The sequence below is a fragment of the Microchirus variegatus genome (genome assembly GCF_963457635.1).
Source record: "Microchirus variegatus genome assembly, chromosome: 3".
Lineage (NCBI taxonomy): Eukaryota > Metazoa > Chordata > Actinopteri > Pleuronectiformes > Soleidae > Microchirus > Microchirus variegatus.
The window spans coordinates 33,499,488-33,787,845 of NC_139804.1; the positions used below are offsets into that span (position 1 = coordinate 33,499,488).

The 288,358-nt window shown below is 40.9% G+C and overlaps 30 protein-coding genes across 35 annotated transcripts; 14 read left to right on the forward strand and 16 right to left on the reverse strand.

The window, feature by feature from the left end:
- Positions 1-4,038: 4,038 nt before the first annotated feature.
- LOC310925123 (olfactory receptor 1-like) lies at positions 4,039-4,980 on the forward strand (the record flags this gene model as incomplete). Its single annotated transcript, XM_083886993.1, has 1 exon — positions 4,039-4,980. The coding sequence occupies one exon, from the start codon at positions 4,039-4,041 to the stop codon at positions 4,978-4,980; it is 942 nt and encodes a 313-aa protein (XP_083743119.1).
- Positions 4,981-6,106: 1,126 nt separating this feature from the next.
- Positions 6,107-14,667, reverse strand: pgm2l1 (phosphoglucomutase 2-like 1). Its single transcript, XM_083886244.1, has 14 exons — positions 14,181-14,667; positions 11,691-11,858; positions 11,500-11,606; positions 11,333-11,417; positions 11,162-11,245; positions 10,844-11,040; positions 10,527-10,716; positions 10,333-10,430; positions 10,073-10,253; positions 9,336-9,429; positions 9,099-9,228; positions 7,701-7,890; positions 7,482-7,615; positions 6,107-7,394 (listed from the first exon to the last, which is right to left on the reverse strand). Exons 1-14 carry the CDS (start codon positions 14,289-14,291, stop codon positions 7,292-7,294), a joined length of 1,872 nt encoding a protein of 623 aa, XP_083742370.1. The 5' UTR covers positions 14,292-14,667; the 3' UTR covers positions 6,107-7,291.
- Positions 14,668-14,844: 177 nt separating this feature from the next.
- On the reverse strand, positions 14,845-17,769 carry lipt2 (lipoyl(octanoyl) transferase 2). 2 transcript variants are annotated; one of them, XM_083886249.1, is made up of 4 exons: positions 17,586-17,769; positions 16,601-16,928; positions 16,399-16,525; positions 14,845-16,046 (listed from the first exon to the last, which is right to left on the reverse strand). In XM_083886249.1, the coding sequence occupies exons 1-4, from the start codon at positions 17,663-17,665 to the stop codon at positions 15,817-15,819; spliced, it is 765 nt and encodes a 254-aa protein (XP_083742375.1). In that variant the 5' UTR covers positions 17,666-17,769; the 3' UTR covers positions 14,845-15,816. The 2 variants fall into 2 exon arrangements, with proteins under 2 accessions (XP_083742375.1, XP_083742376.1); XM_083886250.1 differs by lacking the exon at positions 17,586-17,769 and adding an exon at positions 17,459-17,514.
- rnf169 (ring finger protein 169) lies at positions 17,638-23,411 on the forward strand. Its single transcript, XM_083886245.1, has 6 exons — positions 17,638-18,058; positions 20,220-20,290; positions 20,601-20,675; positions 20,942-21,042; positions 21,441-21,531; positions 21,758-23,411. The coding sequence occupies exons 1-6, from the start codon at positions 17,761-17,763 to the stop codon at positions 22,892-22,894; spliced, it is 1,773 nt and encodes a 590-aa protein (XP_083742371.1). The 5' UTR covers positions 17,638-17,760; the 3' UTR covers positions 22,895-23,411.
- Positions 23,412-26,353: 2,942 nt separating this feature from the next.
- Positions 26,354-30,201, forward strand: spcs2 (signal peptidase complex subunit 2). The gene is made up of 5 exons (XM_083886251.1): positions 26,354-26,426; positions 27,285-27,368; positions 27,555-27,714; positions 27,827-27,962; positions 29,103-30,201. The coding sequence occupies exons 1-5, from the start codon at positions 26,385-26,387 to the stop codon at positions 29,287-29,289; spliced, it is 609 nt and encodes a 202-aa protein (XP_083742377.1). The 5' UTR covers positions 26,354-26,384; the 3' UTR covers positions 29,290-30,201.
- A 1,470-nt stretch (positions 30,202-31,671) lies between these two features.
- abcg1 (ATP-binding cassette, sub-family G (WHITE), member 1) lies at positions 31,672-40,508 on the forward strand (the record flags this gene model as incomplete). Of its 2 annotated transcripts, none has more annotated exons than XM_083886246.1 (15): positions 31,672-31,734; positions 31,999-32,245; positions 35,770-35,887; positions 36,036-36,168; positions 36,580-36,630; positions 36,722-36,867; positions 37,616-37,739; positions 37,832-37,946; positions 38,037-38,182; positions 38,298-38,399; positions 38,488-38,656; positions 38,786-38,886; positions 39,302-39,460; positions 39,557-39,675; positions 40,280-40,508. In XM_083886246.1, 15 exons carry the CDS (start codon positions 31,672-31,674, stop codon positions 40,506-40,508), a joined length of 2,022 nt encoding a protein of 673 aa, XP_083742372.1. The 2 variants fall into 2 exon arrangements, with proteins under 2 accessions (XP_083742372.1, XP_083742373.1); XM_083886247.1 differs by having other exon boundaries at positions 38,301-38,399.
- A 4,695-nt stretch (positions 40,509-45,203) lies between these two features.
- Positions 45,204-48,159, forward strand: LOC310925125 (olfactory receptor 11A1-like; the record flags this gene model as incomplete). The annotated part of the gene is made up of 2 exons (XM_083886995.1): positions 45,204-46,122; positions 48,053-48,159. The coding sequence occupies 2 exons, from the start codon at positions 45,204-45,206 to the stop codon at positions 48,157-48,159; spliced, it is 1,026 nt and encodes a 341-aa protein (XP_083743121.1).
- Positions 48,160-48,642: 483 nt separating this feature from the next.
- LOC310925126 (olfactory receptor 11A1-like) lies at positions 48,643-49,608 on the forward strand (the record flags this gene model as incomplete). Its single annotated transcript, XM_083886996.1, has 1 exon — positions 48,643-49,608. One exon carries the CDS (start codon positions 48,643-48,645, stop codon positions 49,606-49,608), a length of 966 nt encoding a protein of 321 aa, XP_083743122.1.
- Positions 49,609-52,079: 2,471 nt separating this feature from the next.
- Positions 52,080-55,560, forward strand: LOC310925127 (olfactory receptor 2A14-like; the record flags this gene model as incomplete). Its single annotated transcript, XM_083886997.1, has 4 exons — positions 52,080-52,213; positions 52,261-52,277; positions 52,462-53,289; positions 55,547-55,560. 4 exons carry the CDS (start codon positions 52,080-52,082, stop codon positions 55,558-55,560), a joined length of 993 nt encoding a protein of 330 aa, XP_083743123.1.
- Positions 55,561-55,657: 97 nt separating this feature from the next.
- On the forward strand, positions 55,658-56,614 carry LOC310925128 (olfactory receptor 11A1-like; the record flags this gene model as incomplete). Its single annotated transcript, XM_083886998.1, has 1 exon — positions 55,658-56,614. One exon carries the CDS (start codon positions 55,658-55,660, stop codon positions 56,612-56,614), a length of 957 nt encoding a protein of 318 aa, XP_083743124.1.
- A 1,584-nt stretch (positions 56,615-58,198) lies between these two features.
- Positions 58,199-59,155, forward strand: LOC310925129 (olfactory receptor 11A1-like; the record flags this gene model as incomplete). The annotated part of the gene is made up of 1 exon (XM_083886999.1): positions 58,199-59,155. The coding sequence occupies one exon, from the start codon at positions 58,199-58,201 to the stop codon at positions 59,153-59,155; it is 957 nt and encodes a 318-aa protein (XP_083743125.1).
- A 3,224-nt stretch (positions 59,156-62,379) lies between these two features.
- On the reverse strand, positions 62,380-63,216 carry LOC310925130 (olfactory receptor 52D1-like; the record flags this gene model as incomplete). The annotated part of the gene is made up of 1 exon (XM_083887000.1): positions 62,380-63,216. One exon carries the CDS (start codon positions 63,214-63,216, stop codon positions 62,380-62,382), a length of 837 nt encoding a protein of 278 aa, XP_083743126.1.
- Positions 63,217-66,347: 3,131 nt separating this feature from the next.
- LOC310925131 (olfactory receptor 11A1-like) lies at positions 66,348-67,271 on the reverse strand (the record flags this gene model as incomplete). The annotated part of the gene is made up of 1 exon (XM_083887001.1): positions 66,348-67,271. One exon carries the CDS (start codon positions 67,269-67,271, stop codon positions 66,348-66,350), a length of 924 nt encoding a protein of 307 aa, XP_083743127.1.
- Positions 67,272-70,642: 3,371 nt separating this feature from the next.
- Positions 70,643-71,479, forward strand: LOC310925133 (olfactory receptor 52D1-like; the record flags this gene model as incomplete). The annotated part of the gene is made up of 1 exon (XM_083887005.1): positions 70,643-71,479. One exon carries the CDS (start codon positions 70,643-70,645, stop codon positions 71,477-71,479), a length of 837 nt encoding a protein of 278 aa, XP_083743131.1.
- Positions 71,480-77,065: 5,586 nt separating this feature from the next.
- Positions 77,066-77,905, reverse strand: LOC310925134 (olfactory receptor 52D1-like; the record flags this gene model as incomplete). The annotated part of the gene is made up of 1 exon (XM_083887006.1): positions 77,066-77,905. The coding sequence occupies one exon, from the start codon at positions 77,903-77,905 to the stop codon at positions 77,066-77,068; it is 840 nt and encodes a 279-aa protein (XP_083743132.1).
- A 4,456-nt stretch (positions 77,906-82,361) lies between these two features.
- Positions 82,362-83,276, reverse strand: LOC310925135 (olfactory receptor 10J5-like; the record flags this gene model as incomplete). Its single annotated transcript, XM_083887007.1, has 1 exon — positions 82,362-83,276. The coding sequence occupies one exon, from the start codon at positions 83,274-83,276 to the stop codon at positions 82,362-82,364; it is 915 nt and encodes a 304-aa protein (XP_083743133.1).
- A 2,966-nt stretch (positions 83,277-86,242) lies between these two features.
- LOC310925136 (olfactory receptor 11A1-like) lies at positions 86,243-87,160 on the reverse strand (the record flags this gene model as incomplete). The annotated part of the gene is made up of 1 exon (XM_083887008.1): positions 86,243-87,160. The coding sequence occupies one exon, from the start codon at positions 87,158-87,160 to the stop codon at positions 86,243-86,245; it is 918 nt and encodes a 305-aa protein (XP_083743134.1).
- Positions 87,161-89,451: 2,291 nt separating this feature from the next.
- On the forward strand, positions 89,452-90,378 carry LOC310925137 (olfactory receptor 4B13-like; the record flags this gene model as incomplete). Its single annotated transcript, XM_083887009.1, has 1 exon — positions 89,452-90,378. The coding sequence occupies one exon, from the start codon at positions 89,452-89,454 to the stop codon at positions 90,376-90,378; it is 927 nt and encodes a 308-aa protein (XP_083743135.1).
- A 2,324-nt stretch (positions 90,379-92,702) lies between these two features.
- On the forward strand, positions 92,703-93,629 carry LOC310925138 (olfactory receptor 4B13-like; the record flags this gene model as incomplete). The annotated part of the gene is made up of 1 exon (XM_083887010.1): positions 92,703-93,629. The coding sequence occupies one exon, from the start codon at positions 92,703-92,705 to the stop codon at positions 93,627-93,629; it is 927 nt and encodes a 308-aa protein (XP_083743136.1).
- Positions 93,630-95,931: 2,302 nt separating this feature from the next.
- Positions 95,932-96,858, forward strand: LOC310925139 (olfactory receptor 4B13-like; the record flags this gene model as incomplete). The annotated part of the gene is made up of 1 exon (XM_083887011.1): positions 95,932-96,858. The coding sequence occupies one exon, from the start codon at positions 95,932-95,934 to the stop codon at positions 96,856-96,858; it is 927 nt and encodes a 308-aa protein (XP_083743137.1).
- Positions 96,859-112,275: 15,417 nt separating this feature from the next.
- LOC310925140 (olfactory receptor 51E2-like) lies at positions 112,276-113,307 on the forward strand (the record flags this gene model as incomplete). The annotated part of the gene is made up of 1 exon (XM_083887012.1): positions 112,276-113,307. One exon carries the CDS (start codon positions 112,276-112,278, stop codon positions 113,305-113,307), a length of 1,032 nt encoding a protein of 343 aa, XP_083743138.1.
- A 4,051-nt stretch (positions 113,308-117,358) lies between these two features.
- arrb1 (arrestin, beta 1) lies at positions 117,359-136,121 on the reverse strand (the record flags this gene model as incomplete). The annotated part of the gene is made up of 16 exons (XM_083887109.1): positions 117,359-117,467; positions 119,646-119,694; positions 120,513-120,583; positions 120,728-120,751; positions 123,140-123,223; positions 123,307-123,444; positions 125,302-125,374; positions 125,502-125,586; positions 126,851-126,986; positions 127,276-127,343; positions 127,446-127,505; positions 129,261-129,457; positions 129,936-129,980; positions 130,088-130,148; positions 130,229-130,259; positions 136,102-136,121. 16 exons carry the CDS (start codon positions 136,119-136,121, stop codon positions 117,359-117,361), a joined length of 1,251 nt encoding a protein of 416 aa, XP_083743235.1.
- A 1,991-nt stretch (positions 136,122-138,112) lies between these two features.
- atg16l2 (ATG16 autophagy related 16-like 2) lies at positions 138,113-154,179 on the reverse strand. The gene is made up of 18 exons (XM_083886446.1): positions 153,931-154,179; positions 150,135-150,192; positions 149,670-149,745; positions 149,352-149,425; positions 149,006-149,257; positions 147,381-147,446; positions 147,137-147,223; positions 146,971-147,024; positions 146,775-146,886; positions 145,201-145,306; positions 145,043-145,113; positions 144,893-144,964; positions 143,460-143,580; positions 143,252-143,357; positions 142,052-142,201; positions 141,908-141,955; positions 140,585-140,686; positions 138,113-138,299 (listed from the first exon to the last, which is right to left on the reverse strand). Exons 1-18 carry the CDS (start codon positions 154,079-154,081, stop codon positions 138,206-138,208), a joined length of 1,800 nt encoding a protein of 599 aa, XP_083742572.1. The 5' UTR covers positions 154,082-154,179; the 3' UTR covers positions 138,113-138,205.
- A 1,075-nt stretch (positions 154,180-155,254) lies between these two features.
- Positions 155,255-171,366, reverse strand: wdr62 (WD repeat domain 62). Its single transcript, XM_083887176.1, has 32 exons — positions 171,250-171,366; positions 169,561-169,652; positions 169,378-169,440; positions 169,226-169,283; positions 167,855-168,022; positions 167,567-167,704; positions 167,287-167,469; positions 167,008-167,168; positions 166,741-166,912; positions 166,438-166,596; positions 166,204-166,367; positions 164,874-164,965; positions 164,594-164,719; positions 164,296-164,366; positions 164,067-164,188; positions 163,903-163,978; positions 163,643-163,754; positions 163,476-163,539; positions 162,858-162,971; positions 162,659-162,768; positions 162,021-162,073; positions 161,582-161,925; positions 160,828-160,985; positions 159,999-160,112; positions 158,638-158,749; positions 158,456-158,531; positions 158,282-158,348; positions 156,730-156,928; positions 156,312-156,586; positions 156,074-156,154; positions 155,888-155,988; positions 155,255-155,514 (listed from the first exon to the last, which is right to left on the reverse strand). Exons 1-32 carry the CDS (start codon positions 171,352-171,354, stop codon positions 155,287-155,289), a joined length of 4,158 nt encoding a protein of 1,385 aa, XP_083743302.1. The 5' UTR covers positions 171,355-171,366; the 3' UTR covers positions 155,255-155,286.
- Positions 171,367-174,848: 3,482 nt separating this feature from the next.
- rffl (ring finger and FYVE-like domain containing E3 ubiquitin protein ligase) lies at positions 174,849-180,471 on the reverse strand. 3 transcript variants are annotated; one of them, XM_083886051.1, is made up of 8 exons: positions 180,012-180,212; positions 178,560-178,626; positions 177,188-177,385; positions 176,567-176,824; positions 175,594-175,798; positions 175,482-175,505; positions 175,049-175,248; positions 174,849-174,945 (listed from the first exon to the last, which is right to left on the reverse strand). In XM_083886051.1, exons 2-7 carry the CDS (start codon positions 178,563-178,565, stop codon positions 175,055-175,057), a joined length of 885 nt encoding a protein of 294 aa, XP_083742177.1. In that variant the 5' UTR covers positions 178,566-178,626; positions 180,012-180,212; the 3' UTR covers positions 174,849-174,945; positions 175,049-175,054. The 3 variants fall into 3 exon arrangements, with proteins under 3 accessions (XP_083742177.1, XP_083742175.1, XP_083742176.1); XM_083886049.1 differs by having other exon boundaries at positions 178,560-178,741; XM_083886050.1 differs by lacking the exons at positions 178,560-178,626; positions 180,012-180,212 and adding an exon at positions 180,372-180,471.
- Positions 180,472-182,136: 1,665 nt separating this feature from the next.
- eif4h (eukaryotic translation initiation factor 4h) lies at positions 182,137-194,244 on the reverse strand. 2 transcript variants are annotated; one of them, XM_083887386.1, is made up of 8 exons: positions 194,154-194,244; positions 186,903-187,093; positions 186,670-186,734; positions 186,354-186,459; positions 185,693-185,773; positions 184,979-185,161; positions 184,313-184,428; positions 182,137-182,610 (listed from the first exon to the last, which is right to left on the reverse strand). In XM_083887386.1, the coding sequence occupies exons 1-8, from the start codon at positions 194,216-194,218 to the stop codon at positions 182,605-182,607; spliced, it is 813 nt and encodes a 270-aa protein (XP_083743512.1). In that variant the 5' UTR covers positions 194,219-194,244; the 3' UTR covers positions 182,137-182,604. The 2 variants fall into 2 exon arrangements, with proteins under 2 accessions (XP_083743512.1, XP_083743513.1); XM_083887387.1 differs by lacking the exon at positions 185,693-185,773.
- Positions 194,245-197,455: 3,211 nt separating this feature from the next.
- On the reverse strand, positions 197,456-221,047 carry ano7 (anoctamin 7; the record flags this gene model as incomplete). The annotated part of the gene is made up of 23 exons (XM_083887013.1): positions 197,456-197,590; positions 197,667-197,786; positions 197,937-198,027; positions 199,989-200,134; positions 200,228-200,433; positions 201,672-201,841; positions 202,992-203,089; positions 203,180-203,234; positions 204,626-204,737; positions 204,898-205,000; positions 205,094-205,192; positions 206,854-206,991; positions 207,125-207,268; positions 208,428-208,524; positions 208,748-208,838; positions 210,491-210,659; positions 210,744-210,854; positions 213,303-213,360; positions 214,466-214,602; positions 214,698-214,805; positions 216,679-216,806; positions 218,379-218,436; positions 220,961-221,047. The coding sequence occupies 23 exons, from the start codon at positions 221,045-221,047 to the stop codon at positions 197,456-197,458; spliced, it is 2,661 nt and encodes an 886-aa protein (XP_083743139.1).
- A 9,962-nt stretch (positions 221,048-231,009) lies between these two features.
- Positions 231,010-254,014, reverse strand: ece2b (endothelin converting enzyme 2b; the record flags this gene model as incomplete). Its single annotated transcript, XM_083886592.1, has 19 exons — positions 231,010-231,186; positions 231,773-231,868; positions 231,944-232,134; positions 233,619-233,686; positions 233,824-233,934; positions 234,083-234,186; positions 234,273-234,350; positions 234,509-234,607; positions 234,701-234,811; positions 236,215-236,329; positions 236,569-236,711; positions 239,958-240,146; positions 240,240-240,305; positions 240,426-240,572; positions 241,432-241,556; positions 241,656-241,871; positions 243,176-243,311; positions 245,204-245,290; positions 253,982-254,014. The coding sequence occupies 19 exons, from the start codon at positions 254,012-254,014 to the stop codon at positions 231,010-231,012; spliced, it is 2,292 nt and encodes a 763-aa protein (XP_083742718.1).
- A 10,430-nt stretch (positions 254,015-264,444) lies between these two features.
- On the reverse strand, positions 264,445-266,497 carry sst1.1 (somatostatin 1, tandem duplicate 1; the record flags this gene model as incomplete). Its single annotated transcript, XM_083887097.1, has 2 exons — positions 264,445-264,669; positions 266,351-266,497. 2 exons carry the CDS (start codon positions 266,495-266,497, stop codon positions 264,445-264,447), a joined length of 372 nt encoding a protein of 123 aa, XP_083743223.1.
- Positions 266,498-276,937: 10,440 nt separating this feature from the next.
- sst1.2 (somatostatin 1, tandem duplicate 2) lies at positions 276,938-279,048 on the reverse strand (the record flags this gene model as incomplete). The annotated part of the gene is made up of 2 exons (XM_083886609.1): positions 276,938-277,144; positions 278,866-279,048. 2 exons carry the CDS (start codon positions 279,046-279,048, stop codon positions 276,938-276,940), a joined length of 390 nt encoding a protein of 129 aa, XP_083742735.1.
- Between the last annotated feature and the right edge of the window lie 9,310 nt (positions 279,049-288,358).

The window sequence follows — 288,358 nt, forward strand, 5'->3', positions numbered from 1 at the left end:
CATCAGCGAGTACTTGAACGGATATCACATCTTTAGAGTTTATTAGTTCCACTCAGATAAAACTGCAGTTGTGCTTCACTGCCACTGGGAGGTGCTGTAGCTTTAGCCAGAGCAAGCTGAAGTGTCAGAAGTTTGGTGATACTTCATGTTGAAGAGACTGTCATGTTGTTGATTCTACAGTTGTTTCAGCACTTCTCTGTCAAAGAATTATCGACTATTTGCAGGTCATTTTTTTCACATTCCTGACTACATCTCGTCTTTGGAGACAGTTTCTATTTGCCTGATATTGCACTGAACGCCTGGTTTATGCCCATTTTAACAGGTGTTGCTTCTGGGCATGACGGCTATGACTCACAGTGCATGTAGGATAGAGCTAAAGCAGCTATAATTGTAGTAGAAAGTGACAGGACTGTGTTGCTGGGGCCACAATATGACCAAGTTGCATTTTTCATATCACTGAAAGATAATGTAAATGTTCTGCTTCCATGCAACATGGTATTTGAAGTGGACAGATTCGATTAAACAGATATTTGCTCGATAGTGCTCAGAAAATGAACGTTACACAAAACAGGGTCCTGGTCTGTCGTAACTATAGTCAAATGGAGGCCATATCATTACAGTTTGACACTTACAGTGTAGCTTACCTCCACAAGTGACATCCCATAGTTGGGTATGGTTCTGTCCGCTATGCATTATTTGACACGATATTTGAAGTGAACAATGCCAAAAACCTGACATATTGTCCATAATATGTGTGACTGACTTTGGGGCCTCTAAAGCCTCAGTAAGACCCACAAATGCATCTCTAAAGTTGGTTGTGGTGCTGCATATTTCACATATCATGAATGAGCAACGATATCTTTTAAGTGGACAGAATCCACCCTACTAGGTTTTCATTTGAAATAGTTTTCAGTTTTTTATTTAACAATAAGCATCTAGAAGAGCATGTTTTTGCTCAGTTTCAGGAGTAATTTGCATGCAACAGACCGTGTTAACAGGAAGTTGATTCTTTCCTCTGCTGTTTTTCGCTAAGTTTTAGAGAGTACTATTTTCAAGAAACAACAATGGTGTGAAGTAGAGCTCCCTGAAACTGAAAAAAAGATTTTTGAAACTTTGTATGGCTGTGCCTTTGTGTTTTAAAGTCATCTCACTTTACTAGTACAGTGTTGTTGCTTCTGTTTCTTGACAAATCACTGACCTCTTGTTGAAGTTGAAAGTGATGGTTTCAGAGGGAGATCAATATTGGGCAATCGATCAGTCGGGCCAATCAATTTACCAACCATATGAAAAGGTCTCAAGTTAACCCAAGTCCCAAATTAACAACGTATGTATAACGTGGTAATGGCCAAATCTACTTAGTCCTACATTTGTACTTGGCCTCAGACTGGTTCACAACTTCAGGCATCGTCAGCACAAAATGATAGAAGAGTATCAATCAGATATAGACATTGATCAAGTAATAACAACAAATATCTCTAACTTCCAACATGCGCATAATTTCCAAACATTTATCAAGACAAAGTTTCATTTACCATCAGAAGTTCGGAAAAGTTTCAGAAAGAATTTGCTATTGATGTCATCATTCCCCCGACAGAGGAGACACCACAGATACTGTAGACAAACACTGGACAAACTGATCAGTGTGTGTGTGTGTGTGTGTGTCCGAGGGGACGTCATTAGCAGTCGTCTCCCTGGACCACAGAGACCAGTGCAACAGCGATGTCGTGTTTTTCCCTCAAGGACTCGGTGGAAACTGTGGCTAAAGTGAAGTCACTCCAGGGACAAACATGTTGACTTGACTGACCTGAACAACACCAGCAGCAGAGTGTGTGTGTGTAGGAAAGTTTAGTTGGAGAAGTTCTGTAACGTTTTCCTTAACTTTTGTTAGTCAACCTTTGCAGAGATAATGTTCACATGTTTTACTATACTACTGATACTACTTCTTCACCAGTAACACATGTACTGATATTTCTCTTTACTATGAAACACAAAGTATTCAAATAGACATTGTGTTGTGCAGATATATACTCATTTCATCATGACTGTGCAATTTTTCAACCTACAAAATAGACTTAGGGCTTCAAGGTCTGGCCATGAACCAAAGTTAACCTGCTGCTCTATACTAAACACTCAATACATTTACATGCACAGTTTAATCGAGCTAAGGCCGTAATCAGTGTAACAACTGGACAACTTGGCCAGCAAGTCCATTTGTTGGACTACTGGCTCTGACTCGCACAATTTTCTGTAATTAATCGCCATTAATCGTGAAAATAAACCTGACCCTTATAACGGATTTTTATTTATATAAAAGCATGGAATGGCCGCAGTCCCTTTTATGACTTTAAACCGGAGTCAGACCCAGAGTCAGAAGACACTGTCGCTCGTGAAACACCTCCACAACGGATGTTATTCTTCTTCTGCGGTTCAATGTACCTAACCGGATGTGCCCGGACTACCACCCGGAGCAGGACGATCGGTTGTTCAGGAGAACCGCTGCTTACGTAACTATTACGGGATTTTCAGTGATCTTGTTGAGCCCCGAGATTACAATAAAACACAACGTTCTCAGCAATGGCTGAACTGTTTGTTTCGAACCGTCAGGGCTTCATAAACAAGGTAATGACGCAGATACACACCAAAAAAACAGCGTTAATAGGAACTTCCAGGTCTAGTTCCGCTTTTAAGGCAAATTATGGCATCAAAACCATACAGTTTGTATAAGATACTGTGATTTTTTAAATAAACTGATTCAATGATGTAATCACACAAAGGCAAACTTAAGACAAAAGTTAACATTTATTCATTCAAAAGAAATAAAAACATACTTACTGTACAAAAAATAACTTGCATAAATCAAAGCTTAGACTAGCTGCCTTTTTTTCTCCCAGAAGTTACAAAAATAAACTGTACACAAATAACACAAACTGGTGATTTGTGTGTTTTTTTTTAAAATAGAAACTTTTGGCACAAAAAGACTGCACCGTAGACTGCACTGTAACCAGGATATCTGCACACGTGACCAAAGGTTACGGGTCAGTCGCCACCGCAATCAAACAAACAACGTTAACTGCGTGACGCACCCGTGGTTCGTTCCTGCTGTACGAGCGTGTGGGGTCAGTGTTGTGATCTGTTACTTCAGTCGATCAGGTCTAGGTGCAGCAAGACTGAGGTCAGCTGCCTACCCACATGTACAGAACGACCAGGGTTTTCATGGATATTGTTTCTTGAACATATTATACTCGACTGTATTCACAACGAATCTGAACGTTCCAAATCCAGTTGCAGTTTACAGTTACCTACACGTGTGTGTGTAACGGCTGTAGCACGTCATGTGACGCCGACTCTGTTCACATCGCATTAAAAGTTTTATTTTTGATATTGTTTATCAGAAGGGGCCTCCACCCACACTCTGACGTCATCAGCCCTGTGTGTGTATGCAGTTGAGGTGTATAAGAGAAGCTGACTGCTTACTAGAGTGTGAGTGGGTGTGTGTCATTGTGTGTGTGTGTGAGTGTAGCAGTGTGTCATCATGTCAGATTGACATATTATTGTTCATGTTTGTCACTGCTTCATAACGTTAAGACACGTGTTGACGTCTGATCATATCTGATCAGTTTTAGTGATAATGAGTTTGTTCAATGATCATTTTTAGTCTCGGGAGCTGAGGCTGATTTTATTTTCTCGTTGATCTTTGAAGGAAAGGTTTGACCTCTTGATGTGTTCTGGTGATGTGCATCTGTAACTAATTATTCTTTGCATTAGTGATTGATCTACCGAGTGGTTTCTGGAATTATTGATTAGTTCTTCAGTTCATAAAATGATCAACCATTGATTTTCAATTTTAGCAAATCAAAGATTTCCAGATTACTGCTATAGAGAAGCTATCATTTTTTTTAACATTCACAGAAACACTTAAACCGATTCATCCATTATGTATAGCTGTTCCGGCCTCGCTGTGGATAGTTGATGTGAATGACCTGCCTTTCCTGTCTGAGGTCTTTGTGAACGTCATGTGACCTCTGACCTCTCATCATGATGACGAATAACTCAGAGCTTGTTCTTCAGCTGCATGGTCTCAATGACTCCCTTGTCAACCGCCACATATACTTTGCGCTTAGTCTGTCCGTGTACATGTTGACCATCTTTGTGAATGCGATTCTCATCGCCACCGTGTGCATGGAGAAGATGCTGCATGAGCCCATCTACATCTTTCTGTGTAACCTGTGTTTCAACGGGATTTGCGGTGCGTCCACCTTCTATCCCAAGCTGCTGCAGGACCTTCTCGCCGACTCGCACGTCATCACGTACGCGGGCTGCCTCGCGCAGATCTTTGCCGTGTACTGTTACGTCTTCTGTGAGTTCACCAGCCTCACCGTCATGGCGTTCGACCGCTACTTGGCCATCTGCAGGCCACTGCAGTACCACGCACTTATGACGCCACAGAAGGTAGCACAGATGCTGCTGCTCACGTGGTGCTTCTCCCTGCTGGAGATTACGATTGGGGTGCTACTGACCGCCAGGCTGCCGCTCTGTGGCCGCGACGTGCACAAACTCTACTGCACCAACTGGGAGGTGGTGAAGCTGTCGTGCAGTGCGGACACCCGGGTCAACAGCGTGTACGGCTCGGTGCTCATGTTCTCGCACCTGCTGCAGACCGCACTCATCCTGCTCTCTTACGTGCACCTGGTGCGCGCGGCGCTGCGCTCGCACTCGGACCGCAGGAAGTTTGTGCAGACGTGTCTGCCCCACCTCGTCACGCTGCTCATCTTCACACTGTCACTGATGTTCGACACCCTGTACTCGCGCTACGGCAGCGTCCGTGAGCTGCAGGTGCTGCGGAACCTGATGTCGGCAGAGTTCCTGGTGGTCCCACCGCTCGTCAACCCCATCATTTATGGTATCAACTTGCAGCACATCCGCACCGGGATCCTGCACAACCTGGGCCTCAGGCCCGAGGCCCTGCTCACACACACCTGAGCAGAGTCACATCACAGTCACATGCAACACTCTTAGCAGCCTCCGCTCTGAATACTTTCAAAATAAATCAGATCAAGTACTTGATTAGAAACTCAAATGGGTTTGTTATTCCTGATTATTTGTTTTCTGATGCCTCATGTGTTCCTACTCTTTCATCTATTAACATAATTTCAACATAATGGAACAACAGAGACATTTTATATAAACAGTTATTCCAGAATGAACTCATTTGTTCAGGGGATATATCTGGTCGTCCAAATTAGTTAAAAAACTGCTTTAATCTTCTGATTCATTACTGCTGGATGTTGCTTTTACTGTGGTTCCTCTAAAAAGAAGTACAGTTAAATACTGTGAACAATTGACTCTGACTTTCAAAATCATCCATTCATTTTAGCCCTCACAGGTTCTTTTATGCTTATTTGATGTGGACACTCACTGATTTCTCTCAGACTTAGAATGTAATGTTTTTTCTCTTATCCTGTCCGATAAAAAAAAACCAAAGCAATAATTCATAATTAATGTGTTCAAAAATCACATGTTCAAAAATCCAAATATGGTAACTATAAATCATCATTTGCTATTTTTGAAACTTAATTGTAATTAAGTAATAGAAAAGGGACCCGAACCCTCGTGTTGTACATTTAAATGATTATTATTACTATTATTGCTGTATATACTTGGTTTATTGTTCTGTGCTTACTTGCTTTTTTGCTACTTAAATTATTAATTACATTAATTTAATTAAATAATAAACTGTTTGACTCTACTTCATGAATGAGAATGAATTTTTTTTTTCACTCAGTTTAACACAAAACATTTTTTTATATTGGCACATACATATCAATACCAGGTCACATTGAGATTAAAATGTGTTTTTACAAATTTAGTCTGTGCACATATTTTTCATTGACAATTGAGTTTAGTGGACATTTTTAAATAATCAAATAAAAATATGTATAACACATTTCATGAGCCTGTTATGTTTCTTATTAAATTCATGCATGAACTGTCCAGACCTGAACTCAGACAGACTTTGTCCGTTTTTGTTGATAAAGATGAATTTGAACGAGAAATGTTGTGAAACTAAAGAGAACAATTTAGAAACAAAAACACAAACACGTTTCAAAGTTTCACTTTGGTTTATTTTGACTTTTGAGCAGCCTTTTTTTTTTTAAACACTGGTCTGTTTATATCGATTACATCATCAAAGGGTAACCATGGTGACAGCAGTGTAAACGCCACAGAGCTTTTTCAGCCACTTTCACAAAAGTAACGGAGTGTGTGTGCGTGTGTGCGTGTGCATAGCGCCGACATCACAAAACTATTATCTGAAATCATGACCAGCAGCTCGTCATCTGTGCAACAGAAATATCAAAAATAAATCACATCTATTTGGAAACACTCCTTTAAACGCCATGTACGGAGGAACATACACATTTTAATGAGAACTTAAGAGGAGACGCTTCAAGTAGTGAAGAACAATCATCTCAGGAGAGGCCAGTAAAAGGTCGACGTATATAATATGATTCGGACGGGAAAATAAAATCTGTCTTTAGGATGAAATTGTTTAAAGATAAGTTTCAGCAATTTTTCTTTTTCAACAAACACAAAATAAAAAATAAACATCTCCACAGGATCGACAACTGGAAAAAAAATAGTTTGTAGATTGAAAGGGTAGTACAGATTGTTTTTTTTATTTTATTTTATTGTAGTTGTACGAGATACTGACGCACTGTGAGCGTTAACTGTGAACTAAAACTGATTTAACCACTTAGCTGTTGGTCCACTATTGCCTCCACCACTCAGGTCAAATGTATTATTTTGAAACTTTGGTATTTGAAATCCTTTATTTGGATTCACTTCGCACCTGACATAAATTTACCAAATAAGGCAACAGTAGACCGGCTAAAACCATTGATTTTCTCTGTGGAAGTTGGTGTAGGAAAGTGAAAAGTTTAGACAAGGAAAAACATTAAACATAAAATGGACTTCAGATATCATATCACTTTAGCTGACATAGATGTTAAACGTGAACCTTTTGTTAAGTCTAAATTCTGTTTTTCCTTGTTTCCCCTTCTTCTCCTTGTTCTTCCATACAAAGCCGCCGCAGGAGGCGACATCAAGTTTGAGCAGTTTAACTTTCCTTCAGGCACTTCTGTCACAACATCTGTTCTTTGCCCATGCTCAGCTCTTCAGTCCATCGTGAATGTTACCGACACCACAGAGAGAACAAGCTGCTACTCTGATTTGTCTACAAACACAACAGGATATGACATCACAGGACAGACCAAGTACGCGCGTAAGGCAGGGCTTAGACAATGCAGCGAGTTAGGTTGTTTTTCTCTGGTTCTAGGAAGTCGTCGAGCAGAGCGTCCGTCACTTTCTTGAGCTCCTCCTCCAGACTGGACACGTCACTGCAACACAGACACGCTCCGTTACGCCACGACGCAAACACAACTAGCAGAAGGAACTGTTTTAGTATTAAGTTTGAGTCAGCTGACCGTTTTCCAGGTGCGGCGCAGAACTCAGAGTAGTATTTGATCTTGGGTTCGGTGCCACTGGTCCTCAGCGTGGCCACGATGCCGTTCTGAAGCGTGAAGGTGATCATGTGACTGCTCCTAGACACCGGGAACACCTCCACGGGAAACACACACAAATGTCAAGGAAATAAAAACTAATGAGGAAACAAATCACAAAACTGCTCCCTGTTTGTGCCTTACAGATCTGAGGTCGGCCTTGCTGCTGTCATATCCAGTGGTTATGTCTCGCACGTGGACAATCTGGACGCCGCCGCACGTCTTTGGGTACGACCCCTCACCATCAAAGCTCCTGATGCGGCTGAAGATCTTCTGGATGGTGGGCGGGTCCTTACAGATGACGTAAGACGTTTTAGACAAATGGTAACCATACCTGCAGACAGGAAGTTACATACTGTCAAAATAAGAAAAGATGAAATCACAGGACACTTACAAAGAAACCGTGGCCAAATCCCACCCTGAAAATCCTTAAGCCCCCGACACATACAAGCGCTATCGAGCCATCCCAATCACTTTATCACTTTTTTATTTATCGATCTGCAATCTCAGAGTAAGGGTGAATACAGACGGATCTGTGGAGCCGTGTCCATATTTTAGATAGAGTTCCTGTGTTTACGGGCACATGTATCCTGTATCTCTGTCTGACACCAACACAGATGCTCGACAACCATTGTTCACTTTGATCATACTAAAAAAAGTAATGGGGATTAGGTCAACTGGACGCTTTTAATTGACCGTAGGTGCAAGTGTGAATGGTTGTTTGTCTCTATGTGTCCCTGTGATGGACTGGTGACCTGTCCAGGGTGTACCTTGCCTTTCGCCCTATGTCAGCTGGGATTAGCACAAGCGACCCTCACATGGAGGATAAAGCCGCAGAAGATGAATGAGTGCTACGTTCATAATTCTCATAAGGGTTTAAAATATCAAAAGAGATTAGTAAAGGTCACTATTTTACACTGCAAGCTGCAAAAATAAATTATTATTACTGTTATAAACATGTGTGAACCTTTGCGATAATCCCAGGTCACTCAGTTAGCCAACTTTCCAGAGCACAGAGCAGATATGACTGCTCAACTGCAACTTCAAGAATGGAACTCTGCTTCCTCCCAGTGGGTGCGAGCTGTAATTAAATCCATCCATTCATTTTCTACCATTTATTCCTCCACATGATGGCTGCAGGGGGTGCTGTGCCAATCTCATCTGATTTAGGGTGATAGGCGGGTACACACCCTGGACAGATCGCCAATCCATCACCAACTCTCACAACTACGGTGTCCAATTTACCGGATCCCCCTTTGAATTAAATAAGAATTTCAAATCGCTGGATTGAAGTGGTTGAGATACACACTTTTACAGTAAAAAAAATAGCAACTCTTTGGTTGATTATATTCAAATAATAATAAATATTATAATAATATGATACTGTCATGAAGATATAAATGAAATTAAATCAATAACTAAGAATGCTGCGTGATCGGGATGCAATGGTATTTGCATAAATGGAGAAACCTTTCCCATTTGTTTTGTCTGATTTCAATCTCACGTGGGTGTTTGTTGTCGCGTTTGTGTTCATTAACGTACGTCTGGTAGATGTTGTCGAGCTGCTTCGTCAGACTAAGGCTCTGGTTGTGGAGGTAGGCCGCCATTTCAGCCACGACCACCGCCGTACTGATGCCGTCTTTATCGGGGGCCATACCACCGCACAGGAAACCTGACGTCACAGAGTGAGAGGCCCACTTCATGTAATGGGTTAAATAACGAGGACGGACGCAGCCAATCAGCTCACAAAAAGTACGTAGAAGAAACGGGTTTAATTACCAATCGACTCCTCGAAGGAAAAGATGACTGTGTTTCCTGTTTTGGTGAGTTCGTGAATCCTGTTGCCGATATATTTAAACCCTGGAAGTGTTTCCTGTTAAACACAAATACACAAAGATTGTCATCAACATCACAATCTGTAGTTAGCACCAGCAATGGGCATTCTAAGGATTTTGACAATAGTATAGTTTGCTGGTGAGAATGTTTCAATGCAGAGGGAGCTGGTGAAGAACAGTGGGAAGAAGGACAGTGTCAACACCCCACCACCAGAGGGCAGTAGTGTACTTTAAACCGCAAATGTGGCACTTGTGTTGCCCCCATGAGGAATTATGAGAAACTACAAAAACACGTGACACGTCACAGACTTGTGTGGCTGCTGCTTTACTGTGTAAAGGAATATTTCTGACTGATTGTGTTTCTTGTGCAGCTGTGTTGCTGGATCATTGTCGACTCTTCTACTGGAGCTAATGCTAAGCTAATTAGGTTCACAGTTAAGTGTGACGTGCAAAGACCTTTAGTGGTAAAAGGTCTTCATTAAATCATGGGAATACACAAATGAACATGGTTAACGACCACATTTGAGGGATCTTCGAATGTAAGTAAAAGCTACATGTTCAGTTCAGTACTGGATTTGTAAAAAATATATATATTGTGGAAGAATCAGTATTGAACATTTTTGAATGATCCCAAGTCTCATCACGCTCTTGGCCGTATTCGTTGATTACATGTCGTCTCACCTCGAAGTGGAACCCCTCGGCGAGAGCAAAGGCCTGCAGAATCTTTGAGGAAACTGTGGTGGCCAACATGTAGACCCTCTGAGAGTCTGCTGGATCTGGATGGTTCTCCTTCCAGTTGAAGAACATCCACCAGCCGAGCAGAGCTGCCAGCTCATTGCCCGTGAACACCTTCCAACTGCACCTGTAACACAGAGATGCAGAGGTGAACACATCTGGTGGTGATTCCGCCTGTGATGGGTCTTTGAGGAAACTTCAGTTACCCATCAGACTTCTCTGCTACAGCCAGACGGTCGGCATCGGGATCTGTGGCCAGAACAATGCGAGCATTTTCTCTCTCTGCCAAGAGAAGAGAAAGTTCCTGAAACACAAAATGATACAGAGTAAAAAGTTAAAACAAAACACAGAGAATAAAATAAATAAGAAACTCTCAATAAAATGTGGATCTGTTCCTCACCAGCACAGACTCTCCCTCTTCTGGGTTTGGACAGCGGACAGTTGGGAAATTGGGATCAGGGTCTTTCTGCTCAGGGACGGGGATTGGTGGCGCAAAGCCGAATGTCTGAAAGGCCTGCTGGATGAAATTGTGTCCGACACCATGGAACGATGAGTGGACAAACTTCAGTGGACAGCAGCTGTTCAGATCTCTGAGACACATGGGGAGAAAAATATCCATCATCTCACCACTGAGCAACAAGGAAAGAAGGGTCAGGGGGTCTGGCTGCACACATCAGGGGTCTGGGGGTGTATCTGTAGAAGCTAACTCTTCCTCACCTGTGGAAGCAGAGGGAGGCAAGCTCATCCATGTAAGAGCTGTTGATCGGGGTCAGGGGGTCAGTCCTCATGGAGCAGCTCTCTACCTGCTCCAAATCCCAACAGGAGGCGCTCCAGGGCTCCAACTGCTCCTCGATGCTCCGCAGGATCTCCTTGTCATGAGGCGAGGAAATCTGAGCGCCATTGCACCAGTACACCTGCAGGGGGGGGGTGGTACAGAGCCAGGACTCAGCACAGACACGAGAAGGAAACCACTTCCTGTTTCATCTGATGGTCCTGTTGTTTCTTTTGGGGACGTCGTCGTTGTCTTGTTGTTACCTTGTAGCCGTTGTCTTCTTTAGGATTATGAGATGCTGTGATCATAACTCCAGCTGCTGCACCAAGCTTCTTCACTGCGTACGACTTAGACAAAAAAACAACAACACAGGTTTAACTGACCATAGTGCGAGACAAGCAAGAAAGACAGGTGTGAGATGACAGTTTCCTCACCACAAATGGTGTGGGCACAAACGTGGAGAAGAGATGGACGGGGATGTCTCGGTTGAGGATCACCGCAGCTGTCAGCTTAGCCAGCCTGGAACAAATAAAAACTCCCTCTGCTATCTTGCTTCACGAAGACAAAACATGACCACGTGGACGTCCGTGTTCTTCCTCACCTCTGACTGCTGCAGCCACTGCTCTCCTGTCCCCTGGTGTCAAAACCAACGACCACTCCTCGACTGTTGAGGTCGGCAAAGCACCTGGACAGGTACGAACACAGACCCTGAGCAGGAAACAGGGAGTTTAAGTCACGTTGACCAACAGCTGCTTTATGACCTCATCGATCACCTGATCAATACAATTTGACCTGTGTGGACTGGATGATGGTGAGGTCATTGATCCGGTTGAACCCGGCTCCCATAGGTGCTCTGAGTCCAGCCGTGCCAAATGTCATCCTGCTGCTAAGTCTTGACCTCAGGTCGTTGACCTGACCCGCTGCCACCAGAGACTCCACCTGAGCCCGAGTGCAGCAGTTCTGAGGCAGAGAAACAACATCATGAGATCCACATACCAGTCAGATCCAGAACCATCTAAACCACCAAAACCTGATCTTCAGATCAGTATTACACACACACACACACACACACACACACACACACACACACACACACACACACACACACACACACACACACACACACACACACACACACACACACACACACACACACACACACACACACACACACACACACTTATCAGAACACAACAACTTGAAAACTCTACAGCTGAAAAAAACGAAGGTCGTAGATGGGCTTATGTGTGTACTTTTATTTTATTTTGTTGCCCCTTTAGGACCTTTTCTGGCATAAACACTGACCTCGTCAGGACCAGTAGTCTAAAACCTGGTCCTTATGAGGCAGAAAGTCATTTCTAAATTCCTGTTAAATGTGGGGCTAATATTTGAATTGTGGTTAGATTAAGGTTAGGATTAGGCATTATATGGTTATGATTTAAGTAAGGAATAACATTTTTGGCTAGGCAGAGTCCTTCAAAGTATGGCTGTGTGAACCTGTGTGTGTGTGTGTGTGTGTGCATGCATGTGTCTTTTCCAAGCTACTGACATTTGAATGGAGGTCAGGAGCGGTCAAGTCAACTCTGACCTTTACAGTCTCTGGGGTCAGGTGGCTGCCCTAGTGTGTGAGTGTCTGTGTGTAAAAATGTTACATTTAAAACAATAAACACTGTTGAAAACGCCAATTTGTCAGCGCCACCATGTGGTCACTGGCATGTGTTGTTGTTGTCTTGTGTTGTCATGACAACTGCAGCAGTTTAAAACATCTTCACCTGATCTTGATCGATTAATGGGTTATTATATCTTTGATCAGAGTAAAGGATGTGGTTCTACATAAAAGGGTAATTCAGGTTTATCAAAAGTGTGGTTGTATGATACACCAATTGGAGCTGACTTCACCGCGAATGACCAGACCTGGACCTGATGGTTCAGACTGACCTGAACTCATGTGGTCCCTCATGGTTTAAAACTCAGAATCAAAGTTGCAGTCGGAGGACAGACACACACAGAGCCGCAGCTTGTGAACAGGCAAGGCAGGCAACTGCTTGGGGCCCCGACACTTGGAGCCCAAGGGGTGTTTTTGCTGAAATGTGCAGTGACCAGCCGCCTCCCCGTCCCCCTTAAACAACAATGGGCGATTTGCAATGACATCTCAGTAGGAAACCTCCCTAAAGGGGCCCCACCTCACGTTAACCTCTGTGAAGTTATCGTTCTGCAAGTTGGAAAATGAAGAGGATTATTTGCATATCTATCATATTATTTGCATTAGATATGTGTAATGCATATCTTTTTTACTCTGTTTATATATGTTTTTTTTCTTCAGTTATTTACAGTATTTTATTGCTCTATATATTTATATTGTTTTATAATGTGGGTTCTTTCCAGTATAATGTATTTTTTTATATAGTTTTTTTTAAAAGCTATTTACAGTATATTATTTTTCTTTATTTATATTTTCACATACTTTTTAATAACAAGGTTTTTCCATGTTATTTCCTTCATTTTGGAAAAAAAAAACAAAAAAAAAACTTTTTGAACTCATACATTTTTCATTGGTGTCAGATTATTAATAACATAATGGTGATGAACACTGGTTGGAAGGGCCCCCCCTGGGCATTTTTGCTTAGGGCCCCTACAGACTCTAGAGTCGCCTCTGTACACACACACACACACATTAAAACAGACAGGTTTCATTCTCCAGGACTTTACCCAGGTTCCTCACATAGTTTGCGGCTTTCTCTGAATGTAATGTTCTGCACACACCTGGCTGAACCACATTCACCTGGTGACGTCACAGTCCCGGAGGCTACTAGTGACGTAGATAATCTGCCCAGTCGTGCTGCCGTCGAACCACACGGCAGATTATAGGAAACCCTGAAAGGTGGCCTGCATCTCTCCGCACTGCGGCCACCACACACACACACACACACACACACACATAATATCGCTTACGTCACAGGTTAACGGTATAGCTGCGCTATACGTTGTCACGCATCCTGAACACAGTCAGCACCGTTAGACTGCACAGAAAATATCGGTTACCTGACGAACCGAGCTGCTGATGAGCGTCATTAATCGGCCGATTTCACTTCCAGACTGCAATCGTCCGTTAAATGCGTGTCTTTCGGCGGTTTACACACGCGTTTGTTAACGAATGTACAAAAAATGACAGATTTCTCAGGGAGGGTCTGGTGTGTGTGTGTGATGTACCCGGCTCGCAGTAGCGTACTTCCAGCAGCTCAATCGGACCTCCCCCCCCCCTGTTTCCCCACAGACACTCACCTTGTCCCACTTTAACCATTGGCGGACCGCCTTGTCCAGCTGCGGATCACCGGTGGTCTGGCTCATCGAGTTGGCGTTCAGGTCCCCGTTAACTTCGTTATCGTCTCCCATGTTGTCGGAGGAAGTGCGGCTAGCTAACAGTAAGAGGAGCACGCCGGGGCCATTGGATTGTCTGGCGCTGCAGCTAACAGCCGGTGGACTGGACCGGTGTTGGACAGAGAGCGGATAAGACGGCCTTACGGTGCGGGTCGTCGGATCCCGGTGCTGGACCGGACACACGCTTCCTCTTTTGTTATAGCTGCCGGTAGTTGGTACCAGCCAGTTTCCTATACCGAGGCTAACGTTAACGACTTACGTTTATGATATCTGCCACGGGGCGATACGCTCAGTCCGATGAAAGTCCAGAATGTTCCACGGTAACAAAAGTCAGACACCGACATGAAGTACCGAACTTCAGAAACATCACTGGTGAATGACGGACACAGCCTCCCTGCTTCTGGTGTGTCACCAAAATAAAAGCCCCTCACGTTAAAATGTATTCTGACGGTAAATGAAAGACATTTCCCGCAACATACGTGGTGACTCAAACGATGCCTTTCAGTTGAGCTCACAGTTTAATTTAAAACACGCTGGTTCTCCAAAATACATTTTATTATTGAGCACAACCATTACTTGCGGGCTGGTTCTGTTTTTACTAAAGTCAGCATGGTTTTTTTTGGTGGTGTTTTTCCTGTTGGAGTCAACACGTCATCATTAAGGATAAAAAAAAACATAAAATATTTAATGAACTCAACAGATATTTTAATTATTGTAAACAATGAATGAAACAAGTCATTAAACCAGTCCATTTGTACGATTCAACAATAAGCTGAAAGGCTCAAACCTGTCAAATCTACCAGGTATAAAGTTAACACTTTTAGTTTTTGAATCATTTTGTTTGTGCTTTGGCTTTCTGCAGGTCATTTATCTTTTGCAGCACATTTCTCAAGTTGCATTTGCTTTTGAATCTGCATCGTCTGTGAATTTCCCTCCTGCATATGTTGTTGGGTTGCTGCAGTGCATTTGCCCCTGTGTTGACCACCATCCAGAAGTCAAAATAACAGTAGATCAACATCAAACTCTACGGGCTGCAATGATTTGTAGACGGCGGTAGGTGGCGCCACATGCCAAAACATGATTTCAAAACATAAACATGATTTACAGTCTGCAAAATATTTTTTTTAATGCAAATATTATGGCTGTACTGTTGTTGTTGGTGAGTTCAGTATGTTGTATAAACATTATTCCTTAGCCTCTGTGACATATTAGGAGGATTTTATGGCCAGTTGCTTGAGATTTATTACATAATGCACCTTTAAGATATTGTTGATTTAAGCTGATATAGATTTTATTAGGTGAGCCTTCTGTTAAGTGGCTAAAATCTCTTTTCCTAGTGTCCCCAGTGGCAGACATTTTCTTCACTTGGACCAACTCTGTGTTTTATGCTGGTTCCAGAGAATGGCAGACCACTAGATGCTGATTTTGTGCCAGGACTTCATACGACCACATTTCAAAAAACTATGACTTTAAGATTAAGGCGAGATCAAGGAACGGTGTCCCATCAGGTCAGATGGTCCTCCTCTGTCCTCTGTCCTCTTCACTCGGCTGTTTGTCCCTCTGTCAGCTCACAGTTGAAATGTTGTCTGAAGGCATCCAGCAGGTGAGGGATAGTTTCCTCCACGCTGACATCTCTCTGCAGCTTGACACTCAGCGACGTCACGCCTTTCCCTTCAATGCCGCATGGAACGATGTGACCGAACCATGACATGTCAGTGTTGCAGTTCAAAGCCAACCCATGAGATGTAATGTAGCGACCACAGTGGATTCCTGACAACCACCACAAAACAAAACTTGTTAAGTTTGAAAAAGAACGTCTGACACTTCAGTCACATACAAATTAGGTTAAAAATTATCATTACATTTCCAGAGATTTTCTATCCCCACAATATTTATATTCCCTAACAAGCAAATACCATAGCTGATGATATTAAAGTTCAATGAACCTCCAACTTAGAGTTATTTAGAAGACAATAGCACTAGTTTGTCTCCATTGTCCACATTTTTATTTCACTTTTATTTCTGTGACCATTTTCACTTTTCATTTCTGGATTTTCACACACTGATCTCAATAATTTCTCTCACTTGGTAATCATATGTAAGTAAAGCTGTATTATCATACCCATGGCACAGATTTTCTGGTCTCCAACCCAAACTCCAGTGTGAGGTGATGTCGATGCCTCAATGCCAAACCGTCTGCAGACTGAGATGATGGTTTTCTCCAGCTCACAGACGTACCAACGCACACTCTTAAACACAGAATAGGAATTTAAAACCACTTTCTTTTTTGAAGTCATTAAACTTCAGTGCAGTTCTTCTCAAACCTTTGTGAAGTTACCCAGGTTCAGGACTGGGTAGCAGACCAGCTGTCCTGGCCCGTGGAAGGTAATGAGACCCCCTCGATTGGTCCTGTGGACATCGGCGCCCAGCAGCCGGAGTTGATCCAGCAGGGCAGCAGGATAGGGTTTATGGCGGATCCCTGTGGTGTAGACTGGCGGGTGCTGACACAGCAGCAGAGCATGAGCTGGACTGGACCGGTGCCTGTTCACATAGACCTGCTGCAGCCGTAGAGCCTCCTGGTAGGAGACCACACCCAGGCGGACCACCTCCACCACCGGTCTGGCACCCTTCATTAAGGCCTGGAACGATAGTCTGACAAGAAACCCAGTTTAAGCCAAACTGAACCAATAATAATGTCCAACAACTAAATAATAATATGGATTATTTTCATGTGTAATAAAAGGGAATGAGGAATATAATAATATCAAACTATTGTGATATAATAATCTGGTTGACAAGACCACTGCCAAATATTTATTGAAATATGATAGTATCCACAGTATATTTATTGTGATAGTAATATAGCTCAGAGTAGCTTGTGAAATGTACCAAACCATGGTGACTGGAAAGGAAAGCAGTGGAATAATGATCTCTGTCATTCTCACTTGCCTCCATTCTGCTTCACTGTGGCTGAAACAAAACTATAGCTTTTTAGATATATTGACTCAGGCACTAAGTGTAAATGTAAACATACATACATTTAAAATACAATCTACAAAATGTGTGTTAAAAAAACACTATCTTTTTTAAAGAGTTAGACCACAGTGACACTAACTGAAGGTAAAACCACTTCGGTTCCCACTTCAAATCGGTTTAAATCCGCTTACATTGAGCACTTTTACCTCTGTATGCACACTTGACTCTTTTCTACGCCGCCATTGTTTTGCCCTTCTCTTCTTCCGCGATCAAACCGGTCTATTTCCGGTTAGCGCCGCTCAAAAACGTCTTTCAAAATAAAACATTGTTTACCTTATTCCCGAACCACAGCGCTCAGCTGCACGCTTTATTTTGAAGCGTAAGCCTTCAGGACCTCGCGCGATGGTCCACATCCGCTGTTGTGCTCGCTCTGTTCCGGCGGCGGCAGCAGCAGCAGGGCGGGGTTTGTTTTGAGAGCGGACCGGAGGGAGACGACTCAACAGGGAAGATGGCGACCGCAGGGTCTGCCGAACGGCCTGGCAGACCGGCCAGCGCCGCCGCCGGCAGGTCCCCCTCCGGAGTAAGAGCTGGGCGCGGCTCCGGGTTTGGTTCCAGCCTGCTGGAGGACGAGGTGACGGATTGCGCGGCGTGCGCGTCTGCGGCCGAAAGCCCGCCCTCTGGACACCCGGCCTGTCCGCTCTGCTTAGCCCGGAGACACTCCGGCAACAAGGAGCGGCTCCGTCGGAGGAGTGACCCCGAGAGGAGCAGCAGTAGACCCGGCAGGAGGGACTGCGACAACCGCAGAGGTGGGTGTTTTACCCGGGCAAACTGAAGCTTACATACCGCTGTGTCAGCACCAGCGCTGGGGTGTTAGATTTACACACCAGGCACAGTAAAATCAGACAGAGTGCAATTCGTTGAATGAACGTTAAAAAAGAGTGCGAAGAGCGACTTTAATGTCAAGTCAGCAAACACGGCGCCTCTTTTTGTGGAGTTTTGAATGGGAGCAGCGCTGACCTCAGATCAGTCACATGACCACCGTGTTCTCTTTTGAGTCCGGTACCTGAACGCACCAATCCACAGACCGATGACACCGGTGAGACGTTTAATGTCTGTAGTTGTGACTGAGTGAGTGAGTGAATGAATGAGTGAGAGGACTTGTCCAGACTTGTGCAGTTGTAGGAGGAGCTGCTTCACTTCATGTGTTTGTGACCGACTCAGATTTATTAACATGTGACGTCACTGGCCCTCAGCTGAGCTGTGTTCAGGTGAGCTCTTCCTCTGTGGTTTAAATGTATTTTAACGCAGTCTCTTTGTAAAAATCCTTTTTAGTGTAAATGTAACATTTATGTATTTCAGAGGGTTATTTACGTGAAGTGTTTCTCATTTTCAGACACTGGTCAGAAAAATAAAAACAGGAAAGTAACACATTTACAGGGAAGAAAACACGAGAAACAATCTGTGGATAAAATAAGATATTTCAATATTTAACAGTAAAGGAGTCTTTTTTTAAGCGAGGTTGTTTACTAGGATACTAGGGATGGTATGACGATACCACTTTTTTGTGTCCGATAACAATACCGATATTACTAACATGTTTTTACTAATACTCATATTAGTCCGTTACAGTCATTTTTGACCAGTCATGAACTATGAAGCTGTTATCAAAACATATTTTTGCAGAGTCATTTCAAAGACTTTTATTGGATTGTATCAGATTTTAAATTTCTTACTGATCGATATCCGATTCCAGCGATTTTGACCAGTATCGATGCTGACTGTCACCGATACCCACTCTCATCCATGATACTTTAAATCCAGAACACCATGTGTTACATACAAGTGACTCTGGAACAAGGGGGGGATATACTTCCACACCCAAGTCTAGAAAAATTCAAAATTTTACGTCACGGCACACAGGAGTTATTGTTCCACTGATTCCTCCATGAAGTTCAAATGTGTTGTTTTGTGACTTGTGTTTGAAATCCTTGTCTTCACACTGATGCTGACTGTGTAGACTGCACAGTCATTTTACCTGGAAGCAAAATGCAGATTGGACACATTCCCACTGTTGATAAACCTGTTTAAACCAGGGATTTAACGAGTGAGACATATCAAAAATATTGTAGACTTACGGTGGCATATATTTTTGTATTAGAGAGCCGTGTGTGTGTGTTAGGGGTGGGTGGGGGGGGGGGGAATCGCTTCGCATAGGAATCGCGATTCTTATCACCCACAATTCTGAATCGATTCATAAACTTCAAAAAAACGATTTTAGAAAAAATAAATATATATATACAGTACAGACCAAAAGTTTGGACACACCTTTCCATTTACTTAAATGAGGAAGTGTGTCCAAACTTTTGGTCTGTACTGTATATATATATATATATATATAGTTTCGATTTTAGAAAAAGCACACAAAACACCAGTTTGTGTCATTTGTGTATAATTTATTTTGTAACTTCTGGGAGAAAAAGGCAGCTAGCCTAAGCTTTTATTTATGCAAGTAATTTTTTTGTACAGTAAGTTTTTTTTATTTGTTTTGAATGAATAAATGTTAACTTTTGTCTTCATTTTGCCCTTGTGTGATCCCATTATCACATTATCTTATACAACTTGTATTGTTTTGATGCCATAATTTTTGAATCGAGAATCGATTTTAAATCGAAACGTGACCCTAAGAAATAGAATCGGAATCGAATCGTGAGCCACCCAAATATTCACATCGCTTGACAAGTGTGTCTCGGGATTGTCACCTGTATGTAAAACAACGATTATGTCACACACCTTCACAGAAAAAAGCCATGAAGCTATTTTTAATCACAAGTTAAACCAATAATCAGTAGATTTATCAATATAATGACATCTCCTCATCTTGTTATAGCTGAAGCTCCTTCATAGACCGTTTATAAATATTACCCGTTGACACGCTCACACGCTCTCTCTACCTTTGTGTCTCCTCAGAGTTCTTTGTGTCTCCTGCTGTTGTCCCAAAATGTGTGGAGATTTTATCAGGAGTGTGCGGGAAACACAAGGTGAGTGGGAGTGAGTCAAACACAGCAGCAGCATTTGTCATGATGACAGTGTTTAAACATTACAAATCTTTTTTTTAACTGAAGTGGTGTGTTTATGACCTCTGACCTTAACCAATCACATTTTAATTACTAGTTAATCCCACCCTGTGTTGATCTGACTTCATGAGAGTTAGACAGTGTCACCATGTGACCCGCTGATCAATCGGAAAGCTTGATACAGAATCAGCAAACTGATTTTGTATCTGTAAAATCAGATGCATTTGATGAAGTTAATTTTTAGTTGAACTGTCTCGTGTTTGCTGTGTTGCAGCTGTTGTTGTCGTCGTCGTCTGACGACAGAGATGAATTCAGGAGATGTAAAGACGAACCAGTGCGCCGTGATGAAGTAAGTTTGATGGTTCCTTTAAATGCCAATTTGTTTATTGTGTTTATGACATGAGTTCATTAGATTACACACTAGTATTCAATATATCGTAAATGGAAAATTTCTCAAAGCGCAGACTTTACAATTTTTGGTAGCTGGTAAGATAATATGTTCTTATTGTGCTATTTTTTTCCTCTATCTATTAACTTGTTCTGTTTTATGTCATTCCCATGTTAAAACAATCTGTGTTGGATCTACCAATGTTGTGCTTGTTTTTTTTTTCTCAGGGAGTTTTGTCTGACTCTGAGAACGAGGAGCCGATCAACAGGAGGATCCGAAACATCTCTGCCTTTGTCAGAAAAACAAAGATGTTGTCGGTCACCACAGGGTGAGCGTGCACAGTGTCTTTCGTCTTCTGTCCGTTCACAAAACTATGAGGAATAACTTTGTCACCCCACTGAAAACTCTGTTAAATGAAAAATTAAAATATGTTTGCTAAATCACAGAAAATTCAGCATTCAACATTCTTCAACATTCCAATAGAGGAGCTGAACACACTCACGTAGACACACAAATATGCTTAAGTGTGAACCAAAGCAGCTGAATGTATGTGTTTGTACAGAGTATAAATGTAAAGCACTGCTATCCAAACTCCTGTTAAACACACTGTTTACCCGCTTTGGTCCCTTTGAAAGGGTTTATGTTTGTCTTGTGTCACTCACTACATGATCACTAGGGGGCTCCACGGTGCCAAATGTGGTCTCACGGTTTGTGTTTTTTCTTCAGTGGTTCTCAGAGGAGTCGCAGCTGCACTGACCCTGTGGAGGACAGAGGAGGGAAAGTGAAGGTTGCTGCCCATCCTGCCATAATGGACCGGGTATGAAATCACAAAGAATGTATTGTATTGTATGCTCACTTTCCCGCACCGAAGTCTATAGAAAACATCTGTTATTAAAATCCCAACATTGAGGTAAAGCAGTAAATAACATATATAATACAGACTTAAGCTGACAAAGGGTTAGAGTCTGGATAAAAGGTCAAAGGTCACATCATTGTCAAGATCTCACTTCATCTCACCTATGTTTTTTCTTGCTGACTCTCAGGTGGGGATTAGTCACAGCTTCACTGCAGGAATCCTCCTGTCTTCTGAGAACAGTCGCTCTGTCTCGGCGCCCATTGCCACCCCTGACCGGAAGCTCACTTGGCGAGCTGTGATGACATCATCGTTGTCATCTTCCACCCCCGTGGTTGTGCCTCCGGCCCGCCCCGAGCGCTCCATCAGCCCTGAGAGTAACGACAGCATCTCGGAAGAGCTCAATCACTTTAAGCCCATCGTCTGCTCGCCGTGCACGCCGCCCAAACGGCTCCCGGATGGTCGGCTCATGGAGCCCACCATTGTGAAGTCCACACCGCGGAATCTGACGCGTGGCCTGCAGAAGTCCACCAGCTACGAGGCGAGTCCTGCGGTGCTGCAGAAGTGGAGGCAGATTGAACTTGACCGCCAGAACCTCAAAGTCAACTCCAAGGCCACGCTGACGAGCCCCGTCACCGAGGTGCACAACAAGATCAGCAGCAGGGAGGATGTCGCGAAAACTCGCACATCTGCAGCTGATGGTGAGGGGGTGACGTCCATCAACAAGAGGAGGCTGCTGTTTGATCCTCCAGCCGGAGACACGACTGCCTTCCAGAAACAGTCCGTAAAGATCCGGGTCCCTGCAATCCGCTACAGCACCGAGACGGTGTCGTTCAGAGGAAGCTCGGACTTTGATTCAACAGTCCTCGTTCCCGAGTCATGCAGTGGGGGGGCGCTGTTCAGCCGAAAACAATCTTTTTCGCCATACTCAAAGAACTCTAGTTTCCAGTCGTGTAAATTAGTGCCAAAGGATGCGCAGAGTCCAAGGAAGGAGTTGGACAGCGGTGTCCACAACCAGCCTACCTCACGGCGGGGCAAGAAGAGGAAGCAGAAGACCAAACACCTGGAGTCGGACTGTGATGCCAACCTGAAGAGGAGCTGCTCACTCAGCCAGGACGCCTTTGATGAGCAATATGTCTGCCAGATCCAACAGGAGCGACAGGACCGCATCCTGGCACTGAAGCTGCAAAGACAGTTCGACCTGGAGAACCAGACCGTCAACCGCAGGCGCAGCCCTGATGCGTACTTCCTGCGGTCCTGGATGTCCAATCAGAATCGTAGGAGGCGTGGCCTGAGGAGATCCCGACGGCTCAACAAGAAGCACTAGAGCAGATGGATCTGCTTATGTGGCACAAAGTCAGACAGGAAGTGGTTCAAATATGCAAAGTGGCAAATGTTTAATGAATCCTGAACCTGTTTATTCAAATGTTTGTTCTTTTACACCAGCACACTGCTGTTGTGATATCGGAACTTCATCAGCTGTGACAGTCAGACATGACTCAAATCTTCTTAATTGCCATTTAAAGATGAACAAATCAGTTTCTTTATTGACCTGGTCCTGGTCCTGGTCTAAGTCCAGGTGCCTCTGCCGTTGACCGTCTTCCAGTCTGAATCTTGTCAGACGTTTCTCTGCTTTCTGTGCAGCTCTGACTGGTTAGAATCATGGGAACTGTAGTCCAGCCCACACACACGGAGGGATCGACACCAGAAGATCACCCCTGAATCTGAATGGACCTGATGGAGCTGAAGGGCTTTCCTTGTTTGTTTGTTTTTTTTGGTTTTTACTGATGCCACATGAGCTTTACTGGTGCACATTTTATAAAGTTACACTAAAGCTTTGATCTTAATCCAATCTGACAGTGTTCAGATGTGTGTATGTTAATGCTGAGTGCCAAATGACCAGAGACTGTGTGATGATGATGATGATGATTATGATTATGATTATGATGATGGTGGTTTTATATGATGAGAAACTAAAGACCTGAGATGACTCTGTGTCCTGTCCTCCTTTAGTCTCCTGATGTCACAGTGTGATGGCTTTGAGTGGATCAATGTATGGTTTTATCACAGTATGATAAAAATCACTCACAATAAGTGAACTGTGAGAAAGTATTGTTAATATTTCATGTAAGACTAAATTAATCGCTACATTCGTAATTAATTGGTTTGTGTATTGTTTTTAAATAATTTAAAATAAGTGTTTCCATCTTTTTAAACGAGAATACTATCTGGTGTCATTCATTATACATTTGGCTTGTTATATTCTGAGAACGATTTACATATTATTAATCGATTGTGAAAATAATTGTTAGTTGCAGCCCTACTCCCCACAGGCGGCCATGTTTTCACTTAGAGGAAACATCTGTGTCTCAAGTTGGTTCCCAGTAGGGCTGCTACAGTTAGTTGATTACTAAATCATTTGCCAGCTATTCTAATTATCAATTAATCAGTTTGAGTATACATATATATATATATATATATACATACATATATATATATACATACATACATATATATATATATATATATATGTATATACATATATATACATATATATATATATATATATATATATATATATATATATATATATATATATATATAGTTATTAAAACTAGTGCTCTGATCTTTTATCTTACGAAATGTGAACATTTTCTGGTTTCTTTGCTCTACACAACAACAAGAAAAATCATTGAAACTGAAAGATTTTGGTTTGTGGATAAAACAATTGAAAACATCCATCATTTTGCAGTTTGGGGAAACACTGATCAATATCAATTTCTAATTGATTAATTGAGACAATAATTCACAGATTCATCAGTTCACTGTTTGGTGCAGACCTCATTTTATGTCCGTGACTTCAGAATCGGAGTGTTTTATTTTGAAACGCTACAAGGGAGAGCCTGTATCTTTCCAGTCATTCCAGTACCTCATGATTATTAATGAACTCACTTAAGAACTACTTTGTAACCTGTTAGTTATATTCGTTCTTTTTCAGCCGTATTCCATATGCTTTCAGAATATGAGCGCTAATATTTCTGAGTTTCTGTATTCGTGTTCTCTGAAAAACTCACAGAAATGATCCGAATGAAGGTACAGAGCGATAGAAACGGTATTTGACTGTATAAAATGTTCTTTGTGTAGTAAGCTTCTGCAGGATCTGGCCCAAAGTACAAGATGAGACAAAAGCCAGACAATGTACTTTTTTGTTAGTGCATCTAATTTCTGCTGGTAATAATAATAAGAATACCAATGCACAATTGTCCTTTAAAAGTATTTTGATAAACGCCTTATTTATGTAGAATGTTATTGATCGAGACCGGGTATTTATAAAGACAGAATAAAACTGTCACACTAAAAACAGGTATACATTTTGAAAATATATATATATGCTGCACACCTTTGTAATTTATGTAATTTGCATACAAACAGAAAAGTTAAGCAATCAATCAGTTTTCTTTTCACAAGCTTCATGCAAAACATGAACTATAAAAGAGCTATATGTATAATATGAGATCTTAAACTGTCTCTAAAACTCTTAAACCTCCTGAACTTCCTTTTCCAGGACAAAACGGCTGCATTCTCTAGATGAAGCCGTACGACTGTCTCCACAGTTTCAGCGCCTAGAAGTGGATTCCTTCACAATTCCGGACAATTCGTGCTTCCCCACACTTTGCACATCACATACAGGGCATTATTATTATTTCCATATGCCCATACCTTTGGTGTGTAAAGCATTGTTGATACTCCCTGACTCAGAATACCAAGCATTCTATGTGCACTGCATGGGGCATTTAGGATTTTCCACTTCGCTGGCCTTGAACATTTTCCTCTCCAGTGCATTTTCACCTATAATATTATCTTAAATTTCACTCCACTTCCACTCCCTTGGCCATTTTTATTATTTTGGGGGATTAGCCAGCATTCTGAAAATAATAGGAAAACCACACAATGGGACACCAAGAGACAATTAAATGCTTTATTTTCATGTGGAGCACTGTAACAGTACATGCAATTCATTTTGAGATCCACCCTAACAACTGGTTTATACTCTGCTTGATCTTATAGGAATAATGTTATGAACTTATTTGACCGACAAAACATAACTAACTGAGAATCAACTTTCATCAATACCCAGTTCCACCCAAAACATCACTTCAAAAATAATTCATGAAACCTACTCTTCCCCCGAAAAATGTATAAGCTTTTGGCTTTGAGGTAAATGAGTGTATTTTTTTTGTAAAAGCGATATTGAAACAACAAAATGTATTTGTTTGATGCTCTCATACTCAATTGTTCTGGAAACACTTTATGGAATGGTTAAATCGAAAATACAGGGTTGTTACCAGTATGAATGATAATTATATCATTTTTAATAGAGAACACGATATTGAACCGAATGATCAATGTTTTGCGCATTTCAGTCAAAATTTATAAAGAACTTTTAAAATGGGATCCAACTCTATAGAAAATCCCTAAAATGAATGAAATCAAAATGTGCCAAAGAAGACATTTATACATTAAACATTTTTTAAGTTTATTTTATTTTTTGTTGCAGTGTTGTATGTATTCTTTGCTTATCTCGAAATGTTCAAATGTCTCACTGCGTTGTCAACGATTGGTTTAAATATATTAATTAATAAATTAATAAATTCAAATGTAAATCCTTTCCTGTGAAGCGTCAGGGGGCGCGCACGCTGCTTCCTCGGCCACGCGGACGCCGCCGACGTAAGACGTGGCTTGACGTTTGAAAATCTCGCTGAGGGCCAATCGCGTACGTCCAGGTCACAGGTGCAGTGTTTTGTGCGGAGAAGAAGATGGCTGCTTCAAGGAACGGCAAAAACGGTCTGCTGGAAAAAGTAAGATTATTACGCTACACACGTTTGAGCCGTAGTCCGACGAACGTTCGCACTGTTATGTTTTAACGCCTCCTAACACAGCGTTCAAGCAGTACGCAGCGCGCTGTCTGTTTTCAGTGCAGGCGCTATTTGCCAGCTAAGCTAATAATGCTAGCGGCTTCAGGAAATGTGTTGTGTATAAAGAGAGAATACACTGAGCTGAAGCTTGTAGCGGATTCTGTTTGATTCAGTCATGGTGTCAATTGGTTTTTTTCCACTTTCACTGTCTCTGTTGCATCAAACTCCATTCAGAAAATAAGCGAATTAGGCGAAACTCAACCAAATAGACAGGACTTTGATGTCACAGCATCAGTTCATATATTCGGTGACGTGTCAACCGTAAAAAAAACTTGATTTAATGTTCTGAACTGAATTCTTTTTCATGTCTGGGAAGGTTTCATGTTGAATGCATTGACCCGGATGTATCTGAGTAGTAGCCATGATAAGAGTTGGTCAAATTCTCTGTAGCATATGGCACACGTGGACCATAAACAATGATGCACAGCAGAAATCTACAAAGCGACAATTTGGAACGACAGAGGGCTGAAACCACAATGTCTGTACTGTACTGTGTGTGTGTGTGTGTGTGTGAATAACTGAATGAAGTATGTGTGAATAACTGACAACCTAAATATAATAACATTCCCCTAAACCTTCAGATCCCATGTTCACATTGTGTAACTCATTAAACAACATCATTTGTATACTTAGCAAATGTGTAACAAAATGGCACCTTTGATTCTATTGTAGAAAAATGAATTGAGATATTAGTGACAATTTTAAAGTTAGTCATTTACTTTGGTTCTATTTGTTTTCCAGTGGAGGATTGACGAGAAGCCAGTGAAGATCGATAAATGGGATGGAGCTGCAGTTAAGAACTCTCTGGACGATGCAGCAAAAAAGGTTTTTATTCAAAAAAAAAAAACATTTAAATGTAGTTTTGGTATTTATTTGATTAATATTTTGCATCACAATATCTGAATTGTTTTCTTCTTTTTGATTGTTTGGCCCATAATGAAACCGATACGGAGGTCATTATGATTGTGGAATTGACTCTGACACTGTTTGCGTGCTGTGTACCTGTTGCAGGTGCTGCTGGAGAAGTTCGGCTATGTGGAGAACTTCTGGCTTGTGGATGGGCGTCTGATGATCTGCACCGTGTCATGTCTTTTTGCCATGTTGGCGCTGGTCTGGGACTTTATGCACCCTTTCCCTGAGTCCAGACCGGTCCTCGCTTGCTGTGTTATCTCATATCCTACTGCGCCTGGATGATATAATTGATGTTTGTTTACAGGAAGTGGCAAGTATTTGCTTGTTGTTTTGAAGTGAGCTTGTTATCTTCTTAACTTTCGCGTCGATCACTTACTTCATCATGATGGGTGTTCTGACCCTCTACACGTCCTACAAAGAGAAGAACATCTTCCTGGTGGCGCTGCAGAAGGATCCAGCGGGGATGGATCCTGACCATTTGTGGACGCTCTCCTCCTCCCTGAAGCGGTCAGTTCCCTGTCTCTGCTCTGCCCGACCCCATCCCCTCGTTCTGATTTTACCCTCATCATTTGATCTGCTCCACATGTTCAGCCACATGTTTGTAACAGGGATGTCCTGTCACAAGAACAAGTCATAGTTTATGTTAATGAACTGAGAGTTTCAGGGTTTGAGTCAAATGATCTGAAAATGAACATAAGACTTGGTCACAGCTGACTGTGCTCTTTGTGCAGAACTGTTGAGAACTTATCTGAGACACGGAGGTTAGCTCTCTTTTAGCCACTTAAAGGTCCCATATTATGCAAAATCAACTTTTTAATCATTTTAATCCTTATATTTTGCACTGGTAGTCTGCAAAGTGTGAAACAAGATGACTCACTCATGTTTTTGTAGTACAAATGTACAAATAGTACATGCGTTTGAAGTACAGGAGATAAAACACACAATGTGGACTTCCACGCTCACTGGACGTCACAAGACGCTAAATTCCAGGGAACTAGTTTAATTTGGGGCCCACGGAAGAAGACCCGGGTTCCTGCGTTCGAGCCCCGTTTGGAACAACTTCAGAACAAGGGTCTTTCTGCAGGAGTTTGCATGTTCTCCCCGTGTGTGCGTGGGTTTTCTCCGGGTTCTCCGGCTTCCTCCCACAGTCCAAAAACATGCGATATGGGGATTAGGTGAATTGGCCACTCAAAATTGACCGTAGGTGTGAGTGTGTGAGTGAATGGTTGTTTCTATATGTGGCCCTGTGATGGTCCAGGGTGGACTCCGCCTATCGCCCAATGTCAGCTGAGATAGGCACAGCACCCCCCGCGACCCTCTGGTGGAGGATAAAGCGGTAGATAATGGATGGATGGATAGTTTAATTTGGAGAAATAGGATATAGTATGGGACCTTTAACAAAAGGGTCACTGAAAACAATCTATTGACTCTTAAGTTTACCATATCTTGTTCAAAATATGTTCACTACTTTATCTCCTCATTAGATAGATCCAATGCTCAGTGTGGTCAGCTCAGATACTTGGTATGATTAGACTCTGATTAGAAATCACCTGTAATGATCTGTGTCCTTTTGAAAGAAACCCCATCATTATACTAGCAATATTTTTGTGAGTAACCGGGTCCCTCCTTTCTGACATCTGTTCACAGGTTTGACGACCAGTACTCGCTCAGAGTTTCCTTCACTGATGGAAAGTCCCGATCCTCGAGGGAGGCGGAGTTTACGCGCTCTGTGTCTGCTTTCTATGATGAGAACGGAACACTGGTGATGGACCTGTATGAAAAATGTGTTTCCAAACTGCATGACACACTGGCATCCGACAAGAAGATGAAATAATGCGGCGCTGGCAACGTTTTGTCTGTGATGGTGGGTGAAGTTTTGATGTCGGCCACACGCGGGTATGATGTCACCATGTGGTCATTTGTGACATTTATAACGCTGTTGCTTACTGTCCTGACTAGGGCTGGCACCAACTATTATTTTCATAACGATTAATCTGACGATTGGTTTTTTTGGTCCGTTGAATTTTAAAAAATATTGATCAGTATTTTCCCAAGCCTTAAAATTAGTTCTCAAATGTCTTTGTTTTGTCCTCAAACCCTAAATTAATGTGTTTTAATGATTTCTTTGTTATATGAAGCAAAGAAACCGAAAAATATTCACATTTAACAAGCTGCCCTAGTCCTGATAATTCCTGCAAATTGGATTCATGAGTAACAAATTAAATTTACTGTAATTATTGACACGCAGACATTCAAACGTGCGCACACACACGCGCTGTCTGCAGATTGATTGTCACTTGTTTTTCTTTGAGGAAAATTCTGACTGATTTTCGACTTTCCATCACTTTTCCTTTTTCCTCAGCTGAGGAAGCTATTGTTTTCTTTGTGGTCAAACCACTGCCATCACAGTGAAGCATTCACTTCACTCCATCCTCATTGACTCCTTCAACACAGTGCTGACTCCAGCTAGTAAATAAATCCTTTTTTTTTAACTCAGTAGACCAATCACAATGCGGGAGACTTGGAGGGCGACCGGATGGAAAGAATGTGATTATGACGGTTTGATTTGTTGGTTTTTCTCTTCAACACCTTGGTCCTCGTCACAGATGGCGCGTGTTGACGACTCGCGACACGTAGTGGACTGAATGTTGACCAGACTTTTATACAGAATGTTCGTGTGTAAACATTGTGATGATATTAAAGATGGGCACTGTTACGCAAGTGTGTTGCATTGTTGTTGTTTTTGATGTAGCACTGCAGTATAGCCTGCAGAGGGAGCTGCTTACATAGGAGTCGGAGTTCAGACTGGTGAAGGAACCTCAATCAAGTTCGGTAAATACTGCAGTTCTTGATCACTAAAGAGCTGAAACTTGCTATTTGATCACTTTTTGAAGTAATCCTTTTGTCTTGAAATATTCACTTCTTTACAGGACTTTTTAAAAGTAAACAAGTGTTTAAAGAAAAGAAGAGATGTTTGCCTCTTTTGTTCACTAATAGGTGATTATTAAAATGATGTGCAATGTTGTTTACAGCAACATCTGCAGACATGTTTAAATGAGATGTGGTTCATAAAGATAAGCAACAAATACATTGATTAAAACAGTCCCTGTGATCTTTATGGTGACTTAAATAATTGGTTGTATAGTATATCATTAATGAATGCAAATTTCCTTCACCAAAGAGGAAATGTTTTTGTTCACCTTTGTTTTCTCTGTAAGTGTGATATTGTTGTTGTGGTTCGGATAGTTGAAACAAAATAGGGCGATGTAGTGACACTGGGGAAAGGTGAGTGGCATTGGTGAAGGTTTGTGCTTTCTGGGTACTGTTTGTATTTGCTTGCTTAAAGGGACACTGTGTAGTATTTATGGGTTTATATAACCCAAAATCCACTTTTTTATACATATTATGTGCTCCTGCGTTGTCTAGTCGCTGTATAATAGTTTTTGTTTCATTTTCGTAGTGTTTCAAAAAGTCATGTAAAATAACATGGTCGCGGGCCGCGGTTGCATAGCCACTGTTAGCAGCGAGACGCCATGTTTCTACCGGAGCCTGTAAGGACAAACGCGAGAGAACAAATCACGCGTCTCTTTACTTGTAGCAGAAGTCCCGCCTCCTCTCTCTCCGCTTCGTCTGCTACGGCCGCGGTAGCTCGCCCTCTCCCTCGCCTCACGAACCTCATCTGCAGACGACGAGGGCGACATTTGACCAGCTGCGGATACCGTAGCGCTCAGGGAAGGGAGGGGGTGAGCAGAGGAGCAGTTCTTTGTTGTAAATTTCAGCCTCTCCTCTAGATGGCACTATAAACTACATACTTCACCTTTAAATATTCTTATTTATAGTTTGTATTTGTTTAAACACTGTATTACACTGTATACTTAGTCTTAGTGTATATTTTTCTGTTTATACTGTCTCATTTTCACATAGTTTGATATATTTCTTGTTTTTATTTGTTTATGTCATTCTATTTGTTTGTGTTTATGAACTATGCTAGTCAAATCAGTTGCATATGCCGATTAGGGATTATGTAAATAAGGAGTTCTTGATTCTAGAATTATCATGACCCATACTGAGACATGTCCTGTCCCAAGTCTCTTTACCCACAGGTTAACTGCAGAGGGTGTGATTTGTCTCAGGAGAGGTGTGGCCAGCAGCAGACACAGGAATGCGTCATGAGGCTGATCAGATGTAAGTGAGAGAGGCTCAGTGTCCCAATGCCATGGCCTGTCTGATGGCCGCTTGGTCTGTCCACAACCCGAGCATCACCAATGCCATCATCATGGTGAGTTCAGAGGCGACACGTTATCCTGAGGGGACACAGACTGAGAGGACGTACTGAGGGCAGACACTGGGGACACATCATACTGAGGGGACACAGACTGAAGACACACTGAGGGGGACACATTTGTAAATCACATGTTGAGGGGACAGATACAAAGGACTGACTGCTGAACTATACTAGACCTTGAAGACCATCACATTGATGACACTTGAGGACAAATTGATTGGTGGTGACCTCACACCACTATCCTTATCTGACCTTCAGAACACTAACGGGCCTCCTGATCTGATGCTGGATGCGCAGTCGGTGTGTGTTTATATGGACGAGGTGGTCAACAGGGGGGTGGCTGGCAGTCAGCAGATACCGGTGCCTCAGGGACACCTGAAGAAGGTGGACAACAACCTGATGGAGGCCCAGAGGTTCTCCTCATTACCGCGAAGACCGGCGGTCAACATCGAGTTCAATGATCTGTCGTACTCTGTTAAAGAGGGACCCTGGTGGAGGAAGAAAGGTACTACACCACCTACACATTCTCTACGGTAGAGTTAACGTCAAACACTCTGAAAACACTTGTTAACTGACCTCTAACGAATAACTCTGCGAAGGATTTGTGACTCTGGGCCTGTTCCCTGTCTCTCTATTTGTAACTGAACTGAGACCATTTGCATTGATTCAATATGTTAACTAATAGCTGCTAATGTTTCTAACTGTTGATATTACAACTTAGTTAGTTTGAGCTAATAACAGCCAATGACACTTCATATTAGCTATTCGCCAACATCTAGCACTGATAATAACAGCTAATATTGTATATGGCAGTTCTTATATGGCAACATATATTAGTTATAAGTCAATGAACATATAAATAGCAGCTAATAACAGTTAATAAGCTAATGTTATATACGGTACTTCTTACATAGCAACATATATTAGTTATAAGCCAATTAAAACCGTAAAAGCAGCTAATGACGGGTAATAACCGATATAAGCTAACATCTAGTAATGGTAACAACAGCTAATATTGTATATGGCAGTTCTCACATGGCAACATACATTAGTTATAAGTCAATGAACATATAAATAGCAGCTAATAACAGTTAATAAGCTAATGTTAGATACGGTACTTCTTACATAGCAACATGTATTAGTTATAAGCCAATTAAAACCGTAAAAGCAGCTAATAACAGGTAATAACGGCTATAAGCTAACATCTAGTACTGGTAACAATAGCTAAGCTAATATAATATTATAAATAACTGGCCATATAGCACCAAATATTAGTCAAACGCAGCTAATAACAGCTAACATGCTAGCAGTCAGTTTCAGCTGATATTTATTATTTATTTAGTTTTAATAATAACTACAAAAAAGAGGTACTTTTAAAAAGGTCAAAATAAAAAGAATGTTAGTTCAGTAGCCTAGAACAGTGACAGGGTTATGATGTTGAAATGACATCCCACAGATGTAAAAACCATAATTACTGTTGATGAACTGCTCCAGAATATTCTGCTAACTATATTCTGTTTAACAAATTATTTTTTCTTATTTTATTATAATCACTTTATGCACGATAAATGTTTATATGTGGCTCATGAAAGCAATTTGGCATCTTACCATTTGTGTTAAGTGAAACACAGTTATTAAACAGCAGCAGGTTATTATTATTATTATCACCGGCTGATTTGAGATCTGTGTGTGTGTGTGTGTATGTGTGTTAATCTGTTAATCTGTTCTCCTGTTGTAACGAGCTGCAGGCCAATTTAGAGGCAGCTCGCTCACATTCTCAACACATTGAGACGTTTAAATTTAAATTCGCCTTTTCTCTGAGTGAGACAGTTTGATGGTTCTCATGAAGACATAGATATTTTATTTTCTGTGGATGTAAAAACAGCAGCTTTTCGGGTGTTCTTTCTGGAGACTTTTGTGTTAGATTCAGTTTAAACGGTGCATGTGGACAGAGACGTACGTCTCCTGTTTCAGCTTCAGTACAAAAGACCATGGAAGAAAAGACCAAAGAAGAAAAAAAAAAGTGCGGGTGTGAAATCTGATCTAAGATCTGCTGCCACTAAAGACCCAGGCCTCGCCCAGAGAGCTGCCTGCTGTGGTCCACACATCCGTTTAAATGTTCAAGGCACATTATTTGTACTTTTCTGACAAACTATATAACAGTGTTTTTTTTGTTTGTTTTTTTAAACAGAATAAAAACGATAAAAACAACCCCATTGCCACACACAAAAAGAAGTGATTAAATGCAGTAATAAACAGGCAAATACATGGAATAATGGAAACGAGAAAAATTCCCTTGGCAAACAATTCTGCAGAGAAGACACTTGCAGTTTGAGAATCACATGACTCCATCTTTGTTTTGTTTGGACATCATTTGTGGACATGTGATTGTGCACGTGTGGACATGCAGATTTGTGAATGAGTGGACATGTGGAAGTGATGTATGCATGTGCATATGTGGATGTATTGATGTATGGACATTTGGATGGGTGGACATTTGGACATATAGACATAGTGTGGACATGTTGATGTGTGGACATGTGGATGTGTAAATGTGTTTGTATTTGGAGGTGGGAGCTTGATGTTTGAACATATGGATGGACGGACGTGGATGTATGGACATTTAGAAATATGAACACGAGGATGTGTGAATGGACACATGGATGCGTCAACACAATACGTGGACATGTGGCTGTATGGGCATTTGGATGTAAAGATGTGTGGACATAGGGATGTGTGGGTGTGTGGATGTGTGGATGTATGGACACGTGGGCATTTGGATGTAAAGGTGTGTGGATGTACGGACATTTGAACATGTGTCCATTTGTCCATTTAGACATGCTGTGTGGACATGTGTCCGCATGTGTCTGAATGTGGTGCGTGTGGTCATTTGGACATTATGGGCGTGTGGATGTGTAAATGTGTGGATGTCTTGTCTCGGGCCTGTTGTTGGAGCTTTGTCGTCTTAAGTCTTTAATGAGACGCTGTCATTAATCTGAACCTGATCAGGTTCTTTCTGAAGCACAAACATTTTGTTCTTGATGAGTTTTTAGTTTCACTGAGAAAAGTTCACACCTGCTCAGGCGTGAGGAAAACTCCTCCTCCTCCTCCTCTGCTGAGATCACAGAGAATTATGAAGTTATTACTCTATATAATGAAAATAACATGCAGGTTTCTGAATGTGTTACAAAGGTTACTGTAGATGATCTGCTGACCTCGTCACTGACCTCTGAATCTGCACATGTTTATATGTCTATGTTGTAGTATTTGCTCTCTATATAGTCAACGTAAACTGCTGTACAGAGTGTATTATTGCAGCAGAGGTTACTGTCAGTCAGAGGATTAAATCCAATCCAAGCTGATAAAATCTGATAATCTCATTAAAGAGCCTTTAACCTCTATCAGCAGATGAACACTGCAAGTTATTTTCATGCTGCTCCTCCTCTTTGATTTCCACTGCAACCCCATTTCTATAAATTGCACAGAGTACGTCCGTTATCTGAGTCCTCTTATGTTTTTTTTCATCAGGATCTTCGTTTTATTCCTGGGGAATTTCACACATTTGGTGAAAAATTGTCCATGATTTTCCAAAACTCTTCAAAAACATATGAAACCTGCTGAGTTGCTTATCTTTTTGATATGATTTTTGAAACATAGCAGCACAGTGTTTCTCTCTGTGTTCGGTACAAACAGTATGTGCTTGCATCACTGCTCCACGCTTCAAATTGTCAATTTGGTCCCTCCTGAAGGGGGCGCTCATAAGTGTGTGTGTGTGTGTGTGTGTGTGTGTGTGTGTGTGTGTGTGTGTGTGTGTGTGTGTGTGTGTGTGTGTGTGTGTGTGTGTGTGTGTGTGTGTGTGTGTGTGTGTGTGTGTGTGTGTGTGTGTGTGTGACATAAGTGAGAGTGAAACCAGACTCAGACAAAATCCTGTGGACTGTTCTGAAACCTGAATCTCTGAGCTGTGGATAAAGATTGTTGTTTATCAGAGAATCTGGGAACCTGCAGGCTCATTGTTTCTGTTATTCTCAGGTTACAAGACTCTGCTCACAGGGATTTCTGGGAAATTCACCTGTGGGGACCTGGTGGCCATCATGGGGCCTTCAGGAGCCGGGAAGTCCACGCTCATGAATATCCTGGCTGGATACAGGTGAGGTATCTATGTCTGTGTGAGTCATTGATTATGTTACTGTAGTCCAGGCTGAGTCCAGTTTCAGTCTGGTCCTGGTCCGGTATTAGTCTGGATTGGTTCTGGATTAGCCTAGCCCAGAACTGCCTGTGTTTCTGGTTCTGAACAGGCAGACGGGAATGAAGGGGGAAGTCCTGATCAACGGTCAACCCAGAGACCTGCGCTCCTTCCGGAAGGTTTCCTGTTACATCATGCAGCATGACATACTGCTGCCTCACCTTACCGTCCATGAGGCCATGATGGTATGAACTGCTGAATCTACACTCGTAGAAATAAGGGTTCCAAAAGGGTTCTTCTACAAGGGCTGAGGTTCTACCTGGAACCATTTGCTTCTGAAAAACCCTTTCCCGAAGAAAGGGGTTTTCAACGGTTCTTGGTAACACTAATGGTTCCAGTAAGAACCATTTTGATCCTGAGAACCCTTTAAAACCCCTTTCCTGGATAAAGGGTTTGAAAGGGGTTCTTGGTGGAACCCTCCGAAAGGATTCCAGGTGGAACCTTCATAGAAAGCCAAAAAGAGTACTCCTATGAGGACGAGCCAAAGAACCTTATATGGTTCTACTTAGCACTTTTATTTCTAAGAGTGTCTACACTCTGATCTCGGTCTGACCTGATCCTGATCTAGTCCAAACCTGGTCCTTTTGTCTCCGCAGGTGTCTGCTAACTTGAAGGTGCAGAAGAAGGTGGAGACTGGCAGATTGATGGTGAGCTCTGACACCGTACCCTACACTAGTTCCAGGTGCTGTTATTGAAGAGGTCAGATGTCAGCGGTCTCTGGTCTCTCTGTGGGTTCAGGTCCGGGAGATCCTGACGGCTTTGGGTTTGCTGGACTGTGCCGAAACGAGGACGTCTCACCTGTCGGGGGGTCAGAGGAAAAGACTGGCCATCGCTCTGGAGCTCGTCAATAATCCACCAGTCATGTTCTTCGATGAGCCGACAAGGTCAGACGTCGACTGACAGATTCAGTTTCGTCTGTTGAGATCACAGGTCACACACACACACACACCATTTTCAGACGTGAACTCGGGTGTAAAATTTAGGGCCTCACAGTGAGGTTGTGTGAAGTAGATTGCTGGTTTGACTGAAGGCCTTTCTGTGTGGAGTTTCTATGTTCCCCCACATGTGTGTATGGGTTTCCTCCCACACGTCCAAAAACATGCATATATTAATTAATAAATAGGTGAGAATGTGAATGGTTGCTTGTCTCTGCGATGGACTGACGACCTGTCCAGGGTGTGTCCTGTCTTTGGATTGGCTCCAGCTCCCGGAAACCCTCATGTGGAGGATAAAGCACGACAATGAATGAATGAATGAATGACATAGAATGTATTAGGTGAGCCTTTTGTTAAGTTAATAGAATGTTTTTTTCTCCCTGGTGCCCCCACTGGCAGCCATGCATTCACTGAGAGCAAGCCTCCCTTTGACAAACCAGATCATGCACAATAGTTTTGGTGTAGAGGAAAAAGCAATTCAAGCAACCATGACAAAGAAAGTCATAAAGACCTGAGACGTAAGAGATTAACCGCTGTGAACACGAACAAAGAACTGCAAACTGCAATATTATGTGACCCACTGAGTCAAAACCACATGGACATACTTCTATGTGTGGGATGTTTTGTATATTTATTATCACTGACATAACGCAGACATTTCCCATGTCTCTCTTTCTCTCTGTCCTCTTTGTCTCAGTGGCTTGGACAGCTCGTCCTGTTTCCAGGTTCTGTCTCAGCTCAAAGCTCTCGCTCAGGGAGGAAGAACCATCATCTGCACAATCCACCAGCCCAGCGCCAAACTGTTTGAGCTCTTCGACAAGGTGAGTGCAGCCTGCACGAACTCTTACCCGAGTCTGCACCGTGTCACTACACACTGCTCCACTGATCAGTTTGTTGTATCTCTATGTCCCAGCTCTATGTACTCAGCCAGGGTCAGTGTATCTACAGAGGGAAAGTCTCCGGCCTCGTGTCCTACCTCAAAGAACTCGGACTTAACTGTCCCACGTACCACAACCCTGCTGACTTCGGTAAAGACAAGACGGTCTTCCACGTTAACATCGCCTCTGTGATGCATTCACTGTCACCTGCTCACCCTACCGTTCTCCTCTGCCTTGCAGTGATGGAGGTGGCGTCCGGAGAGTACGGCGATCAGATGGTGCGAATGGTGAAGGCCGTTCATGACCGAAAGTGTGACATGGATCGTCAGACGGAGCTAAACGGAGACGCAAACCTGCACCCGTTTCTTTGGCAGAGTACGAAGGAGGTATAAAACATTCATAACCTCGTTTTATTTACCGTATTGGTAAATTGGCGTAACTGCTTTTACTTCGACCTTTCCTTTACCTTGTCGTGATACGTTTCCTCTCATGTTGCCTAAGGAGTCCTCGCCCTCTGAAGGTTGCCACAGCTTCTCGGCGACCTGCATGACCCATTTCTCCATCCTGTTCAGGAGAACCTTGCTGAGCATTCTTCGGGACTCGGTGAGAGGAGCACGTAGAGACACCCACTGGACAGTCATTGCCACTGCGCTGTAGCTTTGAATAAAGACTCTTCTCACTGATCAAGTAGGTGCTGACTCACCTGAGGATCGTGTCTCACATTGGGGTCGGCATTCTGATTGGTCTGTTGTACTTGGGCATTGGGAATGAGGCCAAGAAGGTTCTGAGCAACTCAGGCTTCCTCTTCTTCTCCATGTTGTTCCTAATGTTTGCCGCTCTGATGCCCACGGTGCTCACATGTGAGTCTAAGAACTTAGTCTAGAAACTGTTGACAGGTTGAGTTGTTGTATGAACTGTTGTAGGGTTGTTGTCTCGTGGTGTCATATACACCGTTGTTGTGTTGTGTGTCGTTGCTGTGTGTGTTTCAGTTCCCTTGGAAATGGGAGTTTTTCTGAGGGAACATCTGAACTACTGGTACAGTCTGAAGATATACTACCTTGCTAAAACCATGGCGGACGTACCTTTCCAGGTAACTGACATATTTAAAGATGAAATTGCAGAAGTCTGGACTTAAACTGGACTCTACTTCACTCTACTGGTTTCTTTTTGAGCTCTACTAAGGTCTACAAGACTAAACTCTTCAGTAGTCATCTGGACTCTAGGATTTCTATTGGACTGTACTTCACTCTACTGAGCTTTATTGACTCTTCTGAGTTCTTCTTACTCCTACTTCACTCTACTGATCTCTGTTGGACTCTACTGAGTTATATTACATTATACTCAACTCCTCTGAGATTTATTGACTTCTACTGGGTTCTCCTAAGACTCTATTAACCTTTCTGTTGAAATCTACTGGACTCTGTTGAACTCTATTGGACTCGACTGAGCTCTTGTGAACTTCACTGGATTATCGAGTAGTCTGCTGAACTTCTACTGTTTTACAGGTGATATTCCCGGTGGTGTACTGCAGCATTGTGTACTGGATGACAGCTCAGCCTCCCGATGCCAGCCGCTTCTTTCTCTTTTTGTCTCTGGGCATCCTGACATCCTTGGTAGCTCAGAGTCTGGGTCTGCTCATTGGAGCCGCCTCCACCTCGTTGCAGGTCAACCTCACCTTTGTCAGAGCTCGTGTGTGCCACCTGCAGACAGGTGTGGGTGTGTATTCACTGGCATCACTCGGGTGTGTTTGTCTCCTGCAGGTGGCGACGTTTGTCGGCCCCGTCACCGCGATACCGGTCCTGCTGTTCTCCGGCTTCTTTGTCAGTTTTGACACCATCCCCTGGTACCTGCAATGGATATCCTACATATCCTACGTCAGGTGGGGTCCTGTCTGATTACAATACTCCAAACTGTGAACCGTAGAAATGGATATTTTAATGTCATAGATGTGATACTGTTTAATGATGAATGACCAACACTGATACTGAAATAGAAGAAAAATAGACATAAGGTAAGGAAATATGAGTCTTATGAGCTATATGCAAATAAAGAAAGACGAACAATAACAAAAACAAGATGAACAACTACAGCTCCACTGACAGATAACTTAACATTTTTGTTTCCAGTACGTAGTGTTCACTCTTGATAAGACTTTGTTTTTGAAACTTGAAATAGGACTGCTTGTTTTGGACCGTTTCAGTAGGAGCATCGACACACTTCACACCCTAACCCACGGTCGATTTGAACACAAATTACTGCAGTGGCATCTCGTCAGAAGTGCTGAACTGAACTCCTGTTGTGTCTTCAGGGGCCGCCATATTGTCCTCACAAATGCTAACATTTATGTCCATCGGGACAAGCTAATCTTGAAATTAAATGCTACAAACTTAGGCTAGAGAGCCAGAGAGCAAATCCTATTCAACGTTACATTATCCATCTCGCTGTATCCATCTCACCATAGGTGACTGCTCTCTGTCTCTCAGGTTCGGCTTTGAGGGTGTCATCCTGTCCATCTACAGCCTGGATCGAGAGGATCTTCACTGTGACGAACACGACACGTGTCACTTCCAGAAGTCTGAGGCAATCCTTAAGGAGCTCGACATGCTGGACGCCAAACTCTACCTGGACTTCATTGTCCTCGCCATCTTCTTCTTCTCTCTGAGGCTCATTGCATACTTTGTCCTGCGGTACAAGATCAGCGCTGAGAGGTAGGCAAGGACCGGGACCACAGGACATCTGAGCGATTTGTCGACCGGTGATAGTGTTGCATGGAATCTGTCCACATGTGAACACTGAATCTACTTTGGCTTCAGAATGCAAAATGAGAATGTGAGGAGTAGGAGCAGTCTGACTGGTCATCAAGATCCCCAGGTTAAAGATTAGGTCCTGCATGACCAGGAGCTGGTCTCCAGAGTCCTGAAGGATAGGAAGACCGGAATGATCTTATGTCCAGATCTTGGTCAGACCCTGTTTCACATCAGAGACAATGTTGATGTTGGGGTCACTGTATCTCACCCTGTTTACTTTTTTTACTCTTGGATCAAATGACAAACCACTGTTTCTGTTGTGACCAGTGGCTTCACGAGGTCCTCCATTTTTTTTTTACCAGGTGATTTTGCTGAAAAGAGAACAGGACAGAGTCAGTTGATGCAATTTCCTGTTTAATACGCCAGGTGATGCACGGATCACCTGTTACGGTGCCTATCGAACGCCTCTCTGTGTCAGGAAGGCTGCAGGAGGTCAGATGAGGTCAAACCGAGAGTAAAATGCAACACTGACTTGTTTTCAGATTTTATATTTGGTTTTGTGAAAAGATGTTTGTTTTAAAATCACTCCTTGTCAATAAACACAATTCATTCAAATGGTGTGATTGTATGAGGTACTGATATAATCAGCACTCTGTGAAACCTGCAGAGACACTAAGAAATATAGAGGTTATTCAAAAATGATGTAACTTAAAGGTAGGGTTGGATATCCTGGAAAAAACTGTTTGAGTAGGCTACATTTTGAACTCAAAAGTCCCTTTCTTCAGACTGAAGCTCCGCCTCCAGAGCACAGGAACGCGCAACAAACACAGATTCACAAGCATTTCACAGCATCTGTAACTTTCGGAACTTTTTTGGATACTTGTTCAAACACAACGTGGCGTCCATTAGAAACAGAGCCACCATGTCATCACTTATGCACTTTGCCCTCTCTGCGCTTTCATTTGTGGCCACCGTTCAAACGCAACACCGATGTTCACTCTGGTCTTGGATCGCTCTGCATCAGCTTTTTTCTTGGCAGTGACCTTCCTAAAAAAAAACGTCTTTCGTTTGTGACCAAAACACCTGTTGTTGGCACCTTTTTCTGCCATAACGTTGCTGCAACTGTCTCGTGTCTTGTTGAATCTTTAGCAAGCTAGCTTAAAGGTGCCACATGTAAGAATGTGGCCAAAAACGGTTACTACATTCAAATTCAAAATACCGAGGTCTTTTAGGTTTTGTTTTCTGACGTGACTGGCAACCAGTGGTCGCTCGGCAGCTGAGACTCTACTGACTGCAATGATTGGTAGACGGCGGTAGGTGGCGCCACATTCCAAAACATGATTTCAAAACATAAACATTTAGCAGTTTGATTAATGCATCACAATCCGATTATCTCGTGCCGGCCGTTCAATATGATTGGATGGTGTTTTTACAGGCCTGTCTGTTCCACAGGTGAAAAATGATCCAGAAAAACGATATTCCACCCCACCATTTAAGAATATTTCCACTGCTCCATCTCATGGTTAGTCTTCAATCAACTCACTCTTTAGTCCTCATTTTGGCAGATTTTAAGAAGACAGTATAGGATCAAGTTTAAAATTGTACTTCTTGTTTAATTTGACATGTCTTGGACAAACACAATAATTCAAAAGTTTAATACAGCAGCAGTGTCCTTAGGAGGTTGGAGAAAGTTACATCTCTTCATTAAGGTGGACATCGTTAATGAGGTCCCTCAGGTCAAAGGTCATTTGAGTGTGTCAACATATTTGTCCCTGAGGCAATTTCACATTAGCCGCAGTTTCCCCTTCCTCCCTCAGAAACAACGTACTTAGTCCCTCTGGTCCTCTGAGGACAGGTATAATGATGTCCCCTCGGACCCCGTAGGACGGACAACAGCAGCACAACAACAACATGTTAATGGTCAGAACTGTAACTTCCGGCTGTCTCCTGTGGTTTGAGCCTCAAACACAACACCGCACTCACACTTGCTGTGTGTGTTTTTTTATCGTTACTGTTTTTGATGTTGTTTGTATGTGCTTTGTGTTGTTCGCGTGACCACAAAGTTCCCGTTGGGGACAATTAAGCAACTGTTACCTTTGTCTTACTTCAGTGAGTTTGTTAGTCTGCCGTTGTATGTGGCATGAACTTTTGTGCCCTGAAGTTTGGCCTCTGTACTGTTGTCAGTTTGCTTTTTTTTATATTTTGGTGCTTTCTTGATCTTGATTTAATAAAAAAAAGTGGTTCCCCCAGGCTAAAGCGTGATTTTAAAGCGATCGTTCAGGAACTGAAATATAGTCAGCGCATAGAACTAGCCGTAGCCATATCAAATAAATTCATAAGGATATGTAATACATACATCTATGGTTTAATCTCACCATTAGATCGCCTTTTCTCGCCTCAGCACTGCACGGTTACTTTGCATTTCACTAGCATAGTACCTGGTATCAGGTACTTTTTTTTTTATGGCGAGGTTCCAAGCGAGCTGAGGCGGTACTATGCGCGACGTCGCCGAACTGCCGGAACACTCATTGGCCCACGAGTGCCGTCACAGGAAGAGACGTCTGACACAAAAATCAAGCCGAACAATCCCGAACTGTGGATCAGTTCAAAAGACAACAATCCTAAAAATGTGTGTTAATTGCCAACAATTATCAGGGAAATGTCTAAAATCTCAATATTTAACAGAGGAGTCTGGCGTCAGGAGAGTGGCCTCACAAACCCTGTTCTAACCCAAACCCAAGAAAAACCCTCTTCAAGCAGGTGAAGATGAGGACCTTATAATCCCAGCTGTCTGGGACTCATTGATTGCCGTAGTTTCAGGAGCAGATATGGTATTCTGTCGTCCTCTGGTAAGGGACATACCTGGAAGTAGATCATTGAGTCAGTCATCGGGACAATGTGGTGGCAGTGAGGTAACCCAGGTTTTTATTGAAAACCTCCTTTAAAGGTACAATGTGTAGTATTTATGGGTTTATATGACCCAAAATCCACTTTTTTATACATATTATGTGCTCCTGCATTGTCTCGTCGCTGTGTTTCATTTTCGTAGTGTTTCAAAAAGTCATGTAAAATAACGTGGTCGCGGGCCGCGGTTGCATAGCCACTGTTAGCAGCGAGACGCCATGTTTCTACCGGAGCCTGTAAGGACAAACGCGAGAGAACAAATCACGCGTCTCTTTACTTGTAGCAGAAGTCCCGCCTCCTCTCTCTCCGCTTCGTCTGCTACGGCCGCGGTAGCTCGCCCTCTCCCTCACCTCACGAACCTCATCTGCTGACACGGAGAAAGACGACGAGGACGACATTTGACCAGCTGAGGATACCGTAGCGCTCAGGGAAGGGAGGGGGTGAGCAGAGGAGCAGTTCTTTGTTGTAAATTTCAGCCTCTCCTCTAGATGGCACTATAAACTGCTTTCTTCACCTTTAAATCCATTCATTCCTTGAGAAAGTCAGAGGTTACAGGCACAACAGTTAACAGGACAGTCTTCAAACAGACAGCATGCCAACGAGCGTTCCTTTCAAGAATTGTCCCTGAAGCCCGATCTATGTGAGCCTCCTCAAAGCCAAGGGTAACCCAATATAACAGGTTATTGTGTTGTGCGTTAATCAAGTGGAAAGAGAGAGTCACAGTGTGATTACCTGATACACTCGTTTATAGGGAAGCTGATCGATGTGTAGCCCTGCAGAAGAGGCATTCATCTAAAGTTGTTGCATGGATAGGCTGCTTCAGAGCCACTCGACCAAGACCCAAATGAGAGGTCAAGTAATCCTTGTGCAAAAACAGCTGAGCATGAATCAGGCTGCTAGGGTGTGAAATTCAATGGACTAATTGGACACTGACTTCCCTCTCTGGGTCAGATTGAACAGTCCTCGAGCAAACTCTCTTTCAGGAATGACGTGATCAAAAATCTTACGTTGCTCATCGTAGATTTTCTTGACAGATGAGGGCTCTGCGGTTCCCTCGTCTTTAGCTTAGAAACAGGAAGAGTGCAGTTCAAAGGGAGCACTGGAATAGTGTTGATGATGTTCTTGAACAGAACACATGCTTCTCTCATGGCGACCTGCCATGTCCTGCAGACCCCTGGTCTGTTTATTGCGGCGTTGAAGAGCGGTGGCATATACTCTCAGCTCATTCGAGAGAGAACTAAGATTATGCTGGAGAGTTTGGTGTAAAAACAAGACAATCTGGCAGTGAGAGGTGAAAGTGTGCTGATATACGCTATATGGACAAAAGTATCCGGGACGATTGACCATAACACCAACATGGACTGTAATGACGTATACACACTACTTTAATATGGAGCTTCCACTCTTTGAGAAGGCTTTCCACAAAAGTTTGAGTTGTGTTTCTATGAGCCGACACTGACGTTGGACGAGAAGGCGTGGCTCTGTTCCAGTTCATCCCAAAGGTGCACGATGGGGTTGAGGTTAAAAGGCACGAGGGCGGACAATCGGCAGCTCAGCTCATGTGTGTTTGTCAGTGAGTGTGGTTTGATCACTGGGTAAGTTCCTGTGACTGCTGGTTTTTTCACCCTCTTGTCTCTTGGTGCAGTGCTGAGGATGTTTTATGTAAAACGCCATAGTGTCTGTTGGCGAACATGAAGATTCTATTTTGTGGATGTGTTTTTATTAGTTTTGCCTGTTTTAGTAATTTACAGCAAAGATGAACTCAACATTCTCAACATTGTCGTACTTTATTCTTGGGGGTTATTTAAATGAAGGAAAGTTGACATATTTGTATTTCACCATCACAGTTTCACTGTACATCATGATTGTTTTTTCCAACATGTGTATGATTGTAGTTATCTGTATGAACAGAAGTCTACATGAACCTATGTACCTGTTTCTGTGCAGCCTGTTTGTAAATGAACTGTATGGCAGCACAGGATTGTTTCCATTACTGCTGATCCAGATTCTCTCTGACATTCACACTGTTTCTGCTTCTTTTTGTTTCCTGCAGATTTTCTGTATTTACACTTATGGAAGTGTTGAGTTTTGTAGCTTAGCTGTGATGTCGTATGACAGGTACCTCGCCATCTGCTGCCCTCTGCAGTATAACACACGTATGACGACTCACAGGGCCTTGGTCTACATTCTGATTGTGTGGATTTACTCTTTTGTGAAGTTTTTAGTCACGTTGTCTTTAAACCTGCGTCTGACGCTCTGTGGAAACATCATAGACAGTTTGTATTGTCATAACTACCTGGTTGTTAAGTTGGCGTGCTCTGACACCACCGTAAACAACATCTATGGAATATTTGGTATCATTATCACGGTTATAGTCCCTCTGGTTCCCATCTTCTTTTCCTATTCGAGGATTTTAAAAGTCTGTTTCTCTGGTTGTAGAAAGACGAGACAGAAAGCTCTGAGCACCTGTTCACCTCACCTGGCCTCACTGATCAACTTCTCCTTTGGTTGTATGTTTGAGATTGTTCAGAGTAGGTTTGATATGAGCGCTGTACCCAGACTTGTGCGTATCATGTTGTCTCTGTATTTCCTCATCATTCAGCCACTGCTGAATCCTGTAATGTTTGGATTACAAATGACCAAAATAAGAAATGCCTGTAAACACGTCCTCCACTGTAAGACATTGGCTGGTCACAGTGGGAATAGGGTATCTGACATTTAAATGTGTTTGAATGATATAATGTGGATTACATCACCTGTAACAAAGCAGTCAGTCAATTCCACATAGAGCTGAACAATTGTTTATTTATTATTATTTATACAAGTATTATCACAATGTCATTTTCTCCAATATTGGCAACAACATCAAATTGTTTTTTTTTCTGTGTAAAGGCATTTTACATTTAAATTTTTTTTCATTAAAAAAAAAAAAAAGAAATGTAATACAAAGGTTTTCATTTTGTCGTTAGTAAGTTTGATAAATGTTCGTTTTTTTTACTTTTAATTCATGATGTGACCAAAGAGAATGGTCTGCACACACATGCACATTTAAAAGTGAGTTAAACAGTGTTACTGCAGCACTTTTGCTGCTGTATGTAGACATGAAAGGTGGGCTGCAAGGGAACATGAAGAAAATTGGTCTTTATTGTGCTTGTCTTCATGTAAACCCCTCTGTATTGACATTGAAGCAGTACGTTGTTCGAAAACAGTGGCTCACCCAACCAACCACCTCTTCTCCCCATCATGAAAACCCTTTTTATAGATGGAATATTTCCTACATTTGAACAACTGAGAAATACATATACCTTGACACCATCCAATTTTTTTTAGATTTCTTTCGATTCATAATTTTACTTAAAAAACACAACCCCTTCCTTCCCCCATGGAATATGTCCTCTCCTTTGATCCATCAAGGAGAGGTGCAGTAGCCTTTAACCCTTTAAGGTTCTACTCAACCATTTGGTCGACCACACTTTAAAGTGATAGTTTGGAATTTTGGACATAAGACCTATTTTCCAACTCAGCCGGTGTGATGGAGACGTCTGGAGACGTTTTCAAGAAATTTAATTCAGTTCTTCTAGTTGCCGAGTTCGCTGATGCTATGGCTAGCGCAAGTCAATGATACAAGTTAGCGTGGCATTAAAAACACTCATACCGACTCCACAGTGCACCCGAGGCAAATCGATTGTAACGGCAGACTATCGATGTACATATCTGTGTTGATAGAATGTTTGAAATAAAACCAACCTTGCAATTTGAAGGATTTATGTCTCAGCGGCAGCAGCAGCGCGTCATACTTCTGGCAGCGACGGACTGATTCCGCTGCCGGAAGTATAGTGCTGAGAAAGTAGTCCCTCAAAAATTCATGCGATGCAAGATTAGATTTGTTTCAAATATTATTCTATCAACACAGATATGTACATCGATAGTCTGCCGTTACAATCGATTTGCCTCGGGTGCACTGTGGAGTCGCTATGAGTGTTTTTAATGCCATGCTAACTTGTATCATTGACTTGCGCTAGCCATAGCATCAGCGAACTCGGCAACTAGAAGAACTGAATGAAATTTCTTGAAAACGTCTCCAGACGTCTCCATCACACCGGCTGAGTCGGAAAATAGGTCTTATGTCCAAAATTCCGAACTATCACTTTAAGTCACTACATCTCATTGAAAAATGCATCAAACTGAACTCACTAACACTAAATTAATGTCACTTGTTCTGAATGTTGTACTTTATGAATTATGCAAACCAGGTTTATTATGAACAGACATCTCAACCGTTTGGTAGAGGCCTGTATCTAAAATACTATGGGTCTAATTTAAAATAAAATAAATATATATTGGGGGCAACCGTGAAGAAGAGGTTACACTCCTTCACTTTGAGTAAAGACTTTTTTCTCCACCCAGCGTAGGCAATCCTCCGGTTTCCCACTGAGAACTGTGGCGTCTGATTCAGATCATCCCCGCCACCTCACACTCACCTTGGAACTGATCCGTTGAGCACCGTAGACCCTTGACTGATGTTGCCATCATGATCACATCATCTGCAAAAATACAGCAATGCAATCCTCCTGTCATCCAAACTGCAACCCCTCCACACCACAGCCCTGGTGGAGGCCAACACCCACCGGAAGCAAGTCCGACTTACTGCCGACTATCTTGACACGGCTCACGCTTTGGGCATACAGAGATTGGATGGCCCTAAGAACTGAACCCCTAACCCTAACCCTAACCCTAACCCTAATCCTAATCCTAATCCTAACCCTAACCCCACAGAACATCTCTGGAGAAAAAAACCTGGCCTCAAGTCAATGACACAGTATTTTCATGCTTATTTAAACACAGTATTAGATGCACAGACATACTGTAGGTCAGGTCACATTACCAAGCTGATGATGATGATGATGATGATGATGATGATGATGATGTCAGAGAGGTCTCAGGTGGTGGTTGTGGTGTTAAAAGGCACGAGCAGTCGGCAGCTCAGCTCATTTGTGTTGGTGAGGGTTAGTGAGTGTGGTTTGATCACTGGGTAAGTTCCTGTGACTCCTGTTTTTTTAAATTTTTTTGTCTCTTGGTGCAGTGCTGAGGATGTGACACGTAAAACATTTTACGTGTCTGCTGGCGAACATGAAGATTCTATTTTGTGGATGTGTTTGCATTAGTTGTGCCTGTTTTAATAATTTACAGCAAAGATGAACTCAACATTCTCAACGTTGTCGTACTTTATTCTCGGGGGTTATTTAAATGAAGGAAAGTTGACATATTTGTATTTCACCATCACAGTTTCACTGTACATCATGATTGTTTTTTCCAACATGTGTATGATTGTAGTTATCTGTATGAACAGAAGTCTACATGAACCTATGTACCTGTTTCTGTGCAGCCTGTTTGTAAATGAACTGTATGGCAGCACAGGATTGTTTCCATTACTGCTGATCCAGATTCTCTCTGACATTCACACCGTTTCTGCTTCTTTTTGTTTCCTGCAGATTTACTGTATTTACACTTACGCTAATATAGAAATATGTACCTTGGCTGTGATGTCGTATGACAGGTACATTGCCATTTGTTGTCCTCTGCAGTATAACACACGTATGACGACTCGCAGAGCTTTTATCCTCATTGCTGTCGTATGGTTGTATTCGTCTGTGAAGTTTTTAGTCACGTTGTCTTTAAACCTGCGTCTGACACTGTGTGGAAATGTTATTGACAATGTGGTTTGCAGCAACTACCTGGTTGTTAAGTTGGCGTGCTCTACCACCAGAGTGAACAACATCTATGGAATATACGGTATCATTATCACAGTTATAGTCCCTCTGGTTCCTATCCTCTTCTCCTACATGAGCATTTTAAAAGTCTGTTTCTCTGGTTGTAGAAAGACGAGACAGAAAGCTCTGAGCACCTGTTCACCTCACCTGGCCTCACTGATCAACTTCTCCTTTGGTTGTATGTTTGAGATTGTTCAGAGTAGGTTTGATATGAGCGCTGTACCCAGACTTGTGCGTATCATGTTGTCTCTGTATTTCCTCATCATTCAGCCACTGCTGAATCCTGTAATGTTTGGATTACAAATGACCAAAATAAGAAATGCCTGTAAAAATTTCCTCCACTGTCAGACATTGGCTGGTCACAGTGGGAATAGGGTATCTGACATTTAAAAGTGTTTGAATTTTGTTTAATTCTTTCACTGAACTAAAATTAAGTGTACACCATGTGATCTCAGTAGAAATGTGTTTTTCTTGTGTTTGTTACAAACATCTGGGGCCGTATTAATCAAGCGTCTTAGAGTGCCATTTTACACTTAAGTCCTGAGAATTTGTGAAACGTAGTCCTACTCTCAAACTTAATAATAAAAGCTATTTATCAACTTTCTTAAGTCTGAGAATCACTCGTAATCTCCCAGATATTTAAGAGACCTCCAGAGGTGTCCTAAGTGGTTAGAGTTCGGTAAAGTTGGAAAGATATTCACAGATTCGAACTTCAGGAATCAATAAATCTGAAGTGAAATGTTTTTCAAACACAAATGATGCCTCTGTCCCACCATAATAGCATTGTCTGCGAGCTACAAGGATCAAAACACCGATTGTTTACAAAAAGAAGCCGTCCTACGAGCTCGACGGACAACATTGATCTCTCTATGCGCAGCCGGCAGCCGCAGGGACCGTCTGCAAATTGCAACACAAGAGCAAGACGCTGCAAACAAACATCAATAACTCCACTGTTATACAGTAAAGAGACTCCAAAGTCATGTTTTGTAAAAATGTGGCTTTTTAGAATTTTGGTGATTTTTTATTGGTATTAATCAGTAATATGTTCCTATATTCATCAATATTTCCACTGTTATAGAGTACAGAGACTCCAAAATCACTACACACACCAAAGTCCTCCTCGTGGTCATACTACAACAGCTGTTTTGTGAAAATGTGCCCTTTTACATTTTTATATATATATTATATATTTGAATAACTCTGCTACTGTAAATTGTAGAGTCACCAAAATCACCTTTGTGAAAGATGACCTTTCCGTGGTCATACTACACCTCTTATTTAGGACCAAAAATGCTTTTAAACAATATTTGTGATTTTTAAAAAAAATGTCATTTCCCTTTCCCTGGTACAAGTTACCCAACACACAACAGTGTCCTCAGTTGCACAGCACACAAAACCTATCCTTGCTTAGTAATTATGCTGCTGTCATTCCCGGGCAATGCGTGTGAAACCACTGTGTACAGGTTCCACACTGAATCTACATGAAGATAAAGAGATAATAAATAATAGATAATAAAAAGTGATCAAATATTTTAATTTGCAATACATTAAGGCACACACTACCTGATTAGATGTATGTTATCCCTGAAATGTACTCCAGCCAATGTATAATCCACCATTCAGATCATGTATTGTTGTTTCAAAACAATTAAACATGAATGCTCACCCAAACAGCATCAATAGGCAGGTCCTAGGAGCAAAACTCATCACTTGAAACTGAGAGATTTAAAAAGAGCATTACTTGAGTTTCAAGGAAGCATGTATTTTTGGAAGGTGTAGCACGACCATGGGAAGGTCATCTTTGACCGAGGTGATTTTGGTGACTCTACAATTTATAGTAGCAGTTATTAAGTTATTTAAAAATACTTTGCTACTGATAAATACAGACCCAGATTCTCAAACATTTGTACTACTACTAATACTCATAATGAAATATCTCTGCAACCACAGGGTCTACTTGAATACTTTGGGGTTTTGTCATAGTAAAGGAAACACTTGTGAGATTTGTTAAGATGTGTAAATATTTCGTGTTTTCTGCTTTTGTGTTTGTGTTGTGTGATTTGTGTTTCCGTTTTGAGTTAAAGGTGAAGTAAGTAGTTTATAGTGCCATCTAGAGGAGAGGCTTAAATATACAACAAAGAACTGCTCCTCCGCTCACCCCCTCCCTTCCCTGAGCGCTACGGTATCCTCAGCCGGTCAAATGTCGTCCTCGTCGTCTTTCTCCGTGTCAGCAGATGAGGTTCGTGAGGCGAGGGAGGGGGCGAGCTACCGCAGCCGTAACAGACGAAGCGGAGAGAGAGGAGGCGGGACTTCTGCTACAAGTAAAGAGACGCTTGATTTGTTCTCTCGCGTTTGTCCTTACAGGCTCCGGTAGAAACATGGCGTCTCGCTGCTAACAGTGGCTATGCAACCGCGGCCCGCGACCATGTTATTTTACATGACTTTTTGAAACACTACGAAAATGAAACAAAAAATATTATACAGCGACTAGACAATGCAGGAGCACATAATATGTATAAAAATGTTATAAATACTACACATTGTCCCTTTAATGTTTTTGTGTTTTTTGATTTGCGTTTGATTTGTTATTTTACATGTTTATAAACACTGTAGGTTGCAGTAATGAGGCTTAAGCACTTCCCAAGTATGTAAGTACACACTAGCGTACTTGGGTATTGAGAAAGGGCCATGACGGTGTGTTTCTTCTAGCTCGACTCGTGACGACATAACCAGGGAAAATGCATGACGTCGTCAGACTGCCGTGCACTGATTGGTCAGAGTGCCGTCGCAGGAAGAGACACAAGAATCAAACTGAACAATGAAAGTATAGATCATTTAAAAAGACTTAACTGATGGTAATGATGAGGATGATGATGATGATGATGATGATGTCAGAGAGGTCTCAGGTGGTGGTTGTGGTGTTAAAAGGCACGAGCGGTCAGCAGCTCAGCTCATTCGTGTTGGTGAGGGTCAGTGAGTGTGGTTTGATCACTGGGTAAGTTCCTGTGATGCCTGTTTTTTTCTTCTTGTCTCTTGGTGCAGTGATGAGGATGTGACACGTAAAACACCATAGTGTCTGTTGGCGAACATGAAGATTCTATTTTGTGGATGTGTTTGTTTTAGTTGTGCCTGTTTAGTAATTTACAGCAAAGATGAACTCAACTTTCTCAACATTGTCATACTTTATTCTCGGAGGTTATTTAAATGAAGGAAAGTTGACATACTTTTGTTTCACCATCACAGTTTCACTGTACATCATGATTGTTTTTTCCAACATGTGTATGATTGTACTTATCTGTATGAACAGAAGTCTACATGAACCTATGTACCTGTTTCTGTGCAGCCTGTTTGTAAATGAACTGTATGGCAGCACAGGATTGTTTCCATTACTGCTGATCCAGATTCTCTCGGACATTCACACTGTTTCTGCTTCTTTTTGTTTCCTGCAGATTTACTGTGTTTTCACTTACGCTAATATAGAAATATGCACCTTGGCTGTGATGTCGTATGACAGGTACCTCGCCATCTGCTGCCCTCTGCAGTATAACACACGTATGACGACTCGCAGAGCTTTTATCCTCATTGCTGTCGTATGGTTGTATTCGTCTGTGAAGGTTTTGATCACGTTGACTTTAAACCTGCGTCTGAAACTGTGTGGAAATGTTATTGACAATGTGGTTTGTAGCAACTACCGGGTTGTTAAGTTGGCGTGCTCTACCACCAGAGTGAACGACATCTATGGACTATGTGGTATCATTATCACAGTTATAGTCCCTCTGGTTCCTATCCTCTTCTCCTACATGAGGATTTTTAAAGTCTGTTTCTCTGGTTGTAGAAAGACGAGACAGAAAGCTCTGAGCACCTGTTCACCTCACCTGGCCTCACTGATCAACTTCTCCTTTGGTTGTATGTTTGAGATTGTTCAGAGTAGGTTTGATATGAGCGCTGTACCCAGACTTGTGCGTATCATGTTGTCTCTGTATTTCCTCATCATTCAGCCACTGCTGAATCCTGTAATGTTTGGATTACAAATGACCAAAATAAGAAATGCCTGTAAACACGTCCTCCACTGTAAGAATAGGGTATCTGACATTTAAATGTGTTTGAATGTTGTTTAATTCTTTCTCTGAACTACAGTAAAGTGTACACTATGTGATTGGTCAGTGGAAATGTGTTTTTCTTGTGTTAGTTACAGACATCAGATTCTCAAACATTTGTACTACTAATAGTCATAATGAACTATCTCTGCAACCACAAGATCTCTTTGGGGTTTTTTCATGTAAAGGAAACACTTGTGAGATTTGTTAAAATGACTAAATATAAGTACATGTGATACTAAAAAGATTCAGACTTGAGTATCTCTTTGGAATGATGCAGCTGCAGCTCTAACATCAAACATCCATCAAATCAAAGTAAAATAATATGTGAACATTATCTCTACAAAGGTTGACTTTGATCAAGTGAAGCAACACAACATTAGAGGTTTTAGTACTGAAAGTACAGGTGAAGTCTCATTTGGAACATTTTGCCACCATCTGTGCTATTTTTTTCTCATGTATAAAACTACTTGTTTCATTTTTATATCACTATTAGTGTTGAACAAAACAGTTCATCGCTTTGTTTCAAACTTCAAATAGAAGTCTCTGTATTTCCCATTCCAAAAACGAACACAAGGTGGCAGGAACTTGCCAGGGTCCGTTAGAGACGCCCGGAATGATTTGTGTGTAACACAGGAAGTCCGTCTGGCCGGAGGGAGCGTTGTTATCGCTGTAATATCAACTTTTGATGGAAAAACATTCAAGGTAAGAACAGTTTAACAGCAGTCTGTTGTCTTTATTCTTTGGCTTTTATCTCTCTGGTGTAGAGTGTTTTGACGTTTATCCTCAGAACACGTGAAGACTCTGCTTTCATTCGCGGTGTATGATTCTAGCGTTAGCTACAGACATGTGGCGAGTGTCGTAGTGATGGTCAATGAGGCCTCGTGAAGCGTTGCGGCACCAAATTACCAAAACTGTATTGTACTGTGTCGGTACTGTGTCACTGTGTTGCTCAATACTGACACCTCCTGGATCTTAAACATCATTACCGGCAACCCAATGACAGACTCATCTCACATAGTGATTTAATGACCTCGTACAGGCGATATAATGGTATAATTTAAGGCTGTGTTTCCCAACCCTGGTCCTCAGGGAACACTGACCTGCCATGTTTTAGATGTTGCCCTGCTCCAAAAACACCCGATTCAGATGAAACATTACATTTTTGAAAAAAAAAATCCACAAAAGTTGAAACATGATTTAAAAAAAAAAAAAAAAAAAAAGTATATATACATATATATATATATATATTTTTTTTGGTGCAACATCACCATATTATTTCGTGTTTAGTGCAGTATTCCACAATATTTTTGTTTATTTTTTTGCTTATAATTGAGATCACGATTCTCTGGCACGATTTCTTCACAAATCAAAATGTTTATTGCACTCATGAACAAAAGATTAGAAACATTCAATGAGGCATTCAAGTAAAACGCCAAACAGTGTGATTTCTTCAGGCCCTGAACATGGCCCTGCATAATGGGCTTATTGTTATTATTGTTGTAGTGACTTCAGTGACCTATGGTGTGTTTCCGCTCGCTCGACTCGTGACGTCATAACCAGGGAAAATGTGTGACGTCGTCAGACTGCCGTGCACTGATTGGTCAGAGTGCTATCACAGGAACAATGAACAATGAACAATCCTGAAAACGTGGGTTAATCTCCAACATTTAGCAAAGGAAATGTCTAAAATCTCAGCATTTAACAGAAGAGTCTGGTGTATTTTAGGGTGAGAAACTCAGAGAGGAAAATAGGATTGTTTATATGATCCAGCTCATGAAATAAAATGCGGAAGAATGAGATCACGTGTAGTTGTGAATAGAGATTTTTTATTTTTTTTTATTTTTATCAATTTCGCACACAACAGCCCTAGTTGTAATTTTTACACCAAGTGCCCAAGTTTTGTGTTTTGCAATAGCACTTGTCTTGCGCACATCAGTGCACCTGTGGGTGTGTTGGCCGGCACATTGTCGTTGCATTGCTCTCTGGAGCCAAAAGCCACTTCACCAGTGATCAACCAAAAAACACAAAGGCCACATGACACGTATACCAAGCTGATGATGATGATGATGATGATGTCAGAGAGGTCTCAGGTGGTGGTTGTGGTGTTAAAAGGCACGAGCGGTCAGCAGCTCAGCTCATTTGTGTTGGTGAGGGTCAGTGAGTGTGGTTTGATCGCTGGGTAAGTTCCTGTGATGCCTGTTTTTTTTCCCTCGTGTCTCTTGGTGCAGTGCTGAGGATGTGACACGTAAAACACCATAGTGTCTGTTGGCGAACGTGAAGATTCTATTTTGTGGATGTGTTTGTTTTAGTTGTGCCTGTTTTAATAATATACAGCAAAGATGAACTCAACATTGTCTTACTTTATTCTCGGGGGTTATTTAAATGAAGGAAAGTTGACATATTTGTATTTCACCATCACAGTTTCACTGTACATCATGATTGTTTTTTCCAACATGTGTATGATTGTAGTTATCTGTATGAACAGAAGTCTACATGAACCTATGTACCTGTTTCTGTGCAGCCTGTTTGTAAATGAACTGTATGGCAGCACAGGATTGTTTCCATTACTGCTGATCCAGATTCTCTCTGACATTCACACCGTTTCTGCTTCTTTTTGTTTCCTGCAGATTTACTGTTTGTACACTTATGTACATGTGGAGTTTTGTAGCTTAGCTGTGATGTCGTATGACAGGTACCTCGCCATCTGCTGCCCTCTGCAGTATAACACACGTATGACGACTCACAGGGCCTTGGTCTACATTCTGATTGTGTGGATTTACTCTTCTGTGAAGTTTTTAATCACGTTGTCTTTAAACCTGCGTCTGACGCTCTGTGGAAACATCATAGACAGTTTGTATTGTCATAACTACCTGGTTGTTAAGTTGGCGTGCTCTGACACCACCGTAAACAACATCTATGGAATATTTGGTGTCATTATCACAGTTATAGTCCCTCTGGTTCCCATCTTCTTTTCCTATTTGAGGATTTTAAAAGTCTGTTTCTCTGGTTGTAGAAAGACGAGACAGAAAGCTCTGAGCACCTGTTCACCTCACCTGGTCTCACTGATCAACTTCTCCTTTGGTTGTATGTTTGAGATTCTCCAGAGTAGGTTTGATATGAGCGCTGTACCCAGACTTGTACGTACTATTCTGTCTCTGTATTTCCTCATCATTCAGCCACTGCTGAATCCTGTAATGTTTGGATTACAAATGTCCAAAATACGAAATGCCTGTAAACTCGTCCTCCACTGTAAGACATTGGCTGGTCACAGTGGGAATAGGGTATCTGACATTTAATGTGTTTGAATTTTGTTTCATTCTTTCACTCATTCTTTCAACTAAGAATACACAGTAATAATGAGATCTCAGTGAAAATGTGTTCTTCTTATGTTTGTTACAGACATCAGAATCTCAAACATTTGTACTACTACTATTAATAATCTTTATTTCCCACTCCATCACAGATAAAATGTGATAACAGCACTTTTGCATTTGAAACTGATTATTTTGAATGGCCTCCAGTGCAAGCACAGCACGCCTTCAGTCAAGCTTGCTTGAGTGCTGTAGTTCAAGGTCCCATTTTCTTTGCTATTGCCAGTGCTCTGTGTGAAATACGTGTGAAACTTATTGTGTTGCGTTGAAACCATTTTCTATAATACTGATAAAGTATTGTGTTTATACATTTAAAATGTGTTTATACATTTAAAATATAAACATTTATACAGCCTTGTAACCCAGATTCTCCTGTTTAATTTGAGGTGCAACATCACCATATTATTTCGTGTTTAGTGTATTCCACAATATGTTTACCCAGAGCCTCTCTGGGTTTCGCAATTGGGAAGTCACTTCTTTTTTTTTTTTGCTTATAATTGAGATCACGATTCTCTGGCACGATTTCTTCACAATTCAAAATGTTTATTGCACTCGAACAAAAGATTAGAAACATTCAATGAGGCATTCAAGTAAAACGCCAAACAGTGTGATTTCTTCAGGCCCTGAACATGGCCCTGCATAATAGCCTTATTGTTATTATTGTTGTAGTGACTTCAGTGACCTATGGTGTGTTTCCACTAGCTCGACTCGTGACGTCATAACCAGGGAAGATGTGTGACGTCGTCAGACTGCTGTGCACTGATTGGTCAGAGTGCTATCACAGGAACAATGAACAATGAACAATGCCGAACTGTAGAGCAGTTAAAATGGCTTAACAATGAAATGTCTAAAATCTCAGCATTTAACAGAAGAGTCTGGTGTATTTTAGGGTGAGAAACTCAGAGAGGAAAATAGGATTGTTTATATGATCCAGCTCATGAAATATAATGCGGAAGAATGAGATCACGTGTAGTTGTGAATAGAGATTTTTTATTTTTTTTTATTTTTATCAATTTCGCACACAACAGCCCTAGTTGTAATTTTCACACCAAGTGCCCAAGTTTTGTGTTTTGCAATAGCACTTGTCCTGCGCACATCAGTGCACCTGTGGGTGTGTTGGCCGGCACATTGTCGTTGCATTGCTCTCTGGAGCCAAAAGCCACTTCACCAGTGATCAACCAAAAAACACAAAGGCCACATGACACGTATACCAAGCTGATGGTGATGATGATGATGATGATGATGTCAGAGAGGTCTCAGGTGGTGGTTGTGGTGTTAAAAGGCACGAGCGGTCAGCAGCTCAGCACATTTGTGTTGGTGAGGGTCAGTGAGTGTGGTTTGATCACTGGGTAAGTTCCTGTGACGCCTGTTTTTTTTCCCTCTTGTCTCTTGGTGCAGTGCTGAGGATGTGACACGTAAAACACCATAGTGTCTGTTGGCAAACATGAAGATTCTATTTTGTGGATGTGTTTGTTTTAGTTGTGCCTGTTTTAATAATTTACAGCAAAGATGAACTCAACATTGTCGTACTTTATTCTCGGGGGTTATTTAAATGAAGGAAAGTTGACATATTTGTATTTCACCATCACAGTTTCACTGTACATCATGATTGTTTTTTCCAACATGTGTATGATTGTAGTTATCTGTATGAACAGAAGTCTACATGAACCTATGTACCTGTTTCTGTGCAGCCTGTTTGTAAATGAACTGTATGGCAGCACAGGATTGTTTCCATTACTGCTGATCCAGATTCTCTCGGACACTCACACTGTTTCTGCTTCTTTTTGTTTCCTGCAGATTTACTGTGTTTTCACTTACGCTAATATAGAAATATGCACCTTGGCTGTGATGTCGTATGACAGGTACCTCGCCATCTGCTGCCCTCTGCAGTATAACACACGTATGACGACTCACAGAGCCTTGGTCTACATTCTGATTGTGTGGATTTACTCTTTTGTGAAGTTTTTAGTCACGTTGTCTTTAAACCTGCGTCTGACGCTCTGTGGAAACATCCTAGACAGTTTGTATTGTCATAACTACCTGGTTGTTAAGTTGGCGTGCTCTGACACCACCGTAAACAACATCTATGGAATATTTGGTGTCATTATCACAGTTATAGTGCCTCTGGTTCCCATCTTCTTTTCCTATTTGAGGATTTTAAAAGTCTGTTTCTCTGGTTGTAGAAAGACGAGACAGAAAGCTCTGAGCACCTGTTCACCTCACCTGGCCTCACTGATCAACTTCTCCTTTGGTTGTATGTTTGAGATTGTTCAGAGTAGGTTTGATATGAGCGCTGTACCCAGACTTGTGCGTATCATTCTGTCTCTGTATTTCCTCATCATTCAGCCACTGCTGAATCCTGTAATGTTTGGATTACAAATGTCCAAAATAAGAAATGCCTGTAAACACGTCCTCCACTGTCAGACATTGGATGGTCACAGTGGGAATAGGGTATCTGACATTTAATGTGTTTGAATTTAGTTGAATTCTTTCACTCATTCTTTCGACTAAGAATACACAGTAATAATGAGATCTCAGTGAAAATGTGTTCTTCTTATGTTTGTTACAGACATCAGAATCTCAAACATTTGTACTACTACTATTAATAATCCTTATTTCCCACTCCATCACAGATAAAAGGTGATAACAGCACTGTTGCACTTAGAAACTGATTATTTTGAATGGCCTCCAGTGCAAGCACAGCATGCCTTCAGTCAAGCTTGTTTGAGTGCTGTAGTTCAAGGTCCCATTTTCTTTGCTATTGCCAGTGCTCTGTGTGAAATATGTGTGAAACTTATGTTGCGTTGAAACCATTTTCTATAATAATGATAAAGTAGTTTTTACTGACCAGTTATTTCTATTACTTAAGGCCTCATTATACTTCTCCGACTGCGTATGCGTTATCCGTCTGCGTCACCACGGAGATGCCTCGTGCCTTTATACTTCTGCGTCGTGGTGACGGACACGCGCTGCAATTTCCCGCCCGATCAGTAGGGGTCGCTGCGCAAGGTTGTTCTGCTTCAGGCTACAGTGAGCGATGGCGTCCGAGAAAGAAAGAGAGAGAAAGACTGTTGTTGTTGAAACAGTTGCCGTTTCTCACTTTTCTGTGTGACGGAACGCAGTTTTAAGATAATTTGAGGCGAGAAATTGGCCATTTAGAGTCTAAACATGTGCTGTGTGTGTTAAGATATGACGTATTTATAGTTTGGCAGCGGCGTTATCGGCGGGGATGAGCTCCGCGTCTGTGGACGCTCGGTGCACACTGTGAGCCGGCACTGAGCAGCTTAGCTCGGCTTGTCCTGAGGACCAATCGCAGCTCTTGCCGTCTCCGTTGTCCCTTGACGGAGTGACGGACACTTAAAAAATATTTCGTGCAGTCGGAGACGACGCAGAGGCTCTTCGACAGGTTCTGCGTAACCTACGCAGAGTCTCTGCGTAACCTACGCACAGCACTTTATGCAGAAGCATAAATTGGGCTTTAGCCTGTAATACACGTGTCAAACTCAAGGCCCGGGGGCCAGATGTGGCCCGACACGTCATTTTATGTGGCCTGCGAGTGATTAATTGGTCTTAAAAATCTGTTTTAAAATATGTCTATGCTGCTTTAAGGCGTGCGTTGACCATAAACTACATTTCCCACAATGCATGGCGATTGTGTTACCCGTAAAATGACGGCACCATCACGAGATTTAAGTGTATCATTGTATATGCATCATGCGATGAGTGAAATTGAATAAGTAATAAATACAGAAAGTCATTTAGCAATATGTTATGTTATACGGGGAAGTTACCTTTTTTATACATTATATTTGGTAACATTTAATTACATTTATTCTGTATGACCGTTACATCTGGCCCTTTGAGGGTAACCGTTATGCTGATGTGGCCCTCAGTGAAAATGAGTTTGACACCCCTGCTGTAATAAAATGTCATCTGGAGATACCTATACATTTACTTTTACTGCAACATTTTTTTTTGCTATATTTATTATTATTAATAATAATAATAATAATAATAATAATAATAATAATAATAATGCATTATATTTAGTTATTTCACTGCCTGTGCACTATTTTATTGTGTTATAACACCATGTTTAAATGAATTAATGAATTAATGAATGATATGAAACCTCATGTCAACGAATATTTGTTTTTGTACATCTTAATCCTCAATAAATTAAGTGAAAAATGTAATTCAGTGCATAAAATAATTATGTATACATATGTATATGCGTATGTGTGTATATATATATGTGTGTATATAATATATACACACATACATATTTATAAAAATAACTTCCAGTGCCTTATTTTATTTTATTTTTTTATCGTGTTTAAATTACTTTGCATACATGTAATTAACTAATTAATAAATTAAAATTCATGTCAAGGAATATTTGTTATTGTATATTAACAATATTCTGTGAGTGTGTGTGCCTGTACAGTGGTCAGTACAGCTCTGTTAGTCGGTCAGTCTGTGTATTTATTATACAAGTATAATTATTTTGCACGTTTAACTGACTTTATTTAACTGACAGCTCCTTGATGACATCGTGATTTGACTGTTCTTATTAGACTAGATTTATCATCCCAAAGAAATGTGTATTATACAAGAACCAGTCAGAAAAATCTTACAATCTTACAAATCAGTCATTTTTATACAGTAAATCCATCCTCGTGTCCCTTTTATCCATCTGTCCGCGCCAAGGTAATAATACTTAACTTAAAAATTAAAAATTAACTGAAATAAAAACAAAAAGTTCATACATAATCCTTTTTGGTTCATATGAAGTGTAAATGGTTTATTTGAGGCAGCATTTTCATTCATTCATAGTAAAATGTTGACAATGTGGGACATAATGTGGTGCAAGTTAAACATCAAACATTAAACTGTAACATCACATTGTTTGTGAGCCAGGAGTCTCAGGAGCTCAATCTGAGGAAATACATGAGCAAAATTAAAAAACCCAATAATTAAAGACTAAAGGTTTGATTCACGTATGAACCAAACCTCTAGTCTTCTTTTGGGTTTTTTAATTTTGCTCATACTTTTCCTCAGATTGAGCTCTTGAGACTTTTTTACCTTTCACACTGACTTGATCCAACCTCAGCAGTATGATGCACATTTTCAGGCTTGTAGACAGTTATATTTGATTTAGAGATGGTTGTTCATCGGTCCCAATACATTTTTAAAATGGCGTCTTTTGCTGCGTTTTTATGACACAATACTTATTTTGACCTTTTTGAGTAGTGCACCTGGCAAACACTCCATGTTACAAAAAAAACACAATAATCAATGAAAACTTAACTAAAACTAAGCATTTGCACAAACTAAAAATGAGCTAGCCTGCTCTAAAAACTAATTCAAACTAACTAATTTTAAAAACAAAAAGTCAAAAACTAAACTAATAAAAAATCCAAAACTATTGTAACCTTGGGGCTGACTGAATGATTTTGATTTTTGGAGTTCCTGACATTTACTGTTGTATTTTCAAAAACTTATTTAAAAGATGGTAAAAGTCACAGGTATATATAATGTATGAAAATAATAATGTGTAGTTGTTATGAACAAGGACCACAGCAGAACTGTGTGTGGTTACCACAGTTTGAGAAAATGTGGCGCTTTCTTTGATTTGTTTGATTTATTTCTTGAAACAAAAATAATTTTCATCACTTTATATAACATGTTTATATTTGTCTAAAGACTAGACTTTTACAGATGATGCGTATTTTGGTCAAAGTGAGTCCATACACCATTGGGTTGAAGACAGGTTGACAGACGAGGAAGTACAGAGACAGGAAGATGCGTACCGGGATAGGAACTCCAGTCATGTTGAACCTGCTCTGTATGACTTCGAGGAAACAGCCACAGGAGAAGTTGAGCAGTGAAGCCAAGTGAGGTGTGCAGGTGCTCACTGCCTTCTGTCGTGACTTTTTGGAGCCTGAGAAAACGACAAGCAGGATCTTGATGTACGAGTACAGGATCAGCACAGTGAGACCGATCACGCAGGTTGTGTAGACAAGGCCGTAGACGTTGTTGACCGTGGTGTTGTGGCACGCCAGCTTCACCACGGAGTAATTGTCACAGTAGAGTCGCTCAAGGATCTTCCTGCAAAGATCTAGAGAAGCATTTAGTGAAATCATTATCACCATCGCAACAACAGGGATGAACCACATCAAGGTGATGAGTAGGGCTATTTTTCTAGATGTCATCCACCCATTATACTGCAGAGGACAGCAGATGGCGAGGTATCGGTCATACGACAACACTGCTAAGGTAAAAAACTGCACGTTTGCATATGCGTGCAAACAGAAGATCTGCAGGCGACAGAAAGGAACAGGAACAGTGTGGACGTCAGCAAGGATTTGCAGCATTAGGAAAGGAAGCAATCCTGTACTACCTATGAGATCATTCACAAACAGGCTGCACAGAAACAGGTACATAGGTTCATGTAAGCTTCTGTTCATACAGATTATCACAATCAGCAGCACGTTAGCACACACAGAAATCAGGTATAAAGACATTATGATTGCAAACACAAAGTATTTCAATAAACCAATGTCAAAGTAAGCAGCAAAGGTGAAATGTGTCACCAGAGTGGAGTTAATCATCACAACACACACACACTCACACACACAAACACACACAATCAGGTGTCAGGCTGTCGACTCCCAGATGATTCTCAGATGCTGTGGAGTTTCCAGCTGCAGAGACACACACAACAACAGTGTTCATACACAGAACACCACAGCATCACCAGTGACCACACTGAGCCCAACCTCCCTCACATGAACATCTGTCACTGCTGCTTTTAACGTCTGAAAAGATGAGTGTAAGCAGTGACACGTCACTTTCATAGGAGGTGCCTGCGACACCCACTGACACGTGTAGTATTACATACATCACTGTTGATCTAGTTTGAATAATTTATACGTGTAAAGAGTTTGAAGGCAACTGTAGCTCAGTGTTACAACGAGGACTTTCATTCAATATATTCAAGTCTCCTTACATAGTTACACTACTCACAAAAAGTTATGGGATGTTTGGCTTTTGGATTCAATTTCAGAACACACATAAAATGCTTAAGTTCACCTCTAAACTTTGAATGCACATGTCCAATAGTTCAATTTTTCAGTACTTCTTGAATAACATGCTGTTCTGTAACAGAAATCACAAGTGTCTGATGTGTATTCTTGTCGAATATCCCTAACTCTTTGTGAGTAGTGTATGTTCAGACTTTCATTCAATATATTTGTTTCATCCATCCATCCATATTTTTAATTTTCATTCCCTATATTAAAGGTACAATGTGTAGTATTTATGGGTTTATATGACCCAAAATCCACTTTTGTATACATATTATGTGCTCCTGCATTGTCTAGTCGCTGTATAATAGTTTTTGTTTAATTTTCGTAGTGTTTCAAAAAGTCATGTAAAATAACATGTTCGCGGGCCGCGGTTGCATAGCCACTGTTAGCAGCGAGACGCCATGTTTCTACCGGAGCCTGTAAGGACAAACGCGAGAGAACAAATCAAGCGTCGCTTTACTTGTAGCAGAAGTCCCGCCTCCTCTCTCTCCGCTTCGTCTGCTACGGCCGCGGTAGCTCCGCCCTCTCCCTCACCTCACGAACCTCATCTGCTGACACGGAGAAAGACGACGAGGACGACATTTGACCGGCTGAGGATACCGTAGCGCTCAGGGAAGGGAGGTGGTGAGCAGAGGAGCAGTTCTTTGTTGTAAATATCAGCCTCTCCTCTAGATGGCACTATAAACTACTTATTTCCCCTTTAAAGTTTCATTCCATATATTGAAGCTTTGATAATAAGATTCTGATTAATAGACTTTGAGTTGTGATTTCTGAGTCAGAGTTTACACAAGTAAATATTATTGACGGCCTATGTGGCTGTTGATATTTCAAAATTCCGGCCATGCATATTTAATGCCGGACATACAGTATTCTTAAAAATAAATGAAATAATGAAAACTAAAAGTGAAAAGAAATTAACTGAGATAAAAACAAAATCTAGAGTTTTTTATTTATTTATTTATTTATTATTATTTTTTATTTATTTAAATGAGACCTAACTGACACTGAATTGTTTATTTATAAAACAAACTAAAATTGTAGTGAAAATGTACTTAGTTTTTCATCTTTGCAAAGTAATTTCACACGTAATCCTTTTGGGTTCATACGAGGTGTATTTATTTTTTCTCTACAGGCAAATTTGAAAGGTTTTATTTGGAACAGCATTGTCATTACTTCACAATAAAATGTTAACAATGTGGGACATAAGGCGATGCAAGTGAAACATAACATTTTTGCGTCTCATAAGTGACTCTCATGAGACACATCACATTGTTTGTGTGGCAGCAGTCTCAGGAGCTCAACCTGAGGAAAAACATGAGCAAAATTAAAAAACCCAATAAACCAAATAAAAGACTAATGGTTTGATTCACTTACATGAATTAAACCTCTAGTATTTTATTGCTTTTTTTTAATTGTTATTTTGCTCATGTTTTTCCGCAGATTGAACTCTTTGAGTCTTTTTTGTTTTTACTTTTCACACGATTGAATATTGTGAAAGAGAATTTAGAACTTATTTCAGCGTTTGTGAAACAGGGTGTCCGCGGGGGTCTTAAAAAGTGATCAAAGCTGATAAATCAATTTTGGGAAAATTAAGGTCCTTTAAAAAAGTATTAAAAAGTCTTCATCGTGATATCATGAGGTATTAAATATTGTCCATATAGTTTGACTGCAAAACATATGCATGAATGTATTTATTTTCCTCTCCGCGTTTGTTAAAAACAATGTTGCAGGCATGCTCGCCCTGCAAGATCGGCACAGGGCCATGAGCGTACACCTGACGTTACGTATCTCTCGACAGCGAACGCGCTCCCACTGGTGCGAAATAATATTTGAAATTGCACAAAATATACTAAAATCGTCAGACATGGGAAAATGTAGGTTTATTGCAAACTAAAACTGTTTTGTAAGTTAAACACAGTATGTGTTGCTGATTACAGCTTGAAGTGGTGATAAGGTCTTAAAATATTTTGAGAAGGTCTTGAAAAAGTCTTAAAAACTTATTGAAATTAACTTCAGGATTCCTGCATATACCCTGATATTTGAAAATAATAATTTGTAGTTGTTATGGCCGTGGACCACACCACGTTCCCACGGTTTATTGTGGAAAGTAATGAGGGTGAATTAGTAGGATGGAGATAGATGAATGACAAGTTCTTAGAAACCCCCACACAATACCTAGGATCATTCAAACAGTCTGTGTCAACATGGTATGACTTTGATTTCGAAACACAGGATAAGGTGTTAATAAACTTAGTGCAAACAAGGATATTAACTCCTTATCCTTATTAAAATTTAATTTTTTTTTTTTTTTTTTATAGTTTTTCATTGTTGTGTAAAATTACATTCTCCGATTGGGACCTGCATTTGTTTCTCTCTTGATTTTATTCACAAACATCAAATATTCAAGTCTTTTTGTTTACCAAAGTTTACAAAAGGTGAAAACTACTATCAAATAATGAAGAAATTAATGAAATAAACATTCAAAGGTCTGAAAAAAAGATGGCAAATATGGCTTTCATATTTATTCTTGAAACAAAACACATTTTCATAACTTTCATGTTGCTGCTTCATTTTTGTCTAAAGACTAGACTTTTACAGATGATGCGTATTTTGGTCAAAGTGAGTCCATACACCATTGGGTTGAAGACAGGCTGACAGACGAGAAAGTACAGAGACAGGAAGATGCGTACCAGGATAGGAACTCCAGTCATGTTGAACCTGCTCTGTATGACTTCAAGGAAACAGCCACAGGAGAAGTTGAGCAGTGAAGCCAAGTGAGGTGTGCAGGTGCTCATTGCCTTCTGTCGTGACTTTTTGGAGCCTGAGAAAACGACAAGCAGGATCTTGATGTACGAGTACAGGATCAGCAGAAATAGACCGAACACACAGGTTGTGTAGATAAGGCCGTAGACGTTGTTGACCGTGGTGCTGTGGCACGCCAGCTTCACCACGGAGTAGTTATCACAGTAGACTCGCTCAATGATGTTCCCACAAAGCTGCAGAGGTGCATTTAGTGAAATCATTATCAATATCGCTACGACAGGGATGAGCCACATCAAGGTGATGAGTCTGGCTATTTTTCTAGGTGTCATCCTCCCATTGTACTGCAGAGGACAGCAGATGGCGAGGTAGCGGTCATACGACAGCACTGCTAAGGTATAAAACTGCACGTTTGCATATACATAAAAACAGAAGATCTGCAGGTAACAAAAAGGAACAGAAATAGTGTGGACGTCAGCAAGGATTTGCAGCATTAGGAAAGGAAACAAGGTTGCAGTACCGTACAATTCATTCCCAAACAGGCTGCACAGAAACAGGTACATAGGTTCATGTAAGCTTTTGTTCATAGAGATTATCACAATCAGCAGCACATTAGCAAACACAGCAAACAGATATAAAGACATTATGAATACAAACACAAAGTATTTCAATAAACCAATGTCAAAGTAAGCAGCAAAGGTGAAATGTGTCACCAGAGTGGAGTTAATCATCACAACACACAGACACACACACACACACACACGTACAATCAGGTGTCAAGCTGTCGACTCCCAGTTGATTCTCAGATGCTGGGGAGTTTCCAGCTCCATTTACACACAACAACAGTGTGACCACACTGAGCCCAGTCTCACCTGTCACTGCTGCTTTTAACGTCTGAAAAGAAGAGTCTAAGCAGTGACACGTCACTTTCACAGGAGGTTCCTGTGACACCCACTGACACATGTAGTATTACCTACATCATTGTTGATCTAGTTTGAATAATTTATTTGTGTAAAGAGTTTGAGTGCAACTGTAGCTCAGTGGTACAAGGATAAATAAACATATATATATATATATATATATATATATATATATATATATATATATATATAAGTCTCTTTACAAAAAATCGCTTGCACCTAATGCACCTAAAACAGGCTTTTAGCTTTTTGAAGGACCATTATGGTGATTTATGAAGTAAGGGCAAGTAACTCAAAATGGAAAAAAAAACTGAAAAACCAAAATTAATTATTGTGCCAATTTTGTAACATTTATTTATTTTCGTTTGTTTTTTTAATCTAATTTTGTTGTTTTGGCTGGTACTGTGTGTAATGACATCACTAAAGTCAAGGCATTGCAATTATAGAGGGTGCCCGTCATCTGGTGAGGGCCTTTTTTTTCTGCGCACCGCCCCTGCTGACTCTGCTCTTCACTCTCCTGCATTGTGCGCCGCTGTATGAGGATCATTCGCATCCAACGCAGAATGGATGGATGGTTTTATCCACACATCCATATAATATGACACATACATAATGATCTTTATGACGAGGATCGTCACATCTTGAGGTATATGCGCGAGTCATCATAACATAACGTTTTGGTGGTTACCGGGGGAAAAATAGGGCGTCTTTAGGGTGTCCTGCCTAAAAGTAGGGCGTCTAATTTCTTATTATTTTCAGTACAGGGCGTCCCCAGGACGCCCGGACGCCCTGCTGGCTAAAAGCCTGACCTAAAATGCACTATAACCTTTACAGGTGAACTTAAGTTATGTATATATGTATGTATACATGTGTCTTGACATGAGTTCTCATATAATTAATATGATGGAATAATCTGGTCATTCAGTATATTCAGGTAGTCAGCTGACCTCATTCTTTGGGCATATAATATTGCTGAACCTAGACCTGACCAACTGCAGCAACCCCAGATCATAGCACTGCCACCACAGGCTTGTACAGTAGGCACGAGGCATGATGGGTGCATCACTTCATCACTTAAATACAGGTGCCAACTTTTTTTGACCAGGCAGTGTATAATGACATATGACTGTATGTCTGGATAAGTAATTCAATGAGCGAATCCACTTGTACCAGTCTGTACATTTTGTGGATCAGTCCCTTGACATGTGGAAATTTGTTTTATTTTAATTATCTGCTATGCTTCTGTTGTGCTTCTTATTCTTAAAAGTTTGATCACAAAACAATAAAAACCCTTATCTAACTAAAGGCCTGTTTAAAAGAAAAGTCTTTAAAGCTCCCATTGACCTGGTGCACATATATGTTAGTTATGGAGGTCTACTTACTTACATACATTAACTTGTTTTTATGGTCAAAAACCTCCTAGTTGCTGTAAACGAGCCGATAGAAATCTTTCTTTTCTGACGCTTTCCTGAGCCGCGATATTTCAGACATAAATCTCACACCCAGAAGACAGAGTGTGTTGTGATTGGCCAGCCAGCGTAGAGCCTTCCCAACTGTCTTGTGATTGGCCAATACCCGGAAGTGTAAGTGAAGATCAACACACCCACTCTCAGAAGCGCAGCTCCCTCCTCTGGAACGGTGGATGCACTGCTACTCATTATCAAAACATTGTTTTAACAATGTTTAAAAATAGCTTCGTCACGACTCCCCGCCGCAGTCCCTTTGACGACCTTTGACCCGGAGTCTGACCCAGAGTCAGAAGACACTGTCGCTCCACAACGAACGTTATTCTTCTTCTGAGGTTCAATGTACGCAACCGGATGTACCCGGACTAGTGCCCTGAGCAGGAGGATCTGCTGTTTACGTAACCGGACCGGGTTTTTTCAGAGATCTCTCACTGAGCCTGAGATTACAATAAAGCACAGTGTTCTCAGCAATGGCTGAACTGTTGGTTTCGAAACTTCAGGGCTTCGTAAACAAGGTAATGACGCAGATACACACTAAAAAACAGCGTTAATTGGAACTTCTGGTCTAGGTCCGCTTTAACTGCTTTTCATAAACATCAACAGCATCTAAGCAGTGAAGGGAAAGAGGGAGAGCATCCCACAGACGAGGTACTACACTCTTAGGGGTTCCAAAAGTGTCCTTCTACAAGGGCTGAGGTTCTACGTGGAGGGTTTCAAGGGTTCTTGGTAACACTAATGGTTCCAGTAAGAACCATTTTGATCCAGACAACCCTTTAAAACCCCTTTCGTGAATAAAGGGTTTTTAAAGGGTTCTTGGTGGAACCCTCCAATAGGGTTCGAGACGGAACCTTCAAATGCCTTCTTATTTAAACAGGTAAAAAGACTATTACAATAGTCCAGATGTGAGGATACAAAAGCGTGAAAAATCACCTCCAATTCAACCTTGGACACAAGGGGTTTCAATTTAGCAATATTACGGAGATGGAAGAAACAGTTTATTTTATTAAACTGTTTAGAATGATGCTCAAAGGACATTGCAGAGTCAAAGATAACACCTAGGTTCCACACATAGGACTGGACAGGAGAAGCTAAAGGGCCCATGTGCTGTTTTATCAGAGAGATGATTAAGGGAGCTGTCTTAAAGGAAGCAAATATAAAAGAGTATTGGGCCCAAGACAGAACCCTGAGGTTCCCCACATGTAGGATGAAATGAAACTTGAAAACATGGAATGAATGTTTGAATATATGGAATGAAAGTCCTTGTTCTACCACTGAGCTACAGTCACCCGCAAACTCTTTACACAAATAAATTATTCATGATTCAAATTAGATCAATGATGTGTGTATTACTGCACGTGTCAGTGGGTGTCGCAGGCACCTCCTGTGAAAGTGACGACTTTTCAGACGTTAAAAGCAGCAGCGACAGAGGTTCATGTGAGAGAGGTTGGGCTCAGTGTGGTCACTGGTGATGGTGTGGTGTTCTGTGTAACATTGTTGTTCTGTGTCACTGCAGCTCCACATAACGTGAGAGAGTCAGTGGTATCTCATCATCTAAGAATCATCTGAGATTAGACAGCTTGGCACCTGATTGCATGTTTGTTTGTATGTGTGTGTTTACACACAAAAATGATGATTAACTCCACTCTGGTGACACATTTCACCTTTGCTGCTTACTTTGACATTGGTTTATTGAAATACTTTGTGTTTGTAATCATAATGTCTTTATACCTGATTTCTGTGTGTGCTAACGTGCTGCTGATTGTGATAATCTGTATGAACAGAAGCTTACATGAACCTATGTACCTGTTTCTGTGCAGCCTGTTTGTGAATGAACTGTGGGGTAGTACAGGATTGCTTCCTTTCCTAATGCTGCAAATCCTTGCTGACGTCCACACTGTTCCCGTTCCTCTCTGTCACCTGCAGATCTTCTGTTTGTACGTATATGTGAACGTGCAGTTTTATACGTTAACCGCGTTGTCGTATGACCGCTACCTCGCCATCTGCTGTCCTCTGCAGTACAATGGGAGGATGACGCCTAGAAAAATAGTCAGACTCATCACCTTGATGTGGCTCATCCCTGTCGTAGCGATAGTGATAATGATTTCACTAAATGCACCTCTGCAGCTTTGTGGGAACATCATTGAGCGACTCTACTGTGATAACTACTCCGTGGTGAAGCTGGCGTGCCACGACACCACGGTCAACAACGTCTACGGCATTGCGTACACAGTCTGTGTGTTCGGTCTAATGCTGCTGATCCTGTACTCGTACATCAAGATCCTGCTTGTCGTTTTCTCAGGCTCCAAAAAGTCACGACAGAAGGCAATGAGCACCTGCACACCTCACTTGGCTTCACTGCTCAACTTCTCCTGTGGCTGTTTCCTTGAAGTCATACAGAGCAGGTTGAACATGACTGGAGTTCCTATCCTTGTACGCATCTTCCTGACTCTGTACTTCCTCGTCTGTCAGCCTGTCTTCAACCCAGTGGTGTATGGACTCACTTTGACCAAAATACGCATCATCTGTAAAAGTCTAGTCTTTAGACAAATATAAAGCAGCAACATGAAAGATATGTTTTTTTTTTTTTTCAAGAATAAATATCTAAAATTGATTGCGTTTAATCTTCAAGCTTCAAGTGCCATATTTTCCTCAAACCTCTGAATGTTTGTTTCATTTATTGACATGATTGATTTCATTGTAGTTTTCACCCCTTGTCTTTTAATTGTTAACTTTGGTAAACACCCGTCATTTTAAAAAGATTTGAATATGTTAAGGTTAGGGTTTGTGATATTAGATATTTAGATGAAATAACAAAATCTATGCAAAATTGTCTTTAAATAGACAAACAACAAGTGTTCAAAAGAATATAGGATGGAGTCAGAAACTTTTGTCCTCCTTTTTCACATCTAACAGTCAAATCAAAAGGAGGGTAAACAAAGGCCTTATCAGTGATCTTTGGTTTCATGAAAGTTGCTATATAAATCTAAGTTATTATTGTTATTATTATTATTTTTTTTTATTATATCATATATAATGGAACATAATTTAAATTGTTTACCCTAATATCAGGAACAGTTAACACTTCCATCAGGGGGCGACCACTGTGTTTATATGCCTGGGTGATGACATCCACGATCCAGTGCCAGAGTCGCTGAGAGAGCACAGCCTTTCTTAGGACCGCCATAGCAGAGGAACAGCTGTTCTGACCGCCTCATGCTTGTGGTCAAAGTTGTATAGACTCTTAGGGCCCGGACAGAGCACAGCAGTCCTGACCTTTCCTCCCCTGCTGCGGGGATAAACTGTGACAGGTGGATAGGTCGATTAAGTTTCCACGATGACAGAACCTTAGGATGAAAGGCCGTATTCGGCCACAGAGTGACCCCTGAGCCATCTGAGTTCCACCTAAGACATGAGTCGCTCATGGAGAGAGCATTTATCTCCCCAAAACACTTTGCTGAAGTGGTGGCAAGGAAAAAGGCAGTCTTAGCAGACCCACTTCAACTCTGCCTGCACCAGGGGCTCAAAGTTAGCCTTAGTGGAACACGTCTGCTAACTTCAGGGTACTAGAGCGAAAAACGAGTATCGCCAACGGTGTACCGATTATAATAAACGTAAACAATCAGTGCAATTTACAGTCCTGGCATATTTTAGATTAGAAATAAGAAAATAATTAAATGATGATAAGGTGTTAATATCCTTGTTTGCACAAAGGAGTTAATTTCAATACCTTTTTAAGACTTTTCAAGACCTTCTCAAAATATTTTATGACCTTATCGCCACTTCAAGCTGTAATCAGCAACACATATTTAAAGGGACACTGTGTAGTATTTATGGGTTTATATAACCCAAAATCCACTTTTTTATACATATTATGTGCTCCTGCATTGTCTAGTCGCTGTATATTAGTTTTTGTTTCATTTTCGTAGTGTTTCAAAAAGTCATGTAAAATGACGTGGTCGTGGCCGCGGTTGCATAGCCACTGTTAGCAGCAGGACGCCATGTTTCTACCGGAGCCTGTAAGGACAAACGCGAGAGAACAAATCAAGCGTCTCTTTACTTGTAGCGGAAGTCCCGCCTCCTCTCTCTCCGCTTCGTCTGCTACGGCCGCGGTAGCTCGCCCTCTCCCTCGCCTCACGAACCTCATCTGCTGACACGGAGAAAGACGACGAGGACGACATTTGACCAGCTGAGGATACCGTAGCGCTCAGGGAAGGGAGGGGGTGAGCAGAGGAGCAGTTCTTTGTTGTAAATTTCAGCCTCTCCTCTAGATGGCACTATAAACTACTTACTTCACCTTTAAAAAACGGTTACTACACTCAAAATCAAAACACTGCGGCGAGTCGTATCCACCTCCCACTCCACCCCTCCCTTCCAGAGTCAAGGTTGCCAGAGCGGTTGACATGTAACTCCGTCAGCAACGAGTGAGGAACGAGCGTTTTATCATAAATGTACGAAGGAGTATTAGGGCCAATCCCCCAAAAAAATAAAAATGCGGCACAAGAAAAAATCTGGCAAAATCAACAAACTGCAGAGCCTTGACCACGTACCACAAGCCACAATCGACTGACCGTCTCAGACGCCGCGTCTGTCTGAGCTCCACACCGACAGGATCAAGCAACTTGATCATTGCCTTATCGTATCTTGTGATACCCTTCGGTGCGTCAGTACGGCAGCCCCAAACTTTATCTTGGCGTTTTTGACATTCATACCGAGGTCTTTTAGGGTTTCCTTTCGTTTCATTTCAATTGTATCTACGTAACTGGCAACCCATGGCTGCTCGACCTCTGAGACTCTACTGGCTGCTAGGATTGGTAGACGGGGATAGATGGCGCGTCATGCCAAAACATAATTTCAAAACATAAACAAACTTTCTGGTGCAGAACACTTTTTACTAGTTTTGTTGGTGAGTTCAGTTTGTTATATGAACATTATTCCTGGTCCTCTGTGACATATTAGGAGGATTCTATGGCCAGTTGCTTTAAATGTATTACATAATGCACCTTTAACTTACAAAACAGGTTTAGTTTGCAATAAACATACATTTTCCCATGTCTGACGATTTGAGTTTATTTCGTGCAAATTCAAATTCGCGCCAGGGCGAGCATGCCTGCATTATTATTCTATGGACAGAATAATAATAAATAAATACCAAATGAAATCACGATTAAGACTTTTTAAAGGGCCTTAATCTTCCCAAAATTGTTTTATCAACTTTTAATATATACCTGTGACTTTTACAAACGTTTACATAAGTTGTTGAAAATTCTGTTTCACTACATTCAATCAGTGTGAAAGGGGGAAAAAAAAGTCTCAAGAGCTCAATGAGGAAAAACATGAGCAAAATAACAACAACAAAAAAAACAATGAAAGACTGGGTTTAATTCATGTAAGTGAATCAAACCATTAGTCTTTTATTGGGTTTATTGGGTTAATGTTTTGTTTTTCCTCAGGTTGAGCTCTTGAGACTGCTGGCTCACAAACAATGTGATGTGTCTCATGAGAGTCACTTATGAGACACAAATGTTATGTTTAACTTGCATCGCCTTATGTCCCACATTGTAAACATTTTATTGTGAAGTAATGACAATCTAAATAAAACCTTTCAAAATTGCCGGCAGAGAAAAAATAAATGCACCTCATATGAACCCAAAAGGATTATGCATGACATTTACAAAGATGAAAAACTAACTACATTTTCACTACAATTTTAGTTTGTTTTATAAATACAAACTTCAGATTCAATTAGTTCTCATAAAAAATAATAAATAAAAGAACTCTAGATTTTGTTTTCATCTGTTATCTGGTAACATTGTGTCATTACCAGAGTTTATTGCGGAAAGTAATGAGGATGAATTAGTAGGATGGAGATAGATGAATGACTTTTTTAAATTACTGGTGTTTACCAAAGTTAACAATTAAAAGACAAGAGGTGAAAAATACTATGAAATAATGTAAAAAATGAAACAAACATTCAAAGGTTTGAGAAAAGATGGTGCTTTTTAAAAAGCTCAAAGATTGAACCAAATCTCTTTTTTTATATTCTTGAAACAAAGGCAATTTTCATAACTTTCATGTCCCTGCTTTATATTTGTCTTTTTACCTGTTTAAATAAGAAGGCACTTGACCACATTCAGGTCGTCTAGAACTCTGCTGCAAGGCTTTTAACTGGAACACACAAAAGGACGCATATCATGCCTGTTTCAGCCTCCCTTCACTGGTTACCAGTGAATTTTGATTCCATTTTAAAAATCTTGACCCTAACCTTTAGAGCCTTGCATGGACAAACTCTTCCTTATCTGACCTATTACAGCTTCACACCATGATCTGCAGTCTGAGGTCAACAGGCCAGATGTTACTTGTGGTCCCAAAAACCCATTTCAAGACAGGAGGTGATCGCTCCTTTGAAGCAGTAGTACCGAGGCTGTGGGACTCTTTCCCTTCCCTGCTTAGATCAGGGGTCTCAAACTGGCGGCCCGGGCGCCACATGCGGCCCCCCATTTGATTGCATGCGGCCCCCCACTTAATATATCATGTCATAATGAAAACATGGCCCACGACCTCACTGTCTTTTAAACACAGTGTGTAGCTGAGGCACAGCTGCCATTGAGGTGATAGAATATAATATATGTTTGCATTATTAATAAGACATTTGGTCATTATTATCCCATTATTAAATGTATCGTATGCAACATTCAATTACATATATAAATACGTTGTTAGGGCCCGAGCCACGAATGGTAGTGACCGAAACGGCTCCTGGTACGAATTTTAATTACAGTTGTCCACACTATTATTTATGTAATTTAAAATAAATGTCTGTTTTTTTATATTAATACATTCATTTTGCATCATAAATAGTAATATGAAGTATACATGTGATATCATGATGCAATATTGTGAACAGTTATTTATTTTTAATTTTTTTTTCACTTTTTGTCGGCCCCCTCTTGACCACAATAGGTGCACATTGGCCCTCAGGTCATTTTAGTTTGAGACCCTTGGCTTAGATTCTGTTGATGTTTATGAAAAGCAGTTAAATACTTTTCTTTTAAACAGGCCTTTAGTTAGACAATGGTTGTTATTGTTTTGTGATCAAACTTTTAAGAATAAGAAGCACAACAGAAGCATAGCAGATAATTAAAATAAAACAAATCGCCACATGTCAAGGGACTGATCCACAAAATGTACAGACTGGTACAAGTGGATTCACTCACTGAATTACTTATCCAGACATACAGTCACACATATATGTCATCATACACTGCCTGGCCAAAAAAAAAATGTTGGCACCTGGTCTGGATTTAAGTGATGAAGTGATGCACCCATCATGCCTAGTGCCTACTTTACAAGCAAGAGGTCACCTGACTACCTGAATATACTGAATGACCAGATTATTCCATCATATTAATTATATTACATGTCGAGGAGTATTTGTAAAAAAAAAAAAAAAATTAAGTTAAAAATGTAGTATCTATACTTATATACATACTGTATATATATGACACATACACATACAGATTTCCTGACGTTTACTGTTGTGAAACAGAATTTTTAACAACATATTTTAACGTTTGTAAAAGTCACAGATGTATATAATAATAATAATTATATACTTAAAATATACATATATTATATGAAAATAATAATTTGTAGTTGTTATGACTGAGGACCACACCACAACATTGTGTTGTTTACCAGAGTTTATTGTGGAAAGTAATGAGGATGAATTAGTAGGATGGAGATAGATGAATGACAAGTTCTTATAAACCCCCACACAATAGCTAGGATCAATCGAACAGTCTGTATCCTCATGGTATGAGTTTTATATTTTCATTTAATTGTTTTCTTATTTATAGTTTTTCTTTATCGTGTAAATTATGGATTTATTCTCTGTTTTATCTGAACATCATCTTACATCACTGACCTTAATATATTCAAATATTTTTAAAATTACTAGTGTTTACCAAAGTTAACAATTGAAAGACAAGAGGTGAAAAATACTATGAAATGAAAAAAAAAAAAATGAAACAAACATTCAAAGGTTTGAGAAAATATGGTGCTTTTTAAAAAGCTCAAAGATTAATCTTTTTTTGATATTCTTGAAACAAAAATAATTTTCATAACTTTCATGTTGCTGCTTCATATTTGTCTAAAGACTAGACTTTTACAGATGATGCGTATTTTGGTCAAAGTGAGTCCATACACCACTGGGTTGAAGACAGGTTGACAGACGAGGAAGTACAGAGACAGGAAGATGCGTACTGGGATAGGAACTCCAGTCATGTTGAACCTGCTCTGTATGACTTCGAGGAAACAGCCACAGGAGAAGTTGAGCAGTGAAGCCAAGTGAGGTGTGCAGGTGCTCATTGCCTTCTGTCGTGACTTTTTGGAGCTTGAGAAAACGACAAGCAGGATCTTGATGTACGAGTACAGGATCAGCACAGTGAGACCGAACAGCACACAGAATGTGTAGACAAGGCCGTAGACGTTGTTGACCGTGGTGCTGTGGCACGCCAGCTTCACCGTGGAGTAATTGTCACAGTAGAGTCGCTCAATCACGTTACCACAAAGCTGCAGAGAAGCATTTAGCGAAATCATTATCACTATCGCAACAACAGGGAAGAACCACATCAAGGTGATGAGGAGGGCTATTTTTCTAGGCGTCATCCACGCGTTATACTGCAGAGGACAGCAGATGGCGAGGTAGCGGTCAAACGACAACATCGCTAAGGTATAAAACTGCACGTTCACATATATGTACAAAATGAAGATCTGCAGGCGACAGAAAGGAACAGAAATAGTGTGGACGTCAGCGAGGATTTGCAGCATTAGGAAAGGAAGCAATCCTGTACTACCGACGAGTTCATTCACAAACAGGCTGCACAGAAACAGGTACATAGGTTCATGTAAGCTTCTGTTCATACAGATTATCACAATCAGCAGCACGTTAGCACACACAGAAATCAGGTATAAAGACATTATGATTGCAAACACAAAGTATTTCAATAAACCAATGTCAAAGTAAGCAGCAAAGGTGAAATGTGTCACCAGAGTGGAGTTAATCATCACAACACACACACACACACACACACACACACACACACACACACACAAACAAAATCAGGTGTCAGGCTGTCGACTCCCAGATGATTCTCAGATGCTGTGGAGTTTCCAGCTGCAGTGACACACACAACAACAGTGTTCATACACAGAACACCACACCATCACCAGTGACCACACTGAGCCCAACCTCCCTCACATGAACCTCTGTGACTCTGTGCTTTTAACGTCTGAAAAGATGAGTGTAAGCAGAGACACGTCACTTTCATAGGAGGTGCCTGCGACACCCATCAATCAATCGGACTGTAGAGCACTACAAATGTATTTTTCTACCTTTTGTACATATATTTTTTCAATATATTTATTGATTTTTCTTATTTCCAACAAGAACAATGCAAATACAAAATACAGCTCTAGTCAACAGATGTTAAGGTTAAGGCCACAGGAAACAGTTCACGTTTCAGACCAGTCAAAAGTCACAGTTTAAGAGACTCCTTGTACAATAATCAATGAATAGTCTGGGTCAAGATATTTCAAATAGGACTGCCAGATTTTGTGGAACTGATCAACTTTGTGATGCATAATATTTGTAAGATTTTCTAGAGGAATCAACTCCAGTAATATCTTACACCAACCATTTACAGAGGGGATCTTATCATTAATCCACTGGAACAATATATTTTACAGAGCAGCAAAGGTTAGAATGTTTTATAACCTTTTGCCAGGATTAGTAATTATATTTCTACTTGGGAGACCTAAAATCAAACACATTGGATCCATTTCTAAATCCAAACCAATTTCATTCAATATGTCAGACCAATATTTACCGTAATTTACGACACAACTATAGACAATGAGTACCTATTTCTGTCTTACATTTAAGACACAAAGGAGAAAGTGCTGAGTTGAAGGAATGCCTGCGTTTAGGAGATATATGAATCCTACGTATTGTATTCAACTGGATAGCCTTTGCTCGTGCAAATATATATATATCTTTTTAGCATAACTCCAAATATCCTCCCGTGTTCCATCATCAATATCGACTTACAATTCCTTCTCCCAGACACCCTTGATCCTCCCTGTATCAGTAGTGGAAGTACAAGCTTATACATTATAAGCAGACTAATAGACACCTTCCCTGGTGGTTGAAACACTTTCTCAATAGCAGAAACCTTGTGTGTTCAATAAGGGTTGTACTCTTAATAATATAATGCCTTATCTGCAAAAAAAAAATGGAAAAAACATTGTTTTGGAAGTTGGTACAATTGTCCAAAGGTCATCAAACTGTTATCTGAAAACAAATCTCTCAGTTTGGTTATGCCTTTGTCGTGCCATTGCCTGAAAAATTTATCCATCATTCCAGGTGTAAAATCAAGATTATTATTTATCGGAGTAAACATAGAAGTCAGTTTGAGCCTCCCTTCTAGACGACGTACAAGCCTTCGGGGCATTTATTGTTATCGGATTGGTACAGTTATCCCTTATGTTCTTAAAGTTCTTAAAAAATAACAAATCCTGCTACTTACATTGTGACAATGATGATTCAATGTCTAGCCAAAATAGAAGATGTCTCATCCTTAAACCACTCAGACATAAATCTCAAATGAGCAAACGGCTTATTATATTATATTATATTATTATATTAACGGCAATTATAATCTAGGTCTGCGTTTTACGCCAAATAAAAGAACTGAGCCAGCTATTTAAATCTTTTAAAGCCCTAATCGAAAACGGTACAGGAATCATTTGAATGGGATAAAGTAACCTAGGTAACACAGTCAACAGGGAGCCAAGAAACAGGGAGTGAGTTCCAACGTTCTAGATCATGGGTGTCAAACTCTGGCCCGCGGGCCAAATTTGGCCCGCTGTGTAATTTCATTTGGCCCTTGAGGCAATATCAAATTAACATTAGAGCTGGCCCGCCGGTATTATACAGTGGCAATGGCGCTTAGTTTAGCCGGCGATTTGGTGACTTTGATGGTCAGTATAGCGGTATTTTCAAATTTATTAGCTTGTGGAAAAAGTTAATGTTGATATTTACCTCAGAAGGCTGCAAATAGAAAAGAGGCATTAAATTTTTTATTTTAATTTTATTTGATATGCCATTGATATTTTTTAATTATTATTATTATTATTTGAAACTCGATTTTGCATGTCACTATAAAGTTATATAAGCCTTGCTTGTTCAATATTCAATGCAAAACTTGTTTGGGTCCCTATTAAAAGGTTAATTTGTTCAACCTTGGCCCGCGGCCTTATTCAGTTTTAAATTTTGGCCCACTCTGTATTTGAGTTTGACACCCCTGTTCTAGATCTTGTTTTATGTTCCTAAATAACAGGACAAAGTTGGATTTGTACATCTGACTAAATGATGGGGTGATAAAAATACCTAAATAATCAAAACCAGAGGGCGACCATTTAAAAGGAAAGGGTAGTATAGTGTCAGGTATTGTGGCAAGACTAGCCAAGGGCATAGCCTATGATTTGTTGAAGTTACTGTTATATCCAGAAAATGCACTAAATATATCAATCATCTTACCGAGGCTTCAGGGTCAGATAAAAACACAAGCACGTCATCAGCATACAGACTTATTTTATGACATCTTTCCCCAACTTGCAAGCCATATAGAATAGAGGTGGGGGGGAAAAATCGATTCACATAGGAATCGCGATTCTAATCATCCATGATTCTGAATCCATTCATAAACTTTAAAAAATCAATTTTTGAAAAAAAAATTTTTTTTTAATGTTTCTATTTTTAAAAAACCACACAAAACACCAGTTTGTGTTATTTGTGTACATTTTATTTTTGTAACTTCTGGGAGAAAAAGGCAGCTAGTCTAAGCTTTTATTTATGCAAGTTTTTTTTTTTGTACAGTAATAAGTTTTTAATTGTTTTAACTTGTGTTAACTTTTGTCTTAAGTTTGCCTTTGTGTGATCACATTATCACATTATCTTATACAAACTGTATTGTTTGATGCCATAATTTGCCTTAACACACTATGCATTGTGTTGATTTTTGAGTCGAGAATCGTATGAACATCGTATGATCGGACAACCCTGTTTGTAGCATTTTGATCTTAACCCATTAGTTAAAACTGCAGTTTGAAGGTTGTTATACAGAATTCAAACCCATTTTATATGTTATTACAGCACAAGACCGTCAATAGATTTCTGTTCAAAGGCCTGGATAACATTGAAAAGACGTCTAATATTAGTAGTTGACTTCCTGCCCTTTATAAAACCAGCCTGGTCATCTTTAATTAAGGTGGGCAAAAGTCCTCTAAACAAGTGGCTAAGATTTTAGAAAGCAACTTTCGATCCACATTTACGAGGGCTATAGGTCGGTAGACGGAACAGTACAATCGAAATGTTAGCCTCCTTAAGAGTCTGTGGTAAGACTGCAGTTGCATTTGAAGTAGTGGTTCTAAGAACAGCTCCTTAAACTCCTTATAATATTCGGAAAAGAACCCATCAGGCCCTGGTGACTTCCCACTCTAGAGGCATGTACTCTAATAGCAGTCCCTTTTTGTACATATGCAAGAATGAAAGAGTTTGAGTCATGTTTTTTTTTTTTTTCCTCGGGTGCGTAATATCGTCGGCCTGAGGGCATTAAAGCAAATTTACTGGGAAGAACGTGGTCAGGTTGAATCATGACACTTTTTGCTGTCCGTACCGCCTCTGTTTTTCCAACTGGACAATAATCTTCGTTCTTGTCTTTCACCGAAAGCTCATTTAATCGACAGATAAGAGGAAATAAAATGCGAAAGCCAAATAGACATTTGTATATTTAAACGATTATTCAATGAGTAAATCCAATGAATAAATCCACTACCGGTGTCAGGTTTATTTTTTTTAATGTCTGGGTGTCTGAGCTTTTGTTTTTAAGTATAGTCACTCTTTCTCTAACTCTTTTCTATTTATTTTCCTTCTATTATTTCTCTCTATATATATATATGTCAGCTGAGATAGGCAGAGCACCCCCCGCAACCCTCCGGTGGAGGATAAAGCGGTAGATGATGGATGGATCAGTATAATTTTTTATCAACAATCTCTGCTGCTTATATAAATGACACCAGTTCTATAAACATGTCATCACTGACACTAACTGTCCTGCATACATTTATAAGTTGACACAGTTGTTGTACGTCTGCTCCTGGTCTCTTGTATGTATGTTCAAATCTATAGAAAGAGACAGAAAATAAATAAATAAATAAATCAACGAATAAATAAATGTAATAATGAAGCTGATTTAATATTTTGTGTTATGTTTATGACATGTTTGGTCTTTACCTGCTGTACAACATGGAACATTCAGTAAACATTGACAATACAAGATCGATGAGATATAAAATATCACTTTCAGGCTCACATCTAACTGAAGATGACACGTTTACATGTGCTGCGTATTTTAGTTATATTCAGTCCGTACATGACAGGGTTAAAGAGCGGCTGGCAGGTGAGCCAGTACAACGATAGGAAAATCAGAACCCCATTTGGCACATATTTCATGTGAAATCTGTTTTGTATTATTTCAAAGAAACAACCGCAAGAAAAATTAAACAGTGAGGCCAGGTGAGGCACGCAGGTGCTGATGGCTTTTTGTCTCGTCTGTTTGGAAGCAGAGAAACACACTCTTAAGATCCTCATGTACGAGTAAATGATCAGCAGAACCAGCACGAGGGTGGTGAGCGTGTAAAAGATCCCATAGACGTTGTTGACCGTTGTGTCGAAGCAGGCCAGCTTCACAATGGAGTAGTTATCGCAGTAAACTTTGTTAATCATGTTTCCGCACAGCTGCAGGGGGATGCTCAAAGAAATCAGGACAAAAATCCCGACAAACGGGTACAACCACGAGAGACAAACGAGCGCGGCGATTCTGTGAGACGTCATGCGTGCGTTATACTGCAGCGGATAGCAGATGGCGAGGTACCTGTCGTAGGACATGATGGTTAAATTACTGAACTGTATGGAAGCATAAGTATAAATGCAAAAAATCTGCAGGTAACAAAACGAAGCAGAGACAGTGTGAACGTCAGAGAGAATGTGGATCAGCAGTAAAGGAAACAATCCTGTGCTGCCATAGAGTTCATTTACAAACAGGCTGCACAGAAACAGGTACATGGGCTCATGTAGACTTCTGTTCGTACAGATAACAACAATCAGCAGCACGTTAGCACACAAAGTGAGAATATACAAACACAGCACGATCAAGAAAAACAGATATTTAAAGTCTCCCGTATCAAAAAATGCTCCAAGTATGAAATATGAAAGATGAGTGGAGTTCATTATGTTTCACTGTTGCACAGTTAATAAAAGAACATATAGAATTCCATTATTGAAAAACAACTGTTAATATGAAGTCATGTTTTTTTTACGAGTTAAAAACTTACCTGTGAAACAATGAAACATGCTTGAGATAACAAAAACACATCTAATATTATGAATGCATTTTGTTTCCACACACATTCAGTCAGCTTCTGAAACACAAACAACGAATGCAGATAAAGTTACGTTGAAAAAGGGCAAACCTAACACCCACTTGTTGCAGCGAGCATTCATCCCTCCTTTCATCCCTCCTTTCATCCCTCCCTTCCACTAAGCTTCAACTCTGCTCTTGCCTCTTTTAAAGCAGAGCTTTGAAAATCTGGTCGCTTTTTCTCTAAAGAGCTCCCCCTATAGCTTCACACTACATATTTTTACACAAAGTGTGCATTCTATATATATGTGTGTGTATATGTATATGTGTGTGTATATATATATATATATATGATTGTATATATGTATATATATATTTATATATGTATGTATGTATATATGTATGTGTATATATGTATATATGTACGTATATACAGTACTGTGCAGAAGTCTTAGGCCACCATTAGATTTGTTGTTTTAGCAATGCTATAATGACAATAGAGGATAATTATTTATATTTCACTTTACTGGAACACATCCAAAAAAAAATGAATGCCATTTTTTGTTGTTTTAATAAAATAAATAAATACAATTAGAAAAGAAAACCAAAAAAAAACATCCTCTACAGGTGTCAAGTATTTAGCGAGATCTATCCTTACACTTGAACAATAACACAGCTCTGTTAATACCGCAGTGGAACCTTAATTAAGATTTACCAGTAAATATGTTGTTTCTGGTTAATGCTGTGTTTGTCCTACTATTTCATTTAAAGAAATATGTGCTGTAAAAAAAAACATCTATTCCGACAGGTTTATTAAAGACATGCTCGAGCATTACACACACACGTTATTTAAGACATGCTCGAGCATTACACACACATGTTATTGAAGACATGCTCTCGAGCATTACACACACACATGTTGCATGAGTTAAACTCATTGACAGTTGGTTAATATATAAGAGCAGCTTTAAGTCGCTTCACTTCATTCCAAATTCACATGATCACGGAATTTGAAAGACAGAAAAAACAACAGAGCCTGAAACTTTTGCACAGTACTGTATATGTATATGTGTATATATGATGTATGTGTATATATATGTGTATACATATGTATATGTATATGTGTATATATGTATGTGTGTATATATATGTGTATACATAAATATATATATATATATATGTATGTATTTCACCCCCATATCCCTTCCCCAGTCCACCCATTATTCTTATACTTGAAGTATTAGATGAAGTAGGAAATATAGATCATTTGCCATCTCTCTCAAATATATAGATGATACGTGTAAATTATAAATATACATATATGTATATATATATATACATAAACATTTATTTTCCAACTCTATTTCCAAGTTATCACTCTATTTTATTTTTTTAAAACAAATCCATTATTTCTGATGCATTTGTACATTTCTTTCAAACAGATATGGAGGTTTATTAACTATGTTTTTACCACTTATGCTTGAGTGTCATGAAAATGAAAATATATCTGTAAATCTGAAACACTAAGCACAAACTTTCGCTTCCTTTTACAATCTCCAATATAATTTTCTGATAGCTATTCCCCCCCCAATGTTTTAAAGCGACTATGTGGAATAGTAATTGAATTTTTTTTTACTATTTTACATTTTCTTAATTTCTATTTGATTTAGAATTGTGCTATTTAGTATTCTGGTATTGTTTTCCATCTTTTGAAGTCTTGTTTCAGCTTATTTTGCAAAGCTTAATAATTGTCTATGCTCTTTCTCTCTCTCAGTAAAACATTAGTTCTGATCTGATCTCTTTAAGTCATAGTGATACTGGTTTACTAACTTGCCAGCTTCACATTTGTTTTCATTTAAGGTTTCCCTATATGTGGAGGTTGTTTCCACAAAATCTTAGAATAGATTGTTTTGAGGATATTTTACATACATAATCACATCACATCACATCACATCATTTATAAGTGCTTCTTTGTAAATATCTTTAAAATGATTCCATGATCCTTTGCTCTATATATTAGATTTGTATACATTGCTTGTCCATTACCTATAAAACTGTTCATGTTTCACATCTCAAAGATCACCCGTTCAAATGCTTATTTGCATCTAATGCTAAAACCAAAGATCTGTGTCATTGTTCGATTATATTTATCTCGTATTGGCTGACAATAACAAATTCACATTGGTCATTTTCTATTACGTTTGGCACAATGTCCTAACAAATATTGGCTTTAAGTGCAGTTGTTCAGTTTTTTTTGTTATTTTTCTACCAAAAAAAAAGCTCTTTTTATTCTGTTGTCATACGTTATTTTAATTTGTATACCTGTATTTAACTTTATTTAAGTAGATTTGTCACAACACTGTATTCATGACTAACATCATTATATTAAATAACTGTAGTATAATTCATTTCAACTGTACATGATTTAATTGTTCACAACAGTTCCCTAACAGATCACTTTATAATAACAATAATGTATTTAAATGTGTGGTAAATTAACTTTATTCAACTGTACACGTAGAATATTTAAACGTGGACAATTTTATAACTGTATATAAATGTATTTCAATATAAAGCTTTATGTAACAGCAGTTTATTTAACTGACGAGCTATTGTCACAACCTTTTCTCTTCACATATTCTCATCATACCGAAGCTGAGAAAATATATTGTGTCATAGTTTTTTTTACAAAAGGTAAAAAGAAAAAATGTGGAAACATTTTAAAATTAATCCAAACAGCAAATAAAAAGCATGACTGTCAGGGACGTCCAATACAAACTGATAATACAGTAAAAAAGAAATATAGACATATAAAATATTACTTTCAGGCTCACATCTAATTGAAGATGACACGTTTACATGTGCTGCGTATTTTAGTTATATTCAGTCCGTACATGACAGGGTTAAAGAGCGGCTGGCAGGTGAGCCAGTACAACGATAAGAAAATCAGAACCCCGTTTGGCACATATTTCATGTGAAATCTGTTTTGTATTATTTCAAAGAAACAACCGCACGAAAAATTAAACAGTGAGGCCAGGTGAGGCACGCAGGTGCTGATGGCTTTTTGTCTCGTCTGTTTGGAAGCAGAGAAACACACTCTTAAGATCCTCATGTACGAGTAAATGATCAGCAGAACCAGAACGATTAAGGAGATCGTGTAAAAGATTCCGTAAATGTTATTGACCGTCGTGTCGAAGCAGGCCAGCTTCACAATGGAGTAGTTGTCACAGTAAACTTTGTTAATCGTGTTTCCGCACAGCTGCAGAGGGATGCTCAAAGAAATCAGGACAGACATCGCAACAAACGGGTACAACCACGAGAGACAGATGAGCGCGGCGATTCTGTGAGACGTCATGCGCGCGTTATACTGCAGCGGATAGCAGATGGCGACGTACCTGTCATAGGACATGATGGTTAAATTACTGAACTGTATGGAAGCATAAGTATAAATGCAAAAAATCTGCAGGAAACAAAGGGGAGCACAGACAGTGTGAACGTCAGAGAGAATGTGGATCAGCAGAATAGGAAACAATCCTGTGCTGCCATAGAGTTCATTTACAAACAGGCTGCACAGAAACAGGTACATGGGCTCATGTAGACTTCTGTTCGTACAGATGACGACAGTCAGCAGCACGTTAGAAACGACGATCAACAGGTACAAACACAGCACGATCAAGAAGTACAGATATTTAAGATGTCCAGTGTCGAAAAATGCCCCAAGTATGAAATAAGAAACATTGGTGGAGTTTATCATAATTCACAGTTAGTCAGTTTGTCGATATTTTCAAGGTGAAGTTTACATTTTTAAGTAGCGGTGATAAGGTGGAAGTCAAGTTTTATAACCAGATTAAGATTAAAAAAAAAATCATTTGTAGATATTGTTCAGAAAAAAATAAAAAACCTGTGAAATGACAAAACAGCACAATTATAAGAGATACTTTTTTTTCTTCCAAAATCAATCAAAGCTTTGATACAGATTCAGTAAACATTTCAAATGAAGGAATAAACCTGAACAAATGAGACGAGTGAGGATGAGCAAACCTAACATCCACCTGCTGCAGCCAGAGTCCCTCCCTCATGCACTGAGGTCAAACTCTGCTTCGACGTCTTTTGTTTTATCTTTTTCAGGCGGATCAGGTGACATGAGTGGGCTGTGACACTGTTCTCTCTTTATCCTGTCATTCACTCCCAAATATATTTAAATCTTAAAGTGACTGTTACCTGGAAACATGAACAACTGGTTTTGTCAACAAAGAGCTCTGAATTCCTATCTAAAAAGATATGTTTAGTGTTGATGAACGGAAACTGAGACTATTATTTTGAAACTTTAATTAGAATAAAAAGGGGATAAATGACTTATTGACAGAGTTGTGTTTGTAGTTGGAAAAGAAAACTTGTCTTGTCATCGGAGGGTTGCCATTTTCAAATCTAGACCAGCACTTGACCTCTCTGTGGTGACCTCTAGAGAGGGGGGGGGGGGGGGAAGAAATACATCTGTAAATGATTCTTTGTTTGTTACAGAGCGTAAGGCTTTTATTTTGAAATCTGTGGGGTCACAATTAAATATGGTTGAACAGAAAAGAAAAGAAAACTCCTGATTAAAACATATCTGCAGATTCATTGTTCATTTACATGTGCAAATCAGTGTGTGTGTGTGTGTGTAGCCTTGTGAGGACCAAATACAACGTATAAGCCATACGGAGTGAGGAACGTGAGGAGCTCTTGCGTGCGTGCGTACCGTTGTCCGGGTTTCGTGCGTATGGCAAGCCGTTTTAACATTTAATCGAACCACACTCCTATCTGTAATTAAATTTTAGATAGCCATAATAGCATTTCTCCCGGTCAAAATTGTATTCTCACTTGTCAGAATGGTAATTAAAGATATCCGCAATAACATTCTTACTAGCAGAAATTTTATTTCAAGATAACTACAACTTTGATTGTTCTAGTCAAAACTACATCTAAGATATCTAAAAATCCTTAAAAAGTGTAAGTGGCCGTTTTAACATTTAATCGCTAGGCTGGATATGTATAACAGATATCTGTAATTCCATTCTTCCTTGTCAAAAAGAACATTTCAGATTTTGGGAGGCAGTTTTGAAATTGTTCAGAGCAGGTTTGGCCGTTGCACATACGCCTACATGACGGGTGAACCTCAAATACTTGACATGAAGACCACATGTGACTGTTGAGTACAATTCTACATGAACGTACAGGCACACACTGTGTAGTGTTTGTGGAAATCAAATAGCGAGCGGTCATTCGTGCCGTGCCACATGCGGACGCCTGTGCGCACGCTCGTCTCGATGTACAAATAATGATTTACTTTATGATGACGACTTATGAGTTTAACAGTTGCTTCGCTTCACAATTCAAGCAGTCGAAGTATTACCAAGGTAGACATATGTGACAGTTTAGGGTTAGTGTGGATAGGCTGCAGAACCTGATGATCCGGTGTACCTCGTGCGTAAATGCGCACAGCCTCTTCCTTAGTTTCGCGCCTGAACAATAGGCGTGCACACGCTATAGGCGTGAACGCGTGTATTACTATTGTACTGAAGCCAACGCATCAGACGTGAAATAGCCTAAACTGTCACATCTGTCTTTCTTGTTAATATTTCGACTGCTGAAGCGAAGCAGCTGTTAAACGCAAAATTCATCATCACAAAATAAATAATTATTTGTACATTGAGACGAGCGTGCGCACAGGCGTCTGCAGCGTTCGCACGTGGCAAGACACTTATCACCCATCACCCTTCATTATTTGGTGTACTCGCAATACGCGTGCCTGTACGCACGTGTATCGCACGCATGTTTTTCAGTCTTTATGCAGGTGTAGGTGACGCAGTTAAGGCGTTTTAGTATAGTGTGCTGGCATAAAATGCCCCTGATACCGTGCGTGCGTGCTTGCGTGCGTGCTTGCTTGCGTGCGTGCGTGCGTGCGTGCTTGCTTGCGTGCATGTTCCAGGTTTAAAGGAGCAGCAGCAAACCTCCAGCTCAGTCAGGAGTGAGGAGGAGTTGTTCAGTTTGTTCTGATGTGTTTCGATGATGAACTACACTCTGGTGTCATACTTCACGTTGTCTGCGTACACTGAACTCGGTCTCCTTAAATACGTGTTTTTCGTGTTTGTTCTGTGTATCTACATGGTCGCCGTGTGTGCTAACGTGCTGCTGATTGTAGTCATCTGTATGAACAGAAGTCTACACGAGCCTATGTACGTGTTTCTGTGCAGCCTGTTTGTAAATGAACTGTGTGGGGGCACAAGTGTGTTTCCATTGCTGCTGGTGCAGATCCTCGCTGATGTTCACACCATCTCTGTTCCTTTCTGTCTCCTGCAGCTTTATTGCACACACACTTATGGCACTGTCGAATTTTTGCTCTTAACCATTATGTCGTATGATCGCTACCTCGCCATCTGTTGCCCTCTGCAGTACAGCACACGCATGTCGACGTCCACGGTCTCCAAACTGCTCGCTGTAGGGTGGTTGTTCGGGATCGTCATGTGTGTCATCATGATCACTCAGACGTCGTCTATGCGGCTGTGTGGGAATGTCATCGATAAGGTTTACTGCGACAACTACTCTGTGGTCAGACTGGCGTGTTCAGATACGAGCATCAACAACATCTACGGCCTCATCACCACGTTCAGCACCGTTGTTTTTCCTATGACCCTCGTCATATATACCTACATGAAGATTCTGCTGGTTTGCTTCTCGGGCTGCAAACAGTCACGGGAGAAGGCAGTCAGCACGTGTGTGCCTCACGTGGTAGCGCTGATCAACTTCACTTTGGGAGGCAGTTTTGAAATTGTTCAGAGCAGGTTTAACATGAAAGGAACTCCAAACGTGCTGAGGATCATTCTGTCGCTGTACTGGCTCCCGGTCCAGCTGCTCCTCAACCCACTGATGTATGGTTTCAACTTGAGTAAAATACGCATCATATTAAAAAACCGGCCTTTTGCTGAGCTGTAGGTCGTGACCTCTGTTATCAACAAGTTTTCTTGTTTCCACAAATGGGATTCAAGAGTGTTTTTTGTGTCCCATCATGTTTCTGTTGCTGTTTTCATGATACATGTTTGAGAACTTCTACAGTCTTACAACTTTTGAGGATTTTAAAGGCACAATTTAGTTGGATTTTTTTAAGTGAGATGGACGAGGGCCGATGAAGAGTCACTGTGTTACATACAGGGCAGGTGGAACATGATTAACACGTTTTCTCATGCGTCTTCTCTTTCTCCTTTCTCCTTCAAACAGGCAGCTCATATGCAACTATGCAACACATTGACTCTGCATAGCAACCTCATTTACTCAATGTCAAAAACCATAACCATTCCTTTTAATTTTTCCTATTTGTTATCTTTATTATCTTTTTTCAAAACAGTTTTTCTCTTTCTTTCAAAGTTGAGAGCACATTAAAGAAATTAATAAATAAATGAAATCTAATGATAAATCATGTGGAATCACATCTATCTATATTATTATTATTTGCAGGATATGTAATAAGCTTCAGTTTAGTCCTTTTCAATCAATTCAATAAAAATAATGACTATTTTATTTAGTTTTGTTTTGAAATTGCTTTAACTAGGGATGAGCAATAGGATACTTTGTATCAGAATTGGACTGATAGTGATTAAAATCTCTGAATGAGTAATTGTAAAGAAAGAGAAAAATGTAAAATCCTATCAGAATCACATTGTTAAAGGTGCCATATGTAAGAATGTGGCCAAAAACTGTTACTACATTCAAATTCAAAATACCAAGGTCTTTTAGGTTTGTTTTTTGACGCAACTGGCAACCCGTGGTTGCTCAGCAGCTGAAACTCTACTGATTGCAATGATTGGTAGACGGCGGTAGGTGGCGCCACATGCCAAAACATGATTTCAAAACATAAACATGATTTGCAGTCTGCAAAAACATTTTTTTTAATGCAAATGTTTTGGCTGTACTGTTGTTGTTGGTGAGTTCAGTTTGTTATATTTGTTATATAGTTGCTTTAGATTTATTACATAATGCACCTTTAAATATGGACTGTAAAAATGTAAATAAAAATCTGCAACAGCATTTTATTAACTCAGTCATGTTATAGGTTGGGCATGTATTATTTATGGGAGCACAATATATGTTACAGACTTGGAGAATGATGTCTGTTTTAATAACTAGAAATGTTTGTAGGTGGTGTATGCATGCGTGTGTGCGTGCCAGCACACTATACTAAAAACGCGTGTACAGCACTGACGCGATGACATCAAACCTCTAACGTGCACGTGTAAATTCGCGCGAGCATCGCGTATGTGTCACACACACGTGCTGTTGCACATACGCCTACGTGACGGGTGAACTACGACTCAAATACTTGACATGAAGTCCACGCGTGACTGTTGAGTACAATTCTACATGAGCGCACACAATGTGTAGTGTTTGTGGAAATCAAATAGCGAGCGGTCATTCATGCCGTGCCACGTGCGGACGCCTGTGCGCACGCTCGTCTCGATGTACAAATAATGATTTGCTTTATGATGACGACTTTTGAGTTTAACAGCTGCTTCGCTTCACAATTCAAGCAGTCGAAGTATTACCAAGGGAGACATATGTGACAGTTTAGGGTTAGTGTGGATAGGCTGCAGAACATAGAACATGAATAACTGTCAGATCCTGATGATCCGGTGTACCTCGTGCGTAAATGCGCACAGCCTCTTCCTTAGTTTCGCGCCTGAACAATAGGCGTGCACACGCTATAGGCGTGAACGCGTGTATCACTATTGTACTGAAGCCAACGCATCAGACGCCTTAACGTGTGACTGAAATAGCTTAAACTGTCACATCTGTCTTTCTTGTTAATATTTCGACTGCTGAAGCGAAGCAGCTGTTAAACTCAAAATTCGTCATCACAAAATAAATAATTATTTGTACATTGAGACGAGCGTGCGCACAGGCGTCTGCAGCGTTCGCACGTGGCAAGACACTTATCAGCCATCACCCTTCATTATTTGGTGTACTCGCAATACGCGTGCCTGTACGCACGTGTATCGCACGCATGTTTTTCAGTCTTTATGCAGGTGTAGGTGACGCAGTTAAGGCGTTTTAGTATAGTGTGCTGGCATAAAATGCCCCTGATACCATGCGTGCGTGCGTGCGTGCGTGCGTGCGTGCGTGCGTGCGTGCGTGCGTGCGTGCGTGCGTGCGTGCGTGCTTGCGTGCTTGCTTGCGTGCATGTTCCAGGTTTAAAGGAGCAGCAGCAAACCTCCAGCTCAGTCAGGAGTGAGGAGGAGTTGTTCAGTTTGTTCTGATGTGTTTGGATGATGAACTACACTCTGGTGTCATACTTCACGTTGTCTGCGTACACTGAACTCGGTCTCCTTAAATACGTGTTTTTCGTGTTTGTTCTGTGTATCTACATGGTCGCCGTGTGTGCTAACGTGCTGCTGATTGTAGTCATCTGTATGAACAGAAGTCTACACGAGCCTATGTACGTGTTTCTGTGCAGCCTGTTTGTAAATGAACTGTGTGGGGGCACAAGTGTGTTTCCATTGCTGCTGGTGCAGATCCTCGCTGATGTTCACACCATCTCTGTTCCTTTCTGTCTCCTGCAGCTTTATTGCACACACACTTATGGCACTGTGGAATTTTTGCTCTTAACCATTATGTCGTATGATCGCTACCTCGCCATCTGTTGCCCTCTGCAGTACAGCACACGCATGTCGACGTCCACGGTCTCCAAACTGCTCGCTGTAGGGTGGTTGTTCGGGATCGTCATGTGTGTCATCATGATCACTCAGACGTCGTCTATGCGGCTGTGTGGGAATGTCATCGATAAGGTTTACTGCGACAACTACTCTGTGGTCAGACTGGCGTGTTCAGATACGAGCATCAACAACATCTACGGCCTCATCACCACGTTCAGCACCGTTGTTTTTCCTATGACCCTCGTCATATATACCTACATGAAGATTCTGCTGGTTTGCTTCTCGGGCTGTAAACAGTCACGGGAGAAGGCAGTCAGCACGTGTGTGCCTCACGTGGTAGCGCTGATCAACTTCACTTTGGGAGGCACTTTTGAAATTGTTCAGAGCAGGTTTAACATGAAAGGAACTCCAAACGTGCTGAGGATCATCCTGTCGCTGTACTGGCTCCCGGTCCAGCTGCTCCTCAACCCACTGATGTATGGTTTCAACTTGAGTAAAATACGCATCATATTAAAAAACCGGCCTTTTGCTGAGCTGTAGGTCGTGACCTCTGTTATCAACAAGTTTTCTTGTTTCCACAAATGGGATTCAAGAGTGTTTTTTGTTTCCCATCATGTTTCTGTTGCTGTTTTTATGAGACATGTTTGAGAACTTCTACAGTCTTACAACTTTTGAGGATTTTAAAGGCACAATTTAGTTGGATTTTTTTAAGTGAGATGGACGAGGGCCGATGAAGAGTCACTGTGTTACATACAGGGCAGGTGGAACATGATTAACACATGTTTTCTCATGCGTCTTCTCTTTCTCCTTTCTCCTTCAAACAGGCAGCTCATATGCAACTATGCAACACATTGACTCTGCATAGCAACCTCATTTACTCAATGTCAAAAACCATAACCATTCCTTTTAATTTTTCCTATTTGTTATCTTTATTATCTTTTTTCAAAACAGTTTTTCTCTTTCTTTCAAAGTTGAGAGCACATTAAAGAAATTAATAAATAAATGAAATCTAATGATAAATCATGTGGAATCACATCTATCTATATTATTATTATTTGCAGGATATGTAATAAGCTTCAGTTTAGTCTTTTTCAATCAATTCAATAAAAATAATGACTATTTTATTTAGTTTTGTTTTGAAATTGCTTTAATTAGGGATGAGCAATAGGATACTTTGTATCAGAATTGGTCTGATAGTGATTAAAATCTCTGAATGAGTAATTGTAAAGAAAGAGAAAAATGTAAAATCCTATCAGAATCACATTGTTAAAGGTGCCATATGTAAGAATGTGGCCAAAAACTGTTACTACATTCAAATTCAAAATACCAAGGTCTTTTAGGTTTGTTTTTTGACGCAACTGGCAACCCGTGGTTGCTCGGCAGCTGAAACTCTACTGATTGCAATGATTGGTAGACGGCGGTAGGTGGCGCCACATGCCAAAACATGATTTCAAAACATAAACATGATTTGCAGTCTGCAAAAACATTTTTTTTAATGCAAATGTTTTGGCTATACTGTTGTTGTTGGTGAGTTCCGTTTGTTATATTTGTTATATAGTTGCTTTAGATTTATTACATAATGCACCTTTAAATATGGACTGTAAAAATGTAAATAAAAATCTGCAACAGCATTTTATTAACTCAGTCATGTTATAGGTTGGGCATGTATTATTTATGGGAGCACAATATATGTTACAGACTTGGAGAATGATGTCTGTTTTAATAACTAGAAATGTTTGTAGGTGGTGTATGCATGCGTGTGTGCGTGCCAGCACACTATACTAAAAACGCGTGTACAGCACTGACGCGATGACATCAAACCTCTAACGTGCACGTGTAAATCCGCGCGAGCATCGCGTATGTGTCACGCACACGTGCTGTTGCACATAAGCCTACGTGACGGGTGAACTACGCCTCAAATACTTGACATGAAGTCCACGCGTGACTGTTGAGTACAATTCTACATGAGCGCACACACTGTGTAGTGTTTGTGGAAATCAAATAGCGAGCGGTCATTCATGCCGTGCCACGTGCGGACGCCTGTGCGCACGCTCGTCTCGATGTACAAATAATGATTTGCTTTATGATGACGACTTTTGAGTTTAACAGCTGCTTCGCTTCACAATTCAAGCAGTCGAAGTATTACCAAGGGAGACATATGTGACAGTTTAGGGTTAGTGTGGATAGGCTGCAGAACATAGAACATGAATAACTGTCAGGTCTTGATGATCCGGTGTACCTCGTGCGTAAATGCGCACAGCCTCTTCCTTAGTTTCGCGCCTGAACAATAGGCGTACACACGCTATAGGCGTGAACGCGTGTATCACTATTGTACTGAAGCCAACGCATCAGACGCCTTAACGTGTGACTGAAATAGCTTAAACTGTCACATCTGTCTTTCTTGTTAATATTTCGACTGCTGAAGCGAAGCAGCTGTTAAACTCAAAATTCGTCATCACAAAATAAATAATTATTTGTACATTGAGACGAGCGTGCGCACAGGCGTCTGCAGCGTTCGCACGTGGCAAGACACTTATCAGCCATCACCCTTCATTATTTGGTGTACTCGCAATACGCGTGCCTGTACGCACGCGTATCGCACGCATGTTTTTCAGTCTTTATGCAGGTGTAGGTGACGCAGTTAAGGCGTTTTAGTATAGTGTGCTGGCATAAAATGCCCCTGATACCATGCGTGCGTGCGTGCGTGCGTGCGTGCGTGCGTGCGTGCATGCGTGCGTGCGTGCTTGCTTGCGTGCATGTTCCAGGTTTAAAGGAGCAGCAGCAAACCTCCAGCTCAGTCAGGAGTGAGGAGGAGTTGTTCAGTTTGTTCTGATGTGTTTGGATGATGAACTACACTCTGGTGTCATACTTCACGTTGTCTGCGTACACTGAACTCGGTCTCCTTAAATACGTGTTTTTCGTGTTTGTTCTGTGTATCTACATGGTCGCCGTGTGTGCTAACGTGCTGCTGATTGTAGTCATCTGTATGAACAGAAGTCTACACGAGCCTATGTACGTGTTTCTGTGCAGCCTGTTTGTAAATGAACTGTGTGGGGGCACAAGTGTGTTTCCATTGCTGCTGGTGCAGATCCTCGCTGATGTTCACACCATCTCTGTTCCTTTATGTCTCCTGCAGCTTTATTGCACACACACTTATGGCACTGTGGAATTTTTGCTCTTAACCATTATGTCGTATGATCGCTACCTCGCCATCTGTTGCCCTCTGCAGTACAGCACACGCATGTCGACGTCCACGGTCTCCAAACTGCTCGCTGTAGGGTGGTTGTCCGGGATCGTCATCTGTGTCATCATGATCGCTCAGACGTCGTCTATGCGGCTGTGTGGGAATGTCATCGATAAGGTTTACTGCGACAACTACTCTGTGGTCAGACTGGCGTGTTCAGATACGAGCATCAACAACATCTACGGCCTCATCGCCGTGTTCAGCACCGTTGTTTTTCCTATGATCCTCGTCATATATACCTACTTTAAGATTCTGCTGGTTTGCTTCTCGGGCTGCAAACAGTCACAGGAGAAGGCAGTCAGCACGTGTGTGCCTCACGTGGTAGCGCTGATCAACTTCTCTTTAGGATGCAGTTTTGAAATTGTACAGAGCAGGTTTAACATGAAAGGAACTCCAAACGTGCTGAGGATCATTCTGTCGCTGTACTGGGTCACGTTCCAGCTGCTCCTCAACCCACTGATGTATGGTTTCAACTTGAGTAAAATACGCATCATATTAAAAAACCGGCCTTTTGCTGAGCTGTAGGTCGTGACCTCTGTTATCAACAAGTTTTCTTGTTTCCACAAATGGGATTCAAGACTGTTTTTTGTTTCCCATCATGTTTCTGTTGCTGTTTTTATGATACATGTTTGCTACTTCTCTGAGGATTTTAAAGGCACAATTTTGTTTTTTGTTTTTTTAAAGTGAGATGGACGAGGGCCGATGAAGAGTCACTGTGTTACAAACAGGGCAGGTGTTCTTTGTGCTGACTGAGCGGGAGACAAGAGCACTGGAACATGATTAACACATGTTTTCTCATGCGTCTTTTCTTTCTCCTTTCTCCTTCAAACAGGCAGCTCATATGCAACTATGCAACACATTGACTCTGCATAGCAACCTCATTTACTCAATGTCAAAAACCATAACCATTCCTTTTAATTTTTCCTATTTGTTATCTTTATTATCTCTTTTTTCAAAACAGTTTTTCTCTTTCTTTCAAAGTTGAGAGCACATTAAAGAAATTGATGAATAAATGAAATATAATGATAAATCATGTGGAATCACATCTATCAATGTTATTATTATTATTTGCAGGATATATAATAAGCTTCAGTTTAGTCCTTTTCAATCAATTCGATAAAAATAATTACTATTTTATTTAGATTTGTTTTGAAATTGCTTTAATAAGGGATGCGCAATAGGATACTTAGTATCAGAATTGGTCTGATAGTGATTAAAATCTCTGAATGAGTAATTGTAAAGAAAGAGAAAAATGTAAAATCCTATCAGAATCACATTGGTAAATTTGGACTGTAAAAATGTAAATAAAAATCTGCAACAGCATTTTAACTGAGTCATGTTATAGGTTGGGCATGTATTCTTTATGGGAGCAAAATATATGTTACAGACTTGGAGAATGATGTCTGTTAAAATAACTAGAAATGTTTGGAAGTGGTGTATGCATGCGTGCACGTGTGTGTGAGCCAGCACACTATACTTAAAAAACAGCGTCAATGCGATGACATCAAACCTCTAACGTGCGCATGTAAATTTGCCTGATCAACACGTCTGTTGCACATACACCTACGGGTGAACTACACCTCAAATACGTGACATGAAGACCATGCGTGACTGTTAAGTACAATTCTACATGAGCGTACAGGCACACACTGTGTAGTGTTTGTGGAAATCAAATAGCGAGCAGTCAATGCCGTGCCACGTACGGACGCTTGTGCGCACGCTCGTCCCGATGTACAAATAATGATTTACTTTATGATGACGACTTTTGAGTTTAACAGTTGCTTCGCTTCACAATTCAAGCAGTCGAAGTATTACCAAGAGAGACAGATGTGACAGTTTTAGGGTTAGTGTGGATAGGCTGCAGAACATAGAACATGAATAACTGTCAGGTCCTGATGATCCGGTGTACCTCGTGCGTAAATGCACATCAGCACAGACGTGTTGCTTTGTTTAAAAGGTGTAAAATGGCCGTATCAAACTGATATCTGTCTCAATAGATACCCAAGGCCCTGATATCGGCACCAGAGAAAAGTGATATTGTAAGAAGGAAAGAAAGTCGTATATATGTCGACATAAATCAGTGAAGTACTGAGGAGTGTGCGTGCAATTCTTCAGCAATGTCTAAATGAATAAGCATAAATTACAGATCAAACTAGGAAAGCACTCGGAGAGAGCAGACCTCCGCCACCACGTTTTACTCAGATCTACTCGGATCACCTGCACTTTATCGCGACTGTACTCCATCCTCATCATAAAGATAATTATTCTTATGTGGGGATAAAACACGTAGAGAAATTATCTAGTCTGCTTTGGAAGAGAACGCAGGAGAGGGAGAAGAGAACAGCGCAGGGGTGGTACGCAGAAATAAAAGGGCCGTTTGTCTGCACCAGATGAGGAGGCACTACCACTTTTTTATTTATGTTTATGCTTTATTTTACTTTTAAATGTGACCATTGCATGGCTTGTTTTAAGATTCACTGGCCGATTACTTAAATAGTATTTAAATGAATTTTTTTTTATTTCAAGAGTGTGTCTTTTTGTAAGACTTTATAGGTGGTGTAAAAGTATTGTTAATAATTGTCTTACAATAACACATAATAGTCATAATTTAAATTTTCCTGCAAACTTTTAATAATTTTTTACAAAAATGCCATGGGCTGCCCGAGAGGTCCTACCACCGGGCTTAGCGGGTAAGCAGGGGGAAACCCTGCTCTTTTTTTCATAATAACAGACCACAACAAAAAATCCCGTAAAAATAGACCCAGAAAAAAAATGTTGTACAAACCGACCCGGAAATAAAATCTCGGAAAAACAGATCAAGAATTTTTTATTTTCATTAAAACAGATCACGGAAAAAATCTTGTGAAAATAGACCCTGAAAAAAATCTTGTGAAAAAAGACCCTGAAAAAAAACTTACAGACACGAATAAAAATCTGTGAAAATCAGACTGAAAATTTTTTTGTATTGGTTTTTTTCTGTCAATAATAATAATTTTTGTTGTGTGCGTTTTGGATTTGAATCTGATTTGAACCAGGAGTGGAACAAACCGTGAGACAGATTTGGATCCTGGATCCTAAGAAAAAAACGCAACCTTTTCTTCGTAACATAATATTTAAAGTTTGTTTTGAAAAAAGACCAGAATAGCAAAGTGTCTGTTAGAAATGGTAAACAGATTTTTACTTGTTTTGTAGATTTGACTCAGATTCGAATCAGATTCAAAACAGATTGAATCTGATTTGATTGAATTCAGAATTTTTTTTTTAACCCTAACCCTAACAGACACTTCAAAAAAAAACATTGATACTGAAGTACAGTAAATGTCACATGTAATGGGACTAAAAGTCACTTCAACTTCTACCAAAGTCATTTTCTGGTAAGAAAACAGAAAACCTCTTCCACTTTAAGATGATAAATTGAAGTGGAGAAGAACAACAGACAGTTCTGTGTTTGCATAGTTTTTTTTAACTGACCTTTTTTTTGTTCTCGTTTGGTACTGGAGTTTTATTTTTATTCCTTTTTAGTATTATTCTTTAGTATTATTTGTTTTTACACTTCGGTTTATGTGTAATGAGATTGTGTTTCATACTATATGTTTTTATTTTGCTTATGTAATGCTGTTTGCACTGTGGTCACCTGTGGGTTGTTGTAAAGGACTATATAAGTAAAGTACATTACATTTTCCTTTAAACCCACTTCACCTTATGGACTTTTGTGATTGTGTTTGTTAAACCTTTTCTCTTTTTTTCAAGTATTCAAAAAAAAGACAGTTATTATTTTCAATAGCTTTCATGTCGTGTGATGATGATGATGATGATGATGATGTCCAGTTCCAGTGACTGTAATGAAGGCTGTGACGTCGCTCTAGTGTAATAAATAAACATTCTAAAACAATAATAATGAAATATTTGAATTTACTTTTTTTTCTCTTTGGTTGTTCTGGATGATGCAACTGGAAGTTATGTGTTTGTGTTTCGTTGCCATGGTGACCAAAGTTGGAAACAAACTCCGGCCTTCTGTCGGCCTCCAGAGGGAGAGTCCAGGTGCCCACGCTGTGTCTTCTCGGGGGAGCGAGTGGACCTGATGAAGAGGACAAAGTCCACTGAGGCTCATTACAGTGACATGATGAAACACAGTCTCCATTTTAATGTGTATCATTATCTATGAAGTCACTTTCAGACAAAATAAAGAGGAATTTGAAAGAAAAAAGAGTCACCACCTCTTTAATTACTTTAATTACTTCAGCTACAAATACAGGAACTGTGAACAACACACACACACTAACCTTAACCATGACCATAACTAGTTATTACTTAATGCCTAACCCTAAACTTAACCTTACCACAATTAAAATCTTAGCTAATGTTTTTCTAAACTTACACGCGTCCTCATAATGAGGTTCTGCCTCATTAGGACCAGGTTTTGGTCCCCACAAGGACTTTTGGTCCTGAGAGAGTCAGTGCCAGAAAACAACCTGAAGAGATGAGTACGTAAGTGTAAAAAATAAAGACACTAGCACCATCTGGTGGACACAGTCCGTCACTCCGTTTTCCAAACCCATGAACATCATTAACACCGTCATCACTGATAATCCTACATTAATGGTTCAACTCTATAGTCTATAATCTCATATTCATATCTGAATCAACAGAATGTGATACATGATAATTATTATAAATATGTAACTAATAATATATTTAACTTAATACAAAATGAATGGGAATCATTTTATTTTATTTTAATGTATTTGGTACATCATTTATTCCTAATAGAGTATTAGGGCCAGATTAAAAAAATAATAATTTTGGACAAAAAATTTTCCCCTAAAATTCTGAGATTAAAGACATAATTCTGATCTGTCTTTTGTTTGTCAATTTTTGGATGACATACTAAAGTATGACTTTTGTCAGATTTTTGGATGACATACTAACCTATAACTTTTTTGTCAAATTTTGGACAAAAATATATTTTTGGACTTTTTTGTCAAATTTTGGATGGCATACTAAAGTATTACTTTTTTGTCAAATTTTGGACAAAAATATATTTTTTGACTTTTTTGTCAAATTTTGAATGACATACTAAAGTATGACTTTTGTCAGATTTTTGGATGACATAATAACCTATAACTTTTTTGTCAAATTTTGGACAAAAATATATTTTTGGACTTTTTTGTCAAATTTTGGATGACATACTAAAGTATGACTTTTGTCAGATTTTTGGATGACATACTAACCTATAACTTTTTTGTCAAATTTTGGACAAAAATATATTTTTGGACTTTTTTGTCAAATTTTGGATGACATACTAAAGTATGACTTTTGTCAGATTTTTGGATGACATAATAACCTATAACTTTTTTGTCAAATTTTGGACAAAAATATATTTTTGGACTTTTTTGTCAAATTTTGGATGACATACTAAAGTATGACTTTTGTCAGATTTTTGGATGACAAACTAACCTATAACTTTTTTTTCAAATTTTGGACAAAAATATATTTTTTGACTTTTTTGTCAAATTTTGGATAGAATACTAAAGTATGCCTTTTATGTCAAATTTTGGACAAAAATATATTTTTTGACTTTTTTGTCAAATTTTGGATGACATACTTAAGTATGACTTTTGTCAGATTTTTGGATGACATACTAACCTATTACTTTTTTGTCAAATTTTGGACAAAAATATATTTTTTGACTTTTTTGTCAAATTTTGGATGACATACTTAAGTATGACTTTTGTCAGATTTTTGGATGACATACTAACCTATAACTTTTTTTTCAAATTTTGGACAAAAATATATTTTTTGACTTTTTTTGTCAAATTTTGGATGGCATACTAAAGTATGCCTTTTTTGTCAAATTTTGGACAAAAATATATTTTTTGACTTTTTTGTCAAATTTTGGATGACATACTTAAGTATGACTTTTGTCAGATTTTTGGATGACATACTAACCTATAACTTTTTGTCAAATTTTGGACAAAAATATATTTTTTGACTTTTTTGTCAAATTTTGGACAAAAATATATTTTTTGACTTTTTTGTCAAATTTTGGATGGCATACTAAAGTATTACTTTTTTGTCAAATTTTGGACAAAAATATATTTTTTGACTTTTTTGTCAAATTTTGGACAAAAATATATTTTTTGACTTTTTTGTCAAATTTTGGATGACATACTAAAGTATGACTTTTGTCAAATTTTGGATGACATACTAAAGTATGACTTTTGTCAGATTTTTGGATGACAAACTAACCTATAACTTTTTTTTCAAATTTTGGACAAAAATATATTTTTTGACTTTTTTTGTCAAATTTTGGATGACATACTAAAGTATGCCTTTTTTGTCAAATTTTGGACAAAAATATATTTTTTGACTTTTTTGTCAAATTTTGGATGACATACTTAAGTATGACTTTTGTCAGATTTTTGGATGACATACTAACCTATAACTTTTTTTTCAAATTTTGGACAAAAATATATTTTTTGACTTTTTTTGTCAAATTTTGGATGGCATACTAAAGTATGCCTTTTTTGTCAAATTTTGGACAAAAATATATTTTTTGACTTTTTTGTCAAATTTTGGATGACATACTTAAGTATGACTTTTGTCAGATTTTTGGATGACATACTAACCTATAACTTTTTGTCAAATTTTGGACAAAAATATATTTTTTGACTTTTTTGTCAAATTTTGGACAAAAATATATTTTTTGACTTTTTTGTCAAATTTTGGATGGCATACTAAAGTATTACTTTTTTGTCAAATTTTGGACAAAAATATATTTTTTGACTTTTTTGTCAAATTTTGGACAAAAATATATTTTTTGACTTTTTTGTCAAATTTTGGATGACATACTAAAGTATGACTTTTGTCAGATTTTTGGATGACATACTAACCTATAACTTTTTTGTCAAATTTTGGACAAAAATATATTTTTTGACTTTTTTGTCAAATTTTGGATGACATACTGAAGTATGACTTTTGTCAGATTTTTGGATGACATACTAACCTATTACTTTTTTGTCAAATTTTGGACAAAAATATATTTTTTGACTTTGTTGTCAAATTTTGGATGACATACTAAAGTATGACTTTTGTCAGATTTTTGGATGACATACTAACCTATAACTTTTTTGTCAAATTTTGGACAAAAATATATTTTTTGACTTTTTTGTCAAATTTTGGATGACATACTAAAGTATGCCTTTTTTGTCAAATTTTGGACAAAAATATATTTTTTGACTTTTTTGTCAAATTTTGGATGACATACTTAAGTATGACTTTTGTCAGATTTTTGGATGACATACTAACCTATAACTTTTTTGTCAAATTTTGGACAAAAATATATTTTTGGACTTTTTTGTCAAATTTTGGACAAAAATATATTTTTTGACTTTTTGTCAAATTTTGGATGACGTACTTAAGTATGACTTTTGTCAGATTTTTGGATGACATACTTACCTATTACTTTTTTGTCAAATTTTGGACAAAAATATATTTTTTGACTTTGTTGTCAAATTTTGGATGACATACTAAAGTATGCCTTTTTTGTCAAATTTTGGACAAAAATATATTTTTTGACTTTTTTGTCAAATTTTGGATGACATACTTAAGTATGACTTTTGTCAGATTTTTGGATGACATATTAACCTATAACTTTTTTGTCAAATTTTGGACAAAAATATATTTTTTGACTTTTTTGTCAAATTTTGGATGACATACTAAAGTATGACTTTTGTCAGATTTTTGGATGACATACTAACCTATAACTTTTTTTTCAAATTTTGGACAAAAATATATTTTTTGACTTTTTTTGTCAAATTTTGGATGGCATACTAAAGTATGCCTTTTTTGTCAAATTTTGGACAAAAATATATTTTTTGACTTTTTTTGTCAAATTTTGGATGGCATACTAAAGTATGCCTTTTTTGTCAAATTTTGGACAAAAATATATTTTTTGACTTTTTTGTCAAATTTTGGATGACATACTTAAGTATGACTTTTGTCAGATTTTTGGATGACATACTAACCTATAACTTTTTTGTCAAATTTTGGACAAAAATATATTTTTTGACTTTTTTGTCAAATTTTGGACAAAAATATATTTTTTGACTTTTTTGTCAAATTTTGGATGGCATACTAAAGTATTACTTTTTTGTCAAATTTTGGACAAAAATATATTTTTTGACTTTTTTGTCAAATTTTGGACAAAAATATATTTTTTGACTTTTTTGTCAAATTTTGGATGACATACTAAAGTATGACTTTTGTCAGATTTTTGGATGACATACTAACCTATAACTTTTTTGTCAAATTTTGGACAAAAATATATTTTTTGACTTTTTTGTCAAATTTTGGATGACATACTAAAGTATGACTTTTGTCAGATTTTTGGATGACATACTAACCTATAACTTTTTTGTCAAATTTTGGACAAAAATATATTTTTTGACTTTTTTGTCAAATTTTGGATGGCATACTAAAGTATGCCTTTTTTGTCAAATTTTGGACAAAAATATATTTTTTGACTTTTTTGTCAAATTTTGGATGACATACTTCAGTTTGACTTTTGTCAGATTTTTGGATGACATCTAACCTATAACTTTTTTGTCAAATTTTGGACAAAAATATATTTTTTGACTTTTTTGTCAAATTTTGGATGGCATACTTAAGTATGCCTTTTTTGTCAAATTTTGGACAAAAATATATTTTTTGACTTTTTTGTCAAATTTTGGATGACATACTTCAGTATGACTTTTGTCAGATTTTTGGATGACATCTAACCTATAACTTTTTTGTCAAATTTTGGACAAAAATATATTTTTTGACTTTTTTGTCAAATTTTGGATGGCATACTAAAGTATTACTTTTTTGTCAAATTTTGGACAAAAATATATATTTTGACTTTTTTGTCAGATTTTTGGATGACATACTAACCTATAACTTTTTTGTCAAATTTTGGACAAAAATATATTTTTTGACTTTTTTGTCAAATTTTGGATGGCATACTAAAGTATGACTTTTGTCATAGTTTTGGATGACATACTAACCTATAACTTTTTTGTCAAATTTTGGACAAAAATATATTTTTTGACTTTTTTGTCAAATTTTGGATGGCATACTAAAGTATGCCTTTTTTGTCAAATTTTGGACAAAAATATATTTTTTGACTTTTTTGTCAAATTTTGGATGACATACTTCAGTTTGACTTTTGTCAGATTTTTGGATGACATACTAACCTATAACTTTTTTGTCAAATTTTGGACAAAAATATATTTTTTGACTTTTTTGTCAAATTTTGGATGGCATACTAAAGTATGCCTTTTTTGTCAAATTTTGGACAAAAATATATTTTTTGACTTTTTTGTCAAATTTTGGATGACATACTTCAGTATGACTTTTGTCAGATTTTTGGATGACATCTAACCTATAACTTTTTTGTCAAATTTTGGACAAAAATATATTTTTTGACTTATTTGTCAAATTTTGGATGACATCTAACCTATAACTTTTTTGTCAAATTTTGGACAAAAATATATTTTTTGACTTTTTTGTCAAATTTTGGATGGCATACTTAAGTATGCCTTTTTTGTCAAATTTTGGACAAAAATATATTTTTTGACTTTTTTGTCAAATTTTGGATGACATACTTCAGTATGACTTTTGTCAGATTTTTGGATGACATCTAACCTATAACTTTTTTGTCAAATTTTGGACAAAAATATATTTTTTGACTTTTTTGTCAAATTTTGGATGGCATACTAAAGTATTACTTTTTTGTCAAATTTTGGACAAAAATATATATTTTGACTTTTTTGTCAGATTTTTGGATGACATACTAACCTATAACTTTTTTGTCAAATTTTGGACAAAAATATATTTTTTGACTTTTTTGTCAAATTTTGGATGGCATACTAAAGTATGACTTTTGTCATAGTTTTGGATGACATACTAACCTATAACTTTTTTGTCAAATTTTGGACAAAAATATATTTTTTGACTTTTTTGTCAAATTTTGGATGGCATACTAAAGTATGCCTTTTTTGTCAAATTTTGGACAAAAATATATTTTTTGACTTTTTTGTCAAATTTTGGATGACATACTTCAGTTTGACTTTTGTCAGATTTTTGGATGACATACTAACCTATAACTTTTTTGTCAAATTTTGGACAAAAATATATTTTTTGACTTTTTTGTCAAATTTTGGATGGCATACTAAAGTATGCCTTTTTTGTCAAATTTTGGACAAAAATATATTTTTTGACTTTTTTGTCAAATTTTGGATGACATACTTCAGTATGACTTTTGTCAGATTTTTGGATGACATCTAACCTATAACTTTTTTGTCAAATTTTGGACAAAAATATATTTTTTGACTTTTTTGTCAAATTTTGGATGGCATACTAAAGTATTACTTTTTTGTCAAATTTTGGACAAAAATATATATTTTGACTTTTTTGTCAAATTTTGGATGACATACTAAAGTATGACTTTTGTCAGATTTTTGGATGACATACTAACCTATAACTTTTTTGTCAAATTTTGGACAAAAATATATTTTTTGACTTTTTTGTCAAATTTTGGATGGCATACTAAAGTATGCCTTTTTTGTCAAATTTTGGACAAAAATATATTTTTTGACTTTTTTGTCAAATTTTGGATGACAAACTTAAGTATGACTTTTGTCAGATTTTTGGATGACATACTAACCTATTACTTTTTTGTCAAATTTTGGACAAAAATATATGTTTTGACTTTTTTGTCAAATTTTGGATGACATACTTAAGTATGACTTTTGTCAGATTTTTGGATGACATACTTACCTATTACTTTTTTGTCAAATTTTGGACAAAAATATATTTTTGGACTTTTTTGTCAAATTTTGGATAACATACTAAAGTATGACTTTTGTTAGATTTTTGGATGTCATCTAACCTATAACTTTTTTGTCAAATTTTGGACAAAAATATATTTTTTGACTTTTTTGTCAAATTTTGGATGGCATACTAAAGTATGCCTTTTTTGTCAAATTTTGGACAAAAATATATTTTTTGACTTTTTTGTCAAATTTTGGATGACATACTTAAGTATGACTTTTGTCAGATTTTTGGATGACATCTAACCTATAACTTTTTTGTCAAATTTTGGACAAAAATATATTTTTTGACTTTTTTGTCAAATTCTGGATGGCATACTAAAGTATGCCTTTTTTGTCAAATTTTGGACAAAAATATATTTTTTGACTTTTTTGTCAAATTTTGGACAAAAATATATTTTTGGACTTTTTTGTCAAATTTTGGATGACATACTTCAGTATGACTTTTGTCAGATTTTTGGATGACATCTAACCTATAACTTTTTTGGACTTTTTTGTCAAATTTTGGATGACATACTTCAGTATGACTTTTGTCAGATTTTTGGATGACATCTAACCTATAACTTTTTTGTCAAATTTTGGACAAAAATATATTTTTTGACTTATTTGTCAAATTTTGGATGACATCTAACCTATAACTTTTTTGTCAAATTTTGGACAAAAATATATTTTTTGACTTTTTTGTCAAATTTTGGATGGCATACTTAAGTATGCCTTTTTTGTCAAATTTTGGACAAAAATATATTTTTTGACTTTTTTGTCAAATTTTGGATGACATACTTCAGTATGACTTTTGTCAGATTTTTGGATGACATCTAACCTATAACTTTTTTGTCAAATTTTGGACAAAAATATATTTTTTGACTTTTTTGTCAAATTTTGGATGGCATACTAAAGTATTACTTTTTTGTCAAATTTTGGACAAAAATATATTTTTTGACTTTTTTGTCAAATTTTGGATGACATACTAAAGTATGACTTTTGTCAGATTTTTGGATGACATACTAACCTATAACTTTTTTGTCAAATTCTGGACAAAAATATATTTTTTGACTTTTTTGTCAAATTTTGGATGACATACTTAAGTATGACTTTTTTCAGATTTTTGGATGACATACTAACCTATAACTTTTTTGTCAAATTTTGGACAAAAATATATTTTTTGACTTTTTTGTCAAATTTTGGATGACATACTAAAATATGACTTTTTTGTCAGATTTTGGACAACATACTAATTTATTACTTTTTAGTATTATTATTAATAGTATTTCTTGGGGAAAAAAACATTTTTTAGGAAAAAACAAATTCGGGACAAAAAAAAATTTTCGGGGAAAAAAATTGAACATTTTGAAAAACAAGAAAGACTAGACTGAAAAAAAGAACTTTGAAAAAAATTAGGAAACTGAAAAAAAATCCCCCAAAAATTTAAGGAAACAGAAAACGTTTTGGAAAAACATTTTTTGAACAAAAAAACTTCAGGAAACTTTTTGAAAATAAATTCATGAAACTTTTTTTTTTTAATCCGGAAACTGTTTTTGAAAAAGAATTCAGGAAACTTAAAAATATATATATATATATATATATATATATTTTAAATTCAGGAAAAAAAAATCAAAAACAACATTTCAGGAAACTGAAAAACATTGGGAAAAATGTTTTGCTTTAAAAAAAAGAGAAAGAACAACTTTGAAAAAAAAATCAGGAAACTTTTTGAAAATAAAATTCAGGAAACTTTGAAAAAAAAGTAAATTCAGGAATCTCTTTAGAATCTTTTTTAGATGTTATCTGTAAATATCCGTTTTAATGTGTTTTAAATAAAATGTGCAAAATTTAAAAAAATTTTATTATAAAAAAATAATAATAAAAACGAATATGAAATAAAGACATCAACAAAGAACAAAGCAAAACTAACTTATTCTAGAATACTGAGCATTTGAAGTTTTAAATAAAAACTAAACTAAAGCTACTAAATCATTTGTTGAATTAACTAAAACTAAACCGAAATATAAAAAAAATATTATTATATTAATTAATGTATTTATTTATTTATTTATTTATGCAATGAATCTTCTCGGAGGAAAATAATGAACACTGCTGTCTTCACCTCAGGGGACAATTAAGTCTGAGAAGGGATGACAACAAAGTGTCCACTGAGGCTCCCGACTGATAAAGGCTAATTAGATTTTCCACTTTAAATCTCTGAGGAAACACACACACACACACACACAAACTCAGATGTCACAAATCAGTATCACGTTATAAATATATGTTTTAATAATTGCATTATGTTATGTTACCTGCCCCCTGGCTTTTTTACGACTTTATTATAATTTGTTTAGTTCAGTGTGATAAACTGATAAGATCAGGTCAATAATATGCATCGTTATCAATCTCGTGCACAAACTGGGGAAGTGACCTGGTTGATTGACCTCAGGAGAGAATGAATGATCATAAATAGAGGAAGTAAAGGATGATTAAATACAGAAGACGGTAACAATGCAACTCTGTGAGTGTCAACGGGCACGAAAGACCACAACCACCACCACCACCTTCCTCCTCCTCCTCCTCCTCCGGTGAGTCAACAGAGTCGTTCCTGATGATGAGCTGGAGGACGACGATCACAGGTAGGAGCAGGTTTGTGTTTGCTGTGATCACACTGAGAAATGGACACTGTCGTTTGATTTGTTGTTTAATGTACTGAAAAGAAAAAGTGTCCTCATTCAGAGTGTGTTTTATGAATGTATTCACTGGAAAAAGCAACTAACAAATATCTTATCATTTAAGTATTGGTGTTACCTTTTAAAATCCAAATAACAAAGTGCTTTACAATTATAAGTAAGTCACAAAAAAGTATCAAGTATGGTTTATTTAAAAAAAATCCAAATATAATCAGGAAAATCCTAAAATACAAATCTGTGAGCGTTATTTTATTATCAGTGATTTTACATCACTTCATGTTTCATATATTGCTGCAACTAACCATTCATTTCAGTTGATTCTTCTCTCGATTAGAAAAGAAAATGTGGAAATATGTTGATCTAGTTTTAATTATTTCTATGTTATATGGAGCAAATAAACCAGGAAATATTCACATTTAAGAAGCAGAAAAATCAGAAAGCTTGCTTTAATTATTATTGAGAAATTTTTTTAAAAAAAGATTAAACGATTGTCTAATTGACAATTAATTTAGACGAATCGAGTAATAGTGGCAGCCTTTTTATAATTTTGCTGACTCTGTGTTTCATACTTTCACTTTTACAAAAAAAATATTAATGTATAGAATTTAAGTGTATCATACTAGAGTATATACACTTGTTCTTGAAAGCATATGTTATTTGTCATTTTATGGACACCTGTTGACACGTGTCTGAAATGCTTTTTTCATATTCTATACATCCTAAATATACACTTTTTTGAAAGATTTGAATTATTTCATGCAGTGTGAATGCTATGTGAGACTTTGCAATATAGATTTAATTTAATTGAATATGTATGTAGATAAAAATTGTTTTGACAACATAAAATTGAATGGATTAATAGTCTTTTTTTTGTTTGTTTATACTAATGTCTCACAAATAAACCATAAATCATGAATATATCTAAAAAGAAAAGAAAAAAGAACTGACTCTGAAAAAACTATATATAAAATTCAGTGATTAATTATGTTGTAGTTTTTTTTACAGTTATAGTAATTGTCAAATAGTAAACAAAGGGTCTCACATTGTGAATCGTTGGGCTTGTTTCTTGTAATATTTGTTGTCTGATTGACCTGTTAAGCACTTTTGTCAAGAAAATTGCTTTAAAAATAAAGTTAATTATAATTATTATTATTATTATTATTAATAATAATAATAATAATAATAATAATAATAATTATTATTATATTTATTGTATTATATTTATAATATAATAATTAATAAGTATAAATCTATAATTATATTTATTAATTATATTATAATTGATTATTATAATTATTATTGTTATTATTATTAATAATAATAATAATAATAATGATAATAATAATAATAATAACAACAATATGTTTTAAATTGAAAGAGGAAGTTTTAATTGCTAATGTTACCTTACAAAGTGCAAGGCGGTAGCGACAACTGAGAAAAAGTGTCCAAATACCAAATATGTTTTACCTCATATGTACTGTACATAATATTTCATCAACGCAAATTCAAAATAATGTACTGCATATATTTCATTTGCATAAAGAATCCAATGTGACATTTGTGTCTTTGAGTTCATGTTTATTTTTCTCGCACATGCATTTACATACTGCTCATTTCAGGTAGTGATTCATTTCAATTTGCCCCCAAAAAAAATGTTTTAAAGGGGACATATTATGCTAAATCAACTTTGTGATCATTTAAATCCTTATATTTGGGACTCTGGAGGTCCTATCAGTCAGCAAAGTGTGAAAAAAGATGACTCACTCATGTTTTTGTGGTCCTCCTCAATCTAAGTACAGGAGATAAAACACGCGATGATGACTTCCGCGCTCACTGGGACGTCACAATGTGCTAAATTCCTGGAATTGTTGTCTCACGGAGCTCCGAAAACCAGAAGTCTGCGAAGAGTTCTATTGTTGGCTCCACAGTGCAGCACAGAGTGCTACACAAACTTCCAGCCTCAGAGGATTTATCTGTCCAGTGGATACATGTTATATATTAACGGCAATGTGCCTGCTAGAGCCTGCAAATGATCACTTTTCCAAATGCTAACTGCTGTTAGCTCCCAGTAGCCTCTGTGGCTGATGTCATTTCCTGTCCCTTAAGTTTAGTTTGACGTTGTTGTTTTTTTAAGAGATACTACTAAACAGAGCGTTCTGAACAGGGCTGTTTTGGCAGGTGATTGGACTGCTGTGGTGCTTCATCCTTATGGTATTTTGATATTCATTAGGACACCATGAACTAGGTTAACTTGGAGAAATAGGGCATAATATGAGCCCTTTAATTAAATCAAACATGTAACTGAGTTGTTGTTTTTTTCCCCTCTGTCCTCTCTGTGTTTGATTGTTTCTGTCTGATGTCTCTCTCTCTGCTCAGGTAACACCAGCACCATGTTGGAGGCCTCTCTGGGCAGGAATTTCTCTCACACCTCATTTGTGTTCAGAGGTTTCCCGGAGCTGCAGCGACACCGCCGCCTGCTCGCGATACCCTTCGCCGCGTCGTACGCGTCAGTGCTGCTGGGAAACTCGCTGCTCGTTCACGTCGTCCGCCACGTGGAGAGCCTGCACATCCCCATGTACCTGCTCGTCTGCGCGCTCTGCGTCGTCGACGTCTTCGTCGCCACCGCCATCGTCCCCAAGATGCTGCTCGGCCTCCTCTTCGGCTGGGACGAGATCTCGCTGGGCGGCTGTTTGACTCAGATGTTCTTCACTCACTTCCTGTCGTCGGTGGAGTCGACGTTGCTCCTGGCGATGGCTCTGGACCGCTACGTCGCCATCTGTCAGCCGCTGCGCTACGCCGACATCATCGACTCGTCCATGATGCTGGGCCTCCTGCTCTTCACGCTGGTGCGCAGTGGCACCGTCATGGCGGTCCTGGTCGGCCTGTCGGGTTCTCTGTGGTTCTGCGACTCCAACGTGATCTGGCACTGCTACTGCGACCACATGGCGCTGGTGAGCCTGGCGTGCGACAGCACGGAGAAGAACGACGCCGCGGGCCTCGCTGTGATCATCTGCTTCGTGGGTGTGGACATATCGCTCATCGTCCTCTCCTACGTAAAGATCTTGAGCGTCGTCCTGCGAGCGACAGCGGCCAGCGAGGACCGCTGGAAGGCGTTCCACACCTGCGGCACTCACCTGATTGTCATGATGTGTTTCTATCTGGTCGGCAGCATCACCTTCCTGTCCCACAATCTGAACATTCCCATACCGACGGGCGTCAACACCCTCATGGGACTCCTGTATATCCTTTTTCCTGCCACCATTAACCCCGTCATCTACGGCGTTCGCACCAAAGAAATCCAGAACGGTTTCTTCAGGATTTTTAAACTCAGAGTGAAGAAAATAGTGACAAAAAAAGTTTCTCCTGCAGGAAACAAAACAACTGCTCTGACTAAAGATTTTACACCGAGATGTGAATCATGATCTCTTGTTTCTGTTTCCATGGTTACCGATGCTGACTGATTTTAAGGGGGCTGTTCGAGGCACTGACTCTGACTGCGCTGTGACAGCCCCTGCACCAAGAATGAAGCCAAGGCAAAGTTTATTTGTATAGCGTCATTCTTACACAAGGCAATTCACAGTGCTTTACAGGCAGGAAATGCATTTGAAATTAAAGCAGAATCGATTAAAAAATCAATTATAGATATTAAAACCATTTAAAACATCAGACAATTTAAAATCAAGCAGAAATTAAATCAATTATGAAATTAAAACAATTTAAAACATAAAAAATTTTAAAATCAACAATATAAAGTCAAGCCAGAAGGTCGCGGGGGGTGCTGTGCCTATCTCAGCTGACTTTGGGCGATAGGCGGGACCCTGGACAGTTCACCAGTCCATCGCAGGGCCACATATAGAGACAAACAACCATTCACTCACACTTTCACAGTGACCAAATTCACCTAATCCCCATATCGCATGTTTTTGGACTGTGGGAGGAAGTCGGAGAACCCGGAGAAAACCCACGCACACACGGGGAGAACATGCAAACTCCTTGCAGAAAGGCCCTTGTTCCGAAGTTGTTCCAAACGGGGCTCGAACCCAGGAACCTGGGTCTTCTTGCTGCGAAGGCAAGAGTGCTAAAACTGGTAATATTAGAAAACTGCAGTAAACAATAATGTTACAACCCTGATTTAAATGACGCTGAAACATGGAGGCTCACTCACAGAGAAAACATTGCTGCTACTGGGGACACAACAAAAAAACAGATGTAAGCCGTTAAAAAAAGGCTCACATAATAAAATCTAGATCATTTTAGGATATTCTACGATATGTTCACTTCTTTGCCTCACTATTAGACAGCCTTTTAGACAGGAAACTGAAGTTTGTGTCTTTCTGTAAACCACTCACTCTCCTCCACCAACAATAAAGCAAATCAATGCGTCTCAGGCTGGTTCTTGGCGTCAGTGCTGACTACTGACTGCACTTCAAAAAACTAGCCCTTTAACACAGTTTAATGAATGAACATCAGTATTAATGAAAGAAGACGTCTGTCCACATGGAGACTGACATGTGGACTATGACCTTGAGAGGGCGACAGAGAGGCTCATGGTTCAGCCTTTGTAGAAACTGTAACCAAGAACCTATTTGTATTTGCCCTATGTCCCAAATAAAATGTATACTGAAGTGGAACATATCTGTCTCAGAACAAAAGTCCAAAGATACATGTGTGCTAAATGGCGCCATTGGGGAAACTCCCCATAGCTACAGCGTGGCGGCGACACTGAAGAATAAACTGGACTTGTTGTAACTTATGTGTGACAAAATGACTACAACTGTGTGAGGTATGTCATATTCCTGGAAAACATAAGGAAAAGTGACTGTACATTGTGAGAAGACGTGTTGTTTCCTGCAACGCTAATCAGAGGAGCAGTGGAAGAAGAGGCTGTGGGGGGCGCTTGTGAGTAGAATACCTCAATAATGCCCCGTATTACTTTAACCCTTTAAGGTTCTACTCAACCATTTGGTCGACCACACTTTAAAGGGACACTGTGTAGTATTTATGGGTTTATATGACCCAAAATCCACTTTTTTATACATATTATGTGCTCCTGCATTGTCTAGTCGCTGTATAATAGTTTTTGTTTCATTTTTGTAGTGTTTCAAAAAGTCATGTAAAATAACATGGTCGCGGGCCGCGGTTGCATAGCCACTGTTAGCAGCGAGACGCCATGTTTCTACCGGAGCCTGTAAGGACAAACGCGAGAGAACAAATCAAGCGTCTCTTTACTTGTAGCAGAAGTCCCGCCTCCTCTCTCTCCGCTTCGTCTGCTACGGCCGCGGTAGCTCCGCCCTCTCCCTCACCTCACGAACCTCATCTGCTGACACGGAGAAAGACGACGAGGACGACGTTTGACCAGCTGAGGATACCGTAGCGCTCAGGGAAGGGAGGGGGTGAGCAGAGGAGCAGTTCAATGTTGTAAATTTCAGCCTCTCCTCTAGATGGCACTATAAACTACTTACTTCACCTTTAAGTCACTATATCTCATTGAAAAATGCATCAAGCTGAACTCACTAACACTAAATTAATGTGACTTGTTCTGAATGTTGCACTTTATGAATTATGCAAACCAGGTTTATTATGAACAGGCATCTCAACCGTTTGGTAGAGGCCTGTATCTGAAATACGATGGGTCTAATTTAAAAAAAAAACAAAAAAACATATATATATATATATATATATATATATATATATACATTGATTGTTGTCATTGTTATCATAAGTAAATAAAATAAAATAATAAAAAATGCAAATAAATAATTTTTCCTTTGCTTTTTTCTTGGTGCATGCCTTAAAGGGTTAAACTGTGCAGTAAACATACCAGTGTTCAAATTATTATTATAATATATATAATATATTATTATTATTATAACATACACTTTCAACCTTTCATTTTCAACAGTATGAGTGCATCAACTGCATTCACTTTTCTGATTAGCAGCTAACATGCTTATAGCGATTAGCCAACGCTAGCCCTTTAGCTTCATAGAAACAACAGTAACACAGAGAAAAAAAATGCATTTATTTTCAAATAAATACAATCACATGGGTACAGAGATATGTGCTCACCTGGCAGGAAAACATCGTACGAAGTTGTGACTAGACAGGAGAGAAAGTTGAATGTGGACACGGAGACGGGTAAAGGTTCGCTGTGTCCACGTCGTTCAGTCCAGCGAGCAAACAAACAAACTCCCTTCCCGATCGAACTTGCCGTTTCCCCGCCGTGAATCTTACAGGGACAGCGTTACCACGAGAACCAAAATAGGCAAACTGAACAGCATCTGGGTCACAAAACCACCCCAGGAAAGACAGAACCACTGATGTTAAAATGTACTTCTGAAAAAACAAGTGAGCAGCAAACTAGAGTTGGACCTGTTTGCCTCTTTAGGAAAAAAAAAATTACAAATCAGTAAAATCCATTGTAATCTCATCAATCTCATTTTGGCCGTGTGCTTAAATAGGTTTGACCTGAATACCATAGTTTCACTATAGTACAAAACTTTGTTTTAGTTATTGTCTGTTTTACACTGTAGACGTTATTATGACAGCTTTTGTCAAGTTTCAATATCAGATTCTTTTTTAAACAGTTTCTTCTTCATATTTGAGTGGAAAAACATCATTAAGTTTGTCAAACTAAAAGCTAACAATATAAATAATAAAGACATGTTGGGCGTTTTTCTTATTCTCATCTTGTTATAATGATTCATTCAGTCTACCACACACACACACACACACACACTAATAAAATATTCTCATTTTAAATGTTCAATGTTCAAATAAAACTTGCGTTTGTAAAATAACAGTACATTACAGCAGGGACTGGTGCATTCAGGACACTTGTACTTTTGCAGAAAAAAATCATTAAATTGAATAAATCATAACGTGAACATGTTTCATGCAAATGAGGCTCAAACTGGATCCTCTCAGTTGATTGGCGGCTCTCTCGATGACGTTAAGGTCCACTCTGCAAGTGAGGACGTCCTGCAGACCCTTATCCTCCTTCGCTCTGCAGCTCTGTCCACTCGGACGCTGAAGCTCAGTCAGCTGACGTCCATGTTGTGGTGGTGAACACATCGACCAGGGGTGGCAGTGTTGTTGTTTATGAAGACCCCGCTGATACAACACATCAAAACTAATCTGAACGCGACGGTACTCCTGTTCCATCCCTAATGGAAACACGTAGGAACAAGGTTGAGGCATGCTACCAGCCGCTGTTTTTACGACACATTGACCGCCAGTTCACTGCGTCAGCTGCCCCGGCACTGTCTGAAAACTAAACTGATGTCTAGGCTGTGGTATTCTAGGTTTGGCACCCCGGCAGGAACGCGGAGAGGGACGACAAACATGAACGAGAACACATACACAGCACCGCCAAGTGTTTAGAGGGCATCCAGACTGTGGTAAGACCTCCATTAGCTCCATCATCATCATCATCATCATCAGCAGCAGCAGCAGAGGTGAGGCTTCTCGCCTTTATCTGTCGTTCAGTTTGGGTGAGTCCACTGGCTCCTCGTCCTCGTCCTTGTCGTTTGCTCCAATCAGACGCTGGCGGGCAAAGTCTTCAAAGATGATGTCATCGTCGCTAAGGTGCGAGGGAGGGAGGCAGAGTGATGTGGAAGTTAATCGCTGAGAACAACATCGATGGGATGAAATCTAGATTATTGACAAACTCATCATCTGGCAACAAGAGCTGAGATTAACAGACGTAGTCAAAATGTCGACGCGTTGAATGTGAAGAGATTTTACGTCATTTCCGCTGTTGTTGCACCTGGTATTGCAACCACACAATTACAGGTTTGAGGAAATGACTTGTATTTTGAAAACTGCAGTGTTTATGCTTTAAGGTGCATTATGTAATAAATGTAAAGCAACTGTCCATAAAATCCTCCTAATATGTCACAGAGACTCAGGAATAATGTTCATATAACAAACTGAACTCACCAACAACAACAGTACAGACAAAATATTTGCATTAAAAAAAACATTTTGCAGACTGCAAATCATGTTGATGTTTTGAAATCATGTTTTGCCATGTGGCGCCACCTACCGCCGTCTACCAATCATTGCAGTCAGTAGAGTCTCAGCTGCCGAGCAACCACGGTATTTTGAATTTGCGTGCAGTAACCGTTTTGTTGGCCACATTCTTACATATGGCGCCTTTAAGTTTGGCTGAACAGAAACTGTGACTTTTATTTTGAAAGGGGTGGGTTGCGAAACTGTGACCTTTAAAAACAACTGTAGGTATATTGCTGACAAACAAAAACTGGGACTTTTATTTTGAAAGCCGCGGCATTGTGTTCAGCATGGATGGAGAGAAGATTTATTTTGGAAACTGTGGGGTTGGTATTCAGTGTAGACGAAGGGAAACTGAGACTATTATTTTGAAAACTGCTTGGTTGCCTTTACTGTGAACAAATGGAACTTTTATTTCAATTTTTTTGAAACTGCATGGTTGGAATTTAGTGTGGACAAATTTTTGAAAAGTGAAGGTCCCGCATTCTCCTCATGAATGGTTTTTAAACAGGCAAAACTCCACTGCTAAGACTAAACACTAATAATAATCAATATTATTATTATTATTAGTCAGCTATCACCAGTATGTGCTCTGATTTCAGCTGATGTTAGAGTGATTTTCCGAGGCTCTGTCGGCAGCAGTTAAGTTTCCATTTCCTGCTGCAGCAACAGCGTTTGGACACATTAAGACTTGAGACACATCTATCTCTGAGGCCATCAGTATTAATGCTTCAGCAGAAGGAGACACATCCCTCAGCTGTGAGGGTCATAGAGGAGGAAGAGCCAATCAGCACACACACACACATATTCTTGTACTTGCTGCACACTGAGGACCACCATTTCCACTTTATAAAATAACACAATTACACAATATCTACTTTATGAATGACATCTACAAAGAACTACTGGATGCAGTACCATAAAAGGTCTGCAGGTGGAGCCCCAGAGCTTAATTGTTTGTCCAAAATACTATATTATGTCATCCAAAATAAAAAAAAATCTTTGACAAAAAATTTTTGGTCCAAAATTTGACAAAAAATCATACTATACTATGTCGTCCAAAATAAAAAAAAATCTTTGACAAAAAATTTTTGGTCCAAAATTTGACAAAAAATCATACTATACTATGTCGTCCAAAAAAAAACATCTTTGACAAAAAATGTTTGGTCCAAAATTTGACAAAAAATCATACTATACTATGTTGTCCAAAATTTGAAAAAAAAAATTGACCCAAAATTTTTGGTCCAAAATTTGACAAAAAATCATACTATACTATGTTGTCCAAAATTTGAAAAGAAAAAATTTGACCAAAAATTTGACAAAAAATCATACTATACTGTCATCCAAAATTTGAAAAAAAAGATTTGACCCAAAATTTTTGGTCCAAAATTTGAAAAAAATCTTTCACAAAAATGTTTTGTCCAAAATTTGAAAAAAAAAATTTGACCCAAAATATTTGGTCCAAAATTTGAATAAAAAAAAATTTCATACTATACTATGTCGTCCAAAAATTGAAAAATCTTTTTTTTTTTTTACAAAAAAAGTATAGGTTTAGGTTTGTGTCGATTGGAGCAACCGAAGGAAGTGATTTCAATGAAAACAAAGTGAGGACCGGCCAAAATGTCCTCACTCCGTAAAAAGGACCTCACTTTGTTGGTTAAAAACCCTCACTGGTCCTCAGTATGCCGCAAGTACAAGAACACACACACACACACACACACACAGAAAGAGAGAGGCGGCTCCTCACTTTGTGTCAAACTCAATTAGGTTTGTGTCGATTGGAGCTTCATCTGGAGCTGAGAAAGGAGAGAGAGAGAGAGAAGATATTGTCAGAGGAAGAGACATCTCAGATACATGAGAAGCATCATCTGGTTTCACTTTCACATTTCTATTAGAGAGATAGTTCAGATCTTTGAAGTGTGGTTTGCGTGAGGAACTGACACACAGTCGGCGATAAGTGCACTGTGAGCGCTCCCACACCAAAGTCTCAGCCTGAGAGAATAGATGTTGGGCAGCAGGGAAACCACTTAACAAAAAGCCTTGATAGGTTAATAAAAGGTTAATAAATTCTTGACTCTCGGCAAAGGAGGTCAATCACAGTACGTCATACAAATGTACTTCAAAAAGCTTGAACTATTACGTGAAATCAGAGGTGGAAAAAGTACTAAAATATTGTACTCAAGTAAAAGTACCAATACTTGGATGAAATATTACTCAAGTAGAAGTAAAAGTAGTTCATTTGAAAGATACTTTAAGTAAAAGTTACTTAGTTACTTTGTGTGGGGTGTGAGGGATATTATGTCACTTTTGTTGCACGCCCTCTATGTTCACGCATCATCATTGGTCTGGTTCTGGTGTATATTTTCCCCCTGTAGCTCTTCATTGTGCTGAGTTTTTATTTTTACTCAGTAACAGATAGGATTTATAAAGTAACTAAGTACAATACTCGAGTCAATACGTACTCAAGTAAAATACAAAATCCTGATTTTAAATTGTACTTAAAAAACCCAAAATACACACAAAAAAAGTATTCAATACAGTAACTTGAGTAAATGTATTTCGTTTCTTTCCAACTCTGCGTGAAATTCAACAGGACAAAACCTGCTTCACCCACCGTCTCTGTAGATCAACTCTTCTAACGGCTTTGGGTGCATTAGCGTGAAGGGCAGCTCCACGGAGACATCACTGAAATGTAAATTGTTGGATTAAAAACTCACATTTTTTCTTATTGACAGTAATAATAATAATAATAATACCCAAAGGTATTTAAACACATTAACTGAATGAGTGCACATGTTAAATGCGTTCATTCATGACATGAAAGTTTACCTCGCCGCAAGATCTCCCAGAAGCCTGAAACGGAAAAACACATCACAGCATTAGAATAGTGATTCTATTCATTTCTACTGACGACATCATCAACTGTCATGGAGGCAGATTTCTGTTCATCACACTGATGTCATCTGCAGAGAACCAGAGAACCACATGAAACCACACAATGACGAGCGGTGAACACAAGCCGCAGATTCACTCAGAGCTTTAACGTCAGACTATCATATTAGTATTGTAGTATTGCAGTAATACACAGTCTTGTTCAAAGAAAGGTCCAACACACTTCCAGTGGATGTTGGACTTTCTCCCATTGTGATTTTCATGGACCTTGTAGGAGGAGAAAGTCCAGTTTGGGAACCACAGGATCACATGTATGTGGTTCTGTTGGCTTCATCAGACCCTGACCTCCAAGAAAAACGCGGTTTGAAGAGGTTCAGGTCATGGTTTTTCCACTGGAAAATGGTGAGCTACTGTCTCTGGGTAGTGGTCGCTAGCCCAAACAGAGGAGTTGAATTAACTTGGGGTCTTAATCATGAGTGAGGGGAGAGAGTAGATGGTTCCAACTCTCACTTGTGCTAATGAACTCTGGGTAATGACGGAAACTTTGGGTGAATTCCAATTCCTTGCTTGACCCTCAATCTCAAAAATGTGCGCTCCCTCTAGAGCAAGTGCTGTCCCGATTCTCAGAAAAATTAAGTTGAGGGCCAAGTTTAAGGGCTGTATCGCCCTCAATATTGAGATTTTCCGAGACCACCCTTGGGAGCAAGGGCTACCCAGAATGCATTGCTTGTTTTGACGTAACAAAGATGGCGCCGAAAGCAGCGAAACGAGTGCGCTACAAATTAAGTATTTTCTTTGTTAATAGAGATATAAAAATGATGAAAACCATTGTATTATCTTAGTTTAGCCATATTATGGATTACTGACGTCATTGTTTCATAACATTTATTTTTATTTTACGATCTTTTGTCAATAGCCGGCGATATAGTGATCGTGTGTTATTGTTTACTTTCCAATAAGTCGTGGTGTGTGGTAACTGTCAGCTGAATATGTCCGTGGTTGTGGTATTTGTATGAGTATCATCTTATAACTAACTGACAACCTAATAACTTGACTGACAAACGGATCATAAATGTGTTCTTCTTCTTCTTCTTTTTTGGAGTTGACAGACTGGACGCAGCTTTCGCGTTATTCTGCCCCCCACAGTCTGAAGACGTATCTGCATTTAAGGGGTGTCCCATTTCTAAGTGACAAAATAACCCTCAACACTTGGTTTTGAGGACCAGTTAAGATTAAGGGTTGAGCTTGAGGGTTAAGATAGGAATTGGAATTGGCCCTTTGACTTTCCTCTGCGGGGCTGAGGCTTGTGGTGCAGTCACACACTGAACATGGAGCAATTTCTCCAGTCGTTGTGGTTGCCAGATCATTCGTGTTTACAAGTTAACAGGACTAAACAATAGTGGCGACGACTCTTCTGAAGCTACTGTAAGCTTAGTATATTTATAGTGAAGTGTAACCAACGACTTGAATCGGTTGACATCCCCGATCCCCTCTCCTCCATTTCTGATACATCCGAACATTGGAAGAAACACAATGCTGACTGGTTTTCATGACACTGGATCACACACATTTTCCACTTGAGTTCAAATAGCTCAGCTTGACGAACTGTAGGATACGATACATATTTCATGTCATTTGACAGTCTTCCTTCAGGCAGAGGTAGGGCCATAAAGGCACGAACAAATTGTCTGAGGAACAGCTTTTTCCTCAGGGCTGTGAACACACTTCTGAGCTGCTCAACCAGACTCTCTTGTTACAGGACTATTTACTGACCTAAGGGCATTTTATCCTAGTATTTATTTTAAACTAGTACTTTAAAATGCTGCAAAGTTGGTGATTGTCGCCAAACTGAATTTCATTGTGCAGGAATATGTAATGACAAAAAAGTACCTAGCTACCAATGTCGTGTGCAGTGACTTTGTCGCTAAGGATTTACATCACAGTCAGTGCAAATGCAACATTACAGATAGGACGAGGAGTTCAAACATCAGAGTGCGGATAGAGCTACACTGTAAAGAGCCAGCTGAAGTGGTTCAGGCATCTGATTGAGATGGTGCCTCCTACTGGAGGTCTTTCACAAGAAACTTTAGGCAGACTAAGAACCACCTGGAAGGATAAATTATCCCATGTGGCCTGGGAGAGGAAGGCACATCTGGAGCAACCTCTTCAGTTCCGTTACCACCGAGACCTGACCTCAGGGAAGCAGACGATGGATGGATTCTACCGTTTATGTAAAATCTAAATCCTTGTTCACGTTATTGATGTCTTGATATATATGTGAACTCATTTCAGTATCAGCTAAAAGCTTCTCAATCCTTAACTTGGTGAGTAAAAGTTAAATGTACTCACCCGCCTCGAGACACGACCAGCTTCACTTTGACTTTGTACGACACAATAATACCAAGGATCTCCTTATTGGCTCCTTCTCTTAACCTGCTCAAGACACAGAGGAATAAATGTAGACGTGGCGATTTCCAACTCACTTACAGGCATCGCGGGTTAAACGCTGGACTTACAGTGTGCTGGACGCCAGGTTGGTGTCCTCGTGTTTCAATTTTCCATCCAGAGCGAGGCCTCTTTTCTCTCGGTTGTTGGCCAGAAACGGGGTGAGTGTGAAGACTTTGCAGAACGTTGAGCTGGGAGCTACAACATCACTGAAGAAGTAGAAGTATTTTTTTTTTTAAATAATATTTTTGTTAATAATTAAAACTTTGTTGACTTGTCTGACTCAGTTTCACAATGAGGTCATTTAAATATTGATATCAGCTGTATCGTTCAAATGTTTTCCTTTTTTTGACTTAAGGGAACAATGATTCATTTCCCCAGTCAATGAACCTTGTTGATTAATTAACATGCATATCATATTTTTCTCACCTAAAGGACTAACTGAGCTCCACTACTGATAAAATCAATAGTTCTACTCCAACAAAGAAGGGTGTTTAGGCTTTTCCGTCCTTAAAGGTGACATAGAGTGGTCCTGTTGCACATAAATGTTAGTTATGGAGGTCTACTTACATATATTAACTTGTTTTTATGGTCAAAAACCTCCTAGTTGCTGTAAACTAGCCGATAGAAATCCTCTTTTTCTGACGCTGTTTTTCTGCTGCGAGATTTCAGAGTGAACTTTCACCCCCAGAAGACAGAGTCTTGTGATTGGCCAGTACTATCCATCACATACGTTCTCAGAAGCGCAGCGCCCCCCTCTGGAACGGTGGATGCACTGCTCCTCATTATCAAAACATTGTTTTAACAGTGTTTAAAAATAGCTTCGTCACGACTCCCCGCCGCAGTCCCATTTATGACTTTGACCCGGAGTCAGACCCAGAGTCAGAAGACACTGACGCTCGTGAAACAATTCCACAACGGCGTTATTCTTCTTCTGCGGTTCAATGTACGCAACCGGATGTGCCCGGACTAGTGCCCGGAGCAGGACGATCGGTTGTTCAGGAGAACCGCTGCTTACGTAACTATTACGGGATTTTCAGTGATCTCGTTGAGCCCCGAGATTACAATAAAACACAACGTTCTCAGCAATGGCTGAACTGTTTGTTTAGAACCGTCAGGGCTTCATAAACAAGGTAATGACGCAGATACACACCAAAAAAACAGCGTTAATAGGAACTTCCGGTCTAGTTCCGCTTTAACCACATCACATGTCTACAGTAAGTGGTTAGTGGTTAGTAAGCTCGTCTTCGTCTTAACAAATACCGACAGTGTAAATGATCAATACACACACTTCCTCCCTCTCTTTTCTCTTAATGCGTCTGATGATGTTAAAATAAAATATGTTAATCCCTCACACTACAGGATCATTTGGTCAGATAATCTGTTCAAATCATCCTAAAATCAGAAGACACCCATGATTGTCGGAAAGGCCAGATTGGGACTGAAATCTACACTCTTAGAAATAAAAGTGCTAAGTAGAACCGGGACAGTATCTATGTTCCCCGGGTCCTATGTTCCCCGCTTTGTATGTGACCGGGGAACATAGGACCCTTTTTCAAAAAAAGGGTCCTATGTTCCCCGGTCACATACAAAGTGGACCTTTTTTGGGAAAAACGGGGAACATAGGACCCGGGGAACATAGGTACGACCCCAGTAGAACCATATAAGGTTCTTCTGCTTGTCCTCATAGGAGAACCCTTTTTGGCTCCAGGTAGAACCTTTTTATAAAGGTTCCACCTGGAACTCTTTTGGAGGGTTCCACCAAGAACCCTTTTAAAACCCTTTATTAGGGAAAGGGGTTTTAACGGGTTCTCTGGATCAAAATGGTTCTTACTTGAACCATTAGTGTTACCAAGAACCCAGAAGCAAATGGTTCCAGGTAGAACAGCAACCCTTGTAGAAGAACCCTTTTGGAACCCTTATTTCTAAGAGTGTAGTGTCGCAGACTTTATAGGCCACCATCTGTCGTTTTTTCAGGAGTTGAGGACCTGCAGAAAATGCTAGACATGACTTTAAAGAAGTGATTTTACAAAGTGTCTCAGATGACTGAAATCAATGAAACTCACTCTGACTCCTCAGTGGCTACAGGACATTTGTACTGAGCTGTGTTGAAGAGGCAGATGTCTGCATACTGTCGCACTGTGGACACACAAAGCAGTGTTTTAATGACACAACTACACACACACACACACACACACACACACACACACACACACACACACACACACACACACACACACACACACACACAGGCAGGATACCGTACCTGAGATCTTCATCTTCTTCACAGTCTTGTTGGTGTTGTTGGTGACGTGAACGTTGACACTGATGGGCTCACCATGGTAATAGATCTGAGGGAGATAGAGGCACATGAACTACAGTGGCCCACAGGGGTCATCACTGCTGTGCACTGTGACCAGAAGCTGGTGATTTAACACCTGAAGCTTCAGGTTATCGTCGGCTAACGAAGTGATACAGCAGCATTTAATTAAACCATCACCGCATCAGCTAAAAGATAGCTTATGCTAAATTAGCTTTGCTTCTCACAGTCACATAATTAAGCTAATGCTAAGTTATACAGTAGAACACAGAGTTAGTCAATGATAATGAGTTTAACCACAACTAATTAGCAGTGTGTTTTTCATGAACGAGCCGGTTCTAAGAGCCGATTCTATGTAGCGAACGAGAAAAAACGAATCTTCTGCTGCTCCTGCTCAGCTCTGCTCAGAATCCATGCAGGTAATTCATTTAATGGCCACACATGGATTAATTTACAGTTGGACAGGCTTTGTTAGCTAATGATAAGATTTAGCGAACGCTGCATTAGATGTGCCAAAGTAACACTGTGATAGCTGACAAGATTTAGCGACTACGGTCTTGGCTTATCTTGTATTTTAGATAAATAAATGCAATAAAGCTAATGCTTAATTAGGTAATGATGAAATTAAACTTGTACAATTTATACAACCTACAAATAATAAGACCTTAGCTAATTTTTTGCGATTAAGCTAATGCTAATGCATAAGTTTGTTTTGCAATACTGTAGTAGCTAATTCTCTGGTTAAGCTAATGCTGCATTGTTAATAAATAAATAAACAGAGCTGCCAAATGCTTTGTAATTTCAAAGCAGCAAAGTATGAACCATGAAACATTAGGCTAATGGTTTTCATTGGTAGTTTGTAAGCTTTTGTTGAACTGTCAAGTCAAGTCAACGGCATTTACACTTTCAATTTGAGGTTTGTTTATCAAATTGTGAAGGTCCCTTTTGTGTGAGGCCCTAAAGGTTCTATGAAACACTGCTGCTGGATTGGAGATGAATCAGGCCATTGTGTGAGTGTGTTGAATGAATGAATGAATGAATAGTTTTATTTCGGTTACAATATAAAATATTTAAATGATGTGCAATTAATCTGCAAATATTACCACAGACTTACAGTCAATAATTGCTCACAACAAAATTATAAAGAAATTCTGTAACAGAAAAAGGAAAAGGCTGAAGCCGAGGCTTATTTTTGCCTTTGGCTTAATTTTTGTGTGTGTTTGTCAAGGTTTTTGAGTGTGTGTTTAATGAGGTGTGTGTGTGTGTGTGTTTGTTGCAGTACACTCAGGTGTCACCTCCTTGTCCAGAGAGGCCTCCAGGTGCAGAGGTTTGTCCGACATCAGGAACTGCCTGGTGGTTTCTGCAGTCGGTTGAGGGCCAGGTTTCTCTGGAGCATACTGCACCTTCCTGATCACCAGACGCACCGAGTTCCTACAACGTCGACACACATCACACCGTCTCAATTTAATACATCCATTTAATTCAAGTGACACTAATCACTGACTAATGATGACGCCATATTGATTTTATGACCACACAGCAACATTTAAAGTCAGGCTTACACGTTCCTACTTGACCTGGATTATTGCGGTTTAGTGTTCGTCAACTGTAAAGTCATCACCCTGCACCAGGAAGCTTCTAATGCTCCAGTCAAACACTTTCATTCATAATTAATCTCAAAGCTCTGTTCAGGAGTGGACTGCCACTCAACCACTTTTACCTTTTGTGAATCTTTTCTTCTACGTTTTCTGCACAGAAAGCCTTCACCTCAAAGTCAACGCCACATGCCTGCAGATGAGAAAATTGTTTCAGATTTGTATATTTATTTAGATAAAGATGATATAATTAATGCAACCGACATGAGTGAACATAAACAAAGTAGATCTTTACCTTCCCAGTGTCCTCTGGTCCAGGCTGCAGGGTGACGGAGCATGGCAGATTCAAAGGAATCTGAAAACACATGAAAAGGAAAAATATCTCAACATTATAATACATCACACTTTGTGTTTTCTTTGCCAGATTTGAACTATCCAGGCACCTTTTTTCCAGTTAGCTCCGTTAGCTGCATTAGCTCCTTTTAGCTAACCCTAACCCTAACCCAGTGGAACTGGAGGGTTCTGTTTATCAAACGAAAAGAGCAGCGTACCTGTGTACTGCGTATGTGTGCCTCTGTTTTTTAAAGTTTAGCGCTACTTTAGAGACTCATTTTAACAATCGGGAGTCACGTAAACATGACGTCACTCGCGTCTTTTTACGGTCAGTCGTCATGGAAACGTGTCATGCGTTTACGTTGACGTGCTAACGTTTGACAGCAATAAATAAAACGTGTAATAATCTTAAAATACGTATTAAAAAAATGTGTTTTATATATATATATATAAGTATGTATTATGCAAGTCTCTTGTGAGTAACTTGTGATCCTAAAAGTCCTAAAAAAAAAAAAAACATAACTTAAGTTAACATTATAAAATATATAAATTATTGAAAATATTCAAATAATATATTCCCTCCACTTTAATTGAATGGTAAAAACACGTTTTTATGTTTCTGATGTCTGAGTCATCCCTCATTATTATTTGCCACCTGAAAAGGATCATGGGAAATGTTGTCAACATGCTGTAGTTACCACTTGTAGCCACTGTTGAGCGAAAGTTACATATCCTGTCTTTTAAGTTGTTTAATAGTTCAGGGACACAAACTTTACATTTCAGTCAGTTTTTTTTTTTTGTCCCAATAAGTGTTCCCTTTTTTTTTACGTTGAACTGTTTTAAAATCTGAATTTTACTAAACTAAACTAAAAAGAAATAAATATATTTGGAAGAGTGGGGGTGGAGCCTGACTTGGAGCTTGTCCGCTACATAGAGAGCTCCAGTAGCTGACGTCCCACAACCAAAACAACACCATTTTAGCAGGAAGTGGCACTGGTTCACATCTATACTTTAAACATATATAAACAGCAGCATATAAACCAGGCAGTGTGTCGGGCAACTTGTCATTTCACTGGCTATTTTCATTAGAAAAGTGGAGATTGTGGATAGTTATTGTGTGAAACAGTCAGTGCTGAGGACGACTGAGGTGAATCACTGCTATAAAACACACTCAAACAGAGTGAGAGTGGGAGACAGAGTGATGGGAACCCACAGGCAAAGGATTCTGAATGTACTTCATATACAGGTTCTGTCATGAATCATGACGCTGAAGGTTACTGGTGTGAAAGCGTGTTGGAATAAAATATTAGCCTTACTGAATTTTGAGACACACTATGATATGTTAACAAACTTAAAGGCTCTATTATTGTCTCCCGTTTGCCCTTAACTTTCTGAAGCGATACCAACTTCTGCATCATTACAAGATGCTATAATCCTGCAGGTGTGGAATAATGTCCACTCTGGCTGTTTCCACACTCATGCAAAGCACCGGTGTTATTATAAGGATGAAATATTTTTAGTCTTTCACGTTGTCATGTGATATATTACTCGATCCTCTTGGTTTTTAAGTGTGCCGCGAATTCTTAATCTCTAAAACGGTGCCGTTCTTAAGGTCTTCAACGAAAGCCTCGCATGTCAAATTGCACTCTTATTATGAATAATTCCTTATATTAGATGACATTAAAATACTTCAGGGTCATTAAATGTTAGATTTCTCTGTTGACTACTGGGCATTGTTGATGGGACAAGGTTGGATGAAGCCTGGCAAACTTGGTACCTCGAAGGTGAACGGGTAAGCGTGTTCTCCCAGCTTTTTAATCAGCCGTTCCTGAAGTCGAGTCAGATTCTTCTTCTCCTCGGGGAGCAGAGGAAATGCCTGGATGTTAGCCACAAACAGATCCTTCCGAAACGTCAACCCAAGGACGTCCAAGTCCTCACGTCCATAACGGAACGCGCAAGTCAGAGTGACAAACACTGGTGGAGAAAAAAAAAGGGAAGTTCAGTTTCCCCTAGTACTCACAAAGACCAAGTCCTGAATTAGTTAAAGCCATGGTTCTCAAACCGGAGCGTGTAGAATATAAAACAAACAACAAAAAAGATGAGTGTGATGAACTGGAGGATAATGAGAGAGCAAATTATCTTATTGGGAATAAAATCTGCCTCATGTGAAAAGGCTTTGCCCTGGTGTATTTTAACGTTACAGATAACGGTGTAACTTTGAGAGCTCAATATTTTCTCAGGTGATACGTGGTATAAAAGGTTTAATAAAACACTGAGTGATGCTTCACTGAGTAACTACACAACTTAGTAAATAAAGATGGAGGACAACAGGAGGAACATCCACAAAATTAACAGACTAAGCAAAATAATACTCAAAGTTGTTCATCTGTTTGTCTCCATCTGCGTTTAGAGCTAAATAAAACAAGTTTTCCAACAGGTTCACATTTCTCACCTTTTCTCTCCTTCAGGTACTCTGGGTCAATTAAGACAACCCCATCTGCAGTAAAAATAATAATTAAAAAAAAAAGAAGCTAAAGTCAACAAGCAAATAAATGATGACTTGAATCAACAAACTCTGGAGGAGAACGGTCTTTAGAATCTCACCAACAGGCTCCACGAGGTCAACGTGGTCCACAAAGTCTCTCTTCCCCAGGTAGACTGTGAGCTGAAGGACCGTACAGAAATAATTAAAATAAGAACAGTTCATGTACAGTCATGCAATTTAACAAAATGAACAGGACTCACCTTTCCATTAGGACTTGCTTTCTTAAACACCCTGAAAACAAACAAAGACAGACACAGGACAGTGTGTGACATCTGTATCTCTCCAGTCCAGATGTGTCTCCATCAAAGCAAGAAAAGGTTTCCTCTAGATTTACGTATATGTCAGAGCCACTGAGAGACAAACTCTCTATTTGATTTAACTTACAATACGCTGCTCTCACTCATACGTATCAGTTTAATGCTTGATGCAGCAGAGCGGACAGCATCAAGACACACAGAACTCGCTTTTTTAACAGCTTTTTCCCGGCCACAGTCAGACTGATGGCAAATCAAAATCAAAATCACTGAACTCTGAAAAAATAACCAGACACTACCTCACCTTAACCATGTGCAATATTCTGTGCAATTTCACTTCCCCTGATAAATGTGCAATACCTCCCAGAGCAATACTGCAATATATGTGTGTATGTGTATGCGTGGATGTATATGTATGTGTACATGTGTGTATGTATGTATGTGTGTATATATATACATATATATATATATGTATATATATATGTATGTATGTATGTATGTATGTATATGTGCATGTATGTGTATATGTATGTATGTAGATATACATATGTATGTAGGTGTATGTGTGTGTATGTGTGTATATGTATATATATATATATATATATATATATATATACATATATACTGAATATTTGTATATTTTTATTTGCATTTACATCTCCTTTTACATTTTAAAAAACAAAACATTTTTTTTTATACCATGTATAGATTTGAGCTGTATATTTATTTATATATAAAAGTGTGTTCCTTTTTGGAAAATAGAAAAGAAAAGAAAAAAAAACAAAGAAAAACTGACTTGTGGAACCCGCAAAATATTTCCAATGTGCCTGGACTGTTGTTTAAGGAAAAATGGCAAATAAAAAAAAAACTTGAAACTTGATGGTGGGCGACGTGTCCGAAACCTGGTGCCAAGGTAGCTTTCAGAAGTCACCAGACAAGTGTCCTTCATGGCCAACTTCATAGCAGAAGTTGCTAATGTTGCTAAAGTGATGTCAAAGTGGTGTCCGCCATTGTTGGGGATTTGCTCTCTGTCCACGCAAACACCACTAACAACAAGGAGAAGGCCCTTATCTGAGAGCACTGTTTGGACGACGTCACAGCACATACATGTGATTTAATTTCCAGCCTCTTTTGCTGGAATATTTGCACAACACGTAATGGATGGCAAAGTAATGGACCTACGTTGCAGATCAGTAACACACAAACACTTCCACACTGAACAGTGAGAGCAGCATTTCAGACGAAACCTCCACCAGGTACAGGCAACTGCAGAGTGACTGCAGCTCCAGATGATTAATGAATCATGAACATTCATCATCATTGTGTTACAGACGATAAAAATCAAGAAATGCTTCTGCCTCTTTTCAAAGACGTCCTCTTTTTGAAACTCTACCAATGTCCATTTACCAACTAAATTTGCTTATATGTAACAAAAAATGTCATATTTCATTAAAATTATATTATGTGTGTCTACATTTTACTAAAAAGTCCATGATTAACAAAAATGACAATATTTAAAGGTGCATTATGTAATAAATCTAAAGCAACTGAGTCACAGAGACTCGGGAATAATGTTCATATAACAAACTGAACTCACCAACAACAACAGTACAGACAAAATATTTGCATTAAAAAAAATATTTTGCAGACTGCAAATCATGTTTATGTTTTGAAATCATGTTTTGGCGTCATGTGGCGCCACCTACCGCCGTTTACCAATCATTGCAGTCAGTAGAGTCTCAGCTGCCGAGCAACCACGGGTTGCCAGTTAAGGCCACATTATACTTCTCCGACTGCGTATGCGTTATCCGACTGCGTCACCACGGAGACGCCTCGAGCCTTTATACTTCTGCGTCGTGGTGACGGACACCCGCTGCAATTTCCCGCCCGATCAGTAGGGGTCGCTGCGCAAGGTTGTTGTGCTTCAGGCTACAGTGAGCAATTGCGTTGAGAGAGAAAGAAAGAGAAAGACTGTTGTTGTTGAAACAGTGGCCGTTTCTCACTTTTCTGTGTGACGGAACGCAGTTTTAAGATAATTTGAGGTGAGAAATTGGCCATTTAGAGTCTAAACATGTGCTGTGTGTGTTAAGATATGACGTATTTATAGTTTGGCAGCGGCGTTATCGGCGGGGATCAGCTCTGCATCTGTGGACGCTGGATGCACACTGTGAGCCGGCACAGAGCAGCGTTATCTCGGCCTGTCCTGAGGACCAATCGCAGCTCTTGCCGTCTCCGTTGTCCCTTGACGGAGTGACGGACACTTAAAAAATAATATTTTGTGCAGTCGGAGACGACGCAGAGGCTCTTCGACAGTCTCTGCGTAACCTACGCAGAGCACTTTACGCAGGAGTATAAATTGGGCTTTACGTCAGAAAACGAAACCTAAAAGACCTCGGTATTTTGAATTTGAATGTAGTAACGGTTTTTGACCACATCCTTACATATGGCACCTTTAACGAGAAGTCCAAAAACTTTCTTTCACTAAAAAGTCAGCAGTGCTCGTTTTTAGCGTCTGTAATTTTTTTCATACATGTTCCCGACTTCCTCAAACCTAAGACATGTCTCCCTCCCATAAAGGAGGACAGACACTGTGGGATGTACTGCTGTCAATCATCATCATCAGTGGTTTCCTCTCAAACTCCCCCCCCCCCCCTCTCCTCCTCTCAGTCATAAATTAGCCGTGTGGCTCCATTAGCTTTCAGCTTCCTTCTGAATGGCGCTTCGTCAATCAGCAGCATCGGGACGCCGCCGTTTTCCCGGAAACTGCCGGGACTCCTGGGAGCTCGCTCAGCGTGCAATTACCTACTTGCCATCAGCCCTGCAATTAGTCCAATTAAAGTTTAACAACCTCGAACACAGAAACGGTACAGAGACGATCAAAGCTAACGGAGCTAATGTCCTGTCGCTTTGTTTCCAGAAGGAACACAAAAGTGTAACTCAATCTTTCAGATCAAAAAAGTGACAAAAAATTGTTGTTGTTGTTTATTTTCCTTCCTCAAATCTCCTCTGTCAGGTCTGTTGTTGCTGCTGCTGAACATTGGAAGGCTCTCACTGTGAGGAAAGACCAACTGGTCGATAACAAGAAGACTCCCCTGACACACAGAGGACGACACACACTCACGCTGATGCCAATTCTGTGACATGAGTGAAGTTTTTAACTTAAATAAAACTTGTGAAGTGTTTCGTATTCAGTCTTTTTGTTATTTTTGTTCACAGGAAGTGATGTCATTATTGTGGTTTCCTCTCTGCCCATCTGTTCTCTTGTCTTTAAAGCCCAGCACGTCGTCAGTGCACTCTTAGAAATAAGGGTTCCAAAAGGGTTCTTCTACAAGGGCTGAGGTTCTACCTGGAACCATTTGCTTCTGAAAAACAAGGGTTCTTGGTAACACTAATGGTTCCAGTAAGAACCATTTTGATCCAGAGAACCCCTTAAAACCCCTTTCTTGAATAAAGGGTTTTAAAAGGGTTCTTGGTGGAACCTTTATTAAAAAAAGGTCATACATGGAGCTAAAAAGGGGTTCTCCTATGAGGACAAGCACCTTATATGGTTCTACTTAGCACTTTTATTTCTAAGAGTGTACCTGTACATCAGCATAAACTAAGAGCTAAATGCTAACTGCAGTATGCTAACATGCTGTTAACGCAGAGGTCTCAAATAACAAGTTAGGATGAGTTATATCTGTATGTTTCTTATTAATTTTAATCACATTTATATTATGAACTATGTATTGTTCTACATGAAAACTATCTTTCATTATTTTTTCCCCCTACTGACCAAACTTTTCAATTTAGTAGGCATGTTAGCAAGCTAGTTACGTGCTAAAGCCATGAATCTGTTAGCTGCTGAATTGGGGAACATTGTTCTATCTTCTTTCCTTTTATCCTCAATCACTAAAAAAAAGTGGTGTTTTGAATACGATACATTAAAATCTTCTGCTCCATTTCACATCATTTCTGTTATTGATGGTTTAAGTGCTTGCAGTGAACGTGGCTACCACTGACTGCACATGGAAAAACAGATTTTAGGGCACTTAACAAAGGCTCATCAAATTATAACAGCTTTTCCTAATAGGACACTGAAGTTTACTACACTTGGTAAACTGTGTACTCTCTCACCACAAAAAAAACAAACAGTTATTTTCCATCACAGTTCTTCATTCACTGCTGCCTCCATCATAATCCTAAGCTCATGTACATTTTGTTTAAGCGTGTCACTGTGCCTGCCTGTATCGTGGTTTCCTGACACAGGGGGCGCTCACAGCAAAGTCAGTACTGACAACCACAACCCCCCCCCCCCCCCCCCCCGGTAAAATCACGTAAAAATATCTTACTGTCACATTTTCTGTCTCTTCAGTGGCAACACAAAGGCTGCACCGTGCAGAAATGAAATGTGTGAGTTTTTAAAAATATCTGCTCCCTGTCGCCATGACGACTTCACTGTTCTTATCAGCTTCGACCACATGATGGTTTCACTCAGGGAAATTACTTCAGCAGCAGCAGCAGCAGCAGCCGAGCTGCTCTGTATGTCCGACCAATCACACTCAGCTCATTAATATGCTCCTGACACAACACACTTGGATCATTCAGCCTGCAAACACACACACACACACACGCACACACACACACACAGAACACAACAGGGCAGCTCCACAGCAGACACCAGGTCAAAGTCTGTGGTCACACCGACGTTAATGGGAAGCTAAAATACATCATTATCATGCTGATGCACGTATGTTTCTCTTCTACATGAAGATTCTTCCCGTGTCAACAGTGATCGCGTCAGTGAAGTCACTGTGATCACGTCAGTGAAGTCAGAGAACCACAATAACGCAGATAAACGTGACCGCATCAGTGTGGCACTGAAGGAAACTTCATCTAGGAAGTTCTGAATGAAGCTCTGCACAGGTTTGCTGTAGGTGTCCCTCCAATCCATCCATCCATGCATCCATCCATCTTCTACTGCTTTATCCTCCACATGAGGGTCGTGGGGGGGGGGCGCTGGTGCCAACCCCAGCTGACATAGGGCCATAGGTAGGGTACATCCTGGACACTCTCACCTACGGTCAATTTAGAGTGTCCAATCCCCAAATCTGCATGTTTTTGGACTGTGGGAGAAAACCCACGCAAACATGGGAAGAACACGCAAACTCCATGCAGATAGATGTCATTTTTGTCATCTAAAATGCTAATCGCATTCATGTAGATGTATTTTGATTATTTGGTTTTATGGACGTATTCTGTTTTGTTGATTGTGTTGTGATTAGTCGGTGTGTTGTTGTATTCTAACTGGTTGGTAAATGGAGTTCTGATAGTGTTTTGGATTTTGTAGATCAGCAGACTGAGAGACAGACGACCGTCCACATGTTCTGGACTGTGTTTCTGATGGACTCGTCTCATGGTTGCTGTTCTATAGTGGTTGAGTATCTGGACCAGTCCACACTGGCTGATGTTGGACTGATCAACTAGTTTTGGTGACATCATATGCGAGGCGGTGGTGCGAAGGAACGACAACAACGAAATATTACATACATCATTGCAGATGATTTACAGTAGACATTGGTTTGTAAACTAACACACACTTCAAAATAAAAGCAAATATACTGCTCGTGTTTCAAAGAGAAGGAGCCTTCAGACACCACACGGCTGGAGGTTCTGACAGAGCGTTACATAACACTCGCACATACACAGACGCACACTGTCAGTATTTAAAAGGCCTCCGAGGAACCAGCAGAACAATGTGAGGGGAACGTAAAACACAAACAGCTGCACTTTACACACACACAGAAATGTAAAAGACACACACACACACACACACTTACCTTGTTCCTTTATCTCCCATCCTGACCACAGAGACTGTTCTACAGCAGCTGAATGCAGAGATGATGGAGGACGGTGGGAGGAGATGCCGTCACCGTGGAAACTGAGTGTAGGGTGTCTCTCTGTGTGTGTGTCTCTCTCAGCAAAACATCGTCATCCCATCAGATTCTCCTCCATCTGAGCTGTGATCCTGCAAATGACTGAGTGAACGAGTGAGTGAGTGAGTGAGCGAGCGAGCGAGCCCACCACTGTGCTGCTCCTCCTCTTTAACTCACCCCCCCCCCCCCCTTCCTCGCTCACTGCCTGCCTATGTCTCTCTCTCTCTCTCGGACTCATTAGCAGTAAAAAGTGTTAAAATATGAAACAGCCGGAGGACACATTTTCTGTCTTTTTTTGCGTGTGACATTAGAATCAGGCTGCAGCTGCACTCTGACCACCATCATCATCACCCGTCCATCATCACCCCTCCTATATTTATAGCAACATTCATCTGTATTTTCAGCTTGTATGTATGGAGACTCAACTGTGCCTCCATAAACTCATTCTGCATTCGGATTCCCTTTTCATTAGTCACCAGCAGGTAATGGAGACCAAAGGAGGAGGAACACATTTACATAATGTGTTGATGGAGATGAGTCAATGATTTGCTACTCAACAAATAGAAAAAATAAGTATAACGGCTCATAGCCACGGTCCAAAATATGGGCTAAATACAAAATACGGCTAATTCAGCACCTGACAGAGCAGAGCATGTCCTCAGTAAATGTGCCTTCAGAAAACCTTTGTAAAGTGACTTTTGTGTCATACTTTAGCTTTGATTTCGAAAAAAAAAAAAGAAGATAAAATACTTGACTGGTGGCTTTCGGAGTTCAGTTTGGAGGCAGCAGCTGCTTCCTGTTTCCTCATTAATGACCTCAGTGTGAAACAGCCTTCAGCACTGAAGCTGCTCCCGTTTGTCACCCGGTATTTTTTACACCCTACACTTAAAATAAAATAAACTGGACGACAGTGCGTGACAGAAAAAAATGCCCACGAGCAGAGACGAGCGAAGACGAAGATGAGGAGATAAGGACGGAGATGACGGGATGAAGAGCAACAGCAAAACAGGAAATGTGACAAATGCAAATATATATATGAAAAAATAAAAGTGAACAGAAATAAAACAACTTCCTTCCAGATGAGCGTTTTACCTCCATATCACTTATCATTTAAAACACAATCATTATCTGCAAATAAAGGCTATTTCCATTAATTCACACTCAATCCTGCTGTTTTCACAAGTTCAGAAGTCTTAGTTTCTATTCATCCACGCTAAATTCATCTCACTTTCTATTGGTTCAAATACCAAAAAACAACAATATATCACTCTGACTCTAAAATGGTATGTTTCATATGAGAACATGGCCGTAAACTCATTTATGTTTGGAGTATGAATGATGATGTACGATGTTCACTGCTCCTGTAAAGGATAATAATCCAGGGTTTTCCGCTCTCCCTCCCTCTGCTCAGATGCAATCAGAGCATCGACTTTTCTCTTTGAAGCCTCTGACTTCGCTCTTCAAACAGCAGATTACCCGCAGATCACTTTTAATCTCCAGTTCGCCGCCGAGCGCTGCTCCGTCTCCTCGCACCGACTCCTCGTCGAGTTCTTTTCTGTCTCGCTGAGTTCCAGTCAAAATAAAAACCCAGCGCGAATCATAAACCTGAGAATCATCGATCTGGCACGTGAACGCGTTATTGACGTTTGCATCACAAATCTGTCGACTCGTCATTGCATCATTTATTAATCATTAAACTCGATCCGGAGCTGGACGAGTGGCAGAAAGTGGATGCATGAATTATGAGCAGATAAAGCAGGTCATAAAAAATAAATAATTCATGTATTATTTCACAAATTATAAAAGGGTTAGAGGTCACCTTTCAGTTTCTCAATTAATAAAACAATAAAGTTAATGATGCACTGTTACAATAAAAAAAAAAATCGAACAAAGTTCCCTTTCGTAGAAATAGAAATTAAAAAAAAGATTCCCTGTAACTGTTTGTTTGTAAGGTGCAGTTGATGCTGTTTTGCGGTGATAATGTCACATTTCTTCTGTTTCGGCTGTTTCAGATGTCACTCCACAGGACAGCTCGCCTACTCTTGTCCACGCTGACAACGTATTTGCCCGACAGAGACCAGGACACGGCACTGATGGACGAACTGAGGACAGAGAAGGTGGAGAAGGGGATGATTAAAGAGGAGCAGTAAATGTGTACGTTTGTTTAGTTTTTTTTTACTGAAATAACATATGGAGTTCCTCAAGGAAGCACCCTGGAGCCTCTGCTGTTTCTTAAAGAGGTCAACACACGTTAACATGAGGTCGTAAAAATTTATTGAGTGACACTGATCATGTTTCTTTAAGCAACATAGAAAAAACACTTTAAAAAGTTACAAAAAAAAAAGTATAAATATTTGAGAGAAAACAATTAAAAGCAAACAAAAACGTCCTGTACTTTGTGTTGTGCATTAAACTGGAACAGCTTTTAACTGTTGTTGGATGTTATATTATTTTAAAGAGCATGTAAAGCAAATGCATAGTTTCTTCTCTTATATTAAAATATTTGAAACTGAAAACAATTTCTCTCAAGTAGTTCTAGTTAGCATAACTCCTTCTCCTCAAATGCTATAATGATCTGAAAACCCTCAGTATTTGCTCTTGAGTAAGTGCACCTGCATGAGTGCCTCTGTTGTTGTTTCTTCCCTTGATGTGAAAATATGCAGAAAAGCTCTACCTTTTTATTTAAAATTCCTAAGGATGAGGACATTACATAGAGAAGAAGAGCAGACAGAAGGCTGCAGGTACCACTGATAGAGAAAAGTGAACACCTGTGGTTGTGCACAGTGGTAACATTTAAAGTGCAGTCTGTGCGACTTGTGATGTAACAAAGAAATTAAATGTTTTCTTAAACGATAAAATATTCATGACATTGATGACACGAGATTCCTCAGGGAATTACCTTGGGGCCTCTAATCTGTCTAATCAAATTTAAAGGTCCCATATTATACCCTATTAACCCAAGTTAAACTAGGTCCTGGTGCCCTAATGAACATGTCTGTGTCATGCTTTAGTCAAAATATCATAAGGATGAAGCACAATAGCAGTTCAATAATCTGCCAAAACAGCCTTTTTCAGAACGCTCGGTTTTGTGCCTGATCATTTACATGTGAATGAGACCCAGGTAAACACACATCCACTGCTTCCAGGGGAGTGTCGATCTAACTGTCGCCACTTATCACCTATTGTCATGCAGCGTCGTCACAACCCCCGCTCCATATACCCCATAGTAATGTCCGTTTACCTGTTGTTACTGCGTTTCACAGTAATGCATAGAGTGACCACAATTTTGGCTTCTTGCGATCATAAAAAAATCGAAGAAAAACGATTAATGCGCGGCGCGGCGTGTATGTAAATTCCCATGCTAGAAAAAGACCCTTAAAGCACCAGTGTAACTGCGGCTCCAACTGGTGTGTGGATCAACAACACGAGGAGAGAACGTGGAAACACGACAGAAAGGCAGCCTTTGGTTGAGAAGAAATGTAGGACAACATCTACATCTTTCTGCAGTGCTTTCAAACACGTGCTCCTCATATCACCGATCGAGACACGCCACTCACTAACTGCAGGCACGTAACTGGTGCGTTCAAGGTGTCCCTCCAGCATAGGAATTTACACACATGATCAACAACAAAGGGCTTGTGAAGCTTGTGAAAAAAAAATTTCATAAATAAAATATATCCACTGGACACACAAGTCCTCTGAGGCTGGAAGTTTGTGTAAAACACTGTGCTCCGCTGTGCAGCCACTCTTCCTCCCTCGCCTGCACTCTCGTATTTCACAGGGACAAGGGGGAGCTACGGTGGAGCTGTGAAGTACTCTGCCTGGCGGGGTGCCAACATTCACGGTGAAATGTCCGCACTGTCGTCACTTGGTCGGGAGGTGTAAACATTGCGTGTTTTATCGCCTATACTTACACAAAGTGGAACCACTAAAACATGACTGAGTCTTGTTTTTTCACATTTTGGGGACTGGTATGGCCCCCTGAGTCCCAAATATAAGTACTAAAAGATTAAAAAGTTGATTTTGCACAATAGGGGACCTTTAAGAAAAAAACAAAAACGAAAAACATGCACAGTCTCTTCCTGGTTTTCAATAAGAATATTTACAGTAAGCTGTGAGATGTTCTACAGTCAGAGTCTTCAGAAGTTACCAAGACTATTTAGTGATGAATTATAGAGTTTAGCAGAGGCTGTGCACAGAGCGATGCAGCACTGCTCCACTTTAGCTCACCTTGATGCTTACAGTTTAACAGCTTTTTCCTTTTTAGACCACGTAGAGTTACACACTGAGGTAACGTAAACCTTAAAAAGTGCAGGTTTCACAGTAGCATGAACTGACACGGAATAACGGAACTGGCTTATATTTTAGTGGAAGTTGAGTATGATACCTGTGTTTGTCAGCTAGGCGTGTCTCCAGGTCTCCGGTGGAGACGTTCCAGATGTAAACTGCGCCGTCTGCTGATCCGGCCACCACAAAACAACCATCAGGACTAAAAACAGAGAGTGGACATTAACTTATCGGCGTGGTAGCGGATTAGCTTCAGTTTGGGCTGATGAATCCTCAGGATTTGGGTGAATTCCAATTCCTTTCTTAACCCTCAATCTCAAAAATGCACGCTCCCTCTAGTTCTAGTGCTGTCCTGATTCTCAGAAAAATTAAGTTGAGGGGCTAGTTTAAGGGCTGTATCGCCCTCAATATTGAGATTTTCCGAGAACACCCTTGGGAGCAAGGGCTACCGAGAATGCATTGTATGTTTTGCCATGACAAAGATGGCGCCGAAAGCAGCGAAACGAGTACGCTACAAATTAAGTATTTTCTTTGTTAATAGATATAAAAATGATGAAAACCATTGTATTATCTTAGTTTAGGCCCATATTATGGTTTACTGACGTCATTGTTGCATAACATTTATTTTTATTTTACGATCTTTTGTCAATAGTAACTGTCAGCTGAATATGTCCGTGGTTGTGAGTATGATCTTATAACTAACTGACAACCTAATAACTTGACTGACAAACGGATCGTAATAAATAATCGTGACGTAAATGTGTTCTTCTTCTTCTTTTTTGGAGTTGACAGACTGGACGCAGCTTTCGCGTTATTCTGCCCCCTACAGTCTGAAGACGTATCTGCATTTAAGGGGTGTCCCATTTCTAAGTGACAAAATAACCCTCAGCACTTGGTTTTGAGGGTCAGTTAAGATTAAGGGTTAAGATTGAGGGTTAAGATAGGAATTGGAATTGGCTCTTTATTTATAAAGACACATTTTCATTAATCTGATCACTTACAGTAAACGACCACTTATCAAGGCAACACAGCACTAACATTATTACGTTAATAAAACATAAGAACATATGAGCCAGAAGCAGCTGTTGCCCATGTAATGTCTCACATGCAGCTCTAATGACTTATCATGACTCTTGGTGCAGACATGTTTATGTTTGAACAGTTATACGCCGAGAAACCTAGTCCTGCAGTCACCATGGAAACAGCAGAAAATGTAAGACACAGCTTCTCATTTCCCTCATCTCTCTCTCTCTCTCTCTTTCCATCTCAGACATTCAATCTTTGACCCTGTGAACTTCTCTTTGTCTCCATGTGAAACTGAAACAATAACTTCATGAGACGTTGCTTCCTCACAACAAATGAAATCACATGAAGCTGCGGCCAGATGAGGTGCACGACATCACCTGAGTCACAGTGAGCTCACCTGATGACGGCCTTGGTGCTGTCGCTGCCGCAGGTAAAGCCATCGGCTCTGACAGACAGAAAACACACAATCAGCTGCTCGCCTGAGTCCCTCTTACACATACGTCGTCTCATACACACACGCACACACACGTGAGATCCCTACCTGAAGCACACTCGCTCGCTCCACCTCCGCAGGTCAACCAGCTGGAGGCAGTTGTCACGGCAACAGCTCAGCAGATGACGATGGTCGCAGCTCAGGTCCAGGGAGGTGACTTTGCCCTGAGAGGGAAGCTCCTGGACGCAGCTGACCGCCCTGAACGACAGAGGTGGATTCATTTATCAGACATGATTCAGTTCAAACAGATGAGACGGGGGAACAGATGACATGAAAAAGTGCTTTCTTAAGTTGCATTGTTCTGAGGTTAAACAGGAGCTGACCGAGCAAAGAACACATTATGTCATTAGTAACCAGATAGTCAGTCGGATGATATCATCATTTATAATGAAGTCTAATAAATCATTTTGGGCCATTACGGCCAATCACAGCCCATCAGGAACAGGGAGAGAGGGTGTTGGCAGTGTGTGATTGGTAAAGAGAGATGCCAGTCATCTGGGGTCAGACTCTGTTCTGCAGGCTGAGCTGTTGCTAGGCAACAGAGGAAGACAGGGAGTCGCCAAGGAGATGGCCGAGAGGATACATAAGGTGTGAGGTTTTAAATTACAGTCATTAGTCAAGGGAGGGCGCTGCCACAGAGCAAACTGACTGTAAATCACTCTGTACTGTGATTCTGCAGCGTCTACTGATGGAGTGAAGTGGTGAGGAATTGTTCAATAATAGAGTGAAATGGTGAAGCGGTGCAGTCAAACTATGGAAATGAAAGGGTAATGTGGGGAAGGAGTCAACAGGTGAACTGGTGTAAGAGAGGGGGCATTGAAATTAAATGAGATTGTAAATGGGTGAAGTGGTGATGGGAGTGGAGTGGTGACATGAAGTGATGAAATGATGCAGTGAAAAGGAAAGATGATGTAGGAAAGTGGTGTAATAGTGACGTAGTGTAGTGGTAAGTACCAAGTAGTGAAGAAGTGAAATGGTTAAGTGGTGAAATTAGATGGTGATATATGTAAAGTGAGATGATGGAGTGAAGCAGTGTTCAAAATTCAAGACCCCTTTTTCATCACTCCTGTTGGCACGGGAAGAAAACAACAGTTGTTCCTCAGCCTACGACTGAATACAGAAACTGTTATGTGCTGCCGCAATCCTCAAGCTCATCAGTGAGACGGTAAAGTGGTGATGTGGTGAAATCAAGTGGCAATAACACAAAATGAAGAGGTGAAATGTAGCGGTGAAGTGAAGAAGTCTTACCTGGAGTCCCAGACTCTGATCTTAGAGTCGTAGTGTCCACTGATGATGCAGTTCTCAGAGCAGACGAGGTCACTGCAGTACGACGACACTTCGACGACCTGCACACCTGCACACAGAGGTGACCGCTCGGTACACAGTCCACACACAAACTAACTAACCGGTCACTAACTCGTCATCAGGCAGGTACTGAATGATCAGCGGGACTCACATGCCGCTCTGTGCAGGTCCCACACTCTGATGGTTCCGTCCGCACTTCCCGTCACCACCTGATGAAGTAAACCGCTGAACCTCGCTGCGGTCACCTTCCGGGTGTGTCCCGTCAGAGTCAGCTGACGCAGACAGGTGAGACAAAGAGAGATGAAACATCTGATCTGATCGCGTGCAGCAGATCATGCCAAGTGCAGGTCTGAACGCTGCCAATCCCTCCTGAATGCATGGGAAATTCTCCTCAAAGTCGCCGCCTCAACTTGTTCAATTCAATTCGATATTTATTTGTATAGCGCCAAATCACAAACATCATCTCAAGGTACATTGACAACATCATACAGAGCAGAGAAACCCAACAATTGACACAATGAGCAAGCACTAGGCATCAGTGGAGAGAAAAAAAACTCCCTTTTAACAGAAGAAGAAATGTCTGACAGAACCAGACCTTAAAGGTCACATAGAGTGGTCCTGTTGCACATAAATGTTAGTTATGGAGGTCTACTTACATATATTAACTTGTTTTTATGGTCAAAAACCTCCTAGTTGCTGTAAACGAGCCGATAGAAATCCTCATTTTTGACGCTGTTTTTCTGCTGTGAGATTTAAGAGTGAACTTTCACCCCCAGAAGACAGAGTCTTGTGATTGGCCAGTACTATCCAGCACATCCGTTCTCAGAAGCGCAGCGCCCCCCTCTGGAACGGCGGATGCACTGCTCCTCATTATCAAAACATTGTTTTAACAGTGTTTAAAAATAGCTTCTTCACGACTCCCCGCCACAGTCCCTTTTATGACTTTAAACCGGAGTCAGACCCAGAGTCAGAAGACACTGTCGCTCGTGAAACACCTCCACAACGGACGTTATTCTTCTTCTGCGGTTCAATGTACGTAACCGGATGTGCCCGGACTAGTGCCCGGAGCAGGACGATCGGTTGTTCAGGAGAACCGCTGCTTACGTAACTATTACGGGATTTTCAGTAATCTCGTTGAGCCCCGAGATTACAATAAAACACAATGTTCTCAGCAATGGCTGGGAGCTTAGTTCCGCTTTAAAGATGTGCAGCCATCTGCCTCGACCGGTTGGGGTGAAAGGAATATGTCAGTGTCCATACATTGATTTGTTTGTAGCCACCGTCATAACAGTAACATTGATATTCACACTTTCTCTTTGCTAATGGCTAAAATATGATTTTATGTTACAGCAGTGGCAGTAGAGCTTTGATTCACTCAGCTTCTCACAACAATTACAAACACCAACACATTGATATCAGACAAATCTGTCCAGTCTGAATCAATGGCATCAATCTCATGTGGTCACAGGAGATGCATCCAAGATTCATGCCAGGTGTGAACAGTCATACTTTCAGCTCTCTGCAAACAATCACATCACCAATGATGGATGTTAATACCATAAGTGAGATACGCAGTGTAGTTACCTTGGGAACGGAGTCATCTAGCCGCCACAACAAGGCAGACCGATCATAGGATGCTGCGAGGACCCTAGAACCCTGATGAAAAAAAAAGAGTGACAGAACTCAGAGGTAACTGACAGTACAGGAGAGTCAAAGTTTAGTTGAATCACCCACCATTGGATCAAACTCAACGCAGGTGATGCCCTCAGTGCTGCCATCCAGTGTTGCTCTGTGTGTCAACGAGCCTGGAGACAGCAGCATATTTGAGTTGACCATTGCACCCTAAAATGAGCGGTTGTTGATACTGATGATGTAAGCAGACACCGCCTTACCTGCTTGGATGTCCCACAGCTTAATGACTTTGTCAGTTCCCCCGGTGGCCACCATGTCTGAACTGGAGCTGAACCTCACAGTGTTGATGCTTTCCTCATGGGCCTCCTGAGAGCAGGGATGTTGTCATGTTACAACAGGTTGTCCTTTGACCTTCAGCTTAAAGGAGACCCATTATCCCCCATTTCTACAAGTTAAACTAGTTCCCTGGTGTCCCTAATGAACATGTCTGTGAAATTCTTTGGTCAAAATACCCTGAGGATGAAGCACCACAGCAGTTAAATCACCCTGCCAAAACAGCCCTGTTCAGAACACTCGGTTTTGAGTGCCTGTCTCTTTAAATGCAAATGAGACACAGGAAAGTACGTCAGCGTCACTGAGGCTCGGGCAGCTAACAGCAGTTAGCATTTGGAAAAGTGATCATTTGTCGACTCTAGCCGCCACATTGCCGTCATATATAAAATGTATCCACTGGACACGTAAATCCTCTGAGGCTGGAAGTTTGTGTAGAACTCTGTGCTGCACTGTGCAGCCAAGAATAGAACACTTCGCGGACTTCCGCTCTTCCGGATTCTATTGCCCTCGGCTGCACTTTCACGTTTTTTAGGGACAAAGCGGAGCTCCGTGAGACAATAATTCCAGGAATGTCTTATTGTGACGTCACAGTGAGTGCAAAAGTCAATCGCATGTTTCATCTCCTGTACGTAGACTGAGGCGGACCACAAAAACATGAGTGAGTCATCTTTTTTCGCACTTTTCCTACTCATAGGGCCTCCAGAGTCCATAATAAGGAGTAAAACGTTGATTTTGCATAATATGTCCCCTTTAAGCATAGCATTTATTTCAGTACACAGTTGCAGATCTTCACAAGTACATCCCAAAGATTTGCAGTTCGCAGTTGCAGAGTCCTGTCATGGGCCACATAGTGGCTAGCACTGTTGCCTCACAGCAAAAAGGTTGCCAGTTTGAATCCCAGTTCGACCGAGAGCTTTTCTGTGTGGAGTTTTTATGTTCTCCCTGTGTGTGCATAGATTTTTCTCCAGGGTACTCCAGTTTCCTCCCACAGTCCAAAAACATGCAGAGGTTTAACTGGCCACTCTATATTGGCCTTAAAGGTGACATAGAGTGGTCCTGTTGCACATAAATGTTAGTTATGGAGGTCTACTTACATATATTAACTTGTTTTTATGGTCAAAAACCTCCTAGTTGCTGTGAACTAGCCGGTAGAAATCCTCTTTTCTGACAGTGTTTTTCTGCTGCGAGATTTCAGAGTGAACTTTCACCCCCAGAAGACAGAGTCTTGTGATTGGCCAGTACTATCCAGCACATCCGTTCTCAGAAGCGCAGCGCCCCCCTCTGGAACGGCGGATGCACTGCTCCTCATTATCAAAACATTGTTTTAACAGTGTTTAAAAATAGCTTCGTCACAACTCCCCGCCGCAGTCCCTTTGATGACTTTGACCCGGAGTCAGACCCAGAGTCAGAAGACACTGTCGCTCGTTAGAACACTAATTTCTAAGCGAAATATTATGTATGTGGCTTTTTTGGCCGGGCAGTGTGCGTGAGTGTGTTTTACCAGTACGTGCAGAGCTCTGGCAGGAACTCTGGCTGACACGCAGATTCCTACAGGATACATCCGATCCTCATCCATACTGCAGACTGAGTGACTGAGGGACCGCCTCTTCTTTCTAATATCACACAAACACACAGTGAGTTGCAGATGTGAGGTCAGTCAGCTGAGAGACACAGGGGACATGGACAAGAGGACTCACTCAAACAGTCCTCTAATGGAGGTGAGGATCCCCACAGAGGTAGCTGATGCCGACCTGAGGAGACGTAAACATCTGTGATCTGTGCTCGCGGGTATGTCACTGACGGCCCCTCACCACGAGTGAACTGAACGACGGTCAAACATCAACGACTGTGGCGACAACTCACCTGAAAAGTCTTGTGTGTCTTCGTTCCGTCATCACGTCCTGGTTGTCCTTCTCTGGGGATGTGGACCTAGAGTTTGGAGCGCTGGAACTGTCAACATGGCAACATTCAACAGTGAGGGGCATCCACATACACACATGGAGAAGATGATGATGTCACAATAACATGGACAGAACTACCACGTTAGAGGACAGGTGAAGGACAGCGAGTTGCACAAGATGACCATCAGTCAAGTTGACTCTCTCACCTGTCGATGGTGACCTCTGACATGGCGGCAGACCGTAGCTCCCTCTGCAGGTTAGCTTGACGAGCTCTGAGGGCAATTTTACAAACAAGAGATTGATGAATCAGAGAGGTCGCAGTAGAGGTGTGTTCAAGTATGGAGAACATGTGTGTTCAGGTGAGAAGAAGAGGTGTGTTCAGGAAAGAGGAACATGTGTGTTCAGGTGAGAAGAATGTGTGTGTTCAGGTGAGAAGAACGTGTGTGTTCAGGTGAGAAGAACGTGTGTGTTCAGGTGAGATGAACGTGTGTGTTCAGGTGAGAAGAACGTGTGTGTTCAGGTGAGAAGAACGTGTGTGTTCAGGTGAGAAGAACGTGTGTGTTCAGGAGAGATGAACGTGTGTGTTCAGGTGAGAAGAATGTGTGTGTTCAGGTGAAATGAACATGTGTGTTCAGGTGAGATGAACGTGTGTGTTCAGGAAAGAGGAACATGTGTGTTCAGGAAAGAGGAACATGTGTGTTCAGGAAAGAGGAACATGTGTGTTCAGGAAAGAGGAACATGTGTGTTCAGGTGAGAAGAATGTGTGTGTTCAGGTGAGATGAACATGTGTGTTCAGGTGAGAAGAACGTGTGTGTTCAGGAGAGATGAACGTGTGTGTTCAGGTGAGAAGAACGTGTGTGTTCAGGAGAGATGAACGTGTGTGTTCAGGTGAGAAGAATGTGTGTGTTCAGGAGAGATGAACGTGTGTGTTCAGGTGAGAAGAACGTGTGTGTTCAGGAGAGATGAACGTGTGTGTTCAGGTGAGAAGAATGTGTGTGTTCAGGTGAGATGAACATGTGTGTTCAGGTGAGATGAACGTGTGTGTTCAGGTGAGAAGAACGTGTGTGTTCAGGTGAGAAGAATGTGTGTGTTCAGGAGAGATGAACGTGTGTGTTCAGGTGAGAAGAATGTGTGTGTTCAGGTGAGATGAACATGTGTGTTCAGGTGAGATGAACATGTGTGTTCAGGTGGGATGAACGTGTGTGTTCAGGTGAGAAGAACGTGTGTGTTCAGGTGAGATGAACGTGTGTGTTCAGGTGAGAAGAATGTGTGTGTTCAGGTGAGATGAACGTGTGTGTTCAGGTGAGAAGAATGTGTGTGTTCAGGTGAGATGAACGTGTGTGTTCAGGTGAGATGAACGTGTGTGTTCAGGTGAGATGAACGTGTGTGTTCAGGTGAGATGAACTTGTGTGTTCAGGTGAGATGAACGTGTGTGTTCAGGTGAGAAGAAGAGGTGTGTTCAGGAGAGATGAATGTGTGTGTTCAGGTGAGAAGAATGTGTGTGTTCAGGTGAGAAGAAGAGGTGTGTTCAGGAGAGATTAATGTGTGTGTTCAGGTGTGATGAATGTGTGTTCAGGTGTGATGAACATGTGTGTTCAGGTGAGAAGAATGTGTGTGTTCAGGTGAGAAGAACGTGTTCAGGAGAGATGAACGTGTGTGTTCAGGTGAGAAGAACGTGTTCAGGTGAGAAGAGCGTGTGTGTTCAGGTGAGAAGAAGAGGTGTGTTCAGGTGAGATGAACGTGTGTGTTCAGGTGAGAAGAACGTGTTCAGGTGTGATGAACGTGTGTGTTCAGGTGAGAAGTACACGTGTGCTGTGATGCATTCCAGTACTTGGTCTTGCGTTCGTTGCGGCTGTTCATGCGAGCGGCAGCCTGTCGTTTCTGGTGAATCATGTCCTCCAGCAGGTGGACCTCTTTGACTTTCTCCTCCCTGAGTCTCGACTCCGCCTCCCTCTGTCGTTCCAGCAAGGCATCGTAGTCCGTCTTCAACGCCCCATTTTTCTTCTGAACCTGCTCGACCAGCTCCTGCAGCTCCTGACGGGCATCAAAGGCACCGCTAACCTGTTGCTGCTCTTCCTGAAGCCTGGAGACACAAGTCCAGTTTAAAGTTCAGTTCAGTAAATATAATTATGAAGACATTCAAATGTTTACATTATAGTTGTTTGTGTGTCGCTCACCTGGCATGTTGCTCCTCCACAGCACATTCTTTGATCTTTATCTGCTGCTGCAGCTCCACCACCTGATAGGCAAGCTGCAACAAAACAAGAGAAGAGTGAAGACTCTATGTCAATTCTGAAATTAAAACACTTACTAAATCTTAATTATATATTCATTTTTCTACATCATTAACGGCTCAATAAGAGATGCAGCTCCTGCAGTTTCCTGAACATGTACATATGTGTGTGTGTGTTATGATGTTTGTCTTGTCTTGTGTTATCATGTTGTCATAGCGATGTTCTTGCTTGTGTTATTGTTGCATTATCTTGTCGTCTGACCTCTCCCGTAGTTTTGTTGAGCTGATTCTTCTGCTGCTGCAGAGCAGAGATGGAGTTGCTGTCAGAGCAGGGCTGTCTGAACACACAAAACAAACACACACACACACACACAAGTCATATTCACACATGAACTCCAGAGAACCGAGTTCGAAACATATTACACATATGGAGAACGCAGCAGGAGAGTCTCCCGAGTCCCATGTGTTCACAACAACAAGGGGAATGTCCAGTAGATTGGAGTGAGGGGGGGCACAGCCCCAGGTTGAGCTTTGGTAGGCAGGACACTCGCTCACTGCTGTGGATTATATGCAGCTGTTCCTGCTGTGTTCTCACATGAGCTCAGACAGGAGAATTTTCCAGAGAGTGTTCTCACATGCAGCCCCACCCTCTGGACAATGTCAGGAGCACAGCCAGACTTCAGTGCAGCTCTGAAAACAGCAGTTAACAATATGAAATGTGAATTACCTGGCGGAGCAGCTCAGGATACCTTTGGTCAGACTGGCCTTGTCCAACAACTGAGTGTCTGAGAACAAACGGAGGACAGAGACAGTCAGTGGTGACAACAGTAAGGAAAACTGAATTTAACTCAGTTATTACACTTATGTAAACTATGTTCACTGTGGTGCTAATTGGTCGGCACCTTGTTGAGGTTTTGCAAACCGGAATTTTGGAGGAATCACCTGTAACCAGACACCTACTGGAAAATACCAGCTGTCAATCACACTGGTGTCCACTGATAAATGCTGTCATTTAGTAATAAGTGATTCAAAGAGCCAAAACTAGCGATAAACTAGCGATAGTTGACGTTAAAAATCAAATGAGAAGCACCTACATTCAAATGGACTGCTCTTTGCAACAAGCATAGTCCATAGTTTCTACATATTTCAAAATTCCATACTTTTCCAGACTCAAATTTCCAGACTTCTCTGAGGATTTTTCCAGTCAATATTAAACATCTGAATACCTATTGTTAGATGATTATTATGTAAATAAATGGTTTTAAAATCCTTCACTCATTTTTCATGAAGCCAGCCCTCGGAAAACTTCATCGACCCATGACGCTGTCGCAGCCGACAATAGGTCGCCGGCTCGACGACACGTATGGAAAAAAAAGAAAGAAAAAAGAATCGTAGTCGCACGGTGAACAGTAACCATGGTAACTTGACACCATTTGACTTGATTAGTTTCATATCATCTACAGGTAGGCTATGCTGCGTTAGTAACTTGTTTTGATTTGTATATGTTAATATATTTAATTTTAGAAAGTGAGATTAGAGTCTGGAAACATTTTTCCATACTTTTTTCCCCTTTTTCCATACTAATCCAGACCTGGAAATTCCATACTTTTCCAAACTTTTCCATGCTGCATAGGAACCCTGATAGTCACTATTCAAGATATTTTCACTTCCTGGAGAAACTGGAAGTCCTCAACCACTTTTTACATACATTCGTCTAAATTCACATAATAATCTCCATTCAAACTCAAACGACCTTACGAACAAACCTCATCATTTCTTTGTTTAAACATTCTGATAATGAAGTGAAACATCGTCATCCGATGACAAAGCAGCACATACACAAACACACGCGAGTCACGTCTCAGAGGAAGTGGAAACAACATGTGGTTCGGTCTTCTTACAAAAATCTTGAAATAAGACTGACTCATCTTCAACGTTTTAAAAATAGTCGACTCACAACAAACTAAGTGCGAGTCTGTCAGGTTAGAGCAGAGCGCTCATGTGACAGATTCTGTTCAGGTTCTGTCCCGTGAAACCAGACATTTTTGGAAGGAAAGTGTGTTTGTATGACGGACTGATGTCAGCGTGAGAGACACAGAACCTCAGAGCCTCAGAACCTCACCCTTAACTGATCTGTTTGTACTTGTGTTCCTGCTGGCAGACATGTTTTCACTGAGACTGAGCCTCCATGTCTCAGGGTGGCTTGATAAAAATGTTACCCTTCCCTTTATCACATCATCATTTGCTGACATCAACGTTCAATGAAGAAACAGGAAATAAGTTCATGCTTTGAACATACACCACACATAAGCCACAGCTGCCCTAAAATCAAAATCATTTTTTTTACTTTCTGTAATGGTTAATACACCAGAATGTAGAATCTCCTTAACCAAAGGGATATTTTTAATTCTAAAATCTACTGTTTTCGAAAAAAAAAAACATGATTAGGATGTCAAATTCTAGTTATTTACTTGCATTACTGAATAGAACAAATTGTGTTAGTGGTTAAATGTTACGCTTGATTAATTTCTCGGAGAAGAAGTCGGCTCAAACTTGGGCATAAAAAGGTGAATTCAGTTTGTTATTTGCCAAATAAATAGCAATAACTGTATTTAAAAAGCATAAATGTGTGCACCTGCTTTTGAACTGAAAATCTCCGTTTAAAGCAGAGGTCTCAAACTCGGGGCCCTCAGGCCACATGTGGCCCCTCAGTCGATTTCATGCGGCCCACCCCTTATGATTGATTTGAATATTTATAGATTTATTTAGCATTATAAATGTTCAAAACAAACTCTTTTATTTTGAAATGATGTAAAATATCATCACAATTGTTGCTATTGCAGTATCATGATGGTATATTATGATATCATTTTACTGCCCCCTACTGAACAGTTGTTTCCCCACACAGTTGGACTTTTGTCCACGTGACTGACCCCCTCTTGACCAGATTTGAAGCCCAAGTGGCCCCCAGGTCATTTAAAGGTGCCATATGTAAGAATGTGGCCAAAAACGATTACTACACTCAAATTCAAAACACCAAGGTCTTTTAGGTTTCGTTTTCTCCGCCATTGTAGCTCAGACGTAACTGACCACCCGTGGTTGCTCGGCAGCTGAGAGTCTACTGATTGCAATGATTGGTAGGTGGCGGTAGGTGGCGCCACATGCCAAAACATGATTTCAAAACTAATATTTAAAAATATTTTTTTACTGTGAATATTTTGGCTGTACTGTTGCTGTTGGGGAGTTCAGTATGTTATATGAACGTTATTCCTGAGTCTCTGTGACGTATACGGCCAGTTGCCAGGGCCACGTGACCACTAGAGGGCCCCCAAAAGCAATTAACAAAAAAGATAAGTTTGGATTGCTGTAGATTGCTGTAGTTTATTTAGAATTTTTCTTCCCATTTTTACCAAAGCTTTTTTCACAGTTCTTACATAGTTGTTACATGTGATTATTTAACTTTATATTTTATTTATAAACCATTTTTGTTACCTTGTTCCGGGTGCCTGTGTTGATTTACATTATTACAAAGAATGTGCACATTTTTACATTTTCATTAATATTTTATTTATTTGTAAGTTTGCAAATCTGGTGTCTGCTTCCATGCAACAAAAAGTTCTCACATTTAGTTTTACAAGTGTATTCGTATTCGTGACCGAGTAGAGTAAGTATAATACCTATAATATATTGTGTGAATGATCAATAATCATTATTATTGGCAGTAACAGAGGGCCTCAAAATCTAATTTAGCTTAGGGCCCCATGGAGGCTTGGGCCGGCCCTGCCAGTTGCTTTAGATGTATTAATAATGCACCTTTAAGTTTGAGACTGGTTTAAAATGATGATGATTCAATTACTTAAAGGCGCCATATGTAAGAATGTGGCCAAAAACGGTTACTACATTCAAATTCAAAATACCGAGGTCTTTTAGGTTTCGTTTTCTGACGTAACTGGCAACCCGTGGTTGCTCGGCAGCTGAGACTCTACTGACTGCAATGATTGGTAGACGGCGGTAGGTGGCGCCACATGCCAAAACATGATTTCAAGACATAAACATGATTTGCAGTCTGCAAAAGATGTTTTTTTAATGCAAATATTTTGTCTGTACTGTTGTTGTTGGTGAGTTCAGATTGTTATATGAACATTATTCCTGAGTCTCTGTGACATATTAGGAGGATTTTATGGCCATTTGCTTTAGATTTATTACATAATGCACCTTTAACCCCAGACCTGTCACTTAAAACTATATTTGACCTTAGTTTAAGAATAAATACCAAAGTCATTACACCGGGCAGACGGTCGTCTCTCATACATGTGAACTGTCAGATTCCTCTGCAACAAACTCCAGTCAAAAACATCTCGTCGTTCAAACTCCACAGATTCAACCTTCGACTCAGACTTCTTATAATAAGCAGATGTAAAAACAGCTGCTTTTTGAATGGAGTTTGTTTTTGATTGAACTCGCAGCTATTTACGGGACTTTGACAGAATCAAACAGGTCAAACCGGTACTTGACGTTCGTACAGAAGTTGATCAGGTCCTGAAACATGGCATGCTGGTTCCTGTCTCGGTGCTTCAGTTGACGGACGATGTGTCTCTTCCAGGTGTCTCCTCCCGCAGCCGAGACCCGTCCGCTCCGCTCCGACGACCGGGGGGAGACGGGCACAGCGGCCATGATGCGGAAACACGGCGCTCCGAGCCCGGCTTGACGTCACATGCAGCTACGCGTGAACGCTTCGACCCTGTATGGCGCAGCTCGTTCGGTCGTAATTTCCGTTTTGTTTATTAGTTTTTTTTCTCACTTTTTCTTCCCCAACTTCGTCGTCCATGCGGAGGCGGGGTTGAGGGCGGGGGCGCGCGCCCACACGGACAGCTGCCGGGTGTCGGCCAATCAGCGCTCGCTGTCGCGTTTCCTGTTTTGCATGTTTCTGTAATGCTGGGTGTACGGAAGCCCCGAAGTGCCAAAACTTTCAATAGAATCAACACCACTGTGTTGATTGTGTGTTTCAACAACAAAGAAAAACAAAGACTATGTTGTTGTTGTTGTTTTTTTGTTTAAAACTACATAATAATGTAATAAATAAATAAATAACAGGGTCTCAAATTCAAAAAGGTCAAATTTAAGACCTTTTTAAGACCATAATGAATACAATTTAAGACCCATTTCACAGCCATACTGCCAAAAAAAGTACAAAAGACATGAAGGAAAATTGGAGCCACAAATCGTTGAACTTGCACTTACCCATCTTATGCAAGCAATTCAGCTTAGCTGTGGGCTTTCATTAAGTTTTCTCCGCTGCTATGCTATGCTGTAACACATCGCGGCGCGCGGGCGGCACACTAGCTAGTGGTGCTCGATAAAAGCGAGACTGAAGTTTATGCATGTTTTAGGTAAAAGTAATGTTAATAGATTTTTAAGACCTTTCAAAATTGTATTTAAGACCTTTTAGACATTTTAGGCCTTAAATTCAAATGATTGGATTTATGACTTTTTAAGACCCCGTGGATACCCTGAAATAATGAATGAACGAATCACAGTGATACTACAGAGGCTCCATACTGATGTTCTATTTACTAAATAACATTTTTGGTGCAAACATCTGATTTGAGTCTTCTGTCTGTACTCCAAAGTCTTTAGATTGCGTCTCTGCTCAGCTACAAATAAAAACATAATGCCTGAAATAAAAAAATAACTTCAATGAGATGTCAAATATTTATTAAGAAACGCGTAACAATACAGTTTATGTACAAACAGTGACGTGATTTAAAAACACATAAAACAAACTTAAGGTGCATTAGTTTAATACTGATGTTGAAAGTTTAGAGTTTATATGTCCACCTTTGTCCTCCGGACAGACACAGAATGCGGCTGGTTCTGGATCAGATCTGGTTCAGTTTGTTTTGCGTCATCTGAACCAGCAGCTCCGAGTATTTCTCCAGCAGGGACATTGTCCCACTGTCCTCCAGAGGACCAGAGGGGGCGCTGCTGTTACCCCGCCCCTCTTCCTGCCGGACCACCTGCAGCTCGGAGTGAACAAAATCAAGCGCCTCCTGCAGGATGGACGACATCTGCAGACGCCGCTCCAAAATGGTGGGCGCCGCGGCGAGCTGCGAGAGGTTAGGGAAAAAAAAAATAAGAAAGAGTTGAGATACGTGCAAGTTACAACGAAGGTAAAATTAAAGTAATCTGAGATCAAATCATGAAAAATATACAGAAAAACTATTTTCATAAAAAATGTAGAGGATTAAAATTCAAGAAAAGGGTCAATATTTTTAAGGATGAGACTTTTTGTTTTTTGAATTACAAAAAAAATATTCAAGATTTTGAGTAAAGAAAAACAACAATAAATCAACATATAATTAAAAAAACGAAAAAACGAAATTGGACTTTAAATTAAAAATGACACTAAAATTGAGTTTTCAAATATTTAAGTGATTGAGTGACTTTTATCGAGTTATTTCTACTTGTCGGTTACTGAACCTGCTGGTGAAGGCGTACGGCTCGTCTCGCCGCCTGTCTCAGCTCGTTGGCGACCTGCTGACACTGCTGCACACTGAGAGACTCGTCTGCATCGCCTTGTACTGAAACAACAAACATCCTCACGGTTTATGCTCAGTCTGTGCACATGTAATTTGTCCTGAGGGTGGCACTAGAGGAGTCTTATACCCGTCTGTGGGGAGTGAAATCTTTCTGATGGTGGAAATGAGGCACAGGAGGACATATCAACTCCCGAGGTCTCAATTGACTCTGGGACAGGATCAGAAACAGACATGACGTTGTCAAAAACAACAAAAAACTTCCAGTAAGTAAATAAAAATGGTTTTAAACAAATTTGATGATATTAATACTGATAAAAAAACAACCTTAATTGGAGACATAATGAACGTGAATATCTACATCTCACCTGTACCGTAGCCCTGTCTGAAGGAAGAGCAGGAAGTGATGTCACAGTCAGAGGTTAATGTGTCACCGACGGTGGCCGTGGCCGTGGACACGATGGAAGGGTCAGGATGCACACTGAACTTTTGGTTTTGATTCGTCGGCGTCTCCTCGTTGCTGCCGTCGCTCCACCTACCGCCGCCTTCCTGTGACATCACGTCAGTGGGTGTGACCAACACTTGGGAGCTGGACACAGGTGCAGAAGGCGGAGACTTCTGGGTCACCAGAGTGAGACCGACACTGAAAGAAGAAACGTAAAAACACAATTTCAAACACAACTTTGATTCCACGACATTAAGTGTAAATTTATACCATGGTACTTTTTAAAATTTCAACAGCATCACAGCTGTTATATATAAAATATATGTTATAGTGATGTGAACCCTTTGTTCTGTTCCTCAGGAGTGGGGCTTCGGTCAGGACCAGCCTGAGGACCTGACACATCCTCCTGCTCCTGGGTGGTGGTGGTGGAGGGCGGCTCCTGGCTTGCTTTAGCCCTGGAGCTGGCTGTGGTTCCCAGGTATCCCACATGTGGCGCCCCCAGCTGGACAGCAGACACCACACTGCCCCTGGAGCTAGCATCTGATTAGAATTTTAAAGAGGTCAAGCAAGTGAACCGGTGGATTCGGGACAGAAAATGAATCAATACTGTTAATTGATCAAAGGGATAGTTAATGTTTTCTGAAGTGATGTAGTATGAAAGACATAGTCAGAGCTGACTAAGCTGTGGAGCGCCCACTGTGCTTTCTCTCTGTGAAAATGCTCACTTAATCTGCATCGGTTTAAATATATGCAAGTATTTAATTAGCAACAGAAGTTCCTGGTCTCCTGCTGCTTGGTTTGTTAGGTTGTGTCACTGATGACAACCTGAACAAAGGATAACACATTAACTTATTGATGGAAGCAACAGTGGATCAATTGATCCTGTGTGCTTTGATTTAGAAATTGCTGAACTTTCCTATGGATTTAGAGGTAGGTGGTAGAGTCAGCAGTTGTGTGACACAACGTTCCTGTTGAAAAGGGCTGTCCAACAGTGACATAATGCAGCAAAGATATTGTGAAGATATCATAGATATAGACCTCTGGCAACCGTGTTTGCACCAAGAGTGAGCCTGCACAGGGGGGCGCGCTCACAGCGCAGTCAGCAATATATACAAATACCTCATACAACCAGATTACTTAACACATACAGTACACTTTTATGTTTTAATCATTTAAGTCAGTTTCAGTTTTGGACAAATGATGTTGATCGCAGAGTAATTGTTTACGATTCTCGAGGAGATCTATTGATTACGACTCCGGTTCGGTGATACATCTGAAGACAGTGAGCTACAGCATTTGTCCTGCATTATGTTTTAAACTTTCCACCAGGATTACATTCCAGGACCAGAACCAGACACTTGTTGTCTGTATTGTGGTTCCACAACAAAGGCGACACCATGTGAGTTTGAAAAGAGGAAGGAAAACCAGGAGATGGCACCAAACACCCGAGTGTATACACAGGCACACACACACACACAATCACAGACCTCCAACTGTTTCTCTGCACTGGACGACCACAGTAGTGTGTCGCCGTCTGCGTGTCGGGCGGCGAAGGGGCTGCTGGGATATTATGCAGGAAGCTCTTCTACGGAGGGCAGACTGGCTGCATCTCACTGTGATCTCACACACACACAAACACACACAGACACACCTGTCCTTGCACTGTTGTTTCAAAGGAAGTGTGGCGGCCCTTAGGTAAGCGTTCCTGGAGCCCTCGCTCTTATTATCAATCATACACACCGTTAAAAATGTCAATTAATTTGCACAATATCTCCCTCCATTTTTCTAAATATGAATGAAAATGATCCGACGTCTGTGTTAGACCTGGTTGACAAATTTACAGGTGCGTTAAAAAGATTATCCGATTATCAAAAAATAAACCTAATGACTCACCACCACTGTTCTCTTTCTGAGTCGATTCTGTCGTTCCGCCATCATTCCTCGTTGACGCCACATTCACCTGAAAACAGTAAAACAAACATCACTTTGTCAACTGAAACACGGCATGTTCACAGTCCATCATCCCGTAATTCAGGTGAGATTCAGTTGAGGAGTCAGAGTCTGTACCAAACTACTCTCCACTTTCTCCTCTGAAATGCTGGTGGGGATGGAGACGGCAGCTGGAGCTCGACCTGGCCACGCCCTGAAGACACAGCAGCAACACACTCATCATAACCCAGAACACAACCGCCAGAAAACGTAATGACTCCTCTTCATCAAAGGACTCTGCCCGAGTATTGGGAACTGACCTGAGTCTGTCCTGAAAGCGGGACAGGAAGCGGGCAGAGATGCTGAGTCGAGGATTTAGGAAGTGTTTTTCCTCTGGAGGCTGCAGCGTCTTGATGTCAGTGTCAAACTTCTCTGAAAGGTCAAGGCAGCAACAGAAGTTAAACCATTGCATGTCCTGCTCTAATATGGCATATAACCTGACACAAACTATTAAAGTAGACATATTATATCCTTTTACTCCAAGTTGACCTATTTCCCTGGTGTCCTAATGAACATGGTCTGTGACATGCTTTGGTCAAAATACCATAAGGATGAAGCACCACAGCAGTTCAATCACCCTGCCAAAACAGCCCTGTTCAGAAAGCTCCGATTTGAGTGCCTGTCTCTTTAAATGCAAATGAGACACAGGAAACTACGTCAGCGTCACTGAGGCTCCGGCAGCTAACAGCAGTTAGCATTTGGAAAAGCCATCATTTACCGACTCTAGCCAGCACATTGTCGTCATATATAAATTTATCCACTGGACACGTAAATCCTCTGAGGCTGGAAGTTTGTGGAGAACTCTGTGCTGCACTGTGCAGCCGAGAATAGAACACTTTGTAGATTATCCGCTCTTCCGGATTATGGCCCTCGCCTGCAATCTCACATTTTTTAGGGGCAAAGTGGAGCTCCACGAAACAACAATACCAGTAATGTATCATTGTGACATAGCAATGAGTACATTGCGTGTTTTATCTCCTGTATTTAGACTGAGGTGGACCACAAAAACATGAGAGAGTCATCTTTTTAACACGTCATAGGACCTCCAGATTCCCAAATAATAAGTATTAAAATGATTAAAAAGTTGATTTTGCATATAATGTCTCCTTTAACGTGATTTCAATGGATGCAAATGTCTTGTCAGTAGCACCAGGCAACACGGATCAGGTGAATGACAGAACACACACAAATGCAATTGCTTCACACACGTCAAAAATGCTATTATTTTAAGACGGCAAGTTTGTAAAGACGCCACATTTGTGTCAAGAGTCACGTTTTTGCTCAAATGTTCCAACTCAAGCAGATAAAAATGAGAAACTCCACGGCATGCGAATGTTTTTCTCAGGTTCAAATATCTAAGATTCTTGCATTTATGCTTCGTTTGCTCAACTTGAGCACTCATTTTTTTTTTGTCTGAGTGATGATGTTGCAAAAGCCAAATGATATGGGAATTCTTTCAACTTCCTAATGCATCATAAATGAATGTGAGCACACAAAGTGAGTGAAAGTGCAAGGCAGAAAGTGGCCAAGGGAGTTAGCTTAGAATTAGTCCTGAATGAGAAGTTGCTGGTTCCGTTTTGTCCATTACTCTTGTGAATTATGTGACATCATGTGTTCGTACCTTCACACAGACTGAAGGCCAGGGTGTCGAAATGGTTCTTCAGACCGTTTCTGTCATCGTCGTCCTCAAGACCCAGGCTGCCCGCAGAGCTGCCCTGACTCAAAGAGTCTGTGTCTGAAACCAAAAGACGGAGGACACTCAACTCAGTCAGTGTGCAGAAGCAGTACACAATTACACACAAGGAAACAGTCTACAAAAGACGTTTACTGTACCCTTGAGGTGCAACTGCAACAGAGAAGGCAGAGAAGAGAAAGAGAGACATTTAAGAGCAGGTGCACTAACATGTTACCAACATTCATAGGTGTAAATCCACCTCTTTAGGGCCCGACTTTAGATGGGACAAAGTTTTGTTGTGTTTCATAGTGCAATTACAAGACACATCTAGTCATCTATTCAATTAGTTGCAGGCTTGGTACATCCCATATGAAATGAGAAAGCACAGCATCTTTGCTCCACTCAAACGTGTACATCTGCCCCATAGATTTTAATTATTCCGGCTTGAAATGCTTTTCTTGTCCTGATTCTGAGAATCCTGACCATCTGCATTCATATCAATAGTTATATTCACATTATTGACATGTAGATTATGTCACTTCGTCTCATTAGTATGGCCCTTAATTGTTTAAGATAAATGATCCAAACACTGAAACAAAATTATCAATAACACCATATCAATCGATGGTTTTTCACCCTGTCCATCTCTGTATCAACAGAGTCTTCTCTCACTAACTACATTCCGTCAGCTAACTTTGATGAGTTGATGTTTGAAAAATGCCAGAGAAGCAGTGGATGAACACTGAAGACGATGATGACGAAACTTGGCTCTGACCTGCGTCGTGCTGCTGATCCAGACTTCCTGCTGACCCCTCAGAGCAGGCAGAGTCCGGACTAAGCTGAGTGCTCCACACCGGCTCCACCACCTGACCTCCGACCTCCAGCTGGGTCAGAGAGCCCTGTGGGACAGTTGTGGCTTTGACATTTAACTCCCTTTAAAAGAAAAAAAAAAAAAGAATGCTGGTTAAAACGCAGCAGGTTCCAGAAGATGTGAATGTGCTGTTCCATCTCTCACCTGTTGGCCGCACTGCTGCTGTCTGGGTAGAGGACGAAGCTGCTGCGCCCGTCACCTGCGGCCTGTAACACCTGAGTATCATCACCACACAGTCAGTTTCCCCTGTGCATCATATCATAGGAGAATAGTTTCCTCCTCCGATGAAAAACAGTTTGTCGTCATGGCAGCACAGTGCAGGCCAAAAATATATGGATGATTACACTTGACTTTCCTCTGCTGTCGCCTTTACATAACTGTAATAATTTTGGCAGTGTCTGTTTGAAAGGTCTGTTTGACTAGTTCTATGAGATTCTGGACTGAACTGTGCATTGATCACGTCTAACACCGAAAGGCTCACTCTCAGAAGTTCACTCACAGATAAATATGGAAAAACAAGGCTAAACAGCTGCAGTACATATGCACCTTAAATAAAAAGAAATTTGGACATCAAGTATTTTTTCACTCGAGATCAAATACTTAATCTCCATCAAATGAGAACACAACACAGTCTGCATTCTTACATATTATAGTGAACTCTTTGATGAATGAACTAAAGTCAGAGTCTGAAGAAACTGTCCTGTTACTCACGTCCTGCACTGAACTCACCTCCTCCTCCTCTCCATCATCCTCCTCCAACTCCTCTACCAGCAAACTCTCCAGACTCTGAGGGTGGAAATCGTCGTCTTCTTCCTCCTCTTCGTCCTCCTCCTCCTCCTTCTTTTCGTCTTCTTTTCTCTGCTCCTCCTCCTGACTCTTGGTGGGACTCGGGGAGCAGTTGGAGCGGATGGTCAGAGGGTTGAGCTGCTCGGTCCACCGACTCCGTACCTGACGAGGCTCAGCATTCAATTGGACGCCAGAGGACGATTTGTCCTGACCCTGCTGTATAAACCCAGAGAACACACATCTGGTTGTCAGGAAGTGACAATGAGTGTATTTATGAGGTGTGATTGAGGAGTAGTGAACATCAGACTGACCAATTTCCTGAACCACATGGGAAGTTTACCATTGGTCTGAAGCAGCCGAGCATCTGAAACAGAGGTGGAGGGGAAACTGTAACATGACATGAAATAAATCAATAAATCAATAGTCATCCTGCCTGATCGGTACAGTGATGCCAAATGTCAACATTTTTACTTTAAAATGGCACTCGGTGACTTCCCACTTGACTCACCAGCATCCCTGACTTATGTCAGTGGCACTAATCACAGGAATGAGGGTAAAGTGAAAGGATTTAATCAGATGAGGAAGTTGACAGCAGGATAATGGCAATGGCGTTGAAAATAACCTATGTCTTCAGTTGGACACATATCATACAATGTTTGTATTGTGAGATGGCTGTCTTGTCATAAATTGATTACCACAGAATCGCTGAATAGAAATATTATTGTTATCGTCTGCGAGATGCAAATGCAGGTGGTGGTGCTGCAGTTTGGGCCTTACTGTACATACGAGCTACGGTGAAATGCAATTGCTTTCTTTTACCAAGAACATAGACGCAACCACAAGCCATAAAGCACATTTCGTAGTTCCGATATGATCAGAGTTCTGTGGTGTGCACCACACACAGGACACTAAGTTCGGGCTAGCTTGGCTACTCCCTCGTCCTCCTCACCGTAGTCAGACTCCAGTCGCCCTGGCGTCCCGAGCTCTGCCTCTTCCTCCTCCTTCATTTCCTCACTCTGCAGCAGCTGAGAGGAGGGAACAGTGATGAAGGTCTCCCTCCTGAAACAACGAGAGGAACATTTAATGACCTCAGGTCAGGTGCCTCCGATCGACTTGGACTACAGCTCATTATCTCACAGGCGACTTGCCTGATATTCAGCTGTTGGCGACTGCAGGTTTTAGGTGCAGCCTTCGGTCTGAGGCCCAGCCTTGTCCTCATGGTGGCGGTCATCTGAGAGTCCAACCTCCATACAAACACACAACTACACACACACACACACACACACACACACACACACACAGTCAGAGTTAATTACTTCAAAGTCAGATTCACCTGTACTTTAGAGCCTGACAACAGGTATTTCAAGTGTTTACAAAGTGGCAAACTTCAGTTTCCTGCCAGAAATGGCTGTGTAACAGCAAGAAACTATATCATACAAGCTTCTCTTGGTTTTATAAATGGCAAAAAAAAAAACAGTCAGCACTTCTCTATGGAAAAAATGACTTGTTAATGCCTAGTTACAACTAAGATATTTAGAAGAGTCTTTGGATCTTGCAGCTGTTCGGCTGTAAGAGCCACTCCTGCCACTTTATAAGATATCCTGTTTACACAATACACAAGTGCTCTGCGAGTCTAAATATGGCCCATTTACCACTTGTGATTGAAATTACACATTCTGATCAAGAGTGACCTAAAAACTTCAATCTGGAAAGCATTTAAATTGTCCATTGGCGTTTAGATGCTCAGTTGTTCAGATGTGGTTTACCTGTCTCCTGAGACGGTGATGAGGTGTCTGCAGTCCTGACTGAACCTCATACACGTGACGATGTCTGAGGAAAAAGACAGCAAATAGTGACCAAACAGCAAACACCTGAAGAGGACACACAGACATCGTACCTGTACATGTCTCCAGGTGAGAATTGATTTACTCACCTGCGTGTCCAAACAGAGTGGCAACACATTCTCCTGACTCATAGTCAAAGATGGCAATGTTTTTGTCTGAGCAGCTGGTGGCGAAGAAACTCCCAGACGGGTCCATCTGAATCTACAGGGACAGACGGAATCAGTCAATCACATCACTGTATCTGCAGCATTGACAACGTTCCTCCACCTTTTAAAAAATGATTTTCCAGCTTTCTTAGTGACTCATAAGAAGCCTATAGAAGAACTCAACAACCAAACACTGCGCTTACCTTCAGCAAACCTCCTTCATCACTGGAGGAGCCTTTCAAACACTTCTTCAGCTTCCCTGTTTCTACATTGTACACTCTAATAAAAAAGAAGACTCACAAATGTCAGTTTCTTTACACCAAATGTTACAGACAGTCGAAAATCAGGGGGCTCGAATCATTGTTACCTGACATTTCTGTCCTGACAGGCGATGGCGACGTGCGTCCTTGACGAATCCAAGTCCATATCATACAGCGCCGTCTTCTCCACCACATGGTGACTCCTACAGAATGACAGACCCTCCACTGCCTGCTGACCACCGTTCAAATGAAGGGAAACAGGGAGTATCAGCACTTTCTCAAAAAGAATCCCTGTAATAAATATTCCTCAAGATTATCGCACATGTGATGACTAACCTGCTCAGCTGTCTGAAAGTAGATGCTTTTGTCTGCTCCGCAGCTCACCATTCGTACCTCAGGACTCTCACCTAGAGAACAGATCACAGGTGTGAGTCAACTAGTAAATACTTTAGAGTAATGAGAGCTATAACATTATAGAGCCATTTAACATATTTTAACTAAACTTGAAGGCATGACTGAACAAACGCTAGTTCAATCAGTGTTAAAATAGCCTCATCTAAAGCAAATCCCCGACAACAGATTTAAATAGCTAACTGTGACCTCCGTCACCTCTGACCTTCGACGTCTCAGTCACCTGTGAACTTGACAGCAGTGATGGAGGCAGAGTGGTCATTCAGAGTCTGCTCCAGACTGTAGTTATTCTCCAGGTTGAAGATGTGAATCAGTCGATCTCTGCTTGCTGATGCCAACAGTTTCACACCTGAAAGAGCAGAGCCACAGTTCATCGGTCACACCTGCACCAGACAAACTTAAACACTTACAATACGTTTATTAATAAAACAATAACTATAAAACCACCGTTTAAAAATGTTTTATGGAAGGGTTAGAAATGAAATATATTGCTCAACCGTTACCTGTGGACAAAGGTGAGAACTCCAGACATAACACCTCAGAGTCATGAGCCTCGATCTTCACCAACTCATCAAGAAACTGAAGACCAAAGATCCTGGAGAGAGAAGAAGGATAAAGGGTCACATGGGTGATAACTTACCTTTAGTCAACATAAACGCCATGCTGTTTTATTATTATTATTCATGGAGCAGATACATTTGCCAACACAACTATCCAGTGCTATGTTTTAATATAGTTTTGGTTTGTAGTCTTGTTGTGTTTCAACTGCATTGTGTGTGTGACGTGTGCAACAGTGGGTGTATGTTCATGTCTCCAGTGTTGTTTTCGTCAACGATGATGATGACGAAATCTTTTCGTTGACGCCACTTTTTTTCATGGTGATAACGAGACGGTGACGAGATAAACATGACTCTTTGATGACGAAAACATGACGAGACGTGTGTGAGTTTTCGTTGACGAGACGAGAATGGACGAAAATGTCAGTGGGTGGTCTGTCAGACGTTTAAAATGCATGACATTTCGTTTTTTGGCCAATCACCTGACGGTCACGGAGCAAGCACATGGCTACTTAATATGCACGTCCCCCACTACTGCTTCTGCAGTGTGTGTGTGTGTGTTCACCGTTGAATGAGGATGGATAAGGAATCCCACAGAGGGACTGAACTGCGGCTGTACTTCTTCTAACCCGACACTTATGTAAGTGGAGTCGTTAGCATTTTAAGCTAGCGATCTTTATGCTAACGTGTTAGTAAACAACAGACATTATTTAGGGACATGACAATAACTGGACACAGTTGTTAGTAGTAGTGGCTAAAGTTAGCTTTTGTTACGCTTACGTCAATTCATTATGTGTGTGTTTCTTTAGCAGCACGTTTACATTCAGTGACAGTGTGGTGATCTCTTTGTGTGTAATAATAGCCAATCTGCAAGCTCACAGTGTGTTGAACTTATAGATCTGTTGCTATTTTCACAACTTATGTGCGACACTGCCCAACAACAATCTCCAATACTTATTGACCTAAATACATTTGTTAAAAGACTATACTTCTTTTTTCGACTAAAACTAGACTAAATCCTTTTTGAGTTTTCGTCAACTAAAAATAGACTAAAACCCTTTTGAGTTTTCGTCGACTAAAACTCGACTAAAACCCTTTTGAGTTTTCGTCGACTAAAACTCGACTAAAACCCTTTTGAGTTTTCGTCGACTAAAACTCGACTAAAACTATCACATATAGAAGTGACTAAAATGTGACTAAAACTAATGAGCATTTTCGTCCAAAAGACTAAGACTAAATCTAAGATGGTTGTCAAGAACAACACAGCATGTCTCACCGCAGGTTTCCACAACGGTCTCCAGCAGCCAGGTGCTGTCCATCAGGACTGATTCCCAACACCCTGATCCCAGACTTCCCATCAGCCCCTGCTGCATCCGCCCTCTCCCCCTCTGCCTGCAGGTGCTGCGTGTTCTCATCCACGTACAGAATCTTCAACAGGTCCTGGAGGGAACGACACAACACATTCTCTCTGCATCTATCTGTATGTGTGTCCGTCTCTCTCCAAGCGTACATGTGTGCGTCTTACATTGCTGTACAGGTTCCTGTGTGCAGCAGCGGCAGCTCCTTGACTGTCGGTGTGCCACAGTCTGATGGTGTTGTCAGCCGAGCAGGTGAGGAAGGAGGAGGGAGGCAGACAGGCCTGAGACACGTCCGACACCTGTGGATACACCTGTGACAACACACACACACACACAATTTGTCATAAATTCCTGTCGACAATGTCAGCTCGTCTGTGCACCCGTAAAACACAATAAAAAAATATCATGTGTTGTATTTCTTTCTAAAACTCACTGGTGTTATCAGCAGTACTCACCTCAATACTCCACACACAGCTGCTGTGGTACAGAGCCGAGTACAACTTCGCCACATTCCTCACGTCCTTAACGTCCCACACATACACACTGTGGTCATTGTACACACAGGTCAGGTGTTTGGCTGCGGGGTCAAAGGTCAGAGCCAGCATGTCGGGGTAGTGTGCGCCTGGACTGGCAGGTAAGAGGCTGCTGAGAGCAGAGAGTGATGAAAGTATTTGCAGTATTTACTCCCGTGTTTTACTGTGGTGCGGCGACAGCGATCTTACCTGTGCTGCGCGCTCTGAGCGAGGTCAACGCCGAGCCGGTGTGGTCTCTGCAGCGTGGTGATGTACTGCAGGTTAGACGGACTGAACACCCGGATCACACCATCGGCACAACCGCAGAAGATAAAGTGCTCACTGACCGCCAGACAGCTCGCAGATGACGTCTGTCAACAAGTTGACATTATTCTCAAGGTTTTCTTTTAAATTTGAATAGTGTAAATATGTATTTGACAGTCGTTTGTTTATTTTATTTGTTCTCATTAAGTTTTTCTCGTCACAGACCTTGAGGTCGACCCAAGCCTCCAGGTGTCGACTGCTGTTGAATAAACACAGCAGGCCAGAGCTGGTGATGCAGTAGGTGCTGGATGCCATTAGGCCACGCCCACACGCCACCCCACTGAAGATGCTGTTCTTATGTTCGCCTAGCAACCCAGAGCGACCAATCAGAGGCACTGTGCTGTTCACCTGTATGAGGAAGGAAACGGTTGAAAAGTTAAGATCAAATCTGAACTTGTGACTGAGCTGTGACTTGCTCCGCTGCGATATGATCGGCCAAAGTTACCCGTCGCTCTTTGGAGGCATCCAGATACCAGAACTTGACATGTCTGTTTCCCGCAGTGACAAAGTAGCTGTTATCCTGAGAGAAGGAGACGGCGAAGACCCGGCTTGACACTTTGTTGGAGGCAATGATGGAACCTTTCTGCACCAAGACAAGAAACATGCCAGATTAATAATCATCTGTAATCAGTATGGCTATTAATTATCACTATATCCACTATACTTTATACATTTCAACACAAAAAAATGATTGATATGATGTCACTTTATATCTGCGTATATGTGTACTCACCCTCCAGTCCCACACGCTAACAGTCATGTCGTGTTGATATCCAACAGAAACAATGTAGCAGTTGTTGGTGGAGAATCCCACACAGGAAACTCCATATTTATGAGACTGAACCTCGGCCACCTGAGCTCCGCCAACCTCCCACACGCGCACACAGGGCACATGGCCACTCTGGAATGAACACAAAATTCAGATGGTTGGAAAATACATTTTCTCAGTCCGTATATTAAGCATTCACTTATTCTGCATGGGTTGTTCAGGTTTTCTGAAAAGTGGTTTTATGTACGACACAGTCCATAATACCTCGCCCCCTTTGCCGAGATTCAGATTTGGATAAGGAGGCTCATTCTCAAGTCATTACGTTTCCATGCACAGTTAATCCCACTCGTTTGGACTACTTGCCCTTGTCCCGAGCACCAGCCACCGTTCTGCTTGTCATGCCCAACGCAACCACATTGTGAGAAATGCTGGTTGAAGAATGGGATGCCATCCCAATGCAGTGTGTAACAGAGGAGGAACCAGGCTGTTGTGGCTGTGTACGGTTATTCCACACCAGGCTGTTGTGGCTGTGTACGGTTCTTCCACATTCTACTGAGGCCGTTTGTCAAGTTAAAAACACTCATACCGACTCCACAGTGCACCCGAGGCAAATCGATTGTAACGGCAGACTATTGATGTACATATCTGTGTTGATAGAATAATATTTGAAACAAATCTAACCTCGCATAGCATGAATTTTTGAGGGACTACTTTCTCGGCACTATACTTCCGGCAGCGGAATCAGTCCACCGCTGCAGGAAGTATGACGCGCTGCTGCTGGGACATAAATCCTTCAAATTGCAAGGTTGGTTTTATTTCAAACATTCTATCAACACAGATATGTACATCGATAGTCTGCCGTTACAATCAATTTGCCTCGGGTGCACTGTGGAGTCGGTATGAGTGTTTTTAATGCCATGCTAACTTGTATCATTGACTTGCGCTAGCCATAGCATCAGCGAACTCGGCAACTAGAAGAACTGAATGAAATTTCTTGAAAACGTCTCCATCACACCGGCTGAGTTGGAAAATAGGTCTTATGTCCAAAATTCCGAACTATCACTTTAATTAATTGTTAAATTGTCAAAACGTCTCGTTTATTCAGACTTCAATCATCCAATCCAGTAAACGACACCAAACAAGAGTCAATAGCACAATAAGCTGTGTGGCATTGGCAGAGAAGATAATATATGGCAAGTGTTTCATGGGTTCAACCCACATACTCAACTATGTTGTTCAAGCCACAAATGCATTTTCCAATGTGGCACCATTTAAAATGCAGACAATGCCAACTGTGGGACAATACAGGTGTGTGTGTGTGATCTCAGCCCTCACCTCACCAGTGACCAGATGTTTTCCATCATGAGAGAAGGCAAGAGCACTGAACGGTTTTCTGGAACAGAAATACAGAACAGCGACGGGATCAAACACAGGTACAGGTGAACGAACAAGGTACAAGTTCTTGAGTACAGGTGACATTCATTTACCTGGATGTGTTGATGATGTGAGTCTGTTTGTTTGTCTTAGGGTGAAGCAACACAATCACACACCTGAGTTACAAAATAAAACAATGCATCAGTGCAAGTCCATGCATGTACTGAAAATGAGTCAGAGGTAAATGCTGGGAAAACACCGGGAATCGGTGTCAGGTTATAAACAAAGGCCTTTACCCTGCAGGATAAGCGATGAGCCCAGAGTTGGGGTCAGAGGTCAACCCACTGCTGCTGGCTGTGCTGATGCCCAGAACCTTCTCCAGAGTGACCTGAAATGACAAACACAACAAACTCTAGTCAGAAATCTAACTATTTAGAGCTCCTTTTCAACAGGTGGAAAAAAAAACCACTCACACCTGCTAACATCAAGGTCACACAACTCTGGCCTGTTGCAATGAGCAGTAATATAAAAAAAAGACTCCCAGTGAACACCATCTCCTCATCTACCATTTTCTTTTCATGTGTAGTTAAAGAGGCTACACCTTTTCAAGCATGACATTATGATATAGTAGTGATATGAAATATTTTAATTTGAAAGAGGGACTGAAGTTAAAAATATAAAGGTGTTACTGTGGCAACACCGTCAGTGCTCTTGAAGATGCCGTCTACTGTTATGTGTTGCACGCCAGCTGTTTACATTTGTGATGTTGAACATGACTCACTCTCAGGGGGGAAAAAAAAACAGAAATATGAAGTCGTCTACTGGCAATGAAAAGAAGTAAATCACTGGCTCGGTCTTTGATTCTCTTGTTATTATCTTGCATCTACTGTATGTACGTATATAGTTAGTTTTCTGTCATGTTTCAGTGTTTTGCTTTTATGATTTTGCACAGGCAGGGAACTACTTTGTGAAAACATGGTTGCCAGCAGAGACACCAGGAAAAACACATCTTACCCACTTAAATAAAAGGTTCCCTTACGTAAGCTAAAGTTTCCAGCGTTTGAAGCACATATTTACTGCTTTATCTCGTTTGACTTCTACAGCAGGAAGCTGAGGTTTGTGCCACTTTGTAAACCACTCACTCTCACACACACACACAAACACACACACACACACCAAATTTGCACCATTTACTCCTCCGGTTCTTTTTGGAGATGTGAAGCGTAGGTCAGCTGTTCTGGGAAATGTAAATATTTAATAATATTTACAAAGAGGCTTGCGGTAGAGTAGGGCAGTTTACCTGGAGATTATGTTTTGTTGTGGCCTATTTTTTTATTTTCTTCATCATTTTAAAGAGGTAGGGATCGTTTTGTGCTCAGTGCATCAGTCTGAGGCAGGGGCTGTGAAGGTAGCCCCAACATTATTGACTTCTTAGGATTCAATAGAGGAGCATGGCTAACCATGATTACCTCACTCACCCCCCTTCAATCCAGCAGCATACATGTAAAACACCACAGGTGTATTTTGGCAGGTGCTATAACAATCAAGTTTTGATTACAAGAGAAATGTTGTCAATATGGGTCCAAATCAATATGTAAACGACCCTGTAAAGTGGTATAATATTTCAAATAAAATGACTCTGAAAAAGGTCCAAAGTGTTAAGTTAGTTTGATAAGTTTAAGAATTCAAATAATTATCACCATATCTGACAGAATAGCAGTAAACATGGGATAAATGTGTGCCGTTTAGGACCCCTTGCTTTAAATGTCAATGTATTCCAGAACTCTCTGCTGCTTTGTGTATCGTCAATGCCTTGTCACTATATAAATAAATCTTTGTAGAGAAGTTAAATTCGTTTGTTTGAGTGATAACAGTCCTCTGTTGCAGTTTGTCCTCAGAGGTCTGTTTACCGTTAACGGGCTGTGCCGAGAAACAGTTAGCAGTGCTGAGGCTAAGAGTTAGCTGCGTTAGCATGAGAATCGTACCCGACTGCTGGAGCTCTTCTTCAGCTGACTCTGTCGACTCCTTCTCGCCGCGGGTTGTTTCCTCTTAGCGGCGGTGACTGGACCGCACTCGGCTCCCTCTGCCATGACTCCCGCGTCACTCACTCAGACTACAACAAAGTTCTCCACAAATTTCACACGTCACAGCGACGACCGAGAAACACTAACCGCGTTCAAACACCGTTTCGCTGTCCCATAGAGGTCCCCCTGACATGAACCAAGGCCGGCCCGTCTGTTGTAAACGCTCTCCTCGTAATAATGATGGAGGGGTAGCTTAGCTCACTAAAGCTAACCGAGACGAAACCTGACACTTCTCGCTGCAGCGGGAGTCCGGTTCAAACCAAACTCCGCCCACTACCCTCACAACCCACCAATAGGAAGACGAGATCCTACCCTCGCCTCCCAAACAGCCAATTGACACACGAGTGAGATGAATCCCCGCCCACTGCAAGCAAACTAACCAATCACTGTCGTAAGTATGCCAATTTTTTTTCAGATCAGCTTTTTATTATTATTTTTTTGGTTTTCAAACCAAAACATAAATAACAGCAGCTCTGTGATCTTCATGTATAAATATAATAGAGCCTATTAGAGTGTTTCTAATTAATAGAATTAATCCAGATTAATCTACATTCATGTTTATGAAATGTGCCATATACGATTGACAGATTTTACAACAAAATCACAGTTAAATTCATTAGACTTAAAATATATAATAACAATTTTGTAACTTTTCTGGGGGGTATTACACAATATATGATTTTACAGATGAGACCATAATGAATATATATGTATATATATATATGTGTGTGTGTGTGTGTGTGTGTCTGTATGTAGAATAGAAGAATAATTGTGTCAGAGATACTGTTCCATGTTACAAAAACTACATTTGTTTTCAATGTCCAGGAATTTAGAGGAGTGCAAGTTGGTCAAATATATGTACTGTTTATTTGTAGGACTTAATTCTTTAATTTTTGTTACTAATACAAATTCCGTATGGTAAAAGCCATGCCTTCTGACAATCAACATCAACAATGTTGTTCCAAAAGGCCTTTCCTCTTGGGGCTATCCTTCTTTTTTAACGGGATAAATTTCTTTTATAGAAGACTTTATTGTTAATTTAAGTAAATTGTATTCTGTCAACTATAATGTAGAGTAGTGTTTGTAGAAGTCTTGTAAAACTGATACCAATTTCTGGATGTTTGAGTAGGATGTAGTAGTTTTCATATAATACAGACTAACATCCTTTACATGGCACTGCCTCAATTTTTACACAGAAATGTTCCTGAATTCTCTGGGTCTGAACTCATCTGAGATGGACCAGAAGACAGTGGAGACCCTACCTACCAAACAAGAGCAGATAGAGTATTATCAACACAATGTGCAAAAACCAGCATCTGTTATTTTAGCAGTGGGGTGAGAAGAAAGTGAAGGAATTCAAACTCGACTGCAGATGAACAATTCCAAACTGTGATAAGAGTTTCAAACAGTAGAGGGCAGCATTACACCTTTCAGGCTGAGTTTTCACTGCACAGTGCAAGTAACCCAATTTGGATATTTTCCTCCCATGTCACTAAAAAATCAGATATGACCCACAGTGTAAGCAGGAAAGAAAAGCACATGGATTCGGATTTCACCAGATCTGTTTCAGGCCATATTCAAATGTGGAAATAAATCAGATACAAATATTTGCATCTGTGCTGTACACTAAGCAAACAGATCAGATATTTACCCCATCAATGCAACTTGTGCTTCCTTAAAAATAAGACCTCCTTCTCCCTGGGAGTAAACCAGCTGTATCTAGTGTTGCCCATAATGCACAGAGTAATGAATGCATGTTAGCTGTCCTACAGATGTAAAAAGAAAGAGCTTCCACTTCTGTGGGTGTCAGTGGTGGCAGCTAGTGATCCTTACCACAGAAAAAGAAAGTGGGACATTTCCGTCAGGGACAGAAGGGACTTCACTCACACTGAACAAAGAAAAAGTGCATTTTAATGAATCAGTTACTTCAGGTCAACTTTCTCCGTTTATAAACTGTCAAACACAATTTCATTTTCCAAAACTGAACATTTAAAATTGTAAATTGAACATCTTCCAATTATATCCGGTACATAAAGTAAATGAACAATGAACAAAACCAGGCTCAAAATGGGTACATGAATGAGGAAAGAGGAAACGAAGCGTTCTGGTATGTTACCATTGTCCCGTCTTACAACTGAAACGCACAGATCAAAGGCTACATTCAAGTTACCAGGTTGAAGTGATTCCCATCTGGGGTTGTTTCCCCCCCCCTGATGTTTGACTTTAATGTGTTTTCATTATGTTGTTCTATATCCGACATGTATACAGTGGTCATATCAGAATTCACATGGCTTTTAGTCTGTATGTATGTGCTGAAAATTGTCGTCTCCGACTGGCACCGACAGCACACCTTCTAGCATCTCCTGCTTAAATGCACGGTGGACACACAAATCACATTATCTGTAGAAGAGGGCAGTTGTGTTCAGATGCAAGACACTTAATTATGAACATGAACATGTTTCATGGTCTGTCAAAATCCATGTTTGACTAAAACTCTTTCCACGCTGTTTTACAGGAATACGGCTTCTCACCAGTGTGAACTCTAGCATGGACATGTACCGTCAAATCTGATCAGTAATTAATCTGATTTGAACAATGTCGAAGGTAACCTGAATATAGCCAAGGATTGGAAAGGAACCAAACACATACACAGCATACAAAGTTAATGAATAACAACACACGCACACACACACACACACACACAACACACACCAGTCCTGCGTCGTTTTTCTTCAACCTCAACAAATCAGTAAAACTTTGACCACAACAAATCAGTAAAAACTTCAAAATTATTTAGCAGATTAGTGCAAATACTTAAAAAAGACACAAAGGCAACTTCGAATCAAAAGAGCACGAGTGCTGGTGTTTCTGTTATGCTGGTGGATTCCCATAGGGAACCTGTTTCTATAGAGCTTTAGTTCAACAACACCACATCAGCTCTGAGTCACTTCTTCCAGTTGTCTTTTAAATCGGAGCCATATTAGTGTTGTTTACTGGAAAAAGCATTGTACTGCCCATTAAGAATAACATCAGTTTAATTGTTATTGCCCTGCAAGAACTCTGACTAAAAAAAACCACAAAAATCCCAGAAACCCATGAAACTTTTTCATTTCAACAAAAGATGCGAGTAGAAATTGGTCTACATAGTCTAACTATAGATGGGAACTGGAGGTCAGCAAAGCACGATGGAGGAACAGGTTTGTCCGCAGGAACACATCTGAGGTGTGGCTGAAAGGCTGCATAGTGGTCACCTGAGGCTTTATTTGGGTGGGGGGGCCTGCTGAGTCAGTGACATTTCTGCTCTCTTTCACCTGCACACTCTTATATCAGTTTGTTCTTTTCTGAATGCTTTTTTCATTTCAGTTTTTTTATATATTGTTAAGACTGCCCCACACACCTTTTAAGGTAAAAGCCCTTTTACTCTTTGGTTCTGAACTTTCCTGGTTCTTGATTAGGAGATGAGATCATCCACGTCTGTGTCCGACCAGCAGGTCACGTAAGGTCACTTCTTCTACATATTTACACTACAAAAATACAGATCCCAAAATAAAAGCTTCTGTTTGTAGACGATCCCTTAAAGAAGACGAGTTTCTTGTCCTACAGAGAGACGGAGAGACTAGTGATACGTCTTCTTTGTCAACAGGAAGTAACCAGCTGCTGAGGTGAACATCAGTGAGGATAAACACTGGCTCTGTATTACCTGTTTTCAGGACCTGAAGACATGGACAGCTCGGACAACATACTGGCGGCAGATGGGACATTCGCTCATCCTCTTTCCGCACTTGGAGCAGGTGATCATGTGACCACATTCCAGCAGAACACAATCAATGGGGGAGTCCATACAAATCTTACAGAGGTTTTCTTCTGGGCTCGGGGCATCACCGCTTCCACCGCCGGACTCTACAGGGACACATTGAGACAAAGATCCAGCTACAATTTCATCTTCACACATAAATGAATGAAATGCACGTACGAGCATAATTATCTACCAACACAGCTTCTCAGAGTCCTCAGACAAGGCTGAATAGTTTTAATGATTACCTTTTCAGCTTTAGAAATAAAGTGTGAAATCACAAACTCGTTTTCTTTCAAAACAATGTCACACATTGTTGGAGAGGAAATGGGATACTGACCTGAGGCGTTGATGGCATTAGCAGCTGAAAAACACAAAGAAAACCGTTAAAACGAGAGTGCTGACAGGTGGAATGTGATGGTGTAATGGCTTGTTTCCGTGTCAGTTCTCACCCCGGAGGTTCTGGTGATCCTGGTATAACCGGGTCACTCGCTCCATCAGCTCCCACTTCTCACAGCAGCCCTTGTAGTTCACAAAGTTCCGAGCAAGGATTTCCTTCAGCTGTCGGACGCTGAGCCCCTCAATGTCGTCCACGCAGCTCAGGTCAGACAACGACGCCCTACGACCTGGTACCGAGAGCTCCTCACTGTCTGAGGCCTGAATTGGTGAGACGACACAGTCAAAGATCCAGGTCTGGTTTTGAGGACTTGCTTGAGGATTGCAGATGTATAAAGATACATTCATAATGACTACAAGACCATGTTTTTGTGTCGTGTTAATCGTGGGGTTGTGGTCACTAGATTATTTGTATTTACTCATGCAGGTTAACACAACCTGTAAATTATATTTAATAATATGATTAACGATTCATAAAACCCATAATCAATCTTTTAATACAAACTTTTTACTGCGGCGTGAAGGCTTTGCTCTCATTAATCTCGCAAGACGAACAACAAGGTTTGGACGCTTGTAGTAGACGTTCGTGGAACGAATGAGTGCTTGCAGCATAAAACTTATTTTCAGACTTTACCCAGCAACAACAAATACTATTTTCTGATTGGCTGATAGGTTGCTAATTCAACACAGCTCTATGAATAAACTACGCGGAGCAATCTGTCTCTGTAAAAATGTTCTTATAACCAACCAAGAGCGGTATTGTAACTGAAATATTCCTAATTAAATCGGAATAGAATGGATTGAGGAAATTGGTGGCGATAACCAGCCCTAGCTCATGCTAATACGAACAGCCTACTGACTGAGTGTCACACATATCTTCAGAGGTTACCTTGTATTTCCAACCAACTCATTCGCTTTCAGCCTCACCCTCTCCTTTGTCGCCTGATCTCCCTCGCGTTTCTCAAATTCCATGTCCCCACAAACATTTGTGTCACGCTCAGTGTGAATGGACCAGAATTCAGCTTTTACCTGGTCGTCTTCCTGAGCATCCTGCTCACTAGCAGGAGTCTCGGAGGGAGTTGTCTCCGAGGGAGGGGGCGCAGAGGCAGGCTGTGCAGGCGGAGGGTCAGAAGTCACATTCAAGGTGGGTGTGGGTGGGTCAAGGTTCAAGGTGGAGCTGTCTGGTTGATCAGAGGTCGCTGACGGAAGGTCAGGGGTTAGAGTCTCCGGGGGGGATTCACTGGATGGTGTAGACTGCTGACTAATGACCAGCTCCACCAACTCCTCCTGAGGAACAAGAAACACAGGTAGGTGTTGTCAGGTAAACCTGGGCATACACTGTACAATTAAACTAGTGCGTCAAACGTTAATGTCATGCGTAAACATGACGTCATTTGCGTCTTTTTCCGTCATGGAAACGTGTCATGCGTTAACGCGCGTTAACCTTTAGCACAACACTAAATTAAACCTGTTAATTTACCCAACTTTGAGTTAGCACAAATAAACAAGGCAACACGCTCCTGCCTTCTTCGACATTTCGCTTGTTTTCTGGGAGCTTTCAGAATGACTATTTTAAGAGAATTGTAAGCACATGATCTGTGAATTTTGGAATCACAGATGATTTAAGCATACCGATAAAAAGGACCTCACCTTCTCCCTGCACAGGTGGGTGGAGACCTCATGCAGATGCAGGTAGTCCCTTAGCTCCTTCACTTTGAGCTTCATGAGCTCCGCTCGCTCCAACAGGTTGCCGTAGAAACGCTGACAGGTGTGGCAGAGGCGGGGCCGGAGCTCGAGCTGGGCAGAGCAGCGACTGCAGAAGTTCTTCTTACAATCCACACACACATGCTGAGAGACAAAAAGGTGGAGGGTCAGCTGTGATGTCACAACAGGATAGCCTTCTCACTGATGAATTCAATTACCTTATGTAAATGTTTCACACCCATTCCAATTTGTTTAACATATATTAAAGATTCATAGATGATTTGATCCAGACAGATCAGCTACAGCTGATTGCCTCTCCACTGCACCTCAACCCTTGTTTTATGGGACATAAACTGCACAATGAAACTGTGATGTAAACTCTTCCAACTTTCCATACGATAATATTCATAATTACAGATTAGATTTATAATGCACTTGCACAATTAATGTGATATAAACCTATATGCTCCTTCATCAAAAAACAGAATTCATCCTACAATTCACTTAAAGCTGTAGTGTGTAACTTTGAAATATGAAGAAATGTCTGCAACATTCAATCCACTGGCAAATGAATTCACACAATGCTGATGAAGCCGATCAGCGCCACACAACTCTCTCTGTGTAACAAGACAACTCAGTATAGTGTTGACTAGGACAAGCTGCACTCACTGCGCCCTCTGCAGGACGACACAGTGATTACTTCAGATGCCGTGTCAGGCTGTATATTTTTGAATGGCAACATTTAAACAGCAGTTAGTTAATTGTTAGAATGACTTTATATATGTATATACATACACACACAATTACATATATACATATACAGTACTGTGCAAAAGTTGCACCACCAGCCCTGTTGTTTTTTGTCTGTCTGTCAAATTCTGTGATCATGTGAAGTTGGAAAGAAGCGACGCGACTTAAAGCTGGTCTTATATATTAGCGAGCTGTCAATGAGTTTAACTTGTGCAACGTGTATGTAATGCTCAAGCATGTCGTGAATACACCTGGTGTAATAGATGTTTTTTTACAGTTATTTCTTTCAATGAAATAGTAGGACAAACACAGGATTTACCAGTAACATTAACGAAGTTTCCACTCTGGCATTGACAGAGCTGTGAGGATGTTTTCCAGTAAAGTGAAGAAATACTACAACAACAAACAGCTTTGGAGAAACACAAAGGGAATTTCCTCCACCTCGATCATGTGACCAAAGCCGAGACAGTGCGTGTGTGTGTGTGTGTGCGCAATAGACAAACACTTTGTCTCCTAAGAGTGAACTTTGACCTCCCCGCAGATCACAGATGTGATGATCGGTGGTTACCTTCATGGCAGGTGTGTCGAGGCACCCCCCACAGGTCTTACAGAAATGTTCGGGAGGAGACGGCTGTCTGTTGAAGGCAGAGTTGGTGTAGGATTGATTGCGCCGCCGCTCACTTTCACCACCAGTCTGTTCAACATCAGCCGAGTCCATGCACAGCCAGTTACAACAGGAAGCCCACATACCTGCCCATCACAGACAAAAGCATCCAAGCAGAGTGACACACTTGACAAGCAGCAATTAATCTACATTAGTCTTAAAGGTGCCATATGTAAGAATGTGGCCAAAAACTACATTCAAATTCAAAATACAGATTTCTTTTAGCTTTCGTTTCCTGACGTAACTGGCAACCAGTGGTTGCTCGGCAGCTGAGACTCTACTGACTGCAATGATTGGTAGACGGCGGAAGGTGCCGCCACATGCCAAAACATGATTTCAAAACATAAACATGATTTGCAGTCTGCAAAATATATATATTTTTATGCAAATATTTTGTCTGTACTGTTGTTGTTGGCGAGTTCAGTTTGTTATATGAACATTATTCCTGAGTCTCTGTGACACATTAGGAGGATTTTATGGCCAGTTGTTTTAGATTTATTACATAATGCACCTTTAAATTAAGTATGTCATTTTGTTACACTTATAGACAAGCTTCAAGCTTCATGTGCAATTTCAGAGTTGAAATGTGATGTATGTTGTTATATATAAAAAATATATATGTATATATTGCGTCACTGTATAAAAAAAAACTGTGGACCTACGTATATTAATGGTTAAAATTGCTATTTGTGTTCCTGTTATTGTGTGAATGACGAAAAGAACCTCTGATCACCACGAAGAGCGTTAATATCCCTATGGGGAACAAACAGCAGAGTACAATCCAACAACAAACAGCAGAGTACAATCCAACAGGTTTCACTTCTGTCTTTTCCCGTACTTTGAAATGTGAACGGAAACTTACCAGATTATATTACCTTGTTTACATAAAAGATATTTTGGCCACACACTTCAAAAAAAACCTCTCGGTTTAATGAAAACAACAAGTTTGATGAAGACCGTGGTGGAAGCACGTCAATTGTTGACTTCGGTCCACTTTAAATGCGATTATTACACTGTGCACTATTCTGTGTGAACTAATAGGCAGAATGACAACGTGGTTAATGTGTTATACGTAAGAAATGACACGTTAACTTTCAGCAGTAGTGTCAATTTACCGCTGGGCAAAGTGACTTAAAATTCAATAAGATGTTAATGGAGTTTGGCGTTCGACTTGTCCTGGGCTGCTAACAGACGACAGGCTAAGCTAACACCAAGCGTAAGTTTACAGAAACTAACAAACACAAAGTGAAAAAGTCAAGAACAATAGCCAAAGTTCCGTCGGGTTGAACTAACTACATTAGAGGTTAACCGACGAGCCACCGACTCCTCGACGAACAACACAACGAAGCGTCTTACCTGTTAATTACAGGGCTCCTCCGGCTAGCAGTCGGCTAACTCACTACCGAGGCGCTGCTAGTCAAGACACACGAACTAGCGGGTTAAAGGTCCCGGCCGGTTAACTAGCATGTTAACCAGCATTTGCAAGCCTGTTTTTGTTCGAGGCTCAAATTGGAGAAGCGTACAGATAGTGGAGAAGTCACAGTGAAGTTAGGATCGGAAGAGTGGTGAACCAGGAAGTGTTAAAGCACGCACACACGCACACACACACACAGGTTTGCGTAGCTATTGGACAATGAATTGACTTGCCTTCGCTAGGACGTCCGAAACAAACAGACGTAAACTTAAGCACAATTCAAATTTTAGCTCTAAACTTACCTCAGAAATGATGTTCTGTCTCATTGGGACCAACGTTTGGTTCCCACGGTCCTGACAAGGTCAGTGTTTTTGCCAGAAAGAGGGTAGTGTTCTTAAACAAACCCACGGTCTGGTTTTCATGACTTCAGGGGACATTGCTTTGACTGACATTCTACTACTCTACACCTAACCAACTACTGGCCTAACCCTAACCTCATTCTAACCATACAACAATGTCTTCATTTTCATTAACATGGGGACATGTTTGTGTCCCCTTAAGGAAGACAAGTCCCTGTAATGTGACCGTGTAAACAGAGTTCGGTCTCCACAACATAAGAAATGCCTGAAACACACACCGACATGGGGGTCCTCCTCTCTGTTGAGTGTCCTTTACCCCATGGTCGTAAAAAGGAAAATTGGTCCCGACAAGGTCAGTGTCCTAAAGAGATAAAGACAACTGTCTACACAGACACACACACACACAGTCCCATCTCCCTACACTGGTCGTCCACAACTACAATACTATTTTTTTTTTTTTACTAATTTTACTGCTGGACTTCAAAATAAAAGCTAGTTTCTCGACTTGAAGAGACGAAAAAACTACATCCGATCAGAACTGTCAAACTACAACAATGACAGATGACACATATTCTACTCCAGTAACAAAAGTTCTGATTATATTTTTGTTTGTATGTTGTACTAGTTTGCAGAGGCGATTCTAGAGTCTGTAGGGGCCCTAAGCAAAAATTCCCAGGGGGCCCTTCCGACCAGTGTTCATCACCATTATGTTACAAATAATCTGACACCAATGAAAAATGTACGAGTTCAAAATATTTTTTTTTTTCCAAAATGAAGGAAATAACATGGAAAAACCTTGTAATTAAAAAGTGTGTGAAAATGAGAACAATGAAATACTGTAAATAGCTTTTAAAAAAACTATATACACTTAGTAAAAAAGATATGCATTACACTTATGTAATGCAAATAATATGATAAATGATTTTCCAACTTGCAGAACAATAACTTCACACAGGTAAAAGTGAGGTGGGGCCCCTTTAGGGAGGTTTCCTGAGATGTCATTGCAAATCGCCCATTGCTGTTTAAGGGGGACGGGGAGGCGGCTGGTCACTGCACATTTCAGCAAAAACAGCCCTCAGGCGCCAAGTGTCGGAGGCCCCCAAGCAGTTGCCTGCCTTGCCTGTTCACAATCTGCTTGTTTGAGTTAACACATTACACATTTTCCACTGTGTAAGATTTAGTAGCACCTAGTGGTCAAAACTGCACATAGCAGACACCTGATTACCATTTGCCTTAACACTCAAGCGACAGCGGTTAGTGCCGTTGCCCTGCAGCAAAACGATCCAAGTCAAAACATAAAATGGCATTTTTGCATGGCGTTTGCATGGTTTTATCTCCATGTGCTGGCCCTGCAATCTTCATGTTGAAGATAAAGTGGTAGGCGATGGATGAATGGTACCATTCAAGTATATCTGAGGAAACAACAGTGGATTTTAATAGGACTTAAGACCATGAAAAGCCCCCTCATGAGCCAGTCTGAGATTCTTCCATTCTACATACAGTAGAGGCGTGCTCTCAGTTAAAAGGTAGAGGATAAAGTACACAGGTCTCTTTTCATACAGTACACCTTAATATGGTGCGTTTAAGTTTGTTATGTTTACTCAGCTAACAGAACAAGCTTCATTGTTTGTATTATTAGCTAAAGAAAAAAAACAACCACCCTGAAACCCCCCCCTGCAATTAAACACATTTTATGGACACTGGACGATCATACAGTTTTATTGCCATAAACATTGTTGGGGGGGAAGTTAAAACAGCGGTTTGTTTTTCTTCTATGGTACAATAAGAAAACGTTTCCGGGTGAGAATTCTGGTACATAAACATAATGTTTAACTGTTGTCATAGCGATGCAGACCCATAACACTGAAGCTTTATATCCACTACAGACCCAGACATGATTCTGATTCACATTCAGACAGATCCAAGTGTCGGGCCACAGTCCCCCTATAGGTTAAAGATGAAAACTACAGGAAACTAGAACCAAAAACAACAACTTTGTACAATTATTATTTTCTGCTTTGAAGTTCATTCAAACAATTTTTCATCACTTTAGCTGAATTTTCTCCACATAATCCACACTGAAGGATAGAGAGCATGAAAAAAAAAAAATCAAAACTTCTTCTTTTCTGTTGTATCACCATCATCTGGCCGGGAGAGTGTCGGGTGTTTAAGTGTCTCAGTGCTGTGAACAAAGACAGATGGAGGAAGAAGAGCGGAGAGTTGGAAACAAAAAGGTGAAGAAATGGGAGCAAAAAACCAATGGGACAAAAGTAAATTAAAAAGATTCAGGAAATATAGACATTTTTCATACTGTTTTACTTTTCTACATTTTCCCTCATTTTCTATTCTGATGTTCCTTACCTCTATATATACACACTATATAAATATATGACAATCCTTTACACTAATGAAAATGTGGAGAATTAAAGTGAAAGGACACGTGAAAATGCAAAACCCTTTCTTTTCAGCAAACTGAACAGAAAAAGCATGAGGGACGAAATGGTTCTAAAAGAAGATTTTTGGGGGAATAGAAGGACAAAACACTTTGTCACAGTTTCTCCAACCACACTTCAAATACACCAATTTGTCACTTGAAACAAAAAAGTATTTGAGGAATATAAGCCCCATAGTGGTTTTTATTCAGGAAAACTGTGGCAACATGTCTGTGAAAATAATTCACAATACAGGGGCAAATGTGACATCTATGTTTATGGATGTTATGTTCATGGATGACACACATCGTCAAGGAAACGGCTCAAATAACAAGTGCCGTTTCCTTTATTTCTTCTCGACTTTCTCGGGGTGGACCAAAGAAAACTTCCTTCAGTGTGAACAGACTTCATCAGAGTGGACAGGACAGTTCTGGCTCTATAACAACATGACAAAACAACTGACGTCCAATCACAGCCTTGTCTTAGAGACAGCCAATCGAAAGAGTGACAGCTGTGGGACACTGTGCTTCATTCAGGGCGCGTCAGACTCCATTTTCTCCATTTGACGTCACTTTCTTTTTCACTGTGACATAATTTCCCGTTTGTTAGGAAAGGAATTATTTTGCCCTCAGCACCTGAACTCAGCAATACAGGTCACCAAATCCAACAGACACTGACCGTAGCACTTAACCAGACCAATCACATCACCTGCTTTCACTGGTGCATTACTGGGATGTCATGATAAAGCTTCAGGCGTCAGCATCGCATTTTAAAAATATTGGGGGTGGGACGTGTAGGGCAGTTTACCCCGACATAGGTGAAACTCAGGCTCAATAAAAACATGGCTGATGAGTCACCACGGCAACAAGCACAAATGAACATAAATATTAATCGAACTCAACCGATCTGGACAATGGGGGCGGGGTTCAGCTGAACGCCTACAAAATACAAAAAAAATATATAATCATTTTACAGCTTCTTTCGCCTTCGTTTTGCTGGAGGACAGTGACTTGTGATCTGTCGCCCAGAGGAGAAAGAAGGAAGCGAGGGAGGGGATATAAGCTACTGGATGAAATGGGTGTGACATCACAGTAAGCGGCAATGATGGGACAGGACTCAAGTTGGGACATGCATTCACAAGCTGCTTGTGTTTACAGGTGTTTGTTATTTAGAGTGTTTCGTCCTTATTCTGACTAAGAATAAATATTCTGCTCGAAATGAAATCAAACAGGAAGAAGAGCACTAAGTGAGGGAGGAAGAGGAGGGCAGTGCCCATTCGCTCACCGTCTGTCTGACATGAAGGAATGCTAACTGCAGATTTTAATCTCACCCTGTTTGCATCTCTCCCCCCCCCTCCCATCATCCCCCTACGCCCGCCTTCCCTCCTGGCCCCTCCCCTTTCCCCCCCGGCCCATGCGGGCTTTAGTCTCTTATGGTTTGTCTCGAGATCACCTCCTCTCGTGGCTTGGCTCCACCGAAGATGGCAGAGTTGGGGTTGGCGACCTGGTTGAGCGGCTCCGAGACAGTACGAGGCTTCAGCTGCAGCCGTGGGCGCTGTGCACGCTCCTCTGTGGTAAAGTCAACGAGGAAAAACAAAACAGGAAACGTCAGGACCGAGGCAGCTACAGGCTGAAAATGTGACGCGTTACAGCATAAATAGAAGGATAAATATAATGGAATATAAATAAATAAATAAACAAACAAACATTAACCAATGTCTGAGACCAAAGACACAAACAAATCAGCTGTCCCGGGCGAACGAGGTCGACAGCCATAGGGTGAATTCCAATTCCTTGCTTATTGCTTAACCCTCAATCCCAAAAATGCGCGCTCCCGTTAGTGCAAGTGCTGTACTGATTCTCAGAAAAATTAAGTTGAGGGGCAAGTTTAAGGGCTGTATCGCAGCCCTTAAACGCAGGGTTACCCTAACCCTTAAGATTAAGGTTTGAGCTTGAGAGTTAAGATAGGAATTGGAATTGGCCCATACTTTCAGTGAGAAGGAGCCTCAGAGTTCCCAAAACAAAACATGTGCCAGTACCTCATACAGCCACACTTTGAATAACTTAGAACTATCCCTTCAACGTGAATGACAGGAAGGCAAACAGGAAGTGATATCACCTTCAGAAGGTTCCCTGAAGTCAGTACTTCCTCCGCGTGGGGGTCCCTCTCTAAAGCGGCCCATTCCTGCTCCACCTCCACCACCTGCTCCTCCTGGTCCTGCTGCTCCTCCTGCTCCTCCCCTTCTGTCACCAGGGCGACTGCCACCAACCCGACCACGGCCGAAGTCGTCATCTCTAAAACCTGCGAGGACAGACGGATGAACACAGAGAAACGGGTGGGTGAGAAGACGTGCACTCAACGTCCTGCAGCATCTGGACCCTGGAAGGTGACTCAAAGCATGAGATGGTTGAGGTGAACGTCATGACGGGGGGGGGGAAATGGCAGAGCAGGAGGCTGCCTGTTACAGTTCTGTGATTTAGACGCAAGACACCTCTAAAACAAATGAGCAAGGGTGTGTGTGTGTCATCCTGATTAAACAAGGTAAGATTAACTAAGAAACACGGTGTAGTATGTGACACAACTACTCTTAATGTCAACAGAGCTGTTGGTGTTGTTATCTAATAGCTAAGGGCTAATGCTAACATAGGGGCAGCAGCGCAAACTGACTGCTAACTCCAACCTGCTGCACACTGAGGTTAGTCTCAACGTTCTAGTACGTTCATTTTCTCTGTAAAACAAAGTTTCAGTTCAAAGACATTATCCTTCTGTCTGATTGGCTGCAGCCCAGCAGCAGTGTTCTGATTGGCCGGCTGCCATCTGCTGTTGTCCAACCTGAGTCGCTGAAGTCTCCTTGTCGGGCGAAATCCTCCCGAGAGCCTCCTCCTCCTCCTCGACCTCCTCGAAAACCTCGTCCTGTAGAGGGACAGGGGGAGTTTAACGCTGAGGAGGAATGAGGGGAGAGGGAGGAGGAAGAAAAGGAGGGAGGAGACATGAGGAAAGGATGAGAGAGAGGAAGGTGGAGAGGAGGAGATCAGGAGGAGGGAAAGGGATAGAGATGGGGAAGAGATGAAGTGGAAGGAGGAGAGGACACAGGGGAAGAGAGGAGAAAACAAGGAGAGGAGAAGAAGGGGGCAAGGAGAGAGGAAACGGATAGAAGGCAAAGGAGGGGGTGTAGACAAAAAGGAGAGGAAACAAGGCAAGGAGGAAACAGAGGAGGAGGTAGCGACGCCTCCATGTGGAAGGAGCTGGAAGGACAGCACTGAAGAGGCGGAGCTTGTTAGTCGTCCACCAGTCAACCACAGACGAGATGTTAGAGACGAAGCAGTCAAGACTTAAAAAAAACAACCTCATCCTGCCTGTGTGTGTGTGTGTGTGTAGTGTGGTGTGGGGGTGTGAAATGATGAATGGATGAAGGGTGAAGCTTATTTTAATGTCTCACACTTGGACACACATGCTCAGTGACTGCGCCGTGTTAGCGTGTCGACGCTCGTACCTCCTCCAGCTCCTCCTCTGCCTTCATCTTTCTTAAAGCTGAAGCCCCCTCGCTCTTGCTTCCTGCCCTCTGCGATGTCGACCCTCAGTGACTTCTCGCCCAGGAGCTGCAGGGTCAAAGGTCACGTTACACATCACAAAATATGTCTGGTCAACTCTCAGCAAGAGTTTGCTTTCTTTGTTAATGTCAACGTCAGCTGGGATTGGCTCCAGATCCCCTGCAACCCTCACGTGGAGGATAAAGTTTGTCGGAAAAAATGAACGCTCAGTTTATAGAAACCCAGAGCCCCGGTCAAAAATCCATGTGAAATACTCACGGCGCCATCATACAACAAAGCTTCTTTTAGAGATTCCAAATCATCAAACTCCACATAACAAAAACCTGAAAGACAAAAGTTACAGAGATCAAGAGAATGTAAAGTTCAAGACAATAACATGACTTTGCTAGCCATCACCACACTACCATGACATTTTAGATTATTAATTAGACATGATTGAAAGCGCCAGAGGCCTCGTGAAGGCGCCCGTGTCTCTTTTCAAATCCTCTGACCTTTGAACTTGTCTGTCTCTCTGTCTCTGACCAATCGGACACTGCGGATCTTGAGTTCTTTGAAGATGTCGTCGATGTCGCCTTGCACGGCGTAGGGCGGCAGGTTCCCTACAAATGCTGTGTACGGCGGCTCTGTCGGCAGGTCTCTCTGCTTCCTGGCGCCTCCTGCGCTGCCACTACCAACACGGGATCTGTGAGGGGCAGAGACACAGAGAGGATCAGGAGAAACGGTAACATGGAGAGCCTCATAGTTAGGGGTGTAATGCCATCTACGAATATATATTCAAAACTAGTGCAGTGCCCGTAGGAATACATACTTCCTACGGGCACTGCACAGCCCTGTTCAGAACGCTTTAGAGTTGAAACGAATCGATTATTAATCGATTAGTAAATTAATTGCCAACTATTTTGCTAATCGATAATCGGTTTGAAGCTTTTTTCAAGTTTTCTGATTGTTTTAGCTTCTTAAATGTGAATATTTTCTTTGTTTCTTTGCCCCATAATAACAAAGAAATCATTAAAACTGAAACATTTTGGTTTGTGGACAAAACAAGACATTCAAGAACGTCGTCACTTCCAGGTTTGACAAACACCGATCAACGTTTTTTTTTAACATTTTCAGACATTTTCTAGACCAACCGATTCATCGATTAATCGAGAAAATAATCGACAGATTAATCGATTACAAAAATAATCATTAGTTGCAGCTCTACTCTGTTTAGTAGTATCTCTTTAGGTCCAACTTATAAAAAAAAAAAAAAGTAAACCAAAACTTAAGGGACACGAAATGACATTGGCCACAGAGGCTACTGGGAGCTAACAGCAGTTAGCATTTGTAAAAGTGATAATTTGCAGGCTCTAGCAGGCACATTGCCGTCATATAACATGTATCCACTGGACAGATAAATCCTCTGAGGCTGGAAGTTTGTGTAGGACTCTGTGCTGCAATGTGGAGCCAAGAATAGAACTTTTCGCGGACTTCCGGTTTTCGGACTGATATCACTAGTGTGTTCTGACGGCGCCCCTGCCTGGTGTAGTGTGGTAAATCAGCGAGACTCGAAGGATGCACACCATCAGGTCATGCTGAACCCATATCCAAAATCTCAGGGCGATCTGACTAACGGTCAGCGAGATATGGCCGTCACAGGCACAACTTGCTTTATAGAGCGATAACAACAGCGTGACGGCTCTGTTCTGCTGTTGCTGTGCACGCTGCTTCAGCTCGGCAGTTTGGAAAAAGACGGTTTCTCAGTGAACAGTCGCAGCAGAGAAAGGCAAGTGAAGACAACGTGACGTCACTGTTCACCTGAAACTGGTGATGATAACCTGTTCGGCTGGTAACACGTCAAACATAACTCATTTGAAAATGTGGATAGCACTGGAACAAGGAAAAACAGAGTGCAGACAAGCCTGACATTTTAGCAGTCTTTACGAATAATTTGGATAAATCACCTCGGTTATGGCTTCCCTTTCATATTTAACAAATTAAGATATGTGCCTTGAAAACAGAATGAGACTGAGAACAAGCTGGGACCGAATGTGAAGTTTCACACTTACTTTCTATACAACAACCTTCACATACACCTTTTAGTTTTGTTAATAGAAGGTGCAGCAATAGATAATTACTTTTACATGGAAATTATGGGCAATTAATACTGAACAGTGATGTCAAAACTGAGGTACATTATAGATTTGTTTGCTTTTCCATTCCAGATAGTACCTGGGACCTGGCGAGGTTCCAATGGAGCTGAGCCGATACTAAAAATGTGACGTCAACAAACTGCCGTCCACTGATTGGCAGAGAGTGTCATCAAAGGAAGGGTCATGAACTATAACTTAATACAATTGTTGTATATCTGCTCCTGTTCTCTTTTTTCTGTCTCTGTCCCCCACCTCTCCTCTGTCGCCCATTTTTCCTTTCACCCCAACCGGTCGAGGCAGATGGCTGCGCTTCGTTGAGTCAGGCTCTGTCACAGATTTCTTCTTCTTCTGTTAAAAGGGAGTGCATGATGTTGTCTATGTACAGTGCCTTACGTTATGATTTGACGCTACACAAATTAAATTGAATTGAATGAACAAGAATCAAACCGAACAATGCCAAACTGTAGATCAGCTAAAAAGACTCATCAATCCTGAAATCTCGAACATTTATCAAGAAAATAGAGGAGTCTGAGTCTGTATTTAGTGACAGCACTGCTGAAAGCCAGCAATCGTGAGCCGAATCACAAATCACAAGCCCGTTTTTAACTGACTCAGTACACCAAAAACAACTGCTTTACACGTCACTAGATTGTGTGTTTGTGTCCCTTAGGAAACAATGTAATGGCAGTTTTGCACAGCTGTGCTATGACGACCCCGCCCGCATTGAGGAGGCCCTATGAAGTAATGGAAAATGAAGTGACTGTTACCAAACCGAGAAGAGTCGATTCGAGTAGTGCTAGAACTGAATCACGGAAAAGCGTCGTAAATAGTTCCTGCAGATCACTCTTGTTGAACACCACTGTGAAAGACCAGTGAAGGTGAGGCAACGTAGCATAATCATGAGTAACAAGCAGTGCCACCAGGCGGTGATAATGTAAAAGACAACGTATCAGTATTGTTTACCATAGAATTACGCAGCATATAACAAACCACAAGCAAAAACAACAAGCTGCTTGTGTTGGCCTGTTGTTAGAGATCAGTCACGAAAACACACAGATATAATGTAGCTATCGTGGTGAATCACGGCATGTCCTCTTTCCACCAGTCAACGGCATTGGCACCCAGAGGAAAGTTTACTCTACTTCTGATTACTACGGTCCAACCGAGACACGGCTGTAGCAAAACTCTCTAGGTGCAGTTCAATTATATCTATATTTTTACATCCTTAAGTGCGTGCTCGGATTGATGATTCAACATTGCAAACCTCTGGCCCTAACAAGTACATCGTACACAACTCTTTAAGTTATTTTTCTTGTGAAGCACAAAAAAATTAAGTGCATCACAAACACGGACAAAACGTGTAACTTTAAAACAAATTCAAGGGCATCATCAAGGCGTATTAAGCCTTTACAGAACAGCCTGCAGATAAAAACAATGACCAAACTGTGACTGAGAAGGCAAACGTGATTTCCCCGATGTCCAAACATGGTTTCAAAAGCTTCGCAAATCACATTTTCATCCAGTCACTGAGCCGGTCCTTAAATCTGTGGTCAAATTTACGTCACCAATGCATCAAGCTGACGATGAATGTGTGCGGTGACATCATCACACGGGGCACGTAGGGACACATCTTCCACCCTTGAAAGAGGGCGGTCATCAAGGTCTACGTCATCGACTTCATCACTGATAGTTTCAGACACTTTGCTGTGTGTAATTCACTTTGTGCAGCATTCAAATGTCTATTGAATAAATACATGTGCTCCTGTTTAGTCCAATTGCTAACTGCAGCATCACATTTCTTCATTGCAGTTAAAACTTAGTCAAGCAAACATACTAGGGCTTGGTTATTTGGAATAGATGTCACAGATTCATAAAACCCTTGGATTCATCTTTCAAAAGAGGTAATTTGCAGTTCTTGAAGGTGACGTATCATCATCCTGTGCAGTTGTTTTTGTCCCAACTGCAGTATTTTATTTTTACAGTTACACACGGTACAGTGTAACGTCATACCACCTACCAAAGTTAGCTGTCAGTGTAACAGTCACTGTGATATGAAGATTTATCACAGAGCAACAATAAATCAAACTTACAAGTGTCAACTTATTGATCTAGTCGCCTGTGATTTTAGCTCGTTAAATGTTACTTTGATCCTCTACGACAATAAATAAGAATATCTTGGTCAACATTTTACGAACCATAGCTATTTGATTGATCAACTTAATAATCAACAAATCAATGAATTCATGAAAATGACCATCAGTTGCATCCTGCTTCATTATCAGAGGTTTAGAAAAGTGTGACATCACAGCCCTTCACGTTTGTCTTCCCTCTCAATATTAACAGCTTATCTGTTGGTACTAATGCCGTTTCCATCATGGTACGGTATAGTTCTGTACAGTACGGCACGGTTTGAAAAGGTAAAGTCCTGGGTCAGGCTTGTGTTTCGTCCGAGTACAGTACTTTTACTTGGTAGTTAGGTTGTGGGCCGTGCCCGATGGGCCGCATAGCATGACATTGACTGGTGCAATGACAACGAAATTGAACGCGGTACAATCGACAAATATGGAGGACATCCAGTGAATAGGGCTGTAGCGATACACTAACCTCACGACACGATACACGATATTTAGCTCACGATACGATATATATCTCGATATTCAGCCAACGATACGATTCGACATAATTTGACACTCTTACATCATTTTCTGAAAGAGTGTTCCATTGACTTGGATTGAATTAATTGAACTGAAAACTAAAAACATCAATAACACAACATATGTCTCTGACTGGACAGAGTCTACAGCTTGCAAATGCTGGACAAAATGAATTAAAGATGTGTTTAATGTGATGAGAAAATTAGTTCCCTTTATTGAAACAGTGCAAACTGCAGCTTACAAGCCTGAATAGTAAACAAAGTGCAGTATTGCAATTAACAACGGAGAGTTAAAAAGTGCATCAAGTGGCCTGTTCTGAACAGTTGCTTTTTTAGCTCGACACTGAACACATGAAGGAGCCAGTCTAGCCACCAGGTAAGTAAACATAGTACCATGGCTTTCCCCAAACAGTCAACAAGAACAACTTTTAAACATTTAACTTAAAATTAGTGCTGGGCCATGAACGGCGTTAACGAATGACTCGTTTCCATGGCGACTGACAGGAAAAATACACGCATACAAGTTCAGTATTTCCTGCTTCCTGCATGACCGGAGCACAGACTCCATCTCATCGTCACTGAACTGAAATACAGCTGAACAGGTTGCGATTCGGCTCATGTTCTCCAGCTCCAACACCAGACTCCTGTGTTCAATATTGACATTTAGGACATTTCCTTGCTAAATGTTGGAGATTAACGTATATTTAATATGTTCGGTGTAATTCCTGTGTCGGACGTCGCCCTCATGACTTTTCTCGTGACAACACGCTTTGCCAATCAGTGGCCCGCAGTCGTCGTCGTCACATTTTAGTATCGGCTCAGCGCACAGATACTAAAAAAAAAGTGTTAGGTTAAATAGTGATTAATATTTGCACTATATTTGTTGCACTCAGGCATTGCTTTTTCATTTAAAATGTCGCAAATTGTTTCTTATGGGATAGAAAAAATAAGCACCTGTAGCTTTAAGGGGATCGGGGTTAATTGCTTCTAGTTCACTAAAGGTGTGTGATGGCACCCTGTTCAGACGTGATAAGAGTCGATCAGTGGATATATATACTCTTTTTCTTATGCAATTTTTGTCAGATACATCTAAAAACATAGGCGACTGTGGAGGACACACTTTTTTGAGAAGCAATAAACTTCGGACTCAGATGGGTTTTATTGGAAAACCCATAACAGTTGAGAAGAGTGGATGCGTGCAGACGCCATAGGTTCTTCAATATTGACCCTAGGGAGGAGGATGCTTCTATTCATCTGCACAGCAGCCTTAACAAAAACACTGCTTCAACCTTCGCCACAAGAAAATGTCCAAAAGAGGCAACTTACTCACACACACTAGCTGATGTTCATATTTGGTTAAGTATACTTTTACTGTGTGCGAGTATACACACCGTTCACTTTGTGAACAAATAGTTGAATAAACATTGGCGCTACAGTCACACTGATTATGCCAACAGATCAGTTAACACCGACTTAAATGTGTAACGTCTACAAATATTTAAGTTCACCTGCAGGTGCACCTTCACACCGACTTGGACAAAAAATAAAGTAAACTTAAGACACTGGGCACAATGGCAAAACAAGTGATCACAACACATTGTTATGAAATGTCATAGTAGATTTTCATCAGAGTATGAGGCTTGGCTAATACTGGTGATTTGAAGAGTGTTATTTTAGATGCTAATGCTCTTTCACCATTTTTTAGTTCAAACAATTAATTCATTTACACAGAGGCTGGGATTTAAGAGGAGGGGGAAACCCAACAGTTCACACAATGAGCAAGCTCGACATCAGCAGGAAACGGTCTCTAACAGAACCAGACTGAAAGATATGTGCAGCCTTCTGCCTCGGTCAGCTGAGGTGAAAGAAGGAAAAAAAGGGATGAATTGAGGAAATTGAGTGATAATAGAAACAGTTCTTAGTTATAGTCCTAATTTGGACAACTAAACAGTTGTTTGATCCACCAAAGAATCAATTTTTTTTTTTTTCAACAAATGTTTGTTGATATATTTAGCTCCACTGTCATTAAGGTGCAAATGACAGGATCACAGAGATGTCACTATTATTTCACCATCATCTTCATAGTTGGAGTCTGCTTTACTGAGCAGTGCATGTGCAGTGCTGTAAACACAGTGGGCTGCTGCCGGTCACATGTAACATCTGTACGTGTGTGAGAGAAGCACCAAACCATTTGATTTTAGAGAAGCTGTTGTGACAGAGAATCAGAGAAATCGTGCTTGTTGACTAGTGATGACTGACACGTGATTACACAAAACAAACACTGAGCGATGAGGTTAACGATGAGCGGCCGGTGAATCATCATCATCACCAGCTCTGATCGAACGGTGTGATCCTTAAAACTGCAGTGGTAAATTATCATCATCATCATCAGCAGCGAATTGCACATGCTAAGAAAGCTGCACAGACTCTGACTTTACATGCGACTACCGCCAAAAACATCAATAAACAAAGGTCCTGATCTACGCCTCTTGTCAGGGTACAACAACGTGCATGAATGTGGAGCTGCAGACACATGATGGAGCCATGCGGACTGTCCGCAGGTGCGGCTCCGCTACAACAAGAATGCGGCCTCTTGTCCCGCTACGTCCCGTCTACGCTCCGGCCATGGTGTGTACATCCACGCACTGACCCCACACCGTATAGTGCCACTGAGTTTCGGGGCGACCCCCACCAGCCCCGGTCAGTTTTGTTGTTTGTACGCAGCTAGCGCCCTGCTAACTATTGGCTAACTGTTAGCCGCGGGTCCGCGGTGTTTCCCAGACGACATCCGGGGCCTCCCCGTCACTACCGGCCCGCAACAATCAGCAGGCGCCTATCGGGTCGGGAATCGTGGCCTATACTCCCTGCACCGAAGCTGGAGATAGACAGCGACGACGCGCACCGGAACAGTGCAGCCGGCGTATGAGGTTAAAGTACACTGCGGAGCGGAGACTCACCCTTTACCGCCGCCGAAGCTGCCGTAGGCCCGGTCTCGATCATCGTAGCTATCGTAATCCGCCATTACTGCTGCTGTGTGTCGGAGGAGGAGGTCCTACACGTCACACACGAGGCGGGTTTAGGTGCCCACATGGCGCCTGACCGGGAAACCAACACGCTGTAAAAGTTTTGAAATTGTTCACTTCATAAAATGGAAGTGGTTGGTGGAACTTCATCGCTTTGATCATTTATTCACGTTCATGTAATTGTTAAACAAACAATGAAAACATAACAATAACATATACTGTAGTTATAATTTTTTTTTACAGTCCTATAAGAACTAAAACAGTTGTCCCACACAGACTTCCAAAAATCTATATAATTATGTAACATATCTGCAGTCAAATATCAAGAAATAACAAGATAAATTGAATATTATTGTTTAGTGTTTACATTAGCCATTTTGTTCCCAACTCTCTTTAAATCTATAGAAATCAGCTTTTACTTGGAAGGCAATGGACCATTTTATACATTAATTCATTCGCTTTGCAGAGCTGCTGTTATATTTGACATTTTGTTGGCCTTGTAATCTAACCACTGATCCTTCTGTGGCATATGCACATTTTTGGAAAACTGAGAGGGTCAGTCACTTAAAGGTGAAGTAAGTAGTTTATAGTGCCATCTAGAGGAGAGGCTGAAATTTACAACAAAGAACTGCTCCTCTGCTCACCCCCTCCCTTCCCTGAGCGCTACGGTATCCTCAACCGGTCAAATGTCGTCCTCGTCGTCTTTCTCCGTGTCAGCAGAGATTTTATATAATACCCATAAATACTACACATTGTCCCTTTAATAAAAGTATATATATATAAAAGTAAAGTAAACCGAAGCATGTGATCCAATCCAACTTTATTTGAAAAGCACTTTAAAACAACTACGGTGGACCAAAGTGCTCCCACATTACTCCCTAATGTCATCAATCTTATGTTGTGGTTTTTAATTGAGAGAGAAACGTTTAACAGCATAAATAACATACTGTATATGTCTCAAGCGTATTCAATGCAACGCTTATACAGAGGTGGAAAAAGTACTAAAATATTGTACTCAAGTAAAAGTACCAATACTTTGATGAAATATTACCCAAGTAGAAGTAAAAGTAGTCATACGAAAATGTGCTCAAGTAGAAGTAAAAAGTAGTTCATTTGAAATGTACTTTAAAGGTGCCATATGTAAGAATGTGGCCAAAAACGGTTACTTCATTCAAATTCAAAATACAGAGGTCTTTTTCGTTTCGTTTTCTGACCTAACTGGCAACCCGTGGTTGCTCGGCAGCTGAGACTCTACTGACTGCAATGATTGGTAGATGGTGGTAGGTGACGCCACATTCCAAAACATGATTTCAAAACATGAACATGATTTGCAAATATTTTGGCTGTACTGCTGTTGTTGGTAGCAGTAGCAGTGTTGGAGTTCAGTATGTTATATAAATATTATTCCTGAGTCTTTGTGACATATTAGGAGGATTTTATGGCCAGTTGCTTTAGATTTATTACATAATGCACCTTTAAGTAAAAGTTACTTAGTTACTTTGCATGGGGTGTGAGGGTGGTAGAAATATGACAAGGGGTCAGAAATCCAAAACTATTTTGGAGCTCACACACCTGGCACGACACAGGATATTACGTCACTTTTGTTGCGCGCCCTCTATGTTCACGCGTCAGTGCTGATGCTAATCACATCATCATTCGTCTGGTTCTGGTGTATATTTTCCCCCTGTAGGTCTTCATTGTGCTGAATTTTTATTTTTACTCAGTAACGGATAGGATTTATAAAGTAACTAAGTACAATACTTGAGTCAATATGTACTCCTGATTTTAAATTGTACTTAAAAAATACAAAATACACAAAAAGTATCTGAGTATCTGAGTCCTCACCAGCTGAGTATGTAGTTTTATTTACCATCATTTCCAACAATAGTAATCAATCAGTGAGCACATACAATAATTTTTAATAACATGATACCTGTATATCATCTACATATTGTATTAGCAATTGAATTAACCTTACAATATATTTTTTTGTAGATTAGTGAAAATAAAATAGTATTATGAAATTATTATGAAATAAATGACAGCAACAAAAATGCATTGTCACTATTATCATCAGATACTGCTCTTATACACAAAATACTCATTCTGAATAGAAAAATAGGTGGAGCAAATCTTTTTTTTGCAGTCGTTACACTGGATTAAACGTTTGTGACCATATGCGCTGACTGCACGTGCTCCAGGAAGACGATATAAGATATATTGGAGTGAAATGGAATGTGGGCTAGCACGGTCACACAACAAAACTTTTAGTATAAATTAAATGTATATGTATGTACAGAAAAGATAGAATAAGCTGAAATAGGACAATGTTCAATAGACGTGGGAAGGTTGATACTGAGTGACTAAAAAGATTGTTGGACTGCGACAGGGTGTACAAAACATTTTCACACACCACTTGGACGTTTTTTAAAGGTTCAATTTGACCTCTGCAGATCTTGCGAGGTTCTGTTAGAATTCCTGCAGCGTTGTGCGGAGAAGTCTTTGTCGTGTACATTTGGCAGGAGTCTCGCAACATTCTTGTCATGCCTGCATACATCTGGGTTTGATGCTTTTGTAAGACAACACTTTGACCTCTTGTAGTGCAGTTTTAGAACCTGGGGGGGATTCTGTACAACTTGTGGAAGTCCACGGGATGTATTATAAAAAAATCCATCTGCAGAGATCTTATGACTGTCTTGACATTTTAGCAATGTAACTTGTGGACATGGGGGGTCAGGATTGCAGATCTTGTATAGATATACTGTAACAGCAGTTGTAGATTTTTAGGCCTATAACAATGGTGCCAAAGCCTTCTATGAACATCTGAAGAGTCTTGCAGAGTTCTTGCAGCACAGTTCTTGTAGATTTCCAGCAGAGGTCTTGAGCAGCTATCTTGTACATGACTATCAGAGCTCATGCATCTCTAGTACAGCTGTCAGAGTCATCTTGAAGTGCACATGTCGAGGTTAAGCCGCACTGCATCTAAGCATCTAAATATCTTGCAAAAGTCATGTTGGCATAGATCGAAAAATGGACATCTACATCCTGTAGGTCCTGAAAAGTTCTTGTTTTGACCGTTTAAAAGTCAACACAATTCTTGGAGTTTGTAGACCTCTCAGAGTGGTTTTGTAAACCTGTGTGCGAGAATGACGAAAAGGAGAATTTATTTTAAATGTTGAGGTGATGGGAAAGTCATTCAGGACAGAGTTTTCTTGTGCGTCACCTTTCCCAATCAGTCAGTTGCCTTTTGGGTTCCTATTCAGCTTTGGTGGTGGGGATTTGCTTCGCAACCGCACTGAGGGTTTAGCGCCACGACTTCGCAGGCTGGTAGTCAGGTCATCCTGCTCGGGTATGAGGTTTTTCCCCATAGACTGGAAGCACAGGACACAACTGTGACAAACTAGAATACAAACACAATTTAAATGATGGTTGTTAACGTCACCGTACCCGGTTCTCGGCTAACGCTGCTTTGGCCATGTAGTGCTCCCTCTTAATCCTGAGCTCCACCTCCTCGGGAATGTCGGGGACCATCATGTCGATCAGGCGGCCAATGAGGAAGACCACATGCTTGGGAAGAAACACAATGGAAGCCGTGATCAAGTCCCAGCGTAAAACTTGCCAAATGACTTGTCATCATAAAGTAGTGGAACAACGTGAAACTTTCACACTGCATGAAACATGTGATGTGATGACACTCCTGTGATGTGTAACACTGACCTCGAAGATGATGACAAAACAAAGTCGTATGGCGAGGAGGTGATAGAACTCTTGGATGTGTTCACCATTGTCATCCCGTAAACCCACATACCTGGAGAACAATTGATATTAGTATTTGTTAACCACTTCTTCCCTGACCCTCTTTTTGGAGTCCCTGCTCGAAAATGACATGCCCAAACCAAATAGAGTAAATCTCTGCAGTTACAAGCTCTATGTGGATTATCGTGGTATCAAAATACAGATAACACTTGTGAGATTCCACCAGAGGTGTGTGTTTCACTGTAGATGCCACTGTGTCAGAGTAAATGTACATGGAAAACAGCATAAATGAAGGATTTTTTTCTCTCGCCTAAAAGAATATTGTATTTTAAAGCAAATATCACCTTAAAAATATGCAGCATGAGCTTAAAAACACATGGAGGTCATGTAACAACATGTGGACACGAGCTGTGCAAAGTCTGATGCTGCTGAAATGAAGCAGAGTGAAATTACAGAGGTTTTAGTAAAGAGATGTCTAGGCGTTCTCTCTTTTGGCTCAGTTTGGCACCGTCTGTGCCATTTGAGATTTCTTAGGTACCAAATTATTAAAAAAAACATTTAATTTGATTTATATGTCATGGTACCGCTGGAATCTGTGGATTCTCCGTTTCCAATTCGACACGTGTTTTTTTTTTTTATTGTTTACATAATCACGCTGACGCTCCGGTGCCGCTTTTCAATGTGTGCGCTTTTGAAACGTTTTTTTCTCGCTCCTGCTGGTTTGATCCGTCGGTGTTTTATCTGTGTTTGGTGAACATAAGAATGGTTTATATGAGCTTTTAGCTGAGTTTCTGACCTTTATGTGGGTATGCGGCATGTCTGTGTTTGTTAAAGTTAGACATGGTTTTATGACGCTTTTGTCGCTGCGTCTGACGCCGTGAAGAAGAGGTTAAGACCTCCCCCGCATCCCTCATGTGGAGGATAAAGCGGTAGAAGATGATGGATGGATGGAAGATGATGGATGGATGGATATGTTAAAGGTGACATAGAGTGGTCCTGTTGCACATAAATGTTAGTTATGGAGGTCTACTTACATATATTAACTTGTTTTTATGGTCAAAAACCTCCTAGTTGCTGTAAACGAGCCGATAGAAATCCTCTTTTCTGACGGTGTTTTTCTGCTGCGAGATTTCAGAGTGAACTTTCACCCCCAGAAGACAGAGTCTTGTGATTGGCCAGTAGTATCCAGCACATCCGTTCTCAGAAGCACAGCGCCCCCCTCTGGAACGGCGGGTGCACTGCTACTCATTATCAAAACATTGTTTTAACAGTGTTTAAAAATAGCTTCGTCACGACTCCCCGCCACAGTCCCTTTTATGACTTTAAACCGGAGTCAGACCCAGAGTCAGAAGACACTGTTGCTCGTGAAACACCTCCACAACGGACGTTATTCTTCTTCTGCGGTTCAATGTACGTAACCGGATGTGCCCGGACTACCACCCGGAGCAGGACGATCGGTTGTTCAGGAGAACCGCTGCTTACGTAACTATTACGGGATTTTCAGTGATCTCGTTGAGCCCCGAGATTACAATAAAACACAACGTTCTCAGCAGTGGCTGAACTGTTTGTTTAGAACCGTCAGGGCTTCATAAACAAGGTAATGACGCAGATACACACCAAAAAAACAGCGATAATAGGAACTTCCGGTCTAGTTCCGCTTTAAGACCACGGAGAAGGTTTATAGATGTTGTGAATGAGGACATGAGGACAGTTGGTGTGACCAATGAGGACACAAGGGATAGGACAATATGGATTGCGGTCCCATTCACATAACATGACCGCAGCAAGAGGTTGTCTGGGTAAGTCAATCACAACAGAAAGTCAAGGGGAGGGGCAGAGACCAAGCAGCCAACGAGCTCTTCCTCCTATATTATCACAGGAGTTTCACTCTGACATTATCTGAGAATGAGAAGGTTTCTGGACATTTGGATGCTCACACAAACAGATCCATATTATCAGTATGGGATTGACCTGCATGATAAATGTTGGTATTGTTGCAGAAATGTTGCCTACCTGCAGGGGGTTTTGTCGTCGTGATGGGTGAAGTTCTGTGGAGATGTGGCCAGCGTGAAGTTGATGTAACCCTTCAGCGTGATGTCTCTGGTGTAGCGATAGTATAGGCGAGGCAGGAAGGACGAGGTGAACGCAATGAGGAAAGCCTAAAACATTAGAAAAGGTCAGATCTTATTGGCTTGGCGACAAATCTCTCTGCTCCTCGTGAAGATCGTCGTTCTGCATTAAAGAGGACTTACGTTGATGAGGACGGCCACCTGTGTGATGAACTGCAGGATCAGGAGCCAGATGCCAATGTCCTGCGATCGCTCCACCACAGGGCGGCGGTATTCAGTCACAAACTTCTGAGCGTCCAGACGAATCTCTATCCAGTTATTGATGAGAGAGAAGAGCGGAGCGAGAGGGCACGCCGCCACAAAGATGGTGATGAAGCCAAACTGAATAACTGAGGAGGAAGATCGGAGAAGTCAAAAGAGATTTGCGTCCCCTTGTCCTTTTTGCACGACACAAGGAAGAACCCCCAACCTTGTTAAAAAGGGAACTACTGCACTGCAATGTGAATCTAAGGATAATAATATGGATGTTAAAGAAAGATGGGAATTGGAAGCAAATGTAATAATAACGGATGATGATTGGGAGGAAACGTTCAGAGCAGGACATAAACTAACTAATAGCCCAACGTGGAGGGAGTTTGACTGGAAAGTAAAAATGCGTTATTTTAATACCCCATCTATCACTGCAAAATATAGTAAAACATCAGATGCATGTTGGAGGAACTGTGGCATGGTGGGTGACTTCACTCATATATTTTGGGATTGCCCAAAGATTATAGAGTTTTGGAAAGGGGTGAAAAAAGAAATACAAATAATTCTGGGTATTGACCTACATCTTGACCCAATCCTTTACATATTTGGGATACTACCTGAGAATCTGAGGGGCAGAGAATGTAGCTACTTAGTGAGAGTCCTGCTCTTGATAGCAAAGAAAATGATCACAATTAATTGGTTGAAGCCACATTCCCCCAACATAATGCAATGGACAGACACAGTGAAAAAGGTTTTCATTATGGAAAAAATTACAGCAAGATTACAACTGAAATTAGGAAAATTTGAGAGAAAATGGAAACCAATAATACAAGCAATACCAGGGATCTAAATGCCTCTTTTTTTTTTAAATTGTATTCATTTTATGTCTTGCCTTTTGTTTTTGTTTTTTTTGTTTTTTTTCATATGTACCTTATTTGATTTACTTATTTGTTTATTTATTTGTTCTTTTCGAGCTAACACCTGTCTTGGTTTTGTACATACATTTATCCGTATTAGTGGATCATTATTCTGAAGTCAAATTTTAATTAATATTCCAAATATTTGTGTGATCCTGACTTGTGTGGGACTGCGGTATGCTGCGAGTGTATGGATGAAGGGATCGGATTTAATGTATTGTGACCAAGGTGGATGTGTGTGATTTTATGTACATCATCATGTGTTTTACTTGTGTGGAATAAATAAAAAGTTCAAAAAAAAAAAAAAGGGAACTACTACACTTTTTACTCTAACTTGAGTAGATTTTTAGACCAGTACTTTGACATGGTCTTAACTCAAAATAGTGGTGCTTTTACTCAAGTAGAATATTTCAGTCCTCTTTCCACGTCTGTCTGCGACACACCAACCCATCCACACTCACCCATTTCCAGGTACTCGCTGAGGAGACCCTCACACGTCAGCAGCTGGTAGTCTGCCTCCCAGGGAGAAATGTTTTCCTTCTGCTGATCCCCGTCTTTGCCCTCCTCCTTATTCTTCTCCTTCTGCTGCTGTGGATTCATCGCCCTCTTCTGCATCCAAGACTTAAACTTCCTACCAAAGCACAGAGACAGTCAGAATGACATATACAAATAAAGCGGTAGAAGATGATTTAGTGAGTGAGTGAGTGAGTGAGTAGTAACTGGAAGTTGAGACCTATACTCCAACCACCAGGGGGCATGCTCGATCAACTATCCAGTAGCCAACCACCAGATGGGAGTTTAAAAACTATACTGCAGCCAACCATCAGGGGGCAGCGTTTTTGACTTTGTAGTCTGTAGCCAAACAAAATCCAAATTTATTAAGTCCACACACAAATATATTGCTTTTTGTAATTTCCCAAAGTTCAAAATACTCCAATTGGCAAATAAACTGCAAAATGACCTACAATATTATACTTGAATAGATCCTAAGATAAAATGACTGTATACATACATGTATTAAAGGCGCCATATGTAAGAATGTGGCCAAAAACGGTTACTACATTCAAATTCAAAATCTTAGGTCTTTTAGAGGGCTTTAGATTTATTACATAATGCACCTTGAACTTTATTTTATCTGACTTTGTGTTTATTTATTTTATTTTAATATATGTAATTACTTCATGTATTAATTGGTTTTAAATAACTTTAATATGTTTTACTCAGTTTAGGCCATTTATTTTGTATGCTTGTTGCACAAAAACTTCAATGTGACTCTGGAGCGACATATGCAGTGACTGCTAGTAGTTTAAAAGCAATATATACCTTTTAGAGAGCAAGTCGCTGTCTATGTCAAATACAATATTAAAAAGCCTATACTATACTACTAAACTATATCCAAATATTGCATAATTTATTTCAAAGTGGGTTACTTTTAATTTCATTAATTTCTCACAAACGGTGGAAGGACTAGGTCAACGTAATTCTGTGTTTTATTTATTCTCCACAAACTATCGTCGTTTTATATACTGTATATAGTATATCTGTATAAAAACATTTACAGGTGTCATTATCTTCTTTTTATATAACATCCACCAGGGGGTGGACTTGAATTACTGCAGTAATCCACAAGGAGGAGATCGGGATGTTTGTCATCCAATTCTTTAAAGTAATGATCATGTTTTATTTCTTATTATTTATTTATAACATTTTAGTGGAAACACCTCGTTTGCTTCTCTGGGCCGTGTGTTTACATGTGTGTGTGTTTGTGCGACAGTATTTACGGGACAAGGAACTCCTGGATGTTGTTGATCAGCTGTTTTCCCACCATGATGACGAGCAGCTCCTGAGCCAGTTCGATAAGACATCCGCCTGCTCCGCACTGAAACGTTCCAAACGACCACAGATAAGCCCCTGACTCACAGTATCTGCACGCTGCGCGTCAACCCTAGTACACTTTGTGATAACTTACATCTTCATTGCGAATTCCAAACAGTGTGTTGTAGTGTCCAGGGAAACCAACAAACCTGAAAGAGACATTATAAATAAGTATAAGAAAGAGAAAGTGACGCATAAAACCCAAGACCCAAAAAAGACAAGGCGATATCCCACTCTGTTATCAAAGAACCGGGGTTACGTTGAGTCAGCCTTCGTTCACACGCTACAGTTTAATCAAACTTAGGCCATAGTCAGACTAAGACAGGTAATCGGACAACTTGCAGAGTGTGAGGCCGGGTACGTCTGGCTCGTGGCGCTGTAAGCGAGTGTGTATTGATTCAGTTTCCCGTTGACCTTTTCGTCACAGAAAAACAAACCGTGAACGGCGAGATGGTTGCTTGTGATGCTGCCGCTGTATGAATTCAGGCAATGGTCGGTACTTTAGTTTATACGTCGTCTCCTTCTACTTCCAGGTCAAAGGCCGGGGAGGAAATTCTGTTGCATGCACAGAGCGCTAAGGGTGAATTCCAATTCCTTGCTTATCCCTCAATCTCAAAAATGCGCGCTCCCGCTAGTGCAAGTGCTGTCCCGATTCTCAGAAAAATGAAGTTGAGGGGCAAGTTTAAGGGCTGTATCGCCCTCAATATTGAGTTTTTCCGAGACCACCCTTGGGAGCAAGTGCTACCCAGAATGCATTGCGTGTTTTGAGCAGCGAAACGAGTACGCTACAAATGAAGTATTTTCTTTGTTAATAGAGATATAAAAATGATGAAAACCATTGTATTATCTTAGTTTAGGCCCATATTATGGATTACTGACGTCATTGTTGCGTAACATTTATTTTTATTTTACGATCTTTTGTCAATAGCCGGCCGGTGCGGACAAGCGATGGTTTGCTATGGTTTACTTTCCAATAAGCCGTGGTGTGTGGTAACTGTCAGCTGAATATGTCCGTGGTGGTGGTATTTGTATGAGTATCATCTTATAACTAACTGACAACCTAATAACTTGACTGACAAATGGATCGTAATAAATAATCGTGACGTAAATGTGTTCTTCTTCTTCTTCTTTTTTGGAGTTGACAGACTGGACGCAGCTTTCTCGTTATTCTGCCCCCCGCAGTCTGAAGACGTATCTGCATTTAAGGGGTGTCCCATTTCTAAGTGACAAAATAACCCTCAACACTTGGTTTTGAGGGTCAGTTAAGACTAAGGGTTGAGCTTAAGGGTTAAGATAGGAATTGGAATTGGCCCTAAGTCTAACTCCAGTCTGACTAAGCGTATACATGCAGGAGCAATCAGACTATGAACCTCATTATTCAGGTGTGTTAGTCCGACTAAGGCTAGCTCGATTTTAGTCAGACTAAGGCGTTTACACGACTGAATTATGGTCTAAAATCTGTCTTTTAACTCCCTTCTTGCTATTCACTCCTACACCATGCTTACACATACAAATAATAACATTTTGGCGGAGTTCTCACCTTCCTTTGAAGAAGGCGATGTAAATAGGAGATGAGTAGAAGTTGACAAACTGGAAGACGAACACTTTGAGGATGAACATGTCCTCATACTTGTTCTGAGTGCGATGCATCTCTGTCAGACACACACACACACACACAGAGACAGAAACATCACTACAACAACACACCAAACCCATTCTTAACAACTTTAACAAATAAGTGTCCCATGAATTACTAAAGGAATCAACAATAAAATGTATTTTGATTTCAATAAAAAGAAAGGTGTGACTTACCCCAGCGAGTGAGGATTTGTGCCAGTGAGGTGTAGAGTCTGGACAACATGAGGATGACCAACAGGTTTAACACTGACCCAGTAATACTGGCTATCCTTTTAGCCTGAACACACACACACACACAAACACACATTGACAAATCTTGTGGATAAAAAAAAATGTGAATTCATGTCACGTTGTGTTGTGTCGTACTCACAGACGAGCTGATGAAGCCCAGGTGAGACTTCTGGATGACGATGCTGACGATGGTGCGATACAGGATGATGGCGATGAGGCACATGAGCACCAGAAATATCTGCACACCACACAGAGAATGTCTCACTGTTTACTATGTCTAAACACGACCACCGTGTCCATCTTACACAGCGCAGCCTCCTGCATCAGAATTCACACTGTTTTTATGAAAAACTATTTTAAAAAAACAGGTTTAAAGGCGCCATATGTAAGAATGTGGCACAAAAACGGTTACTACATTCAAATTCAAAATACCGAGGTCTTTTAGGTTTCGTTTTTCTGACGTAACTGGCGACCCGTGGTTGCTCGGCAGCTGAGACTCTACTGGCTGCAATGATTGGTAGACGGCGGTAGGTGGCGCCACATGACGCCAAAACGTGATTTCAAAACATAAACATGATTTGCAGTCTGCAAAATATTTTTTTTAATGTCAATATTTTGTCTGTACTGTTGTTGTTGGTGAGTTCAGTTTGTTATATGAACATTATTCCTGAGTCTCTGTGACATATTAGGAGGATTTTATGGCCAGTTGCTTCAGATTTATTACATAATGCACCTTTAAATGTCTGTATGTCTATTCACTGCTTTATATTTGTATTAGCAGGGTCTCTGCAGGTTTCAACAAGTCAAATTCAAGACTTTTTTAAAGACCATAATGAATACAATTTAAGACCCGTTTCAAAATCCATACTAGCAAAAATGTACAAAAGACATGAAGGAAAATTGGAGCCACAAATCGCTAAACTTTTTGGCAATTCGGCTGTGGGCTTTCATTAAGTTTTCTCTGCTGCTATGCTAAGCTGTAACACACCACGGCGCGCGCACAGCACACTAGCTAGTGGTGTTCGATAAATTCTCACCAGGCAGCACAGGTGGACTACTTTAGTTCCGTGTTGTAGTTATGTTCTCGCATCCTCAAAAATAGAAGCATTTCAAAGCGAGACTGAAGTTTATGCATGTTTTAAATAAAAGTCACGTTAATAGATTTTTAAGACCTTTCAAAACTGTATTTAAGTCCTTTTGTGAGATTTTAGGAGAATTTAAGACATTTTAAGGCCTTAAATTCAAATTATTGTATTTAAGACTTTTTAAGACCCCGCGGATACTCTGATTAGACTGCGTTTTCCAGCAGGGATCAAGCGTTCGTAAACAACACACGAACCCACAACAAAGATGAAAAAAAAAACGAAAACTAGCAATTTTTCATCATAGCACACGGGTGTTCTTGATCGCACAGGTCATAATGGACCTCTACGGAGATAAATGTATGACGCAAAACATAAGCCCAAACATGTTTTTGGTGACATTGATGTTTGAAATCCTTCCTTTTACCTCAGCGACAAGAAAAGTGATCATAAAAGGCAGCAGTGCACAGGCAGATTGACTGATTTACTCTTTGGGGTGAGAGAGTGAATGGTATACTCAGTGACACAATAGACAAAGCTGTCTTCAGTGGGACCGATTCTACCCCAAGAGGGCCACTGGGAAGTGTTGGCATGTGCAGGCAAACACAGGCAGACGATGATAGTTCCGTCATGTGGACCATACCATCGTGGACCTCTGCAAATTTGTGGATGTGGATAGTATGACTTTGGCTTTGAGCCTGGTTCCCCACCAGACATGATGTGGTACAGTGCTGCCAATGTGTCACTATGTAAAACAACCACACTACAAAACAAACACAAAATAATCCTTTTAAAGGTAAGAGATTGGGTGACTCACCAAGACTATGATGACAATGCAGCCACTCAAAATTCTTGTGAAGCGTTTGTTTTCGGGGAAATACGGTTCCTCTGCTCCGGTCACAGGGTTCCTCATGGTCATTGGCGCCATGGCGGTGAACTCGGGGCGAGGTCGCTCCTGCGGATGATGGAAGAGAGAGGCAGAGGCAGACTTGATTTGATGTGATGTGTTTCAGTCGTTCTGAGGCTCGTTCTCTCTGCTGCTAAAAACCAGAGATTGTGCGACAGGTTCACGCAGCGAGGGCCCGCACCTCGATTTCCTCGAAGTCGGAGCAGTTCCAGCGGTGAGACAGAGTTGAACAGGTTCTCTTCCAATACTCCAGGAAGGTGACGGCCCACAAGGACATGAAGACGCTGAAGAAGACCGTCCCTCCGTTATCAAACAGGATGCCCATCTGACACACACACACACATTTAAATGCTTTTATTTGGATCCAAATTTTACAAAAAGGAGAACAAGATCCAAACATTTTGGGAAGAAATATTGACAAAGTCTCAGGTTAATAAAGCAACATGCCGTTACAAGACCAACATGATAAGTTAAAGGTCACATAGAGTGGTCCTGTTGCACATAAATGTTAGTTATGGAGGTCTACTTACATATATTAACTTGTTTTTATGGTCAAAAACCTCCTAGTTGCTGTAAACTAGCCGATAGAAATCCTCTTTTCTGACAGTGTTTTTCTGCTGCGAGATTTCAGAGTGAACTTTCACCCCCAGAAAACAGAGTCTTGTGATTGGCCAGTACTATCCAGCACATCCGTTCTCAGAAGCGCAGCGCCCCCCTCTGGAACGGTGGATGCACTGCTCCTCATTATCAAAACATTGTTTTAACAGTGTTTAAAAATAGCTTCTTCACGACTCCCCGCCACAGTCCCTTTGATGACTTTAAACCGGAGTCAGACCCAGAGTCAGAAGACACTGTTGCTCGTGAAAAACCTCCACAACGGACGTTATTCTTCTTCTGCGGTTCAATGTACGCAACCGGATGTGCCCGGACTAGTGCCCGGAGCAGGACGATCGGTTGTTCAGGAGAACCGCTGTTTACGTAACTATTACGGGATTTTCAGTGATCTCGTTGAGCCCCGAGATTACAATAAAACACAACGTTCTCAGCAGTGGCTGAACTGTTTGTTTCGAACCGTCAGGGCTTCATAAACAAGGTAATGACGCAGATACACACCAAAAAAACAGCGATAATAGGAACTTCCGGTCTAGTTCCGCTTTAAAATATTACACCAAACACTTAAGGGTAAACAAAACATCACACACACACACACATACACATACATGTTTGCACAGCTATTCTTATTAGGACATTGCATTGATTTCTATTCATTTGGACAGGCTGGACAAATCATTATCCCCAACCTTATCTATAACCAGGAAATGCCTAAACCCTACCTTAACCTTATGGCATACACACAGACCATATCAGGACCAGGTCTCGTTGAGGACTACATGACTACGCACGCACGCACGCACGCACGCACGCACGCACGCACACACACACACACACAGACGACAGAGCAGTGGACTGGGGGGGACATGTACCTTGTAGGTAACACAGATGCTGGAGTAGTTCCAGTAAGAGCAGATGTTACATGCTGGACACATGAGGAAGTTGTTTCTCGTGTCACACACCTCCTTCCTACACACACACACACACACACACACGCAAGGATGCACATGCACGCACATGCACGCACACAAACACACACAAAAACAAACATAGGAAAAAAAAGTTTTAAATCATGTAGCTGAAACAGTAACACGTAGATTGCTATTAGAATGTACTGAGAATTACAGGCATTGAGGGTGGTCATATTGAAATGTGATATAAATCATTAGATATGAAACAGCTAATTACTCACACTGGAACGTCAGTTACCATGATCCACAATCCATTCAGGAAGATCACAGTCCCAATGAAAGACGCTGGCAACAGCCAAGCAGTGTAGAAACCTACCAGTCAGACACAGTTACCATGGAAACATACAGTCAGACACAGTTACCATGGAAACATACAGTCAGACTCAGTTACCATGGAAACATACGGTCAGACACAGTTACCATGGAAACATACAGTCAGACACAGTTACCATGGAAACATACAGTCAGACACAGTTACCATGGAAACATATGGTCAGACACATCTATCAAGAAAACATACAGTCAGACACAGTTACCATGGAAACATACAGTCAGACACAGTTACCATGGATACATACAGTCAGACACAGTTACCATGGAAACCTACCAGTCAGACACAGTTACCATGGAAACATACGGTCAGACACAGTTACCATGGAAACATACAGTCAGACACAGTTACCATGGAAACATACGGTCAGACACAGTTACCATGGAAACATACAGTCAGACACAGTTACCATGGAAACATACAGTCAGACACAGTTACCATGGAAACATATGGTCAGACACATCTATCAAGAAAACATACAGTCAGACACAGTTACCATGGAAACATACAGTCAGACACAGTTACCATGGATACATACAGTCAGACACAGTTACCATGGAAACCTACCAGTCAGACACAGTTACCATGGAAACATACGGTCAGACACAGTTACCATGGAAACATACAGTCAGACACAGTTACCATGGAAACATACAGTCAGACTCAGTTACCATGGAAACATACGGTCAGACACATCTATCAAGAAAACATACAGTCAGACACAGTTACCATGGAAACATACAGTCAGACACAGTTACCATGGATACATACAGTCAGACACAGTTACCATGGAAACCTACCAGTCAGACACAGTTACCATGGAAACATACGGTCAGACACAGTTACCATGGAAACATACAGTCAGACACAGTTACCGTGGAAACATACGGTCAGGGACAGTTACCATGGAAACATACAGTCAGACACAGTTACCGTGGAAACATACAGTCAGACTCAGTTACCACGGAAACATACGGTCAGACACAGTTACCATGTAAACCGACGGTCAGACACATCTATCAAGAAAACATACAGTTGGACACGGTTGCCATGGAAACCTGTGGTCAAATAAACAGCTTTCATGGGAACGTATTGCCAGACACAGTAGCACGGTAACCCACAATCACATACACACAGTTACCACGGAAACCTACAGTCAGATACAGTTATTATGGAAACATATTGTCAGATACACACAGTTACCAAGGAAACCTAGTCAGATACACCCAGTTACCATGGAAACCTACAGTCAGATACAGTTATTATGGAAACCTATTGTCAGATAAACACAGTTACCATGGAAACCTACAGTCAGATACAGTTATTATGGAAACCTATTGTCAGATACACCGAGTTACCATGGAAATCTAGTCAGATACACATAATTACCATGGAAACCTACAGTCAGACACACACACGGTTGCAAAGAAAGCTACATTCAGGCACAGCGATCATGTAAACCAACAGCCAGACACAGTTACATTGGAAATCTACAATTAGACACAGTCACCATAGACACCTAGCAGTTGCTATAGAAACCAAACCATATATATACATATATACATATATATATATATATATATGAAACAGAAATCAGAAGCAGTCAGTTTGATGGTAGTGATGTTATATTTACCAAGCCAGGCAAAGTAAAGTGCTATCTTCTCTCCAAAGTACTCCCTAATGTGGTCCAAAGGTTGGTAGTTTTTCCAGCGGGCCCACTTGGCCCAGTACGTGTACAGTATCTGTCTTATACTCAAAGACTGAGGGGACACTGCAGGCTGTTTGGGCTGCTTATATTCACCCTGCAAAGACAGATTTACAGCCGTGTCGTCCATATAACACATTTAAACGTGTTTCGTCGTTTGTTTTCAAGTGACAAACCTCACCTCATGCAGCGGGTAGGCGGCGGTGAAGACTTGCTCATTCAGCATTCGGTCAATTCCCACCTGTCCCCTCTTCACAGAACCATATGGAGTCCTGGCCAGAATCTCATACAACTGTGGGGACAAAGACACTGTCACTGCAGGGACAACTCTGCACACAGTCCTGATGCACACTCATATTGTACTTGAGCATCTGTTCTGCTCCTCCTGCTTAAATATCAACAGAATCAGCTCCAGAATGCCTCTCTGAGGCACTCTGTGAGTTACTAACATGACAGTTCTGTCTTTTAAATCTAATTTTGTGACAGAACTTGATACAGTATTCAGTTTTTTTTTTTGTTTGTTTTTTAATACTAATAATATTATTCTGTTTCATATTCAAGATGTTTACAGCTGTGTCTTCATATGCCTCCACCGCTGTTGCTGATTCAGTTTAAGACAGCGCACATAATGTTCAAATCAAGAAATAATGAACTTTCAGAGAGACAAGGGGGATATCATTTAAGAATTTTAATTTAAAAAATTGCAGTGTGCCAGGCCAACTTTAAAAAATGATGTGTGTTTCAATCTCGGGGGTTAAATTATGGAACAGTCTAACAGATGAATTAAGGATGAAGTTTAATCCAGGACGGTGATGGAAATGGTCGTGTTTAAAGCCAGACGTATTCTATCTATCTATCTATCTATCTATCTATCTATCTATCTATCTATCTATCTATCTATCTATCTATCTATCTATCTATCTATCTATCTATCTATCTATCTATCTATCTATCTATCTATCTATCTATCTATCTATCTATCTATCTATCTATCAGATTAAAGATAGCTTAAAGTTAGCTTAAGTTGGCTAAAACAATTATCTATCTATCTATCTATCTATCTATCTATCTATCTATCTATCTATCTATCTATCTATCTATCTATCTATCTATCTATCTATCTATCTATCTATCTATCTATCTATCTATCTATCTATCTATCTATCTATCTATCTATCAGCTTAAAGATAGCTTAAAGTTATCTTAAATTGGCTAAAACAATTGTTATCTCTCTATCTATTAGCTTAAAGTTAGCTTAAGCTGGCTAAAACAATTGTTATCTATCTATCTATTAGCTTAAAGATAGCTTAACGTTAGCTTAAGCTGGCTAAAACAATTATCTCTCTATCTATCATTAGTTTTAGCTTTAATTTGGTTTTGACTTTTTGTTTTTCAAATGAGTTAGTTTTGAATCTGTTAGGTGCGGGTTTGCTAGTTTTTATTAGCTTTTATTTCTGTAAATGCTTAGTTTTTTGTAACAGTATTTAGTAATTTGCCAGGTGCAAGATTCAAAAAAGTCACACAAAGTTTTGTGTCATAAAAACCCAAGAAAATCTATGTGGACAGATGACCATCTCTGAATCAAATATAACTGTCTCCTGTATCTCAGTTGTATTCCGGAAACATTTACAAAACTGCTTAAGCCGCAAAGTTGTCTTTGTAGATGTGTGCGCTTCCTAACCAGTGTGTGTTTGTGCAGCAGGCGTCGGCAGCGTCCCTGTGTTGACTGAAGCATCCTGCACGCCAATGAAGCTTATCTTTGAGCTAACGTGAGGACGGAGCCTACACCCTGTTAAGACCAGGACCAGGATCTGAAAAATATGTATAACTAACACTTGAGCGGAACGATCGCGCAGTTTGTTAAGAAACTAAGTTCAGAGCTGAAGAAGAAGACGAGGTTTATTACAACACATTCTTCACTTTACCAGTTAATGAGGCTAAGTCAGAGCTCAGGAATCAGGGATTATCCGTCATTAGCGGCACGCTGTTAGTTTGTTAAGCAAAGTTATCTTAAAAGCTAAGTCTGAGTTCTTAGAGATTAGAATAAATACTTTGTCTTTTAATCATTTTAAAATGAAATAAAAAAGTAAATAATTAAAATCTATTGTAAATCAGTTTGAGAAAACAAGTCAATGTTTGTGTGTTTGCATTGTCGCTGCAGGCAGAGGTGGAAAGTAATTGCATTAGTTGGGCTAGATTTGATACTTTTACTACTTTTACTTAACCCTTTAAGGTACACGCCAAGAAAAAACAAAGGAAAAATTATTTCTTTGCATTTTTTTATTATTTTATTTTACTTACTTATGATAACAATAACGACAATAATCACTATTTTTTTTTTTTTTTTAAATTAGACCCTACAGTATTTCAGATACAGGCCTCTACCAAACGGTTGAGACGTCCGTTCATAATAAACCTGGTTTGCATAATTCATAAAGTACAACATTCAGAACAAGTGACATTAGGTGTTAGTGAGTAGTACCTTAAAGGGTTAAGGATGGTTTTTTTTTTTGGAAGTACTGTACTTTGCTACATTTTAAATCAAATAAAATCAAATAAAATCAAATATTAAATTCATTTTAAGATCACGAAGAAAACATAACATGGAAATATGTTAAACATGTTCATGTGATCACATATTCCTAACATTTGTTTCATCAGGAGGTCACATGGTGTTATTCTAACTGGTTGTGGTCAGGTTGTCATTTGTTCATCGTGCTGTGTGTGTTTGTGAACTCACCACCTGGTGTCTTTGAGTGGTTTTGAAAAACGTCTCTCTGTCATTGCTGCCTAAAAACCTGCGGAACACAAACTGGTTTAATGGTTTTAGACACGGAAACTGCTCCCTGCGCTAAAACGTCTGTTGATTGTGGACGATTTGCAAAGTCTTTCCAGTTAAATTCAGACCGTAGCTTTGTTTGTCCTCTCTGTACCAACTCCTCTCAGCTCATTAGTGAGCGCATGAATATTGAAGTGATAGTTCAGGTTTTTTTAATTGTTTTATGAGGCACTGGCTATGTTCACGTGTGAAAAATGTCTTCATTATGAAAATATATGATGGGAATTTACAATTCCGTCGTTGAAATGAAATGATCTGATGTTGATGTGTTTTGACATAATTTCCCGGAAGTTGGATCAGCAGAAGAAGCTTCACTTCCTGTCCTGTCTTACTTTAAAGCGGACCTGGACCGGAAGTTCCAATTAACGCTGTTGTTTGGTGTGTATCTGCGTCATTACCTCGTTTACGAAGCCCTGAAGTTTCGAAAACAAACAGTTCAGCCACTGCTGAGAACGCTGCGTTTTATTCTAATCTCGGGATCCTCCTGCTCCGGGCACTAGTCCGGGTACATTCGGTTGCGTACATTGAACCGCAGAAGAAGAATAACGTCCGTTGTGGAGGTGTTTCACGAGCGACAGTGTCTTAAGTCATAAAAGGGACTGCGGCGGGGAGTCGTGACGAAGCTATTTTTAAACACTGTTTTGATAATGAGTAGCAGTGCATCCACCGTTCCAGAGGGGGGAGCTGCGCTTCTGAGAGCTCGTGTGCTAATTATGTCACTTCCGGGTATTGTCCAATCACAAGACAGTTGGGAAGGCTCTACGCTGGCTGGCCAATCACAACACACTCTGTCTTCTGGGTGTGAGATTCCAGTCTGAAACACCGCGGCTGAGGAGAGCGTCAGTAAGGAGAGATTTCTATCGGCTCGTTTACAGCGACTAGGAGGTTTTTGACCATAAAAACAAGTTAATGTATGTAAGTAGACCTCCATAACTAACATATATGTGCAACAGGACCACTCTATGTGAGCTTTAAAAATTGATTTTAGCCACTAAAACTAAAATCTTGCATAAAACCTGTTTTTCGTACCTCATACAGTTATACTTAAAAGGATGGAGTAATACCTTTCCAGCTTGTTATTCCTAAACTGACAGGTGTAGTAACACACTGGGGGGTTGGGGACCTCCTGGGCCATAGGGTTGGGCAGGGACAGCTTCATCAGGAGCTGTTCAGACCCGGTAATGTTTGGAGAGTTGACCACCTGCACGATAGAGCAACGATAGAAACGGGTCAGGACGTGGCTGAGGTGGACACTAAAGGACGCTAAATGTTTGCCGAGACAGCCATGTGTTTTACCTGCAGGGGGACTCTCAGACTGATGTCCTCAGCGTAGTAACAGAGGACATTCCATGGAGCGCTGAGCAGGACAAAGCAGATATCCTTCTTTGCATGAGCTACTTTCTTCTGCAGAGAGAAGACAAACAGAAGTCCATCAGGTCAGCTCCTGCACTGTGGGGTCCCACAGGGCTCCATACTTGGCCCTCTCACCGTCTCTTTTTTTTTAAGTCCGTCTATTGGACTTACAGCAATTCTGATGTCAGCGTTACTGTATGTTGTTTTCATGTGACGCAAACACCTAAGAAATCTTCATCGAGGATTGTACTTATTTTATTTCCGTGCATACTGCTGTATATTATATATACCTACGTTGACTGTGATTCTTTTTTTGATTCTTTTTTGTGGCATTGTTGCATTTAAGTTACTGTTGTAAGTTACTGTTGTATGTCTTTTTCCTTCTGTTTGGCACTTTGTTGCATTTGTCTTATTTGTTTATTTTACTTTTATTTTTGTTTTATTTTATTTTATTTTATGTATCTTTTAACTCTTGTACATCTCCACTTTTACCTCCCAATTGTTACACAATAATTTCCCTCGGGATAAATAAAGCATCTTGAATCTTGAATTGAATCTTAAAACCTGAATGAAGCTACTAATAAAATAACAAATTCTCTTTACCAGGGTTTTCTCTGCTGTGCTGTGCCCTGTTCTGTGTTATTTCACCTCAACGTCAAATGCATCACCAGTGCATGAAATGTGATGTCACAGATGGAAGGAAAGGAAAAAACAACTCTAGCCTTCACTGATAATGTGGTTTCTATTTTGCATCCTGGATTAAATGGGGTATAATTTCACCTCAGCAACATCTCTGAAGTATCTGTGTAACTTATATAAGATCGTCCTCACACTATGATATAACTACAGTTAGTGTTCCTATTTGCCCCACAGTCATATTGGCAGTTGCGTGCATTTAGTGTGGATGTACGTTTCTGTGTGTTTTCATTGTTTTCGTCAGTTCTGCTCCACACCTGGGAGAATCCCCTAAATGCCGTTTACCAACTTCTTTATTGTGGGTCTTGCAGGTTTTTTTCCTTTTTATGTGACATGATGAAGCTGCACACCGCAAACTCTTGACAACTCAAGCTTGACTCTGACTGTTGATTGTTTTTTTTATTGAAAGGCCATGCGATTGGTGTCGTGCAGGAGTCTGCAAACTTTAGGACTAAAAGTGTTCCATCTCCACCCAAACAAACGTAATCTGGAGCCGCGAAACCGATTAATGAAACCATAAAATTAAAGGCGCCATATGTAAGAATGTGGCCAAAAACGGTTACTACATTTAAATTCAAAATACCGTGGTCTTTCAGGTATTATTTTCTGACGTAACTGGCAACCCGTGGTTGCTCTGCAGCTGAGACACTACTGACTGCAATGATTGGTAGACGGCGGTAGGTGGCGCCACATGCCAAAACATGATTTCAAAACATAAACATGATTTTCAGTCTGCAAAAGATGTTTTTTTATGCAAATATTTTGTCTGTACTGTTGTTGTTGGTGAGTTCAGTTTGTTATATGAACATTATTCCTGAGTCTCTGTGACATATTAGGAGGATTTTATGGCCAGTTGATTTAGATTAACTACATAATGCACCTTTAAAATAACATCATGTATAAAGTTTTATATATAGATTCACTATATGTAACAAAAAACAAAGTTGCATTTATGTAATTTAAAAAGTTGAAAAAAAACCTGTTGTCATTACTGTTTTTACTTCTTTAAAATAAATATTGAAAAAGGACTTTATGATTTTACATAGTTCATGCTTGAGAAAACCTGCCGGCTAAACCAATATTAAAACAGTTTCTGACTCAAACTTTCATTTGCATCATAAAAGTGAAACGTCGTCGTCGTGGTGTTTATTCATGGTAATGATCACATTGTGTCAAGTGCTGCTTGATTTTCTCGCCTCAGTCTCTCGGTGCTGTTTGTTTTGCGTACCTGTTCCTGCAGCAGTCCAGAGCGTCTCAGTCTCCTCAGAAACTCCTCTCTCCACTTCTGGTGGGCGGGGTTAACACCTGCACCCTCCTTCGGTGAGTTGCGAGGCTCCTCCCACGCCAGCACGAAATCTATCAAAGAAAAGGTAGAGCTTTGAAACCATCGGGACAACATTTCTGCTCCAGTCTGACCTTTGACCTCTGCTAAGCTAATGAGTTAAAAAACTCTTATACTGCAGTTTAAGATGTGTAGCTTCAACGTTATCTCACTTTAAATGACTTTTAACTTTTTATTTCAAAGTAAATTCATCACTAATACAGTCGTGTGTCCTGATGATTGACATTTATGACACATCCTCTCCGCCCAACTCCCTGTCCCCTCAGGTATAACTGTTTGTTTTACAAAAAAAGAAATGTTTACATTTAGACGCCACTTCTATGCGACTTTTCATACAAGATCCTGGAAAAATAACATCTTACTGCGAGTTTACGTTCTACTATAGCAATAGAATTTTTATTTATTTAAAGCGGAACTAGACCGGAAGTTCCTATTATCGCTGTTTTTTTTGGTGTGTATCTGCGTCATTACCTTGTTTATGAAGCCCTGACGGTTCGTAACAAACAGTTCAGCTACTGCTGAGAACGTTGTGTTTTATTGTAATCTCGGGGCTCAACGAGATCACTGAAAATCCCGTAATAGTTACGTAAGCAGCGGTTCTCCTGAACAACCGATCGTCCTGCTCCGGGCACTAGTCCGGGCACATCCGGTTACGTACATTGAACCGCAGAAGAAGAATAACGTCCGTTGTGGAGGTGTTTCACGAGCAACAGTGTCTTCTGACTCTGGGTCTGACTCCGGTTTAAAGTCATAAAGGGACTGCGGCGGGGAGTCGTGAAGAAGCTATTTTTAAACACTGTTAAAACAATGTTTTGATAATGAGTAGCAATGCATCCGCCGCTCCAGAGAGGGAGCTGCGCTTCTGAGCGCTGACGTGATAGATTACGTCACTTCCAGATACCTGGCCAATCACAACACAGGTGGGAAGGCTCTACGCTGGCTGGCCAATCACAACACACTCTGTCTTCTCGGGCGAGATTTATGGCTGAAATAGCGCGACTGACAAGCGCTTCGAAAAGGACAGATTTCAATCGGCTCGTTTACATCAACTAGGAGGATTTTGACCATAAAAACAACTTAATATATGTAAGTAGACCTCAATAACTCACATATATGTGCAACAGGACCACTCTGTGTCCCATGTGACCTTTAAACAGATAAAATACCCATTGAGATCAAGATCTCTTTCACAAGGGTGACCTGGCCAAGGAAGGCAGCAGCACACATTAAAAGTTAAATAAGAAGCAGGAAATGCAAAATTTACAAAACAAACATTGAAATAATGTAATAATATTACATTAATAATATTAATAATAATTATTATTAATAATAATAATAATAAAAAAAATGTTTTCATATATAATAAAATGATTTTCTACCTGGAGTATGTAATATGTATAAATAAGTATGTATAAAAATAAGCAGTCAAAATCAACTATATGTCAATGTTAGTGCATTTTATTCTGAAATATTTATTTCCGCCGATGACGTAGCGCTGCACCATACACACACACCATACACACACACCATACACACACAGTAGACATGAGGCGTCTACATTTACACACGTCTATGGTTTTACTCACCAATTCGAGTCGTCCCGTCACTGAACACGTTCCTGTCCAAGGGTTGAGCAGGTTCATTCTGAAAAATAATAACCCATTTAGCACAGGTCATTTATATTTACAGGCATGGAGTTCTCCCCGTGTGTGTGTGTGTGTGTGTGTGTGTGTGTGTGTGTGTGTGTGTGTGTGCGAGCGCGTGGGTTTTCTCCCCACAGTCTAAAAACATGCAGATTTGAGGATTAGGCAAATTGGACACTCTAAAGTTGCCAGAGGTGAAAGTGAATGGTTGTTTACCTGTGACGGACTGACAACCTGCCCAGAGTGTAGTAACCAGTGACCCCGTGACCCTCATGTGGAGGATGAAGTGTTAGAAGACGACACAATCTAATTCTAATTCTAATTCTAACATTGCTGTATTGGCAGGTCAGATTAAGTCAGATTAAGGGTGTCATATCTTCAGCGTGAACCTCGCTCCTCTAAGGTCTGCTTCAGGCAAATGTCATTCACCCATTTCCACGTCGAACCGCACAGAACTCATAAAGACGAATCTGGGTACACCTCCAGTTTGACTCCACATGGAGTGCAGACACCACATGCTCCCTGTAGCACTACACTCTCTAGTCCAGTTGGTGGCGATTTCTCATGTTTTGGTCAAAAGAGAAAGGTCCTCTGGTGACCACTATACTCAAAGAATGAGAGGAAAAGGAATTGACGGTGATTTCCTGGTGAGAATTTCCCAACACTGAAACGGAAAATGGGCTTAAATGAGGATGTACTTTAAATTCTGCTCCTTATGTTATATTGTGTTGCATTTATGTTATATTGTGTTGTCTTCATATGTGTTGTCTTTATATTGTGTTGTCTTCAAATGTGTAGTCTTTATATTGTGTTGTCTTCAAATGTGTTGTCTTTATGTTATATTGTGTTATCTTCATATGTGTTGTCTTTATATTGTGTTGTCTTTATGTTATATTGTGTTATCTTCATGTGTTGTCTTTATATTGTGTTGTCTTTATGTTATATTGTGTTATTTTCATATGTGTTGTCTTTATATTGTGTTGTCTTTATGTTATATTGTGTTATCTTCATATGTGTTGTCTTTATAATATATTGTGTTGTCGTCATATGTGTTGTCTTTATCTTATATTGTGTTATCTTCATATGTGTTGTCATCATATTATATTGTGTTGTCGTCGTATGTGTTGTCTTTATGTTATATGTGTTGTCTTCATATGTGTTGTCATTATATTATATTGTGTTGTCTTCATGTGTTGTCTTTATAATATATTGTGTTGTCGTCGTATGTGTTGTCTTTATGTTATATGTGTTGTCTTCATATGTGTTGTCTTTATGTTCTATTGTGTTGTCTTTATATTATATTGTGTTGTCTTTATGTTATATTGTGTTGTCTTTATGCTATATAGTGTTGTCTTTATATTATATTGTGTTGTCTTTATGTTATATTGTGTTGTCTTCATGTGTTGTCTTTATGTCATATTGTGCTGTTTTAATATTATGTTGTCTTTGTGTTACTTTGTGTTGTCTTTATGTATATTGTGTTGTCTTTATGTTATATTGTGTTGTCTTTATGTTATATTGTGTTGTCGTCAAATGTGTTGTCTTTATAATATATTGTGTTGATTTCATGTGTTGTCTTTATGTCATATTGTGTTGTCTTTATGTCATATTGTGTTGTCTTTATGTATATTGTGTTGACTTTATGTTATATTGTGTTGTCTTTATGTTATATTGTGTTGTCTTTATGTATTTTGTGTTGACTTTATGTCATATTGTGTTGTCTTTATGTTATATCGTGTTGTCTTTATGTTATATTGTGTTGTCGTCAAATGTGTTGTCTTTATAATATATTGTGTTGTCTTCATATGTGTTGTCTTTATGTCATATTGTGCTGTTTTTATATTATGTTGTCTTTGTGTTACTTTGTGTTGTCTTTATGTTACATTGTGTCGTCTCAGGCACCAAAGCAAATTCCTCAAATGTTACTTATTTACTTGGCAATAAAACAGTTTCTGATTGTGATGAGCAGACTCAGACTCAGACATGTACGCACAATGCAGCAATGCAAAGCGTCTCTCAGCAGGCACGGAACGGCCCGGCCCTCAGGCAGTGCCCACCCACCCCCCACACCCCCGTTACTGAGAGAACAATAAGCATGTTGATAGTAATGCGATTTGAATTTAAAATTATCCTTAGACAAAAATGTTGTGACAACAGCAATTAAATACAACCAACACCTTTTCTCCCTTCAACATCATTTCATTTTTCCTGACTTTCACTCTTTCTGCCGTTGACAGGCTCACTGATGATGTAAGTTCCCTCTTCCTGTTTCCTGCGATAGCCATTTAAAACTCTGATTAGAGACTGGGGAAGTGCTGCTGTGTCATTGACTCTACTGTTAGAGCTGTTGTTTTGACTGAGAGTGAAGCCTCCGTGTCTCAGGGTGGTTCTCGGGCACAAGGGGTGAACACGGGGTGTGTCGGCGTCGTCCGCGACCAAACTGGGAAAACTCACACCCTATCTTTTTAAACTCTTCTCTTCTCTGATTGTTTTGTAGTTATAGTGAATACGCTGACAGCCGTTACCGTGGTGACACTGCCGTAGCTGTTCTCCGGCTTGGGGTCCATGCCAATGAGCAAGCTGCCGTCGTCCACCGTCTGCCCCCCCACCATTCTCACTGTCCCTCTGCAGCAGAAACACACACACACACACACACACAAGTTGAATTTCAGGCTTTTCATTCTTAATTTGACATTTTTACAGATTTTTACCCTCAAAAAGCCCTTTATGCCCAAGTTATGAGGAACATAACTTATTATTATTGACACACACACACACACACACACACACACACACACACACACACACACACACACACACACACACACACACACACACACACACACACACACATTGTTGTACTAGCTGCATACTGAGGACTGGGTTGCTGACAAAGTGAGGACCAGCATTTCCACTTTATAAATCAACACAATTACAAATATCTACTTCATGAATGATATCTTTTTTTTTTTTGTAATTTTTGGTCCAAAATTTGACAAAAAAAACGTCATACTATACTTTGTCGTCCAAAATTTGACCCAGAATTTGAAAGAAAAAATTAACCCAAAATTTGAAAAAAAAAATTACCCAAAATTTTTGGTCCAAAATTTGACAAAAACGTCATACTATATACTATGTCGTCCAAAATCAGATTTTTTTTTTGACAAATTGAGTATAGCATGTTATAGCAACCTAAGGAAGTGATTTCAAAGTGAGGACCGGCCAAAAATTGTCCTCACTTTGTTGGTTAAAAACCCTCACTGGTCCTCAGTATGCCGCAAGTACAAGTACAGGAACACACACACACACACACCCACACACACACACACACACACAAAAACACACACACAGAGAGGGATAGTTTATTTAAAAGCATAATGTTGTCGAACCCGTTTTCTATGGAAATCACTCATATCATCATCATATAATTATATTATATTATTTGTTCTAAACTGACATCTCACTGTTCACATTTTAACAGATCTGTGTTGCCAGATCAGAGCCAATCCCCCTCCCTCATACATGCAGCTATACTTTTCAATGACGCTTACTGACTTCCATTCATTTGGATAGCCTAAACAAAAAGATGCGTATGGGTAAATCCTAACCCTAACATTAACCCTAACCACAATCCAAATCGTAGCCTTAAGATCCACCAGTTCCTCAGAAATGAGTTTCTGCCTTATTAGGACCAGGTTTTGGTCTCCATGAGGACTTCTGGTCCTGACAAGGGCAGTATTTATGCCAGAAAAGGTCTTAATGAGGCTATAAATTAACTAACACACGCACACGCACGCACACACACACACATACACAGCAGCAGCATCACAGTCGCCTCGATGCGCGCGCTCCAAACTTTTTGAAACAAAATAACTCGGACTTCACGCGTAGATTAAAGAATGCAATGATTCACCAAAAACAGCCGATGGAACAGTCGGACTCACCTGTTCTTTTTAGACGGTGACGGGACTCAGGTGAGTTCAGGGGCGAAACAGCTGTCTGCGTTTGTGTGTGTGTGTGTGTGTGTGTGAGAGAGAGAGAGAGAGCGAACTCTCAGCCCCGCCCTCCCAGCCCGTCCCATGAAAGTTCATGATGATGTTGTAGTTAGATCACAACAAACAACACATAGGTACAGGGCCGGCCCAAGCCTCCAAGAGGCCCTAAGCAGATTTTGGGGGCCCTCTGTTACTGCCAATAATAATGATTATTGATCATTCACACACCTTCTATACTAAAGGTATTCTACTTATTCTACTCTGTCACGCATACGAATACACTTGTAAAACTTAAACGTGAGCACTTTTTGTTGCTTGGAAGCAGACACCAGATTTGCAAACTTACAGAAAAATCTTTCAATTAATATTTGGCAAAATCAGCAACTCCCCCTTCTGGCGACACAGAGAATCAATACATAAAACCAAACGGTTTATAAATAAAATATTAAGATATTAAGGTCTGAAAATCTAAAAATGTGGTCAAAGATTTGACTTTTATATGTAAAAAACACAGCCTTAAATAAAATAAACAAATAAATATCAAAAGAATTCTTAAATAATAATGTAAATCAACAGAGGCACCCGGAAACAACGTAATAAAAATGGTTTATAAATGACAACTATGTAAAAACTGTGAAAAAGCTTTGGTAAAAATGGTAAATAAACTATAGCAATCCAATTTTTTTTTTTTGAGTTGATTGCTCTTGGGGGCCCTCTAGTGGTCACGGGGCCCTGAGCAGCGGCTTAGTTCGCTTATGCCTTGGGCCGGCCCTGCATAGGTAACTTTGTTTATTTAGACAGTGTTTGTTTTTTGTCTATTTGTGGTGTTTTTGTTACTTTGTACAACACTGACTGTATCCTGTGAGCACGCGGTGACTCAGGTAAGGACACATCACAATATAGAGGCATCGATGTGAAGACTGTGAGACTAGAACTTAATCTTTTTTTTTATTATTTATTTTTTGTCCCTTATAAATAAGTCTCTTCTAGTTTCTATTGTGGTTTCTACTGAGTGAACAAAAGTTGAGATTTTTGTTTTGGTCTCACAACCAAAGCAGCAGTGTATCGTCAATACTCAATACCTCAATACCTCGATACATGACCATAGAAACAGTTATGAAAGATGCTAGATACTTAATCTTTAGTGTGGATGGAGCCTTCAGTCAGTACATTTACATCAGGGGTTCTCAAAGTTTTGATACCCGAGGGCCAATTTAGGAACCCAACGTTGGACTGAGGGCCGCTAAAGGGAAAAAAAAGGAAAAAAAACAGAAATAAATCCCATTTGTAATCATTTTAATGACCAGATTGCAGTTCTACAGTTTACACTTATTGGTCTGTATCCAGTAATGTCCAATAAACATTTAACAAGCATATTAGCTCCTGGATTAAAACTATCAACTGGGCCGCCAGAAATGTTTTTTGCGGGCCGCCATTGGCTCACGGGCCGCACTTTGAGAACCAATGATTTACGTGATGTAAAAAAATATATGTATTGTTGTTTTCGTCCAATTAAAACAAAAGACATGCAAACAACTCAAATTGTACTAAATTTGTACTAAATTTCTCAAACTCCGTCTGACATATCTGGATAATTCGATTGCGAGTTGAATTGACTTTGACCTATAAATAACAGAAGAAGAGGACAAAATCCAGACCGATTGGATTCAGATTTATTGTAATTCAAAGCAGGTCATTAGAAATAACGTTTCTAAACAAAAGTAATGCAAATAACCTAAAACCTCATCATAAACAGAGCAGCGTGTTGAAAGAGCAGCGCGCGGTCGCAGCAGCCGATGCCTCTGTGACTTGTTGTTCTGGGTTTGAGGAGCGTGCCTGAGGGGAGTGTTGAAGGACGGTGTGTGTGCGTGCCGAGTGGGTGGAGTCATTGGTGACGCACGACGCTCTCTGCTTCTGCAAGAAGAAACTCCCTTTTAATAGGAATAAAATCTCTGAACCAGAATCAGACACTAAAAATGTGCGGCCATCTGCCTCGACCGGTTGGGGTGAAAGGGAAAATGGGGAGGGCGAGGAAGAGACAGAAGACATAGACCAGGATCAGATCCAATACAGGCTAGAGCACATGTGTCAAACTCAAGGCCCGGGGCCCAGATGTGGTCCGCCAAGTCATTTTATGTGGCCCGCGAGTGATTAATTGGTCTTAAAAATCTGTGTTAAAATAGGTCTATGGTGCTTTAAGGCATGCGTTGACCATAAAGCTGGCAGCTGTGGCCTAGTGGTTAGGGCTTCAAGCTTGAGGCCGGTTCGAACCCCGACCTGTCCGCAGCTGAGGTGCCCTTGAGCAAGGCACCTGACCCCCTCACTGCTCCCCGAGCGCCGCTGAATGCAGGCAGCTCACTGCTCTGGGTTAGCATGTACTTCACCTCACTGTGTGCTGTGTGTGTTCACTCACGGATTGGGTTAAAAATGCAGAAATTGGAAATTTCCCCACTGCGGGACTAATAAGGGAATCTTAAACTACATTTCCCGCAATGCATGGTGATTGTGTTACCCGCAAAGTGACGGCACCGCCACCAGATCGCAGTGTATCATTGTATATGCATCATGCGACGAGTGAAATTGAATAAGTAATAAATACAGAAAGTAATTTAGAAATATGTTACGGAGTAGTTACCTTTATTTCACATTATATTTGGTTACATTTAGTTACATTTATTCTGTATGACAGTTACATCTGGGCCTTTGAGGGTAACCATTATGCTGATGTGGCCCTGGACTAGAGTATTGAAGTCGAAACTGAAAGGGAGCTGCATAGAACAGCACAGAGTGTAGAGTGGAGATAACGCTAGCAGTAGCATAAGGAAATGTAACGCGGTGCATTCTGCAATCGACTGTTACTGGACTTTAAAGATGGCGTCACAGGTAGAACTGCGAGTAAAGTCTTCTGTAGAATTTGTCTGAACACTTGCAAAGTTATGGACACTTCGGTTTGTCTGTAGGAGCCTTCGACCTGAAGTCCAAGAACAGTAGTCCGACATTGAATTCCATGCTCTCCAAGTGCATAATAGCCGAGTTTAAGCTCTGCCAGCTCTAATTATTTAAAGGCGCCATATGTAAGAATGTGGCCAAAAACGTTTACTACACTCAAATTCATAACACCGAGGTCTTTTAGGTTTCGTTTTCTCCGCCATTGTAGCTCAGACGTAACTGGCAAACCGTGGTTGCTCGGCAGCGGAGACTCTACTGACTGCGATGATTGGTAGACGGCGGTAGGTGGCGCCACATGACACCAAAACATGATTTCAAAACATAAACATGGTTTGCAGTCTGCAAACAATTTTTTAAATGTGAATATTTTGTCTGTACTGTTGTTGTTGGTGAGTTCAGTTTGTTATATGAACATTATTCCTGAGTCTCTGTGACACATTAGGAAGGTTTTATGGCCAATTGCTTTGGATTTATTACATAATGAACCTTTAATATTTTTATGCTCTCAGATGGTAGGAAGAATCAGACAATTAGCTGCCAGGTAAACCAGAAATCCACTTATACTAACTAGCTGCGTGGATACTGGGACGAGGGCAACAGTTATATATAATAATATACAGTTCTGTTGAGCTATGGTCTGTCAGTGTTTTAGTTCATGGACACATTGAGTTGTCGTAGCCACAGGGAAAAAACAAAACCATTTAACAACGATGCTTTGCATGCGTTTACTCAACAATATTAACAAGATATTTAATACGTAGATTTCCTTCTAAGATATACGATATCCAGACGAATGAACGAAGGAGTATTTATATACACATCATCAACGTCTTACACCTGGAAAGGAAAGCACACGAGTGGACACGATCGCGTGTTGTGAATCATATAATCTTTAATGTTTTAAGTGTTTCTGTAGATCTGCAGAAAACATCCAAGTCATGCTTTCTTTACACAATTTGACGAATAACCCTCTGAAGGCAGCCGTGGACAGCGCAGCTCTCTGATTGGACAAGCAGAGCAGCTTTAGGTCCTTCAGGACAGAGAGATGGCATTTCCGACAAGCCCTGTCTAGATCTACTGTCGTCTACTGGACACATACACACACACACACACACAGTATTACACATCTCTGACCCCCAAAGCACACACACACACACACACACACACACACACACACACACACACACACACACACACACACACACACACACACACACACTTACATGTCTTTCCATACTTGTGAGGACCTCTAGGAACATAACACGTTGTCAAGCCTCCACTTTACATAACCTCATGAATAGGATCAACTATATCACCTGTAATTAAAACATCCTCACTATGAAGGTTTGAAGACTGGGGTCCTCACAAAGACAGACAGACCACTCACACACTCACACACACACGCAGAGAAACATCTTTGGCAGGAAGCAGCTTCTTCTGAACAAAAAAAAAAACATTACATACAAAAACACACACACATGCACACACACACACACACACACTTTGTGCAGTGTTGTCACAATACCCATTTTAATATTTCTTTTTGGATGATGAAGTCCAGATGAGGCTGAGATCTCCACAACTGTCAGAATTGAACACTTAAGGCCTGTACACACTCGGGGTGCTGCCTGAAAGTAATGACGTCATTCAGAACAAATGCTCTCTGTTCTTGTGGAGTATTACAGGCCCAAACACTGGACTCACACGTACGCGTCAATGTCGACGTTTGACGGTGAGCAGGTGTGACTCTTGTTGCTGGAGGTAGGGACTTGGCGTGAAAAGGCTTAACGTAGCTTAACGTGTGAAAACATCGACCAATCATCGCCACATTTGCCGTGGACGTCTCCAGTCATGTCCACTTTCCCCTCTCCAAAAATCAAAACAGAATCCCCAATATTACCAAAGGTATCGGTGAATCTTTGTTTCTTACACTCGCTACGTTAAAGGCGCCATATGTAAGAATGTGGCCAAAAACGGTTACTACACTCAAATTCAAAATACCGAGGTCTTTTTAGGTTTCGTTTTCGGACGTAACTGGCAACCCGTGGTTGCTCGGCAGCTGGGACTCTACTGACTGCAATGATTGGTAGACGGCGGTAGGTGGCGCCACATGACGCCAAAACATGATTTCAAAACATAAACGTGATTTGTGGTCCGCAAAATATTTTTTTTAATATACAAATATTTTGTCTGTACTGTTGTTGTTGTTGGTGAGTTCAGTTTGTTATATGAACATTATTCCTGAGTCTCTGTGACATATTAGGAGGGTTTTATGTTTATATATATTATATATATATATATATTATATAATATCGCGGGTTTGCGTTTTGTCCGTAAAGTGGACGTGGGTAGAGGTGTCCGTGAGAAATTTGCTGATGATTGGTCGCTGTTTTCGGACATTAAGCTATGTTTAAGCGTTTTAGAATGTCCCTGGAGGTAGCTATCAGAGGTTAGCAGCACACAGTCTGCCATGGCTAACTGCGTAGCAAGAGTTAGCTAATGCTAAGTGAAGGTGATGCAGTATTCACCATTGTTTGGCACATTTTGTCCAGCAAAAAAACACTGATAACGAGGAGAACAAGCCTGTCCGTTTGTACTGTATGGTGTTTGAGCGAGTGTTAAAGGTGATTTTTAGGCGCACATGCTAACATTTCTCAACTTCTGGTTCACGCTCGAGCTGACGCTAAGAAAGTTGAACATTTCTGAACTTCTGCCGCACACGATGCGAGTGCAGCGGAGCAGCAGAACCACGATGTAGTTTGGCGACGCTTGGCGCTGCCTCCGTTCAGCGTGAAACGAGAAGGGTTTCCTTCGATGCCTCCACGGCGCGAACATGTGAGTCCAGCGTGAATGATCATAGGTAACAAAGGCTGAGGCGCTCTAAACTATACTGTTTGTTCTTCAAACGGAATCAAACGGCAAACACCAATTCCTTCCTTTAATTCAATTATCGCATTTCTACGTTACGGTTTTTTCATTTGTGCTCCATCAGTTTCTTGTCACATGTTCAGATTACTTGGCAGAACGCCTTGCGTTCAAATTACATTTTACACTCGTCTGCTCCACGTGTTAGGACCGAAATGGGGGAAAAAGCGTTCAGTTTCTCTGCCCCCGCTGCTTGGAATACTCTGGACTTAAAATGTCAGCTTTTATTTCATTATCCGCTCCATCTTAAAAGACAGACAACAGAAATCCTTTGAACAGTGTATATGTTCTTAAATTGTTACTGCGATCACAAATCCTGCACTTTATGTTTATCTAGTTGCAATTTTATATTTCAATGTTTTTGTTTTGTAAATGTTGCATTTCCTGCTTCTTATTTAACTTTTGATGTGTGCTGCTGCCTTTCTTGGCCAGGTCACCCTTGTGAAAGAGATCTCGATCTCAATGGGTCTTTTATCTGGTTAAATAAAGGTTAAATAAAATAAAATAAACTTAAAAAAACAAAAAAAATATTTTTCTATTTTAGAAAAACAAAACCAAACCTTGATTCACTCTGAAATGCTGTTCACTTTAATCTGACTGCTCCATGCCTGTCAGCTCAAATCAGCCTCTGAGCTTATACTATTAAAAAATTATACTTTTATGGCAATAGGTGACATCAGCACTTGAAACTCACATTTTTAAGGCTTTAATTTAAAACAAATTTTTTTAAGGCAACTTATCCAAATTCACTTTTTATAACCATCATTTTTTAAAGGCCTGTTTTTTGTTGTTGTTGCACTTGTTGCTGGTTAACATGATAAGACTAGTATAGTGGTAAGGTTTGATGTACACACAAAATAATGATCTTAGAATAAAACATGTCTGTACTTTGAGGTTAATGCAAAAAAGTTTCAAGTTTTTATCTTTTTTTTTTAAAAATATAAATCGACTAAAATTAAACTTCTTCTGTTCTCCTGTTTATAAACTCCTGTTTATATTGTAAAGCTATATTTATATTTGTTTGTGTTTTGAGGTTGGGCTTTGATCGAGTTTGTCTGTGAGCAGCATGACTCAAATTTAAAAATACATTTTGATGAATTTTCTGGGGATTGAAGATATGATTCGATTTTGGCGGAGATGCACTTCCTCGTTCGCCAACCGCCAATTTAAATGTCACTTTTGAGAGTATCGACACAGACAGAAACTGAGCAGCCTTAGCGGGAGGTTTGCCCTCTCCGAGTGCTTTCTGCACATTTACATTCAGACATAAAGAAAAACCAGTCAGAACGTTCCCGTATCTGTTGTACTGTAATGAAATTGTCATGTCAAATGTCATGTTAGTCACGTCAAATGTGCCAGGTGACGCAGATCTGAGAATTATGGGAAATGAGTGTTTGAAAGGAGAGAAGTGACTTACAAGGCACATGGCTGCAGCATGGCAAATGTTCAAAAGTCTGACCACTGGATCATTTTGTGTTAACTTTGCACTGACTTTGTGTCAAATCTCATCACGCGAAAAGAATTCCCTTCGCCTCTGGTGTGATGGCGGCCATCGCTCTAAATCAGGGGTTCTCAAAGTTTTGATACCTGAGGGCCAATTTAGGAACGCAACATTGGACTGAGGGCCGCCAAAGAAAAAAAAAAGGAAAAAAAACCAGAAAGAAATCCCGTTTGTAATAATTTTAATGACCAGATTGCAGTTCTACACTTTAGCTTTAAGTAATATAAGCGTTAATATAATGTAATTTAAGCATTAATATAATAACGCTTTATAATTTACTGGGTAATTACCCAGTATTTTGGCCATTGTTCTTACTTTCTAATTACAGGTTAATAGCAAGTAACACATTTCTGTTACCATATATTTACTGGGTAAATAGCTAGTAATTGGGGGCTGTAGCTACCTGCTTATTACCAGCTTATAACCCAATAATACACTAAAATTCACCATATAGAAACCAGGTAAATACCCAGTATTTTTGTTAAATACTAAAACTATCAATTCAATCAATTAAAACTATCAACTGTAATTCATTGCGGGCCACCAGAAATGTTTCTGCGGGCCGCCATTGGCCCCCGGGCCGAACTTTGAGAACCAACGCTCTAAATCATCCAAACCATTACTCTGAAATGATCCACAAGTTCCAGTGTGTCACAAAAACACACGGCTAATGTCGCTACACCGCTAAACGTGCCCTCAAAACGCCTCGGGTGAAAGGACGACTTTTTCCAGGTCAATTTTTCCAACTCTTCGACATTCGTCGTAATATCTCACTGCCTCACTCATGTTTCAGAGAACTGGAATAAGAGATGGGAAAGTCTAGATCCATACCATAATCATATCCAGAACCAACAGAATCTATGATGTAATAATAATTAAACTTTGTCAAGATGTCATCACAGTGATGTTATCAGATCAGAGATACTTTCATATGTTTGACAACACACACACACACACACACACACACACACACACACACACACACACACACGCACACGCACACACCAAAGCCCACTAATAATAACGAAAACAATAACAGTGATGAAGCAGAAATCAGCAACTCCTCACGTGGCTTCTTTGTCGTCATCAGTCCTTCATGTCCCTGTGTGAAGTCCACTGAGGATCCCCCCCCCCTCCCTCCCCTGTACAACTCCTGATAAATAACCTGCTGATCAATAACAGATTCCAGACAGCCTCAGTCGCTCTACCAGACCACACAGCTTCTCCCAGTGTTCATCGGCGTCCCCGTGGGACAGTTGAAGTGTCGACTGAAGTCGGGGGAGTTGGCGAGTGTGCCGATGACTCTGTATCTGGGAGGGCTGTGCGGATCGGTCACCAGGCTCTCGTGAGCGCTCTCCGGTGTCCGAACTGAACACCACACCTGAAGGGAACACGACAGAGTCAGAGCTATGGGTTTGATCAACAGCTCCAGTGTTCTGCAAACTAAAATCACTGATTTTTTTTGTATGGAATTTGGATTTTGGGAGTGAATTCAGTTTCCTGTTGGAAATGGCTGTATAACAATGAGTTAAAGCAGTGAATATATTCCTTAGGTATCTTAAACTTAAGCTGAGGTAGATTTGAGGTTTTTTTTTTTGCTCTGTGGTAAAAAAAACAACTAGTTTTTTTCTGTTGGCAGCAGCATTTCAGCTGCTTCCCCACACAGGGAACACACAGAGAGCATTTAACTGTATGTTACACACAATATATTTGTATACCTTGAAACAACTGAACTTCAATAAACCTAAATTGTCCCTTCCAGAGTTGGCAGTAAATTTAACTTGCTTAACTAGAACCTATATCCAACATAAATAAACAAATGGCAGTCAAGAGAACTATCCGCCGTTTTTCACAACATGAATATAAATCATGTTGTCATCAGCGTATGGCTTGAGAACCACAGGTCACTAGAATCAGAAGTGGGCCAAGTTCAGATCCCTGTGAATAACACACTATTGTTTGTTTACCTGGGCGAACCCCACAAAGAAGAGCTGGTCGTTGGTCAGGTTGACAGCAGGAAGTCTCTTTTCGTCTCCATTTTTCTGGACCCATGACTGATAGGCCTGAGGACAAGAAAAACACGGCGTGATGCTTCGTTACCTCAGACCAACACAGGTCGTGAGAGTGTTGGTACTTACGTGGTACGCAGCCTTCAGGCCTCCATTGTCAGCAATGTTTTCACCCAGTGTCTGTTTTCCGTTAATATGTTCTCCGTTGACAGTGTAGTGGCTGTACTGGTCCACCATACACTCTGTCCTCTGACGGAATGCCTCCACAGACGAGTTCTGCCACCATGGCCTCAAGTTTCCTTCTTTATCATACTCACGACCTGATGAGTAGATTTAGGAGGTGGAAAAAAGGAGGCAGTTGTTTGTTAAAGGGATCATTAAAGGGATTAGCAGGGCTGCCAACTTTTGAGAAATTAGCCTCGTGTCATGTGGGGCTAATGTATGGCTGATTAACACCACACCCAATATAAAGTAATATTTTACGCATCCCAAGCTTAACTAATGCTTTATACAATACGATTTATGGATTATTAATGCTTAATACTCATAATGCTTTATACAATAATAATAATAATATGGTAAATAATATAGATGTTCGAGGAGCTGGATTCAATCCTACGACCTTCCCAACAAAAGTCCAATGCTTTAAAGGTGACAGAGAGTGGTCCTGTTGCACATAAATGTTAGTTATGGAGGTCTACTTACATATATTAACTTGTTTTTATGGTCAAAAACCTCCTAGTTGCTGTAAACGAGCCGATAGAAATCCTATTTTCTGCCGCTGTTTTTCTGCTGCGAGATTTCAGAGTGAACTTTCATCCCCAGAAGACAGAGTCTTGTGATTGGCCAGTACTATCCAGCACATCCGTTCTCAGAAGCGCAGCGCCCCCCTCTGGAACGGTGGATGCACTGCTCCTCATTATCAAAACATTGTTTTAACAGTGTTTAAAAATAGCTTTGTCACGACTCCACGCCGCAGTCCCTTTTATGACTTTAAAGCGGAGTCAGACCCAGAGTCAGAAGACACTGTTGCTCGTGAAAACACCTCCACAACGGACGTTATTCTTCTTCTGCGGTTCAATATACGCAACCGGATGTGCCCGGACTAGTGCCCGGAGCAGGACGATCGGTTGTTCAGGTCGAACCGCTGCTTACGTAACTATTACGGGATTTTCAGAGATCTCGTTGAGCCCCGAGATTACAATAAAACACAACGTTCTCAGCAGTGGCTGAACTGTTTGTTTCGAACCGTCAGGGCTTCATAAACAAGGTAATGACGCAGATACACACCAAAAAAACAGCGTTAATAGGAACTTCCGGTCTAGTTCCGCTTTAATCACTAGACTACCACTGTATATGTATGTGTTACATGTCAACTTATACAAGAAACTCGATGTGTTCTGCGCATGTACTTGACTGAATTCCTCGAACCGAACTGTCTTGGTATCGGGGGTGCGAGCGGTTTCAAACCTTTCAGAGGATGGATGATATTCGCACCATATGCTTATGCTATTCAGAACCGTTTTTAAGGGTGATGCGTACTTCAGCGTGAGAAATCGGAGGTGTGGCGTGAGAGCGTGAAAAGTCAGTCAAATGCGTGAGTCTCGCGGCCAATGCGCGAGAGAGTTGGCAGCTATGGATTAGGAACGGTGAAGAGTAAGAGCAGGGATGAGGCAAAACTGTGACTGACGGGAAGTGGTGTCAATGCTTGAGTCGCAGCAGATAGAAAAGCCATGATTGATGAGTCAAATCAGGAAGAGAACCTCATAGCTGACAAAAGTCAGAACCAATGATCCAGACTCACCCTGATCGTCAAAGGCGTGAGTAAGCTCGTGACCCATCACCACTCCGATTCCACCAAAGTTCAGTGATCTAAAAACACACAATGCATACGTGAGAAAGTCCTCTAGACCCCCCTAGAGGCTTGCAGTGTTCATTACAGCCAATCCAAACAAGTACACAGTACGACAGACAGACAGACAGACAGGTAGACTTAGTGGGGAACCAACTTGGGATGGTTGTGGGAATAGAACGGAGCTTGAAGGATTCCAGCAGGAAAGACGATGCCATTTTTCGTGGGCATGTAGTAGGCGTTAACTGTAGGAGGCGTCATACTCCACCTGGAGGACAGACACAAGTAAGGGGGGAGGTGGAGAAGATACAAGGAGAGTAGGAGAGTGGGGGAAAACAAGAGGAGGAGGAGGAGTTAATCTGTGGTCCCATCAGTCCACCGATATTTGGTGCGTGTCTCTGGTGTGTGTCAGTTACTGGTCTTTGTTGGGCGTCTTCCTCAGCTGGTCGGCCATCACTCGGGATGAAAAGTTGTAGAAGCTCATCATGTTCTGGAAGAAGCTGTCGTCTGACACTTCGTACTGAAACATTACACAATTGCTGTGAGACGTGTGTCCCGCTACCTTCCCTGCGGGTGGATAAGTAAACACTGATCGCCTCCTCTTACCCCGTCATAAACATCGTCCAGCTCTTTGGAGTCCAGGATGAATTCTGGGAATCCGATCATATCGTAGATCGCATCTGCCTAACGAGTGGCAAACAGGGACAATGAGATTTGTCCAGACATTTACTGTAAGGTGCGTTCATTAGCTTTTGCTGGAGCTAATGCTAGATCACATTCATAGTAGTCATGTTTGGTGTGAATGCACATTTACATGTCCACACGTCCACCTGTGTGCATACCTTGTCTTTTGCAGCCTGTCTGGTTTGGTCGTCCATCCAACTTAGTCGGTCCAGAGCTTCTTTAAATGCCGAGCGGATCTCGTTGATCATCTCCTCAGCCTGAAGTACAAAAACAGAGAGACAGACGTTAGTTAGGTGACGGTGCGTCTGTCCCTGTTGTAGTAACTCAGTATTTCTGCAGCGGCGACTCACAATCTCTTTGCTGTGTTTGTCGAACGTCGCCTTGACAAAGAGCGCTCCCAGAGCGAAGCCCAGTGTGTCGTCAGTGTTCCCAATACAGGTCTGCCAGCGTGGCGTGCAGGACTACAGCAAACAGTTACAGGAAGTCAAAACCAATCGGATGACCAGTGAGAGGCGGTTAGAATGTAATAGAGACAGACCAGGTCCCCATTCACACCGAAAGGTTCAGTGTTGTTCATAGATTCCACATCCACTAACAACCTGCTGGAGCCGGTGTCAACCTATCAGAACCAGTTAGGACCTGCTACATACAATTAACATCAAACTATGAGCCAGTCGCCCACTGATAATGTCACAATACGCTACGAGTGCTTCATAGTGTTTTCGTTCCTTTATTTTCACTAGCTAGCTGTAGGCAACTGGACTTGAGATGACTACACACTCGTAGAAATAAGGGTTCCAAAAGTGTTCTTCTACAAGGGCTGAAGTTCTACCTGGAACCATTTGCTTCTGAAAAGGGTTCTTGGTAACACTAATGGTTCCAGCAAGAACCAGTTTGATCCAGAGAACCCTTTAAAACCCCTTTCCCGAATAAAGGGTTTTAAAAAGGGTTATTGGTTCTCCTATGAGGACAAGCCGAAGAACCTTATGTGGTTGTACTTAGCACTTTTATTTCTAAGAGTGTATGCGCTGGATGACATAAGAACCTTCACAGACATAGTGCCTGTGCTACTGGTGCACCACATAATTTCATTTAACTTTTTTTTTTTATTTTGGTTTTGAGTTGGTAAGAACCAGTTCCAGCAGGTTTATATCTTTTTTTAGTAATGTTTAATAGCATCAACAGAGTAAGCCTCCTGGAGTCAAAAACCAGTAATATCCAGATAGAACCAGTCAGAGCCAGTAACAGCCAGATACCCATAGCAAGGCAGAACCAACCAGGTGGTTGCCGAAGATTTGCAGATATTTATCAAGAACCAGCATCCAAATTAGAGCTAACCAACACCAGTTAGTACAAGTTAGGACTCGGCTCCAAACTCAGTGGGAAAGGGACATTATATAACCCGTTCAAGCTGCATCAGTTCACACTTCCACCAACAGGACTGAAACTGTGAGAACCTCTGACACAAGGAGGGTGATTACCAGCCACAGTGGCTGTCAGGAGTATTTACCTGCTGCTGTGACAGAAAATAACTGTATGAGAAGCAATCATAGCAGTGCTAACAACAACACAACACTATAAAGAGTAATGACAGTGTTAACATGTGTAACCATACTAAGATTAGCCCCCTGTGTTGAGAGCCTGCAGGACCAAACAGGAACGGGCCTAAAGTGTCGGGCTAGTTCTCAACGCAGGGGGCGCTCACAGCAAAGTCATTATAGAACACCATAAAAAAAACCTGACCTATCTCTAGTGATACTAACAACAGCAACATTGGTATTAACAATTGTAACATATACGTAGTGTTAACATTAGCATGAACTGAACATTAGCATTAGCAGAGCATTATCTGACGTGCAACTACCTTCTTGGTTCCGAAGAGACTCTCCAGCAGTTTGTCCTGAGCGTTCTCGAAGCGCTGATCTAGACTGGTCACACTCTTCTGAACCAGCGTCCATATCATGTAGTTATTCAACAGACTGAACACATGCACACAGAACACAGTAGCTTAGCCTGTTAGCATGCACACATTAGCAATATATGCACACAGTCCAGCTGAAGGACAGGGAATTTTTAGCTCGAAAGGTGTTTGGACATTATTTTTGGACTGGATGGTGGTTGACTTTGAACCTTTTTCAGGACTTAGTTCTGGTTCAGCAGACTTTGACAAAGACCACAAAGACTCTGTAAATGTTAGGTAGGACTGTGTGACTCTGACCTGTGTTCTGTCTTGTTGATGAGTTCGGACACCTGCTGCAGGTACTCTTTGGCGTACAGGACAACGGGTTCGGTGTCGTTCAGCTCCAGAGGGGACAGCGAGGACAGCAGGAAGTCCAACCAGTCCACGGACGGAGCCAGGAGCTGCAAGAGGAAATCACAACAGAGCTATTTGCGGTTGGTTCTTTAAATTACTGTGATCACTTTGACTGTGAGTTTATGCCTTGATCAAACTTTTTTTTCTACGTTAATAAAAAAGTTAAACTGAGGTGAAGTAAGTAGTTTATAGTGCCATCTAGAGGAGAGGCTGAAATTTACAACAAAGAACTGCTCCTCTGCTCACCCCCTCCCTTCCCTGAGCGCTACGGTATCCTCAGCTGGTCAAATGTCGTCCTCGTCGTCTTTCTCCGTGTCAGCAGATGAGGTTCGTGAGGCGAGGGAGAGGGCGAGCTACCACGGCCGTAGCAGACGAAGCGGAGAGAGAGGAGGCGGGACTTCTGCTACAAGTAAAGAGACGCTTGATTTGTTCTCTCGCGTTTGTCCTTACAGGCTCCGGTAGAAACATGGCGTCTCGCTGCTAACAGTGGCTATGCAACCGCGGACCGCGACCATGTTATTTTACATGACTTTTTGAAACACTACGAAAATGAAACAAAAACTATTATACAGCGACTAGACGATGCAGGAGCACATAATATGTATAAAAAAGTGGATTTTGGGTTATATAAACCCATAAATACTACACATTGTCCCTTTAATTTGAAGTCTCAGTAAATAATGTGTGTTTAGCACGTCGGACAATCGGGCCCAACCTCAGACTCTCTTGAAGTCACTGCACACAAAAGGGTCATAAACACAGGACTACAGCATCTGTGAGAGAGTTAATGCCTGTGAGGATCCAGCAGAGGGCGTACTGTGACATCAAGCAGAGAAATCAGACCTGTTATGTCACTTAATGTAACCTTATGCTGTGTGAATATGAATGAGATGTGACGGCTGTATATGAAGTGAACTATTACTTGAGAAAAAGCCCTAAAAACCCAAACACCCACCTATGATTAACCTAAATAAATAAATAAATAAATAAATAAGAAATACATCCAATGTACTTTGAACTATAAACATTAAAACAATCAATAACATTCGGAAGAGCTAATAGAACAAAACAGAGATGAAAACAACTTGAAACACCCGTGGTGTCATATAAAAACATAGTGTCATATTACTGATGCATTCATTTATCGATCACTTTAATGTGGCATCTTTACGGTGAATCTTCCCACAGAGATCAATAACATCATTATTTATTGATTGATTATAATATATAGTATCAGCATTGGTCAGATGAAATCATCGTTCAGTGGTGGTGAAATTTGAAGTGGCTCATTTCTCCCGTTCATAAGTAATGTATCCAAGGACCTGTATTTACTTAAAGAATTTGTCTCTTTCTTGTTTTAGTTTTCTTTGTTTTTAATCCATTTTCTTGTGTGTTGTCTTGTGTTTACAGGTGATTTAACTCATGAATTGCTGCTCCAGTTCAGTTTTCAGCACATGAGCATGAGACCCGTGTTGACACTGGCTGCAGAACACGACAGCTGATGCTTCTTTGTCTTATTTTCATGACATCTGAATCAGTTTACTGTCATTCTACTGGAGCACAGGTGAAAATCAAATCAAATCAAATCAAATTAAAGGTCAGGATTCGTCTTTTCCACGTTTATATAATAACCTGTTATCTAACCTCCCCCTCTCTCGCTCTCTCTCTCTCTCTCGCTCTCTCAGATACAGGCACGTAGCAACAGCTCATGGCAACAGTTGCCATGGTGACCCCAAAAGCATCTGCAGCCCTGAAGGACAGAGAGCTGCAGCAGGGACGGAGACGACATAACATCCGTCCACACACACGTACGCACGCCCAGTCCAACACAAACACAGTGGCTGAGCCAAGAAGACTCTACTGTTTGTTTGTGATTTCTTTTTTTTTCCCCTGGAGACGGACTGGACTAATATTTGTGTTGGCCATCTTGGCCTTTGAGCTGCACTTAAGGTCTGGGCCACACTGGACGTGAGAGGAAATGGTCTTTCTGGTCTTGAGGACCTTTCAAACCACTACAGCTACCACTCTGTGTGCTGTGGTTCGGTTCACGGCGAAATACAGTAGAAAGTGATCTTTGACCAGAGATTCAATGGTTACATGACGTCACAACCACAAAATGTTCTTCGTCTGTTTAAGTGTTAAACATAATCTAGTTTTTTCTTTTCTTTCTTTTAATGTGAAATATTTGCAGGAACAGCAGATGCATGGATCATCACACTGCAGAGCACTGGTTGAGTGCAGCAGGACATTTAAAGTATACGGCAGTTTTCAAAGGCAGCTCTGCAGCAGACACACCTCCAGTGTAAACAACAGTGTACACCTCCAGTTTTGCCCAGGCACCATATCAGATGTGCAGCTGCATCACCCTCAGCCTCACCCTCACCCTCACCCTCACCCTCAGCCTCAGCCTCACCCTCACCCTCAGCCTCAGCCTCACCCTCAGCCTCACCCTCAGCCTCACCCTCACCCTCACCCTCACCCTCAGCCTCAGCCTCACCCTCACCCTCAGTCTCAGCCTCACCCTCAGTCTCAGCCTCACCCTCACCCTCAGCCTCACCCTCACCCTCACCCTCAGCCTCACCCTCAGCCTCACCCTCACCCTCACCCTCACCCTCAGCCTCACCCTCAGCCTCACCCTCAGTCTCAGCCTCAGCCTCAGTCTCACCCTCACCCTCACCCTCACCCTCAGCCTCAGCCTCAGCCTCACCCTCACCCTCAGCCTCACCCTCACTCTCAGCCTCACCATCAGCCTCACCCTCAGCCTCACCTTCAGTCTCATCCTCATCCTCAGCCTCACCCTCACCCTCACCCTCACCCTCAGCCACACCATCAGCCTCAGCCTCAGCCTCAGCCTCAGCCTCACCCTCAGCCACACCATCAGCCTCATCCTCACCCTCACCATCAGCCTCAGCCTCACCCTCACCCTCAGCCTCACCCTCAGCCTCAGCCTCACCCTCAGTCTCACCCTCACCCTCACCCTCACCCTCACCCTCACCCTCACCCTCAGCCTCACCCTCACCCTCAGCCTCAGCCTCACTCTCAGCCTCACCATCAGCCTCACCCTCAGCCTCAGCCTCACCTTCAGTCTCATCCTCATCCTCAGCCTCACCCTCAGCCTCACCCTCAGCCTCACCCTCAGCCTCACCCTCAGCCTCACCCTCAGCCTCAGCCTCACCATCAGCCTCAGCCTCAGCCTCAGCCTCAGCCTCAGCCTCACCCTCACCCTCACCCTCACCCTCACCCTCACCCTCACCCTCACCCTCACCCTCAGCCTCAGATGCAGTTAAGCTCACCTGTAGTTCAGAGATGGTAACCTTGTGGTAGATCTTCTCCTCATCCCGCCGTTGGTCTTGCGGGACGGTGATGTTAGCGAGCGCCGTCTCAAAGTCCAGAATCTGCTGCATCTGGACCTGGGTGGTGCTCCTCTCCCCACCCAGCAGCATCCCCAGCTCCACCATGTAGTCCAGGTACGCCACCAGCACCTGTGACCAGCAGGAAGCACAGCAATCAAACTAGGTCTGACAGACTTTGTGACGTCATCATGAGCTGAAACAATTGATGGGGAAAATTCTCACCTTCTCATTGGCCGTCTTATTGAGGTAATAGTCCCTGGATGGTAGGAAGAGCCCTGATTGGTCCACCTGCAGAAGGGATTAAAGCAACCTGTGATGACAACCTTTGGACCAATCATAGACCTCTGTGTTCTGAATGTGGTTCAGAGTTGGGGATGTGGATCTGGGCCACATCTGGGTGAGACTCACTTGGATGATGTTGCTGTTCGAGTTTTTCGGATCAGCGCTGACTCCAATGCTGAAGAAAGGCTGAGCTCGGTATGGACCAGAAACGACCTTCAGAACCTCCATGAAGTTGTCTTTGTCCCAGGGACCCGTCATGTTCCAGCCGCCAATCTGCAGCAATAATTCATAATATTTGTTTATTCGTGATCACACTCAGACGCTGCGGCAGATCACAACAGTTTGGCTGCAGCAGTTTAACGATGATACGCTGTTTTCCCACTGGGATCAGTTTAATCACGCTGACACTTTATTTCCTCAACCCGCAGCGTGAATAATCATCATTTTAACCATATTTCAACATCGCAAAATGCAAGATTTATTCCTGAAGAAACAAACATTCACGCAACAAGCCTCTGGCGGCCTCTGTTGGTCATATTGGCAATTGCAAGTGCAGAATCACACACAGACAGACACACAGAGCCACTCAAAACAATACTTCACTCCCACTCTGTGGGGTGAAGCAATAAAACAAACAGATTGCTGGACTTCTAGGAAGCTGCATGTCTGCAACAGTGCATTCACACCAAACGCAAAGTAAATGTCATGTAGCATTAAGTGTGTAAACAGCCTGAATATTGTATGAAATCTTCCTCGCTCACTCTCTACATCGTCCTTGTTTCGCTCGTGTTGCACTCACGAAGCAACATGAGACAAAGTCAATGCTGACTGGCTTTCACAACATTGCATCGCTGGGATCTAATTTCAAATATTTATAGTAAACTGAGTCGCATATTTAGCTTCTTCACAGCATTTGTGTCAACTTTGTTTGTCTTCCATAACCCAAGAGTGTCATAAAACCTGTGTCTCTGCTTTTCCTTTGTATGTAATCTGGCACAAATGGGTCAACTGGATGTGACAGGACCAACAGGTTAGATAATCCTCTATTCAGTCCCTCTGGCTCCTGCTGCGAAAGTGTTCTACCTGGGTGATGGAGTTGCCATGGTGACGAGGCACAGCGAGCGGCGGTTACCTTGGCGATGAGGTCTGTGAGAGGCTGAGCTCCCAGCTCTTCGATCCTCGGCGTGTTGAGACACGACAAGTAGTAGGACTGGGTCTTCTTCTCCGCTTCGCTGCTGCCGTTAAACGTGCCGTTCTCTAGAAATAGAGCGTCAAAACAGATGGAGAATGGATCAGGACAGGTGGGGGGACAGATGGAGGACAGGTGTGTCTGTCTCCACCCCTCTGTGCTCTCACCCAGCAGGTGTTTGAGGAGCGCTTGGTTCTGTTCCCAGATGCTGTTGAACGTGGACCAGCGCGAGCGTCCGTCCGGCAGCGGGTTCTTCCTCATCCAGCCCCCGCAGGCGAACTGGTAGAAGTCGTGACACGGGTCGACGCTGCGGTCCATGGCCTCCACTATCTGACTGGCCACTGTGATGCACGCCTCGGACAGGCACAGGCCACGCCCACTGTCTGCACAAAACAATGGGGGCGAGAGGAACGGGCACATGTCTTAGGCACCCACTCCCATCCTGTCCAACGTCCCAGCGTGGACAGAGTAAAAGGCAAGAGGCGGTAAAGAAGTGATGGGTGGGGGGAAGGAAAGGAAGGGTAACAAAAAAGAAAGGAACGGGTGAAGGGAAGGAAGGGATGGGCTGAGAAGGAAAGGAGGAGGTCAGGACGGTAGGAGAGGAGAGGAAATGAAAGGAATGGAAACTTAGACGAGGAGATAGGAAAGGAGAGGTGCAGACGGTTCAAGGGGAAGAAACAGGAGGCGGTAAAGGAAAGGGATGGGAGGAAGGGAATGGAAGAAAGTGGTAGGAAAGGACAGAAGGACGTAGTGAAGGGTGTGCAGGAGGAGGCAGAGACATGGAGATAGGAGATAGGCAGAGGCGCAGCTTGTGAACAGGCAAGGCAGGCAACTGCTTGGGGCCCCCAACCGATAGGGCAACCTCCCTAACCTCCCTAAAGTAGGAAACCTCCCTAAAGGAGCCCCACGTCACGTGTGAAGTTATCGTTCTGCAAGTTGGAAATGAAGCTGAAGGAAAATGAAGAGGAGTTTTCAATCAGGTAGTTAGAAGAGGAAGAAGAAAAAAAAGAGGCTTAAGTAAAAAGAAAGAAAAACAGTGGTAAGTGGCGCTACTGGCGCAGATAATGATATAATGATAACATTAACAGTAAATGACTGCTGTTATTGAATTGTTACTTACTAACTAACGGGGACACACACTTGAACAGCAGCTAACATTAGCGTCAGAACACTAGCTTGCGCTAATGCTAACTCGTAGAAGCAGTGCTTAAAAGGTACCGATGAGGAATTGCCTGCTGTGGGTTTAGTACCCCCAAGAAAACTATTTAACTTCTATACTTTATATTTAGGTTTTTTTCCCCAGTTATTTACAGTATTTTATTGTTTTATATATTTATATTGTTTTATAATATTGTTTTTTTTTTACTAAGTTTATTTAGTTTTTTAAAAGCTATTTACAGTATGTTATTGATCTTAACGTTTATATTCTCACATACTTTATTTATTTTCAAAATGACAAGGTTTTTCCATGTCATTATTATTATTATTATTATTTATAACATAATGGTGATGAACACTGGTCGGAAGGGCCCCCTGGGAATTTTTGCTTAGGGCCTCAACTGACTCCAGAATCGCCTCTGGAGATAGGGGAACAAACAAAGAGCAAAAGGAGTAGATGATGACTCAGGTGTGTGTGTGTGTGTGTGTGTGTGTGTGTGTGTGTGTGTGTGTGTGTGTGTGTGTGTACCTGAACCAAAGCTCAGCCCCAGCACCAGCAGACACGCGGTCAGGGCGAGCAGGGTGGCGAGCAGCAGGACGGACAGGACGACCTCCAGCTGCGTCCTCCTGCCCAGGATGTCCACGCCCCCTTTTCTGAAGCCCACCTGAGACATGAAGAGACACAGAAAAAGGAATGAACAGTGGGACAAGAAAAGTCCCACCTACCTATCCTAGCTACAGAAAACAGTTTTTGCACAAACACAAATGCTCTGCCTGTCCAATCTAACCAGTTCTGTCTGCACTGCAGTGTAATAATATTCAGTATTTGAACTGTGTGCGGAGGTCTATGTCTCACACAAGCATAAACAAGGCTTCGGTGTCTGTCCTCAGGTCAGTGTGCTCCAGCTTTATTAAAGAGCCTCGTCCTCCCTCTCATCCCACCACACACAGCTGACTGAACAAAGTCCTGCATGTTCTCCAGGCCCCCTGCTGCTCCTGCTCCTCTCTGTGAGGTGGACCCACATGAAGGAGGCCTCTGCTTTTTTTCCCCTCACATTCAAAACTTCATCTGGGACCAGTTAGACACGGGATTTACTCTCTGTCTCTGTCCACTCTCAGCTTCACTGACAAACACAAACTCATCACCTGTTACTTACATAATCAGTAAACTACAGTCACCTACAGGCGAAAAACTGCTCATTTTGCTGCACGAGAGCATGCGGTTTACAAATGTCAATTTCCTGTTGATAAAAATGTCTGTGTAGCTGCAAGATAAAGCAGTAAACATGCACTTTTTTTTGTCTTTCCTATTTCTCTAGGGGTCACCATAGCAGACGATCCACATATGAGATTTTTACACCAGATGCCCTTCCCGATGCAACCGTCCCTTTGGGACCGGCACAAGGAGTTCACTGGATGTGGTCTCCCTGTGGCTGGGGTCAATTTAGAGTGTCCGATTAAACTGTGAGCAATGGGGATTGGGTACATTGCTCAGGGGCACCTCCAGCCCATGACCTGGTCACGAGCCAAGTTGTCTTTCCGCTTCGCTATGGGCTGCCCCGGACATGCTCTTAAGATCTAATCTGTAAATCTGATTAAAAGATTTGAAAGTCACAAAATTCCACATATGAAGTGACTGATGGAGACAACACTGGATCAACAACTCCCATGTGCTGTTATATATATAAAAAACGCCAATTTTCTCTGCAGACTTTTGGTGTGAAGGGAGTGAGCGATTTAGACAGCAACGCAATCTTCATGTTTCTTGTTGGAAAAAGCTAACAGCGAGCTAAAGCTACAAACACAGACTTAAAGGTCCCATATTATACCCTATTAACCCAAGTTAAACTAGGTCCTGGTGCCCTAATGAACATGTCTGTGTCATGCTTTAGTCAAAATATCATAAGGATGAAGCACAATAGCAGTTCAATAACTCTGCCAAAACAGCCTTTTTCAGAACGCTCGGTTTTGTGCCTGATCATTTACATGTGAATGAGACCCAGGTAAACACATATCCACTGCTTCCAGGGGAGTGCGTTCAAGGTGTCCCTCCAGCATAGGAATTTACACACACGATCAACAACAAAGGGCTTGTGAAGCTTGTGAACATGTTTTTCATAAATAAAATATATCCACTGGACACAAAAATCTTTTGAGGCTAGAAGTTTGTGTAAAACACTGTGCTCCGCTGTGCAGCCACTCTTCCTCCCTCGCCTGCACTCTCGTATTTCACAGGGACAAGGGGGAGCTATGGTGGAGCTGTGAAGTACTCTGCCTGGCAGGGTGCCAACATTCACGGTGAAATGTCCGCACTGTCGTCACTTGGTCGGGAGGTGTAAACATCGCGTGTTTTATCGCCTATACTTACACAAAGTGGAAACACTAAAACATGACTGAGTCTTGTTTTTTCACATTTTGGGGACTGGTATGGCCCCCTGAGTCCCAAATATAAGTACTAAAAGATTAAAAAGTTGATTTTGCACAATAGGGGACCTTTAAGCTAATGTAAACTAACCATGAACTATCCCTTTAATGACCGTGTGGTGCGTTCACTGACCTCGACTGCATCAGGAGACGAAGCTGCATCAGCTGGAGCATCCGAAACGTCCTCCTCCTCCAAAGTAGCTCGCTTATAGTTGGACATCTGCAGGGGCAGAGAGAGAGAGAGAGAGGTTAATGACAAAACATCTGCATGAATTTGACCTGGAGCAGGTGAAGCAGCCTCTCCCCCAGTGCATGCTGGGATATGGTGTTCACTTGTTTTTATTGAGCTGCTTTAATCTCACGAGACAGGGACGTGTGAAGCAGAGCAGCATCTCAGCACGAGGACTTGTTTCACTGTGATCAAATAAATCTCCCTTTTCCTCTGTTTGCACCCCCCCCCCCCTCCTGTATTCACTCCCTCTGTCTCTCGACCACTCTCCCCCTCCCTCCCTCCCTCCCTCCCTCGCTCATTGAGGCAGAAACATAAACAGTGCAGCTCCACCCTGCAGAGAAAAACACACACTTTCTCAGCAGAGCTCATATCTTTTCTCCACTACAACCCCGGGTACGCTGCGTCTGGTCGCCAGGGAAGGTTTAGAGGTTTAGAGCAGCGCGGTCACTTATGCAGCTGCGGCTGTTAGGAGCTTGAAACCAGCACAGACATGGTTCAACTGGAGAACCTCTGTCCACAAGAGTCCAACACAGTGAGTCAAAGGCCAGAAATTCAGAATTAAAATATAAGGAGACAAGAGTTTTAACATGAAGACAAATAAGTCACTCTGAGTGAGTCTCCTGTCAGGAATTATAAGACGGCCTTCTTCAGCTGCAGCTTCGGTCCTGGTCTGAAACAGTTTCAGCTCCAGGTCCTGGTCTGAAACAGTTTCAGCTTCAGGTCCTGGTCTGAAACATGTTCAGCTTCAGGTCCTGGTCCTGGTCTGAAACATGTTCAGCTCCAGGTCCTGGTCTGAAACATGTTCAGCTCCAGGTCCTGGTCTGAAACATGTTCAGCTCCAGGTCCTGGTCTGTAACGGTTTCACTTTCAGGTTCTGGTCTGATACACAGTTCTGCTTCAGGTCCTGGTCTGAAACACAGTTTTGCTTCAGTTCCTGGTCCTGGTCTGAAACATGTTCAGCTCCAGGTCCTGGTCTGTAACGGTTTCACTTTCGGGTTCTGGTCTGAAACATGTTCCACTTCAGGCCCTGGTCTGAAACAGTTTCAGCTTCAGGTTCTGGTCTGACACACAGTTCAGGTTCTGGTCTGAAACACAGTTCTGCTTCAAGTTCTGGTCTGAAACAGTTTCAGCTTCAGGTTCTGGTCTGATACACAGTTCAGGTTCTGGTCTGAAACATGTTCAGCTTCAGGTCCTGGTCTGAAATGACCTCATATCCTGGTCTAAAGTAACCTTGGGTCTCAGTGTCAGTCATACTCAGAAGGGTGGACACGTCTTCCTGTCCGTCCTCAGAGTCTGTCCTGCAGGAAACCAGAGGTTTCCAACTGTTTCCTTCCTCAACACCCTCTGAAACCTCTCTCTCTCTCTCTCTCTCTCTCTCCCCCTTTGTTTGAGTCTGTCAGTGTCTCTCGCTCGGCTCTGTTGTCCTTAATTGATGATGCACAGAGGGGGAGAGAGAGGGGAGAGTGGGCAAGCGAGGTTGCTAGGCGACGGGAATGTGTTATATCTCTCTGTAGAGGGTGATGTCACTGTGTGTGTGTGCGCATGCATGTGTGTGTGTGCTTGTGTGTAATTAGATAATGTGTGTGAATCATCTCTATTCAGCTCTAATGGAGTTCACTGCAGCTTATGTAACATCTGTCTGTCTCTCTGTCTGTCTGTCTGTCTGCCTGTCTCTCTCTCTGTGTCTCTGTCTTTTGTCCCCTCACAGCGTCTGTACTCTAAACACTGAGCTCAGGCAAACGCCTTTGCACAAACAGTCAAACAGGCAGTAAATCATCTGTTCTTCCACAGCTGAAGTGTGAGTGGGAACTGCTAGCATAGCTTGTCAAAACAAACAAGCAATGTAAACAGTGTGAGGAACGTGAGACACATACATTTTTCCCTTTATGTACAGTGAAGGAGACACTGGAGCTACTGTGTCTGTGTCAGTACTGAGCTGCTGCCCAGGAACTGAACCTGAAAATCTACAGGACGTTTAGTCTACTGTCACAGATGAAGCTCATGCTAACTGGTCACGCTTGTGCAAGAGGTCTTTAATCTGGTTAAATAAAATAAAAATAAATACAAACTCTGGGAATTTTAATAGTTGGAATCAACTGGAAGTATTGGGAATAAACTGAAAATGTACAAAGTTGAAGGGTTGGGAACATAAATGTAGTTGTAACAATCAGATTTGATGTGTATGTATTGCTAGCTTGTTGGTAAACCAGATATGCTAAATGTAAGCTAGCTAGCATCATTTCTTTAAAGAAGCTAGCTTATCATGGTGCTAGCTACCACAAATGCGATGCGGTTTCTCCTGCCTCCTGCCGGACGGTTTTATATATCCACACAATATTTCATATATCAGTTGTAAAACGTTTTGAAGACGCTTCCATGAGTTATGAGATATGAACTATCTACATATCTGCATTTTTTTCCTCATCTTATTTCCTTTACAGGAGGTGTTTGTTTCACAACAGCTAAAGTTGATGGAAAGTCTTGTCATGTTTTTGCCGTTTGATGAAATAATTGATTGTTCGATGAATAAATAAATCTGCGTCGTATTTTTTTTTACATTGTATCCTTTTGCAACAATGTCTGCTTATAATAAAACAAAATGTGTATATTTTTGTTGGTATATATATACACGACTCAGTTCCTTTAAATTATTCAAAATTTCCAGTTGATTCTCATTAAAGATGCCATATGTAAACATGTGGTCAAAAACGGTTACTACATTCAAATTCAAAATACAGAGGTCTTTTAGGTTTGGTTTTCTGACGTAACTGGCAACCCGTAGACTCTACTGACTACAGAAATCACCTTTAATTACCATAAATTTTATAAAGTTTAAATAAAGTTTCCAAAATTTCCAGGCATTGTCCAGCCCTTTGCAACACCACTGCACAAAGTTACACAAAAGGCCTTTCTGCATTTACCTTGAAGTCAATAAAAATATCTCATCTAATGGTGTTGTCTGATACATGTAGACTTGTAGGCCACCAATTGTCTTTCTGTCCATGGTTCTCAAATGTTCTACCACCTATCCATCCAGACACAAAAAATAACCGAATAAGAAATAAAACAGACAGTGGGATAAATATAAATGTCCCTGTGTATGTGCACGAACACAGTGTAATGTCTTAGTGCAGCACCTTATTTGCATACATTTTCAGGTCTGGCTCTGCCTATTTGCAGCACACTCACGCAATGTTTTGAAATAGGATTAATGCTGCAATCATCACAAAAAAAGGAGCGACGCTGTTGTAGGAAAATTCACATTGATCACCTTTAAAGTTTCTGTTTCTTGAAAACGGCAAAAGCTCTTTTAGTCTTTTAGTAAAACACTAATGAGGAATCTTCCACTGTAACAGGCAAATGTCACATTATAATGAACAACAGATCAAATGAAAGGACACAGTGTGTGTGTGTGTGTGTGTGTGTGTGTGTGTGTGTGTGTGTGTGTGTGTGTGTGTGTGTGTGTGTGTGTGTTTGCAGCATCACTGAGCTTAGACAGACAAACCTCGTGTCATGTTATATTAACACTGACGACCGGAGCCAGCGCTCCGGTTTACAGCAAACACGGAGGCAGTGGGTGGAGCTAACATCAACACATCCTGTTCAATTCAAATTTATCTGCAACACACACACGCACACACACACGAACACACGCACACAGGTTTTGCGCATCAATGCTTCTTAGACTTGCATTCACTTCATTCAATTTAACCCCAGATCCACAGGAAAAAAAAGGTTCTGCCTCATTTGGACCAGGTTTTGGACTCATTGAGGGCTAGGTATTAGTGTTGATTCCAGAAAAAGTCCTAAAGAGCTAACAAATACAAGTACACACACAGAATAGCAGGAGGAACCAAGAGAAAATAAGTCATCCATATTAAAGAGCAGGAAGTGTGAAGTCGTTAAATATCTGCTTATCTCTGTGACGCTCCACCCGCAGGAGCTCAGCTGACTGATCGCTCTGCAGGAACAGATGAAGGTGAATGAGAACGATGCCATAAAAGCGGCGGCAGATGGTGTTAAACACACGTTTGTTTATGTCCTCCATGCTTGTCGGTTCAACCAACAAATCGAGAACATACATCAGTACCAGGGACTTTAATTTCTGTTTCGAGGACAATATGGACCTCCTCCTCCTCCTCCATCAGCACCTGCAGTCCCTCACCTCTATAACCTCTACATCAGGGACCTATGACCTCTGAACATGAACACAGTACAAGATAACAACAGAGAACTAGAAACTAGTTTACTCTATCTATCGCTAATAGTCAGTGATTCATTGATTTTAGAGCATGGAGTTGCTTTACTGTGTTGTTTTTCAGTTACTTTTTTTAAACTTATAATGATATATGCAAATTAACCAAAGTAATATTTATCATGAAGAAAGTAGTATTTAAATACGTAAGTGAGGAAGGGAGTTAAAGTAGCTTTGGTACAATTACTGATTATTAGGTGTGATAATAATAGATTATTATTAATTCAACAGTACTTGCAGCTTGGTTTATGATGAAAATTGTGGGAGACGTCAAATGAGGATGAGAAACAAAGTCATTGCAACTTGCTCACAACACTAGGTGACACACACTGTGCAAACCCGTTCATCCGTCCATCTTTGACCGCTCTATCAACCAATCCGCACCGACGGTCCATAGTAAACACAAACAATCCAACAACACCAATCCTCCAGGCTAAGGACGCACACAGAGAACACACTGAGAAATCATGGTGATGATGATGATGATGATGATGATGATGATGATGATAATGACAAAACTTCACTTTTATTTTGACACTTCGCAGAATCTCTCGTTTTCTGTGGTTCAAAGGGTCCGACAGAGCAGCAGTGGCGGGGGTCAATCGGCTCGTCTTGTTTTGTTGCCCAGATGGAAACTGGGCGTCTTAAGACAGGAAGTCACAGAGCTGCAGACAGGAAACGGCAAACCTGCCCAACCCAACACACACACACACACACACACACATAGCTCGCTGACTGTCACTCTGGGACAACACTGTGGAGTGAACAGTCGTTCAAATGAAGTCTGTAGTGATCGTGATGATTAAAACAATGATGTTCACTGGTTCCCTAAAGGTTTTTGTCCCTCAACTATTTCAGGAACTCGTGCATCAGCCTCCACATTCTGTCAGTCGTCACACTGGAATGTTCTCTCCAGTGAGTCTGACCAAACAGGTAACAGGTAACAGGTAACAGGTAGGACTCTGACTCACACGTCATTTCATTTCCTCATACCTGCTCAACGTTTCCTGAAAGGAAACACATTTCCAGGCAATCGTTGTCATCCAGCAGCTACTAAAGTTTTACTACAGACTGAATAATCATTAATCACTACTGCTGTGATGTTGGATTCAAGGGAGAGGCTGCGATTTAAAGGTGGACTGAGTGAATCTGGCTCATGTGATCATCTACCAAAATTCTACCTGAATTCTTTGTAAGCAAGGACACGTTGGGAAATGTCTTAAAAGTGCTTTATCAGGTTTAAGAGGGTTAGGGTAGGAATTAGGTTTGGGTTAAAGGTGAGGCTTTTAATTAGGGAATGTATGATGCCTGAGTGTCCTCACTTTGAATGCTGCGCAATGTGTGTGTGGGGGGTGGGGACGTGAAGGGGGCGGAGTTAGATGATCTTTACACAAACAGTTTTGTTTACTTTTCCCATCTCAAGGAGCCATGTCTCACTTTTATTTGTGGGATTCCCCCAAACATGAGGGGGTTGTATTCAGTTTCTTATATTTTGCCTGAGGTTGACACCGGCCCAGGGTCATTATGGGTTTTCTACTGTGCTTTAAGTTTGATTTGTTTAATGGAAATGGAAAAGAAAAACAAATCACCGATATCATTTCAGACACTAAGGAAGAATCTGGTCGTGATTTATACCCGAGTGCAAGGACCTTTTGTCGCCCCCCTGAGGAATTCTAAGTAATTACCAAAACCCTGCTAGCGCCATCACCTCTCTGCCTCCAGTTACAGTGAGCATTTAATTCCATCAAACCACTGGACTTCCGGCAGCATTAGAGCTTCGTGGGAACTCGATGTTCTCAGTCGTACTCAAACGGAGAGTGGACATGAATTTGAAGATGGATGCCAATGTGGCTCATCTTCTGATGCTGTACTCAGGTTTGTGGGGCCTTATGTTGCCCCGGTGTGATATAGAGTGACGTACACAACTGCTTCTGAAAAGATACTCAGGATAAAGGCTCACTTGGATGGAAAAGGATTACAAACGGAGCGTCTCTTGCAGATGCTTCATTCAGCTCAGATGGGATCCTTTAACTACCTGGCAACACACAAGAGCCTTCAGTCTGGGGAACAATGTTCTTTGAAATTATTCATTAATGGCGCATTTACACCACACAGTTCCAGCACGACTCGGCTTGGCACAGCTCAACTCTACTGTTTTTTTTTTTTTTTTTTTGCTTTTCCATTAGTGATAGTACCTGGTATTTTTTTTTTTTTTAAAGTACCTGCTCTGGAGAGGATCCAAGCGAACTGAGCTGATACTAAAATGTGACATCAACAGATTGGTCAGAGAGTCATGAAGGCGACGTCCGACGCAAGAATCTAACCGAAAAATGCCAAACTGTGTAGATCAGTTAAAAAGTGTTAGGCTGTGTCCCAATACCTCCCCTAACCCTACATTTTTGCCCTAACCCACTTTCACGTGTAGGGGGGGGAGCAAGGGGAAATGTGATTTTCCCCTTAATATAATCAACCCTCAAAATGTAGTGAGCTCTGGTGCAGGCTTAAAAAGAAGTAGAAAACGAAATTACCCATGATGCTTTGCGAATTCAGCGAGCCTGCTGATATTTTTCAACAAAGATGGCGGCCACATCTACCGAGGAACATTTTTGCTGTAATATATTTTCGCAAATAAGCACGTTACAATGTCGAATTGTGTTGGAATATGTTGGTTTGATATACATCCAAAGGACCGCTGAGCTTTGAACACTAATGTCAGAAAATAAGTGACGATTTATTAAAGCAGCTAGCTAACTAGCGGGGTCGTACCTATGTTCCCCGGGTCCTATGTTCCCCGTTTTTCTCAAAAAAGGTCCACTTTGTATGTGACCGGGGAACATAGGACCCTTTTTTTGAAAAAGGGTAGGGTTAGGATTAGGGTTAGAGAAAGGGTCCTATGTTCCCCGGTCACATACAAAGCGGGGAACATAGGACCCGGGGAACACAGGTACGGTCCCCTAACTAGCTAGCGAGCGGCTACCCACCGAGCCCCCCCGAGAGAGAGCACGCCCAACGCTCTCAAAGCACCCGGCAAACAGCCGCCAGCCAGCTCTGCTACATCTGGGTAGTTTCGTCAGTGTGTGGATGTGTGTACCGCCGCTCACTTGGACACGAATACCCTGGACTTGTCAGATTTCAATCACATTTGTGATGTAGCGTTTACGAGGAAGGAGAAAAACCGGCGTTGGCGGAGGAAAACAAACAGCTGGATCCGCCGGCATTTTTCCTGAATGAAAATAGCACGCTCCACCGGTAGAATTGTCAATTTTTGTTTGTAACGTTCACTGCGCTCATTTGCATGTAGTGCAACGAGGGGAATTTACGGTTGAGGTCACTCAAAACCAAGGGGAAATTTTAAGGGGGAGGTGTTGGGACGGAGCCTTAATCTCCGACATTTAGCAAGGAAATGTCCAAAATCTAAACATTTAACAGAGGAATCTGGTGCCGAAATCCAGCGATCACGAGCTGCATCATGACCCCTATTCACCGTATTTCAGATCAGTGACTTGTGTCACGCAGGAAGGACTGAACCATTCTGTGAACAAACCTAATTAATTAAACTGATTCTAATGATTCACTGAAAAAACAACATTACGGCAGTTTCATGCAGCCACGCTGTGATGACTCCGCCCACGTTGAAGATGTGCTACAGTGATGGAAAACAAGAATTAAACCGCGTAGAGTCGAGCCGAGTCGTGCTGGAACTGCACCGTGGAAAAGCGCCGTTGTATTGCAGTACCTGTTGTAAAAGCTCTGCTTGAACACTTGTAAACACAGAGGCACAGAGACAGAGTCGCAGCTTTGCTGATGTTGCTGAATCGACAGAGAAAAAGTTAGTGGACAAATCGAATGAAGAAGAAGAAGAAACAGCTGGAGGTTTGAAGATCAGTCTGTTCAGTGAAGGTGACACAGAAGAAACAGAAGAAAAGGCTTTTACTCTCACGATTTAAAGGGACTTTCTTCTTCTTCTTCTGAGGATCAAATGGTCTGAACCAAGAATCCCCCTCAAAATAAGTGGAAAAGTTGCAGCTGTGTGTGTGTGTGTGTGTGTGTGTGTGTGTGTGTGTGTGTGTGTGTGTGTGTGTGTGTGTGTGTGTGTGTGTGTGTGTGTGTGTGTGTGTGTGTGGCCAGATGGTGATCAATGCCTGTTTGATTAGTGACGTCAGAGGGAGGAAACAGCTGATTATTTCAGGCCTGGAAATGTTTCTCTCTCACGCACACACACACACACGCAAGCACAAGCACGCGCATCTTCATTCAATCACTCACAGTAACTCATCGCTGATCAGCTGCAGACACAGAGCAGATGCAGGCTGGCACGAGCACGAGCGTGCACGTTTTTTTTAAATGTTTTTTTTTAGGAATACGTGTGTGTGTGTGCGTGCGTGCGTGCGCGCGCGTGTGTGTGTGTGCGCGTGTGTACTCACGGTGTTCCGGAGGTCCTGCAGCGCTACGCTCATCCTGGAGCTCCGTAGCCGAAAGCAGAGCGCTACCGACGGCCGCTCTGCCTGCCCATCCTCCCGGGCTCTGTGTCCGTCTGTCCCCGGCTCTGTCTGTCTGTCTGTCCTACTGTCCTCCTGGCTGTCTTTGTCCCTGTCCGTCCCCCCCCTCTTGTCTTTTGTCTCTGCAGCAGATCGCTCTCTCTCTCTCTCTCTCTCTCTCTCTCTCTCTCTCCCTCGCTCTATCGTTCTCTCCTCAGACCCCGCCCAACGTCCAACCAGCCTCTTCCTCTCACAAACAAACACACCCCGAGACACAGAGCTGCTGACGTCATCCACACGGCCTTATACGTCACCCCCAGGTTCCCCATCTATCTATCTATCTATCTATCTATCTATCTATCTATCTATCTATCTATCTATCTATCTATCTATCTATCTATCTATCTATCTATCTATCTATCTATGATGAGAGATATGATTACAGATGAAGTTAAATGTCTCCCATAATATATCATATATCAATATAACATGACATATTATAAATAAACATCAAACTGAAGGCGGTCCAGAAGAGTTAAACACAACTAATGATGTAAACAAACCAAGTAAACATCAACAAAAGGAAAGAACCACTCATGTATCTGAGTCATTTTCAACATTTTCAACTGTAGTCAGATTATGAAGTGGCCGGAAACCATTAGGTTTGTTTCCTCAAGATTTGGACAAACATGAGAACACGATGATGGAGGAGGAGGAGGAGGAGGAGGAGAAGGAGAACATGATTTCCAAAGAAAAACAAAACAATGACACATCCTCGTCTCATTCAGCGTGTCAGTAATAAGCTATTTTCTTTGACCTACATGCAGACATGTGATACGAGCAGTGATGTCACTGAGACGCAGACACTCAACCCAGAATCCCAAAGAAACATCCCATTTTCTTTACACTCAGAAAAAGAATCTGTTATTCACTGGGAAACAAACCAAATGCAGTTTTCCTTGTTTCACAGTTTCTTTATTATCACTTACCTTCAGTGAACCAGGTCATGGGAACCAGTCCAGCCGGTCCACCTGGTCCACATGATCCACCTGATCCACCTGATCCACCTGATCCACCTGGTCCTGGACTGAGTCAGTGCTTTAACCTCACCTCAGATTTTATATTAAATCTGACACAGGAGGAGAAAGAAAGAAAATCAAACAAACAAAACAAACACACTTGAATCTATGAGGGGCAGACACTACAATAAACCAACCAATCAGAGGGCGACACCTGCTGGCAGTAGCTGCAATAACAGGAGACATCAGCAAACACAGGCGGTCATTCTAAGCATTAAAGCTCATGTTCCAGATGTTCCAGATGTTTCTAGGACTTTCAAAAATAATATGTCACTGAAACAATTCGCCAGGCCACCTCACGTGACATCAGGTCTGAAAACGTATGGAGACACGTGACAACCCTTCAGATCTGTGGGGAATGGCTGGTGCTGCAGGTGCATCACTGATAATGAGAGGGTTATGGTCCACTGTGACTAAACAGCACCACCTGCCGACCAAACACACACATTGAACAGAAGTGATTATTATTGACATCATATTTGATATTTTTCATATTAGTTGTTAGACATTTGTAATAATAGTTTTTCCAATAGTTTTGATATTTTATTTTTTTTAATTTGTTTTATTAGTTTTTTGTGTGTAATAAATACTTATCCCATAAACATCACATTCTAACTAGCACAGACAAAGGTCCTTAAGTGACAAGAACAAACACACAAGCTGGATGTTTCAGTGATGATGCAGTACCACGTTTCTCCAGCAGAGGGTGAAAAGAGATCATCATCCTGAAGACATCCTGAAGGGACAATTCTTTTTGGAAGCAGTTGAATATTGGGCCAAAACATCGTTAATTTCATCAGGCAAAAGTGCCTTCAAACGTCTTCTGTCACAAACAAAAACCCACGTTTGCTGCCTTAAAGGTGCCATATGTAAGAATGTGGCCAAAAACGGTTACTACATTCAAATTCAAAATAACGAGGTTTAGGTTTCGTTTTCTGACGTAACTGGCAACCCCGTGGTTGCTCGGCAGCTGAGACTCTACTAAGTGCAATGATTGGTAGACGGCGGTAGGTGGCGCCACATGCCAAAACATGATTTCAAAAGATAAACATGATTTGCAGTATGCAAGATATTTTTTTTAATGCAAATATTTTGTCTGTACTGTTGTTGTTGGTGAGTTCAGTTTGTTATATGAACATTATTCCTGAGTCTCTGTGACATATTAGGAAGATTTTATGGCCAGTTGCTTTAGATTTATTACATAATGCACCTTTAAGCTAACAATAATGTGGACGTTGTCTTTAGCAGCTTGTTACGAAGACAAATGTGTGTGAGATACATACTGTAATTGTGTTGCGTTTAAATTTTTAAGAATTACTGCTTCTTCTTTGAGACTAACTTATGATAATAGTTATTTTACAGACATTTACTCCCCAAACCTGCCTGTGCATGACAACAGTGACTTTATTTTTATTTTTTCAAACCAAACATTTAGTTTAAGTTGAAACTAAATGTTCCTTCCTTCCTTCCTTTAGGAACTCAGACACGGATGCTGCTTTTATTTTTATTGAAAGAGAAACATAGTCTACATGAGGTCAAAGATCAACTTTATCCACTACATTAATCAACATGGGGATCTTTGCAGGTCTTATCTGTGTGGTGTGAGCTGCCGATGAAAAACAAAACTATAAGTAAATGAAAAAGCAACATTAATCCTCCAAAAACAGGATTCAGAAGCATCAGTGAGGAAGACTGAGGTAGAGACGAGGTAACCTGCCTTCACTCGTCACTGATGAAGGGAAAAAAAAGAGCAGCTGTGACTGAATGGGAATAATTTCCCATTGATTCTAGAGTCGACTTGAATTCGGCACGTTTCGATTCTCCCGGACGGAAAAAAAGACGTCACTCGGACACCTGAAGGAGGACGAGAGGAGACGACGGGAAGTGAGACATTCATCACCGTGGGTACTTGTGTCTCTGTGTCTCAGTGTGTTCACACCTGCAGCTGACATCAGACATGATCATGAGAAGAAGTCATGACTTCTGTCTGTCAGAGCATAAGCCACAAAGTAAAGCACACACTTACAACCACTGCAGTGATAAAAAGCATTGTTGAATGACAATATTATTCTACATTATCATCACCAGGTCTTAACCCTCAAAAAAGTCCTTTTGAGGCGCGACACAACGTGAGGACCAGACAAAATGTCCTCACTCCCTGAGGTTTGTACAGTTTTTTTTGGTCCTCACGAAGATACCCACACACACACACACACACACACACACACACACACACACACACACACACACACACACAGAGAGAGCACACAACAAGGTAAAATATGGTGATGAATTCAGTTTGTTGACACTAGACGTGTAGGTTTGGACTAGTTGTAGAGGTCTGGGACTGAATGCTGAGATTTAACGTAGACCTATAGAGGACGAGGACTCGATGTTTAATTTCGGACCAGATATTGAGGTCTGGGACTAGATGAAATTATGGACTAGATAGTAGAGCTATGTTGGGTAAATGTACACTCTTAGAAATTGTGCTAAGTAGAACCATATAAGGTTCTTCGGCTTGTTCTCATAGAAGAACCCTTTTTGGCTCCAGGTAGAACTTTATAAACCCTTTTGGAGGGTTCCACCAAGAACCCTTTTAAGTCCCTTTATTCAGGAAAGAGGTTTTTAAAGGGTTCTCTGGATCAAAATGGTTCTTACTGGAACCATTAGTGTTACCAAGAACCCTTAAAAAACACTTTCTTCGGGAAAGGGTTTTTCAGCAGCAAATGGTTCCAAGTAGAACCTCAGCCCTTGTAGAAGGACCCCTTATTTCTAAGAGTGTAGGTCTCTGGAACCCTTTTGGAGGGTTCCACCAAGAACCCCTTTTAAAACCCTTTATTCGGGAAAGGGGTTTTAAAGGGTTCTCTGGATCAAAATGGTTCTTACTGGAACCATTAGTGTTACCAAGAACCCTTGAAAAACCCTTTCTTCGGGAAACGGTTCCAAGTAGAACCTAAGCCCTTGTAGAAGGACCCTTTTGGAACCCTTATTTATAAGAGTGTAGGTCTCTAGGACAAGATTTAGGTTTGTACTACACATAGAATACTGGGACTAGCTTAGAGCCCTCTGAACTTGATGCAATTTGGGACTAGATGTAGATTTTAGGCCTTGGGTGTAGATCTCTGCACTCTTAGAAATAAAAGTGCAAAGTAGAACCATATCAGGTTCTTGGGTTGTCCTCATAGGAGAACCCTTTTTATAAAGGTTCCACCAAGAACCCTTTTAAAACCCTTTATTCATGAAAGTGTTTTTTAAAGGGTTCTCTGGATCAAAATGGTTCTTACTGGAACCATTAGTGTTACCAAGAACACTTGAAAAACCCTTTCTTTGGGAAAGGGTTCCAAGTAGAAACCTCAGTCCTTGTAGAAGGACCATTTTGGAACACTTATTTCTAAGAGTGTAGGACTGGGACAGGATTTATGTTTGCACGACACATAGAATACTGGGACTAGTCTAGATGCCTCTAAACTTGGGTGTAAATCTCTGGGATCAGAACAAAAACAGTTCAGGACTGTGGTGACTGTGTTGTGTTGTTGTTGGATTGTCGCCTCATGTGTTGTCATTGTGTACCTGCAGGCTGCACTCGGGGCACAGAGTCTCCATTCATCATGATCCAGGCTGAAGAAAGACCTGACACACCCCCTCCCCAAAAGCTGGAGAGCGTTGATAACGTTACCAAAGCGACTGCCTTTGTTTCTCTCGCCCAGACCTATACTGGTGGGAGTTTGACCTCTGACCTCTTTGACTACTACTGACGTCAGCATGGGGGCATGTGTGGGTATTAGCTGCGTGTGTGTGTGTGTGTGTGGCTGTAAATAGCAGCTGATTAGCTGCCCTTTGTTTTTGATGAATCATATTTTTTTTAAGGTGAAACATGCCATCAGCAGCCATTCACACACACACACACGCACACACGCACGCACGCACGCACGCACGCACGCACACACACACACACACACACACACACACACACACACACACACACACACACATACACACACACGCACACACACACACACACACGCACACACGCACACACACGCACGCACGCACGCACGCACGCACGCACACACTTGTCTTGTTCCAGTGAAGCTTTCAGTTGTAATTAAAGCTTGTTAAAGTTTATTGAGACAGTTGAAACGCCGGCGTCTGATTGGCTGCTCGGGCTGACTGACGGCTGAGACCCTTTTTGTGTAGCTGCAGCTGTTGCTTCCTGTTTATTACAGTCTTTACAGAAACACTTGCTCCTTCTGACGACAGCGTCGCGGCTTTGTGTCGGAGACAGATTGAAGACACCTGCAGAGTCACCTGATGAGTGCACTGCTGCTGCTGCTGCTGCTGCTGCTGCTGCTGATGATGATGATGAGGGTCAAACATCACATCAGGATGAGTGAAGCATGCAGAGGTGATAAGTCATGTTTTATATTCAGCTTTGATGGATAAGAAAAGGTGTCAAAGATGCTGCGATTGTTTATCACCTGGGTTGTTATTAAGTCATGGGAACAGCAGTGATATGTGGGTAACACATATGGCTAGAGAAAATTAGATGAGAATGTTTTCCTCAGACTAACTAACTAATAAAATACACACATTGACCTATCTAATATGTTGAAACTACGTGAAAATGTGCTTCGTATTTGTCTTGGTTCAGTGTTTTTCTCCGCCAGGTTGTATTTGAGATGGCAGTTTTCATGAATTCATCATAAACTGTTTTCATTTTGATTACAATGAGAAAGACACAAGGTTTAAACATATAACATTTGTAGGTAACTGGGTTGAGGTGGTTCATCCAAGTGAATCAAACCTCTTGTCTTTTATTGTTTTTTAAAAATTATTATTTTGCTCATGTTTTTCCTCAGATTGAGCTCATGAGACTCACAAACAATGTCATGTGTCTCATGAGGGTTATTTATTCTGCTTCTTCTTATTATTATTATTTATGTTATTAAAGGGACACTGTGTAGTATTTATGGGTTTATATAACCCATAATCCACGTTTTTATACATATTATGTGCTCCTGCATTGTCTAGTCGCTGTATAATAGTTTTTGTTTCATTTTCGTAGTGTTTCAAAAAGTCATGTAAAATAACACGGTCGCGGGCCGCGGTTGCATAGCCACTGTTAGCAGCGAGGCGCCATGTTTCTACCGGAGCCTGTAAGGACAAACGCGAGAGAACAAATCAAGCGTCTCTTTACTTGTAGCTGAAGTCCCGCCTCCTCTCTTTCCGCTTCGTCTGCTACGGCCGCGGTAGCTCGCCCTCTCCCTCACTTCACGAACCTCATCTGCTGACACGGAGAAAGACGACGAGGACGACATTTGACCAGCTGAGGACACCGTAGCGCTCAGGGAAGGGAGGGGGTGAGCAGAGGAGCAGTTCTTTGTTGTAAATTTCAGCCTCTCCTCTAGATGGCACTATAAACTACTTACTTCACCTTTAAGTGTCTTTAGTCTCTTGGCTGTTTGATGTTTACCTTTCTCACTAACTACATCTAACCTCAGCAGTATGATGTACATTTTGCACTTCAGGTTACCTTCTTGTAGACAGTTATATTTGTTATTTTATGACACAATTCTTATTATGGCCTGTTTGAATCTTGCACCCCGGCAAATACTCCAATACTCCAAAAATAAAAACGAATAAAAAAAACTTGCAAACCCGCTCTAAAAACTAATTCAAACTAGCTCATATTTAGAAAAACACCTGCAGACCTTCATTCAAAATCCCACAGAGTATATTTCTGTTTTTAGTTCCCTTCGGTGACGCACCGGTCGTTAAATGTCATCCTGGTTCTCACAGGAAACAGGAAGTGATCACAGTGATCTTCAGCTGCCGTGACTGATGATGTCACAGCGTGGATGTACGTAGCTGTCACCGACGGTGATTTAAGTGACTTCCTGAACGACACTCACAGGGTTTGTAGCGGCAGATGTTCAGGAGACAAATTCAACTTGACATCTGGACAGCGGCCAGACGTAAATATTTGTATTTGAGCTTTTATGAAAAATGAAAAACCAAGGAAATGTTGCGCCTGATGTTTAACATCCAGCTCAAGGGGAGACCGGGTACCACAGTTTAGGGAGACGAATTGAGGTCAATCAGCCTTCTCGATACAAGTGGTGAGGAAGTGAAATTCCTTTCCCACTAATGTGTGAGAGTCAGACTTGCTTCACAGTGTTTAAAAAAACGCCACGTAACCACGAATAAATGTAATTGCACCCATGTGTTTCAGGCCAGACGACCGTTTTAATTCACTGTAGACGACACAGACAGGTCAGATTATTTCATTTAATTCAGTTCAGTTCAATTCACCATATTGTGGCAAAGGGGAATTTGTCTAAGCTGTGTAAGACAAGGCAGTAAAATACAATAAAAACAATAACTCAATAAAGGCACTTACACAGTAAAAAGCACTGAAGGAGCAATATTTGTTAAAATTGTTAAAAACACCATAAAGCAACTTTATTTAAAAGTTTCTCTAATTTCTCTCAACTTTAATCCTCTACATTTCTTCATGTATAAGAGTTGGCAGTTTTAGTGTTTTATATATATTTTATTGATCGACTTTATATTACGTTTTTATTTTGTATTTTTATGTTGCTTTTAGTTTACATTGTTTCACATCCTGTCTGATTGATGTATTTATGTGACACACAGCCCTTTGGTCAGCTCAGATGTTTTGCTATAGAAATGCATTTAAATTGGATTGGATCGTGTTTATATTGTAAGTTTAAAGGATGCTGGTGTGGTTCTGGTCTCTCCGCGGGTCAGGACTCTTAATTTGGACGAGCTCCGCTTCATTTGAACAGGAAACGGTTTTTCACTAAAACACAACGACGCTCTAACATCAAACAGCTGAACCAGAACATATTGCCTCGTGAAAACAGCACAAGCTGGACTAAATCTGAAAGTCCACTTCTTCTCTTTCTGTGATCAGCAAACACTCACCCTCACATAGCCATGTTTGTAAATGATCTCTTACATTTGTATATGTTTTATTTCTTTATTTCATGTTGTAATAAGTGACTTAAACTTTCACCAGAATCGTTGTACTTTTAGGTGTAGTATACAGTACTCCTTACCGAGTACTACGTCACAGCAGATACTAGTGACGATTGTTTAACCCTTTAAGGTACTACTCAACCATTTGGTCGACCACACTTTAAGTCACTATATCACATTGAAAAACTAACACTTAAAGGTGCCATATGTAAGAATGTGGCCAAAAACAGTTACTACATTCAAATTCAAAATACCGAGGTCTTTTAGGTTTCCTTTTTTGACGTAACTGGCAACCCGTGGTTGCTCGGCAGCTGAGACTCTACTGACTGCAATGATTGGTAGACGGCGGTAGGTGGCGCCACATGCCGCCAAAACATGATTTTAAAACATAAACATGATTTGCAGTCTGCAAAATATTTTTTTTAATGCAAATATTTTGTCTGTACTGTTGTTGGTGAGTTCAGTTTGTTATATGAACATTATTCCTGAGTCTCTGTGACATATTAGGAGGATTTTATGGCGAGTTTCTTTAGATTTATTACATAATGCGCCTTTAATGTGACTTGTTCTGATTGTTGCACTTTATGAATTATGCAAACCAGGTTTATTATGAACAGACGTCTAAACCGTTTGGTAGAGGCCTGTATCTGGAATACTGAAGGGTCTAATTAAAAAAATAAATAAAAATTGATTGTCGTTATTGTTATCATAAGTAAATAAAAAAAAATAATAAAAGACCCGACTGTATTTCAGATACAGGCCTCTACCAAACGGTTGAGACGTCTCTTCATAATAAACCTGGTTTGCATAATTCATAAAGTACAACATTCAGAACAAGTCACATTAATTTAGTGTGAGTGAGTTCAGCTTGATGCATTTTTCAATGAGATACAGTGACTTAAAGTGTGGTCGACCAAATGGTTGAGTAGAACCTTAAAGGGTTAAATACAAAATGTACCACACAAAAAGAGCTCACAGCATAAAGTTCTGTGTCTATGATTAAACATTACACCTGATTGCAGTTCATTAGAAATTAGATGTTTATTGTATTTATTGTTATAATGTTTATTGTGTTTATTGTTATAATGTTTATTGTGTTTATTGTTATAATATAATTAATGTATTTGAGCTTCCAACTTTAATGGATCCTTTCAAAACAAACAACTGAGGGAATTCACACAAACATGTATGTGATAAATATTAGAGCAGTGTTACCCTGAAATGTTTTTAATTACTTTTCCCATTATAATCGTATTATTATTATACTTAGAATATCTGCACAGCGTCGGCACTTTGGCAAACAACAAGGTGTCGTGTGCCCTCGGATATCGTCATATGACCAGTTTCTTTTTTACTGTTGTTCTGATGTTTAAGTGCTCCACAGTGTGTGTGTGTGTGTGTGTGTGTGCACGCGGTCAATTATCACCTCTCATTAAGCTCTAATTCCTAAAAGCTTTTCTTAACAAAGCGCTGATGAGTGAAAGGAGGTGCTAATCTGACGGCAGCAGCTGCTACACACACACACGCACGCACGCACACACACACACACACACACACACACACACTGAGGAACAGCAATAGTCCAGGAACTAAGACTTGAAATATGACAGCAGTGAACTGGACGCACATACAAACGGATGATCACTCACTTCTTATAACAGGAACCATGTGGCACACCACTGAGCTGCGTACTAGGCCCGCTGCTCTTTTACTCATACACTATATATTATAAACAAATATGTGATCCGTGTTCATCATTACGCTCACTATACACAATGTACGGTTAGTGTGTGTGTGCTTGTACATTTTACACACACATTATATTGCAATAATGGAATATGGACGAATAAAAACAAGTCGTATACGGTAAAATATTAGTTTATGTTTGTGTTTGGATGTTTGTTTTTACTTGATAATTTAATATCAGCCTCTTTAGCATAGATTTGTCATTGTCTTGTTGCCATGGAGACACTGAGTTTATGAGCCTTCATTAAGAGGCTCCGTTTAATCACGCCAAATAGTTATTCGTTCTGATGAGCGGGTTTATGTAATTGGTCATATGATTATTTCTCTTTGTTTGTTTTTGATGAATGTTGTTATTTAGGGAGCGCGAGAGGACGAAGATGAACGATTGAATGTTGTTCAGCAGACGACGAGAACGAACCGTTTGTCTCAAACTGATTTTTATTCAAACCGACAATTAAAAATAGTTTCATCGTGTTAACATTCAGGAAGAATCATCTCAGAAAAATCTAAAACAAACAATAATCAATACAGTTTCTGTACAGTGTCGGGGGGCGAGGGGGGGGGAGGGAGGGCAGGGTCTCAGCAAGAAGTGAACGTCTTCCAGAAGAAGTTCTTGCAGCCTGCTTTCCTCTCCCGGGGGGCAAGCATAGGCCCGTTGGCACCAGCGGCGGCTCGTTCCAGGTCAACATGGATATCTTCTGGTTCTCCGTCGGCGAGAGGGAAGTTCTCCTCGTCCAGAGCCTCGTTCTCGACCTGCAGGAGGTCAGACAGCAGCAGCTCGGCCAGCGAGGAGCGAGACACGTCCTGGAAAACACACGAGATAAACCACAGCAATGAACGAAAGAATGAAACCAAGACGAGGTCAGAGAAGATCCAGATGCCAACACACACACACACACACACACACACACACATACTTCAATTCATGGATTGTTAAGTCCTTGCAGCTCGTTATCTTTCTTATCTCTTATGGAACTCTTGTTTTTTTTTTCATATTTTGAAAAGCAATAAAACAGATAAACTCAAGTCTGCAAACCCATCCAGACATTTTTTTTTATTCTCATTAAACTTGAGAATAAAAACAAACAAGATTTGGAAACTATCTCCTTCGCGCTCTCTCTCTCTCACTCAGACACACACACACACACACACACACACACAAACACACACACACACACAAAAGACAAGAAACAGGATAAAGAAACTAAGTGAGAGACGTGAGACATCGAGGCTACAACAACAAAGAAATGAGAGAAATTAGATGAGTCACAACATGAAAACAACATGAGTGACGGGACGCGTCATGGTCGACTGTACGAACGACAGAGTCCAGCTCTAAAGTTACAACTCTGTTGCCTCTATATCTATTTTTATTCTAACTAAAAAACTCAACTATAGCTGTTTAACTGTTTCTCTACGGCATCTTTGAGAACATCCAAACTGCAGATGTGGACAATGATGCCTCCGTGGATACGAATTAGGTCACGGTTGGATGTCAGGATGACATCTTTACCAGCATCATCATCATTATCATTATTATCGTCATCTATCTATCTATCTATCTATCTATCTATCTATCTATCTATCTATCTATCTATCTATCTATCTATCTATCTAGTGCAAAATGTCTTTCTGCCGTTTTCTCCTTTTCAGTTTCATTCTTGTGAAATTAGCTAGATTAAATTAACATATTATTTTAAATATCTTAATAATAATAATTAAAAATAACCATCTTACGTCAATAATTCCCAAACATCAAAATAACAAAAATAAAATTCTGAAATAATAAAAATACAATACAAACTGATTTTTAAGAATGTCTCTGTGTCATTCTGATTACTCATTCTTGCTTGTTTGTTTGAACATTAAGTGTCTGTTGATTTTAAAAATGAAAACATTTCAATATTTTAAATATTAATATATTTAATGGTTTTACATTTTTATGAAAATAATTTTAACATTCTGAAAAGCACACACATACATTTAAATAAAAACAAAAATAATTAGTGATGAAAAGATGATTCAGATACTGAATCATCTTTTCAGAATGTTTGTCAGTCAGTCTGATGATTAATTCTCCTTCATTTTTAAATTTCATGACTATTTATTTTAATATTTAAAAAAGCTTCGTTTTTTTAACTATATTACCACGTTCATTTTAAACGGAATTAACGGAATAAAAGCAACATTAACAATTAAATCATTACTGTAAAAAAAAAATAGAAAGAAAAAAGAACAGAATAAAAAAAGTGAACTTTTACTTTGAAAGGATTAAGTTTCATAAGTTTGACTGACGGAATGTCCGTCTCTCTCTGTGTGTGTCTGTCTGTCTGTCTCATTGTCTCAGCGTGTGTGTGTTTGTGTGCGTGTGTGTCTCTCATTGTCTCAGTGTGTGTGTGTGTGTGTGTGTGTGTGTGTGTGTGTGTGTGTGTGTGTGTGTGTGTGTGTGTGTGTGTGTGTGTGTGTGTGTGTGTCAGTGTCGGACCTGTTTGGAGCTCAGCAGCGGGGCCCGGTGAAGAAGCAGGCGGAGTTTGGAATCCCTCTGAGCCGCGGAGGAGCAGCTGATGGAGGCGGCGAGGGAGAAGAGGAGGAGGAGGAGGCAACGGAGGCGCGAGGAGGAGACCATCTTCATCATCTGTCTGTCCGTCTGTCTGTCTGTCTGTCTGTCTGCGGGTCACAGGATCTTCTGCCTCTTGTCCCACCAGAGCAGCTTTTATAAAGCCCCACTGACGTCACTGTTTAACGGGGGAGGGGGGGAGGAAGAGGAGGAGGAGGGGGGGGGGGGGGGGTGACTGATGATGATGGTGATGGTGATGATGATGGTGATGGTGATGGTTACTCCTCCGCCTCCCGCTTTAGTGAAATGAACCGTTTTCTGACACTTAATTTTTCCTTCCTGCAGAACACGCTCAGTTTCTCAAGTGGAGGTTCGAGGACCTCAGGAGACACAGCGTCAGTTTTTAACTTATTGATCAGTTATCGATAAGTTATTGGTTTGTAAATGAGACGTGTGAGGAAGCACATATGAAGGCGTTCATTCATGTCTTCATAAACATGAACGCAAGTACGTATGAACACATGAGCATGTGAACGCCTGGACTTACGAAAGTATGAACACATGAATATATGGACATGTGAACGCCTGGACTTATGAAAGTATGAACACATGAACATGGACATGTGAATGCCTGGACTTATGAAAGAATGAACACATGAATATGGACATGTGAATGCCTGGACTTATGAAAGAATGAACACATGAATATGGACATGTGAACGCCTGGACTTATGAAAGTATGAACACATGAACATGGACATGTGAATGCCTGGACTTATGAAAGAATGAACACATGAACATGGACATGTGAATGCCTGGACTTATGAAAGAATGAACACATGAACATGGACATCTGAACAAATGAGCATGTGAATGCCTGGACTTATGAAAGAATGAACACATGAACATAGACATGTGAACAAATGAGCATGTGAATGCCTGGACTTATGAAAGTATGAACACATGAATATGGACATGTGAACGCCTGGATTTATGAAAGAATGAACACATGAATATGGACGTGAATTCCTGGACTTATGAAGGATGGACACATGAACATATGAACAAATGAGCATGTGAATGCCTGGACCTATGAAAGTATGAACACATGAATATGGACATGTGAACGCCTGGACTTATAAAAGAATGAACACATGAATATGGACATGTGAACGCCTGGACTTATAAAAGAACGAACACATGAATATGGACATGTGAACGCCTGGACTTATGAAAGAATGAACACATGAATATGGACATGTGAACGCCTGGACTTATAAAAGTATGAACACATGAATATGGACATGTGAATGCCTGGACTTATGAAAGTATGAACACATGAATATGAACATGTGAAAACTTGGACTTATGAAAGAATGAACACATGAATATGGACATGTGAACGCCTGGACTTATGAAAGAATGAACACATGAATATGGACATGTGAAAACTTGGACTTATGAAAGTATGAACATATGAGCATGTGAAGGTCTGCACTTATGAAAGAATGAACACATGAATATGGACATGTGAACGCCTGGACTTATAAAAGAACGAACACATGAATATGGACATGTGAACGCCTGGGCTTATGAAAGAATGAACACATGAATATGGACATGTGAAAACTTGGACTTATGAAAGTATGAACATATGAGCATGTGAAGGTCTGGACTTATGAAAGAATGAACACATGAATATGGACATGTGAATGCCTGGACTTATAAAAGTATGAACACATGAATATGGACATGTGAATGCCTGGACTTATGAAAGTATGAACACATGAATATGGACATGTGAAAACTTGGACTTATGAAAGTATGAACATATGAGCATGTGAAGGTCTGGACTTATGAAAGAATGAACACATGAATATGGACATGTGAACGCCTGGGCTTATGAAAGAATGAACACATGAATATGGACATGTGAAAACTTGGACTTATGAAAGTATGAACACATGAATATGGACATGTGAACGCCTGGGCTTATGAAAGAATGAACACATGAATATGGACATGTGAACGCCTGGGCTTATGAAAGTATGAACACATGAATATGGACATGTGAAAACTTGGACTTATGAAAGTATGAACATATGAGCATGTGAACTCCTGGACTTATAAAAGAACGAACACATGAATATGGACATGTGAACGCCTGGGCTTATGAAAGAATGAACACATGAATATGGACATGTGAAAACTTGGACTTATGAAAGTATGAACATATGAGCATGTGAATGCCTGGACTTATGAAAGAATGAACACATGAATATGGACATGTGAATGCCTGGACTTATAAAAGTATGAACACATGAATATGGACATGTGAATGCCTGGACTTATGAAAGTATGAACACATGAATATGAACATGTGAAAACTTGGACTTATGAAAGAATGAACACATGAATATGGACATGTGAACGCCTGGACTTATAAAAGAATGAACACATGAATATGGACATGTGAACGCCTGGACTTATAAAAGAACGAACACATGAATATGGACATGTGAACGCCTGGACTAATGGAAGAATGAACACATGAATATGGACATGTGAACGCCTGGACTTATAAAAGTATGAACACATGAATATGGACATGTGAATGCCTGGACTTATGAAAGTATGAACACATGAATATGAACATGTGAAAACTTGGACTTATGAAAGAATGAACACATGAATATGGACATGTGAACGCCTGGACTTATGAAAGAATGAACACATGAATATGGACATGTGAAAACTTGGACTTATGAAAGTATGAACATATGAGCATGTGAAGGTCTGCACTTATGAAAGAATGAACACATGAATATGGACATGTGAACGCCTGGACTTATAAAAGAACGAACACATGAATATGGACATGTGAACGCCTTGGCTTATGAAAGAATGAACACATGAATATGGACATGTGAAAACTTGGACTTATGAAAGTATGAACATATGAGCATGTGAAGGTCTGGACTTATGAAAGAATGAACACATGAATATGGACATGTGAACACCTGGACTTATGAAAGAATGAACACATGAATATGGACATGTGAATGCCTGGACTTCTGAAAGTATGAACACATGAATATGGACATGTGAAAACTTGGACTTATGAAAGAATGAACACATGAATATGGACATGTGAATGCCTGGACTTATGAAAGTATGAACCCATGAATATGGACATGTGAACACCTGGACTTATGAAAGAATGAACACATAAATAGGGAAATTTGAATGCCTGGACTTATGAAAGTAAGAACACATGAACATATGAACACATGAACATATGAGCATGTAAATGCCTTGACTTATGAACATATGAGCATGTGAATGTCTGAGCTTAGGAGAGTATGAACACATGAACATATGAGCATGTGAATGCCTGGACTTATGAAAGTATTAACACATGAATATATATGAATGTGAATGCGTGAACATATCCTCATATAAACACAGGGCTGCACCAATGCATGGGGAACACAGGGCTGCTTCATGAAGCCATGAGAACATGAAGTTGTGAATGAATGAATTCATGAATGACAAACACGCTGTTGGTCAGGACCGTGCGATGAAGGACGCCTCTGCTGACGAGGCTCTGTGATTGGCTGATGGGTTTGAAGATACCAGAATAAGTGACGCATCACAGACGACGAGACAGTCGTGCCTCAGCTTGTCCTGTTTGCTCGTCTCTCAGGTGAATCATCGCGTCTATGACAAGCCTTTTTTAACGTTTAATCGCCAAGTTCGACTCTCTGGAAGTAATTATTACAGATAACGTCATTTTGACTATCGTTGGAGTTTCACTGTGATCTCCACAAAGTGAATTGTCGATATCTGTAATTTCAGTTTCTACAACTTCATTCTGACTCTGTGAAGCTTTAGTCAAGATATTTAAAAAGGACAATCCTCAAGTGAGGATAATTAAAGTTGAACTTGAACTTATAATGACAAACACATGAATGGCAAAAGTGAAAAAATTACACAACAATAATGTCATCATGATATTGCAATAACAATATTTGTAGTATTTCACAGATATTGGTCATTGCCGTCATTTTTGAGGGAGTTAACGTGCACAAAAACCCTAGAAACTTTGCACAGACGTCAGTTCTGGAGAAAATGCCATATTGGCACAGTGCCCAGACCCGTGCGTTGCTCAAGGGCTCTATCGCACTCCCTAAGGTGAAACCCGAGCCAAATTTGAGTTCCACCGAATTTCCTGAAACCTGGTGGGAAGATGTTATAGATGGGAACCATGGCCTCAACTCAACAGGAAGTCGGCCATGTTGAATTTCGGCAATTGGCACCCTACGTAAATGAACGAACTGGTGTGAGTGTGTTTAATGGTACTGACATAATGTGATGTTTGTACTCGTTTATTTTATTCTTTCTTTATATGTATTTATTTTTCCCTCGTGTCTTTTATTTGTTCATTACTCTTGACAGCACTTGTCCACCGCGGTTCAGTCATTTTAAATAATCTATTCCTTCCTTCCCCTATCAGGCCACATGTGGCCCACGAGTTTGAGACCATTGGGTCAAATGGTTAAAAACCACAAACCATAATGTGTGTCTCACCTGACATCGGCCGGTCAGCGCCATCATTGTCTCATCGGGTTCTCTGACCTCGACCTCGAGCGGCTCAAACGGAGCTGAAGGCTGTGGTCGCACGCCCACATCATCTCACCTGGTCGTCCGACAGCAGAGGACTGGACATATTTCACACCTGTTCATCTGCGTTACCGCGGAAACGCCTTCCGTGACCACGAGGATTACAGCAGCTGTCTGTTTCTGGCAGCTGATTGGTTCAGCCTGTTGATTGGGGTTAGAGGAACATGGACACACACACACACACACAGAGAGATTAATATCAAAATTGTTTTCTTTCAAAAATGAGGAACAGAAAACGGAAAAATTATCTCATCTTCACTTTTCCCCTTTGGAACTTTTGAACCAAGTTACATCATGGACTTTAAATGTCTTATCTTAACATCAGTTAACATCTGTGTGTGTTTGTGTGTGTGTGTTACACAATAAGTCGCTGGTTTCACGAAAGCAACTTTGTTCAGTTTCAAGTATAGAAATAAAGCAAAGCAGCATGAGGAGGCGTGTTTCTAATACAGAGGGATCTCTGGAGTGAATTAGACACAAGTTCATTTGACGTCAAAATCCCCAACAGCTATGAGTTTGCATGTCACTTTCAGCCGTCTCACTTTATACCTCAGTCTATAGATGATAAAGGCACAAACACGAGTGACCATGATGTTGTCAGGTGGAAGCGTGGTCGCAGAAGACGCCTCTGAATTTTCAGTTACAAAACATCGACCAGTGAAAATGTCAATCCCGAGGCTTCAAGACCTGGAGTTCCAGTGATGTCAGGACCTGTTGCCACCTGGTGTTGGTGAACTACAGCAGTGTTTCTCAGTCCTGGTCCTGAGGACCCTCTGTTTTAGATGTTTTGTCCTGCTCCGACACACCTGCACAAGCCTGATTGCGACCCATTTATTTGAATCAGGTGTGGTGGAGCAGGGAAACATGCAGCTCTAGCAGCTGTGTGACTTTAAGTATTCCACAAGAGGAAATGTGAGAATGCCAGGTATATATATATTTATATTTTTTTTAAAGGGCAAAGTTCAGAGGTCACACGCAAAGACGCGTTAAACATACTTTTTTTATGTTTAAAGTATGTTTGTGATGAATAAAATACAAGGAACCAACTTTTGAACACAGTAATTATCACACATTGTCTATGTTCTGTGTGTGTGTGTGTGTGTGTGTTCTTGTACTTGAGGCATACTGAGGACCAGTGAGGGTTTTTAACCAACGAAGTGAGGACAATTTCGGCCGGTCCTCGCTTTGTTTTCATTGAAATCACTTCCTTAGGTTGTAAACATCCTATAATCTGTTTTTAGAGGGAGAGGTCCCTCAATTTAGTACAAAAACCCCGTTTTCCAGCCCTGGTGTTTCGCACACGTTTTGCTCTGGGGCTCCACCTGCATACATTTTATGATACTGCACCCAGTAGTTCATTAAAGGTGAAGTAAGTAGTTTATAGTGCCATCTAGAGGAGAGGCTGAAATGCACAACAAAGAACTGCTCCTCTGCTCACCCCCTCCCTTCCCTGAGCGCTACGGTGTCCTCAGCCGGTCAAATGTCGTCCTCGTCGTCTTTCTCCGTGTCAGCAGATGAGGTTCGTGAGGTGAGGGAGAGGGCGGAGCTACCGCGGCCGTAGCAGACGAAGCGGAGAGAGAGGAGGCGGGACTTCTGCTACAAGTAAAGAGACGCTTGATTTGTTCTCTCGCGTTTGTCCTTACAGGCTCCGGTAGAAACATGGCGTCTCGCTGCTAACAGTGGCTATGCAACCGCGGCCCGCGACCATGTTATTTTACATGACTTTTTGAAACACTACGAAAATTAAACAAAGAATATTATACAGCGACTAGACAATGCAGGAGCACATAATATGTATAAAAAAGTGGATTTTGGGTCATATAAACCCATAAATACTACACAGTGTCCCTTTAATGATACCATTCATGAAGTAGATATTTGTAATTGTGTTGATTTATAAAGTGGAAATGCTGGTCCTCGCTTTGTCAGCACTTTTACCCGGTCCTCAGTATGCAGCAAGTACAAGAATGTGTGTGTGTGTGCGTGCGTGTGTGTGTGTGTCCTCGTGACTTCTCTATTAACTGAAACAGACTCAGAATCCACATCGACTCATTTACGTCACACAGTGATGAACCAATAGGGAGCCTGGATTCTCCTCTAACGTAACACCGCGTCTTTGTTTGTTTCCTCTCCTTGTCTCCTCCTCCTCTCTTCCTCCTCTTCTCATTTCCATTCCTTGTTTCCTCCCCTCCTCGTCAACTACCCCTATCTCCTTCCTCCCCGTTGTCTTCTCTCCGCTCCTCGTACCTCAGATCATCGGCCACGTCTTTAACTTCAGGGCGTTTTCTTACAGTCTGTGTCTCTGTCTGAAAGTTTCTCCCAGAATCCCGCTGGGTGTCGTCACACGGCGTGTGTTGACGAGGTAAACGAGTGTGTGTGTGTTTGTGTGTCACTTTGACCGACACTCCACTGCTGTGTCTCTGCTCATTGATTAGTCCGGACTGATGGACACATTCACCTTCAGCCGCGCATTTGATTGGTCGGCCGACAGCGAGGCGTTTTTATCGGTCGGCTGCTTAGTGGAGTGTGGGGGCCTGACGCAGAGGGCCCCCCCCCCCCCCACTGACCCCGTCATTTCCCCTCCTGATGAGACCTTTGAACCCTTCTCATACATATTTACATGTAGAATACGTCAGTGAGATTGAGAAGATGATGTCCAAGGACATGTTGCATCCATGGATGTCTCAGGTGGTCAAAGGTGTCTCACAAGACACCTTTGAGGACATGAGATACAGGTGTTTTTAATGAAGCGGACATGTTCTTTATGACAATGTTGATCTTATCACTTCTGCTAAGAAGGCTATGAGGGTTACGTGCTTGTCTGATTGTGAGCAGCAGAGCTCAAAAAGTAAAGGTGGGATTTTGGACCGAGACAGAAATGCTTAGACGTTGGTGATGATGTCGGACACTAATGTGTCGGCTTTTCCACTACACAGTCCCAGCACGGCTCGACTCGGCATGTTTCTTTGGAGGCTTCTCATCAGCGATAGTACCTGGTACCTGCACTCTTAGAAATAAAAGTGCTAAGTAGAACCATATAAGGTTTTTCGGCTTGTCCTCACAGGAGAACCCTTTTTGGCACCAGGTAGAACCTTTTTATAAAGGTTCCACCTGGAACCAATTAGCGTTACCAAGAACCCTTGAAAAACCCTTTTTTCGGAAAAGGGTTTTTCAGAAGCAAATGGTTCCAGCCCTTGTAGAAGAACACTTTTGGAACCCTTATTTCTAAGAGTGTGGTACTTTTTACTACCTGTTCTGGTGAGGTTCCAAGCGAACTGAGTCGATGCTAAAATGAGTGTCATCACTGGAAGAGTTATGAGCGCAGCAGGCGACACTAGAATCAAACCGAACAATGCCGGACTGAGGAAAAGTCTGGTGCTTTGAGCCACATCACAACCCCCTTCCACTATATTTCAGTCCTGACTGTGTCAGACATCAGTCTGTGCTCCGGTCGTGCAGGAAGTACTGAACAAATCTTTATAATGAGCTGATTCTAATGATTCAGTTACACCAAAAACTCTTTACAAGTCACTTGTTGGTGTGTGTCGCGTGTAAAACAAAGTCACTGCAGTTTCACGCAGCCGTGCTTCGATGACTCCGCCCACGTTGAGGAGATGCTATATTGTAATGGAAAAACCAACTAAACCATGGAGAGCTGAGCCGTGCTGTGCCGTGCCGGGACCGTGTCGTGGGAACGTGCCATAAGTGGCCTTGATGGGGGTTAGCAGTCGTAGCGCTGTTGTTGGTCCTGATGATGTTGATAATGTTAATGTTGTTTATGTATTTTTTTTTTATTATTATTATTATTATTATTATTGACTCTGATTCTGTATGCGATGATGGTGAATCACATGAGTGAGCTTCTAACGACGTGCGCTTCAGGAACAAATAATAACACATGATGAAGAAGAGGAAGAAGAGGAGGAACAGATAGAAGGAAGAGGAGGAAGTCAGTTTGCACAAACTGTTTCTACTAAGACACAACAATTTCATTACCGTGGAAACATAGAGACTGAAACCAACCAGGTGACAGAGTGAGATAACGCACACACACACACACACGCACACGCACACGCACACGCACACGCACACGCACCGCTCGACCTGATAAGAGTTTAATCTGTTTCCAATAATTTCAGATTTTTTCCAGTTTCACTTGTTTAAAATGAGTTCGTGTGGATTTTTAATTAAAACAGTGTTTGTGTTGCACTCGCAGCGCAGTTATATGATACACATTCATATGTGATAAACTTAATGTCAGAGAATAAAATGACATGTAGAAAATACCCATAGCAAAATATAGGAAATATCTCCTCATACATGTTTATGTACATATACGCCATTCTGTCATCATGACATCTTCGTCTCGGCTTCTCACTTATGTGACATCGTTTTTCTCACCGTGTCTGACGTCAAATAATACATTAAGGTTATTTCAACAGCACCAACATACTTTTAAAATGAATATAGTTTATATGATGATACTATGTGTACAATATAATACTTCAATTCATGGCTTGTTAAGTCCTTGCAGCTCGTTATCTTTCTTATCTCTTATGTAACTCTTGGTTTTTTTTTTTCATATTTTGAAAAGCAATAAAACAGATAAACTAAAGTCTGCAAACCCATCCAGACATTTTTTTTTTATTCTCATTAAACTTGAGAATAAAAAAAACAAGATTTGGAAACTCTCTCCTTCGCTCTCTCTCTCTCTCTCTCTCTCTCTCTCTCTCTCTCTCTCTCTCTCTCTCTCTCACACACACACACACACACACACACACACACACCAGTGTTTGCTGTCTTCAGTCAATATTTGCACTCACTTTCTGTCTCCATTAAAGGTTAATTTGTCTTGATTTTCTCTCTCTGTTCAAACACTTAAATCTGCTGCTGTTAAAATACACACACACACACCTGCGCCCACACACACACAAACAAACACACAAAACACACACACACACACACCCACACACACACACACACACACCTTTTAAACATGTCTTCACCTTAAAATAATCATGTGACTGTGTAAACAGATTTAGGTCCCCACAACATAAGGCATTCCAGGTACACACACACACGCACGCACGCACACACGCACGCACGCACGCGCGCGCGCGCACGCACGCACGCACGCACACACACACACACACACACACACACACACACACACACACACACACACACACACACACACAGACAGTCAGAGACAGAAAGTTAGCTGATACATCTTTAATTGATAATATCATTGATAATTATTCAGGTACACGTCAGGCACGGAGCTGCTGATTGGTCCATCCAGAGGCTGAGGGAAAGGTCAGGTGGTCTGGGATTGGTTAGTTGGTCCAGTGAAGTCATGGCCTCAGCTGCCAGCAAACAACAAAAAACAGGTGAGAAGCAAAAATGTGAGTTACATAGGTTGGATTTAAAGTGACACTCATACAATATATATATTTAATCATACAAACACTTTTGTTGCGATTGTTTCACACACAGCACTGTTTCAGTTTTAACCATAATGTTGCTACCGTGTGTGTTATCTATCTGCTAGCCATTGCTAACAATGGCTAGCCCGAGAGACGTTTTGCATTTTTTGGCTTCTCAACTGGAACGCGGTGAAATCAACGGTGACGTCACTTCCTACTCCGACGTCCGAGTTCCAATATAAATGGAATGCAGTGTTAAGTCGAGCTTTAACTGACACATCTGCATATGGGTGGTGCATAAACTGGCACTAAAATGAGAGGGGGCGGGGCTTAATCTGACACCTGCGTTAGTCTTCAAAATAACACTCACATAAACCGTCACACATATACCAACCTGGGTGGGGCATTAACAGGAAGTGAAGCCTTTCCAGTAGAAGTTCTTGCAGCCGGCTTTGCGTTCACGCGGAGGGATGTTGTTTGGAGGTTCAATGGACCGCTCCATGGTCCTCCTTCCTCCTGTTGCTGTGGAAACAATCTCCGCCTCCCTTTGGCCGTTGGTCTCAGGCAGCGACATCTGAGCCAGCAAGTCCTCCACCGCACGTTTACTCCACTCCTAAAAAAAAAACCCACAACAACGACACAGAGAACAGGTCCAGAACCCGGGTAAAGCGGGTTCAGAACAAGTTTAACATCCACGCCAACAATAAACCTGAAACACTTTTCCTCCTGCCTGAAGCTTTCTGCGCTTTCACATGCTCATTTCTCCGCAGATGGATGTCAACAACAAACCCTTCGTTTCCACCGTGGAAAACAAAGCCTCAGTCGAAACTTGAAGACATTCATAAAAGGAACTGAATGAGCTGATGAAGACCATGTGTGAAGATCAAAAGCTCCAGCTGCCCGACTGCGTTTCTAGGGTTTTATGAGACTCAAAGAAGCAGATGTTGGGAGTGTTGCTCAGCGGCAGCGGCAGCGGCGCTCGTGAGGCTGCTGCAGATGAACTCATGATCCGTTCCCTCTTGTCCCTGCAGCATCTCTCACCGCAGGCGGTCCCGATAATTATCTGCAGCTCATTCAAGCTCAAACAACAACACCGCTAAAAGCTCATCTGCATCTTCCCTCTCACCCCGCTGAGTCCACTGTTCATGACTTATTGTGTGTTCATGTTCATTAAATGTTCAACCAGCAACCCCCCGCCATAATAAAATACATATACTGCTGTATGCTACGTTAGAAACACGGACATATAGGCAAAACAAGATCGTCTCCTGTGTCATCAAACAAATCGCTTACACTGATTTCAGATCGACTGAAGATGAAGAAAATAATATTTCCTCAGATTAATTCAGTTCAGTGTAACGATGGAGAACCTCAGGGTTCAACCCTGGACCCGGTTCATTTGTCTGTTAGTCACAGGAAAGATTTGTGTGGAAGAAAATCTGCAGGAGCATCTTACTCACGCGACGAAATACAACGAAACATATATGACTTTTAAACATTAAAGGGGCTATACGTAAGATAGATAAGCTATGTAAAACTGTGTTTTAAAATGGGTTCTGAAATACAAATTAAAGATATTAGAGGTTACTTCCTCTTAAGGTGATCCTGGTCTTTCACAGTGAAAGCCTAGTTGATAAATACAGACTTTTACTTTGAAACAGGAGTAGAATGTGTTTGGTTTGGGACCTATGAGACACATATAAACGTTAAATCTGTGGCAGAAGATCATTTTTCACTGTCTATTTCGCTGTGAAACACATGGCGTGAGGTCTGTTTTCAAAAAAAAGAGCTTCACCAGAGACACATGTCTCACATGGGCAGGGTGGCTCATGCAGATGCATCACACATGAAATCCAGTGTGGACCCAGCCTCGGAGAGAAAAGGCTGTGTAATGACAGATTTTATTGGGTGAGCTATTATTGTGGCCTAAAGCAGTTTTTTTTTCGTGGTGTCCCCTCTAGAAACCATTGTTTCATTGAGCACCAACTGTATTTGAGACACTCCTCTTAAAAAAACAACCCTGAACTATCCCTTTAAGGGAAGCCGCTGGTTAGCCTAGCTTAGCATATAGAGTGGAAGTAGTAAGTGTGCAGGTCTCCATTCAAATATCTCAATTGTTTGGTTCTGTGGATGTTTATCTTGAACCAAAACTCAAGGTTTCATTTTAAAAAAGATACTGTTTATAGTTTAAAAAATGCTCCAGCACAGAACTTTTCTGCTAAATCTTTGTGGCAATTCAACCTAATTTAAACCACTACATTGTTTTAAGGCAACACAAACATCTACAAGGTCTCTGCAGGTGAAGGACATGTTGGGACTGATCGGATGTCTCACCTGTGTCAGGAGTCCGGCGCTCCGAGCTCTTTGCAGCAGCTGATGATTACGCAGCTCCAGGTCCAGGTCTTGGTTCCGGTTCTGGTACTGCTCCTGGTCCTGGTCTCTGTCAGACTGAGAGGACACCGGACCACACAGAACCACCATGAGGATGAAGATGGAGGGGTAACGTACACACTGCATACCTGAGGGAGATAAAAAAAGGACAGGAGAGCACCTGAGTACAGACACGTCAAAACCTGGAGAGGAAACAGAGAATGGACGAGAAAGAAGAGGAAAGTTTCTACTGTTTGCTCCTCTGGTTTCTGCTGCTGCTGCTGGTCCTGGTCCTGGTTCTGGGCTTGTTTCTGGTCTCACTCCTCTGAGTGTTGCAGTTTTGAAGGGAAAGTCTCCTCCTCCAGCAGGTCACATGACGCGCTGTATTGATTGACAACCGGTGGGCTGTGAGGCGATGAAGGAACGCTGACATTCGAGTTGAACAAATGTCCATTAGTCCTTATTGACTTTAAATGGAGTCTGAGCAATAAAACAATAAAACTATCAGCTGCCGCAGAGTCTTCCCACCACTGCTGCACATCTCTAACAAATACAACAGTGGAATGTGGAGAGGAATTAACGGAGCGTTCAGAGGATTAGCAGACTTCATTAGCACTTGCTGATATCTCCATTAAACAAAGAGGCAGCAGCAGAGAGTCGCCCACTCAACATTTAGTGAGAACAAACATGACTTCATCCTGCAGGAAGACGCCTTAGAAAAACGTGAACGACACACAATCACGGCTCTGACTCACAACTGAGCACCAAGTGTTTAAGTCCAGATACGAGCATCTGCACAAATGTCTTTCACCAAACCTGGACAATGGAGCAAAGTCAGTTTTTTTGGCAAATCCAATAATAGCTTCCTGCATGGGATTAGAATACAGCCTGGAGTTGAATGTACCTGTGAATATCCAATCATTTCAAGAAGGTCTTTTGACAGTGTTCACAGAAAAGCGTATGGAAGATTCTCAGAGTTTTCCCCCATCAAATGTTCAACTTTTCAATTCTACGACTGTTCTGTCACTTTAAATGCAGTATTATTATAGACAATAAGCACACAGTAGTAGTTTAGAGTTAAGTGTGGAGTGTGACAAAGGTGTATTCTATCGCTGATACTGTTCCTGTTAACCACTGACTGGGTTATGCATCAAACATATGACCATATACCTGGCATTCAGTGTAGACTGGCAGAGTGTCACACTTTGCAAAGAAAACCAGTGTCCACATTAACAAAAAAAGACCAAAGATTCATGGTAAGGCGCTGGATAATGTTCAATGATCTGATTGACAAAAGTGCCCAAAAGACAAAACCAGTTAGTCAGACTGCTGAAGAACGGGGCAGAGAGACGTGAACAAAAAGAAAAGCCGTCCTCAAGAGCTATTGTAGAAAGATCTACCACTGTCATCTACTGACCAATGAGCAGCTTTACAAGCTGACAGGTTGTAAGAACTTGTCTTCAAGATTTCAAGATAAGAAGGATCACATAGTTCGGTCACTCGCTGAGAATGTCCAGTGACAACTTGGCGGAGAACCCTAACCCTAAAGCCCAATTTATACTTCTGTGTGAAGTGCTCTGCGTAGGTTACGCAGAGACTCTGCGTCTCCGACTGCACAAAATATTTTTTAAGTGTCCGTCACTCCGTCAAGGGACAACGGAGACGGCAAGAGCTGTGATTGGTCCTCAGGACAGGCCGAGCTAAGCTGCTCTGTGCCGGCTCACAGTGAGCACCAAGCGTCCACAGAGGGCGGAGCTGAACACCGCCGACTTCGTCGCTGCCAAACTATAAATACGTCATATCTTAACACACACAGCACATGCTTAGACTCTAAATGGCCAATTTCTCGCCTCAAATTATCTTAAAACTGCGTTCCGTCACACAGAAAAGTGAGAAACGGCCACTGTTTCAACAACAACAGTCTTTCTCTCTCTTTCTTTCTCGGACGCCATTGCTCACTGTAGCCTGAAGCAGAACAACCTTGCGCAGCGACCCCTACTGATCGGGCAGTAAATTGCAGCGCGTGTCCGTCACCACGACGCAGAAGTATAAAGGCTTGAGGCGTCTCTGTGGTGACGCAGACGGATAACGCAGTCGGAGAAGTATAATGTGGCCTTAACCCTGGGTCAAGGCATCAGTCTATGCACAAGACTGTTGGAGAAGCTTATTGCATCAACCCGTCTCACAAGGGTCAACGAGGACACGTAGGTTTGGTCCATTAGTTGCACCTCCTCTGCTCACCACATGGACCGTTTACTTCTAGACAACTTGTGTTGCATGAAGTTCATTTCTCGCCCCTGTTCCTACCCTGATATTGTTTCTACTGTACTTTGGTCAGTATTGTGTTTCATGTCTGTCTTATGTTACGTCACATGGTCAGACTGCATCCAGAAAACATAATTGGAGCTGCATGGTGAAGGCAACAGTAGCAAGTGTGATTAAACATGGAGGCTTGTAGAGAGGCAGCTGCGGGCAGGGCAGGGTCATGCGACCACTGGTGCCAATTCCAACTGACTTAGGGCAAAATGGCGAGGTAGACCCTGGACAGATCGTCAGACCATCACAGGGACACACTGTCAAAGTGCATCAGGGCAAGTGGATCATTTCCTGAATTCCAAAAATTCATTAAAATTATTCCTTAAGAGGTTTGCAAATATTTTCAACAGAACCTTGTTTGAGGCGATGCAGACTATTATGATGGTACATTTCAAGTAATTCCGAGATACTTTTTGTTTTTTTGAAGAAAGTCAGCTCACTGTCAAAGTGCATCAGGGCAAGTGGATAATTTCCTGATTTTCAAAAATTCATTAAAATTATTTCTTAAGAGGTTTGCAAATATTTTCAACGGATCCTTGTTCAGGGCGATGCCGACTATTATGATGGTAAATTTCAAGTCATTCCGAGATACTTTTTGTTTTTTTGAAGAAAGTCAGCTAACTGTCAAAGTGCATCAGGACAAGTGGATCATTTCCTGATTTTCAAAAATTCATTAAAATTATTCCTTAAGAGGTTTGCAAATATTTTCAACAGAACCTTGTTTGAGGCGATGCAGACTATTATGAAGGTACATTTCAAGTAATTCCGAGATACTTTTTGTTTTTTTGAAGAAAGTCAGCTCACTGTCAAAGTGCATCAGGGCAAGTGGATCATTTCCTGATTTTCAAAAATTCATTAAAATTATTCCTTAAGAGGTTTGCAAATATTTTCAACGGATCCTTGTTCAGGGCGATGCCGACTATTATGATGGTAAATTTCAAGTCATTCCGAGATACTTTTTGTTTTTTTTGAAGAAAGTCAGCTCACTGTCAAAGTGCATCAGGACAAATGGATAATTTCCTGATTTTCAAAAATTCATTAAAATTATTTCTTAAGAGGTTTGCAAATATTTTCAACAGATCATTGTTCAGGGCGATGCTGACTATTATGATGGTGAATTTCAAGTCATTCCGAGATACTTTTTGTTTTTTTGAAGAAAGTCAGCTCACTCTCAAAGTGCATCCGGGCAAGTGGATAATTTCCTGATTTTCAAAAATTCATTAAAATTATTCCTTAAGAGGTTTGCAAATATTTTCAACGGATCCTTGTTTGGGGCGATGCTGACTATTATGAAGGTGAATTTCAAGTAATTCCGAGATACTTTTTGTTTTTTTGAAGAAAGTCAGCTCACTGTCAAAGTGCATCAGGGCAAGTGGATAATTTCCTGATTTTCAAAAATTCATTAAAATTATTTCTTAAGAGGTTTGCAAATATTTTCAACAGAACCTTGTTTGGGGCGATGCGGACTATTATGAAGGTGAATTTCAAGTCATTCCGAGATACTTTTTTTTTTTTTTGAAGAAAGTCAGTTCACTGTCAAAGTGCATCAGGGCAAATGGATCATTTCCGGATTTCCAAAAATTCATTAAAATTATTCCTCAAGAGGTTTGCAAATATTTTCAACGGATCCTTGTTCAGGTCGATGCCGACAATTATGATAGTGAATTTCAAGTCATTCCGAGATACTTTTTGTTTTTTTGAAGAAAGTCAGCTCACTGTCAAAGTGCATCAGGACAAATGGATCATTTCCTGATTTTCAAAAATTCATTAAAATTATTTCTTAAGAGGTTTGCAAATATTTTCAACAGATCCTTGTTCAGGGCGATGCCGACTATTATGAAGGTGAATTTCAAGTCATTCCGAGATACTTTTTGTTTTTTTGAAGAAAGTCAGCTCACTGTCAAAGTGCATCAGGACAAGTGGATAATTTCCTGATTTTCAAAAATTCATTAAAATTATTCCTTAAGAGGTTTGCAAATATTTTCAACAGAACCTTGTTTGAGGCGATGCAGACTATTATGAAGGTACATTTCAAGTAATTCCGAGATACTTTTTGTTTTTTTGAAGAAAGTCAGCTCACTGTCAAAGTGCATCCGGGCAAGTGGATCATTTCCTGATTTTCAAAAATTCATTAAAATTATTCCTTAAGAGGTTTGCAAATATTTTCAACGGATCCTTGTTCAGGGCGATGCTGACTATTATGATGTATATTTAAAGTCATTCCGAGATACTTTTTGTTTTTTTGAAGAAAGTCAGCTCACTGTCAAAGTTCATCAGGACAAATGGATCATTTCCTGATTTTCAAAAATTCATTAAAATTATTCCTTAAGAGGTTTGCAAATATTTTCAACAGAACCTTGTTTGGGGCGATGCAGACTATTATGAAGGTGAATTTCAAGTCATTCCGAGATCCTTTTTGTTTTTTTGAAGAAAGTCAGCTCACTCTCAAAGTGCATCCGGGCAAGTGGATCATTTCATGATTTTCAAAAATTCATTAAAATTATTCCTTAAGAGGTTTGCAAATATTTTCAACAGATCCTTGTTCAGGGCGATGCCGACTATTATGATGGTAAATTTCAAGTCATTCCGAGATACTTTTTGTTTTTTTGAAGAAAGTCAGCTCACTGTCAAAGTGCATCAGGACAAATGGATAATTTCCTGATTTTCAAAAATTCATTAAAATTATTTCTTAAGAGGTTTGCAAATATTTTCAACAGATCATTGTTCAGGGCGATGCTGACTATTATGATGGTGAATTTCAAGTCATTCCGAGATACTTTTTGTTTTTTTGAAGAAAGTCAGCTCACTGTCAAAGTGCATCAGGACAAGTGGATAATTTCCTGATTTTCAAAAATTCATTAAAATTATTCCTTAAGAGGTTTGCAAATATTTTCAACAGAACCTTGTTTGAGGCGATGCAGACTATTATGAAGGTACATTTCAAGTAATTCCGAGATACTTTTTGTTTTTTTGAAGAAAGTCAGCTCACTCTCAAAGTGCATCCGGGCAAGTGGATCATTTCCTGATTTTCAAAAATTCATTAAAATTATTCCTTAAGAGGTTTGCAAATATTTTCAACGGATCCTTGTTTGGGGCGATGCTGACTATTATGAAGGTGAATTTCAAGTAATTCCGAGATACTTTTTGTTTTTTTGAAGAAAGTCAGCTCACTGTCAAAGTGCATCAGGGCAAATGGATCATTTCCTGATTTCCAAAAATTCATTAAAATTATTCCTCAAGAGGTTTGCAAATATTTTCAACGGATCCTTGTTCGGGGCGATGCCGACTATTATGAAGGTAAATTTCAAGTCATTCCGAGATACTTTCTGATTTTTTGAAGAAAGTCAGCTCACTGTCAAAGTGCATCAGGGCAAATGGATCATTTCCTGAATTTCACAAAAATAATTAAAATTATTCCTTAAGAGGTTTGCAAATATTTTCAACGGATCCTTGTTCCGGGCGATGCCGACTATTATGATGGTAAATTTCAAGTCATTCTGAGATACTTTTTGTTTTTGAGACGAAAGTCAGCTCACTGTCAAAGTGCATCAGGATGGTTGATTTCCTGAATTTTTTTAAAATTCATTTAAATTAAAATTATTCCTTAAGAGGAGAACAGTTGCACGTGAAACACAGTCGAGCAGTGCGTTAGCTGCAACAGTCAGGAGAGCGACGTGGAGAAGATATTTTGGTGCGATAGTTGGAGATGAAAACATTTCCATGGAGATGAAGATGGAGTGACGGCCGATCACAGTGCACAACAACAAGAAACAAGAAAATCCTGCAGATGCACGGCATGAGAGGAACGTGTCGAGTGAGTCCACATCTGTCGCTCAATGTACTTGCAGAGTCTACATCGAGCTTAACAACTTGGTCTCAGTCCCTAAATCTTCAGAAATACCAGAAGTTTCCTGGTTTTTGTTTGAGTTTTTTCCTCACTCCGTGTGAGGGTCTAAGGACAGAGGGTGTCATCTGCTGTACAGACTGTAAAAACCCTTTGAGGCGAAATTATGTCCGTGATGTTGAGTTGCATAAATAAAATTAACTAGACTTAATAACAGTTAACCACACACACTTGTTTTCTATTTTTCATTCAATTCCTCCGATCTTATCAAACGGCAGGATTGTGTATCTTTGGTTTTGATGGGAATAGGATGAAAGTTAATTTAATTTTAAGCGAAAGTCATTATTGGACATAGACATACACGTTAATGTGAGGCTTTTGTGAATCTGGACATTTATTCAGCAGCTCAAACATCGGAAATTAACGTTAAATTAAAGAAGTCCTGAAGTGTGTCATTTTTTTCCTTCCGTCCACGCCTGCTCGCCTGATTGTCTTTTCTCCAGTATTGTTAAAAAAAACATTGTTTTCTGTGGAACTTTCAGATTTCTGAGAATGGGAGTGTCCTCTGGGAGTGTCCTCTGGGAGTGTCCTCTGCATGATGATCATGCATCAGAGTGAAATATGAAAACTCATTGAGGACATTTATAGGGGGCGATAAAAACTCAGCTCAAGTACAAATGCTTCCAAAAAGCACAGTAACAAAGATTATAACTTTGTTACACTGCGTCACTGTTAAACAGCCATAGTAACGGCCCATAATAGGTGGTTGATTATGGCGCCATCTACTGGAGGGGGCGACAGAGAACAACAAAGGTAAATATTAATATGTTTATATAGTATTATAATAATAGTTAAGACAGAAAAAAAAGACAGAACAACGAAAGGAAGAGTGTATGGACGTGTTAAATTTAACTGATCTGTAAAGTAACAGTGTTTTGTTTATTTTGCCATTTACTGAATGTATTTATTTTATTACCATTTTTCTTTTATTTATTCCTTTGCAGAATGTTTATCCAGAATTTCTATTCTGGATACAACAACATATTTAGTTTGGTTTATTTCTTTTGTCTCAGGGATATTTATCATAGTACAAAATACATTCATCTCAATAAGGGAAAAATGTGATTTAACTACTGGCTGATTTCACAGTCCAGTATTTCTGACTGTACTCGAATGCAACAGGGAGCTCGATAACAACACACAGAGAGTGTGTTGTTAATAAGTTAATAACTGTAGAATGTCGGAGAATACGGGAGATGTATGTCTATGTCACGGCCACATACAACGCAAATTGATCCTGAGTGGTCCAGACCAGTAAAATAGTAGCATAACAACCTGTAAACAACAAGAACTACAATTGTTTCCCTTTGTTTTACATTTAATGAAGTATTGTGTTATAAAAGGAGAAACATAAATGTAATCTCAACAATATTATGCCTGTTTACCATGTACACATGTGTATTACCACTTACAGATCACAGTGGATCTACAAAATCATAGAAAATTATAGTATTTCACATTCCGATAGACGATGATCAGAATATGAATATTTTATTTCAGGATCAAACTCCTCCTGTGTGCGCCGGATCAGACCCTCTGGTATATTCTGATTCTTCTATAGCCATAATGTAATGTTCATGCTGCGTATTTGTGGGAGGTATTAGCTCAACGGCGCCCTCTCGCAGAGAGAGCAGGTAAATACGACTTATTTAGCTCATTTATGAGACTTCTCTTTCTGAGGATTTCTGACCGTCTTTGTGTCACCTGTGATTTTCACTTCAAGTGAAGAGAACGGATGAGTGTGATCATGTTGTTGTCCGTCCCGAGGACAGGCCTCCTCCTCCTCCTCCTCCTCCTCCTCCTCCTCCTCTTTTTGATTACTGTACCTGCTAAAGTTTGATTCTCTGCTGGACTCATAAACAACCCATTAACAGCAGCTGGTTGCCCGTGGTTACACATTAACAGCGAGCAGCCATCACTAAAGAGCTGCTGGCATGAGCACATGCAGACAAACACATGCAGGGGCATGATGGGGAAGTGATGATGACATCACTCCTTCTCCCTGTGATGCGTCTCCCAGTGTTTGTTTTCCACAGTGAGTCAGTGAGTTTAGTTATTAACACTTAAAACTCTGCTCGGTGATAAATTAGTCTCATAAGTGTTTGTATGCTATTAACAAATACGTTCCAGGAGAATATTAATATGGATAAACATGTACTGACATTATGACACAACAAGATTTTGCGTTAAAGTCACTGTTAAGTGATAAAGTAGTAATATTAGTAACCACCTCACCAAATATTAGTGACTAAAAAAAGGTGGTAAGTGTTTTTAAATCATGTAAAATTCTGCTTCAACCTCTGCTCTGAGACTGTAGGGGGCGTGGCCTCCACAAACACACTCACGCACACACAATTCCCGGAAAAGAGATTTACCTGCTTAGATAAAGGTTAAATTAAAAAAAAATATGTTATATATTTTATGGTTTGTTTGCTCTATATAACAAATAAATCATTACAATTGAATACTTTTTGGATTGTGGACAAAACAAGACATTTGAGAATTTCCTCATTTCCAGGTTTGGTAAAAAAAAAATACAGATCAACATTTCTTTGGTATTTTTTCCGATTTGTTGTGACCACGTTTGTTAAAAAAAAAAAAGAAATCAAAAAAATTAAAGTTGCCATATGTAAGAATGTGGCCAAAAACAGTTACTACATTCAAATTCAAAATACCGAGTTATTTTAGGTTTCATTTTCTGACATAACTGGCCCGTGGTTGCTCGGCAGCTGAGACTCTATTGACTGCAACGATTAGTAGACGGCGGTAGGTGGCACCATATGCCAAAACATGATTTGCAGTCTGCAAAATGTTTTTTTTTAATACAAATATTTTGTCTGTACTGTTGTTGTTGGTGAGTTCAGTTTGTTATATGAACATTATTCCTGAGTCTCTGTGACATATTAGGAGGATTTTATGGCCAGTTGCTTTACATTTATTACATAATGCACCTTTAAAGTGAGAATTCTGACTTTTTTCTCTGAATTCTGAGATTAAATAATTCTGAGGAAAAAAATTTGACTGAAACCAAAGAACCTGTAGAAAACCTGCGCACACACACGGGGGGAGAACATGCAAACTCCATGCAGAAAGACCCTTGTTCTCATGATCCCAGGTCCTACACTCTTAAATTAAATAAAAGTGCGAAGTAGAACCATATAAGGTTCTTTGGCTTGTCGTCATAGGAGAACCCTTTCTGGGTCCAGGTAGAACCTTTTTTTTTTATAAAGGTTCTAC

What these genes read in the sequence shown, in the direction of transcription:
- rnf169 (XM_083886245.1), top strand. Translation starts at nt 17,761, where the DNA reads ATGGCGACCGCAGGGTCTGCCGAACGGCCTGGCAGACCGGCCAGCGCC. An exon ending in AACCAGTGCGCCGTGATGAA is followed by an intron (nt 20,676 to 20,941) that starts GTAAGTTTGATG and finishes TTTTTTTCTCAG; the next exon opens with GGAGTTTTGTCTGACTCTGA. An exon ending in ATGTTGTCGGTCACCACAGG is followed by an intron (nt 21,043 to 21,440) that starts GTGAGCGTGCAC and finishes TTTTTTCTTCAG; the next exon opens with TGGTTCTCAGAGGAGTCGCA.
- wdr62 (XM_083887176.1), bottom strand. Translation starts at nt 171,354, where the DNA reads ATGGCAGAGGGAGCCGAGTGCGGTCCAGTCACCGCCGCTAAGAGGAAA. An exon ending in ATGCCTCCAAAGAGCGACGG is followed by an intron (nt 167,470 to 167,566) that starts GTAACTTTGGCC and finishes TTCCTCATACAG; the next exon opens with GTGAACAGCACAGTGCCTCT. An exon ending in GCTGTGTGTGGAGTATTGAG is followed by an intron (nt 166,597 to 166,740) that starts GTGAGTACTGCT and finishes GTGTTGTCACAG; the next exon opens with GTGTATCCACAGGTGTCGGA.
- spcs2 (XM_083886251.1), top strand. Translation starts at nt 26,385, where the DNA reads ATGGCTGCTTCAAGGAACGGCAAAAACGGTCTGCTGGAAAAA. An exon ending in AAAACGGTCTGCTGGAAAAA is followed by an intron (nt 26,427 to 27,284) that starts GTAAGATTATTA and finishes TTTGTTTTCCAG; the next exon opens with TGGAGGATTGACGAGAAGCC. An exon ending in CCTCGCTTGCTGTGTTATCT is followed by an intron (nt 27,715 to 27,826) that starts CATATCCTACTG and finishes TCGCGTCGATCA; the next exon opens with CTTACTTCATCATGATGGGT.
- lipt2 (XM_083886249.1), bottom strand. Translation starts at nt 17,665, where the DNA reads ATGTGGACCATCGCGCGAGGTCCTGAAGGCTTACGCTTCAAAATAAAG. An exon ending in ACCTGGGTAACTTCACAAAG is followed by an intron (nt 16,526 to 16,600) that starts GTTTGAGAAGAA and finishes TCTGTGTTTAAG; the next exon opens with AGTGTGCGTTGGTACGTCTG. An exon ending in CCAGAAAATCTGTGCCATGG is followed by an intron (nt 16,047 to 16,398) that starts GTATGATAATAC and finishes GGTGGTTGTCAG; the next exon opens with GAATCCACTGTGGTCGCTAC.
- rffl (XM_083886049.1), bottom strand. Translation starts at nt 178,739, where the DNA reads ATGTGGGCTTCCTGTTGTAACTGGCTGTGCATGGACTCGGCTGATGTT. An exon ending in GGATCACCAGAACCTCCGGG is followed by an intron (nt 175,506 to 175,593) that starts GTGAGAACTGAC and finishes TGTGTTTTTCAG; the next exon opens with CTGCTAATGCCATCAACGCC. An exon ending in TAATGCCATCAACGCCTCAG is followed by an intron (nt 175,249 to 175,481) that starts GTCAGTATCCCA and finishes GTGTCCCTGTAG; the next exon opens with AGTCCGGCGGTGGAAGCGGT.
- atg16l2 (XM_083886446.1), bottom strand. Translation starts at nt 154,081, where the DNA reads ATGGCCGCTGTGCCCGTCTCCCCCCGGTCGTCGGAGCGGAGCGGACGG. An exon ending in TCCATTAGAGGACTGTTTGA is followed by an intron (nt 146,887 to 146,970) that starts GTGAGTCCTCTT and finishes GTGTGATATTAG; the next exon opens with AAAGAAGAGGCGGTCCCTCA. An exon ending in GGACCTGCACAGAGCGGCAT is followed by an intron (nt 143,358 to 143,459) that starts GTGAGTCCCGCT and finishes CTCTGTGTGCAG; the next exon opens with GTGTGCAGGTCGTCGAAGTG.
- pgm2l1 (XM_083886244.1), bottom strand. Translation starts at nt 14,291, where the DNA reads ATGGGAGACGATAACGAAGTTAACGGGGACCTGAACGCCAACTCGATG. An exon ending in AATGGTTAAAGTGGGACAAG is followed by an intron (nt 11,859 to 14,180) that starts GTGAGTGTCTGT and finishes TCTCTGCCTCAG; the next exon opens with AACTGCTGCACTCGGGCTCA. An exon ending in GCCTCCCTCTGCTTCCACAG is followed by an intron (nt 10,717 to 10,843) that starts GTGAGGAAGAGT and finishes CATGTGTCTCAG; the next exon opens with AGATCTGAACAGCTGCTGTC.
- eif4h (XM_083887386.1), bottom strand. Translation starts at nt 194,218, where the DNA reads ATGGCGGATTACGATAGCTACGATGATCGAGACCGGGCCTACGGCAGC. An exon ending in AGAGACAGACAAGTTCAAAG is followed by an intron (nt 186,735 to 186,902) that starts GTCAGAGGATTT and finishes TTTGTCTTTCAG; the next exon opens with GTTTTTGTTATGTGGAGTTT. An exon ending in CTTCAGGGAACCTTCTGAAG is followed by an intron (nt 184,429 to 184,978) that starts GTGATATCACTT and finishes ACTTTACCACAG; the next exon opens with AGGAGCGTGCACAGCGCCCA.